At 40.9% G+C, this 243793-nt stretch overlaps 3 protein-coding genes and 1 long non-coding RNA gene across 18 annotated transcripts; 2 read left to right on the top strand and 2 right to left on the bottom strand.

The window, feature by feature from the left end:
* Window positions 1–3187: 3187 nt before the first annotated feature.
* UGP2 (UDP-glucose pyrophosphorylase 2) lies at window positions 3188–38280 on the top strand. 7 transcript variants are annotated; one of them, XM_078377480.1, is made up of 10 exons: window positions 3188–3343; window positions 19825–19952; window positions 21089–21196; window positions 24817–25002; window positions 28056–28189; window positions 29033–29330; window positions 30395–30592; window positions 31752–31994; window positions 34234–34338; window positions 37412–38280. In XM_078377480.1, exons 2-10 carry the CDS (start codon window positions 19839–19841, stop codon window positions 37517–37519), a joined length of 1494 nt encoding a protein of 497 aa, XP_078233606.1. In that variant the 5' UTR covers window positions 3188–3343; window positions 19825–19838; the 3' UTR covers window positions 37520–38280. The 7 variants fall into 7 exon arrangements, with proteins under 7 accessions (XP_078233606.1, XP_072859929.1, XP_020659032.2 ...); XM_073003828.2 differs by lacking the exon at window positions 3188–3343 and adding an exon at window positions 3791–4061; XM_020803373.3 differs by lacking the exon at window positions 3188–3343 and adding an exon at window positions 4542–4661.
* Window positions 38281–38368: 88 nt separating this feature from the next.
* On the bottom strand, window positions 38369–109569 carry VPS54 (VPS54 subunit of GARP complex). 6 transcript variants are annotated; one of them, XM_078377469.1, is made up of 25 exons: window positions 99897–100010; window positions 98699–98809; window positions 96080–96241; window positions 94770–95011; window positions 92709–92787; window positions 89513–89547; window positions 88421–88552; window positions 86690–87075; window positions 82924–83050; window positions 81360–81467; window positions 80672–80727; window positions 77677–77773; window positions 77170–77510; window positions 75027–75156; window positions 74186–74367; window positions 65861–65973; window positions 62711–62774; window positions 61740–61845; window positions 59942–60029; window positions 59390–59511; window positions 57650–57730; window positions 49828–49935; window positions 48607–48701; window positions 40238–40323; window positions 38369–39505 (listed from the first exon to the last, which is right to left on the bottom strand). In XM_078377469.1, exons 2-25 carry the CDS (start codon window positions 98718–98720, stop codon window positions 39486–39488), a joined length of 2982 nt encoding a protein of 993 aa, XP_078233595.1. In that variant the 5' UTR covers window positions 98721–98809; window positions 99897–100010; the 3' UTR covers window positions 38369–39485. The 6 variants fall into 6 exon arrangements, with proteins under 6 accessions (XP_078233595.1, XP_078233598.1, XP_020659024.3 ...); XM_078377472.1 differs by lacking the exons at window positions 40238–40323; window positions 98699–98809 and adding an exon at window positions 109435–109569; XM_020803365.3 differs by lacking the exons at window positions 40238–40323; window positions 98699–98809 and adding an exon at window positions 109426–109563.
* On the top strand, window positions 43578–49869 carry LOC144583551 (uncharacterized). Its single transcript, XR_013537379.1, has 3 exons — window positions 43578–44016; window positions 47505–47655; window positions 49603–49869. It is a non-coding gene; the product is annotated as an uncharacterized LOC144583551 (long non-coding RNA).
* Window positions 109570–129024: 19455 nt separating the features above from the next.
* Window positions 129025–181859, bottom strand: PELI1 (pellino E3 ubiquitin protein ligase 1). Of its 4 annotated transcripts, none has more exons than XM_020803376.3 (7): window positions 181421–181859; window positions 143695–143839; window positions 142512–142641; window positions 137841–137942; window positions 133875–134072; window positions 133564–133752; window positions 129025–130546 (listed from the first exon to the last, which is right to left on the bottom strand). In XM_020803376.3, the coding sequence occupies exons 2-7, from the start codon at window positions 143763–143765 to the stop codon at window positions 129980–129982; spliced, it is 1257 nt and encodes a 418-aa protein (XP_020659035.1). In that variant the 5' UTR covers window positions 143766–143839; window positions 181421–181859; the 3' UTR covers window positions 129025–129979. The 4 variants fall into 4 exon arrangements, with proteins under 4 accessions (XP_020659035.1, XP_072859878.1, XP_078233620.1 ...); XM_073003777.2 differs by lacking the exon at window positions 181421–181859 and adding an exon at window positions 180862–181085; XM_078377494.1 differs by lacking the exon at window positions 181421–181859 and adding an exon at window positions 165730–165823.
* Between the last annotated feature and the right edge of the window lie 61934 nt (window positions 181860–243793).

The raw sequence follows: 243793 nt of genomic DNA, 5'->3' as shown, positions 1-243793 counted from the left end.
CTGGGAAAGTGAGTTTTCTTGCTGGCCTTGTTCCTGGGCTCAATACAAAGTGCTAATCTTGCCTAATAAAACATTTCAGAGCCAGGATGTCTGAAGGACTTTTTCAAACTTTATTACTCTCTACTAAAGGTATCACCTTCCTTTGCTTTTGAATTGAAAAAACGAGCTCTGTTTTTTTCTGCCTATTTCTACTTTCAGATTCCCCATCACAGCTTAAAGCTATTGTCTTGGTTTTTTCCTTGTCAGACCTTGGTTCTCCACTACTCTCTACAGAGAATCTTGCTTGCCTGCTGCCCATGCTGACCTCCTTCAAGTGCTGGGGAAGGCCTTTTTATTTCTCCTAGGCTTTTAAATATTTTAACTCTTCCTGACTTGATTTCCTGGCAGCTACTTTAATACATTTTCTGTTCTACTACAGAAGGGGGGGGGGAAGGAGGCGAGAAGAGCTATGCAATCCATACATCCCCTTCTTGGATGCACACCTTAATGTGACAAAGGCACTTGAGTGTCTCAGTGAAGCTGAGAGCAAAGCCTTCACCAGGCCAGATTCCATTATGAGCCTGGACTTCTAGCAGGGTCACCAAAGTAGAATGGTCACAGCTGAGAGATCAGACTAAGATGCATCCATCTACTTCAGGAATAATGGGTCACATCAGCAGAAGAGAACAGGCAATTCTTAGGTTAATGGAGGCAGCAGCTACAGAGCAGCAGTGATAGCTGAGGATGACACTAGTGGAGGAGGCAACTCAAGCTAATTTTGGTTAGTACTGTGCATAAGGTAGCAATGGTAAACTACTCTTGAACTTTCTTTACTATGAAACCCTATGATGAGAAAATCCAAAATGAAACGAGATAGTGCTGGAAGATGAGATTCCCAGGTCATGAAGCACTCAGTCAGCTACTGGAGAAGAGCAAAGGACAAGTGTGAATAGTGATGTTGCTAATGACATAATTTGATTAAAAACAAAAGGACATCTAGTGGCTGACATGCACAGAAGTGAAAGGTAAATCTGGTGCTACACATTACATATACAATTGGAACATGAAATGTTAGAAGTATGAATCAAGGTAAGCTGGGAAGAGTAAAGCAAGATATGGAGCATGTAAATATAGCAGTGCTAGGTGTCACTGAACTAAAATGGGCTGGAAGGGAATATTTTCAGTCAGCAAACTACAAGTGTTCTACTCTGGAAATGACAAACTCAAAAGAAATGGAGTGGCTCTACTACTAAGACAAGATGTAGCACAGACAGTTAGAGGCTATAGTGCAAGATTCCACGAAAAACCTATCAACATAACTATCATCCAACTATGCTCCAACTACTAATGCTGAATAAATGAAACTGAATGCCTTTATGCAAACATCCCAGAGAAAACTGATCATACATCAAAACAAGGCATCCAGAGGGCAGCACACTACCTGACCAGGAGAAAATTAAGAGAAGGTGGGAACAGGATACAGAAGGCCTATTGTGACTCTGGGCCTGGTCACCCACCTCTTCTTTCAGACCTCCAGTTACAGATGACGCCGCTACTTCTTTAACCCAAATTACTTCTACTTCTTTTTTGTCAAAAAATCCAGTACTTCCAATTTAACATTCATCTCTACTCTTTGTCAGAAGTTTTCTTTTAAAACGTGTCTCCTCTAAAGCTAACAGGTCCTCCATCAACGGTTGAGGTGTAGAACTATAACTGCTTCCCATCTCGATGGGTTAAATCTACTTTCTTCATCCTTACCCCTCAAGATTCGTATGGGTAGTATACCCATCCTGAAAAGGGCTTCTATACCTTCTTGCCTGGAGGTCATCTGATACTGGGCCAGAAGGGACTCTTCCCAGGAGAGCTCCCACAGGGCTCAAGACATGGCCAATTTTCTCTATTCTGGGGCTCCCTCTCAAACCTCTCCCTCTCTTTCTTTTCTCTCTCTCTCTCTCTCTCTCAATCCTATGTCTGTCCCCAATAGGGAGGAATCCTATACATTTCTCTCCTCCATTCTCTCTCTGCTTCCTTTCTTGGGACCTTGAGAGTTAACCCCTTGCCTGTGTATGGGTCTTCTTTTAATATCTCGAGCCAGCCTTCTTCGTTCCTATTCTATACTTCTACACCACAGCAACTTTCTTCGTCTACCTCAGGTTTTAACTGCCTTCTTTGCCTTAACATTTCCCCCTTTATACTTTCTTCCTTTCTCGCCAAAACAACCTCCTCTACTGGTAGATCTTTCCCCTGGCTTTTCAGTTCTTTTTCAATCAGTGCAGGAGGAGGGCTTTGCAAATATTCTGGACTGCCAGGAAGATCACAAACTACCTCTGGAGGCAAAAATTATAAAACTGAGGCTGTCGTACGAGAAGGCAAGGTTCTCTGGAAAAGATAATAATGGTAGGAAAGGCAGAAGGCCAAATATGAGACGGACTGACTTCCTAAAAGAAGACACAATCTTGAGTTTACAAGAACTGAGCAGAGCTGTTGAGGACAGGACCCTTTAGAGACCAGCCATTCATAGGGTCACCACAAATTGGAGGCGACTTTTCAGTCCATAACAAGTCCATGCATAACATCTAAAGGCAAAGATTTTTTTGCACTTCCCGTAGCTCTGTTGTGTCCAGCCTGATGAAAAGCTATACAGTGGTGCCTCGCTGTATGATTGCCCTGTTTAACGGCAAATTCTCATTATGATGAAGTTTTTGCGATCGCAAAACAATGTTTCCTATGGGGCAATTTCGCTTTGTGATGATCGGTTCCCTGCTTCGGGAACCGATTCTTCGCAAAACAATGATTTTCCAACAGCTGATCGGCAGTTTCAAAATGGACGCTGGGTAAACAAAATGCCCCCACTGTTTTCTGGGACAGATTCCTCGCATTGCAGGCACCGAAAATGGCCACCCTATGGAGGATCTTTGCTGGACAGTGAGTTTCAAGCCCTTTGGAACGCATTAAACGGGTTTTAATGCATTTCAATGGTTTTTTTCTTTTCGCATTACGATGTTTTCGTTCTACAGCAATTTCGCTGGAACGGATTAACGTCGTAATGCGAGGCACCATTGTATAGGGTGGGAAGCTACCTTGTTTTCTTCCCCAGTGGTTCAATAACTATATTTCTTTCTGTTTATCTACATTTTGCATCTCCTGGTTCTTGAGTGTTGGCACACACACAAATCAAATTAAAACTGAACAGGAAGTCGACTGGTTTGGTCATTCAGGTTATGGCATGTGTGTGTGTGTGCGTGCGCGCGCCAGCGTTTTGATTTGTGTGTCTACATATATACACTGGAGAACCAGATGCAAAATACTGCCTGAAATAATGAAACGCCTTTAGAATTCCAAATTACCATTCAGTTACTCCTCGGTAAGTAACGTCAATGGAACATTTCTTTTCTCCTTGCTGCATTACCTACTCGGATGGGCTGCCTTTTGCCGCCCAGGGCACAATATGTGCTCCGGCTGCTGAGGCCCCGTGTTTCAGTCTCTCCTTTGAGAGCCACCGCATCCACCCAAGCCCGCCTTCGGGGATCAGAGACTCTCTCTCTCTCTCTCTCTCTTTCGCCGTGTCGCTTTTTCCCCGCGGCGAGGCAAAGGTCACCCAGCTTTCGCTCCAGCGCAGGCCCCGCCCCAGCTAAGGAACCGGGCTGCCTGCCCGCCTGCGGCGCCCGCCCGCCTGCCCGCCTCTCACAGGGCGCGCGCGCTTCCCCGGGTTCTTTCTCTCTGGGCGCGAGGCGGCTGCGCGGCGCTCTAAGGAGCGGCGCTGGCTGGCCTGTCTGTCTAGGCTTCGAGGCAGCACTTCCGCTTTTAGCTGGCCTCCGCCTCACGGCCAGGAGTCGAGAAAAGAGGGTTTCCTTGCCTCTTGCCACTGCTGGAGCCCTGGCCCCGGGGGACGGGCGGCGGGAGTAAGAGACAGGACCGGAGAGAACGAGCCTCTTGTGATACACACCGTACCAAAAGCAGAACAAACAAGCAAACAAAAAAACCAGCCCACCACCGTCGCCAGCAGCACGACGATCCCGCTTTCCTTCCTCTCCCCGCCCGCCCCCACCCCGGCCCAGCCCCACCACTGCCAGAGGAAATAGGTGGGTAAAAGCTCTGCTGGCTTGGCAAGGAGGAGGGCGCGGGTGGCCCCTTTCAGGGGGGTCGTTTTCCCTCCCCTCCCCGTGCATTAAATGTTTTTGGGGGCGGGTGGGTTGGTTCGCCTTATCCTTGGGGGGGGGGGAAGCAAGCCCGTGTTGAGGTAGTGCCCCGCACGGGGAGGGGGAGAAAGTGTCGTGGCAGGGGAAGGAGCAGCCTGACGGAGGAAACAACGTAGGGCAGGATACCCTTCCCCCTCGCCTTTCCACCTTCATCGCTGCAGTTGCTCATGTTTATTTGGTTCGGGGAGAAAGTGCTTCCTAGTGGGTGGAGTGGGGGGGCTGACTGCTGCCGGCATGCATGTCTATTTAGGGTCCCGGCTGCTGCTGCTGCTGCTGCTGTGCGCCTTGTCCTGGGCGACCTCTTGCCGCCGCCGACCTTCTCCTCCGTCCTTCCTCTCTGCTCCCCTCCTTCCCTCCCTCCCTCCGGCCGAGCCCTGGCTGAGGCAATGTCTGCCTGGAAGAGGTGGAGTCCTGGGAGAAAGGCGAGGAGGAGCTCCGGGTCCGGGGAGTAAGGCTGGCGGAGGCCCGAGAGAACCTGCAGAGGTGCCAAAGAGTAAACATTTCTCTCTTTCCCCCACCCCTCACTTCCCACACGCTTTCTGCTAAGTAATTCCAGCTGGAGGGAGAGTCCCCTCCTGACTTGCTTATCGAGCAGCAGCAGGAGGAGGAGGGCAGGAAGGATGCTGCCCTCTCCTTTTGTATGTCTCACCCCCCAAGTGGCGCATGCTTGTAGGTGTGGAGAAAGAGGAGGGGAGTGAGAGGAATCGGCCACGTTAGGAAGGGATGGTGCTATTTAGTGGGAAACCTAAACTTTGTGTCCTCTGGCACAGCTTCGAGACGTGGTCGAAAGAAGTGGGTCTCCTACATCCGTTCCCTTTCGGGCCCTCGTGTCTCCTTCCCCCCCTCCCTCTGCCTGCTCCCTTTGTCCCTTGGTAGAAGATTTACGGCGTGCTTTGGGCTTCTGTGAGGATGATGTGGTATGAAAACTGGAAAGGACAGGACTGCTATGTTGTAGAAGCTGGATCTCAGTCAGATCCATCCATATGGTCGACCTTTGTTGTAAAAGTTTCTCTCTCTCTCTCTCTCTCTCTCTCTCACACACACACACACACACACAGAGAGAGAGAGAGAGAGAGCCTTAATGGTTTATCCTTGGAAAGAATGTATAGCTTCACACATTCCGTCACGCAGTCCCGTGTTGTCTTCCCCACTCTTTCTTGCGAATATAGGATTTGGACCTCGGGGACGAGGTGTGTGTGTGTGGTGGTTGTGAGGCGTATGTTGCCTACAGTCAGACATTAATGACTGTACACTCTGAAATGAGCCCCTTTGATTCCGAGTGGAGAAAGCCTAGAATTGCAAGACCAAAAGCTACAGCTGAAAAACCTCTGGAAACTCGAAGGGTTTCTCTGTCTCTGTCTCTCTCTCTCTCTCTCTCTCTCTCTCTCTCTCTGTGTGTGTGTGTGTGTGTGTGTGTGTGTGTGTGTGTGTGTGTGTGTGTGTGTGTGTGTGTGTGTGTGTGTGTGTGTGTGTGTGTGTGTGTGTGTGTGTGTGTGTGAGAGAGAGAGAGAGAGAGAGAGAGAGAGAGAGAGAGAGAGAGAGAGAGAGAGAAGGTCTCGGTTGTATGCATTCTATTGCAACCCTTCCATACTTGGGTCCAAGCCCCCTTTAATCCAGTGAAGTCTACCCCTAGGTAAACATGTCTGAGAGTGAATTGTAAGACGTAATGGGACCAAAGCGGGTTTTATGGAGAGGGGTGAAGGGAATCGCTCCCCCCTCTGGGGCTTTGCTGTTCCCGTATTTATTATTATTATTTTTAATGAAACTAGGGGAAGGGAAGGAGTCGCCGGGATCGGCGCCTGTAAAAGCCCTTCCTGCTGGTGGTGCATGGGAAGAGAGAGGGGAGCTCGTGAAATCCGGGGAGCCTTCTTCGGTGGGGAGGAAGCGAAGCGACGTCCTTGCTTTGGGAGGCGGGGGAGGCAGAGAGAGAGCCCCCCTTTCAGACTCGAGCCGCGGCGCTAGAGAACAGGAAGGAGGGCTTTTCCTGCGGAACCTGCCGCTAAAGGAGGGAGACTGTAGTGAATTTTCCCTGAAGGCGAGGGATGGGGAGGGCGGGATGAGGTGCTTCGCGATCCGTGCTGCAACCCAGCACTTTAGTGGCGGAGAAAGGGGAGGGGAAAAGCGGCAGCGGCGGCGGCGGCGAGGCCAAAATTTAGTTCCGCCTCTTTCATTGATGAAATTTAAATTCTTGTGGTTTCTGCCTCTTAACCAGTTTGTCCCAGACCTTTATTTCCGAGGACAGATGCACGAAGGATCAGGGAGGAATCGGGCAGGCGCCGGAGCCTCGTAGAATTCCTTTGGAGGCTGGGGCGGGAGGGGGAAGCCGCGGGCGATTTTTTACCTTTGGGTTTGGTTGGTTTTTTTTACTAAAATAGCATTTTCACTTAACTGATTCTTTATAAATTGTTTAAGTAACAGCTGAGAGATAGCTGTTGTTAATAGCAACAAAGCGACAAGAACAACTCCCTCCCCACCCCATTTTCCTGAGCTATTTCTTTTTTTGTTCCTGATCGCGAGGGAAGGGGATCTTACATTTTTTATATTTTATAATAGAACTGTATTTTCATAAAGATTCAAAATGTCGTCGTTTGTAAAAGGTAAGTGCCAAGTATTGTTTTATTTCTGATGTGCTTAAAGCTCTCTCTCTCTCTCTCTCTCTCTCTCTGTGTGTGTGTGTGTGTGTGTGGTTGTGTGTGATTTGAATAGAGCTCTCTAGGCTTCCCAGGCAGTGGCTGCAGGAGTGCCCTGATGATAGTCGGTGGTAGAAGGAGGGAGCTTGAAAGAGAGTAGCAAGCACTTGGGCTAATTAAAGGTATTGGATCCCACTCCTGAGGGGGTTGGTTGCTCAGGTGACAGCAGCCACCGGTCTTTCTAGCTGCTGCCTCTTAAGCTTATATGTGTGAGTATGTTGGGCTCCTTTTTCTTATCTCTGAAGGCATAGGATCTGCAAAATCAGGCAGAGGCAGTTGCAGTTCCTAGCTGCGAGAATGTGGTATATTGTAGAAGTGGGTCTGTATTGAGTGGGCTGTCAGTCCAGATTTGTCACTAGGCCTTTCTGTTAACGTCTTGGTTCAGTAATGCTCCCTTAATAATTTAAGCACCAAGACCAATGGTTTCAGGTGACTTTTAGTGCAAAACATCTCTGGAAGACTATGACTCTGTGTATGTGGTTTGAGTCTTAAAATTCCCTGTTGCAAAATTGGTAATAGTCCCTAAGAGGACAGGAAGGCGGATGATTCCCATATAGCATTTTTCCTACTTTCAAGGAAATTATTCTTGTTACAATGTGTTCATTATTTTAAATGAATGGATCTTTGTGCCCTCTGGTGTGCCCCAATGGCTTGTTAGTAGAACTACTTCATTAATTGGTCAAATAGATGAATTATTCATTACCTGTATATAAAACAGTGCAGGATAATTTGATGTGAAATTATATATAAAAAGACAAATTTTGATTTTCTGTGTGGTACTGCTTGTATGCCACATATGCTGTTTGTAGACCTGCTGTGTAGCCTCTAAGCAGACTTGAGTAAACAGCTGAAAGCAGAGATGATTGAACCTTGAAATCAGCAAACTGAAAGTGACCCACCCCTAACCAATAAATTCTGCTCTGCAAAGAGACTAACTTTAGAAAAAAAATGTATGTTGGATTTTTTTACTGTAATATTAGAAGAGGCCATTTTGTGTAAGAATGGTTTTGTTTATGTTTCCCAGATTTGCCATTTGTATAGGATTACTAGCAAAGTGATTAGACATTAACATATAGTGGTTGTAAATTTCCATAATTGTGGACACACACACATTATTTCCCTGTTGTGAAGGCAACTCAGCATAGTATTTCCTGCCTGCTGACAAATCTTAGCTCTAGTCAATAGAAGTGAGGTGTTTTCAGTTCTACTTTTTTTTGCCACTGGTGAAATTACTTGAAACTATTAGCTTGGACCAGATTGCTTTAGGCCTTGTCATGTCAGATTTTACTCTTGTAAACACATTTTAACAGAGCTTGTAGAAATACATTGTAGAATATACAGCATACTTTGAACATTGTAAGAAAGTTAAAATATAGAATATGTCAATTATATGGCTTTATTTACTGAACAGTATTGACATGAAAACAGGCATCATCTTTACGGATGCTCTGTGCTTTTCTCCCAGTATATTTGCAGTTTTAAAAATTGCAGTTTGAAGTACAATAGCTGCAGTAAATTCTTCCCAGTTGATTTGCAAATGGTTTTCAAGCATGTAGTCTGCTTGCCTGGAAGTACGCTTCATTGAACTCAGTGGGACTTATTTGAGAACGTATGTATAGATTTGCGCTGGAAGAAGTCACTGTTGGCCTACTAACTAGTAACAGCTCATGTCCAACACATATGTATGTTTTGGGCCTTGGTTCTTGAGTCATAAAGCAGGGTTGCAATCTGTACATTTTTGGGACCACTTTGTGTGCTAAGAGGAAAAAAAGAACACTCTGGGCAACTTAGTTTTGTGCTAATATGGGTAAGCTTTATAATTTGGTGGGTTTTTTAAAATAAATCCTTGATAGCGTTACAAGGTACCAGTGTAGTGTAGTGGGTAGAGTAATGAACTGGGACTCGGAGACTTGGGTTTGATTCCCCAGCACTGCCATGGAAACTCACTGGCATGTGTGGAACTGGTAAAACCATTCTTAAATACCTCATCTACCTTGAAAAGCCTATTAGGGTTGCTGTAAGTTAGTTTTGACTTGATGGCACTTAACAACAACAATGGTATTGCTCTTTCTTGTGATGACAAGTTATATGTAATATTTTTATGAATTGTGCTCTCTTTAAAGCAAATCAGGCTTATACCTAACATCAGGTGAAATATATTTAGAACATTGCCTCTCTGTTTATGAGGATATAGTGTTTTGATTCTTGTTGGTTGATCTCCCCACCAGGAATGTAATTATATCTAGTGTCATACTTAATAACTTATTCCAGATATTCTAGCCAAAAACAATTGATGGACAGTTAATAGTCAGACTTCCTGCATCTAAGGAGATTGCATCAATTTGGTAATAATTCAATCAGAAAATTTGTACTAATGTAAAAAGGGAAAAATAATTGAATTTGGCCTTTATATTAAACCTTGTGATGCTGGTAACATTAAGGGAGAACTACGTGGCTGAAAAGGCACTGATAATGTCTTTAATCCTATTGCAGTTAGTGGGTTTTGCTTGGGAATAGACATGAACAGGAATTGAAATATCTTGTAGTGAATTGGCAGAATGCTTAACTCTTTCCTTAAAATCAGTTGGTCTTAAAAGTACCTGAATTTGGGTAAGCAATACCTAATGTTTTCTTTATACCCATTTCAGACTGTTGTTGTTTAATGTAGTTGACCTTTTGCACACTGTATTTTTGAGAGCTGGGAGTCAAGTTTTGTTGAGTTTCAAACTTTCCTCTTTTTTGTTGAAGTTCTGCTGGTGCTTGTGGATTTCAGTGGCTTCTCTGTGCAGTCTAACGTAATGATTGCTGGTGTTGTCCAGTATTTCAGTATTTTGAAATAGAATTTCATGTCCAGCTTGTTTTAGGGCATGTTCAGCTACTGCCGATTTTTCTGGTTTTTTTAGTCCGCAGTGTCTCTCATGTTCTTTGATTCTGGTGTGATGCTTCATTTTGTGGTTCCAATATATACCTGACCACAACTGCAAGGTATCCGGTATACTCCTGCAGTGGTGAAGTGGTTCCTTCTGTCCTTTGCTGACCGTAACATTTCTTGTATTTTTGTGGTGGGCCTGAATACTGTTTGTAGATTGTGTTTTTTCAAAAGTTTCCCCATGCGGTCCATGACCCCTTTAATGTCTGGCAGAAATACTTTATTTGTGGGTGGCTGTTTTTCTTCTTCAGTTTGGTGTTTTTTTTTCTTGGTTTGATGGCTCTTGTGATTCCATTTTTTGGAGTAGCTATTTGCCTGTAGGGCCCAATTCAGATGGTTGAGTTCAGTGCTGAGAAACTGAGCTTCACAGTTCCGTTGTTGTTTAGTCGTTAAGTGATGTCTGACTCTTCATGACCCCATGGACCAGAGCACGCCAGGCCCTCCTGTCTCCCACTGCCTCCCGGAGTTTGGTCAAATTCATGTTGGTAGCTTCGATGACACTGTCCATCCTCCTCTTGCCCTCACACTTTCCCAACATCAGGGTCTTTTCCAGGGAGTCGAGTCTTCTCATGAGATGGCCAAAGTATTGGAACCGCAGCTTCAGGATCTGTCCTTCCAGTGAGCACTCAGGGTTGATTTCCTTCATTACCAGACTACATTGCTTATATATACAAGGAGTGCTTCCTAACACAGATAAAAATACTGTAATCGTGCGCTGTCAAATCAATTCTTACTTATGGTGACCTTTTGCAGGCTTTTCCAGGAAGAGTATACTCAGTAGTAGTTTACCATTGCTAGCTTCTGGGTGCACTCAGGAACTGTGCAGTTTGGCTAAGACTTACACAGGCTGACTCTTCTCCCGGGAGACACAGTGGGATATTGAACTACCAGCCTCTGGGTTCACAGCCATGTACCTAAACCACTGAGCTATCTAGCCAGCTTACACAAATAGGCTTAGTATATAGTGGTTCATATCATTATGATTTGAACCTCCTCTTTTAGATATGTTGCTAGCCTTGTGGCAGGAATTAAGTCTGTAAAAGGAATCTGCTGCACTGGATTTTTGAGGTGGATTTTACCAGTTGGCATTACCTGGAAAAATGGATGCCAGACTATGTGTTTGGAAACCTGCATATTCCATGGCTTTGATTGATAAATGTGGATATTTGACAAGTATGCTTAAAAAAAGGTCTATTTTAAAAAGTGTGCCTATATGCTTTAGCAATTGTATAGGTAAAGGTAAAGTACATTAAAGTGCAAACATGTTAAAAAACACAGAAGATGAATTTGCTCTACCCCAGTTGTACACATACATGGTACAAACCAGGCAGAGGTGGAAAAATATGGAAGGTGGCAGAAATGGACTGGTGAGGTAAACACATGCCTAGAGTTAATAAGCAGGTAACCTGAAATATTATGTTCAGTTGTTACATGCATAATGGGTGATGCTTTTGAGAAATCGCACAGTCAAAAGAGTCTCTGCATGCAATATCATTTTCTAGGAAATATCTTGGTTGAAATCCAGATAGCTACACAATCTAAATAGAGTAAAAAGAAAGGGGAGATATAGCACAGGTTCTGTATGTACAGGGGAACTCTGGAGTTCTGTTTCTTGAACAGCAGCCCCACATGCTGCATAGCAGGCTTCTATTGAAACTCAGGGGGGATGTGAAAAGTGTATGTTAAGTAGTACATAGGAGCTACTATTTAAAGTAAAAGAAGAGGAGGTATAATGCTGGGCCTTTTGTCACGTCTAAAATCACTGTTGGAGGCTTCATTCTGATACCTGCATTATCTTTTATTCTGGGGAAGGATTTGATTATATCTCTTCTACTAATGACATTTGATTATAGAAAAGCTTTTGTTTGGGCACATTTTGATATGTTACCACCAGCCAGTTTATTAGGACACTATACACAAATTCTGTACCACGAGAGAGTTTGCTCTTGTGACCAAAAATCAGTGGAGAATTTGGCACATGTAGTACCCTATTGTGCACTATTAGAGTCCTATCGCGAACGTTTTCTCAACCCTATTTTAGGAAAATATTCTAGTAATTCTGAACACGAACAGCTTAAGATCCTATTTTCTGACAGAGGCAAGTTTGTCACTTTCCGAATGGCACAGTTTATCTCTACATTGTTAAAAATTAAATCTGTATCCCCCGCCTCTATCAATTAAGTCAATATTTAAGCAATTGTATCTTTGGGGTTATTCCCCTCGCGATAAGTGCATGCTGCTGGAATTGGTTAATGTCTTCCATCTGCCTTTGCCCTCTCCTTAGATGTTAAAACTTTGTGCCGGAATAGAAATCAACTTGATTCGATTCTGAATGCCTTTTAATATTGTATTGCATTTTATTGTATTGGACTATATTATATTGTTTATATTGTTTCATCTGATGTATGTTGCAATGGCCTGTGTGCCACACAATAAACTTATTTTGCTTGCTTGCTTGCTTCAACTACTTTAGGGAGACATTGCATTCAAAGACTGCTAACATTTACCCAAAACTGTTTAAAATATCGATTTGATGTACACTTTTATTCTTGTTTTGCTTTGTGTCCTTGCAAATTGTGTAGTTTTTACTTTCCCTTCTCTGGTTATCTTTCAATTGCAGATGAATTCCATGCATTTCAGAGCACTTTGAAATTATTTCTTCAGGCTCATTATTTTATTTTAGAACTGTTTTAGTTACAGTATTTCTGAACTATTTTTGAGTCAAGATGGTAACTCAAGATTTGAGCCTACAAAACAGGCCTGCAATGAGATTAGGTTCATCATACTATCTTCTGATATTCCCCTGCACCACTCCACCTGGTCTTCCTTTCTGCTTGCTGTAAATTTTGGTTCTGCCATTGCATCTGAATCAGTAGACTCTGCTGTGTTTTTGCCTGGTCAGTTAAGATTGTAAATGTGGCTCACACACCTAGCAAGTATTTGGCTGAACCAGGGCTTTGTTTAGATTTAGAAATGTGAAGTTGGATGAAGGTTATCCTATGCATCATCCTTTGGTATTATGTGTCAAGTGCTATGCTGGTCTCATTTGCTCTTCAGTTAAAAAGGGTTCAGGAGAACATACCAAAGTAGGCAGAAGGCTGTGATACACCAGTTACTAAGGCGTAATTTGCCTTTAGCTAGAAAGCTAGTTGTGTGCTGTCAAGTTGGAACTGACTTATAGCAACTCTAATAGGGCTTTCAAGATAAGTGAGATTCTTCAATGGTTTTATCATTTCCACTCCCCCAGTGAGTTTCCATGGCCAAGTGGGAATTTGAACCCTGGTCTCAAGTCCTAGTCCGTCACTCTGTCCACTACTACACCACAGTGGACATCAGTTAGCTGGATAGGGAAATTAAAATGACTGAAAGCAGCTCCAAAGAAGAAAAGAGCTTTGTTGTTCTGTAGTTGTAAAACATAATCTAAAGCTGACACATGGGAAATATTTTTATTTCATTAGTATTTATTAAGTGAACTATAGATTCACAAAATATACATGCTTTCAAATTCTCTAGAACACTGGTTGCCAATCTGTGGGTCACAACCCCCAAGGGGATCACAAAGTGTTTTCATGTCACTGAGGTTATTTTTAGTTGTGATTATTTTAAACTATGTGTCCACTTAGAATAATAGCCCATTGAGTTCAATGCCATTTATGTAAGGATGGCATCTGTGTATCAGCTGCTGCCATAAACTTCCCCTCTACTGCTTTTTGTTTTTGTGAATGGTGGAAACTTTTCCCACGCTTCGTGGGCCGCTGGCCGGTTTTGGCCTTGGTGACTGGAGTGCTGTGGTGCTAGCCAGCATCTGCCAGGGGAATATTGCCTTGATTCTGTTGAGGTGCTGTTTTTGGAGTAAGCTCCCCACCCCACAACCCCTGATCCTGCTCAATTCTGGTATTCTAACAACCTCCTTAGCCCTGGATTGCTTAAAATCTGGAGTGTAAAGAAAAGTAATTTGCACAACTGAGAATGTGCGTGTCTTTCTTTCCCACTCCTTATTAGTGAAGGAGGAGGGGAAGCCACACATCTTGAATTATGCAACAATGGGTAGTCAAAGTTGGCGCTCAGACAAGGCACACACACACACACACACAACACCCCTTTTCTACTGTGGGGCAGAATTACAAACCCTACTCCAACTCATTTCCTCCAAAACAAGTCCCATAAGAGCTGAAGGGGGAATTAATGACACCCAAGTAAGTGTGGCCTCCTAGCTTTGCCAATTAGTACCTGATTCTGTTCAGATTTTCTCAGATGTCAGTCCTACTGAGTTCAATAAAACCTAAACTATGAAAAGACTGGGGCGAGGAGTTTGCAGAAATGTGGTGGGAGTTGCGGGTCACTTGGCTATTATAAAAGGGGGTTGCAAATTGAAAAAAAAAGATAAATGCTGCTCTAGAAGTATTGCTCAGGAGATATAGGTTTTTTAAAAAAAGCAGGAGAGTGGATGTAATATTGTGGAAGCCCACCAAATTTTGGCTAGGTGTTTTAAACCACTGAGATCTGCAAGGAAAGAGACTGCAGTCTTAATGGGACAAGTACCAATTGTGTAGGTATCATATGATCTCTAGCAAAGTCCCTTAGGAAGAAGATAGTATGGTGGTTCCTCTTACATAGAGATAAAATAGCAGCAACTCAGATACCTAAATGGAACCTTAGGCAAAACACACAGGTTTCTTCACTGGCATTTAGCATTCTGACTCATCAGGTTCATACATGCCATCTTGGGAGATAATGCTAGCACATTCTTTATTAGTGGCATAAGGATAAAGTTTCTAAATTTCTGTGTTCCTCCACAACCTGAGTAGTAGTACCCCATAACCATTGGGCTGCTCTTCAGGTTTTTTTGGTTTTTTTTTTGAAGCTGGTGTAAGGATCGAGGGAGTGTAAAAAAACAGTTCTGAAAGAGAAGTTGTTTCTGTCTTCCTTTTATTTTGTGGTCAGGAATTGGCAGCCAGGTGTTGACACACAACTACATTCGCTGGTTCCATGGCTGCTAGCCACAGGCATGAGAAGTGTTACTGTTCTTCATTCCCCAACATCCCCTGTTTTTAACTTTTAAGGGAATGAGATGGAGAGCATAAGCAGGGGAAAGGAAGGTTCCCTCTGCAGATAAACAGATTCTCTTCCTTGCTTGACTCTCTCTCTCTCTTTTGAATTGTTTCAGACCACATACTGTTGGTAAGTTAATTTAAATTACAAAGACGTGCCTGTATTACGTTTCATCCAGTATCTCTCACCTTTTTCACTTTGATAAATACTAATCAAGTGATATTAAAAATAAATGCTTGAAATCCTGTTGTAGACCTCTGCATGCATAAAGGAGATCTCAGCAACAGGATTAAATGGCTGCTAATTAAAGGCTTCCTTTAACAATTTCAGGATGCATGCTACTTTGTAGCATTCTGTATAAGTCATCTGCACCCCAAAATTGCCATTAATTAGCAACTATTTCCCTTTAAAGGCACAATTTGCTGCTGCTGGTGTTGTCACATCTGCTATGCATATGGAACTGCACAATAGGATTTCAGCCAATGTAGAGTTTTGTGTGAAAGACCTCAGTATTTCTGGATCTTATTTTTCAGCACCCTTATTAAGTTAGGAGAAGGTATAGATTGTTAAAGCAGATTTAAAATGTGTCCTGTAGGTACATTGTGTACATTGAATAAATGCTGAATAGAACATCTAGTTCTTCTAGTGTGGTATTCCACCATATGGTATATGGCTACGAAACAACAGAATTGCTCATCTGTACTAATGAAAATTCATAGTTCTTACCCAGTGAACTCTGTCTCTTGAGTGTAGAGCCTTTTACATTTCTTTTAAAATAGCAGCTCTTTCACATACTCTTTCAGGAACTTCTTCAGATGCTCCTTTTTCCTCTTCTTGGCGTAGAAAGTAGCTTAGAAAACAACCTTTATCTTAGCTGTTCATGCAGGCTATACTATAGTGGTAGACAGATGTTGCCTATCCTGATATTTTGGGATATAGCTTCTACAGCCCATTGCCATGCCAGATGATACTGGTTGAAATTATAGGCGCCTTGAAGGCTGAAAGTTCTCCACTGGTGCTTTGAAATTTATGAAGTTCTGGGCTTGAGGTATAAGTAGGTAATTGTTAGATTAAGAGCAGCTTTTGATCTGTTCAGATAGCTTGAGAAATATTTGGTGGAAAGAGCAACCTCTTTAGTTAGAATGGCACTTTTAAAAAGACTTATCTGCACATGATCTCATACCCAGAAAGAGATAACGTAAAGAAGTTTTCTGATGATATGTTGCTTCCTTCAAATGCATAACTATCCCAGTATCTCTCCCATTCCTTGCCCTTCTATAGTCAATCCAGTGTGTTGCTTTGCCTTGCAGCCCTTTGCAATTCAGAAATGGTTCCTGCAGACTAGAGTAGGAAAATGGCAGCTGCAAGCTGAATTAAAATTAGAGAGTACCTCGTGCTCCCTGATACAGTGAAAGTTGTTAAGCAAGTTAAAACTACATGCACATAAAATGAAACTGCTCTTGGCAATTATTGCAAAACACAGAAATGTCCTTTTATGGAGTATTGCAAAATGAAAAACAAATGTTGCCTGTTGAAACAATCAGCTTCCTCTATGCATAATTGTGTGCTTAACTCAGCTTGCTTTCTATTACAAAATAACCCCAAAGGTTTCAAAATCTCACTTACATCTGGCATTTTAGTTTTTCTGAAGTTGTCATCCAAACTGCATTTTCCAGGACTTCCAACATAACTCAAGACGTGCATGTGTTTAATTTTGCATTGATATTAAAATCGACTGCATCAATCTGGTAGGTGTATGTGCGTCTTAATAGATCCCCACAAAGCCTTTCATACAAAGTACCACATGGAAAGTATTACATATGGGATGATTCACAAGGGAGTTGTTAAACCCGAGACAGCTATATAATGTTGCATACTAACTGTCAGTTTTAACATTATAAAGTACATAAGCCTACAAGAATGAGATGTGGAATGTAGTGGATCTTAATAGTTTTAAGAAAAAGTGAACATTGTCTACTAGTCTGTAACATACCGTATTTTTCACTCCATAAGACGCACCTTTCCATAAGACGCACCAATTTTTTAGGAGAAGAAACCAGGAAAATATAATCTGTTTCCTTTGCTCCATAAGACGCACAGACTTTCCACCCCCCTGTTTTGTGGGGGGAAAAGTGCGTCTTATGGTGCGAAAAATACGGTAATTTTAAGATTTCATGAACAGTGTACTTACTGTGAATGTCCTGTAAGAACTGCAATTAAAAAAAAACCCTCATGAACCTTGCAGTGCATTACTTGATCATTCCTTGTACAATAACTACATTTAACAACTACTTGAGTTGATAAGTATTTCGATGAGACACATTTCCTCAGAAACCATCAAGATAAAATTCTGGGTTGACTAAAGTGTTTATCAGATCAACAGGGTTACAACCAAGGCAAAGTTTTGAGTTCTCCAAAACTCTTTTCCAGGCTTAGATAGTATAAAGCTTGGGGATGGAGTGGTGGGAAGCAACAAAGAATATCCAAGTCCTATCTGTAGATTAAAAACCTGTCCCTTGTTGTGGGTGAAATACACTGGACTCCGTGTGTTGTGACCCTTTCCTGGCATCAGTCACAGTAGGTCTGATAGATCTGTGGCTGCGTCTCTCCGTGTCCCTGGCAAGTTGGCTGTTTCCTTAGATTCTGCTCATTTTATTACAAAATATATGTGGTCTTTCTATCATGGGTTGTTCAGCTGTATACATTATGACAACTACTTCTTAAAAAGCCACTGTTGGCTACCATTTGATTATGTTTGGAAATATATGCCACATTTTCTTCAATCTCCTTTATAAGTATAAAAAAGAATGGTTTGAAGTTTGAAATTGTGATCTAAGGCTGCTGCATTATTGTATATTGGCACAAAGGTTAGTCCATCAAAAATGTTTCCAGACACGTAACTTTGAGGCAATTTCTTGTTTGTTTGTTTTTCCAATTAGCTTAGATTTACATGGATGAAAAAGTTTTATGTTGTCATATTTCACCCAGAAATTTGTAGGTTTCTTGTTTTGTATATATTATAGTCTGGACTAGATTGAAGATGATTGGGGGTAACGCTTACAAACTTTTTTTTTTGAAAATGCTATTTTTCAGAAAGAACAGTGGTAATCTGAAAGTACTTGACTGAGAGTTGCTGTTGAGTCAATGTAATTGGGGTTGCTTTGACCATAACAGTCAGCTACCACCCTGAACATAAGCCAGGCTCATTTTGGAAGCTGTGTTGGGCTGGACCTGGTTATTGTTTGGATGGGAGATTTCCAAGTGGTATTTGAATAGGTATCCCTGTTAGTCTATGCTAGCATCTCAGGCAATTTTTTTCTTTTCTTTTTGCCTGAGATACAGGTGGAAGTGGCCTCCTCCAGGTAAGGCAGGTCAGAATCCTGCCAGAAATTCTGGGGAGCTGCTGCCATTCAGAGTTGAAATAATAGGCTAGCTGGACTATGGGTCTGAGTCAATAGAGAAGCAGCATGTTGTGTCCTTATACACCAGTAAGTATCCTGTTTTGCCGAAAATAAGACAGGGTCTTATATTAATTTTTGCTCCAAAAATGACTGGAGAAAAATTATTTGGGCATGTAAATAAATTTTGTAAACTTGTTGGATACAACAAAGAGCATTTGTAGTGATGCTAGTGAAAATGCATGAAAATGTGGAATTCACAATCATAAGGTGTAGGAACGGCTGCTGACTTGGAACATCCTTCGATTAATGTATGGAATGTTTTGGCTGTGAGTATCTAGTTGCCGGTCAGGATGCTTGTCTATTATGTCTTGTGCTGGACACAATTTGTCTCTGTATAGCAGTTGACGGAGAACCCAAGTGGAAAGGTGTTGGTGTCCTGCTTTTGGGCTGTTTGAGGGTATCTAGCTGGCGACTCTGCAGGTACAATGATGGAATGGATAGGCTTTTTGTCTGATTCAGGAGGATGTTCATTTTCTTTTGTTTGTTATGAAAATAAGCAAAACACTGTATATTCAGACTCCACCTGCCACTCTCACAAGAAATGGAAAGAAGAATGTTTGTGCTAAGCATTGAGATGTAAACTGAAGATTTAAACAGTATATTGAGAGGTCAGTTTAACCTGGCCAAGTTGCACATGGGGCTTGTCAGATTTCTCAGTCACTACAGCAAGGAGTAGAATTTACGTCCAAAGCTATACACATCAAAACACTATTTCCCCTTTAGGTTTGCACCAGTAGGGGGAGAGGTTGAAATACACATTGCGATTCACATCTCATTATGACAGAGGACTGTGTGGAACACAAGAGTTGTGGAAACTTGGCACCAAGTTTTTAATAGTGCCCCCACCCCCTCCCCCCAGTGTCAGCTTGCATTTTACCCCATTTGTTGGCAGATCTTTATTAACTACCAGTTTACTAAGATTTTAAGATAGTGTACTAAGCAAAGCAGTATCCTCTCTTATTATAAGGTCCCAAAGACCTATAATATAAGTATCATGCTATCTTTGTCTGTAATAAGTGATTTAAAAAAACTAGAGTAAATAGAGATGAGATGAATAGAGCAATGGACTTTTTATATTGCCCGGTAATAGCTGAAAAAAACACTAAGGGAAGGAGATGATGGTACATACAGATTACGGGAGGAGAGTGTGACAGTTCATGGGCAGGTTTCTATCTTTTATTAAACAGTCTGTTCAGAGGAAAATTGTATGGCCAGGCAAATCAGTAACGCGTGGCTGTTGAACTGTACATGAGCCATTTGTGATGTTTGTCCTTCAACACTGTGTCTTAGATTTCTGCCTCTGAAATCTTGTTTGGCTAGTATTTCAGCAACAGAAATGAAGTCCACCCTTTTCATCTGGTCCTTTGGTTGAATGGCATACAGAAGTCTGGTATATTTTAGCTGCTAAAAATGCATGGAAGAAATAAAACCGTACCTCTGTTTTCACAGTGGAAGTATTTGGTTCCCATATCTTTCATATTTGTTTATTAAAGTTATCTTTGTGTTTAAAATAGACTATAGCAAAGCGATGTCTCAGGCCGGTACTTCCCCGTTCCAGGAAGCAATTAGACAAGAACTGGAATATTCCATGAAAGTGGAACTGGACAAAATACTAGCAACAGCACCACAGAATGAGCTAGAGGTATGTATTAAAATTAGAAATACATTTATGAGCAGAGTGCTTTTTGTGTTACTAAGATTTTAAAAAACAAATTGGAAGTATGAGATTATGAATATTTTTGTGTTAAAAATCTAGAAAAGCATCTTTCGATTTGAAAAACTTTCTACTTTCTTGGAGCATAATAGAAGTTAACCAATCCCAGTCAAACCTACTGACTGAGACAACTTAATGGGTTTAGCTTCCAAATAAAAACTTTAATAAAACAATAAAATATAAAGCTTTTGACAGGAAAACATGGCCTGTCATCTTCAGGATACAAACGGCATACTACCTACAATGCATATGGTAATATACACTCAGTGTATCACATTGACTGTATATTACTGCACACAGTACTGTTTTATTAAAAGTTGTGCTTGGAAGCTAAATCTATTAAGTTGTTTCGGTCAGTTCAGTCAGTTTGACTGGGATTGGTAAACTTTTATCTTTGGATTTGTTAATCAAATGAATGAGTGGCAATAGAATTTAAAAGTTGGATTGTCTTTGGACCTGTGTTGTCCTTAAGCATGAGGTTAAGGACATAGAACTGTATGCAGTAGTAAAATGGCTTAGAAGATGTTTTCCACTTTGATCAGTGTAATTACAGGTTTTAGACATAGATAGGAAATATTATTATACTATAACCATGTAATGGTGGAGCAAAAACATGTAGGTCAGTCAGTCAGTCAGTCAGTCAATCAATTATAAAAAATATTTTCTCCCAGCCACTCTGTACTTATGTCCTGGCTCCAACAACACAAATGTTCATGCTTTGATATAATACTTCAGCAGGCATATTATAATGTCCCTGCATTTCCTCTGGAGATCTGGATTGAGTAACAGAGGGCAGGAAAGACCATTGTAAGTGCAATGCTATGGGTTTTTGAATGAGTGAGTTCATATGTATGCTGAAAATGTTTGATTGGCTGTGATAGCTTTCCCCTAATGGTTCGGGGAAGCTTATCAGTAGGTTTTCCAGTAAAAGATATATTAAAATTAATGACAATTGTAAAAAGACTGCCTTTCAGAGCAGTCTGCACAGATAATGGCAGTTTGAGTGGTTGGGCTCTGCTGTTTTTAAGAAAAGATGTCTACCTTCATTCTCTTTTCCTTTTCAGCACACTAAGAAAGACCTGGAAGGGTTTAAAAAGCTCTTTCATAGATTCTTACAAGAAAAAGGACCTTCTGTGGATTGGGGGAAGATCCAGAGACCTCCAGAAGATTCTGTAAGTTATAACAACATGATACGGCTAATCTTCTTGGTAGAGGATCTTATTATCCTTGTGATTTTAACAGTTTCATTCAGCCAACTTTATGACATTCAGAATGAACAACATCCCTAAACAGCTGGAAAGAACTATGCCCTCAACAACCAGCAGCGTAGGAGAGGCAAGAAAGAACACTATGCATGGTGTTACGTGAACTCAGTATCCAAAAGGATACAACATTGTCTTTGTAATTTAGGAAGATCACACAGTCTATACAGCTTGCCTCTGGGTGTTGGGTGTTGTTTAGTTGTTAAGTCGTGTCCGACTCTTTGTGGCCTCATGGACCAGAGCACACCAGGCCCTCCTGTCTTCCACTGCCTCCCGGAGTTGGGTCAAATTCATGTTGGTAGCTTCGGTGATACTGTCCAATCATCTCGTCCTCTGACATCCCCATCCCCTCTTGCCTTCACACTTTCCCAACATCAGGGTCTTTTCCAGAGAGCCTTCTCTTCTCAACAGATGGCCAAAGTATTGGAGCCTCAGCTTCAGGATCTGTCCTTCCAGTGAGCACTCAGGGTTGATTTCCTTCAAAATGGTTAGGTTTTTTTCTCTTTGAAGTCCAGGGGACTCTCAAGAGTCTCCTCCAGCACCACAGTTCAAAAGCATCAGTATTCTGGGGAGAGGGACCATGAGATGAGAGAGAGAGAGAGAGAGACTACTGAGAAGAAGACCACACACCAATAAGTTTAGGTTAAGCACTATTCATGTAACATTTATTGATGAGACATAAGACTTACGACAGAATACCTTCTGAATACCAAGAGGCCTCTCTTTCATACTTCCCATTCACACAAGAAACTCACTCGTCCAGAAGGCCCTCCTCTGATGGGGGATCAGTCCTCAGAGAGGGGGATTGGAACAATAGTTGCAGCGCTGTCGAAGCCCAGCTGTCTTTTCCTGGGTTATCCTTCTTATAGGTCTTTTCCTTTTGGGCTGTGCTAATGGGCTAAACCTGGCCTGCTGTCATGAGTGCAGCCGAAGATCTGGAACCTGAAGGGTTAACTGTAGGTGAGGAGAATGCTGAGCAATTAGAAATACAAACACCTGAATCGCTCCCAGATTCTCCTCCCCCACTAGATAGGCTGAGGGCCAGGCTTCGGGGAAGACTTATGACAAAAAGGTCAGAGGATCGTTTGAAGGCTGCCCGCAGAAACATCCGATCAACTAGCCCTGAGTTCTGACAGGATGAAGAGGCTTCCTGCAGTTCAAAGGCTGTTTTTACTATATAAGCAGCTCTCAGACGGCTGAAAGTCTGTGGAAGCAACAAGTCAAACCTCTGGCTTGCATCCACACTCCTGACAACCTTGAACCTTGTTCTCTGGACCCTCGGCTTTGGACTCTGACCCTTACGTTGTGTGAGTTGGCTTTGGTATTTGGTTATTGGCTCTGCGTTCCCTGAATTCCTGACATAGGACTGGCTTATTGGACTCTGCTGTTGTAACCCCTGGGAATGTGACACCTGCACAAGCAGGCGAGGGGCAGACCCTGGCTTCCTGGGCAGATACAGTCTGTTGTCATGCAGGAATGCTTCCTTTATGTGTACAGTTTGTTCCATCTGCCACAGACTTGGCTTCAGCTAGCCTGCTTCCTTTTTTTAAAGCTTGCTTTCTCCGGTTTTAGTTATATTTGGACTTCTTGCTCCAGTTCGCTTCTCTCTTGTCTGGGCACAACAACTGCAAAACATCCAAACCTTTGCCCACACAGCAGTCTCTTATTAATAACAAAACTATCTCTGTCTGCAACTTGCATCTTCTTTTGAAGCTCTGTATTAGGCACACTATCCCATCTTCCCTTGCGATTTCTCCATATTCTTGTCAGGTCTGGGGTGCTGGTCTTTCTGGAACCCACACACACTGTCACACTCTGTCACTCATAACACAGGCCACACGTGCAAATACACCTCTCAATCTGGACTTTCTTTGATACTGACATGCATCTGCTTGGCCAGAGAGGAGGGGATGACACAGAAAACCCACATCTTCCATCTGAGAATGTGGGTGATAATTTAGTAAACTCACTAGGTTTAGCCCATTGGGGTCAGATTAAAGCCAAAATGATATTACCTAGGAGTTGCAGTCCTGCTCTGCTGATGTTGAGAGTCCATGTGCCTTATGTTTGTACTGGGGGTGGTGGTTCTATTTTTTTGGTATCCTTTTAATTCCATTGAAGTGAAGGATAGCTGTCAGATCTATTGCTATATACAAACTTCGAGATCTACTCAGTTTTCTCTGATACCTCAAAATAATAGGTGTGTGTAAACAACACGAGACTCATGGTAGTTTTAACCTCAAATGATTGGATGCTGACAGTAGCTCTTTCAATGTGGTTGGATAAAAATTTCCTTTGCAATTTGACAGAAAAATGGTGAAGGAGAGGTTAAACAAAAGATTGGGAAAGGTGAAACTTCCTTGTTTCTCTGTTTCATTAACATAAAGCATTTATTTTTATAAGTCTCTCTATTAGGAATCAGTAAAATAATACAAAGATTTAAAAAGCCTCCTTTTATCTACCCCATTTCTTAAAACCCTTAAGTCCCAGGTGTTTTCTAACCCCTCTTCCTCCTTTTTTCTTTTGCTAAGCCTTACTGTTCACTCTAGTATCTCAAACCTGAGTATCCTTTAAGTTTACATAGCTACGGTTTCTGTAAAACACTGTACTCCTAAGAAATTACTATTAGAAGGAAATTACTCACCTGGAAGGCAGTGTGCCAGTCCTCCTTGGGCAAACTCACTTTGCTTTACTTTACTGAAGTGATGGCGTAGTTGCAGATTACGTAGGTTAATAAGATAAGCTTGGTTTGAGGAAAAAGTAGTTTCCTTCTTTCTTGGGTGCAGCAGGACGTATAGTAGATTTTACATGTTTACTTTTGGATTCATAGAAGAGTTGATGTCAGCTTTTAAAAACTGTCACTTTGTGGTGCAGTGGGATGGAATTTGTGTGGGTAATTGGCTAAGCCCTCTTTCTCCCATCTTTATATCCTCCTTCCTTATAAAATATTATAATAAATGCAACATTGTTACTTTTTTCAGTGATATTGTGATTCCATTTAAAATTCAAATATCGTATTTATCATACAGCAAACTTTTAACAAATGAAACAAAACAGCACAGCTGGAAAAAATACCTTATTTATCATACAGCAAGCTTTTAACAAATGAAACAAAACAGCACGCCTGAAAAAGTTTGTTTTGCCTGGGGGTGGGGAAACTTTATGTGGCTGTACAGCAGCAGATCCTTTCACCAGGGTAGCAGAGAGAGGTATCTCTGTCTGTCTGGCTGTCAGTTTGTTGGTTGACTAAACATAGGTTGGATTGTGCTGTTATCAGTGTGGGCTTGTTTGATGCTAACAAACCTAACATGCAGTTAGCAGTATCCAGTTTAGAACTCCTTCCGAAATCAATCTATTTCAAGAAGTATCAGTGTAAACATGTACCTTTTATGTGATTAAATCATAGATCTTAACTTAAATTTTTATTATTTCTTTTCTTGTGTGTGGGATTAGCGGTAAGCTTAAGAAGTGAGAAGTAGAGAAAGAATTCAACAATCAATGAATTGTGTGTTGTTGTTTTTTAAATTCAGATACAACCCTATGAGAAGATAAAAGCTAGAGGATTACCTGATAACATAGCTTCTGTTTTAAACAAGCTAGTTGTGGTGAAACTCAATGGTGGCTTGGGTACCAGTATGGGATGTAAAGGCCCCAAAAGCCTTATTGGTGTGCGGAATGAGAATACCTTCCTGGATCTGACTGTTCAGCAAATTGAGGTAAGTAATCAGTCTCTCTCTCTGTGTGTGCATGTGTGTGTAAGGGGGGACAGTTTGCAGGTTTCCAGAGACAAAAACCATATATTAAAATGCTAGTGAAAATGAAATATGATTTTGCTCTTTGCTCAGAGCAGAGCCACCTGAATTGCAGTACTGAAAGTTTTACTTAGTTCTGCTGACTGTTTCAAGGAGTGTGGCAATCACCCAGTGTTGTTGGTTTTGTGTGTGTGTGTGTGTGTGTGTGTGTTTTTGCAAACAACAGGTACTGCTGAAGTATAATCTGAAGCAAATTCGGATGCTCCTCCTTCAGTGAAATTGCACAAGTTCTGTATATAAAATAACTTTTTTTTCTTTCTTGGTTTCTCTGCTCTGCAAACTATGTAAAAATCTTATTTAAAACATTTTCACTTGGCTCTACAGCCAGAATGTCTGTTGGAGGGACTTGTATACATTTTATGAAACACTATAGTCCCTCCCCCACAGTCTCCAAACTAAAGCAAAAGAAAATAAGGGAGGATGAGTGAAGAGTTAAAAAAATAATGGAGATCCAATTCAAGCACCAGTTCTTAAATGAAAATATTTCAGAGAAAGGAGAGCAGTCAGTTGGATCCGGGTTTTTTTTGGGCACAGCTGATGGAATTACTGTGCTACCCATCTTCCTTTGCTACAGTTTAGTGGTACTGTGTGTTCTGTTTATACGATATTTCCATATATGTCAAAGATGACATGGATCCATTTCCCTTTTTAAAATCCATTTATGGTGCCAACTATACTAATTCCATTATTTTCTTTCTAATATTGGTCCCTGTACGGTATAATCAGCATATCTGTTTCAAGATGTTTCTCTGAAAGAAACTTCATGCCTTTAGAAGGGTCCCTCCAATAACACATCAAAAGTTGAAAAAACTGCATTAAAGCTAAACAATCTTTATCTTTAGAAGTAGTTGCCAACAGCAAATAATTTTTTAATTAGTTTTAAAAAGCCCAAGAGATGGCTAAGTCAGTGAACACCCCCAAAAGGATAGTATTTCTTCTAGATTCAAGTTCAGATTGCTGGAAGATTAACAAGGATAAACCCCAGGGCTTAGGTCTGATAATCCCTTTGGCATTGTTATTGAAAGAACAGCTATGAAAAATTATATTTTGCAATGGTCTTCTGGAAACATCTATTTTGAGGACATAATGGCTGAAATCGAGTAGTTAGTCATACTAGAGTAGGATTTGGTGAAACAACTCCTTTGTAAGTCATATTGATTCAATGGGTCTACTCTAGTTGTGACTTACTATGGATTTCAGCCACTGATTATTGTATGAATAGTGTGGTCTAAAAGAACATTTGGAGCAAATAAATGCTCCTGCTGTTCTTCCTTTAAACAAAAAGTACTTCCAAGGGCGGTTTGAGATTTTTTTTTGTGCTAAGGCTGCTCCACCTTCTCTGTTAATTTTGGAATTCAAGCTAGCAATTCAAAAACAAATAGAACAATTGGTGTTAGAAAAGAGAGATGAATTGAACCCTGTTTTGAAAAGGTAACATATTATGATAAAACTACTAGACCCAATGGCCTCCATTAGTGAACTGCGAATATACTATTTATATCAAAAAAGCAAGTTCAGTAAAGCTTAGATCGAAAAAGGGGTTTTAAGTACGGAAATAGTAGCCCTTTTTTCTGCCTCTCCAAAATCAGTGAAGTCCTACTTGTTAAGGAAGTAGCACAAATGCTGCCCTTTTTTGCTTTGCTGGTTTGTGGTCAGCTCCTACATGAAGTTGTCTTCAGCCAATAAGCAGACTTGCAGAATCACATCCTTATGTCTACAAATCATTGGAAAATAGATTGCGGACTAAGCTGTCATTTGATTATGTTGTAGAATAACAACTGGTAAGATTTTTTAAAAGTAGTGGCTAGATTCCCTGTCTAGTTTGTTTGGAAATTTAATATTTCAGAGAAGTTTGTAATGAAGGCATTAAGCAAACAGTTTGGAACTGGTGAACAATGCAAAATAATTACTAATGCAAAGGAACAGAATAATTTTAAGTACATAATAGCTTTTGAGAAGGATATTTTGAAGAATTTTTGTTTAGAAAAAAAAATATCAGGATGAACTTTAAACAAACAGTAGAGCTGCCTTCATTTGTTATTTGCATGAAGGGGATCCATAGAGTGAACAGACAGTGGGGCTGAGTTCCTGACTCTACTCTCCAGCTGTATGGATTGAGCAGTCTTGAACGGAGAGCAACAGGGTTTAATATATTTGGAGAAGCTTTACATCCAGCCTGGGGTCCTCTTTGATTCAGGCTTCTTGACTGTCTGGAAGAACTTCCACAAAAACAGCTCCCCTTTCAGAACTTTGATCATTGCATGGAGGTCCTGGTACAGAGTCGTCAGCTGGAGGAACACGGGAGTGTCAGATTGTCTGACGAGTATAAGCAAGCAAGCAATCAAATCCAAATGAAACCACAGGGTTGCCAAAGTATAACAGAGGCACCAGGTTGTTACCTGTTGTCATGGGGGAAAGCGGTGCTTGTTGTGTGGGACTGCTTTATTTAGGAAAAATAGGTAGTTCAAAACATTGCACCGAGATTGTTGACTGGTTCTAATGCAAACCTGCCCTAATTTCCAAGATTTTCATTGGAGGCCCTGGTCTCAGTGCTGTACCTTAGCAAATCAGGTAGCTGGCATTAGTCAGTGCCTTCCATGATGATCTTTTAAGTGTCAGATTAAAATATTTAATCAGAGAATCTAAATGATTAGGCCAAGATCCTCATTGTTATCTGGGGAGGTGTCATCATGCCAGGTGTGGAGAGGGAAAATTGAGGCAGCCAGTCAGTACACATCTGGTGGTGGCTGGTGAAGAGTTTTGACTTGTGCTTAGGCCCCTAATAAATATGACCAGCAAGCCTAGAAGCTTTTTTTGGCTGTTGTGGCACTGGAGGGAACTGCTCACACAAAGAGACATTGAGTAAAGGATACAGACAGTTAGATGTAAGGTGAAAAAAGGGAAATGGGGAAAAATTTGGAAAATTAGTAGTGTTTACTTCAATGCATTTCTTACAGCATCTCAACAAAACCTACAATACAGATGTTCCTTTGGTGCTAATGAACTCCTTCAACACTGATGAAGACACCAAAAAAATCTTGCAAAAATACAGCCACAGTCGTGTGAAAATCTACACTTTTAATCAAAGCAGGTATTGGCATTACTCTGACTTTAGTCGTAAAACCTGTGTTGTTCAGTGTGTTTATGGAATCACTCTAGTCTTAGACCATGAGTGGTAAAATAGTATGGGTCTGAATGGAAGCTATACAGACACATTTGTTTGCTTGCATATTTATGAAGTTTTAAAAGATCTCATCAAAATAGAGAGAAGTTGGAACTGTATAGAAACAATCAGGATAAATAAATCAACAAATATGGAGTATATGTGTGTCAGTGGGGCTAGAGGTTTCAAAGCAGTGATCATCTTGATCAGATGGCGCAGGCAGAAGGGCAATGTATCCTGAATACTGTACTATGGTCTCCTATATTTGGAAGGGATGCAGATGAGTTGAAAGCAAAGTTGGAATTACCTGTTCTGCTAAATTAAACTATTTAAGATGTGAAATGCTTGAGCAAGGGTGAAAGAATAAGAAAGGCAATTCTATATACTTACTGGGCTTCATTACCTCCCATTTGGGGGATCTGAAGCAAGTATTAAGGTTATTCTCTTTCATTCCTTTGTTTGGATTTCTGAGATATTTGGAGTGCCTGGGACTGGTTCTCACGGTATAACTGGAGGTTTTGAAGGATCGAGCTTCCACAGAAATAAACAAACTTTAGAGAAGCCTGACATTATTTCTGTTCATTTTAAATTTGCCATTTGAAATTAAATGAATCAGGTCTAAATTACATCAAATCTCTGAGAGTGCAGTTTCCAAAAACATGTTATGAATGATGTTTGAAGTCCTATTCTAGCTCTTAAGATATTTCACTGTAAGCACTCTGTTTCTATATCTTCACTTCCTGGTAACTTCAAAAATGTATTATTTTGCAGGTATCCACGAATTAATAAGGAGTCTTTACTACCAATAGCAAAAGATGTGTCTTACTCGGGAGAGAATACAGAGGCTTGGTATCCCCCAGGCCATGGGGATATCTATGCAAGTTTTTATAATTCTGGATTGCTGGATAATTTTATTACTGAGGGGAAGGAGTACATTTTTGTGTCTAACATAGATAATCTTGGTGCCACTGTTGATCTCTACATTCTTAACCACCTCATGAATCCACCAAATGGAAAACGCTGTGAATTTGTTATGGAGGTCACCAATAAAACAAGGGCAGATGTTAAGGTAACAATTTTTTTTCTCCCTATCTCCTTTTCAGTCTACAAAACTCCGAATCACTCTCATGGTCTGCAATGCACAGTTGCAGAGAAAGAAAAACATCATTTCAAAGTGGGAGAGTCTTTCCTTCTTTCTTTTCCTTTCCTTCTCTCCCTCCCTCTATCCCTCCTTTTCTGTCAGAAGGACGACAGTATAATTAATAAATATATCAGATAATTTTTGCCCAGTAACAGGCAAAATCGAGAGCACTTGGGGCAGCTGTCACCAAGTCTTCCATAGTGCATGTTGCGGGGCATATAGTCCACTGACAAGAGGTGTGAAGATGCATGTTCTTGTCTACACTCACAAATAGTGGAGCCAGTGCAAAATCCCCGTTTTCTTAGGTTCACCTGTGTTCTGCCAACTTCTCTCTCTGTTAAGGTGACTTTCAAGTAACCCCATTCTCCATGTGACCGGGGGCTGGACTTTTTGAGGGTTAAGAAGTGGGTAGTTCTCTGCTTCCACTTTCAGAGTATTGGGAGTCTTTGCTGTTCTTTCAGGATTCACAGTTCGGAAAAAGATTTCCTTGATTTTAATCTGGGAGAGGCGAGATAGTAGTTGAAGAGTGAATACACATTTGATGTAGATGCATTGAGCCTTTTACTGTTAACTGCTACCTCAGTCCATATGTCGCTGCTCGGTAGCTGGTAGTATCAACAGGGGATTAAATTCAAACATCCTGATGGCTGTGCAATTCTGATGTAAGGTGGCTTACTCTTTTTTTTTCTGAGTAGAGAAAGAGAGAAGGTTGCACTGGTACTCTGCTTTGTTTTAGAACTTTCTACGTTTAGTATTTTATGTTGTTGGGATATCAGCTGCATCTTCAGAACCCTTCTGGGGCATACATCTGTTGGAATTCTAAATATTTACTACTGAAGTCATAATTTGGGTAGGGATTCTCTTGACTCCACCTTACAACTTTTCATTAAATTGTTTACTTTGTATGTTTAGCTGGACAGAATCTATAGGCTTTCAGTTTGCTTTTGCAATTACGTAATTTGATTTCACTTAGATTTGCTCTGTTTTTCCAGGGTGGTACGCTCACACAATATGAAAACAAACTGAGACTGGTAGAAATAGCTCAGGTGCCAAAACCACATGTTGATGAATTCAAGTCTGTTTCAAAATTCAAAATATTCAACACAAACAATCTATGGATTTCATTATCTGCAATTAAGCGGCTACAGGAGCAAAATGCTATTGATATGGAAATTATTGTCAATCCAAAGGTAAGACACTGAAGCTTGAAGAATCAAATACAAAAACAAAACAAAAAGGTGCACTACCCCTGAAAAGCTAGCAGAAAATTTAGAAATTGGGAGTATGCTGTTAAACATGCCTCCTTCAGATGAACAGTGGAAGAATATTTCAAGAAATAGTTCTATTTCTGTCTTATCTTCATAAGTGTTAAAATATTTAACAAGTGTAAAAATATTTCTAGAAGTATATCAAGATTAAACTTGAACATTCAGTTTTCTGTTGACTGTTTTAAAATATATTGGTAACCAATATATTTTGGTTTCTAGGAAGAGAGCTTTTCTCTATAACTTCATGTTACACGTAAAAGGATGTTTGCTGTTTTTTAAGATTTTTAATTACATTTATACTGAAACAGTATTAAGTAAGAAGTGCTCAGTTTTGGTCACGTGGATCAGTTAGTTCTCGTCACTGGTTCCCCAATAAGCCGCATCTTTTCATAGTGTGCTGTTTGGAGAAGCAAATAAATGTACAGTATCTTTAAAATTATTTATAGAATGCAGTTTTAGATTTTCCACTTCCATTTGCACCCACATTTTTTGTGTAGTCTACCTCTTTGGAAGCTGTAGTTTCCATGAAAGAGATTAATAATCTGTTGTACTGCTTTATTTTCCAGTATAATTGTGGGTTCATTTGGTAATACTGATGAAATTGCTGAAAATTACTTCTTCCAGGTTGGTGGGTGGTAGAGATGGTTTTAAATAAAGTGGGTAGAACATGGTTAGCAAATATGAAGTTGAACAGCTCTGTGGATGGAGTGCTTTGCATTTGCTTTGGAAGTCTCAGACTTGCAGTTGCTCAAACTGAAAATGCTTTATTGAAAGTAACAAGCCTTTCTCTCTCTGCACCTTTCTCTCTCTGTAGAGGGGGGAGAGTGGACTGGATCATGCCTATAATCAATCCATAGGTGCTCATTAGCATGTATTTGAAAGTAATTGTTATGTTTGTCAGATTATGGTACAGTAAGTTCCATGTTTCATAAGAATAAACATTTTCCTTTAATGCTTGGCAAATGCAAGGGACCTGAAATCACTCTGAATTTTTAACTTGTAAAGCCTGTTTGGCTTGCTGTACCAGTCTGGCCTCTGAGAATCAACAGCATAACTTTATTGATGAAATTTTCTCTTCCAGACTTTAGATGGTGGTTTAAATGTTATTCAGCTGGAGACTGCTGTTGGTGCTGCTATTAAAAGTTTTGAGAATTCTTTGGGAATAAATGTGCCCCGTAGTCGTTTCCTGCCTGTGAAGACCACATCTGATCTTCTACTTGTGATGTCTAACCTATATAGCCTCAATGCTGGATCTTTAACAATGAGTGAGAAAAGGGAATTTCCTACAGTGCCACTGGTCAAACTGGGAAGCTCTTTCACCAAGGTAAGCATAGTAGGGTAGCCTTCTGTAAAAAGACTAGAGAATTTTTTTTGCTCTCCCGCCTATAAGCCATGTAACTTGGTTCTACAGATAATTGTTAATGACTGATCAGTAGCCAGCCTGGTAGTGTCCTGGAATGCTCTTCTGAAAGTAAATGAGACCATTCAGAAATGTTAGGACTATGATGTTACGATTGTGCTTATGGTGCCCATTCCTTCTCCTTTTCACCTGGGCCAGGCGAGACACGGGTGCACTTCGTATTCGGTTTATCTGACTGGGGAGATTTTGTGTAGGACTGCAGTAACAACACACACACAAAATTGCGCTCAGTGTGTTAAATCCAGTATGGAAATTGTGGGCCCTTCACACCTTCTGGGAACCTGCTCAGGTTTTCTCAACTGTTCTCACCTGGTTTTGTGGGGTGCAGGGTGAGCTTGAATCGGAAGGGATTGTTTTTCTAGTTTCTGCTGGGATTTTGCTGTTTCTCAAGCAGAGGTCCTCTGCTAGCAAAAACAAAACAATAACCCCGTATCTTGAATCTGAGCTTTATTGTACTGCTTTATCCTTCTAGTTGCACACCAGCATGAAAACCTATGTTCAAAGGCCCGTTGATAAATGGTGATTGCTTTATGGCTAGTTTCCATTAAGAAACTGGGATATTTTTCTATTAATTTGTATTTTTTTCACATGTATTAATTTGTATTTTTTTCCCTTCTCTCCATTCTCTGGAGGAAAGAAGGAAATAAGATGGATATTTTGTGTGTGTGTGTGTGTGTGTGTGTGTGTGTGTGTATGTATATATATATATATATATATATATAAAAGATTTGCAAAAATATACCCATGTGATCAGTGAAGTTTATGATTCTGCAGCAAAATCATTGCCAGGGCTGCCCTTTGTAGATCCTGTGCCACATAATGGTAATGTTGTCTCATCAATTGATTTTCTCTCTTGCTTGAAGAATGACTCTTATATTGGAACTAGATATGTATAAATTGAATAAATTGGTTTGTAGATTTGGTCCCCCAAATCCCATGGGTAGAGGCAATATTCTTGACCTTTTCCTTCACATCAGATGTTTGTGTAGACAACATGCTGTGGCTGCTATTGTAGGAGAAATGAACGTACACTATTTTTGTTCTATCAATCCTTGCTATGGCATTTGACAGTGGATGCTAACACTGTATTATTTCTTCAATTTTTTTTTTATCTTGAAACACTTCACATGATCTTGATCTACTTGGCATATTTGTTCATACATCTCTGTGTTAGCTTACATCAGTCAGCATGCTTCCATGTGCTCTGGCTTGCTGGTAGCATTCTGATTTCAGCTCCCTAAAGGCACAGGAAAACACGTCTTTGAGGTTTCATTGGCTTGTACCTTTTAGTAATGCCTTCTGCAATAGGGATCTTTCTAAGTAACCTTTAAAGGATATCTTGCTATTTTATTAGTTCATTGCAGTTTCCCAAGCGTTTAGTACTTAATCTTTTATATCATACTGGGGTAAATAAAAATGTAGTTGAACATAATTGTTTGTGGTTGGATAACATCAGGAAAAGATGGAACATCTACACACACACTTGTAGGCTGTATTTTATTTTAAAATTAAGTACAGTGGTGCCTCGCTTAACGAGCGCACTGTATAACAATGAATTCGCATAGCGATCCCTTTTTTGGGATCGCTAATGCGAAGGCATCCCAACCGCCGCAATGGGCAAAACTCGTATTGCGACGCCCGTGGATCAGCTGTTTGGCAGTTTCAAAATGGCCGCCGGGCGCCCAAAATGGCCACACGCAGCGTTTTCGCGCCCTGCCCTCGCTTACCAAGGGCGCGAAAATGGCTGTGGATGGGGAAAACTTCGCTTAACGGTGAGTACAGAAGCCATTAGAATGCATTAAACTAAGTTTAATGCGTTCCAATGGCATTTTCCATCCCGTTTAACGATGTTTTCTTATAGCGATGGTTAATCCGGAACGGATTAACCTCGCTATGCGGGGCACCACTGTATAGTGGTGAACAGTAGTATACTATACGCCATGGGTGGGCTTGATATCCAGCATCTTTCAAGAGTGAAGAACATGTGTTTGCCATTAGTCTTACATTCATTTCCAAAATTAATAACCTGTCCTCAGTTTGGGGTCTGCAGTGTAGCCTTTGTATTGTGACAAATTTCTAAACAGATACTTGAGGATAACACAATGTACCTAGCGTCTCACACTTCTGTTTGCTTTTTCAAAAGGTTCAAGATTACTTGAGGAGGTTTGAAAGTATCCCGGATATGCTTGAACTGGATCATCTTACTGTTTCAGGAGATGTCACATTTGGCAAAAATGTTGCATTAAAGGTTGGTGATTGGATTCTATATACACATTTGGGGTTTGTGTGTCTTAATAATATACTGAACATGTTACACTTATTAAATGTTCTTATACAAAATGTATCTCTTTGTCTTCTGGTTATCAATTGGAATTTTTTTTTGAGCTAGCATCAGTTTCTGATTGGGATTCAAGAAACCATTTACATTTAGAAATAATTTTTAATGTCAAAATGGCTCCAGTTTTATAAGTAGATTTTATTAGTTGCACTCAAAAAAACAAAAAACAAATGTGTTCTCTGATATTCTTCACTAGGCTGTCAAGAAACTGATGAAAACAAGAACAAAATAATAATAATAAAAATGCTAAGTAGGACTTCCCTGCCCAAACATTACAAAGAATAAATCACATTTGCAAGTTTATAGTATCTGGATGGATGAAGATAAAAACTAACTTGGAGCAGAATCAACCTCCTAGGGCAAAATTTACTCCATGAGTCAAATGGGCTGCTGCAGTGGTTTATACTGTTTGTGTTGACGAACAAGAATCAACTGATTGCTGTTGGAAACTGTATAGTTACAGAAATGAAACTGATGAAACAGAAAGTGCCAAGTTCTTTTCTCTGCCCTCTTCTTAAAAGCGGCTGGAGACAAAATGGTTAGCGGTTACCATCCAGTTAATTCAGAAATGATGGATGAGAACCTGAGGAGGTTAGGTTTTCTTAATGTTTACTTTACTGCTGGAAACTACCCAGAGCAGTGACAAGGCCACTAGATGGCGCAATATAAACTTACAATAAATATATAAATAAGTTAAACAGCCTAGGAAAACTGACTTCCACAATTTCTAAGGAATTTATGGAGTATTAAGTAGTTCACATTTGCTTAAAAGTCGTTAAAATATTTCAACAAGTTTAAATATTACTGTTACCCAAGATAAAGATAAATACTATATCATAAAAGGCATTTTGTGTAATAACTGAAAGGAAGATTCTGCCATGGAAACATTAATGAAAGCCATTACAAGTGTATGTTTCCTGGCATGTCTACCTGAGGTAAGACTCATCGTATCCCTCAGATTTAGTATTTTTGATGATACAAAAAGGATTTTCACTGGTGGAAAAAAATGACAGAGTGGTACTTATTCTACTTGATCAGACTCTAATGCAGTATTAACAGTAGAATTGGACAATCATCATTTACATTAGCCATTTTGTATGATTGGAATATTTCATAAACTTTTGTATGAAATTCACACCCTCAAATGCTTGTACTATTTTGAAAGGATGTTCTCCATTTTTAATCATCCTTTAGATGCTGTACATCTGTAAGATAAATTTAAGTGATATGACCATACTTTCCCTAAGTTGAGACCATGTTACTTTTTTGAAAGATAATTTATCTTCAGCTTCTGAGGCTGATTGTACCCTCTTTTCCTACACAGGAGCGCTCCTTAAGATTCTAACTTCCAGCCTTCTTATATGGAGGTTTACGGATGGATTCCACCTCCCCGATAATTATGCATTCTCTGTATTTAAAAAGGTCCGGGTGATTTGGGGGTGTTAGCAAACCATTACTTTCAAAATATTATTTCTTAATTCTTAATGGATCCCTACTACTTTGCGTGTTTTTAAACACTAATTAGTATCTGGCTGTGCTACTAGTTAGAAATAGTACTGACACTATTCTCTCAAATGATATGTTATTTAGCTATATCACTGGAGACGTAAGGGGGGCAGTGGTTCCATTTCCCTCAGAAGATGAAATGCCACACCGAGATTTTTCCCTCTAGGACAAACTCAGTAGTAATAATGGCAAAAATTGATTTTCTTTCTTTCTTTGGCTCCTTTGTAATTCCCTTAGGCACTCGCCTAGAGTGGACCGTTGGTCCAGATAGGCGGGATAAAAATCAAATAAATAAATAAATAAATAAAAAACTAACACAGGAAGTGAATTTAACCACCTGCTAGCAGTCAGTGGCTGAAATCCTGTTTCATAAGTTATGCTGCAGAAGGATGATAGCCACAGTGGAAATGAAACATTTCCTTTTTCCCCCTTGAAGGTCCCAAGTCTCCTGGTTCATTGTCAAGAAGCCACTGGGACTCCATGATGGGAAGAGGCAGTTTTTAATTACAAAAGATTGCTGCCATTGCAGAGCAATCAGGTTCCCCATAAGACTAGTTTATTCACAAAATAAAACAGATAGTATTGTTCATAAGAATAGTATTTTCTATAAGAAATTGCGTCAGGACACTACCATTATAAGGCCAAATCAGGACACCAAAAATGTGAAAACATTTCATCAGGGAATATGTAACAAAGGTTTCGGGAAATTGAAGAGGCTGACTTGATGTTGAAATGGCACAGACTGCATGATTAGACACAAGTGTTAAGACAAAACAAGAAAATAAGGGCCTTTAGCATTTATTCCAGCCATTATAGGCACTTTAGGCTTTCTGGTAAGAAACTGCTCTGCTGCTGTACTCTGTTTTTGAATCTCCCTTGCATTTATCACCAGCAAACATGACTTGCACTCAAGATTGTAACATATCATTCTAACGCTTCACAGTAAAATGAGTTTTATATTAGGTTAGTTTTTAGGTGTGGCATAACCAGCAGTCTCCCAGGCACAGTCTTGCTTCTTTCAATTTGGGTGCAATAAAGATTTTATCTGCATCCACAGGGTAATTAAAAAAAATCTTAGCAATGCTAACCCCCCCCCCCCCCTTTACGTCCTGAGTAAGACAGATCATAAATTCCTTCTTTGCTGTTCTCTTTTTGGGTGGGGTAGATATGCTGCTACCCAATCCCATTCAATTCAAGTGACAAACATTGGATTTCCCTTTTTTAAAGACAAAAAGATGGTCAGAAAATACATTAGGAAGAGGGAAAAAAACACCCTGGGAAGAAGCTGAATTGCCTGTTCTGTACCAATTCTGTATGAAATGTTTTGGAATATTTAAAATGTATCAAACCAGAGTTTGTTTTTAAATAGAAGTAAACTCCGATGCCAGGATTCATTCAGATCAGTAAAATACTACGTTTATCTTTAAAACTATCGCTTTTTTCTTCAATTTTTTTCTTTTTTTTTCTTTTTTTTAAGGGAACAGTCATCATTATAGCAAACCATGGTGACAGGATCGATATCCCACCAGGAGCAGTTCTGGAAAACAAAATTGTCTCTGGTAATCTTCGGATCCTGGACCACTAAGATGATGTGAACGGATACAGTTGCTGCTGGTAATCTACTGGAATGGTTTCAGAAATGGAAGAATTCCATAGGCATTAGATTTGTACACAAAAGCTCTATATAGTTAGCTATCTACTCACTGTACCTACAGTATTATTTCTAAATAATTTTTCTGTCCTTTCTTCTAATTGAAAGAATATTTAAGGAGGTAGAAATCCTTAAATGACTATATAATTCAGTTAATAAAATCTGAAGTGCAATATTGTTTGTCTTAAAAAAAGACAGGCAGCTTTTGTGTAAGATGTTCAACAGGCTAATCTAATGTTCAGTCAATTTTGAATTGCTTATAATTAAAAAAAGCTGTGAAGCAATACGCTGTTAACTATTAAATGCAAAAATGTGATGAATGTAACACCCACCCATGCTAGACACCCAGATGTTTTGCTACTAAGACATGTTCAAAATGGAACATTCTTTGCCTTCCTCCCTCCCTCTTCACAGACGGTTCAATATCTCACATCTGTTTTGCTTCTTAAAAGCTGCAGTTGTTGTGCTCTTGTGTTTGACAGAAACACCAGGAACAAAACATCTGAATGGTTACTTTTGTCACCATCATGTAGCATCACTCTTAAGCTGCTGAGAATTGCATTCTACTTTTAAATGCAGAACAGGTTACCTCTTCAGTGTACTCATGTTTGTACAGTTAAAATTGTGCATTAATACTGATGTGGCAACAAATTTCACATGTGTACAGGTACTGAAATAAAAGAATATGAAGCCCCCGTTCTTGATATTTGAGCTTGTTACTGGTTTTAAAGCCCAGTTTTGTTGTGTTATCTTATAATTAAAGAAGTTGGTCTCTTAAACAGCTCATTTTTACAGTTTTATTTTGACAATGACTTCTGCTTGTGATAACAAGATAGGCATGCCTGTTTGAAGAAACCATAGGCACACAAAACATGGTAGACTGTATCATTGTACATCATCATCATCACGAGAGTAGGCACTCACTGGGTTTAGGTAAAAATGCTGTGAGGTGAAATACACAGGCACTTCATTACTTATTACAGGCAGGTACCAGCCTGAAAGATAGCATTAATTTTTTTAAAGTTAGTCATACCTCCTCTACTGCTGCTCTTATGAATGTAGTTCAACTTAAATAACTATTGGGATAGGGAAGATGGTAAGGGATACATAGAAACTGTCAGATTTATTGTCCTTAGAGGGGGGTTCTTATATGATCAAAGGTTAAAATTGCTCAGCTGAGTCTAAATAAGCAGAACTGTTTTTTCAGCTTGCTCTTTAAAAAAATAGAGGGGGCAAGCTCTGTAGTTTCATTTTCAAAATCTGGAAAGTATGTAAAAATACTGTATTCCGGTGGCAGTATGAAGAACAACTGGAAGAAATACTTTGGGACCATGTATGCACCCTAATGAATCTTCTATGTAGGTAATCAAGACTTTATAGAAACATCTGTAAAAAAATAATTTAACAGTATAGTTTTATAGTGAAAACATCTTCTAGAACTCAACAGCAAGTATTTTCAAACGGTACCATCATTAAATAAAGGTGAGACACCATGTGAATTTCATTGTACTAGAGGAAATGCAAAGCATCTTTTTAATATAAAGATTTACAGAGCACTCTCTAGACAACAACAGCTGTGTTACAGCTATGTATTCTTTTGGATTTGGTCCAAAGAAACCTGAGCCTGGTTCCAGAGAGAATGAAGAAATTGCACAAAATGGATCTTTCCTTGGTTAAAAGGACTCTCCCCAAAGTCATTACTATAGCTAATTTTCACCCCCATTTCAGAAGCATTTCTTCTTCTGGGTTGTAAGTGTTCATCCTCTGCAAGGAAGAAACCATCTCCAGTCGAGGGGCAACTCTCCCTTGGAGGATCACCTCTTCTGTTCCCAGATTTCAGCCATGTTTAAGTCTAGGGTTTGAAGCCCTTTCAAAGCTTGGAGGTTTCCAGTGTAAAATGCTACATCTGCTGTAACCAGCCTATTACAAATAGAAATAAAAACATAACTGAAATATAGTATACCATTAAGTTGCATCACTAACAGCTATTGATGAAATAACAATTCAGCTCTTAATGAACTTCCTATGTTCATTAATTCATTGATTTGAACTTGTGTTTTTCCTTCTGTGCTAGCTTCTATGGACTCCCAATGAAAATAAAATAAAAGAGGTAGTTAACACATTTAAAAAGATTAAAAAATCTATGGGAACATATTGCTTTAGTCAGAACTGCTTATGAACAGCAGAACTTTTCCAAAATATAATAAAATGTTTCATAATTATATGTCCCTATAGAAAGAGTGCACCACATTTGCACTCATTAAAGTTTTCAGGAGGAAACCCACCCTTACTCTTTCACTGACTCTTTCCTACCTCCGCAGCACCCATTTTCCTTGATTTACAACCTCCGAGATTTCTTTCTGAGACAAATTCCAGCCAGACACAGGTATGTGGCAGGATCGCAAAACCAAATTTTGCACAGTGCTTTATAGAGGTGAATATTTTTAACTTGGGGGACCTCCTCCCTGAATAATCAATAAAACTATTTTAACAAGGGGCAAAATGTATACAAAAACATGCAGCATGCAAACTTGAAGAAGTGATTACTGGCCTGTATCTCAGCTTTCTAAAAACCATAATCACATATTAGTTTTTAAATTTTAATTCACAGGAGTTATGATGAGCTCTCCAAAAGAAGAAGAAGTTACCTACCTGTAACCATAGTTCTTCTAGTGGACCTCTGTGAGTTCACACGATAGGGGTTAAATCTGCGCTGGACTCCTTGGAAATTTCTAGAGCTTTAGAAAAAAAAAATAGATTAATTAAGAGTTGCCCCTACAGCACATGCTCCGCCCGCCCTTAGCCTCAGTTCCGTTTTATCCGCCACAGGTAAGCTCTGAAACACATAGAGCCAGTTAAGCAGTGACGGAAAGCGGGGAGGTAGGGCGGGGCATGTGAATTCACAGAGGTCCACTAGAAGAACTATGATTACAGGTAGGTAACCTTTTCTTCTTCTACATGACCTCTGTGAATGCACACGATAGGGTGACTAGCAAGCAGCCTTACCGGAAGGAGGGCCATCACTGGAGTAACGTTGTAAGAACAGCTCACCCAAAACTGGCCTCGCGTTTTGCTCGGAGATCCAGCCTGTAATGCTTTATAAAAGTGGACACTCTGGACCAAGTTGCCGCTTTGCAAATGTCCGCAAGGTCCACACCGCGAAGTAGAGCCGTTGATGTTGCCATGGCTCGAGTAGAATGGCCTTTTATGCCAACAGGTGGGTTTTTGCCAGCTGCTTCATATGCAATAGAGATGGTAGATACCAGCCATCTGGACAGAATCTGGGAAGAAGCCAGTGCACCATTATGATTGCCGTGAAAACAGAGAAATAGCTTAGAGGACTGACGGAAGTCCTTTGTCCTTGAGGTATAGTATGCAAGAGCTCGTCGTACATCGAGGCTGTGTAGTAAGTGCTCAAATGGAGAAGATGGATTGGGAAAAAGGGTCGGTAAGATGAGTGGTTGGTTGGTATGAAATGAGGATACCACCTTGGGAAGAAAGGAATCAGGGTAAAGAACCACCTTGTCGAGGAAGAACTGAAGGTAAGGAGAATCTGCTCTGAGAGCAGCCAGTTCGCTAGCTCACCTAGCCGATGTGATAGTCACTAAAAAGAGAGTTTTGAAGGACAAGAGACGAAGGTCTGCTGAGGCAAGTGGCTCGAAGGGAGGATGGGTGAGGGCATGAAGGACCAGGTGCAGGGACCACTGGGGCAGTGGGGACCTGGTAGTCGGACGAAGATTGGAAAGGGCCTTGAGGAACAGTTGCAACGTGGGGTGAGAAAATAAGCGAGCTGAGTCGGAGGAGTGTGGTTGGTGAGCCACAATTGCTGAGATGTATACCTTCATGGTGGAGACAGCGAGGCCGACATCAAAAAGGTGTCTCAAATAGGTGAGGAGAGTAGCAAGGGTAACTGGTTTAGGTTGGAAACCTTTGGACATAGCATATTTGCAGAAATCAGACCACTTGTAAGAGTACAACAGGGTTGTGGAAGGTTTCCTTGCCTTTCGTAAGACATCTTGAATTAGGGGAGAATCTTCCAGGCTGTGAGGTGGAGGGATTGACTATCCAGGTGGTGAATACGGCCGGCATCCAGTGACAGGAGGTGAGGTACCAGGGGGAGCCTGAGATGTTCGGTGGCCAGAGTCCTGAGTGTGGTGAACCATGGCTGGCGCGGCCACCAGGGAGCGATGAGAAGAGCGTTCACCCTCATCGGATGTATTTGAACTATTGTCTGTTGAACGAGAGGGAGAGGAGGAAACAGGTATAGGAATGCACTTGTCCATGGAACCATCAGAGCATCTCTGTTGGAACCGATGCCTCTGCCCGCTCTCAAGCAGTAGTTGGGGCATTTTCTGTTTGCTTGGGACGTGAACATATCCATTTGAGGTATCCCCCATTTCTGACAAAACTGGAGGAAGATTGACTCGTCCAACTCCCACTCGTGCGTTTGAGTGGACGTGCGACTGAGGGCGTCCGCCAGATGATTGTCGGCCATCGACACATAAACTGTGATCAGGAATATGTGGTGAATGTAGCAATAGTCCTATAGAAGAACCGCAAGGTAAAGGAGCGCCATGGAGTGCGTACCTCCCTGCTTGTTTATGTAATGCATCGTGGTTGTGTTGTCTGTTACAATTTGGACAGCATGTCCTTGCAGTAGTGGCAGGAAGGCACGGAAGGCTTTTATGACAGCCCACATTTCCAAGTGGTTGATGTGGAGATGTTTTTCTCTGGTGGACCACAAAGCATGGATCTTGTGGTCTTTGCAGTGGGCACCCCAGCCTGTTGTACTGGCATCGGTTGTCACCTGAACTGTAAGTTGAAGTGGGCGGAAAGGGCGGCCCACTAAAAGGCGTGGAGTGAAGGTCCACCAACTGAGTTGCTGAGCAAGTTCTGGGGTCACTCTCAGGCGTTTTTCTTGGCTGTCCAGCAAGGGGTTGAACAGTGTCAGGAACCAGGCCTGTAATGACCGCATCTTTAGCCAGGCGTGTTGAAGGGCAGCAGTGGTGGAAGCCATGAGGTCTAACAGGTGTTGCGCCTGACGAGCTGATACCGTTCTGTGAGGCCGAAAATGTTGCACAGCTCTCTGAATTTTTCTGATGCGAGAGTTGGGGAGGTAGATGCGAGCAGTGATGGAATTGATCGTTGTGCCAATATAATCTGCCACTTGAGATGGGCGCAGCTGAGACTTCGACTTGTTGATTTGTAACCTAAGGCTCTTGGGGATTTTCAGGACAAATCGAGTTTTCTGGACCACTTGCTCGGGGGAATCTGCTACGATGAGCCAGTTGTCTATATAAGGACAGACGGCTATATCGTTGAGTCGGAGGTATGCTGCGATGGGAGCCATGCACTTTGTGAAAGTGCGGGGTGCGGTCGATAGCCCGAAGGGGAGGGCTCAGAATTGAAAGACGGTGTCTTGAAAACAAAATCGTAGATATTTTCGATGTTGAGGGTGAATGGAAATATGAAAATAAGCGTCTTGAAGGTCTATGATTATGAACCAATCCCCTTGTCGTAGCAGGTGGAGAATGGTTTCCATCGTTACCATGCAGAATTTTCTGGTGCGTAAGTAGGTGTTTAGAGTGCGAAGATCCAGAATGGGACGGATGCCTCCGTCCTTTTTGGTAACTGCAAAGTAACGGGAGTAGAATCCGTAGCTTGCTTGACTCTTGGAGACAAATTGAATTGCCTGCTTTTGAAGAAGACTGTGGATTTCTTCTTGTAGGGCCAGATTGAACTGTGTGTGTTTGATGTAACCCAAAGGAGGAAGTTCTGTGAACTCGAGTCGATAACCTGACTGAATGATGTCCAAAACCCATTTGTCGTCTGTGATAAGTAGTGACCAGTTGGGGAAGAACTTTGCTAGCCGAATTTGAGATGGGGAGGAGTATGGTGTACTGTCGGAGAGTCAAAGATAATGTTTTGCTTTCTTGGCAGGAGGATGATAGGACTGTCTGCGATGGGAATGGGCCTGCGAGCAGAAGGAGGTAGAAGGAGCAGAAGCTTGAGGAGGCTTGGTATTTGCTGCTTAAAGGGGTGGTAAGTCTGTGAAGAAGAAGGTAAGTATTGGTGAGTAGTGTAAGGTTTTCGCCACTGGTAAGGTTGACATCTAGGTTGCTGATGGATTGTATAGGATTTAGCAGTTTTCTTCATTTTGTGAAAACTTTCCATAGATTCATCTGTCTTGTCATTAAACACACCTGTAACATCAAAGGGGAGTGCTTCTATGCGAGATTTGGCGTCTTCATTGATACCAGATGATCTGAGCCAGGCGTAGTGGCACAGAATGATGGAGGAGGTCATGGTCTTAGAAGCAATATCAGCAGAATGGCGGGAAGCAAGGAGCTGATGTTTTGCTACATTGGAGGCTTCCTCGAAGGTGTTAAGGAGGAATGACCGAGCGTCATCTGGGGCTTCTTGTAATGCAAGTAAAACTCTTTCCCATAACTGTAGCTGGTAAGCCGCCATTGCTGCCTGATAGTTGGCAACTCTGATAAGGAAAGTGGTGAATGAATACATCTTTCTGCCTAACACATCCAGCTTCCTACCTTCTCTATTGGTAGGAGTAATTTGAGCCAGTGGTTCTTAACCTTGGGTTACTCAAGTATTTTTGAACTGCAACTCCCAGAAACCCCAGCCAGCACAGCTGGTGGTGAAGGCTTCTGGGAGTTGCAGTCCAAAACTCATGAGTAACCCAAGGTTAAGAACCACTGCCTTAGATGAAGCCTTGGACTGATTGGACTGCACAATAATAGAATTAGGAACAAGGTGCTTAGACAGAAAAGCAGCGTCCTCGCCATGGGTTTTGTAGTAGTTCTCAACCCTCCGTGTGACTTGTGAAGACACTGCTGGGGTAGACCAGGACTCCTTGACTGTGTTCAAGAGAGAAGGGATCAGCACAGTACTGAGAGGAGGCGCCTTTTCTTTATCAATTCTGCCAAATACAAGATCTTCAGTAGGTGGAGAAGATTTCTCAATGTCCAATTTAAGGGCTTTCGCCATGCGGGAGACCATTTGTACGTACGAAGAAAAGTCCTCGGTGGATGAGGATGTATGGATATCAGAAGTGCCTTGATCAGACAGAGCCTCCACAATGAACTCATCATCAGACCCCCCCCTGATGGTGCTGATAGAGGGGTAGGAGACCCTGGGGAGGTAGAGTTCCCCTGGTAAGGGTGATGCTGGGGAAGGAGGCCGAGGGGCTGTTTTGTGTGTCTTTCGAGAAGTTGTCTTGAGACAGGGTGCACTTGCTTGAAGAGGGAGCTGCTCCTTGTATTGTCGAGGTTGCTCCCAGTAAAGTGGATTTATGGATCTCATCAGTAGTCTTATGGTGCTTGTGATCTGTTTTCTGCTTCAAAGAATGGCCCACTGTAGGTACTTTGTGATGACGGTGCCTAGGGGGCGAAGGCGAGGGGGATGATGACGAAGAAGAGGGATAAACGTAACACACTCTCTTCTTGGAGCGGTGTGCATCATCATCCAACCAGGAGTCTAAATAATCAGGTGTGCCTCGGCACCGGCGGTGGCAGTCTAGGTCGATCACATAAGGCCCCTTACGCCCCTCCCTGTCCCGGCGTCGAGAGCGTCGCGGGAGAATAATGATCTCTCTATGAGAGCGACGGTGCCGGGGAGGGGAGCAGTGCTTTGTCTTTGCCGTCCGTTTTCGCAGTGTGAGATCGGGCTGGGCGAACGCGAATGAAAACGTGAGTGAATAGAAGATGCCCGCCCAGCTGACGCAGGGCTGAGAGGGGCAGAACCGACACTAGATATGGGCGCCTCATCTAGTGGGTGTGGGCTAGGTGAACGGCTGCGCTGCCTGATCGGCGCCGACACCTGCCGCAGCGGTAGGGATTCCATGTCCTCAGGGCGATCCCCTAGAACAGCCTCATCATCTTCGAGAATCGGGGATGGTGGAGAACTCGGAACGGGCAGAATGGAACAGTGCCATTCCTCCCCTTTAGAAGACGAGTCTTTTTAAGACTTGGCGGGAGCCCTTTCCTTCTTTCATTTCAGGGACTCCGTGGTAGAGGATCTTGCCGCCCGGGAGGTTGTTTTAGGGGCAGGAGCCAGGGAGGAAACACTCTGTGTGTCGTTACCGGAGACCTCAGGCGGTGGTAAGGCTTCACGAGGTGCCAAGAGTGGAGGCTTTTTAGTTGGTTTCTTTGATTTAGGAGGGGGCTGAGGTGGTGACGACTTGGCCCCGCGATCGGATTTAGACGCCCCAGGGGGAGTCGGGGAAGTCACCATAACAACAGGCTTGGTAGAGGACAGGAGAGCGTCCCAGAGAAAAAATTTTAGCCGCTGTTGGCGCGCTCTAAGGGCGGCGCAGGTAAACTTTTTGCACTCCCTGCAGGACTGAGGCAAATGTCCCTCCCCCAGGCAAAACAAACAACACTCGTGGCCGTCTGAGAACGGTAGTTTTCGGTCACACGAGGCGCATTTCCTAAAGGGCCCAAGGGGGACATAAAAGTAGGGAGGAGAGACTCACGGATCCCGCCAAAAGGCGGAGTACGCCAGTAGAGTGGTCAAACAGTCCAAGGTCAAAGCCAGCAAGAAAAACGACGATCCAAATCACAAATCCGTAAACACAGTCCAAGATCAGCCCAGGTGGTAGGGGCAACAGATAGGCAGAGACAAAGTCCTTAGCAGAAAGAAGTAAAAGCCGGAAAAAAACATGAAGAAGTAATGTAGAGCTCTAGCGAAGAGTTCCTAACGTGAAGGCGGTAAAACAGAACTGAGGCTAAGGGCGGGCGGAGCATGCACTGTAGGGGCAACTCTTAATGAATCTATTTTTTTTCTAAAATTCTAGAAATTTCCGAGGACTCCGGCACAGGTGCGGATTTAACCCTTATCGTGTACATTCACAGAGGTCATGTTGAAGAAGTTACAGATTCTTCTGTGTGCACATTCCTTCAGCACACATTGTAGCTGATGCTACAATGCCTATGATGAAATACACTGTGGGATTTATCTTTTACCATTCTTGAACAATAAGGAAATAATCAGTTGCTCTACCCAAACTGGCCACAATGTCAGTTTTGGCAAAGCAAAATTATGTGATAGTTAGGTTGTACACAGAGATCTGACCAAGAACAATTCAGTCATGGATACTGGATGTGGAAGAGGAGGGTTGGGTAGCACTTGGGTATGTAGGGTGCCATCTGGAGGACAAACTGCAGGCAGACACTTGCTTCCTTGCATGAGCCCTTTCCAGATTAGGATAATATGCTCTGTAATCATCAACTCTCTGTGCTGAACACCACTGCACATATGTTATCAGTCTAAAGATGTAACAATAAAAGTCATTGTTTCAATCATAGCTTCTAATAATGCATGTTAACAAGGGAAAACACGAAACACAACTGACAAGCATCCCCTCAATATCTTCCATGCATTTAGGAATTTTGAGAGCAGATACTGGAGCCTTTAAAGCTGGAGCTCATAGCAGAGCTTGGCAACCTTCCTGGGCCTGAAGGTGCTTTGTGGTGACAGACACGCCAAGGACTGAACATATGCATGCCTGCAAACACTGTTCCTCTCCCTCCCAGCCAACAACCTTGCCATTTCTGCAGCAGGGAAACTGGTCCTAGTTACCCAGGGCTCATGGATCTGGGAGGACGTCTGGTCCTGGTGCCTCTAACAGTGCTGAAAGAGCTTTTCCTCACTGATCAGATTTATAATATTCTGGAGAGGTCAGAAGAGGACATGGCAATGTCAAACTATTTACTTTGAAGAGAAAGTATCTCCCTCATTCCTGAAACAACCCTTTAACCGATCACCACACAGGTTCAAGGCTTGACGTCAGCTCTAAACGTGAGCCATTCAGCATGCCACACCATGCCACAGGGGAAGATGAGAAAGGATAAATGTATTTTCTTCCTCTTCCCCCCCCCCCCCCGCCCCTCTTGCTCTACAGCTCTGAACAGTGCTGCAGGTCCCTGTTCCTGTCTGTCTGCCCTGAACAACAACATTCCTGAGAATGGGAGTCCTCCCAACATTTTGCTCCAATTGCCCACTTGCTTGTGCTTTGAAGATCATTGATGGACAGAGTCCTGTGCAGGCTGAAAGTATGTGATTTTAGTATAGTACTTAAAATAATGAGCTTTGTACTTTTATTTCTTCCGTGGGACCTAAAACATCTCCTAACAGTACATCCAGATTAGAACCCTTAAGCATGATTGAGGCACTGCTGCCTTACTGAAGGTGGAGTAAAAATTAAGTTCCACACAATATTTAACTGTGCTATATTATCTCAAACATCACCAGGTACAAGACTCTTTTAATAGCCCTTTAAAGCTAACTAAAGGCCTCTTGTTTGCAGTTAAGCCTATTTTATTTCCTCCAATTGGTCCAAGTTGGGGGATTACTGAAGGATATCACCCAGTCATCCCCTTGAACAGTTACCCAGACTCTCTTACAAGTAATGGGCACATTCATAACTGACTTCCTCTCATTAGTCTTTGAGTACTGTTCTCCATTTATAGTGTTACTACTGAGAATGATAAATTACCAAAGAAAAATAGGTACTGGGATAATTTTTATGGGAAAATCCAAGATTACTAATCATTGTAGTTGCAAAGACTCCTGCTGTTCAGGATGATACCAGAGAGGCTTATGAAGGAGCCAGTAGGGATACAAGAGGAGAAAATTCCCCAATGAAGCAGCAGTAGCCACTGCCAGGATACTTCCTAATCTTAAAATAATTTAGATTTTTTTAAATACACAGTGTTTCTGCGGTCCATCTTTCTTACTTCTGACCCCACGGCTACTCCACGGTTATAATTCAACTGTCAACCAGCAATCCTAATGCAACCAACCCAGTCTGTAATTAGACAGGGCTTAAAAGCCACATAATAATTCTAGTACAGGATTGGGTTTGTGTTTTGGGGGCCCAATTTTCACGCCAACACATATGGCATTGTTGCATTTCTATTGTGGCATAGGGGTTTACAAAAGCCCAAGAGCAATAAAACCCTCAACAATTAGCAAGTCTATTTCAAGAAAACCTTGAAGCATACCCATTTTGAGGTCCTCCATCGTTGACTACATTTAAGTGGGCCAACTGCCTCTTCAAATGAAGTTTATAGCTTGCATTAATTCTTAAAAACAACATCTAGAGAACAATACAGTAAAAAGGTGTTAACACAGCTTCATTAACTTAGAAAAAGTAAGTCCCAAAAGAAACGCCATTTAATGCAGGCAATCACCATTCCATTCATGAGCCACAGTCCCTTTTCACCAACTCAGATCCTAGGGGGCATTCCACACAATAATGTTTCTTCTAGGCCCCAAACACCTTTTGTACATGTGCTGCAACAGGTTAAGTGAAATCATCTCATATACTTCCTGGCCTCCATTTCCTCTTGTTTCATATGTATCTGGTTTTAGATTACAAGACCCTTAGGATAGAGACTTGCCAAAACTGTTCTTTATGAAGTGGCATCTACATGACAACACTCTATTAATAAATAGCAGCAGGAACACGTATTTTATATAAAACTGTTCCTCATAGTGGCAGCTCCTGTGAGGTGCAACAATCTTTTTGCCAATCTGCAACTATATGGTGCACTGAGAACTGGTTTGCCAGAGGGCAGTGAGAACATGGTACTGCTGTAAAGGTTACTTTAAAATGGCTTGAAACATCTGTTTCAAAATGTTTCCGGCTACTTTGCTGCCATGCAGAATTGGATTTCAAAAACTTTCACTTATGGGCAGTACACTTGAACTATCCCCAAGCAAAGATGGAAGGATTTGTCTATTACCTGATTCACACAAACCACCTTGTCAAAACACACACAAACTAACATTGAAGGTAGATTTAAGGAGACCAAGATTCTACAGTAACAACTGAAAAACTACTGTTCTCATCAGAGAGTGAGAAAGAGAGGACATGAAGATTTACATAGGAAAGCCTTATTTTTCCCCCATTACAAGAAACTGTGTAATTAAGGATTTTTCTGCAGCTATTATTTCAGATTCTGAACTAAGCTTTTTCCTTTGATTTTTGTTTCTAGAATCTTGGTTATTATTTGTTACACAGTATTCAATAATCAACAATAGTAAGACAAGATTCTGCTGAGGCGTAAGCTCCCAGACCAATTCTGAAGATCTTTGATCAAAAGCGGGTTGCTGCAACCCTGCCAGTGACCAAGCACTGGCATGATTAGCCAAATTCAGATGCTTCTTCAACAGCTAAGAGCTCAACAGAGGTAACAGACAGACTACTCCAATGGGCTCACCTGTGTTTGCTCCTCAGGAAGAAGATCATATATTGCCTCATGCATTTTTGCCATCTGTTTACATATGTTCCTGAAGCAGGTGGATGGAACAGGTGCTTTTACTTCATACTGAAAATCCAGAGAGGAAACATATCATAAATCTGTCTTTTGGATCTTGGCCACTTGTTTTATTTATGCAATACGTAGTATTTTAATTAAAACATGAAATGTACTTGTGGGTTTGTGTTGTTGTCTTTTTACTGTTCAAAACTCTGTCTTTGAATTTTTAACTAGTGATTATGCTGGCCTTGTTTAATGTAACTATTAGTATTTTTATTTATTAATTTAAAGCATTTATATTCCACCCTATGGTGGAGGGCAACAATAAAACTAATATAAAACAATTGAATACTTTAAAACCATTTACAAGCATTAAAACTACACAAATACATTAAAAACAACAAAAGAAGAAGCCTATGAAAACCATGATCTTTAATCCCCAAAGGCAATCAGTTCAGTCTCTAAGGAGGAGAGCATTCCATAACCGAGGTGCTGAAAGTCAAGAAAGTCCCTCTCCCATGTCTCTAGATGATGGAGTGTAGCTAAGACCTAAATCAGAGAAAGCCCTCACATTTTCCATCCCCACCAATATGATACAATAATTTCTCTCAAAACAACTTCTGCAAATAGAACTACAGAATACACACTCACTTCATAAATAAGTACAATATTCTTACATACAAACTACCTCAGCATGAAAGAAGAGAAAGCTGGTAAAAGAAACCACTTGTACACAGCTCTATACTTCTGAAGACTGAACACTGAAGATTTTGTAACTTCTATGTGACGCAAACACAACCTTACAACAAGAGCACTGGAAATGGGCTTTGCACCTGACCTCCCCTTTTTGCACCAGATACAAGACTGAATTCCCTGTTCTTAGGCTCCCAGAAAAATGCAAGTTTGATCACTTATTCACATACACACACACATTCACCATTTCCTACTGATTGTGCATTATCATTAGTCAAAAAGTGCTAACATTAATCAATATAAAATCAATGCTTACAAAGGAAAAAAGTTGGTACCCGCAAACCTCACCAACTATTTACATTTCAGCTACAACTCAACAATTGGAATGGCATGATTTATATTATTTAGGGTCAGTTTAACTTTTTTTAAAAAGAGTTATGCCTTTGTGATACTCTTTGATGCATCTGACATAGTCCACAAGTCTCTTGCCAAATAAAACATTTCAGTCTTTAAGGTGCAGAAGACTCTTTGTTGGTTTTGCTGCAAACAGCTACAGATGAACAAAGCTACCTCCTTGGAAATTTCCTTTGACACCAAGTTATCTATACATTCAAAACTCACTCCAGTATACCATTCCATTCCAGAAAATATGTACTGGGAGGAACTGTCTGATATCAATTGTTCTATGCAACCACAACACATATCCCTCCAGATGGTTGCCCATCATGGTGATAGTTGAGGAAACTTGATTTTACTGATAGAGCACTAAATTCTTACCTGTCCTGTCTACCTTTATTAACTAGTACAAATGCTTTTGACCAAACATTTACACTGGCTGGGTTGGCTGGATAACTGTCTGCACTGGAGCACTTTGGGTCAGGGGTCTTATTCCCCACTGTGCCTCCCAGAAGAAGAGACAGCCTGTGCATGGGGTCCAGAGTGGCAGCAGAAAGAGGGACTGCTAAATCGCATCCCAACCCCCCCCCCCCATTTACAAATGCCTGGGAAGGGTCACCATTAAGTTGGAAATAACTTGAAATAACACTATTATCATCTCAAAACTGCTAGTAGCTTCAAATCCATTGCTAAGACACCCAAAGGAAGTTCCACCTCCCAAAAAGTACCACTGAAAAACAAAAGCTCTTCTATGAGTTGGGTGTGCTCAGAAATTAGCTGTCCAGGGAAAATGCTATCTACTATGCTTCCACTTTAGCTGTGACAGGACAAGGCAGGAACAGAGTCTGTGCAGCAATTTCTGCATTTCCCCCTCCATCAATTGTTTTCAACCCTTCTGTTTAAAAAGCAGGCTCTCTTATTATTGATGTTGTTGCAAAGGGAGCACCAAGACATCTTTGCTAAAATCAGAGTTGGTAGGGTTGAATCGCTGACCTGCTCAATTCCATTATTGAAAGCTGTCAAACAAGGATGTATTTTGGTCCATTTTCCTTTTAATTATTTACCCAAACTGCTTGAGAATCTGGATGCATCCTAAACTGTTACAGCAAGCACGAACATTAGTTTTTTTCCCTATATGTTGATGACGTGGTTATTCTCTGATTGAAAATGTGATTACATTGACAAATATTTCAGGATTTCTTCCACAATCAGCTTAGGTAAATCCTAAGTATTTTTCAATGATCACATGTGAATCAGCCTGGCCCTTTTTGCTTCTGATTTGGAATTTTTTCCTTTGCCAGTGGGAGCTTCTACTTTTTTCCAAGTTGAAATGATCCAAATAGTAGTTTCCTTATACAGTATGATTGTTTCTTTCGTTCTACAAAAAAATGGTCAACATGACTCTGGATGATGTCATGGTGATATATTAACTGGGGTGCATGATATTTAGAGACCATGGAAACACCTTTCCAATATTTCTCCCTAGTCAGCCCAAAGTATTATTTTTTAAACAAACTACTGCTTTTAGTGCTAGATCACCCTATCACTACATTGATAATTTAGTGCTACACAGCTCTACACAGGCCAAAAGAAAAAAAGAACAGGAAAGAGATAGAAAGAGAGAGAGAACCAGGAATTGCATGTCTGCACTGAAGTGGGATGGCCAGAACACAAGTACAGCTTTCTAACTTCCATGAAAACTTTTAGTTGTGTGAACTTTGTGGCTGGTCTTTGCAGCTTATTGCTATTCCTTAAATTCTAAATTGTGAGTTTCTGCTTTGCATTTATTGGCAGGAGAGCCAACTTGTGAGCTGACAGTGTTCCAATTAGTGTCCAAATTACAACCAAGGCAGTTAGTGTTTCAGAAAGCCTTTTTGACTAACACGTTAGCTATCCATTCCACAAGATATTTTAAGTTATACTCTTGTATTAAATAGATTCTCAGAGAGCTAATTATGTTGAGACCATTATCCTAAACCCACATAGAATAGCTTTTACTGAGATAAGGTTTAATGTCATGCCCTCTGCTTTTTTAGACTCCTACTGTGAAAACCTCCAAATTAAACATTGCTCCTCTGCATTTTCTAATGGATATTGTTTACTGTCTAACCCACTGTCCTTTATATGATGAGCCTTGTGAGAAATACCTTCTGAGTTTCTTGCAAGGAGGAACTTTGTTACTCCAGCTGAGTCTGCTTACTTTGTGTTGTCAAAATATCTTTCTCTATTTGCATTAGCAGCTAGGAGGAGAAGACCTAGATTTGTATCTTTGTTTGTATTATGTTGTAAAGGGCTTTATACAATAAAAAAATTAAACAATGAAGAATTAAACTTTCTCTGAATCAGGGATATATCTCTTTTCTGCAGATCTTCTGCCAAGGAAATTATGTGGTATACAGCCTCTTTTTCCTTCTCTAAATGATATGTTCAACTATAGTGCTCTTAGTTAAGTGGGATTTTTTGAGTTCTTAGACTACAAATCCCACAATTCCCCATTCTGGGAAATTAAGGGGGTCAAAAGAATGGTGTCTGCATTCTCCTGCTGGAGCTTGGTAATTACTCTGTGAATCAGAGGTAGAGAAGGTGATGATCCCAGCGGAACATGAAAGTGCCCCCTAGGGTTCGGGGATCACTTCCTGCACATGAGCAATAGTCCCTGCATTTGCTGTTCGAGGCAAACAAATCCACCTGGGGTGTTCCCCATTCATTGCAAAGGGAGAAGAAGACATGGTAGTTTAATTCCTATTTGTGTGTCTGACTACATCCTCTGCTGAGGGTATCCACAATGTTGCTGTCTTGGCCCGCCATATAAATGGCGGTTGGAAAGATGTAATGCTCCGCACACCACTCTCAGAAGTCCATGGATAGAAGCAAGTGCACAGAGTGAGTCCCTCCTTGTTTGTTCATATACTATACTGTACTCATATTGTCAGTGACTACTTGCACGATTTTGCCCAACAGATGAGGCTAGAAAGCTCTGAAGGCCTTGTACACTGCGAGTTCTAACTTTATGTGTAGGAGAGACTCTCTGGGTGTCCAGGTGTCATGGATTTGATGGAAGAAGCACATCGTGTCCCAGCCAAGGAGATTTGCACTGGTCACAACCTGAATGCTTGGGAATACAGAGTGGAAAGATCTGCCCATGAACAGGTTCAATGTTGAGTACTGAGCTCCGAGGTCACCTGGAAGAGCTGAGTAGGATGATCTTGCATGTGACTGAAGAATGAAAGATACAGTACCATATTAGAAAAGGCCACATCTTTAGCCTCACGTGTAGAATTACTGAGGCAGTGGAAGCCATAAGGCCCAACAGTTGCTGAGTGTTGCAAGCCAACACTACTGCACCAGGGGTAAAGATTTGTATTACAAAGTGAATCTTGGTAGAAGCTGGGGGGGGGGGGTATGCCCTGGCCATGTCAGAGTTCAAGCTCTGGTCAAGGATGGACTTGTAGAAAGTGACCTAGAGACCAAGGTCCTTGAGGAGGGTGAGTGGGAACATGACATTCTTTCATGTCTTGTTCTCACAGGCAGCCATTACAAGTCAGTCATCAACATAAGGATAGATCATAATGCCCCAAGAGTGCACAATATACATTTGGTGAAGATCCATGGCACAGTGGAGAGTCCAAATGGAACGGCTTTGAACTGAGAGATGGATTAGCTAACAGCAAACCAAAGGAAATAACTATGGTGGTGCCTGATAGAGACACAGAGATATGAATTCTTGCGGTCAATGACTGCAAAGCAATCTCCACGGTAGAGCACAGGAATTATAGTTTTCAGTGTTGTCATGCAGAATTCCTTGGTAGAAATGAATCTGCTGACTCCCTGCAGGTCAAGAATTGGTCTGAGGCCACCATTCCTCTTCAGAAATGTAAAGTACAGTGGTGCCTCGCATTACGACTGCTTTGTTTAACGACGAAATCGCATTACAATGAACTTTTTGCGATCGCAAAACGATGTTTCCTATGGAGGAGTTTCACTTTGCGATGATCGGTTCCCTGCTTCGATTTTCCAACAGTCGATCGGCGGTTTCGAAATGGCCGCCAGGTAAATAAAATGGCTCCCTGCTGTGTTTAGGGACGGATTCCTCGCAATACAGGCAGCGAAAATGGCCACCCTATGGAGGATCTTCGCTGGATGGTGAGTTTTAAGCCCATCGGAACACATGAAACAGGTTTTAATGCGTTTCTATGGGCTTTTTAATTTCGCTTTACGATGTTTTCGTTCTACAGCGATTTCGCTGGAACGAATTAACATCGTAATGTGAGGCACCACTGTAATATAAGTAGTGGCACTGCAGGATGAGGTGATGTGGAACTGATTGGATAGCATCCTTCTGTAAGAGGGAAATAACCTCGTTGTTCCGTGGGGGGAAGGAAAAGAATTCTACAGTTTATCCAGATTGGATAATGGAGAGCACCCATTTGTTCAAAGTTATGCAGAGCCATGCAGGTAAGAACAGTGCCAGAAAGGGGGGGGGATCTGGATGCAGAGAAGGTTGGAGCAGGTAGATGACTGGATGGAGGAAGTAAAAGGCCCTGCTTTGGTTTGCCCTCTGAGTCTGTATTTCTGATGCCTGTTCCTCTGAGGGTAGTAAGACGAGGATGAAGTGACCTCTGCTTGTCATAAGGCGGTCTGGGAGAAGGTGTAGCAGAGGGTCTTCTCCAAGACTGGCAAGAAGGAACACTTGGTATCACAGATAGACACTGAACTTCTTTGCTGCTGAATGTTTCTTTTAGAGGTCATCCATAATATCGTCCATATTTGTCTGAAACAGACCCTCCACATCAAAAGGGGAGATCCTCAATTTGGTAGCAGACATAATCTCTGACACCTGCTGAACACAGAGCCATGCATGGCGCCTGATTGTGACTGCAGTCACAATAGCCTTGGCTGCGCAGCCTGTGGCATGGCGGCTGACCGCATTTGTTGAGTTACCACAGCCATCGCTTCTTGGTAAGCACCACTGCATCAGTCTGGGCAGCATCAGGTAGGGCATCCAGATGGGACTGGAGTTCATTAAGGAGGGATTGTTGGTATGCTCCCATCACCTCTGATAGTTGGCCATCTACATTGCTATGGAGACTGTAGAGTATAGGCAACAGCCGACACCATCCAGCTTATGGCCTGCCTTCCTTTCAGGAGCAGGAATCTGATATCTCCTTGATTGAGTTTGGGAGGCTGCCACAATTAATGAGTTGGGCTGAGGGTGTTTCAGCAGAAAAGAAGCTCCTTCACTGTAGACTCTGTAAAAGTTCTCCACCCTCCTAGAGGTGGGCAACAACCAGGCATGTTTCTTCCAGGCATCCCTAGCTAGAGCCAGCAGGGATGGGACCATGACCAGATGAACAGGTGAAGAGTCCAAGGTGATCTGATCATAGAGATGGTTGGAGTGCTCAGGAGAGGGCCTCTGAGTTGCTATGCAGAGAGACACATGCTGAGAGATTTCAGACAAAATCTGGACTTTAATATTCTCCAAGGGAGATGGGGGTTTGGCATCCACCACCTCCAATTCAGTGGTGGTGACAACAGTGGACTGAAATTCTGAGTCTGAGATGGAGAAAGAGTCTGAGAAGGAATGAGATTGAGAGAGTGGACACCAATGAAGACTAGTTATCTCAAATGGTGGAGGACCCTGCTGCTGGTCAGGTTTGAGGGGCATCGGATCCAAAGGGGGAGTTTGGTGTGAATATTCAGCTTTGACAATGGCAGGAGCAGAACTGTGGACCTGCTCAGCTGGAACTGGAGAGGCAGACTGGCCATGTCTGGTATTTCCTAATCTGGCCACACCTGAGTAGGCAACCTGTCTGTTGGCAGCAAGGATGATGCAAGGTCTTGCTGCTGAGGCTGGTCTCAGAGGACTGCAGGCTTGCTGGTAATTGGAGCAGGCAATGACACTGGAGCAGAAGGCAGAGGTGCCTGGCAAGGGACTACCAGCATCGGCTGGATGTAGGAAGCAGTCAGAAATGAGAGGAACCATTGAGACTGCAAGAACTCCCTGGATAGTTGGGGCCAGCACTCCTTGGATCAATGTATTCTCGAAGGCTTTCACGGCCGGGATCCAATGGTACCCACCCACCCCTGTGAATCAAAACCAAACATTTCCAGAATACTTTAACTCTTATGGGTTTAGGAGCACAGAAGTATTTTTTTTCCTATTTTCCAGATTTTTTTGAATAGGGAAATATGCACAGGATGCAAAAATATTCCTTGGGAGTTTATACGTAGTCTAGGGCAGCTGTACTTTGCCCACCCCAGATATACATGTTTGCACTGGTACAGTAACAAGTTAATATCACACTGAAACTAGGGTAAGGAGAGTGACTTCAAAAAGGCTAGTAACTGACAACATAGTTGGCTGGATAATTCACTGAGACTAAGCACCTGCCTGCATAACCGAGGGTTGGTATTTCAATTCCCCACTATGCCATGGAGGAGAAGGATGATCCTGTGTGGCCTTGGGCAAGCTATATAATCCCAGGATGCCCTCGGAAGAAAGGAATCGTAAACCACTTCTGAGGTCTTTATACATTAAAAAAAACTTTGGAAAAGGTTGCCATTTGAGTCAGAATCAACTTGACAACACAATAATTATTATAAATAGCAACATGCACAAGGAAAATATAGCCCATATACCTGCACAAAATGAAGAAGACTAATTGAGAATCACAGTTCTACTCAAAATTGTTACCTTAGAGAGGAGCTTGTCAAATAAACTATCCATTATGGCTACAAGTTTTGCTGAAATCTCTGCAATGTGGTCATGATAATCCTGAAATTAAAAACATATTTATTATTTATTTTATACCATTATCCTCATTAGAATTCTTTCCTAATGAGCATAACCAGAAGGCATGAATAAAAATAAACAGCAGTATAGTGTCCCCCTCTACCTTCCAATATTACTTAATTGTTAAGGTTCATGGCAGTGGGCTTGGAAGCATAGCATCTGGCTTGGCTTATCACCAAAGTCTTTATTTGTCTTTGTAATCAGCTATCCCTCAGATCCGTTGGCTTTTTAGAGTATTTCTTCACTCTGGAAATTACAAGAAATGGGAAACTCCACCTTTCCCCCAAATTCTCTATTGTAGTGCATCTTATTCTATAGGCTCACCTCTTTCCTAAGCCCTCTTCATTTTACTGGAGGGCTCAAGATAGAGGCAAAGCATTCTCTTACTGGAACACAGATTTAGAGAACCAAAGGGTTTATCCCATTGTCTCTTATCTTATCCAAATCTCCATGCACATGAAGCAATACTGTGTACTTTGTTTGATAATTTAACAAAGACAAATGACTTGAACGGAACAGAGAATACTTCCTCTCTTGCAACAATGATTCTCAAATTTCAGCCTTTCCTATTGTATCAATCAATCAAAGAACCTGGGTCCCATTATGCCAGAAACTAAAATCCCACCTTTTCTGATACGGCTATTCATATATTCACAGGTATTCTGCTATTGTATGCTGTCATATTTATCATTTGTAATAAATTTTAAGGATAATAAAAATGGCAGTCATAATTATAGGGAATAAACAACAACAAATAGGAACAGTAACTCCCAAATTTCATGTTGTGAAAATGCTGAGTCTGACCTAAACAACGCCTCTTCCCATCTATGGGTATTGCAATCCACAGGTTGAGGATGACTAACTTGCACCACAGTTTGGAGAAAGGGAAAAACAGAAGGAGAAATTTTTAAAATATAAAAATAATCTGTGAGGAGGCAGCTGTAAGGACTGTAGCCATTCCTTCCAGACAAGTAGAATTCTGGATGCCTGCTTATTTTGGAGAAAAGAAAAAAGTTCAAAATCCCCACAGGATGCTCTGAGAATCAATTATTCCCAGCTCTGTCTATTAACACATTTACTAGGGATGGGCAAAATGACTGCGCACATCACACAAAGGGAAATGAGGGTTGTTACTAGGTAAAGGTAAAGGTTCCCCTTGACATTTAGTCAGTCGTGTCAGACTCTAGGGGGCAGTCCTCATTCCCGTTTCCAAGCCATAGAGCCAGCGTTTGTCCGAAGACAGTTTCCGTTGTCACGTGGCCAGCGCGGCTATACACGGAACACTGTTTACCTTCCCACCGAGGTGGTCCCTATTTATCTACTCGCATTTGCATGCTTTCGAACTGCTAGGTTGGCGAGGAGCTGGGACAAAGCGACGGGAGCTCACTCCATCGCGTGGATTCGATCTTACAACTGCTGGTCTTCTGACCCTGCAGCACACAAAGGCTTCTGCAGTTTAGCCCGCAGTGCCACCACGTCCCTTGTTATTACTAGACACCCATTCAAAAGCATAACTGTATAGGCTGGAGAAGCACCTGTTTCAGCACTACTGGAACCTTACATTTATTTGGGGGAGGTATTTTCTTATACCACAATGAAAGGAACAAACGTTTCAAATAAGAAAATGGTTGAAAAAAATACCTTGGTAATGTGGTCAAAATGCCTAAGCATGCTGTACTGTTTGGGCTGCAAGCGAGCCTCAAAGTGAGCTCTGATAACAGGAATGTAGTGTACTATCAGCTGAAGGCAGCGTGATGAGAGGGCTGTAAACATCAAGGAAAAAGCAGGAAAAACAACACAGAAGAGCTATTACTATAATGAGAGACCTTTCCCTAGATCAGCATTAAAAAAAAATACCACACATGGACCAATCTGCATAAAAGATTTTTTAAATCCCATTTTAGAAATTTCCTCATTGGATAATCCTAAGGAATGTTGAATTAGCACACCAGTGATCCACCAAAAGAACTTTCTTTTAAGAAAGAACTTCTTTTATACCTGGCATTTTACATTTATTTCCAAGAGTGATTAAAAAAAACAGGTGCAGGCTCCTTAATCTGGTTTCCACAATAAATTAATTTAATATAAAAAATAATGACTAATTTAAATTAAAAACATACTTCTAAAGGACTGAAAGCTCAGAGAAATTTCTCTTGAAAATTTGGAGAGAAAACCTGAAAGTTAGATCCATACCTAAATTTTTTGTAGTTATTGTTTTCAAGCCAACCACTTGCAAGGCCCCTGCTCCAAGCACCAGCTGGCAACTTCTTGAGTTGAAATACTGCACAAGAAAGGGAAAAATCATAGAAGACCTTCATGCAAAGTATGAAGGAGCAAGTTATTTGAAATATGTATGCTTTCTGATAAACCATTGTGTCATAGCAATAATGGAAGAGGGCGTCATAGAGACACAAAACCTAAATACTGGTACCTATTAATCTCAAAAAATTGACTACTTTTATGTAGTCAAGTCAAGTCACCTTTAATATGGTCAAAGACCAATATCCAAATGCACAAATAAAACAATCCAGAAAACACTACATTCTCCTATACACGTAAAAAGCATATGTGTAAGAGTTAAAAATATTCTAACAGAAGTGATAAGTACTGCTGGCTCAAATCCCCTCTAAGGGTTCCCAATTGCTATGTAAAACCTAAGACGGTCTTCCACTGCATATTTTTACCTCATCAGCTCTGTGCATGGATTTCGATCCAATGTACAACTGGGAGACAGTGATCTCAACAAATAAGCTGCCCTGTCTAGAGGTTGATGCAGAACTGGCTCTACCTTTAGGAAGGAGTGAATGCCTTAAGTGGAAGAGCACAAGAAACAGCAAACTGCCATACCCAACTGCACCAAACTCAGCCTCCTCCCTCTCACCTCATTTCTATGTCTTTTCCCTTAGCTGACTTTGCCAGTAGTCACTGTTGCCTTGCCTCACCACCAGGATACTTTGACTGATTGTATATCTCCTGACTCTGCATACCCTCCTTGGAAAGAACAGATGGCCACAAAAAGCATCTGACACATCTTCATGCAGAGCTGTTGCTTTGCCTTTTTAAAAAAAGGCTGCAGGCATCCCCTTTTATAGGGAAGGCACTCAGAGTACAGAGGTGTAACTGCTGATGGTAACGATTAATGTTTCTTTTTTTAAAATAGAAATAACCCTGTGCCATAGCATTTACTTTGCACTGTTTATTTGTAAAACAACACCATGTAATTAATTTGTGTTAAAAATCAGGAAATTATTTATTTAAAAACCAAGTGAAAAAAAAGCTTATTGCTTGACTGGATGAAATGACCTTCAAAGCACAAAGCAAGGAGTTTTCCATTTGTTTGGCTGTAGATTTCATTGCTCTTTGTTTTTACTAATTTGAGATTTAAACTCTGCAAATGAAGCAAGATAGGATGGCCCAGATAAACTGATGATATATAGACAACAAGACTGAAGTTAACAGCTCACCAATGCAAATTCCAATGACTAAGCTAGCACCAAAAATACTAAGAAGCAAAATCAGACAAGTGATACACATTTGATCTTTTTAGAATAGATTTGAAAGTCAATATTAGAATTACTTTGGAGCTTACAATGAAAGGTCTGTACCCAAGAAAGTGAACAAATGAACAGAAACCTTCAAGGAAGATTTTTTTTTCATCATGTATATTGGAAACAGAGGTTAAAGTCCTGTACAAGTTTTCTCATGTTAATGTTTAAGCTGTTTCTTTAAATATTCCTGACTTGCCTATTTAGATTAATTAAACATTTACATGAACACTATACTTAGATATGCAAGGAACATTCTGAAACTCATGAAGTGACCCTGACGACAGTCAGTCTCTCTAAACCTGACCTACCTGACGGGGCTTTTTGAGAGTAAAGTAGGGTAGAAGACACACACACACCCCTTGAGGTCACTGGAGTCAAATGCAAGGTAAAATTTAATTAACACACGAAAGTCAGTAATTTCTTGCAGGTTGAGCAATCTTTACCTTCAGTAAATCGGACAGGCGAGTAAGCATGTCCGTTGCTATGGAGGGGATGCTGTCCACACATTGGCAGTATTCAAGAATGATTCTAATTAATAATAACACTGTCCTGAAAGCAAGCAAGCAAACAAACAGATTGGCAATTTCACATCACATGACAGACTGGCAAAGCATCAAACCTACTTCTCTAAAATGCCGCCTTTAAATATTTTATTTTCATATGTACTATTTCACTAATGATATTGGCTTACTTTTCCTTCAATTTTTATTTATTTATTTTGGAAAACTTACATTCCATTCTCAGATTCTAAAAACAATATTTGGAGTAACATACAATAATATTATAAAGTAAACATAATATAGAACTATACAAGAAAAAAAACGGTTAATAGATGCTCTTGATTTTAGGGCTTTCTTGATAGTTTTTAGGGCTAAATCCAACATTAATCCTACACAGAGTGAACCCATGAAAGGGACTTGTTAGAACTAAACTCAACAGATTTCAAAAGGTCTGAGTAGATCTAAAACTGGATTGGTTAATATTTACTGCTAACTGTCCAGACTTGCTATTACTAATTGAGCAGTATATTCATTATGCAGGTAAACAAAAAATTTTGAAAATACTTTATAATTTAGAACTTTAAGCCAGAAAATAAATACGAATGAATGAGCTTTATTATGATCACTGACCAGCAGACAGAAAACAAATAAAACTAATGAGCCATTTTAATCTTCTCATCAATTACACTTCATGTAAAACATATGCCAAGTATGGTACTTCTAATTAATTAATTTTAACCAACATTTTCTGAAATTTGTGTTTCTTTTACAAGTTGACTGTATGCACAAGATTAACTCTGGGTTTATTGTCATTTGCATAAAAAGAAAGCCATTTAATAGACCATTTCACATTCAAATTAATTATTCAAAGCATGCAGCAAATAATCTGATATAAAAGAGGAAGCATATCTTACCCAACTACAGCATACTTCTGTCCATCAACAATAAGGTAATCAGTTGGCTTCCTTTCCTCAGGTGCTACATAATTGAACAAAATGTTTTTTAAAATCCTAGAACTAAAAACAATCCAAAAGTACTATAAACATTATTAAAACAATGTTGCAAGTCCTCCATACAGAGAACAATACCATAGTCTCTCAAGACTGAAGGATGCCTAATCTGTAGATTCTCAAAGGCTTTTACAGCCGGGATCTGATGGTTGTTGTGGGTTTTTCAAAACAGTTTATTAAAACAGTTTCACAATTATGCACTAGCCTGAAAGGTAGAAGTGATAATGAACTACATGCAGGTAGGTACAGTGGGAACCCCATACCCATTCGTGATTGGTTCAAAGCCCCCACCCCCTGAAAAATGCATTTTATAGAAAATGCTATTTTAATACTGAACGCTATACATAGCATGGTCTCTGAATCCCTCTACTAGTCAGTTCTGGCAATGTCACCTTTAAAAATATATATTTCTAGGATTTTCTTTTAATATTTTTAATATTTTCAGACCGTGGAGAAGTGAATCAGTGGATACTAATCCTGTGGATAGGGGGGTCCTACTCTACATCAAACTCCATGCTGCAAACAACCATGTTTGGTGGGAGAAGGATTAAGTGCTCTGTTCCTCCTCTGTGCCCTGCGTAGAAATCAAGCAGGGAGTCAGAGGGAACAGCACAGAAGAAAAGACAGCTTTTGCAACAGAGACCAAGATCTACAGTCTTTCCTTCTTCTATCACCTCCAGTAAGCTAATCAGCACTGTGTAGCCTTAGCAATAACATATGTGTGTGTTTGATAAAAGCATTTAAATTATTCTGCTTTTGATTGTTTAATTTTCTGCTTTAATTTTCCATCCTTAAACTTTCATTTGCTTTTGAATAGCTACACCATTCCACTTACATGCTCTAGAGCAGCCATTCTCAACTGGGGCCACAGGGGGCCCCTGGCACATTTGAAGGGACCACAGAGTGAAACATGTGACTTATCATTCTGAAAGATATCTGTTTGGTTGTATCCTTGTTTGACAGGGGAACTTGGAACCTGAGAAGAGCCCCTAAAAGGGCCGAGGACAAAATGGCTGCTCTAGATTAACTGGTAGATCATACATACTATAGTTCATTCTCAACACTCTCTTCAAGACTGGAGGCTGTCTTTTTTCAACTTATCCTAGTAACAGGCTATATATGGAGTAAAGAATCAGCTACCTACTCAATTGTGGAAAATCAAACCTGGAAAATGGCATACTGTTTATAAGCTTAGGCCCAGGCTAGTACAAGTTCTCCCTTTGCCTGAGGTGGGAAGAGAATTTTCCCTTTGCCTTCCCCCACCCATTGCCACCACTGCCCTTCCGCCTGCTTCCTCTCTCCTCACATGTACTTTCCCTGATGCTAATACCATGTCATCTCCTCTCTTCCTTGTCACCTCTGTTTCACCCTTTCACCACCACCTCATTGCTTCTTCTTGCCTTGTAATCTTTCTCCATCTCATCCAGTCCCATCACCTATTCCTGACTCCTCCAGTCTGTATGTTCTCCAGCCCACCATTGTCCATTACTGAGCCTAAATTCCCCTTCGCCCATCACCCTTCCTATCTCTTCCAGCCTGCCCTGTCCACAGTTCCAGTTGTATCTAGCCTACATCTCCTCTTGTTCACCTTGTCCTCTCCCCAACCACCTGTAACTCCATTTCCATCATCTCTGGTCCAATGTGGCCTCTTCCTCCTACTCCTCTCCCACCTATGTGGCTGTTTTCTAACTTCTCATCTCAGAGAACTGTTAAGAGACAAGCAATGTTTGTGAGCTGACAAAAAAAATCCTTGCACAGGGAATTTCCTACATGAAACAACCATCATACAGATGATTTCTCCAGAAAAGTTCTGTCAAAAATGCCTGTGTTTGAAAGGCCTTAGAGCTTGTCAGGAAGCAAACAGCTAGCTCCACAGAGGATGATACTCTTCATGCTCTGCTGCCTGAGGCAGTCACCTCACTTTGGCTAACAGGAAGGCTAGTCTTGCTTAGGGCACATGGGCAGTATGCTAACAGAATAATTTGGAAAACCAAAGAACCACTGGAAGAGGTAAGGAACTGACTGAAAATCTACAAAAAACCTAACTTCCTTATATCCAAACAGATCACATCACAGTGATCATGAGACAAGAAATGGTTGACTGAATCCTTTCTTCTATATATAAACAAATAAGATGAGGCTTTGAAGACTGGATCATGTTTGATCTTCAGTGCACTATAATCTGCTGTATCAGCTTCTCACTTGCATTGCAGGTTCTTTCCCATACCTTTATGCACTCACTGAGTTTGTTACTTTTTTAGGTGAAATGTGCTGTTTAAGGGGATATTTTTATATGATTTCCATAGGCATAATGGAAGCCTCTAGGAATCTTGAAATACATAGGGGATGCCCTTTATACATCATGGTTAAGAGACATTTTATTATTAACTTTAGGTTATCCTTGGGAATCTTCAGTCCACTCAGGAGCAGCTAACCTTCCTCTTCCTCCTCCTCTGCATTTCCTAGCCTTGCTAGTGCTTGAGGATGGACCAAACTGTCAGACCCAAGAAGCAGGACTCATGTCCTAACAATCTGTGGGTAAGATTACGTTTTTGCAAAATCACTGAATTTTGGATTTCAGGAAGCAAATTAGTAGCTACTGGAAATTCTTTTAAATAGGTAGCCAAGGATTTTTTAGCAACTCTGATTGCTAAAATTAGTATGAGGAGAAGGAGAACCTGATCTTGCTTACGTGTTTCTTTAATTTCTTGCCTCAATGTTTGGAACTTTGCAATTTTTGAACTTTCTACACAGACTTTCTTTTGAGGGGGCTTGCTGATCAAACTTGTATTTCTGTAAGTTATGTTTTTCGTTATTAAGGCCTAGGAGTTTGAGATCTTTAAAACACATAAGATTCACCTACACCTAGAAGGTGAAAGAATTGAAATGACTTCAGATGACAACAAGCAGGACTCAGTTCTATTACCATTAACTTGTTTCAAATTAATGCTTAACCATTTCATCTATAATCAGGTGTTTGCTTTAAAAACAGAAAAGTTTGGGAAGAAACTATTATCATACATTGTCTGTTGGGGAAACAGGTGCAAAACTCACCTCCCACTTTTTTTTCTGGTAAAGCTATTTTGCCATCTGATATCGAATCAACAAGATCCTGGAACTCTGCAGGAACATCAGCTTGCTTCCATCGCTCATTATCAAGCAGGAGGCTATTTATAAACATAGACAAAAGGGGGTTGGCAAAAAATAAGCACACTCTGCCTTGAAGTCTCTCACATCTGTGTTGATATGAATGTTATTACCAGGCTCTTGGTGTCAAACTATTCAACTTATGCAAATTCAATCAGTGAGAGGCAGATTCTGAAGCTGCACTGGCAAAACAGCTTTATTGAAAATAAATGATATAAACTTATGAAGCAGGCTGACAACTAAAGTATTGGACTCAGCTCACATATCCAGTGACCTATATATGCAGGGCTTGAAAAATGCACTCTTCCACTCGTCTGTGACGAGTGAAAAATGCTGCTTGACAAGCCTGTCTCTTTCTCTCTCTCTAATCCTGCAGTCCTCCCCTCCCTCCTCCCATTGCAAAAGGAAAACTGCCTTTGCGAGAAGAGAGTTTGAGCAGCACATAGAGATATAGCTCTGCAGGAGAATGTAGAATAGTCCCATGCTGGAGAATATAAAGATTCCCTGCGCCCAATTTCAACTGAACGAGGACACATCCTGGGGTGTGAGGGAACCGTGGTTCCTTAAGAGGCTGGGCACTTTTGCTTTCAGTTTTATTTTTCCTGGAGACCTTCAAAAGAAAGGCATTCAAAATACAAGCTTCGTGACCCCACAGGCACGCAGGTAATAAAGCAACTGAAGTCTGAGGGTATAAATCAGTGTTTCCTGTGTATGTAACACAATTTATTGTATTTTGGGTTTGTATGCATTGTTACGTAGAAATAAAAGTGAACAAGTGCCTAGTTTAAATTTGTTAACATAAATTGCAAGACTATAGTCCGGTCATGCTGACTGGTGAACTTTTTGACTGACCGGTGAGACATTCTAAAATTTTTCAACCCCTGTATATATGTGACCATCTGTAGCACAATCACAAGTGAAATCATTTGAGTGAAGTAACCTGCCGAACAGTTTAGTCACTCCAATAATATTGCTACAATTTCTTCTGTTTAGGACTAAGCACCTATAGTATCAAAAGGGGAAAACACTGCGAGAAGCAGCTTCCCATACTCTACAAAGCCCAGGTAGCTGCAAACCAACTATGCAGAAACTGAATCTCAGCTGCTGAGAACTTTACACACTTTACCACAAAATGTAGCAAACTACTTAAAACAGAGTACAATAAAACAGACAGGTTACTTACCTGTAACCATGGTTCTTCGAGTGGTACTCTGTGAATCCACACAAATGGGTTAAACTGCGCCTGAGCAGGACTCTTCGGAATATTCTAGAGCTTAAATAACTGACCAATAGAATGTTTCCCCATGGCGCACCTGCCCCGTCTGCCCATGGTACCTCAGTTCCAAACGTCCACTGCTGTCATAGCTCAGATAATTAAAAAGCTGTAAACAACCCATGACGGACAGCAGGGAGGTTGGGCAGGACGTGTGGATTCACAGAGTACCACTCGAAGAACCATGGTTACAGGTAAGTAACCTTTCTTCTTCGTGGTCTCTGTGAATGCACACAAATGGGTGACTAGCAAGCTCACTTACTAGAAGGAGGGCCGTCATGGTAAAACTGAAGTCAGTACAGCCCTTTCAAAACTTGCTTCCTTTTTGGCTCTGGCATCCAGCCTATGATGTGTCACAAAGGTTGATGGTGTAAACCAGGTAGCTGATCGACAAATGTCAGAGACTTCAATGCCACATAGCCAGGCGGTAGAGGTAGCCACGGCTCTAGTGGAATGTGCCTTCAATACACCTGGTGGGGTCTTGCCAACCAGCTCATAGGCTTAAGCGATGGCAGAAACTATCCATCTGGAAATTCTCTGAGAAGAAACTGGATTACCTATCCAAGGGGCGTGGAAGCAAACAGTCTGGGAGATTTGCAGAAGTCCTTAGTTCTAGAAATATAAAAGGCCAGAGCCCTACAAACATCAAGGGAATGGAGCATGCACTCAACATTGGAAGAAGGATTATGAAACAACACTGGGAGGATCAAAGGTTGATTAACATGAAAATTCGAAATCACTTTAGGAAGAAATGAGATATCAGGATAGAAGACGACCTTATTGGAGTGAAATTGTATATAACAGGGGTCAGGGAACTTTTTTACCTTTTATCCCCCCCCCCAAAAAAAAATTATATACGCCAACATTACCCCCTTGATTCGAAAGGAAGGAAATCATACATTATTTGATTTAAAAATATTATTGAATCTACACAGGTTGTGTACCGAACTAGCAGGATGCACCAAATTTGATAAAGATGTACACTATTTTTACTGGAACACATTGCACTCCAGCCATGGTGTGGTATAGGGAGTAGTAAGGTGTCCAACGTGCCTAGCAAGTTGCATTAAATTTTTGCTAGCTAGCAGAGGATTTAATCATCATCAGTGGCTACCACAGTGATGTTAGCAATGACATGCTTGCTAGAGACAGCCAACGCAGAATTGGGGAGGGGGCTTTCCCTACCGCTTTAATCATTCTATCTGTGGTGTGCAAAAAGGAACAAACCAGGATAAAGGTCATGTCACCCACCCTGGTGCCACAGCCTAATATCAAAGGACCAGTGTGCTTTTTTTATCATCATCAATGGAAAACTCAGCAGTGGCCAGAGGACTGGAAAAGATCAGTCTACATCCCAATCCCAAAGAAGGGCAGTGCCAAAGAATGCTCCAACTACCATACAATTGCACTCATTTCACACGCTAGAAGATTATGCTCAAAATCCTACAAGGTAGGCTTCAGCAGTATGTGGACCAAGAACTCCCACAAGTACAAGCTGGATTTTGAAGGGGCAGAGGAACTAGAGACCAAATTGTTAACATGCGCTAGATTATGGAGAATGCCAGAGAGTTCCAGAAAAACATCTACTTCTGCTTCATTGACTATGCAAAAGCATGGCAGAAAGTGAGGAGGAATTAAAGAACCTCTTAATGAGGGTGAAAGAAGAGAGAGCAAAAAACGGTCTGAAGCTCAACATCAAAATAACTAAGATCATGACCACTGGTCCCATCACCTCCTGTCATATAGAAGGGGAAGATATGGAGGCAGTGACAGATTTTACTTTCTTCTGCTCCATGGTCACTGCAGAGGGTGACAGCAGCCATGAAATTCAAAGATGCCTGCTTCTTGGAAGGAAAGCAATGATAAACCTAGACAGCACCTTAAAAAGCTACCTTCCCCCTCTGCCTTAATTCAAGTTTTCTTTTTCTTGCCTGTTCTTTTTCATAGTTTTGAGTCAGTCTCTCTCCGTCACACTCTCTCTCCCTCACACACACATCCACCCACCCACCCACCTTTTCCTCCCTCCCTCCATTATCTCCCTCCCTCCATTTTCTCCCTCCATTTTCTACATACATTTAAATAAGCTTGATGAAGTCCTCTGTCTCTCGCACCTTTCTTTCCTCCTTCCCTTGCTTGCTCCTTGATCCTTTCCCTCCTCCTGCTTCTTTGCAGTCATTTCCGGAGGAAGCAGTCATTCAGAAGCCCCGGATTGATTGACTGATTGCCTGGGGCTAATCCACAGCTGTAACCAATCAAGCAGGCTTATCTCCGATCTCTGAAAGAACTGAGGATTTAGAAGTGCCCTGTTGCAACCAAGGAAGTAACAGGGAGAGGTGGCTTACAATTTGAGGTTTGGCTGCAGAGGGTGGGGGTGGGAGGGAGGGAGGGGGATAGTACTCTGCTCATTACCCCCAGGATTTTCACTTTTACCCCATTTGGGGTAATTACCCCTGTTCCCCGACCTATGGTCTAGTGCTTCTTGAGAAGAAACGCGTTGAACAGCATGCTTCTGGAGAAGAACAGACTTCTTTTTCTAGAGCAGGTGAGTAAGCCATGATCTTGAGGTGACCGACAGGAAGAAGATCTGAGAGCTCTAAAAGGTAACCTAAACGTATGATGGCGAGCAGCCAGGAATATTTGGTGATAATAGACCACTTGCTGAAGAAGGGGGCTAGCTGTTTTTTAACAGCTGATCGGCGGCTTCAAAATGGCCACCGGCTTTCAAAATCCCCCCCCCCGCTGTTTTCTATGGATGGATTCCTCAATATACAGGCAGCGAAAATGGCTGCCGTATGGAGGATCTTCACTGGACTGTGAGTTTCTACCCCATTGGAACGCACTGAATGAGTTTCAATGCGTTTCAATGGGGTTTTTATTTTCGCTTTACAATGTTTTCGCTTAACAGCGACTTTCCTGGAATGGATTATCGTCGTTAAGCGAGGCACCACTCTAGCTGGAATAAAAGCCAAACTTAAATGGGGGGGATTTATTCTGGTTTATATTATCAAAAAGAAGGTCCTGCTTGGGGGGAGGAGGTTGGTCTATGTCAAGTTCCAATGATTTGGCCATGCATAGAATCAACTGAGAATATGACGTAAAGTCTTCAGAGGGAGATGGGGGATGGATATCAGTGACATCCAAATCAGGTGTAGGTAAATTTGAGGGGGATTCCCTAGAAGCCTCTGAAGGTGGGTCCTGCTCAGAGACCGATGAGATGGAAGAAGCTCTGGATCCTCTATTAAGAGATAAAGGTGGTGAAAGTGAATGAGGATGAGACCTCGATATGGAGGCTGGGGCTTGGGAAATCGTTGTGAAGGTTTCCATGCCAGGTGGATAAGCAGTTCTAGCCGGTGAGATGACAAAACGTGAGACCCTTTCAGATGGGATACTGAGAGTGACGGTATTGATGGAGCCAGAGAACGCTTCGCAGGACATGATGGTTGTGGTAGATGGTGTTTATTAAGTTTTCGAGTCCATAGGGTAGGGTTGGAGATAATCTCGATGCCGACGTCGAGGTGGTGAAGGCAATGGAGATGAATCAGGTGGGGAAGCATAAACATATCGTACCCTTTTGGGCCTGACAATCGTCGGTGTTGTAAAAGGGATCAAGATCGTCCCCACGGTACCGATGTTGACCGCCATGCCAATCAATTTCCACATAAAGTGGCTCTTCATAGTCAGTGAAAGCATGTCACTGATATGGATGTGGAAGAACTATAACCTCCCGATGGTGAGGGATTTGTCGGCCTGGAGAAACATGTCGACGTTTTGCGAGACACTTACTCAGAGGGGATTGTTGTGATGACACCTTCAGGTTTGACAGTTGAATCACTGTTGTCTGCCCGACTGACATAGGGCTCGAATGGGCTGAGGCCAGGCTGGAGATTACATCAGCCTCAGAATGGCCATGACTTGGAGACAGGTTCGGAATCGATACCGAAGCCTGTGTCTGTGGTACAAAACCATCCCCTTCAGAAAGCGATTTGGGATCATGCAGCTCCCTGGAAGATTCCTCAAGTATTGGAGAGGGCAGAGTAACTTGAACTGGAGGAAGTTCCTTCAGTTGAACAGACTCAGAAAGCTGTTTGACCTTTTTATGTTTAACTACCTCCTTCTTTCTCTTGGGATCTTTAACAGATGGCGACTGTGATGTCGATGCCGACCCTGATGTCAAAGACTTCTTTGACTTGGACACCTTTGAAGAAGCTCTCGAAGAAGGGTAACAGGAGCCGGTGAAGCAGTGGGATCGGGACGAGGAGTGGAAGGAGCAGGAGGCACGATAGGTTCCATGGATGTCAAGCTTGATGGTGTTAATGACTTCTCCCAAAGATACAAGTGGAGTCACTGTAAGCGGAGCTTCAGGGCGAGCTTGGTTAATTTTTTACATTCTTGGCAAGAGTTGGGCTGGTGCCTTTCCCCCAAAAAGAATAAATTTTGTTAGCACATGACGTATAATGTTTGAACGGGTCTGAAGAAGCCATAAAATTTGGCGGGAGCGGGGAAAGATGGGTGGCAAGGGAAAGGGAAAGGACTCACAGGAAACATTAACAATAGCAGTCCAGGATCAAAAACTGAGGAGTCAAGCCAAGAAGATAAAGATCCAAGTATAAAGTCCGATTCCATAATCCAAATCACAAACGGTAACCAGTACAAAGGCCAAAAACCAGACACAATAATGGCATCCAATCAAAAATGCAAGAATCGAAAATCAGGTCAGTCCAAGTCGAAATACACCAGATAAGAAAAACCATAGTCAACAAAACAGTCTGAGATCAAAACCAGAAATTTTAAACGAATTGAAAAGCTCTAAGCATTGTGAAGGAGTCTGACTGCAGCAGCGGCAAAAAGGAACTAAGGTACCACAGATGGGCGGGGCAAGCGCACCATGGGGAAACGCTCTATTGGTCAGTTATTTAAACTCTAGAATATTCTGAAGAGTTCTGCATAGGCACAGTTTAACCCATTTGTGTGCATTCACAGAGACCACGAAGAAGAACAAGATAACGTTCGGGTAAAAAGTATATTTTCTGTCAAAGACACTGGGAAAACAATACTGTCTTAGAACTCAGTCAAGCATAGATAGCTAGAAATGAAAAAATGTCCCGAGAGAAAGGGAGAGAAAAGCACAAGAGAATAAGCCAAAGATCACAGTCTCAGGATTCCAAATGAACGAGATCCCCAAGGCTGTATTTATAGCCTACAATTCCTGAGAGTAGTAAACTCAGGATTCCTGGCAGGAAGCAATTTCTCATTGCACCTCATAATTAAAACAAATAAATGTTTTTATAGCACCGAAAATGAACTATACATACTCTCTGTAAGCTGCCTGGAATCACTAGGTAGGAACTAGTACTATGGTTGAAAAGAGAGGCAATGACTGTTTGAAGAGAAGCAAATTTTACCTCTTTCTTAGCTTCCTCAGTTTTCACAGCTGGTTTTCATTTTCAGGCCAGAATCTGGCTAAACATTCAGCTGAACCCAGAGTCCACATGAAGCCATGGTGAGCTTGCAAAGAAGGGGAGACACTAACTGTAATTCCTTACTCTGCCCTTGTCAAGCTCCTGCTGCCTTCCTCAGGTCCAGTCAATCCAGTCCACAAGACAACAGTGGATGTCTAGGTGGTGCAGTGGTTGAACTGCTGCAGAGTAACCAAAACTGTGCTCACAACTCGGGGTTCAATCCCGGGTAGCCAGCTCAAGGCTGACTCAGCCTTCTATCCTTCCAAGGTTCGTAAAATGAGTACCCAACCTTGCGGGGGGAGGGGCAATGTGTAGCCTGCATAATTAACTTGTAAACCGCCCAGAGTGCTTTAGGTGCTATGTGGCAGTTTATAAACAGCACACTTTGCTTCCCCACCCCCCTGCTTTCTCATGTCTGCCAATTCTATAGAGCCACTAGTCATCTGTCACCATGCCACTGTAGCGACTCAAAACCTGAAGTACAGTGGCAACCTGGGATCTCCAGGCTGCTGTCTCTAGGTCTTGGGTGAATAGGAGTCTATGCCAGAACCTCCCACCCCAAAAGGGGGGGGGGAGAACAGGGAGGGAAGGGAGAAAAAGTAGAGTTGGCAGAGAAAGGAAGTGGTATGGAGACTGGTGCCAAGGGCAAAGGCAGGGGCAAGAAACTCAGCAGCATCTTTTAAAACAGCACCTTGCTTCTCTGGCTACATCACAAAGACAATTGGGGGCAGGATGAAAGCAAATAGGAGGAGGTGAAATAACCCTAAAATAGTGAGAATAGAGAAATGGGGAATGAACAGTGAAAAGACATAGCTGTTCCGCTCCCCCACCCACTCTTTTTCCTTCTAAGAAATTCATGGTTCCTTTCCATTTAGAGGAAGTGACAGAGAGATCTAAAGTTAAAAGTAACTGGTACATAATTTATGTAAGACAGCCTCATCATTGCCCTTACACTTTAAAAATACACACTCCAGAGAAATGTTATAGATTTCACTGGACCTTATTTATTCACACTAGGTATTGTTGTTGCCCTCTCTAGAATTCTGATCATTGTGTGTTAATTATACAGTACATAAGATCTAATTTTCTCTAGAACCGTGAGATAGTCTGTGTGTTCTGAGGACACGGGCTTCAAAACAAACACCATTCTGATATAGCACCCTTGGACTTCCTTAGCCACCACTCGACACACTGATGCCTTTTTGTATGTCCAAAGACACTGTGGCCACCAACAGATTTGGGTCTTTAGACGTAATTATTTTGGCTTAGATAGGTCTAGGTGATATTTCCTTGCTACTCCACTCTGATACAACCTTCAGCACATTGTTCTTTGTTAAATTAAGCCACATCTCCTTCTTACATTGGATGATGATAGCTTCCTTGGGTCTTTTTTAAGGAGAAAGGTGTGGTAAAAATATCTTAAATAAATAAATTCTATTGGAAGCTAAATTTTCTTCCAAAATGCAGAATGTCACATTATAGCAATACCCAGAAAGATACCTGAGCTTAGTCTTTCTTTCCTCATGGAATCTGTTTACAAATCTATTTGCTTGACTCTGAAGTGCACCACGCAATGACATACTCTTCCTACCACAGATCTGTTCTGTATCCAAGATGAAAGTTTCCATCAGTCGTGAAAGAGCAACAAACTCTGTAGAATTCAGTTTCTCCAGGAAACCGTCCTAAAAACAAAAGGAAAGTTGATGCAAAAGTGTTGAGATTATTTCTTTTCCAAAAGCCTTGGAACCTTATACTAAGGAAAGTCCCATTACCATGCTGAAGAAGGGAAAACCTTGAAATACGTATGAAGGACAGAAATAAATGCTTTTCAGCAAACAGTACAAGCCCCACCAACTAAAATAGTCAAAGGAGAGCTGAGTGGATGAAAGCTGAAGAGGTGGTAAATCCTGGCCTAAGAATGCTGGAAACTTTGTAGGACTGCTCTTGCCCTGGCTTAACTTTGTACTAGCTATATGGTTGCAATCCTGGCCTGCGGGAAGTTGCAATCTGGAGACACTTGTGTCTCCCTCTCTTATGCTACCCCTGCCTTGTTACCAGCAGATTTTAGCCAATATAGCAGTTCTACCAACAAATCACTCTGTTGGCAAATCTAGGAGAAGTGTATTTCTGCTGGCAGAAGTGTTATTTTGCCTTGCCCTAACCTGCAAGAGTCTTTGAATTAGGATTGTGGTTCATTGTTTAGCTGAGTTTGGCCCCAACATGTTCCCACATAGCAATTCCCCAGGCTGATCTTATTATCCTTAAAAGGAAAATAAATGTTCTTCTCTACTTAGCTGGAAAGAGATGTTTCTTTTGGAATGCAAGTACACAAAGGACTTACTTTTGCCCTAGCCAGCAAGAACTTGACAGAACGATCATGGCAAATGTCAGAGGCACTGTAAAGTAGTTCCTGGATATTGTTTGCCAGTCTACCCAGTTCCAGCTCTGACAGTTTTATATCTTCACCAATCCTGAAAGTAAAACAAAGATATGTTTGTCTATATACTGGCTGAAATACTGCTGATGTAAACTGATGCTGCACAAGCTGAATTCTGCCACTGGTTTAATCAAATTAAAAACTTCCTATCCCCTCTTCAGCTGGCTGGCCAGCTCAGTAGTTTAGGTATCTGGCTGCGAAGCCAGAGGTTGGGAGTTTGATCCCCCCCCAATCGTGCCTCATGGGGGCAGAGTCAGCCTGTGTGGCCTTGGCCAAGCTGTACAGTTACAGGATGGCCCCCAGAAGAAAGGAATGGCAAACCACGTCTGAGTACTCGCTACTTGGAAAAGCCTGAAAGGAGTCAGAATCAACTTGACGGCACATGATTACTCCTGTTCAGGTTCTGAGGCTCCTTTGGAATTCCTTTTGCCCTTGGAAAGCCTCTGGTAGCCCTGGGACAGGAGGGGGAAGTCTTTACCATATTTTTTTGCTCCATAAGACCCACCTCTCCATAAGACGCACCAAATTTTTAGGAGAAGAAAACAGGAAAAAATAATCTATTTTCTTCTCCTAAAAATTGGTGCGTCTTATGGAGAGGTCCATCTTATGGAACACACCCTAGGACCCTTTGGAGGCTCACCCTGCAACCCCAGGGTCAGAAGGGGCGAAATCGCCACCTTCTGGGACTCTTCTGAAGCTTCCCAAGCCTCAAGACTCCCAGAAACTGGCGATTTCGCCGGAGCTGGATCCGTGCAGGGGTGGGGGGAGCGTGGCAAGGGTCCTGGAAGGCTCCCTCGGACCCTTGCAAGGCTCCCCCACCCCCCACCCCCACGGGGCCAGCGGGGGTGAAATTGCCAGCTTCTAGGACCTTTTCTGAGGGTTAAAAGGCTCAGAAAACGTCCTAGAAGCTGGCGATTTCACCCCTGCTGGCCCCGTGGGGGGTGGGGGGAGCCTCGCAAGGGTCCTGGAAGGCTTCCTCGGACCCTTGCAAGGTTCCCACCACCACTCCACGGGGCCAGCGGGGGCAAAATCGCCAGCTTCTAGGACCTTTTCTGAGCCTTTTAAGCCTCAGAAAAGGTCCTAGAAGCTGGCAATTTCACCCATGCTGGACCCATGGGGGGGGTGGAGGGAGCCACGCAAGGGTCCTGGAAGGCTCCCTCAGACCCTTGCAAGGCTCCCCCCACCCCTCCACGGGGCCAGCGGGGGCAAAATTGCCAGTTTCTGGGAGTCTTTTGAGGCTTCCCAAGCCTCAAGACTACCAGAAACTGGTGATTTTGCCAGCGCTGGATCCGTGCGGGGGTGGGAAGAGCGTCGCAAGGGTCCGAGTGAGCCTTCCAAGACCCTTGCCACGCTCCCCCCACCTGGAAGCTGGCGATTTCACCCGTGCTGGCCCTGTGGGGGGTGGGGGGAGCGTCGCAAGGGTCCTGGAAGGCTCACCTGGACCCTTGCAACACTCCCCCCCACGGGGCCAGCAGGGACGAAATTGCTGCCTTTGCTCCATAAGATGCACGGACTTTCCCACCCACATTTTTTTGGGGGGGAAGTGCGTCTTATGGAGCAAAAAAACATGGTAATTTCAGAAAATCACTGTTGGATCACTGGCAGCAGGAGAAGTGGTGGCAATTTTCCAATATTAAAGGCTCCCCCACTTTGACTTCCATGCAGGCTGCACAAAGACCAATGCATAGAGAACATTGCAAGACATTTTTTTCCACAAGACGACGATTTTCAAGGAACGAATTAAAATCGTCTTGCAAGGTGCCACTGTACTGTTTGACATTAAAATTCAGGATTGGGAACATGAGGCTTATTTCTCTCCCCCAAAATGCACAGAAGATTCATCATGTGTGAAATCTGAGTTTTGGAAATGATTTCTTGAAGTTCAAATGTTAGTTCTTCGGTGTATATTTACTTTTACATCTTCAGATTTCCAAAAGATCAAATCTACACTGACTTTGCTAAATTAGTTAACTCAATTTTGTACAAGGAAGAAACACTAATCCTGATGTTTGGACCATGATCTGGATTAAGGAAGTTTACTACATACATGATGTCGATTCCACCAGCTGCAGCACCTGAAAAAGCCTGCTCCTTGCTAGAGGAGGAATCAGTGGTACATTCGGGCTCAGATACAGAATCACTGCTGCTAGGCTCGCTGTCCGGGGAAATGTTTCTCTGAGAGACAGAATCTGCTGCTGTGGATGGAAAGTCTCCTTCGTTGAAGGCATCACTTATGAACATGCCTTCATGAGTTAAATAGGCCACATCTGTATCTAAGATAGTCTCCTTAGCAGAATTCTTCTGCATGGTAACATCTCCCAACAGCTTGCTCCTTTGGTTCTTGTCTAGAACTGAGAGAACCACGTTCCTTATGACAGTTAGTGTTGCCTAGAATAAAATGAAGCACTTGTTAAATAAATGCAAATTATGTTCTATTCCTTGGAAATGCACCTTCTAGCAAGAATATTTCTATTGCCAACCGCTTTTCACACATTTGTACAGTTTTTGGCTGCTATACAGGAAACAGTATCAGTTCTTATTCGAAATTTCTCACCTTAATTCTCTTGAGAAAGATGATAAAATAAGAAAAAATTTCTTTCAGCAGATCGAACCACTGTTGAAAATTCATCATCCTCATTTGATCTGCAAGTCTGCAAAGAATACCATAAAAACAATCACTATAATTTCATTTAAATTTCTGCTTAGCTTTCTGTTCACATGGTGGCCTTGGATACATCTTTGTCAGCTTCTCAACCCAAGTTTGTCTTTAAGATGAAAATATTAAGGTCTAACTTGTACTGTTACTTTTGTGATGAGGAAAGAAACCTATTTTTAAATATATGTTTGTATGTGTGCTCACTGGAAGGATAGATCCTCAAGCTGAGGCTCCAATACTGTGGCCATCTCATGAGAAGAGAAGACTCCCTGGAAAAGACCCTGATGTTGGGAAAGTGTGAAGGCAAGAGGAGAAGGGGACGACAGAGGACAAGATGGCTGGACAGTGTCATCGAAGCTACGAACATGAATCTGACCAAACTCTGAGAGACAGTGAAAGACAGGAGGGCCTGGCGTGCTCTGCTCCATGGGGTCACGAAGAGTTGGACATGACTTAATGACTAAACAACAACATGTGTGCATGTGGATGCATTCATGAATAGAATTATGGTTAAAATTATTATTAAGTCAATGGCTTGAGGGTTCAGTATCCAGGAGCCTTTGCACAGGATTTCAAAAATCCCACTAATGGGTCAGTGGGATCCTCATGATACTGTATGCTTTGCTGTGATGCAAGTGAAATGCAGAAAGCCTCAACCTGGTGTATGCTCTTCCTTATGTGACATGGCTGAAAGGAAGTGACAGGGCCACTTCAATTCTGTTTTCCATTAACTTCAGTTTAGTGTTATTATCTAAATGCTAATTATAACCAAAATGTTCATCTGAATTAGGACCATAATTAAGCCAGCTTCATAACTGTACCTAAGGTTATTAGATTTTTTTCAAGAAAACTAGCTTACTTCATAAAAATACAAAGTGAATTTTTTTGATTTCTTTCTTAGGGGGCACGCTAAATGAGAAGAAGGGAAGGAAGGCTATGTATTCTTGACATGACAAACCATGACTTATTGTACCATGACATCTTAACCAGATGTGATGCCAGAACCATGAAGGGGCTGGCTAGTATGTGTTTACTATTTAAAATGTATTCCTTTCAAAATGAAATATACCAATTTGTTTTTAATGCTTTAAAAATGTTAAATGGAGAGAGAAAATAATGAAGCCTTCTTATTCTTATATCTTCCTGACAAGAAAAAGCATGTTAAGATTAAACCAGTTGCTCAACAAACAATTTATTTTCTTATAGATGGTTATTAAATCCACCTCAGTCCAACCACTGTCCCCCAGGAATCCTGAGAAACAAGTGACCTAAAAGATCACTTAACTTTTCAATAGTGTAACAACCAAAATAACAATTTTAATAACAATGATCTTCACATTTTCAAAAAGGAATTACATCCTGGCCACAAACTGGAACCATTGCAGATTTTACTTTTTCTAATAATCACCTGGAATACAACAAAACTTGCCTTTGTTGATGTCATTCAATATCCTCTATATAAGGGTAAAACCAACCCATTCTTTGTCATGCTAGAGGTCGGGATACAGATGTGTAACTCAATATTCTGGTTTCTTCAAATTAATTCCTATGCATTCAGTGCATTGGTTCAGACATGACACTAATTTAGCTCTACAAAACTATGTCTAATCCTGTCACACCATCTTAATTAAGTTTAATAATTAATTATAGGGACTATGATTACTTCAAGCAATACGTTATGAAGCTTGTTGGTTCCACTAGCCATAATTAACAGCAAGATTAATCAGCGTTTCTGATTTATACGTTTCTGAGTTCATTAAACCGCAATTAATTCAATTCTTCCACAAAACTCCTGTTTATAAATGTGGGACATTGTGCTTCTGTATCTACAATTCAAAACACCAGGAAACAGCCTGACATTGCTGCACGGTACTGTGTTGCCAGCAGGAAAAAGGATACCAAGCTTTAAGTAGCAAAAGGCAGCCTGAATGTTGACAACACCAATGGCAGCAGTCAAGATGGTCGACTGGATACCCTCTTCCGCTCACCATCATTCACACTTGTCCAAAAACAGCCTTGGCTATTGCATTGTGTTTGGGTGAGAAGTGATAACTGATGAAAACAGGAGTCATTTTCTGGGATTTTCCTTTGCTTGGTGTCTCTTTGTGAATGGTAGTGAGCACCATTTTAAATCTGGGAATGTTCAGGGTTGCTTGATTCTGCACAGGGTGGGCAAACAGTTTTACTTTTAAAAAATCATAACTCAAAAACCCTTGATCTGGCAGAAAGCAAAAGCAGTCCAGTTTTTTGTTTGGTATGTCCCCAGTTTTAGAATTGTCTTGTAGAATATTGCTTTGCTCTGCTTCACAATAACACAGCTACACTACTAGCTGCAGTTATAATTTGAAACAGATGTAAAAGTTCCTGATTTCTTTACCTTGCAAGAAGGGAGGGGAAGCATGTGAATCCAGAGATTATTAATGCTCATTTTCTGTCTAAGCTATAGCCTGGTATTACGTTTGAACCATGACAATGGAAAACAACTGTATGGAACTGGAATCTATTGCACAACTTACAATGAAATTGTGGGCATCCCTTCTGACCCTCTCCATTAATAAAGGAACAGCTAAATATATAATACCATAGACAAAATCCTGTGGATATAACTGTGCTGGCATAACCCAGATCAGTTGATGGAAATATTTAATTCAAGCTCATGGGAAATTTCCTATTTCCCCCCTTTCAGGTTCTGTGGCTCTCGAGGGCTTCCCTTTGCCCTCGGGAAACCTTTGGGAGTATGAGGACGGGGGAACCTTTAATATTAAAAAAAACTGCTGATGGTGATCCTAATCCTAAAAAACAGGCAATTAGTAGATGTTTCTTCAGTATTCACAAAGAAGGGAAAAATAATGCATTTCATCAGAACAAGTTGAAACTCCAGGTTTATACTTACTTCACAACTACTTCAGTGTCTATTTCTTCTATCTGTGATACTGTTTTGACTACACACTGCAAAATATGAGAAAAATATATATTAACTTTGTCTATCAAAAAATTTTCAATCCCAAATTATTATTAAATAATAAATAAATATTATTTAACATTGTCTTTTAACAATCTAAGTTGCATCGGGTGCCTTTAAGGAGAAAGGCAGGGTAAAAATATTTTAAATCAATCAATCAATTTCCAAATTTCTTGATTAGCCTTGTGCTCAAGGCTGTTCAAGTACTGAAGCAGAAAAAACACACGGAGTCTGTACTCTTCCTCCCTTCTCTCTTTTTCTTTCACTTGGCACCTTGTTTTATTCTTGGGTCCCAACAAACCAGAATTTCTTGGATTGTGCTATGCCAGAGATCAAACTATCCTCATTTCCAGGTACTGCAGCTAAGAAATCAGGATAATAAATGGAGTATGAATGCAGAGTGGAAGCTCTGAACCATCACCATCTTCATATATACGTATTGGCTTAAAGAGACTGGAAAAACCATCTGAGTTGGGCCAGTAAGTAACTGTCTTTTCAATGTACATAAAATTATATCATTTTTTTTAACTCTTGCATTGTTCATTTCATTCATAGATGCTGATTCCCCTCTCTGAGAAAAAAATAATATGGTAGGCAAAATGTCTAGAAAAATAATTACCTGCTTTATTATGCTCTTTGCTGTAATAATAATTTCATCTCCATAGATTTCAAAAAAATTCAGCTTCCTTTGTTTTAGAAGTCCAAACACTAGTGATACAAGCCTTTCCTATTTTAGGAGGAAATAAAAATCAAAAGAACATGTGAAAGAATGGTAATTAAATCTGAAAAACAAAGGAAAACACTGAACAATGAAAAATATGTTACTAAAGTAAAAAGAAAATTTAATGTTACGTTGAAAAATAGTCTCCATGTTATTATGTTCATCAAAGCACCCAATCATGAATCTAACAAAGAATAGTTGCCAAACTTTTAATGCACAAACCCAGTGAACGCTCTAACACATCTTTAATAGAAAATAATCTGTTATAAAAGTTCCATAAAGAACTAAGCTGTGTGCTACACTTGAAAATAGACCTGGCATCATTAGATAGCATAGTAAAGCAGCTGCTGGAGGCCACTTCCAACACTGATGGCTGCTGGCGTCCCCTACATCTGGTGACACACTAATGGCAAAACCTTTACTTGCAAGGTCTCTGGCAGCCATTGTTATGGCCATTATTTCCATTTCTCACAAAATACATTAACTCAGAATTTCACTGCACTTTTAATAAAGAAAACAGCAGCAACAACAACAAAAAATTGCTGTTGCTTTTTGTTTCACCCACAATATCACTGTATCAAAAGATTTGGGGAACATGGCATTTTGGGGAAGCAAAGATGATTGACAACAGCCATGTCAATTGGAATTCCCTCAAGAGCCTTACTAATTCTGAAGCCAGCCTTAGTTATATATGAGTCTGCATCTGCCCAGGAAGAAAAGGCAAGAAAGAAATTATTTTACAATATTATGCAGAGATCACAACAGCAAATCTAGTGTGTATTAGCTTCCTCTTGCAACAAAAATACAGGATTGAAAGTGCTAGCAATACATTGGATTACCTCCCACCTGTTCCTTAAAACTTAGCACAATGTATCACAAGTTATGCATGTTTATAATGGATGTCTTTCTTGCTAATGATATGGACTGGGGAAGAGCCATGAAATTGATATTTCAGTAATAAAAATAATACCTCTCATCATTCATCTATTTAAAAAATGTGGCATATGAACAAAAGTTGTTCCTTTTTTCTTATCTTGACTATAATATTGTTAATCCTTTCAAGACTTCAAAGGTTTGCATGTTTTTTTTCCTTTAAAGGAAAAACAGTTAAACACAGATTTCCAAAGGCAACACCTGATTTTTAACCCACACTGTCATCCTAATTCAGTGTACAGAATGCAAACTCAGTGTATTTTTGATGACAGTACTGTGCACAGGAAGAGTTTAGATAAAGGGCTGGACAAACTGTGTGCATCCTGTAATGGATGACTAATAATTAAGAATACAATAAAAAATACCAAAATGTGAAAGAACAAGGGTGAAACTAATTTTTATAAAACCCCATCAAGTTACATTGCTGTAAATTAGGAAAAAAAGTGAATGGCTCTCCCATACAGTGTTCCCATTTTTGCCCTGAAGATTCAAGTATTTAAATGAAACAACTGAAAGGTAAGCACTTTACCTCTTCTAGAATTTGGGATTCTTCCTCCAGAGGTCTATTTAAATCACTGCGAGCATAAGTAGAAAACTCTGCAATCATCATTTTATCTATGAGCTTTTCTAGTTCACAAAGCTGTGATCCAAGATGCCTGTACCAGGAAAAAAATGAGCAAGAAATGAAAGCTGGAAAAGTAATCAAGGAAAGGAGATGTGAGAATGGTAAGTTAGCCCTCTATTTGGTTTCTAGCACACAGGATGTATTAATTATAATTTCCTTTGAAACAAAAAAAGAATTCCACTGTGGCAAGTCAGGAATTTCTACCAAAGGGTAACAATTCATTAGAACTGTGTTTTTTGTGCTCATTAGCTTCCTTCAATGTATTTAAATTCCAAAGAATGACTCTCTTAAGTAGAGCAAATAGAATTTATAGAGCTCCTAACTGGGTTAAGATACTGTAAAAAAGAAAAGCAAGAATATATAACCCAATGTGAGAACTGCAGTCTGTCATTTTTTATAAAAACATTATTCTATTGGTGAACATCACACTGGGTTGACAATATTTAAGTTCTTCACCGGTTCTCCTCAAAGACCAGAAGTTGTTTTTTTTAAAAATGGGAAACAAAGGCCAGGAGGAAATGGACAGTTCTTGTGATGGATGGAAGCAAGCACTGTAGTCTCCACCCACAAGGATACCTATTAGTGCATATGTTCTTAACCTTTCATAGAAACAGTGCACAGTTGCTACTGGGTTCTGATAGTAGCACCACTGGTGCAGTATCTGATGGCTTCCGCTCATGCAGAGTTGCTACTAAAATTTTATTTTTCTATTTCTCTGACTTTCCCTGACCAACTTCTGTTGATTTTCCTGACTACTATTTGAATACAATTCCACATTTAAAAATTGCTACCTTAGATTCCATTAATTAAAGGCTTCATGAAGTGTTCTACTGATCAAGTCCACAAGCCTCAAATGCAAAAATATCTGTCAAGGTAGGAGATTTAATATTAGCTTATTTAAATACTATTATCTGCAGAAACATCTGTTCTGAAGTTGCACTAAAATTATACCAAAATGGAAACTTCAGCCTGAAGTAATCTTTGAATGATAATGGCGTTTCATTTCTGTTCTTGTTTGAAAGGTAGACTAAAAATTATACAAAAGCAAATTTCAATGAATGTTCTATCCAAAATGAAAAACAAAGTCACACTAGGAAACTCATAATTTGGAAACTGCTATTAAAAAAAAAAAGTTAGAAATACAATTATGTGAAATGTTGCAACTTAGGAAGGAGGTCTTCAGCAGTAGTAGTCTGATTTTTAAAAAAAAAAACTGGTGGTTTGTGTGTGTAACTTTATGACAGTATTCACCTCAGAAACAAACCACTAAATTCATCATGTACCTTTTGAAAAATCTTGTTCAAAGTTTCATCAAAACAGATAACAAATGTTTCCTGCTGTTTCAGTAAAAGATTGGAGAAGTCTGGTGTCATACATTGCTTTTGTTTTTCCAAGAAGAAACTTTTGGGTTATTTGGCTGGGAACATTTGCTTGAATGCTGTTACAAGAGTTAAATGACATCATCTTCAGACCATATGTTGTCCTAACCCAGTCCTGGATGCACAGGCAACCTTATTAGCTTGCATGACAGGTAATTCTTTGCCACTTCCATCACTCTAAACATATTCCAGACTTTTGTATGGGTTGCCTCTTGATCATCTCTGCTTTTATTACCTGAACTCGTACTTGGCTTTGAACCTTAAATATTTCAATAGACTGCTGACTTAATTTAATTTTGATGTAATGGTCCTTTTGCATCAGACTCCACAGCTCTAATTCCCATATTATTTTGTTCAAAGCACATTTTACAAAAAGCAATGAATTTGTTCCCAGCAACTGGTGTAACCCATGGAACAAGGTCAGCATGAAATTTGATATCCAACCATTACATATTAAAAACTGTTCCTATAAATGCCATTTTCAAAATGTAGTTTCACATACAGCCCTGCACAGAAGCACCAACCTGACGCCAAGATATTGCATATTTGGTTGTCTCGCAAGTAGGAAATTTTCCAAGCTGGGATTAACTTTCTAGATTCCAGGAAAAGTAATGAATAGATCAGCAGCAGAGAAGGAAGTGTAGTTTAAATCAGTGGTTCTTAACCTTTGTTACTCAGATGCTTTTGAACTGCAACTCCCAGAAACCCCAGTCAGGACAGCTGGTGGTGAAGGCTTCTGGGAGTTGCAGTCCAAAACTCCTGAGTAACCCAAGGTTAAGAACCAGTGGTTTAAATGCTTGCCGATCATTTCTGCAAACTAGGAGAAACAGATAACCACCATCTGAAAGCTTTATGCACGGAATAGGTCACAGAAGAGGGTGAGAAAACTGCTTCTTTGTAAACTTCAGGAGAAACAAACAACCCCACCTGCAAACATCACTTTGCAGCTGGAGAGAAAGTGCTAGTTGTCTGTGAAACCCAAGAGCAGTGAATCTCATTTACCACTCAGTTCTGGGATTAGCAAGAAATGCTCATTACATACCCAACCGTAACTTCAACATGTTTATCTTTCTATGTAAAATGGAAACAAATAAAGGTAAGTGAAACATAATACTCGCAGGTAGAGCTTAAAGTTTTGAAGTTTCCACATTGCTTTAAGTGTTTAAACTAGCCTCACTTTGCAAAATCTACACGGTGATGTTGCAAAGCATGCAGGGACACTGCTCAACAAAGGCAGTAGGCAGGTTGCTGGAGCTACATAGGTGGAGCTGGGAAAGACCAGAGAAAGGAAAGGTCATTACATTCTACTTCTGCTGTGCTATTTTTCTATGCCAACTGGCATAAGACAAGCTCATCATCTTGAAGCAGTATATCAAAAACCCACCATGACTTAATCACAATTTCCCTCACTTTTGATCAATTTCCATTTCCCTGACCTTCCAGTATGTGGCAACCCTTGGATGACAACATCACTGAGATTAGTATTCACTGTAACCATTGTAATTAAATCCAACACTACAGTGTAACTACATTTTTTTCTCTAAACAGCAATTGACAGATGATGAACATAGGGGAAGGGCTGTTTCCTTAACACCAAGTGTGCAAAAACATCTGGATGAACTGCATTGATTTCTGGAATCATCTACATCACCACGGTTATAGCATCTGAATTGTCATGAATCTGGAAAGGTTCCACTTACATTTACAAAATCCTCTTTCCTCCAAATGTCCTTATGTGCTCTCCAGATGTTCACTAACATTTCAGTAAATATGGGGAACCTGTCATGTGATTCACATATAAGATAATATAACAGGTAAAGGTAAAGGCTCCCCCTGACATTTAGTCGAGTCGTGTCCGCCTCTAGGGTGCAGTGCTCATCCCTGTTTCTAAGCCATAGAGCCAGTGTTTGTCAGTAGGCAGTTTCCGTGGTCACGTGGCCAGTGCGACTATACATGGAATGTTGTTACAAAGTACTGTAGCTAATAATAAAAATTCATCTATACCTGAATTACAACCTATGTATGCTGAACAACAGTGTATATAAGAATTCCTCCTGTATCAGGGATAGAGGTTAAAGACTTTTTAAAATTAAAATAAACGCTTTTCCTTATGCTTTTAGCATTCACTGATATATCTGCCACTGAACAGTGGATTTAATTGATACAACTTAGAAATGAGCAGATAATTAATCCATATTTAAAAAGTAGGATAATGTATAAAAATAGATTATATTAACGTAACTTGAGGCATGACTATGAACCTCTGATGGAATATCTTAAAAGTCACCTACCGGAAACTGTGAATGCCCTGCAGTTCCTGTTGTAGCACCTCTTGTGTGGTTGCAATTAAGTCCAATGCTCCAACAAATTCAGAAGTGGACAACAATAGCTGCACAGTAGGCTGCGTCTGATGCACGGTTGCCATCAGCTTCAACTTATTATACGCTTTTATACAGTTACTTCTAGCCAACGACAGTCTTAAAACCTTAAGAGAGCCTTCACACATTACTTTATCAATTTGGCCTATTTTATCTCGAAGCATTTTTACAGCCTGGGAAGTTTTCTTGAGGTAGTCTTGCAGTTCATGCTGCGAGGTCATTGCATGAAAAAATGCTTCTGAGCGGAGAGAGATTTGATGAGCAATATTTACTTCCACAATATCGAGATAGTGGCTTAGCTTAAGAGAAAAAAAAAGAAATTATCACTGTTAACGTAAGAGTTTAATCTACCAGAATCACTGTTACAGTGCTTGACATTTCAAAAAAAGAAAACTGTTCATATTTTTTTATAAATCATAACCTATAAATAATATCTCATGTCTAAGTAACATGAAATTACAAATAATTCTTGATTTAAATAAATCTGCACACCCTGAGAAAAACAAAACAGAATAATCCCATGTGAGTCTCTGTCTCCCTGGACTACAAAGCTATTGCTTTCCAAGAAAGAAAAAAAAACATTTCAAACCAAGAATGCGGCAGCATGAGCCTTGCTGGAAACTGGAATTCAGCTGCAGAATAGTTTTTGTTTTGATAAATTATGTACTCCACTATTGGAATTGTTCCTCGTGAAGGACTACTATGCACTATCAATCCTGCTTTTGCTAATTAGTTACCTCTCTGATAGTAAAGACCTGTCATTTGAAAACCACACCTCTGATGCGGCTTGTGCTTTTTTTAAACTTACTCCTAAGAAACAGGCCTGGCACAAGAATCTGTTATGAACTTTTGGGACTCCAATTTCTCTGCACTATTGACAAGACATCACTGCATGCTGAGGGAAGTGGAGTTTAATTCATGATTGTATGATTTTTAGCAGTCTAATAAAGGTACCTTTTACTCCTGCACTGTATTGTGTAGGCACCACCCAATCTCTTCTATTTCTTAAAGACACTATTTTATTCTTTTCAGGAAATACGAAGTAGAAATTCAATAAAGTAAATAAATAAATATCTTTGCATCTGTCCTAACTGGGATGACTCCAATCCACAGTTGGCTGTATGTCAACACAAACATGCCTCTGGAATACCGGGACATTTATTCTCCAAGAGCTCAGTCAGTGTGGCAGCGTACAAAAGTTGCATGCTTCACATAATTGCTTTGAAGCAAAACATATGCTTTTTACACATTTGAAACAGAATGTAGCGAACCATATTTAATTAACAAATCACCTCCTAAAACTACATTATTATGTAGAGAACAATGTTTTCATTCAAGCTTAGCTCTTCCAAGGCTACCCACCCCATCCTCTGGAGCAGATATTTGGAAGCATGAAGAACTGGAAAAATGAATTAGAAAACATTGCTTTCCACCCTCTTAAACAGAAATCTCTGCTGGATCATAGTGCCTTCTGTGAACTAAGGACAGCACTGAATCTGATCTAATGCTACAGCTGCCCAAACTAAAGATGGCGGAGATGACTAAATGCAACATCTAGATTTTTATTTCCTCCTCAGCATGGCACTTTAACAAGGCAACTTCCACTGCACTTTCTTAACAATATCTGCAATGAAACCCACTTACCTTTTCCTGAAGCAACTTTGAGGAAGCTGCATCATGATTTCCTTTTCCTCCAGCAGTATTAAAATGAGACCAAGGTAACACTGCATTAAATATTAATGGATCCTCCAAGGCAAAATCTGGTTTCATAAAAATCTAAGGGAAAAAATCTCATATCATTCTCACATACCATTAATATCGTTACATTTAATTATGGGGTGCAGGCTCGTCTAACGCATATACAAGCAGTACTGACAGAACGTACCATTTCAATTTTAAACGAAATAACATCCTTCTTTTACATGTCAATTTGTGCATCCAATTAAAAGTAATATTAGATTTATATACAGATGCAGATAGTACAGAACACTGCTTTAGCTATCCATGTAAATGATGGCATTTAATGCTTTAAACTTAAGATTGGGCATTTAGCTAATAAAAAACACCTATTCAAACAACTGATTAAGTATTTATTAACAGCATTACGAAAAGTACTAAAAAGAAAAACTTATACAGTGGTGCCTTGCAAGATGATTTTAATTTGTTCCGCGAAAATGGTTGTCTTGTGAAAAATTTGTCTTGCGAGGTTCCCTATGCATTGGTCTAGAAAAAACCCCAACGTATTGCAAAGGTCGGTAAAATGAGTACCCAGCTTGCTGGGGGGGCAATGTGTAGCCTTTATAATTAAAATTGTAAACCGCCCGGAGAGTGCTTGTAGCGCTATGGGGCGGTATATAAATCCAATAAATAAATAAATAAATAAATAAAGCATCGGTCTTAAAAAAATGTCTTGCAAAGCATTGGTCTAAAAAAAAAAGTCTTGTGAAGCATGGTCATAGAAAAAAAGTCTTGCAAGGCACCATAGTGATCACAAAAACCAATCGCCTTGCGGGGTTTTTGTCCCGCGAGGCAATCGTCTAGTGAGGGAGCACTATAGCAAGTTATACTAATTACAAAACAAACATATTAACCGTCTATGTTACCTCTCTAAACAAGAATTGTCTACACACTGCAGCCAAAGAACTAGCCAAAAACAGTATTTACAAAAAAGAACCCTGTGAATTTTAAAAGATAATTTTTATCCACTCTGCTGCCTATGAAATTATTCAATCTTACCTTAGGTACTTGCTCCAAATCTGTCCTGGATTTATCTGAAAATGAAATCAAAATGAAATGCCGTTGGAAGATAACTTTTCAATGGACACCTGAGGTAAATCCCAATGGCTGGCATTCTGTTGGCAGAGCTCCACAGTTCTAAGGCTGACAAGGAAACTTTAATGTTAAAGATCAATGTCCACAGCTAATGACTCCATCAGCTTTTATGATTACAGAGTTACTCAACTAGATTTCACCCTTAATTTATAAATGTTCAAATATTGTGACATTATAGAGATATTTAACATAGTAAGAAGTGTTGTGAACTGAACACGCCATAGTGAGAAATACAGTAGGACCCCTATATCTGCTGCGGATTGGTTCCAAGCCCCCTCTGTAAATACTGAAGAAAAAAAAGCAGAAAAATTGTTTTCAAATGCATTACCAGAACTGGCCACTAGAGGGTGCCAGAGACCATGCTGTGCATTATCCACTAACAAATACAGTGGTGCCCCACATAGCGATGATAATCCGTTCCAAAAAATTCATCGCTATACGGATTCGTCGCTATGCGGGGCAAAAAAACCCATAGAAACGCATTAAACTCTGTTTAATGCGTTCCTATGAGGACAAAACTCACCGCTCTTCTGGAGGAAAATGCCTGCGGTGGCCTCAGAAGGACCCTTCCGAAGGGTCCTTCCAAGGCCACCCCCGGGATTCCCCTTTGGAGGGGGCATTTTCCCCGAGCTGAGCAGGAGCCCCGCCGCTCAGCTGGGGGGAAATCCCGGCGGTAGCGTCGGAAGGACCTTTCTGAAGGGTCCTTCCGAGACCACCGCCGGGATTCCCCTTCCCCACGGCCGGTTTCCCCAGCCATGGTCAGACTCTCAGGAGTCCGACCATGCCTGGGGTAGCCGGCCGCGGGTCGGATCCAAGCCACGGGGGGAGGGTGGGGGGATCCGGATGCCTTTCAGGCATCCTGGGCTTGGATCCCACCCGCAGCCAGTTACCCAAGCCATGGGTAACCGGCCGCGGGTGGGATCCAAGCCCGGGATGCCTGAAAGGCATCCTGATCCCTCCACCCTCCCACCCTCCCCCTGCGGCTTAGATCCGACCCGCAGCGGCTGACGAAGCCATGGACGGAGCTTCGACAGCCGCCGCGGGTCGGATCCAAGCCGTGGGGGGAGGGTGGTGGGATCCGGATGCCTTTCAGGCATCCCGGGCTTTGATCGCACCCACCGCCGGTTACCCAAGCCATGGGTAACCGGCCGCGGGTGGGATCGAGGCCGGGATGCCTGAAAGGGATCTGGATCCCCCCACTCTCCCCACCCTCCCCTCGTGGCTTGGATCCGAGCCGCAGCAGCTTCTCCAGCCATGGCCGGACTCCAGGGAGTCCAGCCATGGCTGGGGTTGCCGCCGCGGGTCAGATCCAAGCTGCGGGGGGAGGGTGGGGGGTCCGGATGCCTTTCAGCCATCCTGGGCTTGGATCCCACCCGCCGCCGGTTACCCAAGCCATGGGAAACCGGCGGCGGGTGGGATCGAGGCCGGGATGCCTGAAAGGGATCCGGATCCCCCCACTCTCCCCACCCTCCCCTCGCGGCTTGGATCCGAGCCGCGGCGGCTACCCCAGCCATGGCCGGACTCTAGGGAGTCCGGCCATGGCTGAGGTAGCCGCCACGGGTCAGATCCAAGCCGCGGGGCTAGGGTGGGAGGGTGGGGGGATCCGCATGCTCGGAAGGACCCTTCGGAAGAGTCCTTCCGAGGCTACCGCCGGCATTTTCCCCCAGCTGAGCGGTGGGGCTCAGCTCGGGGAAAATGCCCCCTCCAAAGGGGAATCCCTTTGGTAGCCTCAGAAGGACCCTTTGGAAGGGTCCTTCTGAGGCTACCGCAGGCATTTACCCCCAGCTGAGCGGCGGGAGCGCTCCTTCGGAGGCTCCCGCCGCTCAGCTGGGGGAAATGGTGCCTATGGGGAAAACATCGCAAAGCGATTTTTCCCCATAGGCACTTCGTAATGCAATCGCAAAAGCGATGGCAAAAATGCCATCGCTATGCGAATTCGTCGTTAAACGGGGCACTCGTTATACGAGGCACCACTGTATTGTATTCATAGCACTGCCTCTGGCTACTTCTAATGCTGATTCTGGTAATAAATATGAAAATAGTTTTTTCTAGGTATTTTTCTTTTAATATTTTTAATATATTCTGATGGTGGATAAATGAATCAGTGGATACTGATCCCATTGAATAAGGGGGTCTAATGTGCTAAATTCCCCAGTTTTAAGGAGACAAAAACATTCTAATTATAGCAAACACCATTTGCAAAGTGAAGGAATTAGTCAGAACACAAGTGGAGCAGTTATTCACCTCCCTCACTCTAACAACTACTGAAGCAACTTGGAAATAGAAAGTAACACCATGTCTTCAATTCTGTTTCAACGGAAGGAAATTTTTACTAGGTTTAGGTGACAAAAATGAATCCATAGGTGTTCACTGGGTCTCTGTGTTATTTTAATCTTTTAATACAGCTCCTTTGTACACTGCTTGGATAACAGCAGAAGGTCCAGATGACATGGTAGGATTCCACAGCATACCTCTTACCTATATTATATTTTACCACCCTGCAAAATATAGCAAGACTAGCATAGGTAGGTACATTGATATGTTTTGATTGTATTCCTGCATTGACCAGGGGGTTGGACTTGATGGCCTTGTAGGTCCCTTCCAACTTCGCTTTCTTATGATTTTCTATGATTGTATGGATACTTCCAAACAGCTATTGTCTCTGATGTTACCCGACCACTCAAAAAAGATGCACTGCAATACTTCACAAGCTATGAATACATTACTGCTGTTATGCTCTCAAGCCACCTCCAATTTATGATAACTTTAAAAACGAGTGACCTCCAAAGTGTCCTGTCCTCAACAACTCTGCTCAGCTCTTGTAAACTTAAGGATGTGGCTTCCTTTATGCATAACTGAAGATTTGGAGGACAGGCAACAAGTATGTGAAGGTATAGGAATGGTTCTGAGTTTAGAACAATGCATACTTTGTGAAAATTTGGTCTGAAAACTATGGAATATGTATGGATTTTCCAGTGACCATAGTTGCTTACAATACCAGTAGCACTTTAGATAAAATACATACGGTAAATGTATATGCCCCTTTAAAGAGGAATATGAAGGAGTACAAAAAAAAACCACAACACCCCACCCAACCTACCATGAGTATGTAAAATTGTCCTGTCAAAAGTGTCTTTAGGAGGACAAATGGTCTTGCATTTCTCATGAATCTTCTCTCTCTACAAAAAAAGAAGACAATAAAATGGTTTCAAAGGACAAACAATACGTTTGCAATATGAACGAGTTAGAGAGTCCCATACTAATATGCAATTTTATTGGTTCAAAGCAACTCATATACAGCATTATTCAAGAAATGCAACTCACAATTTGCATTGCATTCCCTAAGCATTTATTATCATCCACCATCAATATTCTTCCTGTCTCTGGTCATGAGATACACATATACATATAAAAACATATATGCCTGCTCTGTCCTTCACAAGTTTTTAATGAACGGATGAATAATAGTATGACTCATTTTGTACTGTAGTTTACAGTTCAAAATGAAATCCCATTTTCCATAATGGTTTGAAATTCTGTCGCTTTGTTACACAAAAGGCACAACTTTTAATTGTTTCTGGTTGGCAGCTAGAGTCCCTGCTGGGATTCTCAAGTGCAAGCCAGGCCAGTGGGTACATATGCTCCTAAGAGACCCAGCAGTGACCTGTTGAATGCCTATTAGGAATGCACTGAATGTTACATTTTTTGTGTAACAAAGCAGTAGAATTTCAGCTAAGGGAACATTTAGATTGTGCTGAAGTCACCACACCAATCCATGAGTGCATGAGCATGATGATTATTTCACGCTTTATTTATTTATTATTTTATTTATTTATTTATTTATTTATTTTATTTCTATCCCGCCTATCTGGACATATTAGCCCACTCTAGGCGGCTTACAATAAAAGAAACAATATAATTTTAAAACATTGCACCTAGACTAAGATAGAAATCAAAGAAAGATATAAGAAAAGAAAAATCGTCAGGAGTTTTCTGTTGGGAAAGCCTGCCTATACATCAATGTTTTTAGTTGTTTCTTAAAAATGTCCAGCGAGGGAGCCACGCGAATCTCAGGAGGTAAGTTGTTCCAGAGACGAGGAGCCACCGCCGAGAAGGCCCGATTTCTGGTCTTCTCCTTCCGGGCCTCTCTCGGCGTTAGGCTCCTCAGCCTCACCTCCTGGCTCGCACGAGTGACACGGGTAGATCTTGGTGGGAGAATCTCATGCTGGGATTATTATTTCAGAACTAGCCCGCAACATACCTGAGAAGCATAATCCAAAGTCTGTGACCATGTAATAGACCTGCCTTCTCTTGTGTTTAAAAACAAGGCAATACTGAGCAAGACCACTTCCTGGAGCACTAAGGCTACAATCTAAATGTTCTTATTTGGAAAAAAGTTAGCAATATAACATAAGATCTATTTTGCATATTTTGCATAAACATGCATACAGTGGGCTCCTATACATTTCCAAAAGTAGGAATAATAATTGCATAGCAAAATTTTCCATCTCTATGGGACAGAAAGTGAACTGTATATGGCACTTATTTAGGAGTCATAGCTATTAATAATGCACTAAAATGCACTATTATTATATTCTTATATCAGTGAGATGCTGAAACATATCACCTAGATCCTAGCACTAATGACAGATTTTTAGATGCTGTGTCTAGCAAGAACTTCACAGTAAATTTCTAATGCCATTTCTAATGCTTCACTTCAAGAGCATTCATCTGAAAAACAGACCTGAATTTTGTGTCTGTATACAGTCAAGATACAAGTTTTAAAAATTTAAATATATGCTTTAACAAATTCACATTATTCATGAATACAGGTATTTGGAACTTACTATACCTGATATTAAAGAAATAAATCAGCTTTGAAAATCTGTTTAAGTTGTCAGCTATTCTGCACAATATGAAAGGCATTAAAAGATCTCCATAATATCATAGGCTTAATGTACATTCTGCAATATATAATTTCACCTTAACAAGGCAACTCTGCTCTGAATTAGATCAATAATTTTTCAATGTTACATTCTATTGACCAGAATAACCTGCAGACAACAGTCACAATGGGTTTCATTTGCATTAAGAAACGAATTTGTGATAACAAATGCAGATGGACCTAGTACATGGATATACAGTGTTTCTTCCCTTGTACCTGAGCAATTTCCTGTTGGTATGCTGCAAAATGTTCCTTGCTGATCTGTGGGAGGTAGAGTGAAGGCACAATTTCAATTTCCACAAAATCCTGTCCCCATGTTTTTGTAAAGAAATCAGATTCCCTTTTTGTTAACCGAGGATCATTTAGTGCTGCTGGGAGATTCACTTTGGAATGATAAATAGTCCATCTGTGCTGATCAGCAACTAAAGATGGGCTGTCACACAAACTAGTAGGATCACCTGCAAGACCAAAACAAATAAAAAACACAAAAACTCACACAATGAAATATACAACATGACGAGGACATGCATTTTTCTAATACTGGGAAGATAACAGCCAAATATGACTACAGATTTTTTAAACCATATACATAAATATATGAAGAATATATTCCACAGCAGTAAGCCTCACTGACTTGATATCGAAACTGGGAACAAGTAACTTTCTGTAATAATGAACTGGAACACTATTACTTTTTTGCTTGTAATTTACTACTCTTTCAATGAAACTAGAACAGGTGCCTGATTAATGTTTGGAGAAAAGAAAGCATGCTGGTTAAAGTAGCAAATGCATGCAGACTTGGGTACTTTTATCATTTTCTTCTATTTTTTCTCATCTTCTCAAGTAGCTGTTTACTTACAAACAGAGCCAAGTAGAAAACGGTTATGGAAATGAAAAGCTGAAACATGGCAACAGGTTTTATAGAGACTTTGCTCTTCTTCCTCTTTGATTTAAAAGGACAATGGCTGGGGCCTGCTTTTCCTCTTCTTTCTACTCTCTTCTTTCCCTCAATTTTCTGCTTCCTATTCTTCCCTATCACTGGAGAACAGGACATATGAAAACACAAGAGGAAAAAGCAGGGGCAGCAGCAAACAAGCTGTCCAACAGAAACATGGGGTTGCAGGTCACAGCCAGAATGGACAGAGATGTTGTCTGAAAAAGTGCAACTCAGGCTGAAGTAGTTGTCGTGGTGTTTCTGATGTGTTCTGGAGTTGAAACACAAAGTCCTGGATCAGCAGTGGAGTAGGGGGGCATATGTCTTCCTCTTTCAACACTACCCTCTCAAAACTCAAACACCTCCCTCCACCTCCTGAGATATGAGAGGGGGGGGACACCTTCTTGATCCCAGGTTTTGCAAGAAAAACATTCTTCCTTGATATTGAAAGAAGAATAGAAAAGAACTTGAAAGATGAGTATTGAATACTCAGTCTGTCACCTACCTATCTCTTTACCAGTCACATGAAGGAAATAAAGTGTGACTGATATCCTGTACATTGGATTCATGCTAGTTTTGTTACAGAGTTTACCTGTGGGTTCCTTGGGACATACATCCGGCAATGATTGTACTGTTCGAAAGCGTCTAGCAGAATCCATTTCCTTTTTAAAGAAACCATCACTGCTTTTTGATTGAGGCACTGGTGAAGAATGGTGGCTTGAGGCCATTGCATAAAGTCGCCACTGGATAAGTACTGAATTAAGATAAATAAAAAATAGTCATGCAGGTATGTTCAGATGTCTTGAGAGAATTATGAAATGTATATACTCTGTTATATAAAAGAAAGCATTTACAGCAACTGAAAGTACTGTAACTGAAAATAAATACTTGTAATTGAATGCAACTGTAGCAACAACTATTAATATATACAGTGTTTCAAATGTATTATCTTAATCCTACAACAACCTTATCTTTTAGGATAACAGTATTGGTACCCAAGAGCTAAAGGAGAAGAAGCTGAGAGATCACATATCAGTTAAGGACAAGATCCAGTTTTGCAGCCAGCGTTCATTCTTAATTCAAATTCAGCCATTATCCTACATCAGCTGTAGCTAAGACATATGATAAGGAACTAAAGCTGCTATTACATTTTGGAAGTCATCTGCTACAATAATTAAATAGAAGCTGAAATTGTAAGGCTCATTAAAAAAGAGACAATAGCTGAAATCCTGTTGCACAACTCCGCTGCATCTGTCTGATGATATTCATATTTCTCTTAATTAAAAGTTTCCTTTCCACATCTTTGCAGGTCCCTTGGCTCCCCATGGATCCCTTTTGTCCCGCAGAAGCCTTTGGGAACTTTGGAACCAGAGGGCTGAGAGAGGCTTTAATATTGGAAAATTGTTGCTGGATCACTGCTGGTGGAAATGCAATTTTCTGATACTAAAGACCTCCCTTCCATCCTGAGGCTCCCAAATAGGCTCTCAGTCATGATAGAACAAGGCATTTTTACAAAATATTAATTTAAATTGCAATGGTGTACTCACTTGGAAGTAATTTCTATTAAGCTCAACTGAGCTTACGCCTGAGTAAATTCATATACAAATTATTATTTGGATACATAATACAGGTTTTGTATTCTTCTAAGAACTGGAAACATGTACGTAAAGAAGTTTGGATTGGGTCAAGCTGGAAGAGATTACACACTGGGCCAAAGAACAACTCTGCTGATGATACCGTCTCTTCACATTTAATATTTAATGATCTAAACAACTTATTTTAATGATTTATAATTATTTTAATACCCAATTAATACCTTAGCATTTCTAACAATTTTTAATAACAGAACCTTTAATGTTGGCCTACACTCAATTTTATCCTTTTTAAAAAACAAAAAGTCAACACTGGACTTATATACCATGCTAGCTAATAGGCTGTCAACAGTTTCAGATAGATTTCTTTTTAGGTTGTTATGAAAGTTTTAAGTCACAAGAATCAAGGCGAATGTAACACGTCATATTCGTTCATTCTGTAACTCTGACACAAAGTTAGAAGAGTTCCTACTGGATATTGCTTTCCTCTGTGCCTGGCTTCAAAACTAGGCAATTTTCTTCTCTCATTTTCTTCCTGCCCCTCCATGGCTTATCCCCCAAACTATTTTCTACTCCTAAATCCTGCATCAGCTACCACACCATACTCAATAAAATGCTGTGTCCCTGTTATGGATTGTTAAAAGAGGTGTTATCTCCCTTTCCAAGGACAAGCTTGGTAAAACCTTAACAGGGAACTAAGGATTAGAGACTTGCAAAGTCCTGGGTAAAATTTTCACTACAAATTATAAAAATTCAAGCAGCTCTTAGAAGAGCCAATGGTTCATTCTAGGATAAAAATGACCATGTGAATAACTAAAAGGTTAACTCTGATAGGTAAACTGACAACATCAGAAGGGAACAGGTAGAATGGATTTTTAAAATAATAATGAAATTTGAAACTCTGAATAAACAAGTCTCATATTCTGCTTTGCTATCTGGACTAAACAGAATTATTAGAGCTTAAATTTCAATCACATTCACCTGGTAGTAAGCTCTATTGAACTCAATGGGACTTATTTCCAAATAAACATGTATAAAATTGTGCTGTGCAGAGAAATGCTAGATTGCAGATTAAAATGTAGGTAATGGGCCTATAATGAACAGTACTCTGCTTATGAGGGGAGGTTGACCATTACATCCAGACGAACATCTCAAAAGCAAGCTGCTAATACCAGCTTTTTGTCACTAATCTTTCACAGGTACAGGATATAGCATGTGCATCCAGTTACTTTACAGGTCAGTATGACATACAGAATAGGATCCATCCAGCTTCAAATGGCAAGCTCTCATTCCATCTACTAATATACAGGCTAGGAGAAAGAGATGCAGAGCCTTGCATGCATTCGACTCAGAGATGTCCTATATCAAATGCTGAGCCAGAGGGACACCCAGAGGAGGGGCATCTGAAGAGCTCATAACTCTTTAGGGCTACAACACTACAAAATGTGTTTAAACAATGTCTAAGAGAAGAGCAGCAGTAGAACCACCACAAAACACACAACAGTCGCTTTTAGCTTTTATAATTATGCAGTTTAATAAGTATAACCAGAAAAACTGAACGTAAGGACAGAAAAGGGCATATTTGGCTGAGTTTTCATAAGGTAAAATCAAACGCTTACACAGCTGGAAAAGAAGGTTCATATGCTGAAAATATATTAGAGGAATTAAACAACCATTCAGTTGTCAGCATTTTCATTATGTTTTGTTCTCCTTTTTGCAACCCTCAAGATCTGAAAGGCACCCATAAGTACAAGTCGTCTGAAAAACTGAAAGAACTTCACACATGTTTACAAAGTGAACAAAGGGTAAAGAAAAGGTGGGAGGGAAGTATCATTATGTTATAGCAGTTACATCTCATCTCTGCCTGCTGTAGTGAGGAACTGTTTACATGATTGTGCTTATGCTCCAGTTAGAAAACTGAACTGAACATTTAATTGAGTCTCCAGATAATGATAAAAATTATACTCTTTCTACGAACAAATTCACTAACTAGCTTAGTGCTAACTAGGCAAGGGAAATTTGTATCCTTATCTGGGTGCACTGATTTAGATCAAATATTCCAGATCTGAATTCAAGTATTCCACAAACACTTATGTACACTAGTCTTCATCACTTTTATGCTGCAGAATTATGTTTATGAAGACAACAAAGAGACTTCCAGGATTAGATCCTAGATCAGCTCATTTACTAAGGGTTATGGCTGAAATGTTATGCACACATATTGAGGGATTGCCTTTGATTAATTATGTATTAGAATTACTGCTTATGCATAGAACCGTCCATCAGCTATGGCTACTAGTAACCAGGGATGCCAAATCCATGCTTTTTGATTAGTAGTCATAAATATTATTACGATTAGACATGAATACATTGCAGAGAGAGCTCACAAACAGATAGAGGATATATGTCATTACTGTCCAGAATAGGTGATGTTCATTTATGTTCATAGACACATATACATTCTTTCCCTTTATGTCAAGAAATCCTGTAGCTTAGCATAGTAAGCCCCAACTTGAGTAGGTCAACTGATCAAGAGAACTTATGGAAGAGCTACAGTGCTTCAACTTACAACCATTTCGAGTTACGTCCATCTTCTGGAACAGATTATGGTCGTAAGTGGAGGCACCACTGTAGTTCACAAAATCCCCATTGATTCAACGGGCCTACTCTACTTGCGATTTACTATGCTTAGCAGCAGAATTTCAGCCATTTTGTGTCTAATTATTCCTATCTATGAATGATGAAATTAAATATGCTGCACTCTGCAGCTACTACATGATAAATGCCTAACAATGTTAAGACACTAAGTTTCCATACCTTAGTGACACAACTCCAAGAATGTCCCAGTAAGGCAGGCCTCGTATCTCTTCCAGTTCCATAGGTTGAAAAAAAAACTCTTGAAATGGTAGGATACATGTGTGTTTTCAAGTTCTAAATGAAAAATAGCAACATTAAAATCAGAATGTTTTTATGTAAGATACTTGTGCACAGAATGATTTTATCATGTTTCAGTTTCATAACTCTAAAAGGCTTATATTGTGAGCCCATGAATTCTATCATGATAACTTATTTCTACATGTTCAATGTGTATCATAAGGAAAGCATTTAATGCACTGGAAACATAAACAACAGTAAAGTGCACTTCTCCCTTTGACAATACTGGGGTTGGGGTGCTGGAATCTCATGTAGTTCAAAATCCGAGCATAACTTATGCCACAAAAAAGTAACTGTTACATACAGCACTGATGTTACCTGTCTGTCATGGGTTTGGAGGGAAAGTTCCATCCTATGGGGAGTGGAAGGCGGGACATCAGGAGGAGGGGCTGTACTGTATATATATGTGAAGCGTGTGTGGAGAGTTGATGGGAGACACTAAGAGACACTGGGATGTGACGAAGCAGCAGCTGGGAAGAAGAAGCTGTTGTGGGAGTCTGTGTGTCAGACAGGGTACTACTGTGTGTCAGAGTACCAACCTGATAGGTTCAGGTGTCTGTTGGGTAGCCAGAACTGATAGGTTCAGGGTCTGTGCTTCAAGTTAAGGGTTCTGTGTGAACCAAACTGTGTGTATGTATGAGTGAAACTAAGCCACGTTACTTTATCTTATTCACCTGATTGTTTTATTTTTCCTGTGTGTGTATTTAAATAAACCTTATTCTTTTTGTTGTTTAAAAATCCATCCCTGGTCTGTGTGACTTCTTATAGGGAATGGTTGGTGGCAGCTTAGTGTAACTGTGTGACATATCCCAGTAGGTCTGGGTTTGTCACATTGATTGGTGTCCAGCGTGTGGGATACGACTGGTCCAGTTGTCCAGTGGTCCAGCAAAGCCTTGGCAAGTGTGCCCAGAGCAAGGGGGGTCTAGTCAGGGACAGTCTGAGGCGCGTAGGTAATCTTCTAGGTGTACCTCACGGGGAGGTGCGCTAGTAGAAGAACGTGCCAACTGGGGAGACTTAGATTAAGGTGCTCTGAGGCAGCCTAGTTTTGGCGGGAAAAAAGCTGAGGCAAAACTGCGTAGTAACAGTGATCTAGCTTGCCAGCTGAGAGGCCCAGCAGAGGGGGGTAGGCCCTGACTCGCTACTGTTGCAAGTTAGTGCTGAAGAACAGCAGCAATCTCTAGGGAGAGCTGGTTCTGAGGCAAAAAGGAAAAAAAGTGGTCGTTTTATTTTGAGGCTTGACTTTTTAAAGCAGCCTGTTCTGAGGGGGGATTATGCCCTTGACTCGAAGCCAGATGGCAGAAATGAGTGATGTGAAAGACCCCCAGATTGACCAAGGTTCTGAGGATGAATTTGGCTCAGTGCAGGGTGACAGCACAGGAGAGCAGAACCCAGAACTCAGAAAATTGCTCCTAGCCCAACAGCATGAACTGAGGGTGAGGGAAATGGAGGAAAGGTTAGAGAGAGAAAGGATGGAGGAAAGAGAGAAACAGCGGCAATTTGAATTAGAGAGAGAGAGAGAGAGAATGGAGAGGGAAGAAAGAATGGAGAGAGAGAAAATTGCTCTGGAAAAAGAAAGAATGGCGTTTGAATTAAGAAAATTGGAAATGATGAACCAGAACAATAATAACAATAGGGATTCTGAGGGAGGCCAATTGTCTAAAGCTGACCTGAAGAAATTCCCTGTGTACCACAAGGGAGATTGTCCTGAGGTGTTCTTTTCCTTAGTGGAAAGAGCGTTTGTGGACTTCTCAGTGAGGGAGACTGAGAAGATGACCATCATGCGATCTTTAATCAGTGGTAGCCTGGCTGAGGTCTATGCCGAGATGCCTGAGGAACTGATGAAAGATTTTGCAGAGTTTAAAAAACTGGTGTTTGCCAGACATGGGATAAATGCAGAGCAGCTGAGACAAAGATTCAGGTCCCTCACAAAAAAACCAGAACAGACTTTTACCCAAGTGGGGGCCCAATTGGTGAGGCTGCTTGAGAAATGGCTATCGCAGGAAGGGACAGAGACCTATGAGCAGCTTAAAGATTTGATAGCGCTGGAACAGTTCTATTCAGTCCTGCATGGGGAATTGAAATTCCAGGTGAGGGAAAGGAAACCGAGGTCTGTGGCAGCAGCCGCAGAGATCGCAGATTTTATTTCCCAAATAAGAAAGCCCTTGGGTGAGGGGAAATCTGTAGGTAAACCCAAAGAAACCTACAGCAAGTACTCTCAGGGACCAGGGAAAAGCCAGCAAGGGGGAGGGGCCCATGGTGAAGGGAAGCCCTCAGACATGAAACTAAGACCTCAGATTTTGGAGGGAAAACCAAAACAAGATGAGAGAGAATCAAAATACACCAGAAAATGTTATTTCTGTCAGGGAAAGGGTCATCTAATCTCAGAGTGTGAGAAATTAAAGCAGCTAAAAGGAATGGTGCCTCAGGAGTCTAGTGGAACCAAGCCAAAAGCTGTGTTCTGTGTCCAGAAAGAGCAAAGCTCATTGTCACAGAGGGAGCCTGTTGCCATGGCTACTCAGTCTGGAACAGCTACCTCTGCTGATCAGGCTGAGGAAAATGGTCCTCTTGTGGAGGTAAAGCGCTGCTTGCTGGTGAAAACAGATTCTCAGTTGTTTGAGACAGCAGGGGTGGACGTAGGAATACTTGACCGTCAGTATAGGGGGCTGCGGGACACTTGTTCCCAGGTAACCCTGTGCCATCCAGATATTATTCCTAGGGAGTTTATAATCCCAAATGAGAGCATGAAGGTGGCAGGGATTGAGGGGCAGGTAATCTCTCTGCCAGTAGCAGAGGTACCTGTCAACTTTCAAGGCTGGAGGGGAGCTTGGCGGCTAGCGATTTCATCGACTCTGCCAGCAGCCGTGCTCGTGGGAAATGACCTGGCTGAACATGTGAAACGGGTGCTAGTGATTACACGCTCACAAGCCACCACGGGGACAGTTCAGGGGGGTAATGATGAGCCAGAGACGGAAGCAGAGGGGAGTTCAGAAGCTGTGGTGGAAACCTTAACCACAGACAGCAGATTTGGACAGGAGCAAAAGGCAGACGCCACTCTCCAAAAGTGTTTTGAACAGGTGACTGACGCCCAGCTAACACCTGAAACCCCAGTGAGATTTCTGGAGAAAAAGGGGATTTTATATAGAGAGACCCTGAGGAATATCTCAAAAGGGGGAGATGGGATCAGAAGTCAGCTGGTGGTACCTGAAAAGTATCGCCCCATGATCTTACAAAGGGGTCACTCTGACATGTCTGCTGCACACTTAGGGGTGAAAGGGCCCCTTGATTTGATCAAACAAAATTGGGAGCAGATCGCCCAGGATGACCCACAAGACGTTGTGACATACATAGACACCTTGATGAATGACCTAAAAAGAAATCTAGAGCTGGCAGCAGAAAACCTGCAAGCTCAGAAGGTCAGACAGAAAACATGGTATGACCACAAAGCTAGAGAGAGGCACTTTGACCCAGGGGAGGAAGTGCTTTGGCTTAGGCCCTGCAGGGAGAATAAACTGCAGCTCAAATGGGCAGGACCATATAGGGTCATTTCCAAGATGTCAGACCTGAACTACCTTATAGAGCAGGAGGAGAACCAAGCAAGGAGGGTGGTTCATGTGAATGCCCTAAAACCCTACTACAGAGGGGAACAGAGGGTTTTATTCGCGATAAAAGCAGCTGAGAGTGAGGAAGCTGAATTACCCTTCTGGGAGGGTAGAGGGGAAGTAAAATACAACCCAGAGGAAGTAAAGATCAGTCCTGCACTCACACAAGACCAGCAGCAAGAACTAAAAATGCTGCTTAGTAAATATCAACAGGTGTTTTCCAACAAGCCGGGGATAGTGAAGGGAGTGATGCATCGGATCCACACAGGGGATGCACCCCCGCAGGCAGTATCCCCATACCGAGTAACGGGACCCTATAGGGACAAGGTGCGGAAGGAGCTGGACGAGATGCTGAGGGAGAACATAATCGTCCCCTCTTCTAGTCCTTGGTCCTCTCCGATAGTCCTTGTGGACAAGCCCGATGGGAGCATTAGGTTTTGTGTCGATTACAGGAAATTAAACCGTGTAACCACTCCTGATGCCTACCCAATGCCCAGGCTAGACAACCTGATTGAAACCATAGGGGGTTGTCGGTTCATCTCATCATTGGACCTGGTAAAGGGATATTGGCAATTAAGAATTGATCCCAGGGATCAAGAAAAGACTGCCTTTTGCAGCCCTTTTGGTCTCTATGAGTTTCGAGTCCTGAGCTTTGGTCTCAGAAATGCACCAGCCACATTCCAAAGGTTGATGGACCAGACCTTGGCGGGGCTCAGTGACTTTACAGTGGCCTACATTGACGACATAGGGATCTTCAGTAATACCTGGGAAGATCACCTGATACACCTGGAGTTAGTGCTGCAGAGGTTAAGTGCAGCAGGGCTAACAGTAAAGGCCAGCAAGTGTCAGCTGGGTAGCCCAGAAATAAAATACTTGGGTCACATGGTAGGGGGAGGAGTGATAAAACCCCTGGAGGCCAAAATAGAAGCAGTTCGTGATTGGCCTAGACCCAACACCAAGAAAAAAGTCAAATCATTTCTTGGGTTGGTGGGCTACTACAGAAAGTTCATCCCGAGGTTTAGCGAGATTGCGGCTCCGCTGACCGATCTGACGAGGAAGACGGCTGATGACCGCATCCCGTGGACCAGCGACTGTGAGGCGGCGTTCCAGAGGTTGAAGGAGGCGCTCATCAACTATCCTGTGCTGCGGGCTCCAGACTTCGACCGGGAGTTCATCATCTACACCGATGCGTCTAACAGCGGGGTAGGAGCAGTTCTGTGCCAGGAGGATGAGAATGGTGACCAGCATCCAGTGTCCTACCTGAGTAGGAAACTTCAAAAAGGTGAGAGACATTTGGCAACCGTGGAGAAGGAGTGTTTGGCCATAGTCTACGCGATCCAGAAGGCCAAGCCTTACATCTGGGGAAGACATTTTATTCTGTGTACTGACCATTCACCATTGCAATGGTTAAAGACAATGAAAACCCACAATAGCAAACTTATGAGGTGGGCTTTAAACCTACAGGACTATGACTTTGAAGTGAAGGTGGTCAGAGGGTCAGTGAACTGTGTTGCTGACGCCTTATCAAGAAGACCTGAAGAATGAAGACGGCGAAAGGACATGGACTATGTGTATATAATGATGACAAAAAGTAAAATGTACCTGTTTTTGAATTGGTTTGTATGAATAAAGGTAAATTGATGTAATGTAGATGGTAAATGTTTAAATGCCTATTTGCTATGGTTTAACTTAGAATGTAAGTATAAGTAAGTATGGTATTGAATGTATAACTGTTTTGTGTGTTTTATCAAGGTTGTTTTTTGGTGAAAAGCACGTTAGCTTTCCCCCTACAAAACAACTTATAAAGAGGGGAGGTGTTACATACAGCACTGATGTTACCTGTCTGTCATGGGTTTGGAGGGAAAGTTCCATCCTATGGGGAGTGGAAGGCGGGACATCAGGAGGAGGGGCTGTACTGTATATATATGTGAAGCGTGTGTGGAGAGTTGATGGGAGACACTAAGAGACACTGGGATGTGACGAAGCAGCAGCTGGGAAGAAGAAGCTGTTGTGGGAGTCTGTGTGTCAGACAGGGTACTACTGTGTGTCAGAGTACCAACCTGATAGGTTCAGGTGTCTGTTGGGTAGCCAGAACTGATAGGTTCAGGGTCTGTGCTTCAAGTTAAGGGTTCTGTGTGAACCAAACTGTGTGTATGTATGAGTGAAACTAAGCCACGTTACTTTATCTTATTCACCTGATTGTTTTATTTTTCCTGTGTGTGTATTTAAATAAACCTTATTCTTTTTGTTGTTTAAAAATCCATCCCTGGTCTGTGTGACTTCTTATAGGGAATGGTTGGTGGCAGCTTAGTGTAACTGTGTGACATATCCCAGTAGGTCTGGGTTTGTCACAGTAACTACAAAGCATAAACAGTTGATTCTCTCTCTCTTTCTCTTTCTCTCTCACATACACAGAGAGAGAGAGAGAAAGAGAAAGAGAGAACATATGAGTTTACTTATTAACTGTATATACTGGATGCTGATTACAATACAGTACTATACTGTATTTACAATTCACATTTATAAAGGTCTTCATCTTCATTCTCTTCACATTGAGTAGGAGAGGAGAAAGTATAACTGTATGAAAATACATCATACTGTAATTTCATTCTGACTGCTTTGCCTTTTCATTTCTCTAACAATGTTTCTATACAGTAACAATCCTCCTTCTACTCTTGGCTTCAGTTTCAGTGCCCATATCATAAAAGGATCCAAGTCTTAAAAGAAGTTAAAGCATCTTGAATAGGTTATTTGTTTGTTTTTTAAAAACCTGTATTTAACCAAAACCACACTGCTCAAAACTGTATAATTCAGGTGAGAAGTGTACTAATAACTCTCAGTTCCTACAGACAATAAAAATAGGGTCAATTCAGAAGTACCCTAACTAGCTGTCATATGCTTTTATTACACCAAGTTTATATAATCATGAGGTATCCATGGTGGTGTAGTGGACAGAGTGATGGACTAGGATACTGCAGACCAGGGTCTGAACCCCCACTCAGTCATGGAAACTCACTGGGCAAGTGGAACTGGTAATACCAAACTTTAAATATCTCATTTACCTTGAAATCCTTATTAAAGTCACTGTAAGTCAGTTCCGACTTAACAGTGTACAATTAAATGTAATCATGGAAAGGCATATGTCAACAACTGTAACATCAAACTATAAAGAGCCAATATAAACTGTAAAGTGAAAATATTCTGTAATATTTTCTATTTGCTTATTTTTCAGATATCATAAACAATAGACCAAAAACATTAAATACTGAAAATACATTGCAGGTAAAATCTTTCACTTCAGAACAGTTTTCTCACTATTGCATCCTTTAGCTTCTCAGAATTTCTCACTTGATATCCGACACAATGGACAGCCTGTCACATTGTCTGCACCTGAAGACAAAAGCAGTCATGGTGGACAACTTTAACACACCTCTGTCTTGATACAGTATTATAGATTCTCAACTTATGAACACTCATTTTATGAGCAAGGATGGGGTCTATAAGGTGAGCATTGATAAATCAGGGGCCTCCTGTATCAAGACAGAAATTTGTTTTATAACTCCATTGTTATCCCCTAACAATCAAATTTGGTTTTATGACCTCTATAGTTGGCCATTGGTGTAAGATATGTGACAACAGAAGCAGCTAAGGAGGATGGAGGTAAATGAATAGAAGCAAGCTAGACATCAGAGAACAGACTGGGGAAGGAACAGGACAGCTGAGGGGGATAAATGGAGCAAGCAAGACATGGAAAGATGAATGGAAGAAGAGAGGATGTGTCAGGGCAGAGTAAGAAAGCAAGACAGCATGTGGCAGACAGGAGAAGACAGAGGGGTAGTAGGGGGAATCAGAAAGAGCCAGCAAGAAGGGGACAGAAGGGAAAAGGCAAGGGGGATGTAACTGAAGCTTGAGAATTGTTTGGGAACATTATTATTTTAATGTTCAGTCTGATGGCTTGCTCATGACTGATTGCTTTGTTACTACCTCCAGTTCAGCAGTAAGCGTGAGGGTCTGCTGTAGAGAGGGGGGAAACCCAGGAATGTACATTTCCAAGACACCACAGATCTTACAGTCAGTTCCACTGCCAACATTATATTTATAGCACTGTATCTTTTCTGTTCCAGTTATACACACATGCACACATGATACACACAAAAAAGATGCCTATATCAAAATCTAAGTACTCGCAAAATAATTTTGTGTGTGAAACTATCTGCCTACCATCAGGGTGGATAAAAATAAAAAAATGTTTTATTTAAATCCCCCACTTTTTAAAAATTTAAACAATGATTTAAATCAAATCAAATCCACCCTGCCTATTATGGAGACTCTTCAAATAGTACCACTATACAGATTAGGTATTCCATTCAAGTTAATTTTGCCACCAAGATAATAAATGAATCATGAATAGAATGAAAGCTATGCTGAAAGAATTTTTTAAAATTTTCTTGCCTGAGCCAGAATGTTTGTGTTGTGACCAATTTTGTTGTGAAATAATTCTATATACATTCAAGCTAACATCAGTCACTATTTTCTTCATTTCCTTTGACCTCACTGCTTATAATCCCTCACCTAAGGCCGCAATATCACCAACCTTCCAATTTAGGATGCTTGCACCTGATGAAGTGCTTAGGTCATAAAACATTCATTAGGGTTCCACAGGATTCTTTGGGGGGCAATGTGCTAATACTTTTATGTCTCTGGAAATATCTCAAATAACATCTAGCCTAACCCTCATTACCTTTTAGCATTCTGCCATGTTCATATAAGATAATTTTCCACCACTGCTAAAGCATACTGATTTGGGCGACAGAGAAATCTTGGGTGGGATGAGCTGAGCTAGTTAAAAAGTGGAGGTCCAGCATTACCTTGTTCCCACAGATTTTTAGAACTTTATTTTAAATACTCCTCTCTAAACAGTTACAGCATAATTTAAAAAACCTATTTAAAATTTAAAAAAAAATCTTAGGCAAATTAGTGTCTGAGGTGAGCCAGGACACCCACCAACCCAACTCTGTCAAGGACCTCACCTCATATGAGATAAGCCTGGCTCTTTCAGAAACACAGGACCTTTCTGTTAACAGGGAGTTTTATGCTAGCAGCTTTTACCAAGTGTGAGGAGCGCAGAATAAAAGTGGAGCTTGCCCACATTTGCTGGGCAGCATCCCCTAGCAGTGGCAATGCGCTTCTGGGAAAGGACTGGAGACAAGTGTTTAGGGAACAGGAGTCTGTCACCAATCCTGTGCCCTTTATGGCTGGAAATAAGTGAGAAATGCAAGAATTTGTATTGCCTGCTCCTTGTGAAGGAATCAGTGCTAGAGCACTGTCTCTAAAGAAAAGGAAAAGGTGAAGAGAGAGATGCACAGCGGGGCGGTGGGCAGAGTGGGGGGGGGGAGACAAGAGGAGGTCAGGGTGAAATTCAGGCAGCGAAAGGGGGCCGAACGGAAGGAAACAAGAGGCTCGCCTGCAAAGTGCAGAGAAGGAAGGGAGGGAGGGGGGGGAGCGAAGGGGCGACTCGCACGGACTTACAAGAGCCACAGGGGGAAAAAAAACGAGAGAAAAAGAGACCTACAGCGAAGCCGGCCTACCTTAAGCCGGCCCGCCTGTTCCTTACGGCCTGCGGCGGGCTGTGGGGCGCGGAGGGCTCTCGGTCGCTCCCCGCCTGGTCCTCATGAGGGGGATCGAATCCGGCCTCGGGCAGGAAGGGCAGCGCCGGCGGGAGGGCTCCTGCCTCCCGACTCCCCTTCCCGGCCTGCCGCTCCTGGAGGGGCGGGCGGGCGAGCGACCCTTGCGGGGCCCCGGCCTCGGAATACCTGAAGCACCTGAAGCAGAAGGGAAGGCCGGAGGGCCACGGGCTGCGGTAAGCTGGCTCCCAGGAGGCGACGCGGCCTAGCGCTTTCCCAGGCGCCTCCCAAGCGACACGTCGCTACCATGGACGACTCCGTTTCCCCGTTTCGGCCCAGCGAAAGCGACACAACCGGTAGCAGCAGCAGCAGCAGCGAAGAAACCAGCCGCTGACAAGCTCCGCCTCTCGCCGCAGCCCTGCCTGCCTGGGGAGAGGAGGAGGAAGAGGAGGAGGAGGAGCTGCTGCTTCTGCTTCTGCTTCTTCTGGGGGGGGGTCTCTCCTCCTGCAGCGACTACCGCAGCCCATGCCGCCAGAGCTCCTCCTCTAGAGTCAGTGGTGCGGAGCGACCCTCCTGCCCTCGTCCCCAGCAGAAAGGGATCCAGCAGCTGCCGGGGGGGAGGTGAATGTGTCACTTGGCAGAACCCACAATTAGATTTAAAACAAAACAAAACGAAACACCGCCGTCAAGGGTCGGCGTCAAGCCCAAGGAATTTCGGGACGGACCAGCAATGGGGAGCCTTTCTAAATTCTTTCAAAGTACATTGCAATCACGCTGATGTTAAATTGTTTTTACACCTGGGGCAAAAAAAATCAGTTACTAAGGTCTACAGCTCTCCCTGAGAGTAAAATATCCTACGTATGCAGTATCTTGTCTGAGAGGAAATAAAGGATACTTAATGCACTCATTGCACTCATTTCACACGCTAGCAAGGTTATGCTCAGAATCCTCCAAGGTAGGCTTCAGCAGTATGTGGACCGAGAACTCCCAGAAGTACAAGCTGGATTTCGAAGGGGCAGAGGAACTCGAGACCAAATTGCTAACATCTGCTGGATTATGGAGAACCAGAGAGTTCCAGAAAAACATTTACTTCTGCTTCATTGACTACGCAAAAGCCTTTGACTGTGTGGACCACAGCAAATTATGGCAAGTTCTTAACGAAATGGGAGTGTCTGACCACCTTATCTATCTCCTGAGAAATCTATATGTGGGACAGGAAGCAACACTTAGAACTGGATATCGAACAACTGATTGGTTCAAAATTGGGAAAGCAGTACAGCAGTACGGCTGTATATTGTCTCCCTGCTTATTTAACATATGCAGAATACATCGGGCAAAAGGCTGGACTGGAGGACTCCCAAGCTGGGATCAAGATTGCCGGAAGAAATATCAACAACCTCCAGTATGCAGATGATACCACTTTGATGTCAGAAAGTGAGGAGGAATTAAAGAACCTCTTAATGAGGGTGAAAGAGGAGAGTGCCAAAAATGGTCTGAAGCTTAACATAAAAAAAAAACCTAGGATCATGGCCACTGGTCCCATCACCTCTTGGCAAACAGAAGGGGGAAATATGGAGTCATATTTTACCTTCTTGGGCTCCATGATCACTGCAGATGGTGACAGCAGCAATGAAATTAAAAGACTCCTGCTTCTTGGGAGGAAAGTGGTGACAAACCTAGGCAGCATCTTAAAAAGCAGAGACATCACCTTGCCAACAAAGTTCCGCATAGTCAAAACTATGTTTGTAAGATATACAACTTGAAGTTTTTAGGCGAGGAGCTGTAAAGGTCAAAATCTGTAAACTGAATTGGGCCATACCCAGAAGCAAATTAATAACCAGTAAATCTCAAATGAGCTCTAATCTCAGCCAGCAGTAACAGAATGCAGACAGCTATTCTAAATCAGTTGATGATTGTTGCTAGACACTTGACAGAAGCAGTCCAATACAGAACACATTATAGTGTTGCTTTCCTAATTGCATAGCACAGTCCCATGCATGTTTATGCAAAAGGAAGTCAATTTGAGTTTCATTGGGTTTACTATTTTAAAAAGTGTCTATGAAATCGAAGATAATCTGTAATTTTGTGTGCATTTGCTTCGGAGCAAGTTCTATTGAGATCAGAGGGTCTTATTTCTAAATAAAAATGTTTTGGATGAGCTTCAGTCCCTTTCAGCTCTTATACAAATAATATGACGACTATGACTTTTTTTACCCTCTCTTAATTAGACTCATTCTGCTTCCTTGTCAGTTCTTCTCATAAACAATGATGATTTTCTATTTTTGCTTTTGTGAATAGCAGCAAATCTGCTACATGTACCGAACTGCCATTTGGCACTTTTTACTGCATAAAACATTTCATTGGCCACATGTTTATACCATACATACACTAGCAACATATATATTTGATATGCAAATTCAAAAGAGTTATCATTATTGGTTTTTGTATCAGACCTTTTTTCCAGTGAGTTCAAGGCAATATATATGACTCCCTATTTTATCTTCACAATAGCCCTGTAAGGTTGAGAATTAGTAACTCAAAGTCACTCAGTAGCCAGAATCCTCTCTATGTAATGGCAGAGTGTAGTTATTTTCTAGGTGAATAATTCTACCACTCCTAAGCAATCTCCAGCTTGTGGTTACATAAGCTGAAGATAAGTCTATTGGAAAAAACAACAACACTAGGTCTTATGCTTGTGCTGGTGGGGAATAAATATTCCTTTGCATATCTAGTGTATTTTGGCAACCTTTGCACACTTAGACAAGAGAAGCAGGATTCTGGCCAGTGTGCTTCATGGAATATTGGGAACTAGGATATGGTTCTTGAAAGTTTCACCATACTGTAATCATCATTATCATCATCATAGAATTGCATAATAATACTCTTAGAATGGTGTCAACCAGCCCCTGTCAAGAAGGCACAGCAGGGAATCAAACTCCCAATCTCTGACTCTGTAGCCAGACACCTAAACCACTGAGTCACCCAGCAGTTTTAACTTCCCAGACACTCTTATACAGTGACTCACATAATATTTCATTGTAGTTTGTGCGCCTGTGTTCTGTGCTGTCAATTATATGGAACCAACGTATAATGACCCTAATAGGGCTTTCAAGGTAAGTGAGATATTTAAGGAGTGTTTTTACTCGCCTGTGAGTTTCCATGGCTGAGCAGGGATTTGAACCCTGGTCTCCAGAATCCTAGTCCTTCACTGTATCCACTACACCACACTTGGAATCACCAACGTGGTTTGACAACAGTGATTTCAAATATATTTTAAAAGTTGCAAGCTACACCATGATTTTAACAATGTTTTCTGAATGAGGATTCTTCAAGACAAATGGTAGGGCAGATTTTAATACATATGTATATGACTGGAAATTTAAAAAGTAAATTGAGATCTCCATATGCACACTCCTCTACTAGCTTCAGATCCAAGCCATTGCATATGCCAGTTTGTCTTGCAAGCTCATATCCACCTTTCACTAATTATAAAATATTGGCTAATGTTATGAATTGCTACTGAATGTGCTTAGGCTGCCCACGTTGCTTTTGTGTTCTCACTTACCATCTGGCATGCCACAAACAAACTTCTTGATTAAGCAGATGGCAGCTGTGACGTACACCCCGTGTCCCTATTTGTTTCCCTCAACCCAAGGGTCCACGCTGGCGTTGTTCCTTCTCTCTCTCTCTCTCTCGCTGCCACCAGTGGAGTTCTTATCCACACTGTAAAGAACTTTAGTCTTACACTTGCTGCCAACAACAGAATTAGTTTCATTAAAGGATATGAAAGGGTAACTCAGAATCATATATGGTCTTTATTCATTTTTATTAGAACACACTCATTGCAATATTATATTTCATGTTCCACACTACTCACTGTAGATCACTTCTTGTTTACTTCTTTTCAGTTTAACCAGTTTATATTTATTAGTAACAATTCTCTCTCTATCTCTGACTCTATCTCTATGTATTTCCTCCTCTGAATTAGAATGCCTCTGTTATTGATGCTTTGCATCTGTCCACTGTATAGTTACATAGTGTTATAAACAGGTGCAGAATTATCAGTTAACTAAGGTTGGAGTGCAACTTACACTAGATAGGGTGAACTGGAACATTTTAGCTTTGCATCCAACTTGTTTGCTTACACATTGTATTGTAAGTAGGCACGTAAATAACTGATACTTCAGATAATCGATAGCCCAGCTTCTCTTTGGCTAGCTGGCTAAACCCTTCTCATGGGAGAAGAAAAATTAATCAGTGTGACTGGAAGGATCACTTGGGTGAGAGATAAAAAAATATTGCATTAAAGATAAAAACTTAAGCGTGAACCAGACGATTCCTGTGTATCGTAATGCACTTATTCTTGCTGTTTTGCTTTTCCTTGAATTTTAAGTAGACATCATCTCAAAATTTGAAACTTCAATTAGCGAAGAGGCTGCTTGTCCATACCTTGTTCGCCCCAGCAGTTAGAGAGTGTGGAGAGAGACCTGGTACTGCCTGGTACTGTAATTTTAAAATGTAAAATTTGATTTAAAAAGTGCTTGGTTTGGTTTAAAAGTTGCTTGGTTTGATTTAAAACCTGCTTGGTTTAAAAGGTGCTTGGTTTGATTTAAAAGCTGCCTGGTTTAAAAGGGGTTTGGTTTAAATTAAGGTTTAAACTTGTTCGTTCCCTCCCTCCCTCCTTTCCTGCCCTTTTTAAAACCTAAATCATCTTAGGTAAAAATAAATACTGTACAGTTAAATGCTTAATAAATAAAGTGCTATGATTTTTAAGAAAAAGTATTGAAAGCAAACTATTGATTTTTGTGCTGAATATATATTATATTCAGATCATATTTGAAAGTGATCTGAATACTGCTGGCTGTAGCGTTTACCCTTATTATGTTAAGTACAGTGGTGCCTCGCACAACGAGCGCCCCGTAAAGTGATGAATTTGCTCTACGGGGATGTTTTTTCGATCGCTAATGCGATCGCAGAGCGACGCCCCCAATGGGCGAAAATCGCAGAGCGCTTCGCTTTGCGACCTGCCGATCAGCTGTTCCACGGCTTCAAAATGGCCGCCGGAAGCCCCAAAATGGCCATGCGCAGCATTTTCGCGCCCTCGTTAAACGAGGGGAGGGCGCGAAAATGGCTGCCGGCCATAGAGGAACATCACTGTACGGTGAGTAAATCAGCCGATTGGAACGCATTAAACTAAGTCTAATGCATTCCAATGGCTTTTTTCTTTCCGTACAGCGATGTTTCACACAGCGAGGGTTAATCCGGAACGGATTAACCTCGCTGTGCGAGGCACCACTGTAGTTATGGATATTCATGTTGTGGGCTGATGTTGCCGAGAGGCGGAGCCGAGAGATATGTAATAAAGAGGCGGAGTCAGAGAGGACAGAGTCAGTCAGAGTCAGAGAGAGAGAGAGAGAGAAGGAGTTAGAATGTGGTATTTGGGAGATCTGAGGTGATTAGAGTGAAAAGTGAATAAGAACTGTAATAACAAATAGAAGGTTGTGATTGATGATAATAGAAGTTACCTATGATTAATAATAACATCTGTAATCAATAAACAAGTTTCATTTAAAAGACAGTGAAGTTTGGACCTGCATCTTCATCCTTCCATAATTAATGGTGATTTAGTGATCAACTGGTGGCAGTGGGTGAAAGAGAGTATTGGTTTGCCTATGTGTGCTCTGTGTTTGGAGGGTCAGGCAGGGGCATGAGGGGGGAACACCACACTGACCTACTGTGATCTGCATTTAGCTGTCTTCCCAACAGTTTCACTGTTCCCACTGTCTTGGAAAAGATAAGGAGGCACTCTTCCCTGGAACAGGGGCACATGGGAGTGGTCATGCCACTTGCCCAAACAGCAGCTAACACCATGATGGAAACCTTGACAGGAGTACTTGCTCTGCTTATAGTTGACTGTAAACTCTATGAGGATTCCTGATAATAAAATCTGAGTTGCCTTGGGAGCAGCTTATCCTTATTCATGCAACACCAGAAGATAGTCTTGATTGCTGCCAACGACCCCCCCCCCCCAGATATTTAATGTAATGAAAAGGAAAAGAAGAAAGAGCTGAGTATTTGGCTTACCAAGCAATGGGGTGAATCTGATTTAAATAAAAACATGAACATTTTGGAGATTTAAATTAAAAAATCAGGTTATTTTTTAAATTTAAAATGTGATTTCAATCAATTTGATTTTTAAAAATCATTTATTTTTATCCACCTTGCCAAGCAACTTTATTTATTTATTTATTTATTTATTTATTTATTTATTTATTTATTTATTTGATTCATATACCATCTATCGAACCAACGGTTACTCTGGGCAGTTTACAAGAATCACCAGACATAAAAACAACATAATCAAACACATTAAGTTAATTAATTAAATAAATAAATATTAAACGAATTAAAAATTGGCAGTAGTTGAATAAAGTCAGCAAATTCTTAAATTGACAGATGTTGAAAAGCCTGTTGAAACAGATGTGTTTTTAACAGTTCCTTGAAAGATGCCAAGGAGCACCCCAGGCAAATTACAATTGGCAGCTCATTCCACAACTGCTGAGAAGGCCCAGTTTTTTGTTTTCTCCTTCTGGGCTTCCCTCAGAGTTAACGACCTCGGCCATCCAGCCTAGGAGGAATGAGAGGGATGGGCAGGCCCAGTAGGAGAAGGTGTTCTGCCATGTAACAAGGTCCCAAGCCATGTAGGGCTTTATATGATAGAATTATCACCTTGAAAACAATGTGGAACATACAGGAAGCCAGTGTAGGTTGGTTAGGGGAAATGTGGTGGTAGTTATTTTTTCCCCTTACTAACCTGGCAACCATATTCTGGACCTGTTGAAGCTTCAGTATCAGTCCCAGGGGCAGCCCCACATAGAGTGCATTGCAGTAATCTATTCTAGAGATTATTGGAGCATGGACCAGCGTGATGAGGGACTTGGTGTCAGGGTAGGGATGCAGTTGAGCAATTCGCCTAGGATGGAAATACTGTAGCTGGGCCAGAGCCCAGACAGTATCTGCAATTCCATAGATAGCACTGGGTCCAAAAGGAGGCCCAGACTGTGAGTCATTCCTCCCAAAGTAAGAGAGGCAGCAGGAAACCCCACTCAGAGGACCTCTGTCTTACCCAGGTTCAGTTTCAGCCTTTTAGTTCCCATCTGTTCTAAGAATGCCTCCAGGCAGTGCTCAAGGGACAGGACAGCCTCCACTGCAGAAGGGTGGTAGGAAACATAGAGTTGCGTGTCATTCACATATTGGTGACATAAAACTCCAAATCTCCAGATGACATCTCCCAGTGGTCTTGCCTAGATGTTAAATACCAAGGGGGGCATTGATCCCAGTTTAGAGTCCAAGAGGGAGAGAGAAACTCACCCAACTGCACTCTTTGGGGTTTGTCCTCAAGAAGGGATCAGTGTCAGGACAGAGTCAGGCCTCCAAGTCCTAACCCCGAGAGCTTCCCCAGGATGACTCTGTGGGAAACAAGACCAAAAGCCTCTGAGAGATTGAGGAAGGCCAGTAGGGACACTTTGCTCTTATCAGCCTCTCTCAAAAGGTCATCTTGAAGGACAACCAATGCTATCTCTGTGCTATGATGCAGTCTGAACCCAGACTGGAATGGATTAAGGGCATTGGTTTCCTCCAAGAGAGCCTGAAGCTGATCAGCCAGCATCCTCTCCAGTAGCTTGCCTAACAATGGGACATTAGTTTTTACAATTGTCAGCTGCCAAATTCTTCCGTATTAACCAAATTATGATCTCTTTAAGTGTTTGGGAGACCTGGCCGTATAAATAGGGACACATTAATGATGGATGCAGCCCATTCCATCATTATCGACCTAACAGCTTTTAAAGTCAGGCCAGGCAAGGGCCTAGGGAGGTTGTGGTGGCCCTACAATGATCAAGCACCTTGCCAACCTCTAATGGAGTTACAAGGTGGCACTGTGGACATCTCTGTTTGATCTACTGCTAGGATCTGTGAGTCTAGGTCCCAGTGGATGGCCTCCACTTTTTTTAAAAAAATGCCACAAACTAGTCACAGAAATCACTAGAGGGAGATCTATTTCCTTTACCAGTCCCAGATTAGTCACGAACTACAGTATACGGAATAGTTCCACCTGATGGTTTTGGGCCTCATTTATCCAGCAGGCACAGAATGTTCTTCTATCAGCTGCTAATTAGGCCCTGGACACTGTGAACACAGCTGTTAATTTGAGCTCCTTCGGGGGCTGTTTCCAAATACACTCTGGCTTTCTCGTGTATTACTTCATTGCCAGTAGATCTTGTGTAAATCATGGGGTGTAGCAGGCTTGGCATTGGAGAGGGAATTTGGGAGCTATTGTATCAGCTGCCCAAGTCACCTCAGTATACCATACCATGACGTGAGCTTCAACAGGAGTGCCAAGCAGATCAATATGTATATGGCAATTTCCCCTAGGCCAGGTCCAAGGAGTACCTGGGAGAGTCACCCACCCCACTCCAGAGATGGGATGTATAGTTTTTCTTTTAAACCAAAGCTCTCAGATCCTACAGCAAGGATGGCAGTAACTTGACTGTAGAATTTTAGAAGCTATTAAAAATAAGTTTCCCCATTTTGCTCCAACTCCAACCATACAAACCTTCACATCAACTCATCCATTTACAGCTAATGAACCAATATGGGCACTCTGAAAACTTGTTTTTCCCTGAAGTGGGCAGGTCTGCCTCCTTTGGGTCAGGGGAGCTGTGGATGTGAGTGGAGGTTTTTAAGGTCACTTTGTATTTATGAAAAAAGATATTTGGGACCTGAAATAAGCTCCAGACTGTTGTGTGAGTGTGCATGCTTGCAAGCAAGTGAGCAAGTGAATGAATGAAGTCTTTAAATAGCAAATTATCCTCTGAGTTTGCTGAAAGTCCAATTTGTTATTCAAAGGCCTGGAAATATCTACAGTGGTGCCTCGCATAGCGAGGTTAATCCGTTCCGGATTAACCTTCGCTATAGTGAAACATCGCTAAACGAAAATAAAAAAGCCATAGAAACGCATTGAACTTTGTTCAATGCGTTCCTATGGCTTTAAAACTCACCGTTAAGCGATCTTCCTCCATAGCGCCACCATTTTTGCGCCCTCGGTAAGCGAGGGCAGGGTGCGAAAATGCGGTGTGGACCTTCCGGTGGCCATTTTGGAACCGCCGATCAGCTGTTCTCCCCCACTTCATTATGCGATATTCGCTAAGCGAATCGCTTAGCGAATATCGCAAAGCGAAAAAACGCCATAGGGGCCATCGCTGAGCGAATGCTCCAGCGATGGCCCAGAGCCCCTCATTAAGTGATTTAATCGCTCATCGGGGCGCTCGTTAAGCGAGGCACCACTGTATTTCAAAATGTGTGCACATGCATGCATGTGTATGTACTATCTACCAAAGTCCAAGGAAGGGTGAAAATTGATTTGTTTGTTTGACTGGTATACTGTCCCATTAGTGCCAGAGTGCTATTCTGAGTGGTTTATGGACAGTTACAACAAACTACACAAAACTAAATACAGCATAAATAGCAAAAACATAGTCTAAAAATTTAAACAATGGTGCAACCAATATTTTGAGTGAGGCAAGATTGGAGGCATGGAGACGTGGTGGCGCTACGGGTTAAACCGCAGGAGCCTCTGTGCTGTAAGGTCTGTAGATCTTCAGCTGTAAGATCGAATCCACATGACGGAGTGAGCGCCCGTCGCTTGTCCAGCTCCTGCCAACCTAGCGGTTCGAAAGCATGCAAATAAATAGGGACCACCTCGGTGGGAATGTAACAGCGTTCCGTGTCTAAGTCGCACTGGCCATGTGACCATGGAAGATTGTTTTCGGACAAGCGCTGGCTCTATGGCTTGGAAACGGAGATGAGCACCGCCCCCTAGAGTCGAACACGACTGGACAAAAATTGTCAAGGGGAACCTTTACCCTTTACCTTTTAAGACTGGAGGCAAGGCATTCAGCTCGGGTGAACATGAAAGACCTCCCTGAATAGTAGTGTTTTTAACTGCCTCCTAAATGAGTACAGGGAGGGAGCCAGGTGTAGCTCCTCTGGGAGTTGATTCCATAATACAGGTGACATTGCTGAGAAGGCCCTGCCTCTAGTAGAGGACTTTGGGGCCTCTCTTGGGGTGACTACATGGAGGAGCTTTGGCAGGATCAGGGAGATGACATTGGGGAAAGATGCTCTGACAGGTAATGTGGCCCCAAACCATGAAGGGTGAGTGTCAGAATCTTGAACCTGATCCAGGACACAACAGGTGATCAATGGAGACTGACCAGCACTAGGGTGATGTGATCAAATTTGCTCACACCAGCTACTGGTCTGGCCACTGCATTCTGGATCTGCTGTAGTCTCCAGATCAGTCTTGAGGGAAGCCCCACACAGAGAGCATTGCAGTAGTCAATCCAGGAGATGACCAATGCCTGCACCAACATCCTGAGATTTCCAGACCTTCAAATTTTGCTCACCCTGTTTTCTGTGGTCAAGCAAAGTAGTCTGGCAGACTGCAGCAGAGATTCAAAAGGAAAAGATGGGGAGAAGAATTAGAGCTGTCCCAAAGTGGTGCAGTTCATATGAAGTTCTGATACACCAGGAGGATAGAAACTACAAGACAACATTTGAGATTAGGTTTTAAGAGATGATCCCTAAGATTAGACTAAGAGAGGTCCCTAGATTATCATAAAATATGTACACACACACACACACACACACACACACACACACACACACACACACACACACGAGAAAAAAAATAAGAACTAAAAAAAACACATAGCAATCCCTTCTGTTTTTCTTTGTCTTCTAATAAAAGATATTTGATTTAAACCCTCTATGTACAGTATCTTATGGGGTAATGGTGACATGTCAAGGAGGACAAAATGAATTATTCTGTAACTTTCATGTGTAACAGTAGGTGGCAGTCCAACACCATATTTCAGTGATGTGCCAGGCATTTCAATATTAACACCAATTTGGAAGGAAGTCACTGAGCAAATACTTGGTGGATGTATAAAAGGCGCACAGACTGATGATATGAATGGCAGGAAGGACTATACTAAATGTACAGTACTTAATGAAAGATAGTGACACATTCAGAAACACTGTCAAAAGTTGCTGGACAAAATGAGTCTCTTCAAGCTGCAACTCGGAACAAAAGAGAATCGGAACTTTCTGAGAACAACTGTGAGAAGCGTGTTCGCCGTTTGGCCACCCTCTAAACTAAACAGACTGGGCCTTTCACCTTTACTACAGTCTTCTATCATGAATGCTGTTCTTATATGCTTTAACAGGGAATATTTTGTCTTGGAGCACTCTGAGCAACATCCAGTAAAATGTCCATGGAATAGTAATAAACGTTCTAACACACAAAGAAATTGCAGATAAAATGGGGCAAGCTCCAGGTATTTTTCACTATTTGCAAGTAAAAAAAAAAACCTGCTAAGAATTTGTTACAAAATTATCAATTTGTATGTAAATTAATTGAAACAGGAAAATCTACTGCTTATTTCGAAAATAAAGGATAAGCCGGCGGAAATGATCCGGTCTATTTCAAAATGTGGAACGATTTATTTTAAAGGAAAATCTCCTGGAGCAAGAATGAGAAAACCCAAAGTGGAAGAACCACCAGATCCCAAGTCTCACTGTGCAGTGTTTTTCTATGCTTTACTTTTCCTTAAACTTTTCCTTAAATTTCCCCCTCTCTTTGGTTTACCTGCTCAAGCCTTGAGTATATTAATTCCGGAATTAACATACTCTCCTTCCCCATTCTGGGGGCACCTCTGGAGAATAAGAAGGATTTCAACCTAGAACACCCTAAAGCCTCCTCAATACCCACCACAGAATGTCATTGAGTGGCCACCACTACTACCAAAGAACCTGCCATGGAAGGGTTGGAATTGCTAAGTAAATGTACATACCAAAACCTATCCACCTTAGCCAGATGTGATTTAAGACTCTCAAAGAACTCTAAGAAGTTAGGGAAAGGTTATCCTTGCAGAAATCCCCACTGATTAATTTTCAGCAAGATTTCCTTGCTCTCTTATATGCTAAACAATGTCATATTTAAAAATGCATACAGCCTATCTACTCAGATCATTATTACATCCATCAGGTTAATGATTTCTTGGACAATCCCCCAGGCCTTTGGTGTATTTTGTCTGCTTTGCTCTGGTACAGAAGCTGAGCAAGAGAACTTTTCTTGAAAAACTGCTGATCTTCCAAGATTTTTCAGATGGGATAAAAATCCAAATCTCAAAATTTATTAATGTTTTAAATTTGTTGATGAAACATAGAATTTCATTTCTTCTCACTATTTCTTCATATTCCTCTCAGAAAAATCAGTCCATGATCAGATATTTAGCCCTACATCTTCTGCAGAAGACACAAGTTGTCCTCGTCTCATCTTCTTACCCTGCTTTATCAAATCTTCAGAACTCTCCTGGTCTTTTATTTCAACTCACAGGTTATCTACTTCCAATTGATTTTATTGCTGGCCTTATCTGTTTTTCACTGATACAGCCAAATTTACCTTTTGCATCCCTATTTGTGTGCTTGCATTTTATTGCACATACAGATTTGCTTCTGTTTTCATTTGGGCGAGATCTTCATTTTCTGAATGATCCGTTCTTTCTTCACTCCATTCATTAATTACATTGATCAGCATTAAACATTTTATTGTAGTTTGGACTAATCATAATTCAAGAGACATTTGACCCACTTGACTTTCCCAATTTTTTTTAGTTTCCTCTTTTGAAATAACAGACTTCCCTGGCAATAATCCAGTTATATGTATCTGTTCGGATTGTTTCCAGCAATTTTGCAGCACATTCCTGCAGCATCACATGCCTTTTAGGGTGGAAAAATCAATTGGAGATCCTCATTTCAGTTCTAATTACATTCATCAATTATCCAGTACTCTTATACTACCCAGAACACTCCTGTTTTATTTTGCAAAGAGCCCTTCAATGTATCCTTTTTGTACTGATCAAGACCCAATAAGCTAACTCAATCACCTCTCTCTTTGGAGGCTCTTATTGTTCTTCATCTATCTATTCTTTACACAGTGGTGCAGCAAAAAGGGGTGACTACACCAATTTATATTTAACAAAATAGATGGAAACTGTTTGCATATGTATGCTCAATCAAGAGGAGCAAGTAGTGAAGACACCCTATTCAGCTACAGCGGTGGATTTCTATGCTTCATTGGATGAAATTGTATCAGCTTAACTATGGAAAGGTGATGATGTCACCATCTGGGGCCAATTTTTGGTAATTAAAAACTTTCTTTTTCTATCATGTGGCTGTTCTGACTCCCATGTAATCTTCCATTGTGTGCAAGCCATGCAAGTTGTGGGATGGAAGAAGGAATATTTAGTTACCCCAAATCACTCCCTGCTTGTAACTTCATTCAGCAGTGGTGACTTTAAGCACTTAATGACTTTCTCTCTCTGTCCAACAGCTCCCACGTGATGAAAGGGATGACACAGGAGTTGGAAAACCTGTGATACACAGCTATGAAGTTTTTAATTACTGCAGTCACCCCCCGATGGTGACATCACCCTTCTGCAGGCATAGTTACACCAATTCAGCCCTCACTGCCCAGTTTTGATTTGTTTTTACCTTTGTAATCACAGAACAGCTGGCTTTAACCCATTTTTAATCATCTTTAATGCTTTTGTTTTTAATGGCCATGCTGACAGGCCCTTATGGTTGTTGTTCTTGGGAAAGCTTGTGTCCTCCCTGAGTCTAATGGTAATGGCATGATGTCTAGCCGTCCATGTGTTGAACCCCTCTCAGACTCTTGACTTTTCAATATTTTAAGTGGGACTGAAATGAACAAAGAGAAAAAGAGAAAAGCAGTTGGAGCCGATCTGTCTGTTGCCATTGGATGGCTGTGTGGTTCACAGAGAAATGAATGGTGTAGAGTTCAGTGTGTGAAGCTACTGCTTGATGGGACCCTTTGGTGACAGATTGGGACTCAGGACATGTGTGTTTGGATCTATGCTGGACCACAGAAACCTCCTAGGTTGTGGCAATGATAAAACCACTCCTTAAACATCTCACATACCTTGACAACTCTGTTAGGGTTGGTATATGTTTGATATGACTTGATGGCATTTAACATAATAGTGTGGTCCGATAACATACAATGGTGCCTCGCTTAACGACGATAATCCGTTCCAGGTAAATTGCCGTTAAGCAAAAACATTGCAAAACGAAATAAAAAACCCAACTCTCTGGATGTAACATGTGAATAACAGAGTCCAAGAAAGCCATACGGAATTTACATAGGGTAATAAAAGAATTCAGGCCTTCAAAATCAAGGATGGGCCAGAGGCCTTCATCCTTTTTTGGGGGGTGGGGTGGATGAGGTGGTGGCGGCCATAACGTGGCCTATGACAGTGAGGTATATTGAATTCAATAGCATAGTTGGTAGCTATGATAGAGGGCACCCAAGTATTAAACATGAAGGAACACCAATTGAAAAGACGAGGGGCCCGACAGCCCGACTGGTCAATGACAGAGAAGTCAGCTGCTGTAAAGAGACCGCTCGGTTTTGCGGTCCTGCCTGCAGATCTGCTGGTCAGGGCGCTTCCTGCCCACATGTCTAGGGGGTAGCGGCTGGTTACTTTGGGGTTGAGGCCTTTGACATTCCTGGGATGCCCTAAACTGGTAAGAGCATCACCAGGTATTTCCGGTTGTTACACCACGAATGACCGTGCTGCCTTCGGGAGCTTGGGCAGGTTATCAAGAATAACATCAGTTTTCTGACTAAAAGCCACATACCAACAAACTGCAAGTCCTCAACCCATCAGTTGTTTGGATGCTGGTTTAAGGCATGTCGAGCAGCAATGTGCTCGTGACGCGTCCACCCCATTGCCTCCTAGTGATATGGGAGGCTTTAACTGTAAAGGTGCACAGGAGTTACCCGCAGAATTGGCAAGGTCAAATTCAGTAAGTGGTGATGATAAGCACCCATAGCAGAGGAGTAGTTGGCTACATGGTGGCCAGAAAATAAAAACACCGACCAAAGAACTCCTTACCTGTTAATGATAAAGGAGGGTGACTAACTGTGGCAACTGATATGGGAGTAGGAAGATTGGTTGGAAGTCTTTTCCCCCTTCTGACTCTTGTGAGTCTCAGCTAAATAAGGTAAGTCCATCTGATGATCAGGGAAACAATCTTTCTTAGTATAAACCTGACCAAACTCAGTCTCAATACAGGTTGAATCCGCAGACACTTTGCTGCTGGAGCCGCGTTTGAAGGAGCACTACATTTTTGAGGCATAGATGGAGGTGCAAAGCACTCCTTAGCCTGTGGCTCAGAACAGTGCCAGGTGGAGTAGGGCGGTGGTGGTGGTAGAAAAGGTGGCAGAAAAGGCTCATAGCTCCTGTACCAGATAAAAGGGACTGGTCCTGCATTAACTTCTCAGCATAATAGGACCCTTCTGAGGAAAATTACTCGGGTCTACCTGACAGTACCAGGGTTTTACGGTTGACTCCTATGAGTCCTTTCCTTATGAGCCTCCGCAGGCACCGGCAGCTGAAATGGGGTTGCAGGCTACTATGTGAACGAGCCCATTGATAAATAGGGCTGTTTTGTGCCAAATTATGAGCCACCAAACAAGTGCTACCCCAAACAGGAATATCACTGACTAGCAGGGCTAGCAGTGGGAACTGCAGCCCCCCCCCCTTTTAAAGGCAAAGCTAGGGCTTCCAAATGTTGCCCGAAAGCTCTTGCTTTGGCATGTAGCTGATTTTGGAAATAGCAGCTGTGAGAACGAGCCCATTGATAAATGAGGGCTGTTTTATGCCAAAACCATCCAAAGGTGTCACCCCAGTCAGGCATATCACTGACAGGGAGAGCTGGCAACGGGAGCTGAAGGGGGCCCGTTCCATCCCTAAAGGCAAAACCAAGGCTTACCACATGTTGCAGGAACATCTACAGCCTCGGCGCACAGTTTTCTCCAGAATTAGTAACCGTATGAACGAGCCCATGAAGGAGGGCTGTTCTGCGCCAACCTCACACAGAGGCTTTACCCCAGTCAGGAGAATCACTGACAGGCGGGGAAGATGGCCAGCACTGCAGGAGGCCCTTTCTTCTCCAAGGACAGGGCTGCAGACGCCCAACTCACTGCAGGTTAAACAGCTGTATGAACAAGCCCCTTGATGCAAGAGGGCTGTTCCACACCAACCTCCGCAGAGGCTTTACCCCAGTCAAGAGAATCACTGACAGGCGGGGACGGTGGCCAGTGCTGCAGGGACCCCTTTCTTCTTCCAAGGATAACCCTGGGGCTACTACAGGTGCCCAACTTACTGCAGACTTGACAGTTGTATGAACAAGCCCCTTGCTGCAAGAGAGCTGTTCCATGCCAATCTCACACACAGAAGCTTTTATCCCATGTCAGGAGAATCACTGACAAGCAAGGATGGTAGCCACAGCTGTAGGCAGCCCTTTCTTCCTCTAAGGGCAAAACTCAGATGCTGTCCTCTTCTTTTTGATAGAAAGAGGAAGATTGGAAACAGGTAGAAAGCTGTTGCTCTTGAGCCTGGGGGTAACCTTGCTAAGAAGGTAAAAGAGACCTTATGTCTTTAAGAGAAAAAGCCCTGAGGTTCTAAAGCCGGTTTTGTAAAGCCTTCACAAAGAACAACTAATGGCAGCTTCTTCCCCCAGGCAGAAGAAACAACTTGTTATTTAGAAGAAAGAACAAGGGAGGTCAAAGAAAGGAAAGATAAGAAATAGAATTTGTTTTTACTTGTGAAGTTCCGAACAGAGCTGCTACTACAGCGGCCTTCGAGAAAAGAACTGAGGGCTAGGTGCCATGGGTGGAGTTATATAGCCAGCTGTAGGGGAGGTCCCGGAACCAAGTGCTTAAAGCTGTGCAAGTTTCCGAGTCTACTCTGCTCCAGCGCAGATTAATCCATTAGTGTGTATTCACAGAGACCACGAAGGAGAACCTAGGAATATGTAATTTGAGGAGTTGCAAAGTGGATTTCTGTAGCCTACAGCACTATTTGCAGTCGCTATATGGCAGACCTCACAAACTACCACACAGCTACTGTACAATGGCTCTTACAGAAAGAAGGCATTCTGCTAAAAGCCAGCTTGCCAAAAACGGACTTGCAAAAGTTGCAGTGAAAGAAACTGAGACCACAGAATAGCAACAGAAAGAGTAGAGAGGGCTGCATTCTAGAGGGCTTAAACTCTAGAGCAACAACTGGCAAGGCAGGAGGCAAAGAAAGCAGAAATTGAGCAGTCCATCATAGGCTTTTTGTTAGAAAGTATCAAGAAAAAAACTATAGCATGTTTATTTAAAAGCAGATCAGGGTGACCACAGCAGAACCTACTACCCAGTTTAGGTCTGTAATTTTTCATTAAATCAAATTTACAGTGAAATGCTTTGATTTGTTTTGATACCCCCAAAGCATGATTAAATTTTTGCTTGTTGACAATGGTCTTAACAGCATGGTTCTTCCCAAGTTTGGAAATAACACGTTAAGAGTTACCTGAACTATTGAAATGGCCAGAAAGAGCTAGATTTAAAATACAGCAGCTTTGCTGTGTGTTTGCCACATCAATAGTAGGCCTGCACAGCTTCTCCACCAAGAAAACCATCCTACTTGCAATGCTAGAGAGTTTTTTAAAATGTCTGTTAATTTCATTATGTATTTGTTTTATTCATATGGAGATTTGGGGGCTACCTGTGGCAAGGTCAGTTCATCTAGAACTTTAGCAATAGGCTGATTGTTCTTCTCTGGTCTAGAAAGGCCTTTAGGGCAAGGGCCATCCAAATCATGACAGCTTCATATTGGATAAGAGCTGCTAGATTCTGGTTTCCTGCAAATACCACTTTCCCCCCCTCCAAACACTATCCATGGAAGACTGAAGCTGTTACTTCTTGAGTTGTGGTCAGTGCTTTTCAATTGATCTTGGTGCAGTAAACGTTGGCCGCAATGATCTGGATAGCTGCCTGGGATGACACCTAAGATCTGTGAGGCTGATTTTACTTCAACAGATTCTTTCAGTCTAGTATGGCTGATTTGTCCTCTACACAGCAGTGATTCCCAAATTTCGACTTGTGGCTCCCTTGACTTACTGGCTACTGGCTATGGCTGCTCAGTACACAAAGACTGCCATATCCACAGGATCAGTTCCTGCACTTTCACTTACCCACTGCATCATCATCATCATAATTAGTAACCCAAGGTGTATTACTAGGACTGGCCACGAGATGGAACCAGAAACTAAGCTACGGTATATACAGATCGCTTAAGGGAAATGCCCTCACGGCCTGACTTCTCCTAGGGAAGCAGCTTCGGAAAAGAAGCTGCATTTTTTTTGCAGGTGTGTGTGTGTGTGTGTGCGTGCGTGTTGAAGGAAGGCTTCCTTGCGAACAGGAGGGCAGAAAACCCATTTCTATGGAAAGACCTGGCCAAGGTTCCCTCTCTACACCATGCAGGGATACCAGAGAAACTGCAAGGCAAGTAAATGCTGCAGTATACTATGGTGGAGGGAGGAAGCGGGGAAGAAGGAGAGGATTCTGTGGCACCCCTGGGTTGGTTTCCTGCATCCCATGGAGCCACAGCACACAGCCTGGGGACCACTGCTATACAGGTTAACTTAAGTCCTTGATGATCTTAGATTATAATTCTCAGAAATTCTAAGAAGCGACTTGAGCTCTAGGCAATTTTAACTAAGGCTTCTGAGTATTATATTCTAGATACATTTACAGAATCAAGGTTGGGCTGCCCAGCATAGGATTAATTTTGAATGGGAGATATAGGCCCTTTTTTGGTGGGGAGGGAGAACGCAGCATTACATGTCTATTGCAAACATACATTAATTTTTAAATTAGTGTTCAAATTCCGACCATTCTATAATCAGTATTACTCCAGATAGATTTGAAATTACTAAGATGTCAACCCTATGCACATTTATTTGGGAGATGACCCCACTGAACACAGTGAGAGAATACTTCTGAATAAACAAGCATACAATCAATAACAATGAATGAATATATTCAGACCAATTCTTGTGGTATTTGCGAAGGCTTTCACGGCCAGGATCTAATGGTTGTTGTGGGTTTTTCGGGCTCTTTGGCTGTGTTCTGAAGGTTGTTCTTCCTAACCTTTCGCCAGTCTCTGTGGCCGGCATCTTCAGAGTGCTGTCCTTTGAAGATGCCGGCCACAGAGACTGGCGAAAGGTTAGGAAGAACAACCTTCAGAACATGGCCAAAGAGCCCAAAAACCCCACATCAACCAATTCTTGTGGTAATGCTATGACCTGCACAGATTTTTCCCTCAGGTGGATAAAACAACGTTGATTCTGGAAGTCCAACCAACTGAGAAATGTGCTTGATTCCTGTGACACAGGAAGGCAAGTTTTTTTTTTTGTTTTTTGTTTTGGTCTCCATGAATATAGTGGAAGGCTAATACTTCTAGCAGCTTCCATTACATGTATGGGGTAAAAACTGCATTGGCTTTTGCAATGGTACAAGGAAAATGTCCTCTTACACGTGTTCATACCTCTTCAGTCTATGCCAGTGTTTCCTAAGCCTGGGTTCGCACACGTTCTTGTGCTGCAACTCCCAGAACCCCTTGCCAGTACGGCAAGTGGGGAAGGCTTCTGGGAGTGCTAGTCTAAGAATCTCTGGGAACCTAAGCTTGGGAACCAATGATCTATGTTATTGTGCGCTTATACTGATCAGTTCCTAACCAGATTTACTGAACATGACATTTTCTTCCTGGACAACACTTCAAGTTTCTGTCAGCAGGGAGGAAAAGACATACATTGTATGCTTTGTTTCTTTTTTATTTAAATAAACATAAACCCTTCAGTGTTGCAAATGCAAAAACAAACAAAAACAAACCAAAACACAGAATATTTAACACATAGGAAGAAAAGAACTTCATTGAGGGTAAATTGCATATTCCAAGTATCAGGTAAATGTTATGCGACCAGTTCATCTGTTACAGTTCTACCAGACAAAGAGAGAAAGCAAGAAAAATAACTAAATGTTTATCTGGATTATCTGACATATGTTTAAGCACTTTTTAGAAAAAGCACATCCATGTAATTTGCTTTCATTGTATTTAAAAACTTTCTACTCTTCTATTAATTCAATATTGTTTTAAAGTTTTACAAAATAAAGAAAACTCCTCTACCATTTCCCCCTTCCTCCCTTTTTTCCTCCTGGTCAAGAACTAATCTACGCATCCAATTAATGGATGCAACACACCACTACCATGCTACTCTATCCAAGTCATCTAGGATAATTTCATAATAAAGATAAATAGAAAAAGGAGTTACTATACATGTTGTTCTATCTTACATAATGTTTGCATCCAAGCTGTAAACTAATGTCCTTTTGAACTGATCACTTTTACCCTCAGTTAGATACTTAAGAAAAAAACAATGTTTAGATATTAAAGGCATGTTATTCAAAACATTACATAGAAGGCAAAGAATTTTCTTTTGTCCATCTCCAAAAACGATGGGTTACAAACTAGCTTCAGTCTGTGCCACCCATCCACCCTCGGACTTTTTTTTTTCTGTGTAGCCAAACGTCTTCCATTATCTACAGAGGAATTTAACCGCTGAAATAATAACAAAAAGTATTCTTCATCTCAAAGAAAACTGTCAAAGCCCAGAGAATGAAACATGGTTGATTTAAGACAACAGTTTGTTTGAAATCAGAATCCTTTAGCTTATGAGTTTAAATGCAGTCCTTGGGTACACATTTGTGTTAGTCAAGAGGTCCTTGGAAAATAAGTCTTATGTAGCCCTGCTCACCAGAAAGCTGATGTGCGCAGAATGGACAGGCTGCATGGAAAGTGTGGGTACCGTGAGGAAGAGGGATCTGGGACCAATAGGCCGTTGTCTTTTCAGAGCACACGTGTCCACATGGGCTGAAGGCATGAGTTGGAGGCCCAGCATCCACATAAAATCCAGCTTCACATCCAAGCCAGAGAGGCACATAGGGGCCGACAGATCGGCACATGGGGCATTCTCGATCCTTCCCATCTCGCTCTTCTTTGTTCCCCCAGTTATGGTAGCCATGGACGTGGCCACAGTTTAGGTACACCCAGGGTTGCTTTTCATCTACAACATCTTTCCTCTTCATACTTGGAAAGGCTAATGTGTTAAAACCCACAGGACACTGAGGCCTGGCTGCATTTATTTCCTGCCTCAGAGCTTCCAGGTGCTTCACTGTTGGTGTGCGTGAAAGTCCTTCTGCAGTACGCCACAGCAATGTCGCTCCACAAAGGTCAATCAGTGAACCATCCTGAAGTTGGTTCGTCTCATTTTCAACCTGGAAGGGAAGATGAACACAGGTTACATGCCATGTAAGAGCTGTATATACTCTGAGTCACAATACTGCATTCTTCAGATTAAATTAAAGATCAGAGTCTACAAAATACTGCATCTTCTAGAACAGTGGTTCCCAACCTTGGGTCCCCAGATATTCTTGGACTAAAACTCCCAAATGGCTTCAATACTAGCTGTGCTGACTAGGATTTCAGGGAGTTGTGGTCCATACGACATCTGGGGAAACTAAGGTTGGGAACCATTAATCTAGAACAAACAAAAGACATCACAGACTTTGATTAGTAACTTACTGTGTAACAGCTCATGGTCATTTTAAAATAGCTTTGCCTGTCTTCTTGATTCCTAAACCATCTGACTTGTGCCGTTTTAACAACTTGTCACAGAGGACCAACTTATTACAAATTATCTTTACACACCTAATGAGGCTTCAGAATTGAAGCAGGCCCACCATTGAGGCCTACTCTGGGACACCTTTAAAAAAAAATGTCCTGGCCAGCAGCTGTAATGCTGTCTACAGAATCAAACATCTGATGAAGTAAATGGAGCCCACAAAAGCCCATGCCATAATACCTTGACTTTGCTACAACAGACCAACGTGGCTACCAGTCTGGAAGCTTTATGGAATGAGTTACTCTGGCCACAATCCAATGGAGGTGCTCCATTGATTTAACTGCTTCTTTTAGCAGAACCACCTGCATGTGTTGGGGAAATCCTCCCGTCTTTTGCAAGACCTCATGCATCCCCATATGCTCCAGGGTGCAGTGAAAAACAGCACAAAGTCTGCAAGGGGAAGACGGTCTTGTCACTAGTTTCCATGAGATTTAAGCCTCCAAAGAGCTCCCTCAGTGCTCCTCCCACCAAGAGAAGACTCACTGCAAACTAACCAGCCCACCAGAAAAGGCACATTCTGTAATGCAGCCACTAAATCTCAAGTCATAATCAACTCATGTTCAAAATAGCTAAAGGAGTTAAGTGGATTGATTTCTGTCTACTTCAATAATTAATGGGAAGACTCCAGCTTACTTGAAAGGATTAGAGAGCATTTGATCAACTGTTCTGTAACAGTTTAAAATATATAGTTTTATGCATCAGCATACCCTCCCATATTTTCCCCACTGCTTCACCATAGGTATGTGCCTTGATAGCCATGCTTTATCAACTATCCACAGACATAACAATCAATGGATGAAATTGTTCTATAAAGTCTCGATAACTGATTTGAAATGGTGCCCAACAATATTGTAACTTCTGTTACAGAAACAGTTGTGTGATTTTCTTGATGGCAATTACAATCATAATCCAATCCTGTTTGAGAGAACGAAATCTGGTATTTTGCCTTCAAATATGGAGAAATAGGCCACTTCACTTCATCAGTGCCAACAGAGCTTAAGGGCACTCAAAGGTATTCTAAACATTTTGATAGGGATATACTACCACCCGTACATAATCAAATAGAATTTCTCTTGAGAATTAACACCTTATAACACTCTACTGGGTACCCAGTATGGTGCAGTGGATAGTGTAATGGGCTAGGACTCAGGAGACTTTGAGTCCCTGGCTTTGCCATGGAAACTCACTGTGGAGTGGAACTGCAAAAATAATTGCATGCAATCAAGTCAATTTTGATTTATGACAACCCTTTCCAGGATTTTCTGGGTAGAGAAAGCACAGAAAAATTCCCTTCTTCTGGGAGCATTTTGGGGCTCTGCAGCCCATGACTACACAGGCTGGCTCTACTTGCAGGAGGCACAGTGGGGAATGGAACTCCCAGATTCTGGCTCTGCAGCCAGATACTTAAACCACTGAGCTGTCCTGCCAATTAGGCTGGTAACAGGAACTGGCAAAACCACTTCTTAAATTCGTCACTACCCTTGAAAACCTTATCAGGGTTGCTAAAGGTAAGTTTTTTTACTTACTTGAGGCCACATAACAACAACAAACAACACTCAACTGTCTCCATACAAATACATTTCATATCAACTTCAGATATCGCTAATATTCTCTTTCATAATTTTGTTCAGTTACTAGCAACTGAAGGTTATTTACATGTCTAAAACCATACATTTTCAAAGAAGCCACTTTTGTGCACTTCGAATTAACAGTTTTTCAAATGAGGTATAATGTCTGCTCATGTCCCCATCTGAAGTCTCTCAAATTTGCTATAATACCTTCAGAGATGGACGACCAACTCTATTCCTAGCCGGTATCTCTTTTGTGTACCATGTGTTAAACAAAGCCTGTTTCGTCTCATTCTGCATTTATCCACCATATTTTCACTTGTACAAGAACATGAATTTAGCAACATGCTGAATATGCATTCTGGAATGCATTCATCTCAAATTGTACAATCTGAAATACGCTTTGATACATTTTTGGGAGCAGAGCTGTTTTTTTGCAACTTTTGGACACATGCAAAATCTGACATATTCTTAGTTTTAATCCAGGAGCTGCAAATCAAGTTACTTCATATGGAATTTTGGTTCAAAGACCAAAATTCCTGAAGCAACCCTGTCTGTTCGGATTCTGCAAATGTCTAGATATGTATGTCCTGGAAAGGACAGAAATACTAATTTGCTACCCATGTGTCTAATTGCAACTCCTTAAACATAAAACATACTTTGAAAATCCTATTAAGAGTTGCTGTAAATCAAATACAACTTGATAGTACAGAGCAGCAAACAAATTTGGCTTTATTTATTTCACAATGTAAAAGCTATGAGGAAGGATACAAAAGGGGAGAAGGAGCACTTAAGAGGTGAAGACGTCTTGTCAATATACAAGAAAAAAGCGTTTCTACTTCACACTCTCAGTTCATATAGAAAGCATTAGTATATTAACGGATATAATTTAATCCAACAAGGTTGGGGCAAAATGCAGACATTGCTAGTAATATAGATCCTCACGCTGAAAATATTTTTAAAATCCAGGGTGCTCAGAGTCTCACAGAAATAGAACAGTTTACTCCAACATGACATCTAAACTTGCCGATCTCAAACTTACCATCTTTCCTCTCTGCTGAGCAGATCTTGTTTCGCGGAGGCTGAACACATTCCCACATACCGATATCTCTCGCCACACCCCAGGCTTGGAGTCTTCAGTGAATCCATTGCGCGGATGCATGACTAGAACACCATTGGTAGTGAGGCCATCCATTTGCCCATCAGATGTCTTCCACTTGGCTGCCTTCTCCTACAATGAAACATCAAGAAGGTGGCTTTTATTTCTTTGTTAGTCATTCATCTGCACATCTATAGGAATCTAACCCAGTCTGCTAAACTTGCACTGAACAGCAAAGGGAAACAGCTCCTTACCCCTAAAAATATGTTTTTGGATGAGTCAAAGCCAGCAGCGTATATTCTTGCTGTGAAAGGAGGATTTCGTTCACATATTATCCGGCAGGCAAATCTTGAGATGGTGCTCTGAACAGACTGAGTCTCTGAATTGCTCTGACTTCCAGGAACAGTATCTGTCACTACGAAGTCTATAGGGCTCTCTGTTGATCGCCCAATCTGGAGAACAAATTAAACATAGATTCAGAGGTGGTGCAAAATAAAGCATTCTAGAACATACCGACATTTAATTTTCCATCTCCCACCCCACCCTGCAAGCTTAGTCTTGCAAGCATCCAATCTTGTCTGAACAACGGCTCTTTCATTGGGACTGCCTGTTCAGAACACTGCCTCGTTATACCTTTGTGTGTATTTCAAATTCAATTTGCTGAGGAAATTTTCAACCTTTTCTCCATTACTTTTCTGCCTCAGGTCATAAACCAAAGTTGCTAGACATTTTGCTTTTCTTTCTTTCACTCTGCTGAGTGGGTGGGGATTAATCTCATTAAATAGCTCAACAAAATATCTATAAAGATCCCTGCTGGGTTTCAGTGGCTAGTCAGAAACCTTAGCCCATGAAATGGGAGGTGCAGACCTTAAAGGAATCCATGACTTTACACCAAATGGTAATTCACAGTTGCAGGACTCAGTACTTCAGAATACTGTATGATATGTGATTTTTAGCTAAATAATGTATTCTTATCTTTCTTGTCACTGACCGTAATAAATTATTTTTTATTGTTTACATCAGAATATAAAGTAACAAGAATGCCTTTAAAAGTCCAAGCATATATAGAGTTCCTTTCCTTAAATCCTGCATAACTGCAATTCAATCCCACACAAGTAATATCATGAGCATTGCTACTGAACCAATCAAGTTTTCCATGGTGACACCTAAGTACACGGTCACAGATGGTGCTCTGCTCCTCTTCCTCTCTTTTTCTGTGTCATCTTTCTGCAAGACTTCTTAAAATGAACTAAGTGCTGAATCTCTTAATGTCAGCATACTTCCGATAATACTACTATAGACCTATTGGTATAAATTGTTCATATTTAATTTCACGAAACGTTTGACATGAATTTGCCTATTACAAATAATGTTACAATAAACTATGAACTCTAATCACTGATACTGTATTTATTTGTTTTTGTGATCCACTTTGAGCACAATACACAGTAGAAAAAGCAGATTAGCCGACTATGACTTACATTTCTGTGTTTTAGGTTTTATTTTAAAGATTTATCACCAGAATTGCCAAATTGGTGCTGTTTTACTCTCATGCCACAATTGTAACACACGGAATGGGAGGAGGGGGAAAAATGTTCACTGTATCTTTCACAAATGAGTTGATAATTAAAATGACCTTCAGCGACAAGACCAGCAGTTCTAGAGTTACCAGGCTGCAAAACCACTCTTTGGACTCATATACAGCTGGAGTAAAGGTGAACTACTTAATTCAGAGTAAACACCAACTGTTTTATCCCTTTGTTTGGCTGGACGAAAACAATGGGCCGCCTTACTGGGCTTGGCTGCAAACCAGCTAGGCTCTTCCAGATGAAGCCAGATGCTCTTTTCAAAGCCAAATCAACCCCCCCCCTTTAAGGGTTTAAAGACATCTATTTCTGCTTTAAAATTAAGGGGTGTAAGAAATACGCATCTTGTATTGAAACCCCAAGCCCTCCTAAGTTGTTTCATAACAGAGCCCCTCCCTCCCTCTCCACACTGGGTTCTTTCAAACAGCATGGCTGTTTATGTTCTCGGCTGCCACACTCCAGACTGCAGCCACTGCCATGGGGGAGGGGGCTTGTCCTCCCTGTCCTGTGGAACCTGTGCAGACCAGAGCGGTCGGAACCAGCACACTTTCCACCTCTCCTCCTCTCACTTCCGAACTATTCAAGATGCCCTACATTGGCCTCTTACGCTTGTTTGACGACTTTGAAGCCTTTGCAGGATGACACATTCTGCCCAAACGACCCCATATCTCAAGAACAAAAGATAAACGTTTCAACACCGTCTCCAATACAGTGTGTGGATAGGGAGAGACTGGCTTTGGCAGAGTTGTCTTCTAGGAACCTTCAGGTACTAGTCAGACAACTCCTGTGGCTGTTCCTAGTGAGGGAGTTCGAGCACCTCTTGCCTAGGACTACACTATACTACAAAGATGGCTCATGTGGTAATACTTTTACCAGAATATGCTATTTCAAACAGGGATGTTTAGAATGTATCAACCCAACCCACCCCCTGAGGCAACTTCTCTATGTACTTTTTCTGAGGTAAAGGGGCTTGTGACTGAGGCAGAGAGGATACTTCCCCCAGAAATTTCAGAGCGAGGGAAACACATCTTGCCTCAGTCCATGAGCCACCCCTGGGTTAGACTGGACCTCTCCTTCCTGACAGAGCCATCCTATGGACAGAGATTTTTGGCAGGGGAAAGTAAGCATTTTGCAGGCAGCAATAATCAGGAAAACCATTTTGCCACTTGTATATGACTTATTTTCTTTAAGCTGTTCACCTGGCAAAACCGGTGGGCTGTCAATAGTATGTTTTTTCAGACTATTTCAAAACCAAAACACTGTCTCCAAGGGAGCAAATTTACAAAAACTATTCACAACACAGTTAATTCTGCAGATTCCTCAACTTCCTGTTTTTTAATGGTATCTCTCAGAAGATCCAGGTTACATCAAGACAGGCAGTCTAAACCAACAGAGTACCTTTTGCCTTTTTGCTGCTATACATTGAAAAAATGGCTATTTTTCTGGATGTTGAATTTAAGACAATGTATGTAATCAACATACAAATTAGTGAGATCTGGGAAGGCTGAAGGCAAGATTTCAAAGGCACAGAAGAGGAAGGCGCAGGAGTCAGAATATCCGTGATTAAGACAGCATCCTATATGTATGCTGTGTATGCAACAATGCACAAGTAAAAGGAAACACAAATGAGGAGTCCCGAGTAGCATACTAACAGTTTGGTTCGAAGCCAGAAGGTTTAATCCGTATTGGAAGCCAGAAACAAACTGGGAGAGCTTGAAGATCCAAGTTGTTATGCCTACTCTAGTACATTTTAAATTGGAGACAGACTTTGAGCCCTCAGCAACAAGTTTACTGCCTCTCACTGACTTGCAGAGATTGCAATAGTACTGAATTGAGCAGAACTTCAAAATTTGCTTGTTAAATTAAATATTATTCTACTCAAGATCCATTTGTTTTACTATCAAGTTAGTAAATTCAAATCAAGACAGGCTTTCATAAATGGAGGAAGCTTAGCTTTTCTCTCAATAATTTTTTTCAATAAAATTCAAGATTTTGAAACAAACAAACAAAAACCAGCTGGGATGTGAAGTCATGATTCAGATTAGGACTGTGTATACTTACTAGAAAGCAAGGATTTTTAAAAAGCACTCCATGTATTTACTGAAGCATGTAATAACCTTTGAACTGCAGAGCTGGAAGGAATCCTATAGATCATTGAGTCCAACTCCTGTCAAGGAGGCACAGTGGGGAACTGAACCACCCTCTGGCTCCACAGCCAGAGAGATAAACCACTGAGCTATCATTTAGTCCAAATCTCCTTTATAGAAGAGTGAAGTCAGGGTGTGCCTGTGTGTAGCGGGGGGGGGGGGATATGATATATAAGGAAGGAACAGAAGGGTCAAATTACATGGCTGTCAATAAATGTTTACTCTTGACATCTATGTCAACGATATGAACAAACCCCTAATCCTTTGGGCTTTCTTCAGGGCCGTCTTCCCCGTTCCATAAGCCCATAAACCCAAAAGGTCACAAGGTCCTTTCTGGTTTAACTTTTCTCAGAGCTACTGACAATGTCATCAGGCATGTGCAACTTAGGATATTATAACCATTCTTCTAACATGAGAAAACACAAATGATGGCACTTCATGCAGTTAGCTTGCACAATTTCCCAATGCACACATGTTTTATATATACCTGAAACATGTCTGTGTTACTGTCATGCGTGTATTCAACCACCACCGTCTGAACTCGAGATAAAGTGTAGGATATACTGTGCTGGTCCTTGTTGCTTATTGCCTGAGGGAGGAAAAAAAGTCATTTTATTATTAAAGGAACCTTTAAAATTGCTTAGCAAGAACTAAACATCACGACAGAACACCATCCTATCAATCCCAATTTTCCAAGTATTCCAAAAATACTTTCCAGTCTCTTTCCTATAATGATTTTGGTACAATACAACCACTGTTTCTGTGGGATCAGTATCCACAGTTTCAGTTATCCATGGTGTACCACAGCTCTCTTTATATAACGTATAAGGGTGTGGGCCTTGAAGCTTTTCTCCCGCCTCCTTGTATGTATCTATAGGGTTTGCTATTATCTGCAGTTTCAGGCATTCATTGTAGATTGTGGAAGGGATCCACTGTGGATCTGAGGGACCTACTATACAGGCAAAAGGCTCACTGAACCTCCATTATTAGGGCTAAATCTTGTGACTTAATGATGTTACGAAACCTGGTCCCAAACATTGACTTTTCTTTTAAAAATACGCAGTTGGGGGCTTCAAGAAAGCTGCAAAATTGATGGCCATGGCAAACAGGGGGTGGTCCCTGTATTACCCATCCTTGTTTTAAACAGATGAAAGGTACAGGTGGGGTGAAGAGTTTGTGTGTACATTTCTGCATTTTGTATTTGAAGGAGACCATCCAGTCAAAGGATATACATTTCAAACAGACATGTTTGTTTACTGATCTAAAGGTACTACTGGATGTAGCCTTTCAAGGTCACCTCAGGCACACCACCTCCTGCATGTTAAGCAGACCTTAGTTCATTTTTGCACTGTCTGGTGTGAAATGAAATTAAGACTGCAAAGGGTGTTCACACCTCCTTGCTGCCAAGTCAAATGGAATCAGTGCAGTGTTTCACCAAGCCGCTTGAGAAAAAAAGCATACTTGGCAAGCCTCCAAGATGGGACACCTTTGGGTGGCAGGAATAGCTGCTGCATGCCTATGGTTAAAAAGTAAGGCTAAGGATGCAGAAGGTCTGGTCTTGGATGTTTCCACCAGAAGCCTCCTCCCATTTTCAACTGATAGCAGTCTTAGATTCCATCACTTATGAACTGAGTAGAGGCTTGATTCTGGAAAGCTCATTACAGCTTAGATCTCTTTGGTATTATTATTATTATTATTATTATTATTATTATTATTATTATTATTATTATTATTATTATTATTATTATTATTATTATTATTATTATTATTATTATTATTATTATTATTATTATTATTGTGCTTTCTGGTATATTGTCATACATTTTTAAGCTAAAGGGGAAAACACGAGAGCACTGTACATCTTTGTAAAAACTAACTTAAGGAAAGAAGCAAGTGGAAGTGGGGACATGAAGTGCCCTAAAGTGCTCCTGCTCTAAGCAAATGCTGCCACCACCTCCACTCCCACCCTCAGCCATGGGCAACTCTGAAACACGAACAGGGAAACAGACTCCTAAGAGCCCTCCAACTGATTGCTTTCATTTTCTTGCTAGGCGTTTCAGCCTTTACAGGAGCTGCTGCAAAGATACTTCAATCCTGCCTGCACAGTACAAAGCGCACTCTTAGAAGCTCGTGTTACCAGCCTCCTGTGGAGCTCACTGAAAGCTTGAACTTACAGATGCTAATTAGGTGCAGGTGTGTCACTTCACAACCATGAAGTGACTAGGTGCCCCCTCCCTCCCTCCCCCTCTTTAAACAGCACAGCTAATCCAGCCAACCAAACAGATCCAACTGGTCCCACTTAGCCCTTCGCAACAGAACACATGTTGCTATGAGACAATCACATTAGTCATGCCTACTGTTAGCCATATGTTAGCCGAGACACACTGAATGATTAAGATGCTCAAGATGATTAAGTGCCACAAAGGATGAGCCACAAAATGACGGCTGACACAGCCTCCTCCCAGCTATTAGCACAGGAACATCAGGAATAAAGTGGGGGCTGTATTTAACCACCCTCTTTAAACTCACACTGGTGTCCTGTGGTGATTAATAAGTCACTTGGACAAAATGGGGTACAACCAGAAAACAAAGGAAATGGAAATTTACTCAGTGCAGGATGGGAAGAGCTAGCAAAGCAGATTAACTTCATTATTTGACAGCCAAGGCTGTGCAGTCTGGGCAAGAAGTTAGTCCTTTGTCTTGAAAGACAATTGCCCTGTTGTCTCTAACTCATCAGACATACTTCTGGGAGCTCAAACTTGTGGCTTGGACGATTCAATATGATGAGCTGAGAGCAACAACATGGATTTATTTTCATCCTATGCTTTACCAGCTCAAAATTAATTAGGCAACTGCATATACTGTAAGATGAACTTCCTATAAGCAACAATCATTTCTGAGTATGAGTTGCACAACTACCATATATGATAGCAGTCACACAAGACAAAACAGATTGATCTGAAGCCAACTGGTAGTCAAACTAGGGAAGACTCAATGACTCACTGGAATTTACATACAATTGGTGTAATCATTCAGCAATTGATTCACTGGGATCTGCTCTAGTTGGGGGCTACCATTTTAGGTATGGGTTATTGACACAAGAGCTATAAATCCACCTGGACTATACCTTTCTGCCACTGAATTTGCCACAGTACATTGAATTTGTGTGATGCATTGGCAATGGAACTCTTTACCATCCAGCAGCATTTATTGTCACCACCAATCAGACAGATAGTACAAGTGAAGACTGGCACGAGCCACACCTCCAGTTGTGGTAAACCAGCTGTCTAGGTACCTTTTCACCCCCCCCACCACCACCATGCAGTAACTCAAAACTAGTCCAAGCAACTGCAGTGAGACAGAACAAATGCTGGATGTTCATCTCACATTATAATCAATTAGCAAACACAGACTACTGTATTGATATGAGTTACTTAATTTTTTTAATTAAAAATGTATTATACAATTATACAAATGATGAACACAAATAACAATCATTTGTAAAATCTCCCCTAAGTGGTCTCTTCATTTGATGACTTGACCAGACATTATCATCAAAACAGATCTCTTTGCTCAGGTATCAGCTACTGTCATGACAAGGGATTCATCCATAAATTAGGCAGCAACCTATGTCAAAATCTTAATTATTCCTCATTATCCTCTCCCAATTGATACATTCAGACTTTTTCTTCTCTTCCATTTTCACTTTCAATGCTTGTCTGCTTCAGGTCTGTACTGGTCTTCTCTCACTTTCCAAGCTAGATGGTTGGCAGCCTGCTTCTCCTCTTAATCTCCAATCTTCAGTCTATATGTTAGCTTTATTTGTTTCCTTCCTTTGCCTCAGCACTGTGCTTTTCACTATACAATGTTCCAAGTTCTGCTACAACCCTCCTCATATTTTATGTCATAATAATGCAACTTATCTAGAGCAAAAGCCAACTTACGGTTACCTGCAAGTACTGCTTTATCCCAGCCTCACTACCAGTTTAATCAAGACCTGATTCCCCAGCAATGGTGAGCTCTCCAAATATGGGGAAATGTCACACGATTTAATCGATACTGCACCCATTACATAACCAGCTATACTGAATGTTAAAAGAGTATTAGTAAATAGAAATGCACCTGAAGCAAATACGCGTTCTTCAGAATTCTACAGCAAATGTTCTGTAGCATTTAGAGCACTGGTTCTTAACCTTGGGTTACTCAGGAGTTTTGGACTGCAACTCCCAGAAGCCTTCACCACCAACTGTGCTGGCTGGGGTTTCTGGGAGTTGCAGTTCAAAAACATCCGAGTAACAAAGGTTAAGAACCACTGATTTAGAGTACTCAATTTGGGATGGAGTTCAAATCCATTTTCAGCCAGTCATGTAGGTCTAAAGGCTGGCCACTCTTTCAAACACCTGATAGAACTGTTACAAAGATAATGTGAAGTACGAATGTGTATTCAGATTATTTAGACTTCAAGTCCTATAATTCTCCAAGAATTTCCCAAGGCAAAATTCTGGGAGTTATAGGCTCTGGACCACAGCCACATTTCACTCAACTGGATCAGAACCTTTTCCTACATGGCCTAGGTCTGGGTACTTCCTGTTGTAAATAGACATTAAAAAGGAAGCTTCTATGTTGCTTCCTTTCCTTTTGGCCTTAGATAGGGCTCCCCAGAAAGAACTAAGACTCCCAGAAAGCACTACAATAGTTTCTTTTGTTGCAAATTTACAACAGAAATTATGATGGATTCCAGCCATGCAACTTTTGAGAAAAGGCCTTGATCCAGTTAGAGCAAAATGTAGGTGTCTAGACTCCCAGAATTCAGCCTGTGAAATTCTTGGAGAATTCTGGGAATTGGGAGTCCAAAAACTCCAAATAGCACATTCCTAAAGTTAAGTAAACTGCGCACATATAAACCACACTTAGCTCAGCAAATAATAGGCAGGACACAAGTAGATTTGTAAATAGTCCTGGGGTGGCTATACTCTTAAGGGCAGCTAAGAATAATTTCAAATAAATAAATAAAACTGTATCTCCACAAGGCAAGGCTAAGCTTTCAGAATAGCCTGCCTTCTTGTGGAATAATTCACCATATTCATTATTAAAATTTGCTTTTAACAGGTATTTAATGAAATGAGGTCAGGCCTTTGGCTCATGAAATCAAACTTACCTTGGCTGCCTGAGGTGTACAGGCTATATGCACAGTGCTAGGTTTCACCCCATTTGCTTTGGGCCTTTTAAATAAAGCAAACCGGCTTTTTCTTCTTCCTCTATCTCCATTTGGCAGAGAGCCATTGTACCTGTGGCAAAATAGTATGAGAAGAATTATATAAGTTATTTTGGGAGGGAGAGCTCTGGAGTTATTTGGATGTATTATCATAAAGCCGGGGAACTAAAGATCTTACAGTGACGTATTGAGAGCACCATGGCTATATGAAGAGGATACCTCTTTAAACCACATACAACTTGAAAGACCTGAAGAACTACGAAGGCAACAAGAAAAGAGATGTAGCAGGAGAAGGGAAAGTTAAAAACATCACTCATTCCTATTTCTATGGAACAACAAAATCCAACACGGGGAAATATAAGAAGTACCAGATTACAAAGTGCCCTCTGAAGACTGTACATGGTTCTGAAGCTACACATACACTGCCATCGTTTTCAAAATCATTGCCTAATTATAGACCATATGTGAAACAATCAAATAAGAACTGGACCACTAGAACTCATGGTCAGACTCCACAAACTAAAGATTGCAGCAAAATTTTTCCATTTGCTTCCATTGGTAGAATTGGGGGGGAAATCCATTGATTATAAATTGTTATTATCAGAACAGATCCTCAACTATATGAAACCTTACTTGAAACCTTTCTGCAGTATTTACTGAACAAATGAATTTTAAGTTATATACAGAAACAACTGCTCCTACTCACATGTTCCTAAACTTTGTCTCACACAGGCCTTGTCGCACACACACACACATATACAGAAACCAACAGAAATTACTGAGAACAGAATTATTTTAAGCATTCAAAAGAGCCAAAAGTTGAGCTTCATCGATTGCAGTGATAAACTTCTGCTGATACAAATGGAACTTTACAGAAGTTCATTCTGGCTGGATTATGTCCAAGGTCATTAACAGCATGACACAATGGCATGCCTTAACTAACATCCTCTTGCTGCTGAAAGCTGGATGGAAAAAAACAAGCCTTGAAATGGAAATCATCTTTATGGTTCAAGAGTGCACTCCAAATAGCCACATAGTAGAGCAAAGGGCAGGGCCACTAAAACAACTTTCGCCTGCAGAATGAACTGTAGTCTTACAGGTTCTCATTTTGACACAAGTCACTTACCCCAATACAATCAATTCCCCATATTTCACTAGTACTTTTGATGGATGATTTTCTTGATCAGGCGAAAACATGGGCCTTGTTAGTTCCTTTATCTCAAATTCCACTTTTCTGATCAAGAATCTTGGCACTCTTTTGTCATTATTTTCTATAAAAAGAGAAAGAAGATACAGAAACGTTAGTGATGCCTACCAGTTTGGCCAAGTGCAGGGGAAAGCAAGCAGCAGATTCATCAGCAGTGCACAAGTAGCAAGCTTGTAAATACCTTGTTACAAATGACAAGACTTGTAACTCTTCCCCTCCAGAAGTGGAGGCATAACTACCTTATATTTGCACTGTAATATAACAAGAGATGATCCACGTCTTTTTTGGACTATGATTCTTCCTTTTCAGTTACAGGAATGTGGTTTCTCTAAATGGTGGGCAAATATTACATGATTCAAGTACTGGCTTGTTCTGTACCTCATGTTATACTTTAAGTGTTGAAGCAACAACTATGATTTCTACCACAAGCTAGTGGTTTGTGACATCAAGATTAAAAAATAATAATAACTAAAAAAGCAACCGTTTTAATGAGTTCTGGAACATAAGAAAGCATAGCGTGAACTTTTAAAATCATAATACCTAACTTCCCCCCTTGGAACTCTAATTGGAATGAATTTCTTTTAAAAATAACCTTTATTGTTACTATGCCCTCACTTCATTCCCTTTAGCATCTATGTGGTGTGCGTAGCCTGGATTGTCTCTTTGACAATTAATGAGAATCAAACTGCAAAGAAAATTATATTATTTTATATTTTATGCAAGTTTGCATCTCCTCTCCTCAGCTGTGTGTGTGTAGCAGAAACATGCTGGAAAGACCAGTGAGTGGTCCATGTATACTCTTCTGTAGCAAAATCACTAGCAGTCAGACAATATTATGTTTGCACTGGATACAGTGAGAGTGGTGGAGCAATACCTTAAAAAAAATACTCAAACTGCAAGCCCACCAACTTCAGTGGGGGTGAGGAAGAAAAGGAAAAATTAATATGGTTAAGGCACTTATGCTCCCCCATTTTCAGTAGGTAGGATTCCTTTCCATATAACTTAATATGGGAGAAATTAAGCATAAATATAGGTGTCCATTAAAATAAGAGCAGCAGCTTGTACAGAAGCATGTTTCCCAGCATTAATTTTAATTACCATTTGACGTATTACATTGACCTTTGTCCTTAGAATTCAAAGTGCCTCTCTACATTCACAAATGTTGCTGGCAAACAGACTGGGCAACTCACTCCTTATTATCCCAAAACCAGCCTGGAGCAGCTTCATACCGTATTTTTCGCTCCATAAGACGCACCTTTCCATAAGACGCACCAATTTTTAGGAGAAGAAAATAGGAAAATATAATCTGTTTTCTTTGCTCCATAAGACGCACAGACTTTCCATCCCCCTGTTTTGTGGGGGAAAAGTGTGTCTTATGGTGCGAAAAATACGGTATTTGAAAGCTTGGTTCTAATATTGAAACCCCAAAGGCTAGAGCTGTAGCATCCTCTTCCCAAACTACATCCATATTGTTCTCGCCTCTCCCCCTCCCCGCCCCAAAGAGAGAGAGAGATGATCCAGGAGCGTAATCTTTTAGAGGTAACTTTTATATTATTATAACCAATCCACTTTATGAACACAATGGAGACAGGGTTAAACCTTTAACTTCACAGAACAGTTGGGATGGCAAGTTGCTGTATTTCAATATCTCAGGACACCAGCCAGAGGGCAGCTGAATAGCTGCATGGACTTAGCAAAGTTCGACAAAATAATCTTGTGTTCGCACCAAATGACAGAATAGGAGCGTCTTTGTGGAAAAACTGCCATCATTTCTAAGACACAGGGCTTACATTGTGTCGTATTGGAAACTATAGCTAGAAAGCGATCTCCTCCTAATGTGATTCAACCCACGAGAGGGAGGTTTCACAGTATATTCATTGAGAGAGGTTTTGAAAAAAGCCACACAAAATGTGCCAATTCAGAAGCAAAACCAAAAGGTTGTAGCGTCTGCTCAAATATTGCAACATATTTTCCCTTTCAAGTCCTTTGCCTTCCACACAGAGACTCGTATATTTCCTAACAGACAAGCATTACTTCTGTATATATTCACCACAGAACCTTAAAATATTTCTCTTCCTTTATAAATGTAGAACTTATTCACTAACTGGAAAACCCACGTCATCAAATCTGAGTAATAGCGTCTCTCTTTTATCAAAAGGCTAATTTCAGAACATAGTCGAAATGTGCATCAAAATGCCACTGTACTGAAATAGATAACTTTAGAAACACCCCTTTCTCAATCTTTGTCCCCTGCATCTCTGTATTCAGCTTTCTGGAAAATAATTGCTGGGAAAAAAAGAAGGCCTCTTGTTCCTTTGGGGGAGCGGTGAGCAATTCTGCCATGTTTTGAGAGTCCACCACCTCCAGAAAAGGGAGGTTAGAAGGTCACTACCGGGCACAAAGGGGCTTTTAAAAGTTTTTTTTTAAAATAAAGTAGCTAAAACATTTTCAGGTGGTTGTAGGAAGGGTGTGGACCTCCAAGGTTCAGTGATGGATGTGTGAGTATCCAGACATAAAGAGATTGCCCACTTGTTCCAGATAACAGGAATGTTGTTGGTTGTATACCTACATCAGTCGCATTAGTGTGAAAACAAACTATGTCACTGATATCTCCAAAGACCTCAATTTTCTAACTCCAGAATGGCAAGAGATGAAGCCATGGAGCAGTAAAGCCACACCTCTCTTGCCCACAATGGAAGAATTGCCCTTAGACTGTAAGCATCCATCTTATTTGTACATTCATGTCCCCAAGCACAACCAAACATGACAATTATTATATACAGTGGTGCCTCGCTTGACGAAGATAATCCGTTCCAGCGAAATCGCAGCAGAGCGAAATCCTCGTCAAGTGAAATAAAAAAGCCCATTGAAATGCATTGAAAACCGGTTGAATGTGTTCCAATGGGCGAAATACCTCAGCGTCCAGCGAAGATCCTCCATAGGGTGCCCATTTTTCGATGCCTGTGCAGCGAAAAATCCGTCCTGAACACAGCAGGGAGCCATTTTGCACAGCGGGAGGCCATTTTGAAACCCAACGATCAGCTGTTTTTAGATCGTCGTAATGCAAAGAATCAGTTCCCAAAGCAAGGAACCGATCATCATCAAACGAAAATCGCCCTTTGAAGCATTGTGGTGAAGCAGATTTGTCGTCAAGCGGGGTAATCGTTAAGCGGGGCACCACTGTACATTTCTGTATCAAACAAGACACAATGGATCTGGCTTCTCCCACCTCTAGTCAATGCACTCAATGCAGCACACACACACACACCCCACACCAGTCAGGAGCCAGATGAGTCCACAGATCATACTCTCTACCAGATGTGGCAGGAAGTCCCTTTCATAGGGACACATCTGCACCACAATCTGTGTTCAGCTGCCTGAAAAACAACAGCCTTCCCCACTTGCTCTGTGTTGTATTAAAAACCTAGTGGGTGAATTATATTCACTGAACGCAAGACCGGGTAGTGTAGAAAGATGCAAAGAAAGCATGTGGTGGAAATGCAGAAATCAATTTTCAGAAAGTAGAATGTTTTTTTAAAATGATTGCTGCATGTAAAGAGATGCAAACTTGTCAAATATTTATAAAATGTTGGTTATGTGAAGGCATATCTCAATCCTTTCTCCCAATAGCATATTCAAATGCTATGAGTTTGTATGTGATGCAGGATAACCTGAACACATTTAAGAAAACAGTTATCTTGCCAACTGATACTTTGCAACCTTAAAAGCTATTGACCGACGTAAAGGGCATGTTCCCCTGCTGGGTTTAGTTCCATTAAAATTAATTCTGTTTGATTACACCAGACCAGAGTTGACGAGCTAACGTTTCATTTTACGAGGCCTTTGTGATTGCAGGAGTGTGGCTTATGGAAGTAAACCATACACCACTGGATACTGTATAATTAAGAGTTTTATCTTGAATAGCCAACAAAAGCAGTAACTTTTAAAACACATTAAACCAGGTTTTCCTTCCCACTGCATTAATTATCCGGTTCACACAATAATACTCTCAAATGTCTACCTCTGGCTTCTCTCCAATGCCCCCTCCCCAAAACACCCCAGTGACTGCAAAAGGCTTTGCACTGTGTGGTTTTGTAACAACATCCAGCTTTTACAGTTCAGGCTGAAATGTCCTCAGTTCACCCAGTGTAGGCAAGTTTTAAAGACAGCAGTGGCAGGTGGGAGTGAAAGTATTATTTTGACCCAAGCAGTGCAAAATTATCCTTCCCTTTAGAGGGATTTACAAGTTTGATGTCTGTAAAATGTATAGAAACGAAAGATCCTCCCACTTTGCCAAACAACAATATAAAAACAGGAAAATAAAATTCACCCTAAACAAGACCTTTTAAGCAGCATACTAATTTCTGACAAATATCCCTGAACATTTACATCTTTGAATATCTATTAATTACTCTTCAGTGAATTATTTATGTTGCTTAATTCACAATCTGGGAGAAAAAGACCACAAATACATGATGGGGCACAGAAACAGTGCAAAACCACAGCATGAGAAAATGTTCTCATATGCTTAGGTGTTGCCTTCCATGGGCCTGTCACACTAATTCTGGATAAAGCAAGACACGCTCTGCATGCACGATTTCCTGCTACAATGGGAACAGAGGGTTCTTTAAGTATTGAAAAAATAATTTAAATGTATATAACTTATCTTCCTAGGGCAAGTCCCTTCCAGGAGGTTATTCCCCCCCACACACACACACAATATTATGCTTGAGAGCTTAGTTCCTGCTAGAACAGATTGAACTTCCTGGAAATTCATGGTTCTGGTTAAAGCAATCTCTCTATCAATGGCACATTTGATTGGTTCACTAGCCCAATTACCACCACTGCAGAGCACAAAGCGGAATAAGACAACTTCATCAAGAAATCAGCAGAACTATTATTGCTTTTTACAAAATGAATCCAAGATCAGTACAATAACAATGACTCTGGTGTAAAAGCTCTGTTTACCTCTGCCAATGTATCTCAAAGAACTGTTCCAAATATAGTAAGTGGCATGGCAAATCCAGGGCATCAGTGGCTGGCTGGGGCTTCTGGGAGTTGCAGTTCAAAAACACCTGAGTAACCCAAGGTTAAGAACCACTGGGCTAGACTATGAGAAACTAGCTGGCCGGTGGCAACCCAGTGAGTTTCATGTGGAATGGAGAACTAGGTAATGCATTTCCCAAGTTCTGCTGTAAGATTGTAACTAGTGATGCAGAGTGTGAAATATTCATTCCTAAATAATTTTTTTAAAATTACTGCTTCACAAAATTCTTTAGTAAGCACAGTTATTGAAGAATCTGAAGTATGAAACGCTCAACAAAAGAGGATTATTTAGCAAAGGGAATGTGGCTTAAGTAGTTCTGTATCAGATTTGTCTCAATCTGAAATGGAATGAATCACATACAGAAAGCAAACCTGGATGTTGTCTAATGACTTCAGGGAAAGTTAAACTTGGTTGGAACTAGAGGTATGGACAACCACAGCATACCATGCACAGTTCATTGGGTGTGTTTAAATTTAAACACGTGGTGTAAAGGAAGTACTGTGTTTCCCTGAAAATAAGACAGGATCTTATATTAATTTTTGCTCCAAAAAACCCATTAGGGCTTATTTTCAGGGGATGTTTAAATTTTTTTCATGTACAGCAACCTATATTTATTCAAACACAGTCATGTCTTCTGGTTGCTGCACAATGCCGCACAATGGTGGAGGGCAGGGTTTCACTTAATCGGGGCTTGTTTTTGGGGGTAGGGCTTATATTATGAGCATCCTGAAAAATCATACTAGGGCTCATTTTCAGGTTAGGTCTTATTTTCAGGGAAACAGGGTTTATGTGAAAATCTGAAGACAAATATTTTAAGAAAAACAATTTCCACACAAACCTTTGAATTTATATACTGTAAATATAATAGTTAAACTCCATTTAGTGTGCTTTGCTGAAATATGTCTAGGTTATTGGAAAGTATATAGTTTTATTCAGTAAACTAAAATTAAAAAAACAATCTGGCTGAAATCCAGTAAAAAAACAATCTGGCTGAAATCCAAGTAAACATAAATTTACTTGATTATGGCCAGTGTATCAAATCAGTGTCTATCAGAAAAATTTTGGGGGAGGGAGGGGCAAAATCTGTTTCATGTTTTCCTGGAAAACCCATACCACTGTTCTTCATACCATACTGGTTCTCCAAAGAGTTTCTTAGATACTTCATGAAACATTACTTCTAGACAATTAATTTATCGACAGGGCTAGAAATGGGTGTCAGTGCCAACATAGCATTCTATCCTAGTGTTACTTTTAGAAGCCAATTGCCATAAATTAAAAGACCTTTATCAGCATTATCTGTTGCACAACAAGTTACAAGACTCAGTACGGAACAGACAAAGTCTATGGAGATTTCTTAACTTATGGCAATTGGCTTCTAAAAATAAAGCTGTTTACATAACTGCACAACAGGATTTGAGCCAAAAAGTGCTTATGGTGGATTAAGGGGTTGAGAAGCAAGTTGGAATTTTCTCCATGCTAAGTGGGTAAGGACAGATGAGGAAGGTGTTTTTAATGTCTGTAATGGGTTTGGTCTCTGCATACCTCAGGAGCATTTGTTTTTCTAGGGGAGGTCAAAGAACACAAATACGCACATGCTGAACACTAGAATACAGAGAAGATCCTAGCAGTTGCTCCAGTTTACACATATTGCTTCCTTGGACATTCACTTGAGCTCACTTATTTCAGACACAATAGCTACATTTGGAGTCTATTCTATATACCAGTGGTTCTTAACGTGGGCGATAATGCCCCCCAGGGGGTGATTTAATTTTTCAGGGGGGCGGTAGAACAAAAAGGGGCGGCGTGGGGGTGCTGGAGCAGAAGGGGGGTGGTAGGGGGGCGCTGGAGCAAGCCAAACCTGTTAAGATGGCTGCAGCCTTTTTACAGTGTGCATGAATATATATGTTCCTCCAATCTTAATTTAGTTTCAGAGTTTTCATCTTGAAATTTTTAGTTCCTGCATTGTGGTTTGTTTTTATGCCCTTTTTATATTTCTTTTTGCGTCTTAAAATTCGCTTGCAACTAAATCATTAAATGTTACTTTTTGGGGGCATTTCATTTTCTTGGAATAGAATTTTGTTTTCAGGGGTCATTGGATTTAAGTGTAATAAATAAATAAATAAATAAATAAATAAATAAATAAATAAATAAGAAAGAAAGAAAGAAAGATATCATCACCGTGGGGAGGGGGGCGATGATAACTTCCTCAATGGCTCAAGGGGGCGTTTCTTTCAAAAAGGTTAAGAACCACTGCTATATACCTCACTATTTCATTTTAGATTTTCTTTTCTTTCAATTCTCATCTGAATTTTTCTGGAGCAATTTTCCTGTACTCCTCTGAGTCTTCAGGAACCTGTTCTTTAGAATAAGCAGCAATATGTCTTCCTTTCTCAATCCTTAGACCAGACTGCTATAACTAGAGAGCTTTAAGTAGACTGCTGGTGGAAGACTAGGAGCAGATACTGTACAGTGTTTTATAAGGGGCAGATGACAGGATAACTCAGTGGTTTAGGTATCTGCACAGGTTGCAAGTTCAATTCCCCACTTTGTCTCCTGGGAGAAGAATCAGCCTGTATGGCTGCACAATCCCAGGATGCCCCCAGAAGAAGGGAATGGTAGTATTCTCTACTTGGAAAACCCTGAAAAGGATTGACATAAATCAGAACTGACTTGACAGCACATTATTATTACTGGCAGCTAATCTTTCATAACTGTAAATTCATATAATACATTAATCTAGATGTTTTGCATTACACTTTGTATTATACTGTTAGAAATTCTTTGATTTTCTTCTCATTTCTTTTATACTGTGCCTTCGTTTAATGGATTTTATTCCCTGATTTTTTTTTTTGCTATGATTTAAATAAATCTTCTAATTAAATGGACTGTGAATAACCTTAGATAATCTCTAGTCACACCCTCTTGCCCACTGGGGTGAAGAAAGGACCTATTTTCATTTGTATGAATGAACTGGAACAAGCCTAAGTGCCTGTGTTTCCCCCACTTCACAACAGTCATTACAAGACTCAAGGCTTTTGCTGTGACTACTATTGCTGAGGCTGCTTAAAGAAACGAGGCTTGTTATTACATCCAAACCATAAATCTACACTGGTAACCTGGAGACCTCCAAATGTTTTTTGATACTGACTTCTACCAGCTCTACCCAGCATCACAAACGTTCAAGGATAGTTGAAAGTAACCCAACTAGAGATGGAATATTCGTATTCACCTCCTAGGGGAGATGAATATCAATAGAGATGGGCTTATTTGTATACGGATACCCTCACACAGGTGGACATAGCGAGGGTCCAGCTGGGGCTGGACCGTCCATCACTTTCCACTGTTGCTGTGGGCACTGCGCTCCCTTCCTATCACTCCGGAGCTTGCGGTCTGTGAGCCACTCCTGGCAGGAGGCAGGAGGATGAGCCTCACTGCCAGGTCAAAGAGTGGCTCACAGACCGCAAGCTCCGGAGTGATAGGGAGTGCAAATCCTGCAGCAAAAGCGGAAGGTGAGTGAACAGTCCGGCCCCAGGGGGCAGGACCCTCCTCATGTCCATCTCTAAATATGAATATCATAACCACCACTAGCTGGGTCCTCCAGAACTAGCTGGTCCACTTACCGCTTGCGATGTGGTGCGTGTGGCTGTTGTAATTTGTGCTGTGCCAATTATGGAAGTAGCACAGCCAGTGCTTCCCCACCTCCCTGCGCTGCTGACCACTCAGCAGCTGAGCAAGGAGACTCGTTATTCGAGACAGGGAAATTTCTATATGAATATCCCCATCCCATCTGGACCTAATGAGGGTCCAGCCCCGGGACTGGGCTGTCCACTCATGTGTAATAGCACTGTGAGGGTCCTGCTCTTTCTGCCAAAGGAACCAGGAATGCCAATGTTTTCCTGCTTGGCTGGCCACTCCAGGCAGGGGATGAGAGGATGAGTCTCCCTACATGGCTGCTGAGTGGCCAGCTGAGCAGGAAGACAGCAGAGCTTCTTGAGCCATTGGTGGGAAGAGTGGGACCTTTGTGGCGCCAGGACAAGTTAGCGGACGGTCTGGTTCCAGAGGCTGGACCCTCATTAGGTGCAGCTGGGACGGGGATAGTAGTATTATTTTATGAATACAAATATCCCCATCTCTACTGGTCATCCTGCCTCCTTGCTGGAGTGGTCAGCAGTGCTGGGAGGCGGGGAATGTGCCAGCTGGGCTGCTTCTGTGATTAGTGTGGCATGAACAACAATGGCCACATGCACTGCAAGTGGTAAGTGGACTAGCCGGTTATGGGGGTGGGTCCAAAGGGCCCAGCCAGCCAGGACATTCATTTTTTGTTTCTCGCAGGGAGGCGAATACAAATATCCCATCTCTAACCCCAGCACATCTGGAAGGCTAATTTTAACTATGTTATTGAAAGAGGTCAGCTTTGTACCCCAAGGTCTGAATTTGCCGTACTCCTCTAAAACAATGGTTCCCATCCTTGGGTAACTCAGGTGTTTTTAGACTGCAACTTCTAGAAATCCTGGGCAGCACAGCTTGTGTTGAAGGCTTCTGAGAGTTGGGAGTCCAAAAACACCTGAGTTTTTGGACTCCAAACTTTGGGAACCACCGTTCTAAAACAGTGACTCTGAACATTTGACCCCTCAGATGGTGAACTTCAATATCTAGAAGCCTCAGTGAGCATGGCAAATGGTAAGTGATCTAGTGACATCTGAACAGCTGAAGGCACAGAACCACTACAATAAATAATAGTTAAGCTTAACTGCCGTTAATTAGCAGCTGTGGCTAGTCAAGAAACAGAAGTGAAAACTTTTAATCTCCTACTTGGAGAAGGAAGAGGGAAGAATGTGCAAACATTTGCCCTTCGCAAATTATTCCTGTAAAAGAAAGCCATTCTTTGTATTTGTAATTCCCAAAGAATCATCACAGAAGCTGGACCCAACCAAGCTCTGGGGATCATTGCTATAGAACTATTATAATCAATGAATTTTCAAAAAAAACAGTTTATGTTGTCACTTTGGACTGTGCCACTTTAGATTATAACCTTCAGAGTGTGCTGAAAAATACAAGCCCTGAACAAAAATACATTTTAAGAAAAAACTCGGAACATTTTGGTGTTCTGAAAAAGCAACAGCTGATCCTCCTCTGAGGAAACCACAACACCATCCCACATGTTATCTGTGATGTTCTCTGCTTCCCACACACAATGTCTCAGCATAACATGTATCCATTCCTTTTTCCTTGCAAGGGTGGCCATTTTTAAAAGCTGGCAGTATGACATTATCAAATACTTTTAAGCACAACTTTTCTTCTGTGTCAAACTAGTACTGCTCACCACAAGCTTTGCACTTCATTTATACCCCCCCCCCCATTTACTAATACAAATCTATCTTCCCATCCGATCCATTTAGTCTTGGATTTATCTTCCAGCTTAGCCAACTGGAAAGAAATTCTAGGTTTTCTGTAGTTTCACAGAGGCCTATTGTCTTTTCCTCTCCCCACAACTTCTATTTTCAGTTATAACCTTTCACTTTTACTATTGATGCGACTCAACATACAGTGTTGAAATTGGTAATTGTTCAATTGCTTTTAAACAATTCTTATTTTTATCTTATGGGGTGAAACGTGTACATGTTGCACTGTATAATGTTACATTTATTCCAAAGAGGGTCAGCAACAACTATATCCCGGAACCACGTGCTGCACAGCACTAAGTATTAAATGAAATTCAGTCCCCATTTTTGTTGGCTCTATAGCTGAGTTCTCTAAAGTTCAATTACTTATTTTACAGGGCATGTCTCTTCATTGTGACCTGAATGTACATTTACCCTGACAATGTGTTGTTCTTGTTTTTTAAATCACTGTCACAAAATTTCCTCTTCTAGACACCACCTTGATTTTTCTTCATCTCTTTACTCTCTTCCTTTCCCCAAAATAGCTGGGTGGTGTGGCTGAAGTCACAGTGATGTCTCAAGTAATATAATACCCTGTTTCCCTGAAAATAAGACCTAACCTGAAAATGAGCCCTAGTATGATTTTTCAGGATGCTCATAATATAAGCCCTACCCCAAAAATAAGCCCTAGTTAAGTGAAAGCCCACTCTCCACCACTGTGTAAGCAACCAGAAGATGATATGACTGCATTTGAATAAACCTAGATGGTTGTATATGAAAAAAATAAAACATCCCCTGAAAATAAGCCTTTTTTCGGAGCAAAAATTAATATAAGACCCTGTCTTATTTTCGGGGAAACATGGTACTTTCTACCATTAAGTCTGTGACTCAATTTGCTCTTCTCAGTCAATCTGGTGGACCAGCATACTTTGAAACACATGGAGTGGCAGCTAGGTCAGGCTCTTGCCCTTCTCCTCTGTAACATGTAAGAGAGAACAACTACATACTTATAAGAAATTGGCTCCTGTTCACTGTTGCAAATGATAAACACAGAGCAAGGGAGAATGACACACATAATGATATCAGGATTTGCGTACAGTAAACCACACATTCTGGGGAAAAACATGCCCATCATAAGATGTTGCCCTCTTTGCTTTGCTTTGCTATTTCCTTTTCACTGCAAAGCTACTATGATTTTCTCTTCACTTTATCAGTAGATCAAAAATATCCTGTTAAAGACAAACACAGAGACAACAAAAAAAGGCAGAAACCACCACATAATCATTTAAAACTTCCACACAACACTTATGCCAGTTGAATGACCCAGCTTATGTTACTTCTAAGTATAAATACACAATTATGAACTACACTCATGTTTGAAAATCCATAACTTTGAATTTCTGTAACATAACAGTACTAATTAATGTAACCAATCACTTTTCTAATAATAATGACGGATGTCAACACGTTACTTTGAGAGGACATAACAATGAGGCATAAATTGGTTTTTTAAAATAATAATCTCGGCATTTGTATCTGTGTTTAAGAATGTAAATGCCATCACATGGTGATGGCATTTGTAACTGCTAGCAGTAGTGGTGGAATCAAAGAAGCATGTTTACTGCCTTCTCAATTTGCAATCATCATCACAGAGAAAGAAAAAAACTGAATGGGATTTCTATGGCCCAATTTTTTTAGTTATCCTACAGGAACAACTCATTCCCATCCCCACAATCCAACAGCAGCACTAAAGTATTTTACGACTGCATAGTGCTAACCCCACTGCTTTAATAATTCATGTCCAGCAACTGTGAAAAGGGCTGGTTACCCAATTTAGCAAACTTTGGGTAATCTCTGCTTTTCAACACAAGTTCAGGTCAACTTCATTTGTCAACACTGTAGACTTTCTGTAATGTGTAGTGTGTAGCCCCAGCTCACACTTTTGCTACATTCCAATATATCTGTTCTCATCAGATTAGTTCTGCCACACTTAACACATATGTCCTTAGTCCAGTCCATCAGTCGTAGCCAACAGACGGATTATGGGATTTCTAATCCAGAAATACTAGAAGAGCTACAGTTTGGTCACCACTATTCTAGACCATAGATGCCTATTCAATTTAGTGATTTAACAGAAACAATCCAGCTGGCTTAAGGCTAAGCACTTCACTAAGACTGCTTCTGCAAATTAAATTACATTAATAAAAGCAAAACCATAGTAACTATTGGGTCTTTATAGCCTTTTTCGTGCCAATTTCTGTCTGTACACACAAAAATGATTACACCATTATCACCAGCATCTGTGATAGATTTATTTATAAAGTCTTAATTGTTATTGCTGTTTTCCTTAAATAAACAGCAAAAGGCTCCACAAATATTAACAGAAAAGAAAGAAAAATCTTTAGCACGTGTTAACTGAAGACAATGCTTTCCAAGGTTTTTCAGACCAAGTATATAGGATGGGATTTAGCAGATATTAGTTTATTATACCTTTCTGTGGTCAACATTTTTAAAAAAACAGTCTTAAAAACAAAACTGCACTGCATACTTCTCAATGCATGATTAACTGTTTCAAGAGGTTCCCTTAAACTGGTAATGCACATTCAGATTTAAAGCAAGCATTTCAAACTGTCCAGCACAAACTTAATAACTCAAATAATTTCATTAGGGAATACTTTATAAAATTCTTTCCCTCCCTACTTTTCTAGGAAGAAGCTAAAAATCCAGTTCTATAAACAAGTCTAATGTTGCAACCTTAGAGTTGCTCAGCATTCATCACCAGTAGGCATTTTGACAATTCTAGTCTGTTGTAAGCACATGCTAGAATCGCACGGCTTGCCACTTTAAAAACTCTTTTAGCTCTATTTTTTTTAAAGGCTTCTATTTTCAAATGAGCAAATCTTAAAATGTATATTTGATCTCTTCCTTTATATTCACTCAGAAGCACTTTTCCAAGGACAGAAATATATTAATAAAATATCTGGTGGAATTACTTACTCTTCTTGCTCTCAGTATTATTTCCTCATTTCCCCTCCACACACACGCTCACAGCGTGCCAGAAGAAATGGGGTGGGAGGTGGGAAGTCCACTGCTTAAAATTAGCGTGAGAGAAAGATTAAATCCACAAAATCCACAGGCATCCTTCCGACAGCCAACTCCCAAGCTCGAGCATGCCTTGCTCTGTATTTTTTTTTTCCAATTCAGCCACTGGGGTTATACCTGCTGATTTCAAACGGAGGTTGGCCCGAATTGCGCAAGCTAGGTAAACACTTGACAGAAGCCTGATCCCATTGGCTGGTGCCGCAACTTGCATCTTCCTTATCTTTCCTAAATTAGACACCCAAATCCGAAAAGGAAGAAAAGGAAGTGGAGGGAGGGTGCTGGACAGATTCTTTTTTCAAAGGTGGATTGAATCCCTACCAGTTTGTCAGGATTGGAGTCTTCGAGAGAAAGAGGCACTGTTCTATTTCCTTGTCAGCCTGTCTTACATAACTGTACCGATACATGTGACACTATGGGGCTTTTAATTTTTTTAAAAAATTAGCATTTACTAGACTAGCTAGCATTCTTCACCACCCACAGCATCAGCAACGCTCTCATGCCGTGGATATTAAAAGAGCAGCAGCAAATATGCCTCGGGCACATCCCATTTTGAATCACTGATCCATCCCAACAGTCATTCATTCTAATATACAAGCACACATCTTGCAATTGCTGCTGCTGTGTTTGCCTGCCCACTTTAAAGAGAGAGACACTTGATTTCAAGGTTCTCTTCTCATGGCTCTTGAGTTTCATGGGGTGAAAGTCTTGTCATGAGACTTCAGGTTCCTTGTGGCACAAATGGGAACGGAGAGATTTGGGGCCAGCTTGGGCTCCCCCAGCACCCAATATGAGGGTAATGGGAATGGAGACAGAAAAGATCAATGGATCAGAAATGGCAAATTAAGTGTGCAGGTGAACGATGGAAGCCATGCGAAAAGGAACCTGCTTTTTCCCAGGGATTTTCTACATCCTCTGGTCACATACCATGGCACCAAACCAGGACGACACTCTACCAAGCATTTACAGAACGGGGAAGCAGTTCCTGAGAATGCCCAAAGATGATTTTTGTTAAAGACATTACTAAGAAAACAATGCTCTTAGCATTTATTTATTTATTTATTTATTTATTTATTTATTTATTTATTTATTTATTTATTTATTTATTTATTTATTTATTTATTTATTTATTTAACTAGCTAACTAACTAACTAACTAACTAACTAACTAACTAACTAACTAACTAACTAACTAACTTATATGCCGCCCACACTACCCGAAGGTCTCTGGGCGGCTTACAGCATTTAAAATACAATAAAAAGGCAAAATAAAAGGGCAAAATAATTAAAATGCAATTAAAATATATATTCTAAAAATTGCCATCAGACCTACAGCTGATATTATTTCAGTTAAAAGCCATTTGGAACATTAAGAGATCACCTGCATCATCATCTGCTCTCAAGTCAATTTTGACTTCTGGCAACCTTTCAGGGTTTTCCAGGTAGAGAGTACCTAGAAGTTCATTACCATTCCCTTCTTTTGGGGGTGTTTGGCCAAGAACATATAGGCTGGCTTTTCTCCCTGGAGGCAGAGTGGAGAATCCAACTCCCTACTTTTGGCTCTGCAACCAGCTACCGAAAACACTGAACTACAGTATTCAGCCAGCATAGCAGTAGAATATTTGGATTTACATTCTGTCCTGTATCCAGAACAGAGCATAGAGTTATTTTTAAAACACACAGGGCTCAACAATATATTTTAGGGCTTTTTAAGTCAAAATCGCTACTTTGAACTGAGTTAGTGCTGATTTTGGAGCAAGAACATTGTTTTGACATAGGAAGCTTCTGTTCTATATTAGACTGAAACATGGGCATATTACTTTTGGGTGGACTATAATTCCCAGAATTCCTCAGCCAGCATATTAACTTCTTCAAATCTTGAACCAGAAATATATTTTACATAAATCCAATTAAAATCCGCCCCTTTCCAACTTACTGGCAGCATACATATACATTACTTCATTTTCGCCCAGACTAAATTGTCTCCTTTCAGTACAGCTTTCAATGCATCTTAAGAAGTGCACAGACTTGCTCCAAATAAACAAAAAGAAACCAATTATTGTTAAGAGCACTGTGCAACAGAGTAGACCACCTTGTATGAATGCATTAATCATTTAACCCAGAGTACAGTATAACCTTTAACGAAGTCAGTGGGCATAAGCTTGCTGTTTCTTCCTCCTGCCACCAATAGTCAATATCTTCTTAAGCAAGATAAGTAAAACTGCTATCAACCCAAATCAAAGTGGAAATAGATATAGGCCACGCCTACCTGACCTGGGTGTGGGCAATTGCACTAGGTGAAAGACAGTAGATAAACAGGACCAGTGAGTTAGGTTAAACACATGGTAACCATAGTAACAACAAAATATGGGCTTTGTTTATCTGATTTGTCAATTCATAAAACAAGAATAGCAGTAATCACGATGGCCTTTACAGATCAGTTTTTAACTCCCTCCCCCAACTCTTTTTTAAAGAAAGAGTCCTGAATTTCAAATACAGGTAGGCCACAGAGTTGCATGCTATAGTTATTTACATCATAAAAAGTTTAATAAGAATCATGGGTTAACAAACTCCATCATCCAGAGACCACACCACATAAAATCCCACCCTGCCGCATCTCTTCATAATTTCCCTTTCTTGTGTTTCACAAAGTTCCCAGTTTGTACCTAAACCTGACATCTTTCAGTTTTCCAATGAAAAAACCAGGCCTTCTCTTTGGTGTCTGCATAGACATTAGCTCTGCAACCAGTGTTAACATAGCAAGTTTTTGCTCCCTAATAAAATTACTTTAATAGCCCCTGACATCAAATTTTTTGGCTTGTTTGATAAGTTTCTAAGCCAATACAACCTCAAGATGCTGAGGGTCACAAAAAATAAGCCTCAAAAGCTGAAGACGCGGGACTAGCTGTAGTCTACCTTGCCTTTCATGCATAAAGCCCTATTTATTTTCTAGAATTGTACTCCTTTGAATAGCACAAAAGCCCCATTCTGCATGGGTATCACTAGTTTAAATCAAATTGCTATTTGGTGATGATGAATAAATAAAATTTGCCAGATTCAACCTCAAATTGAATGCCTCGTTTAAAGCAAAAGAGCATCTTTGTTGCTAGGGTAGTACCGCTCAGAGTAGACACATTCTAGATGGGCGGTATATAAATCTAATAAATTTATTTATTTATTTATTTATTTATTTATTTATTTATTTATTTATTTATTTATTTATTTATTTATTTATTTATTTATTTATTTATTTATACCCCGCCTATCTAGTCAATTGTGACCACTCTAGGCAGCTAAATAAATTTGTTGGGGAATTTTTATACCTCTGGGGAACCAAATATTTTATTTCTAGTTCTGGAAATGCAAATTATTTAGATAAATAAAACTGACATAGCTTGCCCATCTGCTGGGGCATCGTGGAGCTACAAGGCCACAGCTAAAAGCTCTGTATTTTAAACTAGAATCTACATTCAGATAAGCTACAGAGGATAAAAGGTACTAATCTAAAGCAGGCAAGCACACAATCATTACCAGCTCAGAATGTGATATCCACATCTTAGAGTTGTTAACTTAGAGATAATCCACAAAAATATGAGTTTGGGGGGGGAATCTGTTCAGAAGTATGATACTTTTTTTGAAGAGGGGGAAATGTCAGAATCCTATTGCCATTTGTGTAAAGTATGCTTAAGTTGCTACAACTAGCTTTATCTCATTGACAAAGTGCCATGTGCATCTTGGTTGAGCAAACAGGCGTATGGCTAGGCGTGTGACTGGTATGCCCCCTAGCACCTAATCAATTAGCAACAATTAGCTGTGGCAAGTTATGCAAAACATACACAAACACCAACAGGATTCTGGCCAAGCTCTCTTAGGAAAACCAGGGTATTTAGTAGTGGAACAAGACTGCCAAAGACAGATTACACAGCTTGCATGCGTACTACCCAATATCTTCTTGCCCACTGTTCTAGGTAATCCCATGCACAGATGTTTGCTTCATTTGCTGTGAGGTTGTTGCAGGAATTGCTTGGAGAACTCACCTTCTCAGCAAAGCATCTTAAAAACTCTTTCAGGCAAAGATTTATCATCTAGGATTTGCCTCACTACAAAAACAGGTCTCCAGTTTATTTCCCTTTTTTTGGCCTTCTGTGCCAGCATACTCTGCAGACTGACCCACTCCTGAACTAGCCTAACCAGCATGACATGAAACCGAATTATATGATCTGCAGTATTTACCAACTTCCAGTTCCACAGGTTTTGCTGTTGCATCAGTATACGCAATAAATGTACCACTCTGTGATGATGCGTCATGAGAGGGGAGTGGGAAACAAATGTGCATAGGTGTTAATAGCAGTGAAGTCCACTGGGTGACCCCCGAGCAGGTCACTCACTCTCTGCCCAATACTGTATAGGATAATTTTCTCATGTGTCTGTGAGTGCTTTCTCATTATTAGACACTAGGCATCACCTCTACCCCTGTTTGTTTCCCTGCCCTACACTACTGGTGTTTATACTTCTTCAGGAACAAGGGGGGGAAAATCCGTAAAAATTTTAATTGATTGAACCCAATACATTGCAAGCGAAGCCTCCAGTAATTTTTCTTTCCGTTCAGGCATCAAACTGCTACTTTGTTCAGTCATGCAAACAATGGTACGCCGCTTTATCTTTATCTTTTTATATCTGCATATACATTGACTTAAAACATTTGCCAAAGTGACAATGTATTTAGTAGATTCTGCTGATATAACATTTAATTATCACCATCTTCATTTCATGGCAAGCTGCAATTTACTAGTACCTTATCCTCAAGTACAGATTTTTGGGTATGTGCCAGCCTTGCTGCCAAGTCTGATTATCCCCCCCCCCCCGGGTCATTTCTGCTATTCTTATCTGGTGCCAACTGTGCTTCATGAGAGGCCACAGAATACCAAATATCTGGCTTGTGGCTTTATATCAGTGGCACGGGCTTCTGGTTTTGTGGGAAGCTACTTGTTTCCCCTGGATTCCCATTTGTTGGCAATTTCATCTAGTGCAATTATGTTTTTAATCAGAATCACACTAGACAAATTAGACCAGAGAAAACAGAATATTAATATACAAGCCAATATAGGAAAGGCCGCTTCCCTACCCCACCAATCCCCAAAAGCCATTGCTGTTACATATTGTCAAGTTGCCTCCGACTCATGGCGATCCTTTGAATGAGTGCTCTCCAAAATGTCCCACCCTCCTCAGCTCTTGTAGACTCAAGCCTGGGGCTTCTTTTAGGAGCCAATCCATCTCGTATGTGGTTTTCCTCTTTGCTGCCTTCCTGCTGCCTTCCACCTTTCCCAGCATTTTTGTCTTTTCTAGAGAATCCTGCCTTCTCATGATGTGCCCTAAGTAGGACAGTCTTAGTTTCAATGTTTTTGCCTCCGGAGATAAACCTTGATTTTATCTAGGATCCACTCAAACAAATCAGTTTTTTTTCCCCTCTTAGCTTTCTTAACTGTCCAGCTTTCACACCCATACATGGTGATCAAAAATAGAAAAGTGTGGATGATCTTGGTTGTGGTCCTCAATGACACATCTTTACACTTGATGATTTTACCCAAACAAATATGAGAAGAAAATACTGTTAGGTTGTAATACACTGATATATACCCATCAGGTGGCAAAACCACTAGCTTTTGATTTCAAGGAGATTGGAATTGTTCATCTACTAGCAATGAATGAGAAAAACAGAATCTAGACCACTTACTCTTTATTTTGGAATCACAGAGGGAGAGGGAGAAGGAGGCTTTCTTCAAAGAAATAAGTGCCTGGTTTTATTATGCAAGAGAATGGTTATACTAGCCTAGCTTGGTAACCATTCTTCTTAGTGACTGCACAAACATGATTGCAAAATAACAATCACTTCCCATTCCACCCACAAAACTATAGATGATATTATGCCCAGAGGGTTAACGAGACTCACTTTTTATTCTTCAGGAGATGTTGGAGAAGTTCATTAGCATATTCCGATACAGGTTGTCACCATCGGAGTTAGCCTGCAACAACACTTTCCCATGCAACATTTCCAGATTTAAGAGTTATTTCCAGGAATATTCCCACATAATATGGGAATGACTATTCCTGTTTATGACTCCAAAACAACTCTCCAGCACTGTACTATCTATAAAGGTATATATGGTTGGTTGACTGGCCAAGAGTACCATTCTAATAGTAGCTTAAGCCCACTCTCCATCAAAAGAGTGCCTCTTTAGCCAACTTTCATATGATCATATGTTTAAGGAATTCACTCTGCCAGTATCTAGAACAAGGGTGGCAAACATTTGACACTCCAGCTATTTTCGACTACAACTCCCACAGTCCTTTATCATTAGCAATACAGACTGGGGATTCTGGAAGTTGAAGTCCAGAAGACTTGAAGCATGAAAGGATCACCACTGCCTACAAAAAAAAGCTTCATAGACTAAGGGAACAAGCAATGAAAGACTAACCATCTCACACAAGCAGTTGAGAATCTCATGTATCAAAACATACAGATGTACAGTACTCCATTACAGTCCAAGATCAGTACTAATGTATCACAGCAAAACTTCCTGCAGGAAACTATGTTTTGCCATTACTCACCACCATAATTTGATCACATAGTCAGTATGCAAGTAATATCCAGTCAGAAATAACCACTGTACCATCCATATCCAAAATCAGAATGGCAAGTGAAAGCACAGAATGCTGTAGGAGTCAATTCCAAGTCTGGAGATGTCAACTAGAATCTGTCTTGCCCTCCAACCTCAGCCAGAATGAACAGCATTTCCACATTTGACCTTAACAGAAATTTCAATAGCCACCTACAACCAGTCTCAAACTGTGGGTGGGCTCTTCCAACCTCCACAATTCTAACTCAACCATGCCTTCATCTTGGAGAAAAGTCTCCCCGGCAACTGTGCAGGAGGAAAGGCCCACACACCAACTGTTCCAAGGCTGTGCATCAGTATCACGTACCCACTCATTCCTGATGCCTAGTGAAAGGGGTTGTTTGCACCACTGGTCCTACCTATGTGAGCCTACGTCACATCTAGCAGAGGAGGGAGCAAGACAGGACAAGCTGTAATTTGACATACCACTTGAATTCTTGTGTCAATGTCCTACTGTGTATGTAAGTTATGTAAAAGGTAGCCTATGAGAGCCAGTGCGGAGGAGTGCATAAGAGTGATGGACTAGGACTCTGGAGACCTGAATTCAAATCTTAATTTGGCTAAGGAAATTCACTGGAGGATGGCAATGCTAAAACTCCTTAAATATTTCATACTTGGTTCCCCAGACCTTTTTGGACTGCAACTCTCAGAAGCCTTCTGTAATGGAACCCAAAGTATGACGTCATTCCTGCATGTCAATCAGGGGATGGAGCAGGAGGGGCACAGTCAGAATGACAGTTGGAACAGCTGGGTGAGACAGTTAGGGGTTGGACTCAGACAGAGAGAGAGAGGTTCAGGCAGAGTTAGGGACCAGAAGTTATTAAGAGAGTGCTAGGATTTAGGAATAGCAAAAAAGGTCAAGGAAGGGAATTGAAAGAGTTAAAATATAGTGAACAAGCAGGAATGAATGCCTAAGGATAACAAGAGAAATACTGACATGATCTGATATACGTTAACACCTGATTTATTATACATGAACATATGAAACAGTTATATTTGATTCTCCTTATGATTTGTTCAATAATAAAAGAATATTTATTCAAAACCCTTGATTCCTGAAATTGTATGACCCTTTGGGGTGACAGCTCTTGAGTGTGTGGGATTTGATTTGGTATTAGTATAATACCTGGTGGCAGCGAAAAGGGCGTATTTACCTTTGTGGAGCCCAGAGGTATAAAGGGCACAAAGGGGGATCGCCATACCTTCACCACTAGCTGTGCTGATAAGGGCTTCTGGGAGTTGCAGTCCAAGAACATCTAAGAACCCAAAGCTGGGAACCACTTCTATAGGTAATAGTGGCCAGAATCCTGCCGGTGATTTACATGTTAAGTAGAGCCATAATCAGCCATTTTGGCAGCTCTGACAATCAGGTTAATCTTTCACACACTGTGTCCTCACAGTGTGTGTTATTTAGGTTCCCAAAACTGATTGAAATACAGTCAAAGGGAGTCAGGCAAAATGGTGGACATCCCACACGTGAGGAGGAATCTCACAGATCCCTCCATGGAACAGAATCTATCAGGAGGGCTAATTCCCTCTTCTTACAGCTTCTGTTCTCCCTAAATATGCTATGGTGGGTTGGGGACTCTGGAGCAGATTATGAGGCTCTCTCTCTCTCTTTCTCTCTTTCTCTCTTCCCCCCCCCCCTCTCTCTCTCTCTCTCTGTGTGTGTGTAATCAAGTTGGAACAAACTTATAGTGACCCTAATAGGGCATTCAAGGTGAATAGGATATTTCAAGAAGTGATCTTACCATTTCCACTCCCTCAGTCAGTCTCCATGGCTGACCGGGGATTTGCACCCTGTTCCCCAGAGTCCTATTCCACCACTCTATTCACTATACCACACTGGAAAGAAAAGACAGAAAAGACCTGTTTACATGAGGATGATGTCCACTTGCACAGTACTCAACGTACTCTATGGCCTTTTAAGCAGTTTAAGAAGGGTGTCGTTTTTAAGAATTGCTGAAGGAGAGCAGGAAGCTATCTTATTTGTCTACATAATCCAGGGATCCTAGGAGAAGCTACAGACCTGGCAGTCAGCACACACTGTTCTTGATTAAATGTAGGTATATTTCAAACAACTGCTGTGAAACATTTTGAAAGCACTAAACTCTTAGAGGAAAGGTATTAGGAAAGAAAAATAAAAGGACTCAGTGGCTTCATTCACTCACAGCAAACAACTGTGACATAGTCACTAGAATCCGGTGTTATGTGAATGAGTATGTGCTCTCTCCTCCTGTCCCCCTGCTTTCCTCTCTTCTTTTTTTTTACATGGACAAAAGGAGAAGACTGGATGCTTTTAATAATTATTATGTGTTCTTTCTTTTTACCCCAACAAGACAATACTTTAAGCTAGTGCAGATACTGTATGTTAACCAATAAGGAAAGATGATGAGACCTTGAATCTAACATCTGGAGGGCCGTAGAGAAATGAAGCCACAAAATCTGAACTTCTGTTGAATGAGAAGATCATGTCCAATCCTTTACCTGCCCTTCTTAAAGTATATGATTGTGGTCTCAAGCAGGTATGTATTTGTTTTGAACTTCTGACTACATGTGTGAAATGATTTGTGAAACTAAATGACCAAGGAGTTTCCCACTGCCTTCTCAGAGGACTAAAAGACAGTGTATGTTTGTCAGGGGGAATCATCCACTGTTCTACATTGGAACATGACTGCAGTTGAATGAGAAGAAAAAAGCATAACCATCTACAGAAAATCTTCAGAACTCATGCTTATTAATGGGATGCAGCAGCATATTTTGGAATTTGCCGCCTTGGCTCTTAATTCTGATAAATGAAAAAAAAACTTCTACAGAAGATTTTGCTATCTTTCTGAAGTCTGTTTCAACTGGTTTTGTAGTGCCGAATTAAGTACTGTAAACATTGAATTTGCCTTCCTCCACTACTACCAAGTAAAATGAAGTTAGAAGAGTGCATTCAAAAGGCAGAGGTTGGTGAAGAGTTTGTTAACCATTTATTTTGATTTCTGCTCTACACGCCATGAATGTTTGTATGAAGAGTAACAAAACATTCTTTTTAAAAGGCATTACTTGGAACTAACACTGAATGCATCATTCTCTTCACTTGTTGTCCCAGCTTGGAATTGTTGTTGTTCTTTGCATGAAATTGTAAAACTTAATAGTTTGGGTTTTCCCCTCTGCAAACCTAAGCTTCCTAACTGTGGATTATTTGAGTAACACTTCAGTTACTACACTTCAGTATGGGCATTTTGCACGTTAGGAAAAAGGTGGACCCACAACACTGGTTAACAGGCACTGCTGGCAGATTGCCAACAGATGGACCACACCAGCTTTTCTATGGTCAAACCAAAGCAGCGCTAGAAACCGTTGTTCACTGCTTTATGACTGTTTACTGTTCACAAACAGGAAAGTATGGAGGCCACCCTAAGCAGAAGAACGCGAGAATACTCATTTCCCTGTAAATGCCTATAAAGGAAGCCATAGAAATCCAGACATGCATCGAGAAATAAATTAGAAGGGAACCCCAGAGTCTTCCAGTCCAATCCTTTGCCAATACAGGAAATAAACAGCTCAAGGGGCCTTGAAAGCTAGGATCCAGTGGCTCATTTCTTCTTATCAGCACATTTATTGACTGACTGATTTATCGCTTGCTTGATTTATTGAGTTATTTAACTTATACACCACCTGATTAGTCCTAGGCACTATTCTGGGCAGTTAACAGTAAAAACCAAAGCAAATACTACAATATGATAATAACAATAAGGAGCATAACATGATAAGATCAGATCAAATCAGTAAATTAATATAAAGGCAAACAAATCAAGCAGTGCCAAGCAATAGTTGGACAAGTAGCATGAATTTGGCAATGTTCATGGAAGGATGCCCTTGGAGGCGTCTGAAAAAAAAATCTTGTCTTAAGCAAACTCTTAAAGGCTGAGAGGGAAGGGGTCTGGTGCAGCTCAACCAGGAACCCATTCCAAAAAGATGGTACCACAGCTGAGAAGTGATTTCTGATGGATGTCCTTTTTGTCTCCCTCAGTATGGTGACCCACAGGAGCATGGCCTGTAAGGATCAGGTGGTGAGATGGCCATCTAATCTCTGATTTAAAACTTCCAGTGAAGGAGAGCCACTTAACCACAGCTTATCCTGACATAGCCACTGTATGCAGTCAGGAAGAAATGAGACACTGTATCCTAGCTGTCGTCTTGCTTCTTTCATGGACTATGCCTAAGCATAGCCAGACAGCTGAATGTAGAGTATCCATGTTATGGCATGCTCTGTTTATGATTATGATTATGATTATGATGATTATTATGATTATTATTATTATTATTAAAGAGGATGGGAAGACAAACAAACTACGTTCTTTTTTTTAAAAGAATGATCAGTGCTGTTACCGAATACTGGCTGGCCAGAGCAGATATACAAAATATCACAGCTATCTTGCTATGCACAATAGGACCCCCATATCCACTGGGGAATGGTTCAAAGTTCCCTGTGGATACTGAAAACCGTGGATAATAGGAGGCCATGCTATTTACTCTTCAAATGGCTTTTCTGATAAGACATGTAAAAATACCACATTTTTCCGTGTATAAGACATTCCATGTGTAAGACCCCCCCCCACTTTTCTAACCCAAAATTAAGAAATCTAAGTGGGGTTTAGCAAGTGTAGGGGGAAAGGGATCAAAGCACTGCAGGATCGCTTTCATCCCTGCTTTCTCCCTTCGTGCTAAGCCCTGCAGGGGCTTAGCAAAAGGAGGGGGAAAAGGATCAAAGCAATCCCACAACTGCATGATAGTTTTGATCCCTTTCCCCCTTATACAGCCATGGGATTGCTTTGATCCTTTCCCCCTACACTTGCTAAGCCCCATGGGACTTAGTAAGCAGAGGGGAAAGCAAGGATCAAAGCCAGCTTGCAGCGCTTTGATCCCTGCTTTCCTTTTGCTAAGGCTTAGCAAGTGGAGGGCAAAGCAGGGGTCAAAGCCCTGCAGGATCACTTTGATCCCTGCTTTCCCCTCCACTTGTTTTTTCTCTCCTCAGCTCACTTCCATGTATAAGACGACCGTCGATTTTTAGTCTAAAGATTTTAGACAAAAGTATAGTCTTATACATGGAAAAATATGGTAGTTTTTTCTGGAGTATTTTTCTTTTAATATTTTTAGTATTTTCAGACTGTGGATAAGCGAATCAGTGAATATTGATCCCATGGATATGTGTACTCAGCATCCACATATCTAATAAAGCTCTAGTTGCTGCCCACCAGTCAACCCAACAACCATCCTCCAGCTGCTGTGGCTTGGTGAAGGTAATGACAACTGGCATAACTATCAGTCACTGCAGACAGCAGTCAGGGTGAGATTCACACAAGTGTGGTTGAGTGGAACTGTTGTTGAACATATGAGTATGATAATGCGAAGATAGGTTGTGGCTCTATAAATGCATAGCTGCCAACTTGGAGGATGCATATTAACTCACTGTTGAAATAATCAGGGTTTGTATTCAAGCAGTTTTGCTCCAGGTTCCTTGTGATAATCAAAGTAGGTCTTATTCTTCAGAAAGAAAGCCAACCTCATCTCTCTCTCTCTCCGTATGGATAGATGTATTTATGTATGCGTACACACACATGCATGCGCGCGCACACACGCACACAGTTTGGGCTCATATATTCATAAGCTCTTTTTACCAATTTGCTCAAGCCCAAGTGTTGTTACAGTTTGGAGAGTGATGTGGCCTACAATGGTTTAGGTGTGCAGAAAGTTTGCCTTTGAGGCACCAGAACTTGACCAAATACAGCATGTTGTACACAGTAAGCATGGGTGTGTGTGCGAATGTTCTTAACATACAGAGCTTCTTGTGTGTGTCAGTGAAATATACTGTACACACACACACACACACACACAGAGAGAGAGAGAGAGAGAGAGAGAGAGAGAGAGAGAGAGAGAGAGAGAGAGAGAGAGAGAGAGAGAGAGAGAGAGAGAGAGAGAGAGAGAGAATACGCTTTAGTAGGAGGTTCTTAGAAATGGTCACAGAGGGTTTTTTTGTAAATTTAAATGTTTTAGCATGAAATTAGAACAAGTTAGACAATACAAAAGTTTAGTGTTACTTAACTGGGCCTTTGTAGGAACTACTGTTCTTCAAAAGTTGCAAATAAAAAAAATTAAATAAAAAAACCCAATAGTAAGCAAACTTAATTAGTAGCTTTAGCTAATTAGCCTCCACGTCTTCGTATCAGTTTCAGTGTTTCTCAGCTGGTATCCACCAGTGTTCATCAAGTGGCTATTACTCTGGTCTGCGTTCTGGTCTTTTCACAGCTACGCCAGTCTTTACTTTCATGAAAAAGAGGAACAAGTACTGTATTCTGTGAACCTCCATATACTGGAGGATCTTCCACGGAAATGAGTACTGCAACACCCACTCGTTTCTGACCACAAAGCATGCTGACTGGGGCTGATGGGGAGTTGCAGTGCAACATTGCTCACCATCTAATTTCAAGCATTCTGACTTTACTCTTCAGCCAAAAAGCTCTCCAAACCAAACCAAAATGGCCAATATAAACAACATGGTGCTGCCCTGCAGACTTACAAGCTAAAGAAACATGACACAAGAAGAAAGTGGGATGAGAGGGAAGAAGCTAGCAGACACCAATCCCTACAGTTAAATCACAACTGCTACAGCGATCAGCTGGAATGGAAACATTTCAGGGAGAGCAGGAGACAAAGGGAGGCCATCTTTCAACAGAGTTGGTAAGATGTTCCCTTGCCCTCTATCCCTCTGCTATAGAGCCTACTTAGTGATTGATAGTAATCCTCCTCATCTGTGCAATTCATTCTTCGTATTCTACAGGAGTTTGTCCTGTGAGTGGCTTCTGCCCCACATACCTGATGTCATCTGATGAGTGGCTTAGGTAAGTGAATTGGGGGGGGGGGGTGTTCAAATGAAATACAGTCACATGAGCTTGAAGTTGTCCACACCTAAGTTCAGTAAATATGTTTTTTACACATTCAGTTACCTTTGCTCCACTTTTGCAATCTAGCTATTTTCCTGCTTGTTCAGCTGTTTTCCTGTTTTTGATGTAATTTGAAAAATGTGTATTTGTTGTTTTGTGTTATCTTTAGCTATATTCTTCTTAGCTTCCTTCTTGGGATACTTTCTTGCCAATCCACATTTTATCTGCCAGAAGATATAATTTTTTCCACTTCATTTAGGGGAAAAAAAAAAACTTCCAACACTTCAAGGAATTTTTTTTGCCTTTTGTGACCTCAACACAGATTTTTATAAACATTTCAGCAGCATTTTAAACTGCTATAACACCAATCAGAAAAGGGTGTGCTCCTTTTATTACAGTAACCTCCCAGCTTCCTGGACATATATTTCCTTTCTTTTTTTTAACCACTGAAAATTGTTGTGGCGTTTCAGAACTTTCCATTTCCCTACAGGAATAAAGGTGGACTAGAATTTATTTATTTATTTATTTATTTATTTATTTATTTATTTATTTATTTATTTATTTATTTATTTATTTATTTATTTATGAATTAATTAATTAATTAATTAATTAAAGGTATCCTAACCTCACTGAGTATCCAGTGTGGTGTAGCAGATAGAATGGTGGTCTATGTCTCTAGAGACCGGGGTTCAACCCCCCCCCCCAGTCGTAGAAACCCACCAGGGGCAGAGAACTGGTAAAGCCACTCTTTAAATATTGCATTTACCCTGGCAGTTCTATTAAGGGTTACTCTATGTTAGTTTTGTGCCGTCATGTTGACACCATCTTAACACCAGTCGCACCTTCAAATTATCTGCCCTCTTCCATATTTTCTGTCAGACCCTGGCTGCCATTTAGGATTACATCAAAGAACTGCCTCTCCTTTTCTTCATTCCAAGGAAGAATCAATATCTGAAAAGTGTACATCTATCATTATTTCACTTCCTATTGCTTCTTCAGTCATATTGAGATGTAAATTAATGAAAAGAAACTCTTCTCAAAGTTTTAGTATGCTATTGGCCTGTTAATTTTGGTGCACAGACTGATGATGCTCAGGCACACCATTCACCACTATTTCCGATTCTGAAATCTGATTGCACTTCCTTTCTAACACTCTTCCAATGTTTCTATTTTATTTTAAAGAGCAGTATTTTCCCAGTCTCCACAAATCATCTTAATCTGTGGGTCTTGACCCAAGAAATCATTGATCAAAAATAAGCTGATTTCTGTCTGTATTGATGCTGGATATACTGCACGGTCATATGATGCCTTTAAGAGGTTTTGTCTGGGATGGAGCTACAATGGATGTCAATCAACTCAGTAGCAGCCAATTGTTCCCTCTCTACCTCAAATTATTTTTCTTGCCTTTTTTTCCCTTCTAGTCAGGGTTTTGTCAGTTAGAGTGTGTGAGAGTTATGGAGTCAGAAGTGAACAGTAAGAGTGAAATGTTCTGTCAGCAATCTAACTTGTCAGTTAGCCAATAATGAATTAAACGTAAGCTCAGTAATGTAATCAGTTAACATTTCCACAAAATATTATTTCTGTTTTTATATAAGAATAACTGTGAAGAAACTGAAATATTATATTATTTCTAATTTACCAGAGTCTCTGACTGAATGTATTGAAACAAGTAAGTGCTAGTTGAGGTAAACTAACAAATAAAGGGTGGTCTACTGGTCCAGTCATTGTCATTGACTTCCCAGGATCTCAGAGGAGTCCTTCCTGTTATCCAAGTTCCTAGAACATCAGGGGCTGAAGTTGTGCATGCAGAGCCACTGAGTTAGCCTTGGGCAATGAATGAGACAGGTGCTCATGTCAAACCCTCAGGCACCTTGCTTTCCTCCCTCCACTGTGAGAGCAAATTTTCTTTGGCCTATTTTGTGCTTGTAGATGATTATTCATATAGCATAATGTCTTTCCCACCATGTGAGGCACCTTGTCAGGTGAGTGTTGGCTGCGCATGTGCTCATCTGGATCAACCCAGACTCTGACATTCTCACAACCACCTAACTCCGTTAAGTCATTATCCTTGAGAGATCTCCTGCAGCTCATCTCAATATGAAGAGAACATCCACTTCATCTGCTCTGTCTTTGGTTGATTAGTTGCATTCATGGACCCATGTGGTCTGGGTAACCCAGGCATGGCTTGCTTGCTTGCTTTCTAAATGTCAAACAACTTTTACAAAAATAGGTGTTGTTTTTTTTAATTGACACAAATTTGCTCTATCAATACACTAAGCTCTTTCCAGGGCCTCTGCAGGCCTTCAGCAACTGCCAGTAGTCTTGTCTAGAGTCCTTTCTAAGAGAAGAGAGCAAACTGCCTATATCCTTTTCTGGCTAAGGCATGGGGCCAGGCTCATTTTTCTGCTGCCAGGATGTCTGTCCTACACGGAAGGACTCACTCATTGGTTCTCTCTCTCTCTCCCCCCCCCCCCCCACTCCCAGACGGGTGCAGAGGCCAGAATGCACTTCCTTACTAAACAGGAACTTGTACAGTATTCTGATTCCAAAAGAGGTATTTGTGTTACAGAAACTATTTGAATGTACAAAAAATGACATAAATCATATAAAAATAAACTTGGTAAGTTAAAACAAAATCAATAGTATGAATTATATAAATAAGTAACTTGGTCCAAAACGCATCCGTTTGTATAAAGAATTATTTCTGCATACTGGGAGTAATCATCAGGGCTAAAATCCTTCATGGAAAACAAGTCCCTAAAGAAATGCAATAAAACTGCATGCAGCATTTAAAACAGAATAAAATCTGGTTTGAATGCCTTCAGTACATGCAATACACTAATTCTGGCACAGGTCCTGCAGAACATGAAGTACTTGTAGACTAAGCCTGCCAAGAGCCAGAAATATAGCAGCTATGGCTTTGAAGAACAAAGGAGAACTACTAATCATTTCCACTTGGAAAGTTTTTTCCCCCTTAAAATTACCCATCAGTGCAAGGTAACCTCTGAAAGCACAGCAACATTACAGCTAATCAGTAGGCTTCATCAAATGCCCACACATGGGTTGATAAAACCAACATATCCCATTTTATAAACAGAACACAAGCTGTTGAAATCAGGGACATATCAGCATACAAGTTCTCTCATTATAGAGGCAATGGAGAAACAATATACATTGCAAGATTTCCTTGCTTTGCCAGGGCTGAATTACAAAATGTACACTATAAAGCAGTATGCATGAGTACAGGAAAAGATAACACATTGACAACAATGCTGCAAGTACAATAAATCAAACTGACTCATAAGTGATGGAACTATTATGCACATGACTCTCCTATGTGACATCTGTTTCTAAAAGGTACCTTAAGACACATGACTAACCCCACTCAACTGGGCCGATACAGCCACCTCACCCCTAATCTACCCCTGAGCTACCCTAAACTCAGAGGCACTATTTGCCTTGAGTCATGCAACCTAACACGTGGACAGACTCATTTATCTTTTCCCACATGAGTTTCTGGGAGATGTAGATGAAACTTTGGATAAACTACTACTTTAACAGAGTAGGAGAGTAAAATACTAAGGTCTGTACTGCAAAGCAAAGCAACAAGAAGGAGCCAAGAACAGCCCACTTAAGATGCTAAGCATAATGCCCAAGCTGCAAGCTTCCCAAGATTACTTGTTTAGTTTAATTCATTTTCCTCCATCATTTGAAACACAATAGAGATCTGCTCATAACAACTTTAATTACTAGTTTTGATCATTTTTATTCCATATTTCAACATTCTTTACAGGAAAACACACATACATACAGAGGAAAAAAAGAAGGAAGGAGCCAGGTTTACAGCAGATGGTGAGAAACGGAGGAATAGGCATATTTTTAGAATTAGAAACATATCCCAAGTGGTGCATTACAGAAATGGAATGAGCCACGACTTGCTCTGAAAGGAAGTGAATTACTTTATAGTAAGCTTACAGATGTAAAGCATTTCAGGTTTCTTCTTCTACGCATGCATCAAATATTAAGCTAGCTAAGTAGCACACACAATTTATCTTCTCAGTTACAAAATGTGCCTTTGTGACAAAAGTTTCAAAAGCCAGTGTCTAAATGCATTAATTTTGTATTTAAAATAAGTTTAGTTTTTGGAACCAAGTCTGTAACATTCTTCAGACCGCTGAACTACTCTGCTGCCAAGTGTTGGGTTTGAAGCGATGTCGGTTGTTAAACAAAAGGACAACCCTAACAAACCACTCATTCACACATGCCACTTGACACTGGAAGTCAAATAAGGAACAGCCACATCTGAATCACACTTAGCTCTGAGAGCGGAGGCCTAGCATATTCTTGCAGCATGAGGAATGTGAGGAATGGCAGGGGGTCTTGCCTTAGGGTGGCCAACATGCGTATAGGTGATGGGAAGGGAGGCCTCCCAATGTGGTCTTCTCACAGCAGCAGCAATTAATGAGCCTCTGCTGCATCCACCCCCAACCTTGCACTTTACAAACTGCTTTTCATTTCCCCTATTTACAAAATGAGCACGGTTGCTAGAAATGAAGCCTATCGCTATTCCACAAGACCGACAATAAAATAGAAGAAAGAAAGTTGAGCTGAGAAAATGCAAGCTGGGTAGTTCGAAATTTTCTCAACACAGAAGAGAAGACCTACAGCTCACTATGGAACTTTCTAAACTGCCTCATTCGACCTGCTCCATCACAGACACACACAGAGACATTACACAAAAGCATTACAATCTTTTCTGTCAAGTCTCTGACAGTATATGGCAGTGGTGCTCTGTGAAAACTAAGCTGAAAAGACTCAGACTCTTGATCAGATGAAAGCATCCTCATTTTTTTTCTCTCACAGCAACTGCTCCAGTAGCATTTAGCATTACTTGACCTAGTTACAGCACCACCACTTTTGTAATCATTTCCTTGGACACTTTTGTTAGGGCACTTGCGAATTTAGGGGTTGAAAAATGGGCATTTTAGAAATGAAAAAAAAGAGGCAGCCTTGTACTATACAGTGCTGCCTCGCATTACGATGTTAATTCGTTCCAGCGAATCACTGTAGAACGAAAACATCGTAAAGCAAAATTAAAAAGCCCAGAAGCACATTAAAACCTGTTTAATGCATTCCAATGGGCTTAAAACTCACCGTCCAGCAAATATCCTCCATAGGGTGGCCATTTTCGCTGCCTGTCTTGCGAGGTATCCGTCCCTAAACACAGCAGGGAGCCATTTTATTTACCCAGTGGCCATTTTGAAACCGCCGATCAGCTGTTGGAAAATCGTCGTTTTGCGAAGAATCAGTTCCCGAAGCAGGGAACCGATCATCGCAAAGCGAAATTCCCCCATAGAAAACATCGTTTTGTGATCGCAAAAGCGATCGGAAAAAGTTCATCGTAATGCAATTTCGTCGTTAAACAAAGCAATCATAATGCGAGGCACCACTGTACTCCTTTAAACTGGGAAAGACTTCCTCCCCTCTCAAGCACCACATGGCCTGCATGTAGAAAAGTAGTATTTGCTCTTTTCTGCATCCAAACAGTCTGCAAGAGAGTAACAATCCATTTATGTTTGTATTTCTTGTAAGACATTACCGAAACTCACACATTTTTTCATATTCAAGCTGTAAAAAAAACTTGAGGGTTTAAAAAACTGAATGTCGGAGGAAGACTGATCCATTCTAGAGCTAAAATTCTGGATGTTTAACCACACTAGGTTGAACCACTCTGTAGTCCATATTTTCCTTCTAAAGTATTAATTATACTGGTACAGAACATTTCCTCCAATGAGTTCCGGGCAGTGTCCCTGTTAGGCAGGCCAGGCTGAGTGAGAGTGATTGTCAAAGTTATCCAGTGCATTTTTGTGGCTGGCTGAAGACCAGAACCAAGTCCCACACGGCTACATTGCACTGACTATAATGGTTTCCATATTTCCCTCCTAAATCCCTGTTCCACATCTTTAAGAACTACAGGTAGGCACAACACAGCTTTCCCAGCTCCACCATTTGAATGTAGAGAATGCTAATACTGTATTCTCAAATATTCTCAAACAATACATTTAGAAAAAATGATGGCAGTTTTCAACCCTATTCATGTACGGATATGCCCATTACACACAGAGGATTGATCTTCTAAGTAAATTATGTGCAGGATTTACCTAAATGCTCCCTAGTATATTTGTGCCCCATAATCCCACCTGGCTCTGAAGTTTTGCATGAGGCAGGTGCAGCTGGGAGATATTACAAAAGCCCAACACAAGAGACAGAAACCACTCTTAAAAAAGGAGGTGTGGGAACCATACATGTTAGATAACTAGTGGAGTCATAAGCTGTAGATCAGGACTAGCATACATCATGTGCATTGGGAATCAGCTCCTGAGTTTGGATGATGTCATCGTGCATCTCACCAGAACTATGCATGGAGCCTACGCGGCAAGTTATACATTATTATTTTATGCCCTTTAATCACCCAAGCCAAGCAAGTCTAAGGTTATGAATATTTATGACTCAGCTTGCCAAAGTAAAAGAGCGAAACAAAAGGGAACATACAGGCCAGGTTTGAAAGGCTTTTAGTTGTACTCAAGGCTCAGTTATGCCTTTTGAGAGGGCTAAAAAAAATTACCCTGCCCCTGGTACTCCATGCCACTCCAAATCACATTTAAAGTTCTATTAGTGCCCATATATAACCTCTGACTCCCCTTCGGCAACACGGAAATACTTTTGTGGCTTTTTGCATCATAATCCTACCAACTGTTTCACTCCAAAATATAGAATAGCTTAGTAACTACCGTTCCTCTTTTCCACTAAGGCTGCTGTCCTTCATATGACCATCTTCACACAAATGCTGCTGCTTACTGTTTTTAAAATGCACAGCATATGAAGAAATATTGCAATTACGCCCTCCCAACGTTTCTCAGCACAGCACAAAAGGCATGTGATCTGCACATTTCTGATTTATCCTTTACCATAAAGGCTGCGTTTACTAACTCAAACAATATTAACAGTGAAAGAAGCTAGCAGCACACTCCTTTGTTTAGGAAATATATTAATTAGAAACAGGAATACTTGATCTAAAAGTAGGCTTTTCATGACTGGTGGTCTGAGAAGGGTTTTAAATGGATAGTTGTGCTCTCTTGTTTAAATGTGTCTCAATATTTATCTTAATTACCATTTTAATATAATATTCATTTAATTCTTTCTTAATATTTGCATGCTTACTGTTCTTAGCTTTTAAATAGTGTTTTAATGTGTAAGCTGACTTGGGTCCTTTCAGGCAGGAAATAAATAAATAAATAAATAAATAAATAAATAAATAAATAAATAAATAAATAAATTTAAACTGAAACATATTGATATAAGATTATCAAAAGAATCTCAATAATACATGAAATAGTGTCATTTAAACTTAGTGGAACAACAGCATTAACACAAGTGGAATACAGAAGCGCTGTAACTCTTACTTAAATTTGGCATACCAAACTGGATTTGGGTTGGGAGAAGCAGAGCTTACAATGGCTGAAATCCTGCAGCACAGTTCCATGTGCGCAATGGGGATGATGTCATCACTGGTGGCAAATTGCTCCTGATTAAAGGCAGGCCACCACTGATTATAGACAATCTTGAGATGCACACGATTTGTCCATTCTGAAATTGCTAAAGGGAGCCTTTAATCATCATTGTGCATACAGAGCTGCACATCAGGGTTTTCAGCCACTGTAAACTGTATATATACGAGAACTAACACAAACCCTTTCTCATTTCAGTGTTGTCAAAGTGAAGCTTTTATGGTCTTCTCCAGAATGAATGTCTGTAACGCCAAACAAAACAAAACATGAGAACTGTTAGTTAAACACTACTTTGCTTTCACCTCCAAAGGCTGACATAAAACCTCTTTGTTTTTCCCAGGACTGGAAGAGTAAACTCACACTCCCCCAGCTCTGTACAACTGACAATCCACATCAAAAGGACAAGAGGGAACTCAACATCATTTGATCTGGAACTCTGTAAGTGTCAGGCTGACAGTATAACTGGCAGTACCCACTAACTAAAACTTAGATAATGACTATTTCTGTAGAACCCTTGTATGCAGATCAGAACTATCCTAAACATACCTTTCCATGGGCTCACTTGACATCTCTGTTGCACACTCTGTTATAATGATCTGTCATAAGTCCAGTTCACAGAACTATAGTTCTTAAAAACGAAGGTTAGTGGGGCATGGAGAAAAGTGATGACTACATAAATGCGAATTGTTTGTATTAGGTATACGGTGGTCGCAATTTAAGTTTGTAAGAGGCACACATTTGAAGTATTTAGGAGGATCTGCCACAAAGCAATATTAATACATTCTTCCTGGGAGATGGGGAGAACAATCCAGTATTTTATTACCAAAGCAACGACTGAAAAAAAATTAGTACATATCTTTTCCACTTCTATGTATACATTCAGTTTAGAAACTACACTGCTGGGAAGAGACACCCCCCACACTTTATTCAGTTCTCTAGATCCTTCAAACAAATTTCCAACATTCTCTCATCTAAGGCATTAAGTAACAGATGCTTTGTACACACATTATAGGAATGAGTGACTGAAAATAAAACTTGCTAACAACAATGACTTCAAAAGTGGTACGTTTGAACTGGTGCCTCAAATACAGCTCATACTACAAAACAAGTCCTCTGGATTTAGTAAAAACCCATGCATGTAACAGCTAGCCTTGAAATAGTTTATAGTTTTCCATATTCACTAGTGAATCATTTTGAAGATCAATAGCAATTATTAAAATAGAGACTGCATTACCTTGGCCATTAAAAAGGGTTCTTGAGGTCAAAGAATATTGCTTTAATAAATGCCTTCTATAAATATACTTTTCCTCTTTGAACATCAAAGATATCCATACTGAAGTCCTCTGTGCACTAGATACGCATTGTATGTTACTACCTGAAATTGTGAAGTCCTATTACTACAAGTATAAGCTATTGTCCTCAACAAAAGGGAATATAAGCTCAACACAAAGTGTAGCACACAAAGGTGCAGAATCAAAAAAAAACTAAAAACAGAATAGAAGGCATGTAACTGGAGCATTCAATAATCACAATGAGCAATTTGTTTTATCAGGTTTAGAAATCCTATCCCCTCCAATTCTCTTCCCCTTGCTTTACAAATTTAACATAGAAACAAAGCTAATTCTATTGCTGCATAGCTCAAATTTACAATAGTCTGGAGTCTAAACAGAACCCAGGAAGAAGTATAGAGCTCAGTTGATTGATTGGAAACTTAGAACTCTCACAAAGATTGTACTGAAGAGGTCATCTGACTCACAGCCAAACAAACACACAACCTTTCAAAAATAATGGGGTACTGGAAAGTACAGTGTTATGCACATATACCCATGGAACTATGTTCTGCAACAATGAACAACTGCAGATTTTTAATGCAAAAGCTGTATAAAGCAATTGTGATTTGGTAGGTGCAATTTTAATGCTTTTTAACTCAATATTAGCTATTACATTGAATTGGGGGGAAGCGTAATTTAAAGAGAACTCCCCCCTCAACATTTCAGCTCATCCGTTTTCAATTATAAAAGCACAGAATGGTTTTTAAAAAAAGATATATGTTCTCTGTTTATTTTTTAAAGGCCTTTTAAGGACTTTTGGAAAAATAGGTTGGGGATTCAACTTTAGTATAAACATGTCGATGACAATGATGATGTCAGAACAGTTCAGACAAAGAATATTAAGAACCGAGGACACAGGAACAGAAATTCTAAAAGTGGCCACGGCTGGTGACAAAATTCTACTGGACGGAATATTAAAAAAAGGGGGACAGGTTTCCTTTTCTATCCTGAAAACCCTTTTAGAAGGCAGCTGGACAGGACAAGAAAATAAAGCTCTTAAACCGCAGCACAAAGGAATAATAAGCTTGCTTTGTTTTGCCGGGTTTTTTTACCCTGTCGTTAATGTCTGCTTCGTTAACCTGACCAACGAAGGAACGTATCCAGAGTCTTAGAAAAAGTCGTCTTGCTCCATTCCTCCTGACTTCTCCCCACACTTAAAAAAAATAAAAATAAAGCAGCAGGAGGGAGAACGAGAGAGAGAGGGGAGGGGGGGGGAAGGAGAAACGAGATTTCCTCGCAGCAGAGAGCTCGATGACAAAGAGCTCCCACAACAACAGTGCCAGATTTTTGCCAAAGGAAGATGAAGAGAAGAGGAGGAGATGTGGGACGGCTGAACTCGGGCAGTTTCCCCTCCGAGGAGGAGGAGGAGGACAAAGAAACATGCACACAACCCTAAACAGAAACACGCCAGGACGCGGAGGATAAAATCAGGAGGTGAAGGGAGGGAGGGAGAAAAGAAAACGAGTGAGAAATCTGGAGGTGGGGAGAGGAGAACACAGAGGCTTCCTCCGCCTTTCCTTTTTCATCATCCGATTTCTCCTCGCCGATCCCCCTTCTCTTCCCCCCCCCCGCCTTACCCTTACACCGGATTGAAATCCGGAGTACACTTACCCAGCACGAATGAAGTGGCGTTTTCTCTCTCTATTGCGATTTCCTCTGGCTGGAAGCCCCCACCGCCAGGCAGAAAAAAACCTCCGACGCTGCCCGCCGAACGGTAATCAAATCAATCAATCCTCACCGGAGGGGGGGAAACGACCCTCACAGAAATGCAAACCGAGAGCGGCGGCAAAAGGGGGGGGGGGAAGGCGGTATAAATAATCCCGAAATTGGCTCCGGCACAAGACGCCGGCGGCAGGAGGCGACGCGAGAGGGAACGAGGCTCCCCCGGGGGCCGGGAAACCGAAGCCGCTCGCCCTCTTTTGTGCCTGGGATCAAGGCGGATGGAGGACAATAATCCGAGCCACCAGCCTCTCTTGAAGCAAGCCTCCAGCCCTCTGGGTCAGCAGCAGCAGCCGCTCCACCACCACACAGACACCGAAAGAGAGAGAGACAACAGTGGGAGGGGAAGAGGGTGACCTCATAAAAATGCACCACCCTCTGAGGCTCACGGGAAATGTAGTTCGCCAGGAAGGCAAGCCGCCGCCGCCGCCGCCGCCCGATTCCACGAGGCCCCAGCCAACCGGAATCCCCGCTGCCTGTTGGCGTGGCCGGCGGTTTAGCGAACTGCGGCGTTTGCTGCTGAAAAAGATAATTTAAAGAACTGGCTTGATTAAAAAATATGCGAGCTGGAGGAGGAAAAGCTTTTTCTTAAAGGGGGGGGGGGGGGAAAGAGAAGAAAAAATATATTCAGTCACAAGCACCTTAACTCCAGTTAAACAGTGAGTGGCATGCCAAGCCAACCGCCCCCCAAACCATCTTGGATAGATGAAGAAATTAAAAGATCATGAGGAAAAACACCATTGCGTACGGGCTTGTTGTGGTTACATTTTCATGGCGTCCAAACAGGTTTTGTCGGTTCTTCCAACAATACCGTAGGATGATACAACTTTCAAACTACCTGACATCTTGTGGGGAAACTTTCCAATTTGTTTTGTAGAGGAACTCTCCAAGGTAGGGCCGCCAACGATCAAAAAAAAAAGGCAAGCTCAAATTTACCGCTGGGGCGTCTGGCCTGCCTGCTGCCCTGCAGCAAAAAAAAAAAAAAAAAAAAAAAAAAAAAAAAAAAAAGATACTGACAACACTGCTATTGATGAGGCACAAATTATTCTTAGCCAGGGGCTTTTGATTGGTCTGTGATCTGAAAAAAAGATAATTCCAAATTGCTGTCTGTGTCCAAAGATAACAAAACAGAGGGCTTAATACTAGACTTTACACTTTTTGCCCTGAACTCTAACACCTATTTCAAATTCTTACTTACATTTCAGTCAGAGGATTCCTTCCTGGTGCATGCAGGAAATTATTCTAATTATTAATTTTGTAGAGGGCATCCCTTCCCACTTCTGCTCTCAGGGTGTCTGTCTTTCAAAAGAATAAAAAATAAAAAAAAAATCTAGACATTCTATGGCTTGAAGGTGGAATGACAGACAGGCACACTGGAATGAGACACTTCAAGGAAGCCCAAACATTATCCTTGATACTTCTTAATTAGCATTACTGCTCTTGACTCTTTTTAAAAACTACATTTTGGACAGCACAGATGAATGCATCAGGCTTAATCACGTCTAATAGCAATCTCCATTTGTTTGGTCTTATTTATTTATTTATTTATTTATTTATTTATTTAACTTATATGCTGCCCACACTACCCAAAGGTCTCTGGGCAGCTTACAGCAACTGTAAATTTTTAAAACACTGAAAGAAGGCTTTTGAATATTTTGCTTCTTCATTTCCTCTGTGTAGCATGTTCTGTCCATAGCTGGCTGCATGATGAAGTTCCTACTCATAACTGCTGCATGCCGCATACCTCTTTGTCACTCTAGTCATGCTAGGACAATGTGAATGTAATGGGCACAAAATAGTTATGAGTTATTGAATAAACATGGCTTTGCAATGTGATGCCCAGGAGAGTAATCCAAAATAATAGTCTTGCTGTTACTTGTTATTGCTGTTACTTGTTACTGACTTCCGCTAACTTAGCCCGCATTGATAGAGTATTTTGCAGTTACTTAAAGAGTTACAAGAGAAGGCCTTCCCTTCAAGTAGCTTTCAAACTAAATTTTAATTGAGTAAAAGAAAACAAGAGAGAGGATGAAAAGAACAGAAAAAACTATAAAGTTTGCACAGAGCAATAGAGGACTCAGGGGTAATTGCCTAGCCAAAAGCAGACATCTGTGCACTTCTGTTCATCTGGTTGAGTGTTTTATGCACAAAAATGTGCTGAGCAAGATAGTAACATGGGTCTTCATGTGTTCTTTAAACAACGACTCTGAGATCAGTTTCTAAAGCTCATATTACCTTAGGAGGTGAAATAGAATAGACTTAAACTAGGCCTGGCTAGACCTGCCTCCTGTGTACAGCATAGATGAATGCTCAGCCTAGCAATAAAGCTACTGAGCAAAATAAACTAGAGTACTCTGCTCATCTTCGTCTTCTGGACAGACTTCTGTTTGCCAATCTGAATATTCCTTCAAGCCACACAAAGATCTTATTTAGACAAAGTTAAAGATAGAGCAAGTTCTGTAATTCAGACTTGGAAAAGGAAGCTCATTACCTTTAAATCTAACATTTCAGTTATATTCGCAAGAGATGCACGGTCCTGTTTGTATAGAAAGGATGATTCAAGGGGCAGACATTTCAAATGTATTGTGCATTACCATCTGTCACATGCTTTTGTTATAAGACCAATAATAATTCCTAGTATGTTTACATAATGTAGAAGTTTAAACCATTGTGTATTGTTAGCTAATGCGTGTTGCCTTCAAGACATCTGTGATGTACAATCAAATTCTATGAAGACATTGTTAATGATATTCAGAGACAGGCAAAGGCACAACCTTGCTTTAAACTAAGGGCTTCTTGGATTCCCTTCTTTTCCTTAATTAGCCAAATGATATAAAAACTAGTACAGAATGTTTCAGAAGTCTGTTGATAATGCCTTGGCAAAGAACTACTGCCTTCACTGTGGCAGACCACCTTCTTCTCCGTGTAGCTTTTCCAGATGGTTCCTGTATGCTCAGATTCCCACTGAATCACATCCATTCTGACAGAATAAGATATGAATTTAAATGGACAGTAAGTTGCTCTTCAGAGCAGCAGTAATTAATCCCACTCTCTGTTTGTGTTTATCTCCCAGCATCCCTTGATTATGAACTCTCTGTAAAAAGTTGTGGTGGTTTTTTTTTTTTTGGTTTTTTTTTGTTTTGGTAGTTCTCAGGAAAAGATGACTATAAAGTTTACTGCTTCTTTAATTTGCTGTTTCATTTCATTTGATGACCAAGAATATTAGGATAAAATTGTCTTTTAAAAAGTGAGCAAAATGAATTCTCTCAGTAATACAGAAAAGATTCAGAATGTGTGAAAGCAATAAATCAGGGGAAAAATGGTGAGACTTGGCAAACGCAAAAGAAGGCAGCATAGGAAGAAATCTTTTAAAAAACTCACCGCCAGCAGAGTGAAGCAGAAACATTTTGTGTATATAGATATGTATATGTAGTTGCATATGCAGACACACATATTCAGAGACATTTTACATGAGAGAGAACGGGACCTGAAATGCCATTTCACTTAAAGAATTATGTTACCCCCTCATCAAAGAGAACTTAAAGAATTGACAGATTGCCCCGAAATCATCTTTGGTATTTAAACAAGAGTTATTGTCTGTTTTGTGACAGGCACATTCTATTCTGGCATTTGTGTCTAACAAAGCTTTCTGAGTCATATATGCAAAATAAAATGACACATGGTGATCTGTGTTGCTTTCTACAGAAAACACATATTTCTTTCCTAGCAAATTGTGGATGTTACTGTTAGTGCACTGTCATACATTCCATTGCTGAGAATGTAATGCTTTTGTTGTCACTCATTAGCCGGCTTGAGCAAGGGTACAGCACCTGCATGCAGTTCCATTTAGGGATGCTGCCTTCCAACCCTAGTTGTTCATATTAAACAACTGTAGTTGGAGAGGAGTCACAGATGTTTCTTTTTTAAAAACTTTATTTATTTTAAAACAAAAACAATTACAACAACAAAAATACAAAAATAAAAATAATAGTGCTGTCTGAGACTACATTCTAACATGCACCCCATACCCATGGGACCCCATTGAACAATTTTTATTGCTGATTTCCTTTCCAAAATTGTATAGATTGTTGTTTAGAGGCTTTCCCCTTTCCTTTCACTAATACAAATTCAAATCTACCCCAAATAGAATAAAAATATTAGAACTTATTTCCTCTCTTTTCATCTTAAATTCAGTAGTCAATTTATCATTTAATGCGATGTCCCATACTTCACTATACCAATCTTCTAATTTAATATCATTTTTGTCTTTCCAAAACCTAGCTATTAATATTCTAGCACTTGTCATAAAATTGTTGATCAATTCCTTTGAATAATTTTCAAAAACTGACAATAAAGCAATTTTAGCATTAAATTCGATACCTTTTCCAAATATATCACATATTTCCTTTAAAATTAGTTTCCAGAATTTCTTAACCTTTTTGCAATCCCACCACATGTACATACCAATTTCCTCATCACATTTCCAACAAGCTTTAGAGTATGCAGAATTTATTATATTCAATTTTACAGGAGTCAAATACCATCTTAAACAGATTTTTTTTAAAAAAAATTCCTTTATTATTATTGACATTAATCTTAAAACTCTCATCCTCCACATTTTTATCCAATCCTCTGTTTTAATTTCTGTCTTTAAGTCATTTTCCCAAATTAATTTCAAACCTTCTGTTCCCCATTATTTTTCCTCTTGTTCCAAAATTATATTATATATTCTACTTATTACTCCCTTCAACATTAGATCTTTCTGCATATCTTTATGTGATGACAGAAATTGTTCGTACTTAGTACATTCTCTACATTTACCATTAGTTTTCAACCAATCTTTTGTCCAAGTATCTAACTGAATAGAATGGCACTATGATAGTTTATTAGTTTGAAGTTTAATCATAATTAACTCCTTCGATCTCATTTTACTCATCCAGTCCTTCAGTCTTGCAACACTTTTGTCCTTAAACAATTCTACTAAACCCTTTAAGTCTGCAGGAAAACTTTCTATTTCAGTCACTAATTGTAATGGTGAAGTTGAGGGGCACAGCTTCTCTTTATATTTATTCCATATATTTAACATATTTCTTAAAAAGGGGGGTTTCATCTGATTTATTGTAATTCTCTTTACTTTAAACAAGTACCTTTCAGCATTCCCATTTATTTCAGAAGATTCCATTTCTTACCAAATTAATTTTTCTTTATTATATATAATGTCTGCTATAAATCTTAATTGATTTGCTATATAGTAAATTTTTTAATTAGGGATACCTAAACCTCCTTTTTGAGCCTTATACCAATATCTTTTATTTATTCTAGATTTTTTACCTTGATTACAATATCCATTAATTAACCCCTGCCAATACTTAAAATCTTCTTCTTCTAATTGTATTAGGAGCATCCTAAATAAGAAGGTAATCTTTTGTAATAGTTTCATTTTTGTTATAGCAATTCTCCCAAACCATGATAATTTCAATTTAGAAAACGCTTGCAGTTTACCTTTAATATCATTTTTAATTTATTAGAATTTTTCTCCTTTAAGTTGTGAGTCATTCTGACTATATTTATACCTAAATATTTAATATGATTACACATTTTAGAACTATATTTATTAACAAACATTTCCTGTTCCTGTATATTATGATTAAACATCTTTATTTGTGATTTTTGCCAGTTAATAATTAATCCTGTTATTTTCCTAAATTTTTCTAAATTTTTTTAATATTATCCATACTATCTAATGGATTTTTAATAGTCAATAATGAATTGTCAGCAAACTAATTAATCTTCATTGTAACATTTTTCCTAGTCCTTTAATTGATTCATCATTTCTTATTGCATTAGCTAACAATTCTATAACCATACAAAACAATATTGGTGAAAGTGGACAGCCTTGTCTTGTACCTTGGCCTGGAAAAAGCAGTTCCGTTAAACCATCATTAACTATTACTTCTGAAGTATTATCTGAATAGAATTGCTCTATAACCCCCCTAAATTTTTTGCCAAATCCCCAACCCCTTATGAGAAGTTTTAATGTTGGCCATTCAACACAGTCAAAAGCTTTAAATATGTCTAATGATAAAACTATTGCTTTTATTTTTCCTTTTCTATTTCATATATAATGTTTAAAACTCATCTAGTTAAATTATCCATTTGACTACCCTTAATAAAACCACACTGGTCTTCTTTAATATAATCTGCTATATATCAATTTAATCTACAGTGGTGCCTCACTTAGCGAGGTTAATCCGTTCCGGATTAACCCTTGCTCAGCCAATCCATCGTTAAGTGAAACAAAAAAGTCCATAGGAACGTATTAAAACTGATTTAATACGTTCCTATGGACTTAAAACTCACCGTTCTGCGAGTTTTCTCCATTGCGGCGGCCATTTTGGATGCCTCGTTAGCGAGGCAAAACAGCGGTCGCCATTTTGTTTTAGCGGCGGCCATTTTGGAACCGCCGATCAGCTGTTCGCTATGCTTTGATCGCGTCTGCACAATCATCGCATAGCGAATAAAGCCCATAGGGGCCATCGCTGAGCGAACGCTCCAGCGATGGCCCGGGACCCATCGTTGTGAGGTTTCATCTCATAGCGAAGCGTTAGCTATGCGAGGCACCACTGTATTTGCTAATATAGCTGTAAAAATCTTAGAATCTTGGTTTATTAGAGATATGGGTCTATAAGATCCCGGATCTGTTTGATCCTTATTGGCTTTTAAAATAAGAATTATTAATGAATGCTTCCAAGAAGCAGGTATTGTCTCTCCTTCCATTATTTTATTACAAAACATTTTTAGCTTAGGTATCAAAATGGAACTAAAATGCTTGTAATATTCTGGACCCAATCCACCAGACCCTTTTCTTGTTCATTAATTTCTTCTTCTAGTATTCTTTTATCATCTTCCAATAATTTAATTTTTAAATTCTCATTTATATAATTTTCTATATTTTCTTTCTTTACATTATTTCCTTTATATATCTGAAAAAATTCATGAAAAATCTTCAATTTATCTTTCATTATATTACAATTCTTACTTGTTCTGTCTTTAACTATCCCTATTGAATTTTTTACTCTTTTATGTTTACACATTCTAGCTAATAATTTTGAATTTTTATTTGTAAATTCAAAAAAAGTCTCTTTAAATACATCAAATCTCTCTGGACTTTCTCTATTTCTAAGTTATCTAGTTCCTTTCTCTCAGCCTGAATTTCTTCCAAAATTCTTCTACCTCTTTCTAAAAAAAATCTGTTTTCTAAATTTTTCAGATCTTCTTCCAATTTTTTCACATTTCTCTCCTTAATTTTTTTTAATTTACAGGATTCCCTTATTGTTATTCCTCTTGAAATTACTTTCATTATATCCCACAACAGGCCTATTTTAGCACCTCCTTGAATAGGGGTTATTCAACTGATTTATTATATTTCTTTTAACTACATTAAACAAGTATTTTTCAATATTCCCATTTATTTCTGATGATTCCGTATCTCACCATAATAATTTTTCTTTATTGTATATAATATCTCCAATAAATCTTAACTGATTCACTATATAATAATTTTTTACATTAGCAATACCTAAACTCCTTTTTTCGAGCTTTATACCATTATCTTTTATTTATTCTAGATTTTTTATCTTAATTACATAATCCATATACTAATCCCTGCCAATACTTGAAATCTTCTAATTGAATTGGAAGCATTCTAAATAAAAAGGTAATTTTAGGTAATATTTTCACTTGCACCTAATCCTTTTAAAACTGATCCCTGAGTACTGGGGGACAAAGAAACAGAAAATTAGTTGCCAGATCCTTTGATTTGCAGCTATCCTTTTATAACAGACTGTAATGACTGGAGACTTATCTGCCTAATGATATGTATGACTTGCACACATATTGTTAGATAGTGACCAGTCACATTATAAGATGAATCCATAAAGTACAGGCACTCTTTCATGGAAGTGTCATTGTTGTCATACCTGTCAATATGTAATGTGAGAGCCTGATGTGAGTTGTACATAGCTTCAATTTGCAGAGATAAAAAACCCTATAATTACAGTTACTGTCAGCTATACTGACAATTCCTGTTTCTGTCAGTGTATTGCAAACTCTATAGCATGCCGCCTGGTTCTGTTAATAATTCAGATGAAACCCGAACATACAGTGTGCCAAAATTGGGGTCATAATATCTGCTGTTACTCGTAGTCTCTCCAAGTACAGTAATTGTGCATTCATATATCTAACCTAAGTGTAAATTATTGCAGTCAATCAGTCTAATGCTGAATGTAGATTAAATTATTTTCTGTGGAGCCTGTTAGAGATGCAATTTAATGCTAATTAACAAACATCAAAGATCTGTGATGATCTAACCTCCTGAAGCATATTTGTAGATGCCTGATGTTAAGGATAATATTGTAAGGGGGAAGAAGAAGGGAGTGATACTTAGAAAACAGGGCAGAATATTGGTCTGTTTCACAATTAACAGTATTTTCTGATTTGCCTTAGAATGCATGAGTAATGGTGTTTTACTAGAAAATTGTATTGAATGTTCTCTCTGTGTGTCTCATACATTTTCATATAAACACTCTGGACTCAGGAAAGGAAACTCAGGCATGGAAACAGATAACACATACTCCACAGGAGGAAGCCTGTACAAGAAACGAGAGGCATAGTGATTGCAACACTGCCACTGCTTCACTTTGTGAGAAGAAGTAGCAGGTGTGGGCAGCATCCTTGAAGTTGTCAAATCAGTTACCTGCGTTCTTCACTCTTTCTCTTCCTAAGCTTCTTCAAGTATCCAACAGTAGTATAGGCCAGAAACTCTGAAGAAAGCTGTGTTTAGATTTCTATTGATTAGGCCTCTTTAGGGCCCATTTCTTCATCCAGAAACATGGAAGAAAGTGATGGTTAGGTTTCTGTTGATCAGGCCCCTTTAGATCCTGTTTTGGATACATACAGATAAGTTTGAAGCATATGGGGGGGGGGGCAAAGGACACATAATTGCCAAGTTGTCTAAACCATACTAAGGTTACGTGTATGCCTTGGGCTGCAATTAGCATTTCCAGGCAAGATTTGCGTTAGGCAAGTCATAGGAATTTGAGAGCCTTGGGCACCTCACTGGAATAGGAAGACTAGGGCAGTAGCACTGTGCCAAAAGAACCGATTGCCAATTTCTTTGGTCTCTTATTTATCTCCTTTCTAACTCCACCTCTGCTCAAGGCAGTTAGTACTTCTAGAACAAAATGATATAATAAAAATGTAGATGTTAAAAGTATCTCACACCTGTTTAATGCCCTAGTGGTTAAAGGCCAGCCCAAACAAGAAAAGATTTTTACAGTGCTTTGCAAAGGTTTGCGGTCTACCATTTGGGTCCTTTTTTTTTTTTTTTAACTGAGGACATCAACCAGTATCTGGGCTATATTGCTTTTTAAAGCACAGTAGCAGGGTTTATTTGATTGAGTGCTTTTCATTCAAGTACATTTAAAATGCCAGATGGGGGGGAGGGATTGGGGAAGGGTTTTGGCCAAGGTTCCCTCCTCCCAATTACATGAAAAGTAAACTAATAGAAATGCTATTCACATAGTTAACAATTATATGAATTGCTTTTCAAAAACATATACATCATAGGAATTAACCCTTCCCCTTCAATGCAGTCCTCATTTTAATCGCCCCCCCCGCCCACCGTTCTTTGTGTTGGAAGAAAAAGGCCTTTTCTGTTAGCACAGATATGTCAGAACTAGACCTTTGACAGACCTGTACAGCAGGACTGAGTAATTGGCTTCTCCCTCAAGAAGCTATTCTGGGCGAAGAGCCAACTTGTGTAGCCTTGAGCAAGCGCCACATTCCCAGGGCACCCCCCAGAAGAAGGGAAGGGTAAACCACTTCTGAGTGTTCTCTACCTGGCAAACCCTGGAAAAGGTTGCCATAAGCCAGAATTGACTTAATGGCATCATGATGATGATGATGATGACGATGACGGCGGCAAGGGTTCAAAGGAATTGCAGTCTAATTTCATAAGACAAGCTACAAATTGCCCGTGCCTATTCTAAGGGAAGAAGTTTCTACAAATGATAGACAGCTACCAAGAATGCTTGTGTGTCAATTATGATCACACTCAGTGCAATGACAACTACTGTCAAGGAGGCTATGTTGGATTGATCTAAATAGGACGTGCATGCTCACTGGGTTTTAGCTATCAGCTAATGTTTCCACAGTTCTTTCAGTATCTATAGTTGCAGTGCAGTGAGTCCAAGCCTGAACACTGTAAGTCACTTGAAGCCAGTGCACAGCAACTACTGTACAGGTACTGAAAGAACTGTACAAACATTAACTGATACACAATGTATCTGTTACAGTCACTTGGATGTATGCAACATCCTGCCAACGTCATGTGTAAACAGTATGCATGGAATTAGTGGACAGGTGGAAATGTTCCATAAAATGGTGAAGGGAAATCTGTAGGAACAGCATTTTCCCCCCTAGGATCATCTAGCAGCAAAGATCCTCCAGGTTGAGGAGCTTGGTCCTGGTGGATGCATGTTGCCTTCAAGAAATCAGATCCAACATCTACCTCTGAAAAGAATCTGATGGAGAGGATAAATGAGAGACTGCTGTTGCTTTCTGGACTTTGTGGGAGGGTCACTGGGTTGGTCACAGTAAGAAGAACCATGCATGACCAGGTAAGTGTTTGGTTGGATCCAGCATGCTCTTAGAAGCTAAGTAAACAAGCCAGGAATTATTCTAGCAGAATCTTCTAAAGATCAAAAAGAAGTCTCTCTCTCTCTCTCTCTCTCTCTCTCTTCCTCTCTGTATTTCTATGTGTCTGCAGGGGGAACAGAGTCATCATTAATGTTATTGCCAAACTGAGATCTCCATTTCAGAGCCTGGAAAAGTTAATTTTCCAGAATCCTCCGGCCAGCATGGTAACTTTCCCAAGCTCTGATATCAATTAATTGAAACAAACAGAACAGATAATACACAGCTTGCCCAGCAATTAAAGATCCCCCTTGATATAATTGTTTCATATTCTGAACTCTGCTGACTGATCCACCTATTAAAAAGGTAAAGGTTCCCCTTGACAATTTTTTTGTCCAGTCGTGTCCGACTCTAGGGGGCGGCGCTCATCCCGCTCTTCAAGCCATAGAGCCAGCGTTTTGTCCGAAGACAATCTTTCCATGGTCACATGGCCAGTGTGATTTAGACACGGAACGCTGTTTACCTTCCCACTGAGATGGTACCTATTTATCTACTCGCATTTGCATGCTTTCGAACCGCTAGGTTGGCGGGAGCTGGGACAAGCAACAGGCGCTCACTCCGTCGCGTGGATTCGATCTTACAACTGCTTGGTCTTCTGACCCTGCAGCACAGGCTTCTGCAGTTTAGCCACAGCACCACCACGTCCCTTTATGATCCACCTATTACTCAGTTGCAATTTCTATGTTCTATCTTCGATACACTCTAGTTTTCCCAGCAATATGTTGATGCTTCCATGTTCTTTAGGACTTAGGTCAACATCAGGTTGGCATCACACTAGAAACATATTTTTAAAATTTATTTATTTATTTATTTATTTATTTATTTATTTATTTATTTATTTATTTATTTATTTATTTATTTATTTATTTATTTATTTATTTATTTATTTATTTATTTATTTATTTATTTATTTATTTATTTATTTATTTATTGATATAAATATTTACCCAAAGATCTCTGGGCAGCTTACAACTGCAGCCACAGAAAGATAGATGGACACAAGGAGAAAACAGGAAAGGTTCTCAAAGCAGATGTGAACTTTCCTCTTTTGGAATGTTTTCTTTGGGTGCCTATCAGATGAGATAATAAATTTCTAATTTTTGCCTTTAAAAAACCACATCAGGTGCTCCAATGTTTGCCTTATACATTTAAGCAGTATTCCACGTGTGACTCCAGACTGAAGTAAAAACCCAACATCATAATATGTAAATAGGGATCCAGGGCACACAACTCCATCATAGTTATAATCTTTACATTACTGCAGAGGGTTGTGCCTGGGGCTGCCTTTCAAAATGGAACCAACCAGTCCTTGAACTTAAATAAGGCAAAGAAGGGACTCACTAAATGTAACACTGATTCCACATTGAAAGCAGTGCCCATTTAAGAGGCAAAGACTGTTTATTCTAACATAACTTGCTACTTCCAGCATTTGGCAATTTAGCTTGCTTTTGTTTTGTAAGAGATCTGTGCACTGCAGGGATAATAGTGTCAGAGGAAGAAATCACAATTGACTTCTCATGTGAGCTGGCTCTAGACTACTAAGGGTGCAACTACACAGTGAGAGAAATGCACATTCATTCTCTGTGAAGTCACACAGGTGATTGTGAGTTTCCCTGGGTCTGTTCGAATTAACAGGCCACACAGAAAAAGGAAGAAATTGGCTAAATAGCCCTGTTTGCAGCTTGTTAGTGTAGCCCTTTTGTAGCCCTGCAGGAAGTGAACTTGTAGAATTACTTGGAAGTTGAGTCATGGCAACAGGACTTCTTTCTTATTACGTTGAAATGTTTTGCTACTCATCCAAGTAGCTTCTTCAGTCAGAGTTGGTAGGAGACCCCTAATATGTCCTCTATATTGGAAGAAGCTAATTGGATGAGTAGCAAAACATTTCAGCTTAATAAGAAAGAAGTCCAGTTGCCATGACTCAAATTCCAGATAACTTCACCTGGATGGCTGAGAAGCTCCACAGATATACAGAACTACTTAATAAGCTGTAAACAAGCAATTTCCTCTTCTTGATGCCTGTCTATCTCTTGCTTTCTTTCATGCTTGTCTAAGTGCGCTAGCTAATAGCACTTGTACCAAGTTATTAATTTTTTTAAAATTCTTCACAAAGACCCAACCCTCTCAAGTTGCGTTACTTGCCCCTCCCACCAGCTCACTTCCTTTCCCCAATCAATCCATTCCAAACACAGAAGACAGGAGGAGAATGTAAGGCCAGGCTATCTGGGTCATTGATGTGTATTTTTCTCTTTTCCATCCCTCCTCTCCTTCCACCCACCCCCAAAACAGCATAATGGCCATTGATTTGAAATGCACAGGTGGCATGGATTGGGGGGGGAGAGGGGGGGATTGGAGGATGCAGAGAACCCAGGAAGAGCAGCTTACAAAGGGTTGCTTCTAGCTCGGTCTGGGATTGAGGCCAGGAAGGAAAAGGGCTTTTGATCCCCCCCCCTTCACATCCTTTCCCCCTTTCTCCGGCAGAAATGAATAGGATTTAAATTCAGGATGATATTATTTGTAAAGATTCAGCCCTCCCAGGCACATACACCCCCACTGCTACACTTTTTTGCATTGGTTCAATCAAAGATACCATGTGAACTGATGCAAATAGATATGTTAAAACAACAGAAGCTCCAATGGCAGAGGGAAGAACTACAACTGTGGAGATGGACTTCAGGCTGATTTACATTTCCTTTTGCATTATGCAGTCAATAGAAGAAAAAAATGTGAATCTGCCAGCAGGGATACAGGGTAAGTAGCAGACCTCCCTCACTATCCTAACTTCCTCAGTTCATTTAGGATTCCTTTGTCACTTCTGAGTAAACTTTAATAGGACTAGGAAATGAATCCTAAGGTTTCTTGTAAGTTGAATCATGAGTAGGTATGGTATAGAAGTTGCATTGCAGTGTAGAATCTGGAGTGGAACAGTATAAGCATTGATGGAGAAAGATTATGGAGATAGAATTGGTCCTGGTGAATTTAAACATCCATCCCCAGCAATGTCATTTATTGTGTAAACAACTACCTGGGTTTTTTTCTCTCTCTATAATGATCATACCAGATAAGCTAACTATTCTAACAGGTTACTTCCTTGGCATTTCTGAAGCAGTTTGAGGAAGATGGGCTGTATGTAATGCTGTATGTATTCTTCAAATTTTCAGCACTATGAGTTGTCCCTGATCTTTTCTGGCCCTGCACACAAAAGCCAGGTTTTGACATAAAAACCAAAGGATCATACAGTAGTGCCTCAACTTACAACATAATCCGTTCCAGAAGATGGATGTAACTCACAATAGACATAAGTTGAAGCACCATTTCCCATAGGAATGCATGGGAACACGATTAATCTGTTCAAGCATTTAAAATAATAATAATAAGAAGAAGAAGGAGAAGGAGAAGGAGAAGAAGAAGAAGAACAACAACAACAACAACAACAACAAATAAAACTGCAACCCCATAGGATCGCGCTGGGGCTGCAAAACAAACAACAACAACAAAAACACAAAAACTCAACAACCTAAAAATAAACATTTGAGCAAGTCCCACTGGGACTAGAAAAAAAATCACAGAAACATAACCTCCCCCAGCCCAAACCCACCCAGAACAGTTTTTAAAAAGGAAAAAACAGCACGTTACCTTACCTGGCAGTCCGAAGCCTCCTCTGATGGGGCTCATTCCCGGCTGCAGCTGAGGCTGAGGTGGCGGCGGCGGGGCCAGCCATGGTGGAGGACGAGACCAGAGTAAGGGACCGGAGGTCCCAGCCAGGAGGAGCCTTTCCTTCCAGTGAGGCGTGGGAGCGGCCACCATGGCAGCCTGGCTCTGGTGGCTGCTCGTCATGGCTCCTTGCTGCCCTCCATGGGGCCGTTGCTGCTGCTGGGTCCCGGTCCTCAGCATGGGGGTGGAGGGGGCCCTGATCCCAGAGGAAGGGTCCTCCTGCACCACCACCACCTCTTTCCTGGTGAGTCATGCTCAGTCCTTGGCCCCACGGCGGGCGGCTCCTGGGCTGCTTGTTGGGGCAGTCGCCATTGAAGCGCTGCAACAGCTGTTTGCTTTGATTTGATTTATTTGATTTATACCCCACCCATCTGTTCTGTGGAGGATGAGGCCAGGGTGAGCGGCTGGAGGAGAAGGGGAGGCGGAATCAGGGTCCCCTCCGCCCTGTGCTGAGGACCAGATCCGGCAGCAGTGGTGCCATCGGCTCCACGGAGAGCGGCAAGGAACCCCAATGAGCAGCCCGGGAGTCATCACCAGCAGAGAAGGGGAGCCATCCCCATAGGGCCAAGGACTGAGCGTGGCCCGCCAGGAAGGAGGTGGTGGTGTGGGAGTACCCTTCCTCTGGGAGCCGGGATCAGGGCCCCCTCTGCCCCCACACCGAGGCAGCAGCCCCTCCACCGCTGCCACCCCCCTGCCGCTGCATCCCTTTCCCAGTACTGTACTGTACTATAAAAGTTAAATGTTTCCTGACCCCTGCTCTAACTGTTGGGGTGAAAGAGCTACAAATAAGCAGCCTCTTCACCACCAACGGTTAGCTATTTGATTTCCACCTTTTCCCCCTGCCTTTTCCTGGTCGTAAGTGGAATCTCCGGCCGCAAGTAGGAGCAAACGTTTGCGGGTGGAGCTGGTCATAACTCAAAATGGTCAGAAGTAGGGACCTTCGTAAGTTGAGATACCACTGTACAAGACACAGTTCTCTGTGCAATTCATCTCTGCAACTAACACCACTCTGTTCAACTCTATATTGTGTTATGATCTATGGAATTTGGGTGAATGTTTTTTGCTGACAAAGTCTAGGCTAACACATTTCTACTGTCCATTTCTACTTGGATTACAGCAATTAATGTAATGGAAATGGTAGATTAGGACCAACCATCAATTGATTTTAAACTCTAAGGAGATCGCGAGGGCATGTTTATCAAATTCACCCATCTACACCATTGCAGCTAATAGCTGTACATTGCCATCAGTCGTAAAGAAATACTACCAAGGCAGGCCATAAAAGCAGGTGAGCATCTATCAAGTAATTAGAACAGCAGTACAGGCATTCCTAGCTTGCGGTGTGCTATCTCTAAGTCACAAAGTATACAGTTATTTAATTAAATGAAACAGAAATGTTTGAGGAGCTTTAAAAAAAGGTTTTTCATTGCTGAAGAAGTCTTTAATATAAAGTGAGTTCCCCAAGGAGGCAGGAAAGAATGCAGATAGCCAAGAATGCAATGTTGCCATGGTGGGGATGAGAAGCATTCCTTCTAGAACATTTTACTGCGTGTATTATTCATCCACAAATCTCAATCAGTTTTTGTAGCACTTTTGCAGTTTAATTTTACAGATTATCAGAGAGGGAAAAATAACTATAAATAAATTATTTCTTACTCAGATTTCTAGCTTATGCTTTCTTTCCAGCTCAGAGAGAGACGCTGAATATATCCACAATAACTAGCTTGTATATGCTAATGCCAGCTTAAATTAAATGGATCGTATCATTATCTGTAGAGTAAAAGACCTCTGGGAAAGAGTTCCAAAAAGGGTTTGGATTTGTCATGGTGTCAACCAGACTGGTGGAATTACTTATGGATCCACCGGAGTGGAGACATCTGCTCTTTCTCTCCAGACACAAACCGTGCTGGATTTGACATGTTTAACTAGCATTCTGTGCACACAGTGGCCAGACACTTCCTATGGAAAAAGCTATTAACCGGAGAGGAGGGCACTTGCCACTTTCACCATATGTTCTTATTCAACTGATGAACAAAAATAGCAGTGGAGATACTAGAGACGATATGTAGCCATCCTGACCAGCATTAATTGGTGGTCCTAACCTGCATAGGATTTGCACAATGTGACCTGACAGTCATGCCAGCTGCCTTGTCATGTGCTCAGGTTATTTAATAGATGGCTGGGAAAATGGAAGAATGACTTGTGTGGTTCTGTTTAAATGGTGCACTGTTTTGCAATCAGATTTTGGCCCATTAATTTGTCTGATCCCCCTTTACAGCTGTTCCCATTGATAGCCACCACTACAGTGGGGTCTTGACTTAAGAACGGCTCGAGTTAAGAACATTTTGACTTAAAAACCGCTCTCATAGGAAAATATTGACTTGACTTAAGTACTTAGATTTGAGTTAAGAACGGAAAAAAAAACACGTGGGGGGCAGGGAAAGTGCAAAATGTGAACTCTCAGTTAACTGTTGGCCAGTGAAAAGGGTGCCTGTCTGCTTCCTCACTCCTCCCAGCGTTTAGAGGGTGGATTGGGAGACAGTCTTCAGACTGCGTGGTACTGTACTGCCTGGACTGTATTTTCCCTGCCTTCCCTGAACCTTTCTTGACCTAAGAAAAAAAGAAACAAAATATCCCCCTCTAGTGGTCGAAGGCAGAATAGCAGCTTCCCATTAGTTTCTATGGACGGAAAAGAGCAGATACGGATCAAATGGTTTTCAATGCATTCCTATGGGAAATGCAGATTTGACCTGAGAACTTTTTGACTTGAGAACCGCCTTCCAATACGGATTAAGTTCTCAAGTCAAGACCCCACTGTACATCTTGTGGCAGTGAATTCTGCAGTAGAACTACGCACTGTTTGAGGAAGTACCGTACTTCATTTCATCTGTTCTGAATATTTCTGAGAGGAGATCACTATCCATATTCTCCATACTATGCATTATTTTATACTCTCTGTCATGTTACATGCATTTTTCCACCAGGGTTAAATAGCCTCAAGCACTATACTTTTCCTTGTAAATTGCTCCAGATTTTGATTATTCATTTATTATTTCATTTACTATGTTAGTTTCTCCTTCATGGATTGCTGCCATGTCGTGGCGAAGGGGCTTGAGTAACTCAGAGAAGCTATGGGCTATGCCGTGCAGGGACACCCAAGACGGACAGGACATAGTGGAGAGTTCCGACTAAACGCAATCCACCTGGAGTAGGAAATGGCAAGCCACTCCAGTATCTTTGCCAAGAACGCCCCATGATCAGAAACAAAAGGCTAAAAGATATGACGCTGGAAGATGGGCCCCTCAGGTCGGAAGGCGTCCAACATGCTACTGAGGAAGAGTGGAGGACAAGTACAAGTAGCTCCAGAGCTAATGAAGTGGTTGGGCCAAAGCCGAAAGGACGCTCAGCTGTGGACGTGCCTGGAAGTGAAAGGAAAATCCAATGCTGCAAAGAAAAATACTGCATAGGAACCTGGAATGTAAGATCTATGAACGTTGGGAAGCTGGAGGTGGTCAAACAGGAGATGGCAAGAATAAACATCGACATCCTGGGCATCAGTGAACTAAAATGGACAGGAATGGGCGAATTCAGCTCAGATGATTATCATATCTACTATTGTGGGCAAGAATCCCGTAGAAGGAATGGAGTAGCCCTCATAGTCAACAAAAGAGTGGGAAAAGCTGTAATGGGATACAATCTCAAAAATGATAGAATGATGTCAATACGAATCCAAGGCAGACCATTCAACATCACAATAATCCAAGTTTATGCACCAACCAGCATTGCTGAGGAGACTGAAATTGAACAATTCTATGAAGATTTACAACACCTTCTAGAACTGACACCAAAGAAAGATGTTCTTCTCATTCTAGGGGACTGGAATGCTAAAGTATGGAGCCAAGAGATAAAAGGAACAACAGGGAAGTTTGGCCTTGGAGTTCAGAACGAAGCAGGACAAAGGCTAATAGAGTTTTGTCAAGAGAATAAGCTGGTCATCACAAACACTCTTTTCCAACAACACAAGAGGCGACTCTATACATGGAAATCACCAGATGGGCAATATCGAAATCAGATTGATTATATTCTCTGCAGCCAAAGATGGAGAAGATCTATACAGTCAGCAAAAACAAGACCTGGAGCTGACTGCGGTTCTGATCATCAGCTTCTCATAGCAAAATTCAAGCTTAGACTGAAGAGATTAGGAAAAACCACTGGGCCACTCAGGTATAATCTAAACCAAATCCCTTATGAATACACAGTGGAAGTAAAGAACAGATTTAAGGAACTAGATTTGGTGGACAGAGTGCCTGAAGAACTTTGGATAGAGGCTCGTAACATTGTCCAGGAGGCAGCAACGAAAACCATCCCAAAGAAAAGGAAATGCAAGAAAGCAAAGTGGCTGTCCAACGAGGCCTTAGAAATAGCAGAGAGGAGAAGGGAAGCAAAATGCAAGGGAGATAGGGAAAGTTACAGAAACTTGAATGCAGACTTCCAAAGAATAGCAAGGAGAGACAAGAGGGCCTTCTTAAATGAACAATGCAAAGAAATAGAGGAAGATAACAGAAAAGGAAAGACCAGAGATCTGTTCAGGAAAATTGGACATATTAGAGGAACATTTTGCGCAAAGATGAACATGATAAAAGACAAAAATGGGAGGGACCTAACAGAAGCAGAAGACGTCAAGAAGAGGTGGCAAGAATACACAGAGGAATTATATCAGAAAGATTTGGATATCCCGGACAACCCAGACAATGTAGTTGCTGACCTTGAGCCAGACATCCTGGAGAGTGAAGTCAAGTGGGCCTTAGAAAGCCTGGCTAACAACAAGGCCAGTGGAGGTGATGGCATTCCAGTTGAACTATTTAAAATCTTGAAAGATGATGCTGTTAAGGTGCTACATTCAATATGCCAGCAAGTTTGGAAAACTCAACAGTGGCCAGAGGATTGGAAAAGATCAGTCTACATCCCAATCCCAAAGAAAGGCAGTGCCAAAGAATGCTCCAACTACCGTACAATTGCACTCATTTCACACGCTAGCAAGGTTATGCTCAAAATCCTACAAGGTAGGCTTCAGCAGTATGTGGACCGAGAACTCCCAGAAGTACAAGCTGGATTCCGAAGAGGCAGAGGAACTCGAGACCAAATTGCTAACTTGCGCTGGATTATGGAGAAAGTCAGAGAGTTCCAGAAAAATATCTACTTCTGCTTCATTGACTATGCGAAAGCCTTTGACTGTGTGGACCACAGCAAACTATGGCAAGTTCTTAAAGAAATGGGAGTGCCTGACCACTTTATCTGTCTCCTGAGAAACCTATATGCGGGACAGGAAGCAACAGTTAGAACTGGTCATGGAACAACTGAGTGGTTCAAAATTGGGAAAGGAGTACGGCAAGGCTGTATATTGTCCCCCAGCTTATTTAACTTATATGCAGAATACATCATGCGGAAGGCTGGACTGGAAGAAACCCAAGCCGGAATTAAGATTGCCGGAAGAAATATCAACAACCTCCGATATGCAGATGATACCACTCTGATGGCAGAAAGTGAGGAGGAATTAAAGAACCTTGTAATGAGAGTGAAAGAGGAGAGTGCAAAAAAACGGTCTGAAACTCAACATCAAAAAAACTAAGATCATGGCCACTGGTCCCATCACCTCCTGGGAAATAGAAGGGGAAGATATGGAGGCAGTGTCAAATTTTATCTTCCTGGGCTCCATGATCACTGCAGATGGAGACAGCAGCCCTGAAATTAAAAGGCGCCTTCTTCTTGGGAGGAAAGCGATGACAAATCTTGACAGCATCTTGAAAAGCAGAGACATCACCTTGCCAACAAAAGTCCGAATAGTCAAAGCTATGGTTTTTCCTGTCATGATGTATGGAAGTGAGAGCTGGACCATAAAGAAAGCAGACCGCCGAAGAATTGATGCCTTTGAATTGTGGTGCTGGAGGAGGCTCTTGCAAGGAGAACAAACCTATCAGTTCTAAAGGAAATCAACCCTGAATGCTCACTTGAAGGACAGATCCTGAAGCTGAGGCTCCAGTACTTTGGCCATCTCATGAGAAGAAAAGAGTCCTTGGAAAAAACCTTGATGTTAGGAAGGTGTGATGGCAAGAGGAGAAGGGGACGACCGAGGATGAGATGGCTGGACGGTGTCTGCGAAGCAACCAACATGAACCTGACACAACTCCGGGAGGCAGTAGAAGACAGGAGGGCCTGGCGTGCTCTGGTCCATGGGGTCACGAAGAGTCGGACACTAAACGACTAAACACACATGTTAGTTTCCCTTTTCCACACCTTTTTAATATAATTTTTAAAATTAGTATAATCAACCTTTGCTTATTAAACATCATGATACATGAGTTCATTTTATATTGATTTGTTAATACAGATTAGGGCCTAATCTCCACACCACATTTCTAACAGATTCCACATTTGAAAATATTCTGAATCTTCTTTCTCTTTGATTTTCAATGTAAGTCTGTCCATTTCTGCACAGTCCAAAATCTTCTTAATTATTTCTTCATCAGTAGGTATTCTTTCATTTTTCCAGTGTTGTGCCAGTACAATCCTAGCTGCTGTCAAAATATACAATGTTAGATGTACATTTTGTTTATCAAAATTTTCTGGCATTATACCTAATAGAAACACTTCTGGTTTAAAGTCTATATTTTTTTTAACATTTTAGCAACCCATGTATGTATTTTAATCCAAAAGTTTTTAACTTTATCACAAGTCCACCATACATGATAATAAGTACCTGCTTTTTTATTGCACTTCCAATATTTATTAGACATATTAGAAAACATTTCAGTTCCTTCTCTGCACCTTTTTGAATGCTACCATATGCTTTCTTGGGTGCAAAACAGAATTGTACACATTATTTCACATGTAGTTATGCTATGAATTTGTTTAAGGGAAATATGGTGTTGGCAGTTTTATCTTCAGTTTCATTTCTAATTATGCCAACACGGAATTTCTGTTTTGTTGACGGCAGTCACATATTAGATTAATATTTTTCTCAGCCATCTATCATAATCCCAAGATCTTTCCCTCTGGCTCTATTGCTGTTAACTGAGATCCCATCAGTCTTACCTGAAATTAGGATTCCATACCCCTCCAGTTTATATTACTTTCTGCTAGCTTACTCTGAATCTCATTTGCTATTTCAATTGTTTCCCATCAGTTTGGAGAGATCCTTTTGGAGCCAATCACCATGTGTTTTATTCTTGTCATCCTTTATAAGTTTATGTCATTGGTTTCTGGAATAATTCGTAAGCACATTCTTCAAGATCCATCAATCGTCAATATTAACCTTCTATATTAATTATCACAGGTTACACTCTACTAATTACTCCTCAGACCCCCAAACTATCCTTCTCTCTCTGATTCCAGACTCCGACTGACTTGCTCCTCTCTCAGGCTCCACCTTTTTAGCTTCTCTTTTGGCCCCGCCTCTTAACCACATTAACATATAACATGAATAATGCATAACTTACAATGCATAACTTAGGGTGAACGCCACATATCTGTTTTGGCACAGTTATTTGTTATATATTTTCAGCAATAAAGGCAGAAGAAAATAATTTATTCAGTTTTCCTGCTGTATTCTTTTCTCCTTCAGAACTCCTTGAAATCTATATACATCCAACCATTTGGCTACCATTTTCCCCCCTGGCTTTTTACTCCCAATAAACTGTAAACAATTATTTACTATAAGAACTCTTCATATTTGATCTTCACACTATTAGTGATCACGTTCTTCAGAATGCTTCTTAGCACCCCTAATTGTTTCCTTTTTGCAAGTTTTTGTACCTTTCTGTTTGCCTTATTTGGGCAAGAACTCCATTTTCTGAAGGAAACAAGTTATAAGCCATTTAAAACAAGAATTTCGTTCCTTTCAATTGAGTTTTTCATGTTTATTACCAAAATTTGCTGCCAAAATGCTGCAGTTCAACTGGCTTTTCTTGACAAGCAACTTTTTTGGACTCCTCCAAGAGACCTTTTGCTATTGGTTGTCTTTAAAAACAGTATATACAAATATCATTGGCTAATTAAATACAGTAAACGAAGGTTACATTTCAGTTTTGAGACTTGTAGATTAATTGATGCAGGCTGTGCAGTGCATTAACTGATGCTGGAGATGTTTTTAAAAGTACACTTTTTCCATCTGGAAATTGTGTGAGAAACTTTGAGTTTGGTCATGCAACTCTGATGGCATTTTGAAATAAAGATGCATCCCCTATAGGATTTTCATGCCATTTTTGAAATCCCATTTCCCTTCATTCTAGCGACATTTTAGTCCTAGTTGTGCATTTGTTCTCATTAGTGTTAGACCATCTATTTGTCCCACATAATTTTAAAGAAAAGAAAGAAAAGGAGACACAGATGATCCAGCTGTAGCATTGCTATGTTGCTGACACCTCTCATAAAAATATCTAGCCCCCAGCCATTTTGTGGGGTTAGAATACTAAGCTCCTTGTTCTGTCACACCTTGATAGTAGGTGCTTGACTCTCAAGAATCCCACAGAAATTCCATAGACTTCCAGGGGAAAAATCAGAAGCCTGTGTTCATCACAGCTGGCATTTATCCCAACAAGGGGCTAATTGTAGAGTGAAACCAAACAATCTCAGATAATAGTATTAAAATCAATCTGAGTATCAAAAAGTCTGAGTCCTTTCATTGTTACAATAATTCCAGGCAACATCAGTTTGTTTATTTCTACAAGCTTTATTTATGTACATTGTTTCTATGTTCTATAAGAAGAACATTACTTTAAAGTTGATGTAACATCCAAAAGTCTTGCAGTTATGAAGAAAACTGTAGGCACTCAACTTAAAAATATACGAAAACTGAATTAAACTGTAGGCAAATGCTTGAGGCAAAAGTAGGAACAAAATATCTTTTAAGAACAAAAAGAACAATGAAAATGTTTTCGGTTACATTATAAAAATACAAAAATTTAGAAAAGGAAAAGCATTGTAACGCTTACTCTTTAACAGTACTTTAAAAGCACATTAAAATACAAAAGATCTTAAAAATAAAAATATATTAAAGTAAAAGACATTATTTAGCATCTAAGCATGTTAAGAACACACAAACAAAAATAGTTGTCAAAAGTTCTTTCAGCTTGGCTATTAAAGTCTATGGAGCAAAATTCCATGATGATTGTTATTCTTTGATGTTTGGTGTTGAAAGTCTTGTGGATCTGTGATGATGTGCCAAATTATTACAGTAAACAACAGGATTTCAACCAACTTGTCTATTTTTGGAGAAGATGCTTCACTGATAAATATTCATCTGTTATTACAGTATATGCATGCAGAAGGCTTGGGCACAAGACCATATAGCCCAGTCAGACAACATTGTTTTCGCAGATTCTCCAGTTCCATCAAATTGTTACACCACATTTCAGCTTGTATTCTTGGAAAATGTGGACTGGATCTTTGGAGAGCATGAATGCACCACATGTGTGCTGGAACCTTGCCCTTCTAACTAGAAGGGAACTGGTCAAGCGGGTAAGGTGAATGCCTCCTTGCAGCAAGGCAGAGTATCAGCATGCCTACAGAAGTCAGTAGAAAGATCTTTGCATTTTAAAAACTCCTCCTTGAATCCTATTGTAGTGAATTGTTCTCTGTCAGTCTCCCCAGTATTTCATTTCTGGGCAAGCTTTTGGAGCAAGGGGTTCCCATACAAAGTAAATTGTCTAGATCCATTTCAATCTGGCTTCTGATCTGGTTATGGAACAAAAATGGGTTTGGGTTCCTGAAGCTGGGATAGTGTGTCCATGTTGGTTCTGTTAGACCTATTAAGGGCTTTTGATACTATCAACCATGATACCCTTTTGGGCCATTTCTCTGGATGGGTTCAACAGCTAAACTTAGAAGGTCATGTAAGGGGGATCTTGATTGACATCCTGCCCATTTACTTGTTGTGTCCACCAGAGTTCAGTTTTGTCCTCCCCCCCTCCCCCCTTTATTCAACATGTACACAAAACTGTTGGGACAGAGTCTCTGGACTTTTAGAGTTTGGTGCCCTCAGTATATTGAGGACACCCAACTCTAGCTCTCATTTTCATTTTATTTGAAATAAGCTGTTCTGGGACTAGACCAGTGCCTGTTATTATCAGTGATGGATTGGATGAGGGCAAGCAAACTGAAACTTAATCCAGACAAGACAGAATTGCTTTTGGTTAATTCAAAGGCAAATGGGGGGAGTAGGGATTCAGCTTGTACTGGTTGGGGTAATACTTCCACTGAAAAGTCAGATTTGAAGTTTGAGTGTGCTCCTGGATTCAACCCTGAGCATGGATACGTAGGTTCTGTGGTGGCCAGCAGTTAAAGCTGTTAAAGCTGGTGTACCAGCTGTACTCATCCTTGAGATGTCTCATCTGGCCACGGTGTCACATTAGTTACACCTCTTTTGGATTACTGCAATATGGTTTATGTGGGGGTGCCTCTGAAGACCGTTCAGAAACCACAGGTGGTTCAAAATATTGTTAACTGGTGCTGGTTACAGGGACGATCCATTATTACAACAGCTTCATGGGCTGCCGGTTTCCAGGCCCCATTCAAAGTGCTGGTTTTAATCTATAAAGGCTACCTGAAGGACTATCACCTCATCTGAATCTCTTCCACTTTTAGATCTTCTGGGGAGGCCTTTCTTTCAGTCTCACCACCTTCAGACTTTGTTGGCACCCCTCCCACTTGTCCTTCCATCATTAGGCATATAAACACACCCACACACATACACACACACCAGTGATTATCTGACCTATAGAGGTGTCAAAGGAATGAAATAGAGACTGTATAGAACTCAAGGGGGAAAATGAATGTGTGCTGTTTGGCTCACATCACATTTATTATGAACAGCTGCCTAGGCAGCAATAAAACTGAGAGCTTAAGTTGACAAGGGCTATGGTTTATTTGGATATCAAGCAGCAGCAGCAGCAGCAACAAAACAAACCCTGTCCTTTTTAAGATCAGTGTTAAGATTATCTCATGCTGGCTCAGGTTCCAGAAAGCCATGAAACTAGATACTATGGGTGATGTTTTCACCAGAGTGAATTAAAATTGAGCTGTGTTGGTTAAATTTTGCAATGTTGTAGCAGTGCATTTTGAAATGCGGGTGTTAATCACGAGGGATCCCATAGTCACAGCCCCAAGCAGAACCCCCAGATGCTTGCAACTGTATTGATTCATGTCAACAAGGAAAGCAGTTTTTACCTACCCATGAGGAGTCCCCCCCCCAAACTGCACCCTAATTGCTCATTCAAGGCGTAATAATCTTCCAGTACTTCATACTATAACAGGATAGAGCTCATAATGCATCTGCTTTCTCTCCAGCCAGTGTGCACACCACCGCTAAGACCAGAGGGGAAAGGAAGACTGGATGTCTGGATGTGCTTGAAGATGGCACTGTTGTCTATATGACCAAAAAATGCTGACACTCTGGCCCCGGCTTCACTATACCACTGATACTTGATTGGATAGCAGATCAGTCCACTTCAGGTGAGGCCACAATAATGAAAGACTTTGCCCCACACTTCAATGGATTTATATACATGTCGGTTCAGGATATGGTGATGGGGCAGAATGAAATAGGATATAGAAAACAGCCATTTTATTAAATTTTCTGGTTAGCAAACATATCCAATGTTAAAGCAATGCTTTTGGTTTACCAGAGTGCAACTGTTTCCATTGAAAGCAAAATGGCTTCCTTTGTCTCATAGTTGTGCTGGGAAAATCCTTATGCTGTACACAGGAGAGTAGTAAGACATACAGTACAAAGCTACTGGACTTATAAAGACTTTGCCCCACCTTAGGCTTGTTAATCGGCTTACCTATCCTTCAATGTACTTTTCACTCTCCAGTGACCTTAGAACGACTCTTCACAACTTCCATTAATAACTGTCATCCTGAAGGACCGTTAATGACCCTTAGCAGCCACCGGCTGACCATCACTATGCTGGACCTCTTCCATTTGCATAACATTTCATAGTCTTTCCTTCCTCATTGCTCTATAAATGTTTGTATACTGAAGCTGCACTTCATGCATCCGAAGAACTGGGCTGCAGTCCATGAAAGCTGATGCCCAATCAACCTCATTAGTCTAAAGGTGCCATAGGACACCCTGATGTTTTTGCTGCAACACACCAACACAGCTATTTCCCTGAACAAACAAGCAACAGCAACTTTGCATGGAAGTGAAAAGGATAACGTATTGATTTTCTTGACCTGGGAAAGTGTAGGCAGAACATCCCAGACTGGAGTCGATGTTGGGGTCTCTCAGTGGGAGCCTGTGATGTCAGGAGCCACAGTCACATATGTACTGTCAGGAGTGTGGCCACCCACCCTGAAATCACCCAGCCTTTGTAGGGCTGGAGGAACTGAGGACCTTCCTATAGTCCGAAACTACTGGACTCTACAAAGTGCATATATAGATATTTATTTGTTAAGAATGTAGTAAGTTGCATTGCCATATATGCTGACAGAAAGGAGTGTGTGAATTACTAAATTCAGTGCACAAGGACAAAAAAAAAAGCAAGGAGCCAAATTGCACCTCTCTCCAATCTGTTTCACGTCTCTAGCTACCCTGAGGTAGGCAGACAAACTCCTCTTTTTTGTGTACTGTTATCCAAATAAACACACACATATGTATATCTATATACAAACATATTTTGACACTGTCAAGCTATTTTTAGTATCCATTTGGATATGTTTAGAATGAGCCCTTAACTGTTACCATGCTGCTATGGAGACTGTATCCATGTACATGGACATGTTTACAATTGTTTTAAACACTTTTCAAGGGCAGAGGCAAGTAGCTTCATTGCTTTTAACATTTCTATTTTATATATATATATATATATATAACATCACATATTAATTTTAAAATGCTTCTGGGATTCAGATAAACTATAATTCGTAGTGATTTGGAGAATTGGAGCAGGTATTTGTTCTTAGGTAATCGGGGGAATGTTTGGGTGACCCAAGTCACTCTGTTTTTTCAAGCTGAAAGGCATCTAAGAAAATATGAAATAAATAATGTCCAGCTCTCTAAATATAAGTTAATTTGTTGCTAGAATATGGTGGCCATAGCAGTTATGAAAGCCAAGAGAAACCCATATGCTGTTCCTCAGACATAAGGGAGCAGTTATGGGAACATGGTGCAGCTCCTTCAGCAACAGATTCTTACGTCATTCTAGAACTGTTTGTGATGCTTAACAGTATTGAGCCCGATTTGATTTTCAGGCCGCCACCCCTAAATTTAGAATCTTCTTCCATATTTAGACACCTCCCGAACTACACGAGTTGGGTCAGTTTCCCAGTACTGCCCCTAGCAACCAAACTACTTCCTCTTGCTATGCATGGAAGCAAAGGAGAACACAGTGTGTCGGTAAAATTGTTGCTGTTCTAGTAAGAACCTTGGTTGACCCCCTGCATGTTCCCAGTCCTCAGAGATTTATTGTGTGCACGGCATCAAACGCTCTATTACTCTCCCCCCACCAGGATTTGCAAAAGTGAAACAGTCCTTTCCAAAAAGGAGCAGAACCGTCTATAACTATAATTCATTTGAAAGCAAAATTAAACACGACATTTATCAAAACTGCTCTCTGGGCAATAAAGATTAGAAGATTTAGAGATTAAGGCTGCAATCCAGTGCACAATTACCTGACATTTTTTAAAAAAATACTTCTTAATAAACATGTATAGCATTGCACTGTTAGGCTGCAATCCTAAAATCAGGGAAGTAGCCCTATTAAAAGCAGTGGCATTTACATCTGAGTAAACACAAATGGTGTTATGTGCATACATACAGTAATTCTATGTACTGCAGCAGTATTTACTAGAAAACAAAATGCAGTACTGTATTTTAAATTATGCAGAGAAAGCTGATTAAAAAAAAACGCCCTAGAAAATGTTACCACGAGGTAATGTTTCCTCACAATTCTCATATATGTAATATATAGTGAGATTAAAGACAGCAGTTCCTCCCTCTCCACTCTGCAAGTGATTTTGTTCTCCCTTAATCTTCCTCAGACTAGACTTTTGTTGTTGTTGTGTGATCCTTAACAGCTTTGCAATAGAGACAGGGGGAACGGAGACAAAGATAAGTGAATGATTCCTATAACAGCTATATGTAGTCTCTGGTTCCTGCTCTATGTGGCGTTCAGATATTAGCAGCTAAGCTTAAGGCTGAGGCATTTGGTTCCCATGTGTTGTGATCTATAGGAACGGATATGTGGGATTAGGGTGTAAAGTTAATGTTATCAAATGAGTGGGCTGGTTGGTTGGTTGGTTGGTTGGTTGGTTGGTTGTGTGTGTGTGTGTGTGTGTGTGTGTGTGTGTGTAGTTTGCATAATTTTTTAAAAAATTAAAACATTGGAAGAAAAGATTAAATCGATATGAATCAGATTAAGACTAAATAACAAGAAAGCTATCTCCAGGATGGAACAAAATTAAAACTATCCCCCCAGGGAGCTTCTCACTAGTTTTAATCAAACAATTAAAAGCACTTTTTGAATGGCTTAAAACCTCTTATAATAAGAGATGCAGGTTTTCATGCCTATTCAATGAATTTGCTCCTCAAATTTCTATCTTTTATGTGATTTCTTAATTCTCTCTGCTTTGGTGTTTCATTTTTAGAGATAAGGATGTGCTTTAAGTTTGGAAATTATTTGGAATCCAAAGTCGGAAGCAGGGACATTTGTTTGTTTCCAGGCTAATTCAGAGCAAATCAAGGAAGCCGGCAGTGGGGCTCAGATTGAATCAGGGCTCAATGAAGCACTTAATAACTCTTCAGTGCTTTGATTAAAACAGGTAAAAATTGATTAAAAACATTTGGACTAGTAAGATGCAGTCATAAAATGAGAGTAATACTTCAATAGAACCAAAAAGCCTGAGGCAAAAAGATATTGACAGCTCAAGCACCAATGAAGAATCCAGGCTCTCCTGAAGCTCCAGTCATAAGGTCACTGGGAAGGTTCAGGTCATCTAGATAAATCCCCTTGCATTGGCCATCATTTAATATCTTGGCACAGTGAGAAACTTGTGCTCTGTTATTTGCATGGTGGTCATTCTCCATATGGTGGGTGTGAATTGGAAAATGTATCTTCTTTTCTTCTAGAAAGCTGCAGATCATATTTTGTATTACACTTCAGACTCCTATAAATTGAGTGCCTATGTGTGAATGTGCCATGGGTGTCTTGATGCAAGATTTCAGTGGGGTAAGCCACATTACTGTTAGAAATAGGATCTATGCTATCTCATCACCCACAACCTCAATTTTGTTCTTCACTTTTTAAATATCTGCAGCTGGCTTATATTTTTGCAGAACTTTGCCTTTTTCTTTTCTCATGTTGCCTGCCTCAATTCCAGATGGGGTGGGTGGCAAATGTGACACACAAGGCAGTGATTAGCTACTCTACTGGTGCAATGACGCTACTAACCAGAGGTATTCCTGTTGCAGAGTTTAGAGTTTCTGGTAAAATTCCTTTTTGCTATGCAATAGAAGTACAGAGACTCACAGAGGAGAACTATCTACAAGTTCCCTAGAGTCCACTTTCTCCTTAACTAGCACTTATAGTCTCAAGAACTCACCCTGAGACGTAGGAAAAATAATAAAAACATTACTTATAGTTGCTTAAAATTACAGACTTGTGTATGCTGCTTTCTTTACTGCACACATATGTAGCAACCAACTGAACAGATCCACAGCAAACAAACAATTCCCACCAAGGAAAGAGAAGGAAAAAAAATATTCAGCAGAGAGGCAGGGCTCTCTTTGAATTCATATATTTTCAGGTTCAGTCCCCCCACATCAGAGTGTATATACTTCAATAGGCTAATCCTTAATGGAGTGATCTAGATAGAACAAGTGTTCAGAACCTTTAGACTTCTAGCAGTTTAAGGCATCAACTCCCAAAAGCCTCAGCCAGCAGGGCCAGTGATAAGCAACTTTAAGAGCTCTAGTCCAAAACATCTGGAGGACCAAAGATTCCTCAATCCCCACAGTAGAAAGTATTGGACAACTCATCTTTGGAGATGGGGTACATTATCATATAATGCTTTTGCACACCACACATAATTGTCTCATGGCATTACTTGCCATGGGATACACAGAAGGCCTTGAGGTTGGAAGGCTTTGGGGAGATTAAGAGGAATTCATACAGATTAGGGCCTTTCTCACAACCAAGCCTGCTGTCCATGACAGCTAAATAGAGTCTTCATGTTAGGAGATAATATATATCTTCTGAATAGTAAAGGTGATGAAAATGAACAATGCAGAGAAGTGGTTTCTCTCGTGTTCTGTGACAGTCCTCTCAAACAATTGGAGGCCCAATAGAAGACCAGAGGAGTTCTTACATTCTAACAAAGAGGAAAGGAAATAGTTTTGGAACGAAAAAACACAGAGACAATACCCCAGCCAGCATAGTTGGAGACCAGGTTGCCAGAGGAGTTTTGAGAGCTATACTTCAAAATAGACACTTTGCTCTCCTCTGCTACCTCGTGTCAATACGAACACATGTAAACGTGACCATTCAAAAAAATAAAAATAAAACAGGACCATTTTTAAAAAAATAATAGAAGTGAACAAAATATTCATAATCAAGGTATAAGCCAGTCAATTGCCACTCCAGTGGAAATGATGCCACATACTGCTGACACAGTAGTTCTGAAATATTAATTTTGTATCACATATCTCTTATATAGCCCATTCAACAGAATACCATACTGGCATATTACATGCCACAACACTTCCTTCTCTGTGGTCACACTTTTGGTTCCTTCTGCCCTGCAAAGACATCCCTGGACCTTTCTAGAGCTTAGAAATCATGAAGCTAATTATCTCCCAGTGTGCTTGCTCCCCCCCCCCAACAGTTGATCCTCAATTCATTTGACCATTGCTTAGGCGGCCTATTTTCAAACAAAAACACTATAAATTGTTTTCACTTTGTTCATTTTTTTTTTGCGTTTTCCTCCTCTCATTCTTATTATCTTCATTCTTTAAAATTCGCCCCTACATTATAAAAAAAGTTAATGATTATATTGAAAGTTTCATCACATAGCCATCTTGGTCGATTTGAGATTCTCAGAATTCTTTGTCAGATACAGTTTCCAAAGAAGACAGCTCTCTGGTTATTTGCTATATATACTATATACTGTATACATTATAGCTTAATGTTACATTTGGCTCCAAATTAATGACAGTAACCTGTATACCCAGCCAAGTAAGATTTGATCTGGATCTGCAGTGTACTTCTGGATAAGTTACAGCAGATCACCAAACATTCCTGACTTCCATTTGTTTAACAACTGGTGACAAAATTATTATAACCCCACAACATCATATTACCAAAACAAAGAAAGCTTGATGTAATGAGGAGTACTTTTTGTGTAGGAAAACTGTGTAGTTCTCACACTTAAAAATTCCTATGCTGCAATTTCTTTAATTCTGTATGTTTTCAGAATTCCATGAAACGACATTATACAATGACAGATATTTTTAAATGTGTTCTTCAAATGTTTTTAAAATTGTTTTAAAATTATTTTAAATCTCTACTTATGTTTGTTATTTTATATAGATTTGTATAGTATTTTGAAATTGTTATTATTGTGCAGTTTTAATTGTTTTGAGCCACCTTGGGTTCCTTATGGGGAGAAAAGTATCACAAATGAACACAAACAAACTTGAAGCTTTTTCTGCTCTCTGTACATATCATGCCCCCAATTCCTCTTTTGTTTGCTACCCCCCCCAAAAAAAGTTTAATATGTACATCCTGAAATTTGGCATCAGTAGCATCCCATCCTAGCTGTGTCTACTTAGAAGTAAGATCCATTGAGTTGAATGGGGTTTGCTTCTAGGTAAGTGAGTACAGGAATGCAGCCTCAGAGCAATTGATAGGGTGTATGAAAACAAACTCTAATACAGTATTGTATAACGGCACACAATATCTTCTCCCATTACTTCATGTTAAACACTCCAATAAATCTCATAAACATATTTCCAAGGATTATCTTGTTGTCCTTCATTATTCAACTGTTTTGTTCCTAGTGGCTTATACAGGTTATTGAGAATTTACAGTACAAGAAAAAACCACTTGCCCACAATAATGAATTGTTTTAGAAATTCAAAGCAGGCTGGGTTCATGCCTCATTTTAATTCCAAACCAATGTTTGTACCCTGCTTTCTTGATCAAGAAGTCACTAACAAGTTTAGCATTTAGCCTGACTTCAAAGCATTGATTACATGCCTATGTTTTATTCAGTTCTATTGATTTTTTTTAAAAGCCCTACTTAGATAAGAGGCAATCATAAACACGGATTAGCCATGAACACCATTAATCCTTAAAATCCCTTACCTACAATCTTAATAATTATGGCCTAAAACCAATTTTTAATCCCAGCTAGAGTAGACACATTAGCTAGGACTTGGGTAACAGTTGAATTGAATTGGGTCAAACTGGAGAAATTTGGATTGGGTCTCAATCGGATCAGTCTGTACCGGATTGAAGGAAGCTCCAGATTGTGTTGGAACAATTGAGTAATCCAGGAGACTGAAACTTCAGTGAAAGAAAATCAGACAACGCGGCTCCAAAGTATTGTGAAACAGCAGAATAAATGGAAAATGCCACCGTTGGGGGAAGAGAATGGTAGATGGTCTTTGATCTTTGACTCCTTTAGCTTCCAGTGTGTGTGGAGGGGTGGGTGGGTGGGGGAAACGCTTAGCATGGTCCTTACAGCAAAGGAATGGAGAAAATCATGTTTTTCCCATTTGTGGTCTTTAGCAAGAGGAATGTTTCTGAAATAACATTGCTGGGACTTGGTGATAATTTTGTGTTTACTGCACCAGCGCTTCTCTTTCCTTCATCTGTCCAACAACCACCCTTCAATCCTCCTTCCTGGGACTTTCTAAAACCAAACCCCATCCTACCTTGTTCTGTATTTATTGGTTATCTGAAGTTATGTTGTAACATTTTAGACTTCATTTGTTCATCTGAAGCCTTCAAGGCAGTGGAGCATCAAATCCCACCATTAGGCCTTATGGTATTCTCAAAGTTAGGTTTGGGTTTGATTTCATTTACAGTGTAGTGTTATTCAATTAGCCTCCAGAGCAAATCCAACTGTGAGACCCACTGAGTTAATAGGGCTTGCAGTTGACTTAACAGGCCCCATTAGAGGCCAACAGGTGAGTTTAACCCTTGATCGTAGTATAAGCAGCATGAACACAAGACAAGCAATGCAACAGTGTAGAAAAGCGATACACATTAGCAAAGCGTATTTTAAATATATTGGACTAAATCCCATTGTGAGTCCCCACTAGAGTAGACCAATTGAATTAATTGCTATATGATGAGTCAAGACTTAGGTAAATTCCACCAGTTCAATAGATCTACTCTAGAGAGGGGCAGAAACTGAACTGTGAGCCAGAAAAACCGACGAGCTGGGCCAGTGTGCAGTTTGGTTCATGACCCGGCTTGGGGATCCTGTTTTGCTGAAGCAAAATGTAGAGCTGAACTTTCCCCCATTATTCATTCATTCATTCATTCATTCATTCATTCATTCATTCATTCATTCATTCATTCATTCATTCATTCATTCATTCATTCATTCATTCATTCATTCATTCCACCTTTCTCTCCCTAGGGTTTTTAAGATTAAAACCAAAATTAAAAACAGTTTTAAAACATTGAAAATCAGTCATTGAAAAAACAGCCTTCCTGAGACAATTGACTGCCTGATGATGGGAGGACAAGAGGGAGGGGGCCAATCTGGCTTCACAGATTAGTGTATTCCAAAGCAGCCATTGAGAAGGGCCTTCTCTTGTGCCCTTACCAGACAAGCTTGGGAAAGTGGTAGAACTGAGAGAAAGGCCTCCCCAGAAAATATTAAAAGTCAAATAGGCTAATGGTGATACTGTTATTTGATGAAATAAGAATGAAACACCTACATAATTTAGGTGGGGGGAAATGAACCCCAACAATTTCCACCCAACTCTCTTTTTGTTTTCCTTCTCCCTCTTCCTTATAATCTGATCTTTCTATCCACCCCCTTGCAGATTTGCAAGTGGATCTGAGGAACAGTCTCACATAGTCGAAATTCAGTTTTCTGCGCCAGATGAGGATACTCTACATAGTATCCAGTGTAAAACAGTTCTATATTCTGCACAAGCACAAGGCACTGTGCTCAATGTTTAATAAGACTTACTCCCAGGAAAGAGTGTTCATAGGATTGCAGTCACCATATTTATTTATTTATTTATTTATTTATTTATTTATTTATTTATTTATTTATTTATTTATTTATTTATTTATTTATTTTATTTTATTTTATTTTATTTTATTTTATTTTATTTTATTTTATTTATTCTATTTAGCCTGAATTCTATATGTCACTGCATATCGTAAAGTCATGCCAGAGTAACATTGCCAGGTATTGTACCCAGGCAACAAGCAGCGAGTGAGTGATTTGTTTGCACAATTAGACATGTGGTTCCTGTTGCGACCAATTGTGCAATATGCCTGTATTGAGAACAGCACAGTCAAGTTGTGTCCATGTAGCTACTCAACAGGATTTCAGCCTTTGCCTCTCTTTTCTGCAAAACCTGCAGCTAAAAAACAGTAGCCCCTGTCTGGGAGTCAGAAAAAGTAGCAATACTCTGGGGTTGAGCTGGTTCATGTTACATCAGCTGGTCTCCAGGAAAAATAAAAAATCAGCCTGTCCTCACAGAGGACCAAAAAGGCCTATATTCTTGTTCTCATATAGGAAGAAGAGAGAGATTTCTGGGGAAAAGAGACAAAAATCCTCCATATCCCATGCCTTCAGTTATTGAATTATGGCTTCAAGATCACACAGACTAATTGATGAAATAGATTTGCTGTAAAGGTAGAGGGCACAAGCCATTCCCAAGGAAGGGATCTCCCAGTCTAGTGTTGCCTCATTTGGGTCAGGATCCAGACATAGGAGAAGGGATGATGGGTTTTCTGAGCCAGAAAGGATTTCAGTTATGAGGGGGGTGTAGGGTGAGAAAATATAACCTGTTAGACCTCACTGTTAGTGCCTAAAAGTTCCTTCTTGGTTTTGGAGTGGGATCCTGTATTATATTATGCCTTGTAAACAAGTCATAATCTCTTTTTCTGCATGTGAATTAAGTCCACCGTTATCTTGGCTTTGGGGTTTTTTTCCTTTAAAATTTAGCATCTTAGAAAAGGGAGCCTTGTTTTACTCCTATGCTTCTCATGGTACTGTGAGAGATTGTGTTTCAAATGGCTGCTCAGGTAGGTACTGCATTATTTATTGGAGCAGGTAAATGATCTGAATGCAGGAGGCAAAGAGAGATGCATAGTAAAAAGAAACTTACTCTATGGCTGGAATAAATGGACACAAGAGAACTGGGAGGGAATTCTTCTTGTTAAATTATGCCTTCTTGAATATTGAGTAAACTTGCTCTAAGTACCTGTGTTTTTTCAAATGTCTCTGTATGATAGCAGAAACGTAGATTACATACATTTGGAACATACATTTCTAACACGGTCTTTCCAAAGCCGTGTAGAGCAAGCAGTTGTGTCTATGTATTAGTTCACAACATAACTTCCAGAGAGGAGCCTTGACTGATGTTTAGAAGCCATAAAAGAGAAGAGATAAATTTGCCAGGCTTTCTTTCTTTCTTTCTTTCTTTCTTTCTTTCTTTCTTTCTTTCTTTCTTTCTTTCTTTCTTTCTTTCTTTCTTTCTTTCTTTCTGCAATCAAAAATGTTCAGCAATCTTGTTAATCAAAGAAGGCCTAGACACTTCTTTTACCCCAGTATGTAATACGAGATCAGGAGAAAGCTACATTTCTACAGACTTCCTTGTTACACTCCCAAGGTTCTCTCGATGTAGGCAGAAACTCTGCATTGCCCACGTTTGTGATGCATATATGTAAATAATAAAGAAAAAATAAATAAGGGATCTTCTTGTCCGTGCATATAGACGGTGATACTAAAGAATTCTATGAGATGAGATATCTCTAGATCACCTGTTACCATGGTCCTATTATTTCTTTCCCAGCATTACCTAGCTCTCTTAGAAATGCTGTGAGATAGGAGACCCTTGCAGACATCCTTCTTGGATGCAAGGTGGGATACAAATGTGATGAAAAAAATAACATAAAATAAATCATAACAAAGAATTGCAAGAGAGGAATGGCAAGGGATGCACAGGTTCCAATCCAGGTTCTCTGCAGGCCCATAGCAGTAAAACACAAGGTATATTCACCCAAAGCTAAGTCCCACTGGAACCAATGGGACTTATCTGAAAAGCAAACAAGCAAGCAAAAGGGGAAAAAAAAGCTTTAAATATATTTTAACATGTAAGCAATACTTTCCCATTCTAAGTGCATTTTCAAAAGAACATTCATTTAAGTTCAATGTTACTTTCCGTTAAGTGTTCATAATTAGGACCACAACTCTAGCATTTAATAGAAATAAAGTTTATATGAGTGGAAAACCTGCACAGCCATCTGATGTGATGATATCACTAGCAAAATCTGCATCACAGAAGGGAACAATCTGTAAGGTGTCAACTGCCTCATTGTTCTATCTTTAAAAATAAATATAGTAATATATTGTACTGTTTGTTCCGAGACAGAAATAATGCAGGCAAAGTACTACGAAGAAGAGAGTCTTTGGAAACTCAAGAAAATTGTGATGGAGCCAAGCTGCCTGAGCAATGAAGGGATCTAGAGTCCAAAATAGTAACTTTTCCAAGCTATGAGTACTGCTATACCTTTCTTTCTTTCTTTCTTTCTTTCTTTCTTTCTTTCTTTCTTTCTTTCTTTCTTTCTTTCTTTCTTTCTTTCTTTCTTTCTTTCTTTCTTTCTTTCTTTCTGTTAAGTATATAGCAGGTGAATGCAGTTGGGAACATTAGTATGCTTACAAAGAAATTAAAAGGATAGGGAAAAGGAAAGAATAAGGATTTCATACGTATCCACTGTTTTCTGGATGCCCTTAATGCATCTTTGCTAGTTACATCATCATCCACAGGGTTCCGAATTCTCAAAAAAAAAAAAAATCCAGTAAAAATACAGGCAAGCATAGATGTTAATTTGCACATTGTCTTTGTCATGATCATCAACATGTAAACTTTAGGCCCTTGGCCCTTCATTCTCAGTATGTTGAGTGAAGCAGATTTGACTAATTTGTCAAACAGAGATCAATAGAAGCTCACTTTATGATAAACAGACAACTTTATTTATTTATTTATTTATTTATTTATTTGTTTGTTTGTTTGTTTGTTTGTTTATTTATTTATTTATTTATTTATTTATTTATTTATTTATTTATTTATTTATTTATTTATTTATTTATTTATTTATTTATTTATTTATTTATTTATACCCTGCCTATCTGGTCGAAACGACCACTCTTTGTGCTCTTAATAATATTTGTGTCCAGTCCCAACTTATGGTGACCCTTGCTAGGGTTTTCTAGGCATATAGTATTCAGAAGTGGTTAACCAGTCCTTTCTCCTAAAGATGCTTGTGGCGCTCACACATCTTCTCTACCCATGTGTGCTTTCCCAGCATTATTGTCTTTGCCAGATAACTCTGTCTTCTCATGATGTGCCCAAAAGTAGGACAGCCTCAAGGGATGTCTTCTCCTGGATTACCCCCTCACCAAACTAGCCAAACAGTCAGTGTTCACTTTTACGCTACAGTTCAAGTACTTCAGTAGCTAAGGGCTGAATTTACACTGCTACTGAAAACAGATAGGAACACTTTTGATGAAACATGCAGCCTTAGTTACTTTGGTGACATTACATAAACTATGTGTTCCAGCACTAATAACTAGTATGCAGGGGTAAAATGCCTTGTGACTGATATCTTCAACAATAATAAGCAGGGTTTATAAACCAAAATGAAGTTTGTTTTAAAAAACACAAAATAACAGAAGAGTTCTAGTATCTGGTAAAAGTAAACTAAAAGAAAATGCTCAAACTGTCAGGTCCTTTATCATACAGACATAAATCCCTTTACTTTCTTTCTTTAGAATTTTAAACATATTCAGTTCTTCATGCCTACAGTGTATCTTTATCATCTTTAGCTATATTTCAATGGGTACTTGTTTCGACACAAGTTCCAGTTAGAACATATAATTTTTCATTGGTTTTTCACAAAAACAGGCCACCCTCAGCTCTAACTGCTAACTAAAAAAACTAACTTTTTCTCTTTCACACCATTATTTTTCTTCCTGCCATTTCTCTCTCTGTGTGTCACTAATACATCCACCTTCATGTAGAAAACATCATCTCTCCAGCCAGTATTAACACCAGCTGATCAGCTCACAGTTCCTTTCACAAATATTCTCCCATACCTCCCAACTATGTTTTAACAGTTGGCACACACTCCACCTACAGCCATCAGTCAAACCTGAGTAACTTACCATGCGTGCAAATACAAATCTATATACAAAATATATTTACAGTGAAAATCACTACAGCACTTTAGGACTGTGCAGCTTGCCCAAGCCTCTATAGGTTGGCTCTTCTCCCAGGAGGCATAGCGAGGAATCAGATTCCCAGCCTGATGCTTCAATTCAGGGAGAAACTTTGCCCCTATGACCTCTAAACTGTATAGTCCAGTTTGACCCTGAGACACTTCCTATTGTGGCGCTGTGTATCCATTCTCAGAATGACAGCCCCACAGCGTCCAGATGGTCACACTTCAGGTGAAGGTAATCAGATGGAAAGAAAAACAAGGTTCCTGTGATGTCGTTTGCATAATGCACAAATTTTTGGCAGGCATTAAGATACAAAAAGCTGTGCCCACTGAAACTGTTGAGGCTTCTGGAGTGGTTTCAAATCAGAGGTCTTTCCAGGATTCTCTGGGAGGTGACTTTTGCCATCCCCAGGGATATCTAATTCTTCTATTGTTCTTTGGCTGATGAGGCCAGGGAAGACGGGCCTAGTTAATTGAAAGTATGAATTAAAGTTACATAGGAAGATGCCTAACTGAATCAGCAGATTGTTAGTTTATGTAACCAAGTATTATAAGCTCTGACTGACGGGGCTGTCCAGGAATTCTGACAGGATTTTTTTTCTCTGGAGACCCCTAGTGTTCTCTGGTGATCTTTCACCCAAGTACAGCCAGGCCTGACCTTCCTTAATTTCCAAAATCAGCTGAGGCCACTGCGTTCACAGTGGTAGTACTGGTTATGTTTAATAGCTGCAGAACAAGAAAGTTGCAGTTTTGAGATGTTAGCCACAACTATAGTCATTGTCACACCATGCCAAAATGTGTGTTCCAGATCAATATATTAGCCGCACTCACTGGAACTTGTGCCAAGCCTGCTGAATTCAGGAGCCTTTTTGCTCATTCTGATGAATGTGACCTGGATGTCTGTCTCCAAAGTTTTACCCTGAGGATACTGTTGTTGATAGTGGGAGAGTAGGGTTTTCCTGGATCAATGTTGCATCAGGGCTGGTTATTCCTCTGATGTTTTTCTTATTTTGTCACTGGCCTCACCAATCTGGCCCCAATAATGGCCAGGAGACTTTGGGACATTAATAAAAGCATCTAATCTTTTGGAATTACGGAGAAGAACTTGGTGCACAGCCTGAAGAAGATGAATGATCATTGAAAGCTAGCTGCTTGTTGTTTGTTTGGTTTTTTTAAGTGGTTTAATAAAAGTATCATGTGTTCCTGCATTTGTATTGTCACTTACAGTTACTTTTGAAACTCTGGCCAGGAGAACATGCATTGCATTAGCTTTCTAATTTTTCTTCAGTGCGGCAGCTACTGTGACAATGTTGCCTGTGTTGCCATGGGAGTTTTCAAAGTGTACAAGAATGTAATTGGCTCGGTAAGCCTTTTTGTGTGCCATCCCCAGGCTGCTACCTTTAGAACAACGTTACTAGGGTGAGTCATAAGAGAATTCCAGCTTGATTGGAAGGAACTCAGCAACAGGATACTGGGTGAATAGTGTTTAAGCAAGGGGGAGGGAGCCAAAAAGAAAAGAAAAGAAAAGAAAAGAAAAAGGGAAATTTCAAGCATCTCATAACTAACACTTTAATCCTACAAAATAATGGCTACTAAAGTGTGCTTTCAAAACTGCATAGCAGGCAAATTTATTTACAGTGATCACACAGTTTATTATAAAATGTACTAATAAATTATGTAAGTTGATTATGCTGTTGATTAACCTGTCTCCGTGTGTTGCCTGTCTTGAACCTACAGCAAAAGCAGCTATTGCCTGTCAAGGAGTCACAGTGGGGATTTTAACTCCCAACCTCTGACTCTGCCTAAAGCACTGAGCTATCCAGCAGTGTGTCAATGAATCCTCACCTCCTAATGAATTTTAGAGTTCTTACCAACCATCTTGGTCCTCCCCCAGGATTCTTCATTTCTTTCCCCTGCTCCAGTTTTTTTCATCTGTATTTTCCAAATGATTGCCTTCTCTGGATACTAGGCTACTTATCACAAAACTGTATTTAGGGGATTTACCTTTTAATGTAAAAGTAAAGTACTTTTGCAAACATTTAGGGGAGGGGGCTTCTCTTGGCTGCAGACATTTAGTGCCCTCTTCTGGCTAGAGAGGTGAGAAATATGGAAGGAAGATTATCTGGGCACTGCTTTAGTTGCTGGCTGACAGCTTTTCCTGGGAACATGTGGGTGTAGCTTGCAGGCAAGGGGGCAGAATCCTTTGTTTTTACCATGTATGCAACAGTTGTTTGTTCATGGGGTTGTTTTTTCCACTAGTGTTTTCACAACAGGTTATTAATTACTCTATTATTCATATTTTTGAGGTAAAAACATTGAAACAAAAGCTGTTCTACTTCAGATCACAAGAAGGCAGGATTCTCCAGAAAAGACAATAATGCTTGGAAAAGTGGAATGCAGCAGGAAAAGCGGAAGACCAAATATGAGATGGCCTGACTTCCTAAAAGAGACTACAGGCTTCCTAAAAGAGGCTTCCTAAAAAAGGCATTCATAGGATCGCTATGAGTTGGAGGCAACTTCATGGCACATAACAACAAGATTATGCATACAGAAGCCCCATTGCTTTGATGAATGCAACCTCTGGCTTGCACAGAAGCAAACCAGAAGTCACAAGCTTCTCTGTGCTTGTAGGACATGTTCCATATTTCAAGATTTGCACTGTGGTGTGTTCATGCAGCATGGCATAAAAGAATCTTGATATTGTTGACCCTCCTTGGACAAATGCCTGGTGGAACAGAAATAAATTATCAAATTAAATGATCTTGAATAGGTTCAGCAGCAAACCTTATTATGATAGTGATATTTATGCCCATGTCTAATGGTTATCTGGATGGTCAGCGGCTTGGGCACCAAGACTGTAGGAATTGCAACCTGCTGGAGATTGAAGACTTTCTACATGGTCAATGCAATTCCTAATGCACCTTCTTTCTTCACAGTTTGTCTAAGTTCAACGGGGCAGCTGAAAGGGAGAAGGTACACTAGGAACTGGGCCTTGAGGAGGAAAGGAAGCATGCAGTACCTAGTAGTCAGTGGAGGGAACTGTTGCATGGAAACATAATAGCGGACTCTTCTCCTGCGAACAAAGCCATTGTCTGGGGCTCCAAGATCCCTTGGAGTGAGCTCTGAGAAGTCTTCCAGCCATGATGTCATGTGAATTGGTGCCAGCCACCTATATCCATAAGGACCCCTCTTCTATGGAATAGGCATCATGTGCTACTCATGTGTGAATAAGATATCTAGGGTGAACGATTATGAGTTACCTAGTCAGGGCTGGTGATGTTTTGCTGTTAGAGGCAAGGAAACAAGAATACCTTCCAAGATGTGTAGACATGAATTGAACTGGCCACTGGATTTTTCAACAGCACTGAGAATGGGATAATGCCCTTCCCTAGTGGCCTAGATTACAGAGGGCAAAACTGGTTGGGCAACACACATAGCTCTATCCTACAACAGAGTGGGATGGCTGGGGTAGGGGGTCAGAAGGAATAGCCAAGGAACTCCTGTTACTGCCTGCCCTCCACAAGCATATTGCACTTGCCTCATTCTATCCAATTATGGGGCTGATCCTGGAACTAGTGCTGATGAGATATTTCTGCCCGAGGATGTTTTTGCATTTCGTAAGCTTAAATAACCTAAACTCATCATCTTTTTGGTAAAAAAAATGTGATGGCTCCATACCTGTTCCTACTGCGAGCACTCCAAGGATCATGCACCTTAAAATTTCCCCAGAATCGCATCTAATACCTGGTAGGTCACCAGCTCTAACAAGCCCAGGTAGCAACAGTTCTGACCCAAGTTGATTTTCCTGTTCTGTACTTCCTGAGTTGTATAAAGGGTCAGTTTATAAATATCTTGCTAGACAAAACAGAGCGCCACATGATTTTGCAGGTGGGCAGCATTCTCTCAAGGTGTATGTGGAGGAGGTATCATTCATATCTGCACGGGAAACTGGTGGGAATATTTCATAATTGCTACTTAAAAATAAGAGTCAATCCACTCAACATTCTCTGCCACCTTGCCTTCTGCTGCATTTGCGTCGTGCCACACTCAGCTCTGAATTTCGGATGCAAGTCCTCCCACGCATATTCCAAACAGCTCCCTCTTATTATGCTGAATTATAAAGTTCTCTCTGCATCTATTAAGGATAAGACAGGTCTGTCACCTACATGCTTGATAAAAAAAGTTATAATTAATCAAACCATAAAAGCTAGGGTGAATTCCTAATATAATCCATAATTTCATATGGCAAGCTGGACTGCTCCCCCACCTCCAATATTCCAGGAGATATCATTTTTCAATGTATAGCTTTTGGTACAGAACTATGAGCTATAGAGTGAAGTTCCAGAAATGGGGTGGGGGTCCTGAGCCACTTGCCTTTAATGGATATTGCCATGGTGACTTTCCATAGGTACTTCCATTTGCTCCTTTCATTGGAAACTACTGAACATGACCTCCAAGAGGAAAAATATATGATAAGCAGACACTGCTGCTCCTTCTTGTTGCTCCTGTCATTCCTAGTGTATTCAGTGAGGGCAAGTGAATAGACAGTGACACTAAGCAGGTTCCAGGAGTCAGCACAGTGAGCCCCCAGCCAGGGTAGGGGGCCCAGAAGACGTCAAACAATGTTGGTCCCTGACCCTAGCCATTGCCCTCACTGTGGTATTGACATCAGAGCTCACCCTTCCCTAGCCACAGGATAGTAACAATGTGTTTTCCTTGTTCTTATTCCAGCCATTGTCTGAGGGTCTGAAACCAGCAATACCATCTCTGGTAATTAGGTGGCAGATTTCCCTAACTAGAGCACAGGTTTTGCAGAAAATGAAATTTGAAGCCAGGATGAAGTTGTCAGTTTTACGAGGGGATTTCTCCTTTCCTGCTTCTGTACAGGCTTGTCTCTCAGGGGGATGTAAGGGATGCCCCATTGCCAGAATGTCACATATTGGCTGACATATTCGTCTCCAAGTCCTTCCAATTATTGAGTAAATGCAAGCCTTCAGAAGACCAGGGATTACCTGTGAGTAAGTCTCCCACAAACAAACTTTTATTTCTAGAAGGATCAGTTATTATGAGACTCAGAACAATTCACAGCATCTTAAATGATGTGTCCTCTGGATATGCTAGTAAATATCTGCCTTCTGGGGAAGAGATTTGAGCTTATGCAACATTCAAGTTGCTTAACATTATAGTTTCTTTTATTATGCAAATATAATTAAGAGTAGCATGTAAAAATACCATAAAAATGATATACAAAAATATCATGAGAGTGAATATCATTATTTTTACCAAAAACAAAGCCGAACTCACCAGACAAAGGGCTCCGGGCTTCACCTAGTGGGTAGATTAAATGTTATTCCCAATTTCTGATAGGAGGTTTGGCGTGTTTCTGTGTAGCCTCATTCCTCAGACAAATAGGAATCTTGAGCTTCAAAAGAAGCTGATGGGGCAAGAGTAAATGCTGAATAGCTGGGTTACCAGCTTACATTTTGGAACTCCCTTAATAAAAAAATAAAATATGTTATCCCCACCGCACTATCAATAATATACTGGTGCACAGACTGATGAAGACTAGTGTAGTTCTAAAGCTAGCAATTAAAAAAATATAATTTCTTTATTTTTTTAAGAGGTTTAATAAAGAGACCATTACACTTACTTTGGTATTTTTGCCCAAGACATTCACTAAACAAATTCTTGGTTGCATTACTAAAAAGGCATTTATTAATGTGAAAATTATTGTTTTATCTGAGATATATATAAAAGAAAATCTCTGTCTCATTTGTGCAGAAGTTTCTTTGCCACACCTAAATGATATTGTGATTCACATACCGTAATTAATTATCTCTTAACATCAATCTGCCTTGCCAGCACCAGTCATTAGTTACAGCTGTCCAGTCTCATGTCCTCTAATTTCTTCTTGTTTTTCCAGCTGATTCCCACCCCCTTTTTATGCTTTTTTTTCAAAATCAAAAAGGGTCCATAACATTCTAAGATTATCTCTTAACAACATCTAAGCAGAGAAGTTATTTTTATCTGCATCAAAGCCATCTGACAATATTTATGAACTCCTGGTAAAAGTAGGGAGTTACCAATTAATTTTTATTAATGTGGCTTTCTAGGCTATTTGTTACTTGCTAAAAGCACTTTCCCAGTGGCTAGAAAGCAGCATATCTTTAATAAACCACATACAAACTTGTGACAATGCTAACTGATCCTTTCATCTCAAGCCAGAAGTACTGTATTGTAGTGGCTTATGTAAAGAACAAACTGATCAGTTTGGGGCTCATGTTCTTCCAGAGCTGTTTGAAGTAGCTTTTGCTAAACTCTAAAAGACATCTTTCTGAGCATCTGCAGAGTTAGTTCTTATCAGTACATGAAAGAGATAACTTGTATTCAGGTACATGCTGAATCAAGCCTATATTGTTACTGATTAATAAACAAACACTAGGCAAAACACTATTGCTAGGCAATTGGCGTTGGCAATTTCCAGACATTTAAGACTTCTCGCCCCCTTCCCAAGCTCCCCATAGGCTTCCCCAGGGCCAAAGGGATCATAAAGGAGCCCAGGAACCTTTGGAGAGAAGATAGGAAATGTTTAATTTCCTATGACCACAGCTAATGACATCATCAGCCTTACACAGCATACATTTATGTTACTGGATTTCAGCCAGTACAGCTGCCCAAGTTTTCATGCTAGAGCTAATGTAACAGTTGCTAGCTTGGCAGATGATTTGTTTGTGCTTCCTTTGAGCCACTGACACCCATTTATTCAGACCACAACATAGTCTTTGTCTAGAAGAGCAAGCAGCCATGGCTTCATTGTGGTGTGGGGCATACAGTGTCTCCAGCTCTGACCATTGGATATGTTTGCTTAAAGCCTTTGATGTGCCAAACTCAAGCCTATGCCAATGTTGGCAAAGCCAAGTATTTTCATTGGTCCTTTACTATTCATTACTGGAAAACCCTGCACAGTGTAATGACCAAGCAGACTTTGTCCTATCTATTGGGAAAGAATCAGACAATAGACAATGTTGTGCTGAGAGCTGCTTGGCTCCTGAAGGCTTAGTCAAATGACCAGCTCCTTGAAGGAAAGCCTCCGGGAGAAACAACCTTGCCCTCCTCCCATTAATGAGGTCAGCAGTTTGGCCGGATAGTAGTCCTGTTTATCCTGAGGAAAAGGCAACAGGGACAGTGCTTCAGCATTACAAAATATGAGGTACAAATCCTAGACATTTAATCTTAAAGGTTTGTTAGTAAAAAATAAATAAATTAAATACCAGATATTTGAAATCTGTGATAATCTCAAGACAGTCCTATCCTTTCTGTTTGACAGCTTAGGCTACTACTAAGGTTAAAAAACAACAAAAAAAGGCATGACATTTCGATGAAGTAGTCACCACATCTGACTTACTGTTTCCTCTCATATACCAAATCCTCCATAGAATAAAGAAAGGTCTTGTCTTTCCCATGCCATGGGGCTAAACAGTGTTCTGAGGATCCATGGGCATATAAACACACAGTTGTATCCACTCAGTGCCTGAAATCCTGTTGAACACCTCCACAGCCATAAAGGTGGACATCATCAACCACAGACATTAACCTTTAATTTAAAGTTTCCTATCCTACAGTTTCACTCCAGCTTCCAAGGCTCCCTAGACTCAGCACCTTTGTCTGTCTGTCTGTCTGTCTGTCTGTCTGTCTGTCTGTCTGTCTGTCTGTCTGTCTGTCTGTCTGTCTGTCTGTCTCTCTCCCTCTCTCTCTCTCTCTCTCTCTGTGTGTGTGATAGGAAACTTTTAATTAATAATTAATGTCTGTGACTGATGGTTGGAAGTGACTGGGTACAATCCAGTTTGCACTCAAGAAGATGCTTGTTTTTGCATGGGGAACAGTAGAGAGGAAGGACCTCCTCAGATTTCCTAGACCACCTTTCATCTTCTCTGACCTGGGCTGCCCTTCTTTGGATCTTAGATTGCTATTCTTAGTGGTGCTGATGTCACTTCCTTTCTTCTTACACCTCTTTCTTTTTACTCCAAGAGGAGAGAGACATCTTGCCTTTGTTCTCTTGAGATGAAAGGGACAGTGCTGGCTTCTGGTGTCTCCAACTTAGTTAGCTAGAACTAGGGTTTCTATCACCTTTCCTATTATAAGTATATTTCTCTAACAAACACAACTTTTCCTCTTTTCTTAGAAAAAAATGTGGAGATGATTAATTTACAGTGTGCTCTGGTAATCATTCTGAACCCACAAGTTAACATTGTTCCAGTATCACTATACTCTCCAACACTGATGATGTCATCAGCCTTATGACCACGGAACTCCACCAACAGGATTCCAGCCTATATGGTTCTAACTTACTTTCTTCTCAAAGGATCTTGGGAAGTGTACTTTGACGGGGACACAGATAATTTTTTAATAAATCCTCAACTACCTCTACATACATTTGAGTTTTCAGGATTCTGTTGACAGACTGGGAATGACCCTTAAAACATTTGGGTGATCATATCTCAGCATAACAAGCTGAAAGGTGCATGAGTTATTTGCTCATCTGCTTTCCTCTCCACCCGGTGGCATGTACCAATCAAACCCAGCACTCAGCAACTGACCATACTTTCCCATTTTAAATTAAATGGGAAAGGATGATCATCAGTTTCAGAACAACTCAGGCTCTTAAAATGTGATTTTCCACTTCAGCCTAAATGCAAAACTGTGGTCCATTGGGGACTTCCTGGTCTGATTGTTGCATAGAGAGAAAAGGGATGGGTCTGCATGTGGGGGCCAAAGGGCACATGTGCATCTTGATCTATTAAATTTGCATCTGATTACCCAGACTGTGGAGAAGAGCAAACCCCTCTCACCACCAGATGGGAAGCCAAACACCACCCCCGTCATGGGGTGTGTGCGTGTCACTGTGCTGCTTCCCCCTCACCCCTGTGCACAGAAACATTCAGCACTATCAATAACAACAGTGGTGGAAACCTGAGTGCCAACACGTCCTATCCTATCAGAAGAAGCAAAAGCCATCAATAGCAGTGAAGACAAGGTGCTTCTATCCCAGGAGTGTCCTTGCTTTGTCTTGCCTCGCTGGGCCTCTCTGCACTGCCTGGGCGCTTCTGTGAGACCTTTTGACTATGACTGACTCTGAGGTCCTCTGAACCCTGGGGCTTCAGAGGGCTTCAGAACTGGTGGCCTTGGGGCACCTTGTTGATTGAGGCACCTTGTAGAAGGAGCCAGTCAGTGGGGTAGAGTAGCAAGGGGCCTGCTGGGGCGACGGCTGCTCTTCCTTCCCTTTCTTGTCATGGGATCCATTTTCTTTCTGGTGGCACTGAGGAGGGTGTTTGCTTCTGCTGCCACCATTGTTGTCATCACAACTGCATCCAGTCAGAGAACAGGAGAGCAGCACATACAGCTTTGGAGCAATGGCGGCAGCTCTGCTACCCCCAGCACTCCACCACTTGAGGGGACTACAGGGCTAACAGTAGGGCCAACCCTTTCCAGACCATGCCTCCGTAGCCTAGGTGATACACATTGCTAGACTTCTTTGGTCTCCTCTGAGGTTTTCTCAGGAGTCATTGCTTTGCAACTGCTATTACCACCACAATGTTGGGGACAGTATTTTTAGTTCTGCTCTTGCACACAAACATTTTACCTTGTTTATGATTCCATTTTAACTTGCTCAGCCTTGGCTCTCTCAAGTTATCCTTGCAGTAGCAGTCTGACTTACTAGAGGACATTTGCTGTCTCCCAGCTCTGATTCTACAAATGTTTTTCTTTTCTACTTAAATAAAAAGGCAGGATTGCTATGAAAGGAAACATGGGAGGACAAATCTATGGCTGTTTATTATTTTTAGGCACTGAGGTGTTTCCCCCGCCCTCTTTCCGCAACCCACATGAAAAGGAGGCAGATGATGTTGAGGTGCGAGGACAATCTTCGATTAACCATCTCAGAAACTGCAGCGCTAATTTTCCAGATTGCTTAGACATTTATAACTGCTTATTCTTAATCTGGGATCTGTGCTTTGAGTGAGTCATCCATGGGTGCTGTTGAAATGATAGGGGAAAAAACCCCAGCAGGGTTTCTCATGAAGCATGGGGGTGTCCCCTCTCCTGGCCAAATTAATCTGGCACCTGGTAGGAGCTGGCAGTACTTAATAATTACATTATCTTTTAAAAGATGAGAATGAGCAATGAAAATTAATAACTGTTACATTCTAAAAGGTCAGCAAATGCTTGCTCTGGCTCTTTTCCGGCCTGATTAATGGACTTGTTGTTTGTGTCTCACATTCTGAAACTCAATCAGGAGGTGAGACCTGTAACATTTTTATTTTCAGGTACATGGAAAGAGTCATATGGAATCATATTTGTGCTTTTACTAAATATACATCTCCTAAGTTCTGGGCTTGTTTGTGAGAAATTTCAAGGAAACAATGGCCAGAATCATACTGGTTATTTACAGAGGCATTAGTGCAATGGTATAAACTGCAGCTGTGAACGGCCACTAGTTGAGGAGTCACTGTGTATTTTCTTTGTTATGCCCCTGTTATGACTGGGTGTGTGACAAGGATTAACTAGCAGCAATTTGGTGTTGCAACTTAATTCCATTCCCCTATAGTCAATAACCAAAAAGATTCTGGCATTTGAGGGACTGGCCCTGCTATGAAGCTCTCATCCAAAGGATGAGAGGTTTGGGGAGTGGTGGCAGTTCTTCAGCCTTCCCTCCTGAGACCCCAGCTACATCCTTCTCCTGGAGGACAGAGATATAAGTGCCTCGGAGTCTGTCTTGCACATCTGAAACAAACCTGTTTGCTCAGTTATGGTGACTCTGTCTCACTTACGATGTTGAATTTATCTCCAATTGCTAATCCAGGTGGAATGGAGAGGAGACACTACCTTATCCTTTATCTCAGGCACTAGAATGTCTCAAGTCGCCCTTGGATCTTTTATTCTGCACTTCCTCAAAAGAGCTCAAGACTGTATATGGGATACTTCTTTCCATCTTAATTTCATCTCACAACAACCTTGTAAAATAAGTTAAGCCAAGAGTTAGTTGATTGGAACCTGGAGCTCCCAGATCTTAGTCTCTAACTCTTACATAATACTGCTTCCTCATAATTAGATGTTATGAAAGGCATAACGCTGATGCTGTGAGCTTGCCTCTTCTTGTGACATCATCACATCATGCACCGTGTTTCCTATTCCATGTGCCTCACCGTTGACTACTCCAGGCAGGCATGGGGGATGAGTAACTTCATGACATCAAAGCATAAGTTGCTCCTTACCACGTATGAGCTAATTTTTGAAACACATTCTTGAGATGCAGATGCTGTTTTTTGTGTGACAGCTCTTTGGAAACCCTCTCTGTGTGTGTCTGAACAGCACCACACACTGGCATTTCACGTCAAAGGAATGTAGAAACATAAGAAATAGAACCAGGTGTTGCTAGAGGCATTGTTTTCTTCTTCTTTTGAGAGGTCCTTAGTGTTCTGACATGTTGCTCAGATGATACAGCCTAGAGGGAACAGGAAGATAATCCTTCTAACATCTGCATTAGAAGAGCTTTCCTTATATTATGAAAACAACCAGCTGAAACCAAATCCTTTAAATATATTTTTCAGGAGCTGCTTTCCTGAAAAGCTGTTGGTGTGTAAGGTGTAGTCCTCCCTAACATCAAATCTGACAAAGGGCAGGAGGTGTGGTCTTGCAGCAACATGCATTTCAATTTTCTTTCACAGGACCACTGAAGCGTTTGCCCATGTTAGGCCTCAAAGTGAAATATATATAAATATTAGTGGAACTAGAGAAAGCCATAGATAGAGGTAGGAATGGCAAAGTGATGGGATTTGATGATATCTGAATTGAGCAAATTTAGTATTTTTGGGAAAACACAAAGGAATGGCTCTTTAATAACTGCTGGATGAGCAGACAAATCCCCAAAATATGGCAGAAGACAAAAGTAATCCATATACTGGAACCAGGCAAAGAACCACCAGAACTCAAAATCTACAAGCCAGTCTCCCTAGGCAAAGTATTTGAATGAAAGGTAGTAAACTGTCTAGACCCTAAAATAGAACCTCTTCTAATTCCAGAACAGGCAGACTTTAGGGCTCAATTCTTAAATGTAACCCAGCATATAGAAAATGGCTTTGAAACACACAAAATAACTGGAGGAGCATTTATCAACCTTCTAGTGGCATACAGTTCTGTCCACCGACAATTGCTGCTCAAAAAGCTCTACCTCCTTGCTAAAGATCATGGACTAACAGAAAGGTTGCATTGTTTCAAAACCAAATATTCTTCATTGACTTTCAAGGGAATCACAATTGCTGGAGGAATCACAGGAACGGTTTTCCACAGGGTAGCACTTAATAGACTTCGAATAGAAGTAGGAAGATCAAAGATAGTCAAGTAAAATGGGGCTTCTTGGATACAGGACAAATTTTCTGTAGCCTGCTTCTGGTAAAAAAAAATAGTTTAATTATCTTAACATTTTAATTTGTTTTTCATTCTACCTAGATTTCATATGTGTCCATAATTTTAAATTGGGCAATGGTGTGATATGAATAAAGAAAGACCTTGAAGTGTTCATATGGCGCACAGCAACTGGACTAAGGTCTATGACTGCTATATCATTGTAGATGCTTGCTTAATTTTATGTCAACGAATAGTTATACAAAGTGGGCTGGCATCCACAGTAGCTTATGCTACAGTAAAACGTATTCATTTGAAACTGCCACAAATCTTTTTGTTGTTTTTCTTGTAACAGAGTAACATGGCTATTTCCCTGGAAACCTATTTATGGGCTCCTTTGAACCATGTGCTAAAGTCGGTGTCCAGTTAATCCAGGCCTGTGATCTTTTGAGTGGGAAGGGCTAATACCTGTGGTTTCATGAGGAACTGTGTTGTTTGGAGAGCAGTCCATGGTGGGATCACTCTCCAAAGCCCCGCCACTTGGCACAGCAAGGCAGCTGCCTTGGCTAGCAGATTTGATAAAAGGCCAGAAAATTGTTAGTTGTCAATTAATTACCATTGTATTAGTAAGGGCAAGGAGACAGAGATACTTGTGGTGAACATTTTCTGCCTTGGGTATCAAATTTTCTGAGCCAATGGATGCAAAACTATGTGTTCACAGATATTAAAAAGAAAAAAAACTGACACGCACAATTAGCCCCACTCTAATGACTCATTCCATGGAGAAGCAACTCCTATAGACAAGAACTTGAAAGGTAAAGAGTTGGTTAGTTTAGCTCCTGACAAAGATCACACAGAACTGAAATCCATACTGCCATGTTTTTCCCCCCCTCTGGGGAAGTTCAAATGAGAGTTGCTATAAAGGGTTCCACACATGATGAGCCACTGCAGCTGTGTTAAAAGAAATTGACTGAAGTCATATTGCTTAGCTTTGTAAGTCATACTAGAGTAGACCCATTCCATCAGTGAGGATTTGGTGAGTCAACTCCTCTGCATGAGTCAAATGCACCTTCTCTAGCTGCAATTTGATACACTACAAAGGAGTTGACTCAACAAATCCCCATGATTCAATGGGCCTACTCTAGTGTGACTTAATATGCTAAGCACTAGGATTTCGGCCACTGTCTTGCACAGTGAATTGTGTGTACAATTAGAAAATCATGTTTCCTGAAGGTTTTAATGATGAGGTATATTGGCCATTCTTGCTGGGGATTATGGAAGCTGACCAACTCAGCTGGAGGACACCAAATTTAAGAAGGCTTCTCTAGATTTTACCATGACAATTTGTATGGAATTTATTGTTTAAGCATGGGCTGTTCTGTCCCTAATTAAAGCAAAACCCTTTTATGGTGGACTCTGTCCATATTGAATCATTTCTTGCAGTAAATAAAATCCAAGTGGAGAATTTCAGATGAAAGATGAATTGCTAGTGTTCAATGTACTCCTCTGAAAGGCAGCAATCCTATCACCCCCTTAGCAAATGGTCAGACTGCTGAACACAAAATAAGTAAATTTGTACTCCATGAAAGCCAGTGAATTATAGTGGGCTAAGTGTAGGAGAAGGGGATGACAGAGGATGAGTTGGATAGGCAGTGTCATTGAAGCAACCAACATGAATTTGACCCAACTCCGGGAGGCAGTGGAAGACAGGAGGGCCTGGTGTGCTCTGGTCCATGGAGTCACAAAGAGTCGCACACGACTTAACGACTAAACAACAACAACAAGTGTTGCATTAGGGCTCAAGGTTCAAATCCCTGCTCAGCCATGGAAACTCACTGGAGGGTGGCAATAGAAAACCATTCACTGAATATCTCAAATGCCTTGAAAACTCTTATGGCATTGCTGCCGCCATCATCATAGAACTGCAGAGCTGGAAGGGATCCGATGGATCATTGAGTCCAGTCTCTGAGAAGGAAGCACAGTGAAGAACTGAATTGTCAACTTGATGCCGGATACCTAAACCACTGATCTATCTAGCAGTTCATAAGATGGAAGCAGTTTGATGGCTCAGAATAACAAACTTTTATAGAGTGGTCTTGTTAATCAGTATAAAGCTCTTCATTAATAACGTGGGCGATAATGCCCCCCACGGGGTGATTTAATTTTTCAGGGGGGCGGTAGAACGAAAAGGGGTGGCGTGGGGGCGCTGGAGCAGAAGGGGGGCGGTAGGGGGGCGCTGGAGCAAGCCAAAGCTGTTCCTCCAATCTTAATTTAGTTTCAGAGTTTTCGTCTTGAAATTTTTAGTTCCTGCATTGTGGTTTGTTTTTATGCCCTTTTTATATTTCTTTTTGCGTCTTAAAATTCGCTTGCAACTAAATCATTAAATGTTACTTTTTTGGGGCATTTCATTTTCTTGGAATTGAATTTTGTTTTCAGGGGTCATTTGATTTAAGTGTCATAAACAAACAAACAAACAAACAAACAAACAAAAAAGATATCATCACCGTGGGGAGGGGGGCGATGATAACTTCCTCAATGGCTCAAGGGGGCGTTTCTTTCAAAAGGTTAAGAACCACTGATTAATAGGAGTGGAATAATCAATATTTCCAGCTGCCGTGTGCTCCTTCAGCATAGTCTGGTCAGATAACAGGGTTTCAGTATTGAAATCCAGTGAGTCATAACCTCCGAGTGAAACATCGAGGAATCACATGTGTGTGTACCTATGTGTGTACTTCGGTTGCTTTGAGTAATTGTGCCCCATGGTAAGAGACCATTTTAGTAGCATTTTAGGGAAGGAAATGAAACGGCTTGGCAGGGAACCAAAGATAAGGTCACGGAGACCGTGAGAAGAGTGTCAGCCTGCCACCACACCAGATAGAAATCAGATGTTGCATTATGAGTAAACTGTGAGGGGATAATAAATGGAGAAACCGAGAATGCACACAGAGGCAGATGAAAATACTTTAGACCTTGATTATTGGTCTAGCGTTATAAATGGGATGCCAGGAATCCACAGGGAGATTGCCTTAATGGGTTTCATGGTAAGGATTTGTGAGTTCTATTAAGCTTTGGTTTATTGTTTTTAATCAGAAACTTATGAAACAAAATGCTGATGTGTACAAAATGCACTACTGCTGGGTTAAAAGGAGGACACTAAGGGGCAGAGTGTTCATTTTTGGCAATGCTATGTGTACTCTCTGAAAGCAAATAAGATTGTTCCTGGCTTCACCCACTTTTGATCTTGCACTAGATCCCTCAAATCTTTTTCCAAAAACGGGTATAGAAACATAGGAAACTGCCTCACGTCAGTGAGTGATCAAGAATATCCTAGATTTTTTTTTTCAAGTGAAGGGACAAGGGGCACAATGGTAGGCAAGTGTAATTTATGCAAATACTGTGCTTCAATGTAACACTCCATACAAATGGCTCTGATAAACTCTAGAGGAGTTCTCTCAAGCGTGGTATCCTCTAGTTGAGTTGGTCAGTTTCCATAATCCCTAGCAAGAACACCTCATCACCAACGCTGGGTGCCATGACTGCCCAAGTATGGTGCTCTTATGGGAACACAAGGCAGAATGGTTCTCTGCCTGGCTACCACAAGATTGCTGTTGTTGTGGTTGTGTGCCATCAAGTCGCCTCTGACATATGGCAACCCTATGAATGAGTGATCTCCAAAATACCCTGTCCTCAACAGTGCCGCTCAGCTCTTGCAAATGTAACCCAGTGGCTTCCTTTAGAAATTTCATCTCATAATCGGTCTTCCTCTTTTCCTGCTTTTCCAACATTGTTACTTACTGGTAAAAACTCAAAGCATGCCACTGCATTAGTTTTGCTCCATAAAGTTGGTGATGGAATATTACAGGAATGATCAAGTTTCAAGTTTATTTAGGTTTAGTATCCCGTAGGCCATACACTGTGTTAAATTTTAGAGTTTAAAAATATGTTAAATTTGCCACATCTACAACACAGTTTTTGCAAAGATTGCTCAAGAGTAATTTTAGTCTTGGGGTATTTGAGAAGGCTAAATATTTCAATAGTCAGTTTTTGAGGAATCACTGTCTTGCTATTGCATATTTCAGAGAATAAAAGAAAGTATGGGATGGTCTTCTGCTTTCAATAAGTCCAGTTTGCTTGATTTTATATCTACAGCATTGTTAATAGGAGAAATAATATTCTTCGTACAAGCACTTTTAAATATAAGGTCTCTACCCAGTGATGGAAATATGTCAGGAACAGAGAGCAGTAACCAAGGTCAGGCAGCAACTTCACATGCCCCATTTTCAGATCCTATGATTTTTTAAAATTTATGTTGTTAATTACATTTGCAGAAATGCACCAGATAATAAGACTGGGACTGAAGCAGGACCCTTTAAAAAAAATCCTCTATGCCAGGAGTCCTCAACCCCCGAGCCGCAGACTGTTACCGATCCATGGCCTTTGAACAACCAAGCTGTGGTGACAGATCTTCAAGGGCTGAAGGAACGTGTGTGTACTCTGGCCCACCCACATGCATGCGTGCACACAGGCATGCCCGCATGCCCGCCCACTGCTCCCCCCTACATGCCTGCACAGATGCCCACACACCCACACCTCTGCATGCAGAGACGCATGCATGCCCCGGCACGCACACACAGATGCACGCATGCACACCCCACATGCCCCTCCCATGCCCCGACAGTCGGATGCCCGCCATCCCTCCAGTCCTTGGGAGAAAGGTCTTCAACGAAACCGGTCCCTGGTGTTAAAAAGGTTGGGGACCACTGCTCTAGGCCTCTCAAATCAGCTGGTGTGAGGAAGGCTTTGTTTTAGGGTAGGGTTGCCAGATACATGGGTACCAAAAGGAGGACATAGAAAGACAAAAAGAGGACAGAGGAGGACGTATTGGATGTTTCATTTAACAAACAGGAAGGGGGCCTACCAAGAAACAGCGGCTTCTGATTGGGAACAAAGTAAATAAACCCGAACCCATCCTGGCCCAGCCATGGGATCCCCTGGCCACTAGCACTCTGCACAGGCTCAGAGGCAACCTTGCTAATCTGGATGCCTAAACAAGGCTCTGGCGCATGCAGGGGAAAAGCGGCGCCGGGCAAAGCTGAACGAGGCAGCTCCCCTCCCGAGGATTAAAAGTTCAAGGCCGGGGAGTGTGGGAGTTGGAGTCCCCAAAACGGACTTTGAACACACACAGTCCAGGCTCTCGCCTTCCCATCAATGCAGTCGGGCACTACTTGCTCCTGCTGGCTCAGCGGGCAGCGCTCCACTTGCGCTACCTTTCTGGGCTGCATGTGGGCTGGGCCTGGGCGGGCATGGGGGATTGCCGAGCAGCCACGGTGGTGGCAGGAGGGGTGAGGGCTATGCTCCGGCAGCAGGCAATTGGGGGCGGGCAGGGGGGTGGGCAAAGACATGGGAGGGGGGGGCCTTCCACCTCTCCCCCTCCCATCCAAAATTATAACATAAAATACACAAACGACAGACATTTTAAAGGTTTTTATCTTTGCCTGCCGAACGGAGGACATTAGGCTAAAACGGAGGACATGTCCTCCTTTTGCCGGACCTCTGGCAACCCTACTCTAGGAGCACCCTGGAAATGGCTTCAAGCAAAAAAATATATATATATTTCACAGCACAAACCCACAAACATATGCCCTGTGACAATAATCACAACTGCATGGCGTTTGAAACAGGCCTAGCTAGAGCTGTAGCTTTCAAGGCCATCTTCTGAGGCCAGGCAAGAGTTTCAGGCCTGTACTTTGGACAGTAAGCAGCAAACTGAAGTGTCTGTCAAGAATCAGTACAAAGGAACACTTCACAAATTAGCCTCGTCAATAGTCACTCCAGCGCTTAAGTGGCCAAACCCTAGAAGGGAGTGCCTTACCTCAACATCTTTGACACAAAGCTCAGACCATGAGCTGCCCTAATAAACTGTAAATTTAGACTGCCATTTTCCATCCAGGAGGTCCATCCAATAGGCACCACAAATTTTTCCAAGGCATAAAGATACTGATGTCAGAGCTCTTCCTATCTACATTTCACCCCTACCCTCATAACCTATGTGGAGCCAGAAATGTGGAGCCAGAAGTTGGAAGTTCAATTCCCCACTGCGCCTCCTACGAGAAGAGCCAGCCTGTGTGGCCTTGGGTGAGCTGTACAGCCCCAGGGGGGGCCCAGAAGAAAGGAATGGTAAACCACTTCTGATTATTCTCTTCCTAAAAAACCCTGGAAAGGGTCACCATAAGTCTGAATTGACTTGATGATATGCAGTTATGATGATGATGATGATGATGATGATGATGATGATGATGATAAGCTACAGCTAGCACATTATTAGAAGTGGAGCTGTCTTAAGAAGTAAAAAAAATAGCAGTTTACTCCAGCAGGGTCTTTCTTTATTTGAACAGTGAAAATTAGCTGGCTTTTGTTTTGTGATTAGCCATCTGGGGGTGGACATGGGTTTCATTCACAAATTTGATTGTTCAGGCATGGGACATTGAAGAAACTATGTCCCAGGGGGAGCATGCTCTCAGCTTCTAATGACATGCTAACTGTATCATATAGTTTGGGCCTCTATAAGTGTGAAGTAATTGGTGAATGTAGCCAAATAGCAAGCTCAAGAAGACTTGCTATCTCAGGACAGAATCAGGGAAGTTGGGGTCAAAGGGACGCTGGACAGCCTTCTAGCTTTGGATGGCATGTGACTGTGTTTTTTATGACAAGAAAGGAGAGAAGAAGGTGGTGGGAGGGTGGTGACGGTCCAACAACAACAACAACAAAAATCAAAAGAGAAGAAAGATTCCAACCAAAAGCTGTACAGGATGCATGCAGGATGGGTTACAACAAGTGGGTAATGTTTAGCTGTCCAGATATCTTGAACTTCAGTTCCCAGAAATCACAGCCAACAGGGACAAAGGAAAACGTCTGTGGAAGTTGTAGTCCAAAATGCTCGGGCAACGGGGGGGGGGGGGAGTGAACCACCTTTGGATTACCCATATGGAAATGGTAAACAGAGGGGACACTTTGGACACATTCATGGACAGGACACAGGGAAAAGAAAACCCTCTCTGTTTCTGAACTTTCCACCCTCCCATTAGTCTTGGTTAGGCTGGGGAGGGCCATTGTGATTGTATTCGCAAAGGCTTTCACAGCCGGGATCTAATGGTTGTTGTGGGTTTTTCGGGCTCTCTGGCCGTGTTCTGAAGGTTGTTCTTCCTAACGTTTCGCCAGTCTCTGTGGCCGGCATCTTCAGAGGACAGCACTCTGTGTGAGCTACTAGAGTGCTGTCCTCTGAAGATGCCGGCCACAGAGACTGGTGAAATGTTAAGAAGAACAACCTTCAGAACACGGCCAGAGAGCCCGAAAAACCCACAACAACCATCCAGTGTGATTCTTTGCCCAACAAACAGGAGACCTTAGAAAGAGGTGTGTGTGTGTGTGTGTGTGTGTGTGTGTGTGTGTGTGTTTGTGTGTGTGTGTATTCTCTGCCCCCCACCCTGCAGTACATCATTTAGCATATATTTTTTTCTTTCACTAAAAAGACTTGCATAGGCAGGACTGGAGTTCTCATCTGCTCAGACAGCTGATTGGTGGGAGCTGAACGCTCCAGCACATGGCAGACATATGGGAGTTATGGCGGGAAGCCTTCAAAGTTGCTTGTAGGAAATAGGGTCTTGGGTTGGGAGTCAGCAAAAGGAAGCAGCAGCAGCAGCTGTACTGGTCTGATTCTGTCTGCTCTTGAGCAATGACATGCTTATAGAAAATAATCTTCAAAGGGGAGCAGAGCGACAGCTTTGCATTTATTCTTCTCTGCATGGTGTGTTGTACGGTGTCTCTGCAACAGAGATGTTGAATTCCGATGACAGTACGGAAAAGAAAACTCAAAGATGAGTCTATGCTTCATGGAACTAATTAGGGAACCAAATGGCACTTGTGAAAACACACACCCAACAACAACAACAGCTTTCTGTCTCTCATGCTGCGACCTGTATGAAGTATAGGTGACGGAGTCCATACAGCAATGTTACCTGGCTTCAGTATTTTCCATCCTTAAATAAATTAAGAGGCAGAGGAGCAATGGATTCAAAAACATCAGAAAAACCAAAAGCCCCTCTCCTCTAGTGTTCTACCCATTTACTTGCCATCCCATTTGCAACAGAAGATCTGTAAGCAGGATGTGAATTCAACAGCACCAAACTGTTTTGTGTTCCCTTCAAAGTGTTTTATAGCATCATACTACGTCTGAGCCTACAGGTGCCAAGTGGCCCTAAGGAACAGTAGTAACTGATAACCTTATTGTCCATGATTTGGGGAAGTGAAGGGGCCTGTCCTAGCATAAAATGATGCTGGCTGGGTGCAACTAAGTGGCCTAATTGTCCCAGGCTGGATCAGGTGGGATCCTCCTAAACAGGGTTGCTTCGAGCTGCGGTACCTCATTTGAGGTGGCCCTTGCATCCACATGCAAGGATTGGGTGGGTTTTGATCAGGGAATCACACCACACTTCAGCAGGCCCTATTTAGCCCATTCCTCTCTCTAAAGAGGGGGGTGGGGAATAAAACATTACAAAAAAGATCCCCCTGCTTGTCACCTCTTGTCTCCCTCTCCATGGGGAAGTGGGAGGAATCTATCTATCTATCTATCTATCTATCTATCTATCTATCTATCTATCTATCTATCTATCTATCTATCTATCTATCTATCTATCTATCTATCTATCTATCTATCTATCTATCTATCTATCTATCTATCTATCTATCTATCTATCTATCTATCTGTCTGTCTGTCTGTCTGTCTGTCTGTCTGTCTGTCTGTCTGTCTGTCTATTTATCTAATCATCGTCTCTCTGTCTGTCTGTCTGGCTGGCTAGCTAGCTATCACCACCATCACCACCACCATCATCATCATTTCCAAGTGGAATAGCACTGAATTGGCTTGCTGACCGATCAATTCAGTGCTGGATGACAAGGGCTTAATTTGGAAGAATGCCGCATTGTATCCTGTTCTGTCTCCCTTTCATTTCTTAATAATTCTTTAGATCCTGAAGCAAAGCACAGCCAGTCATCCGTTTTAATTCAGTCCTGGGAATCACATATGCCCGAACCAAACCAAGCTAGAGCAATCCTAACCCACCCCCCAAAAAACACAAGTAGCTATTGACGGGACCCCATAATCATAAAGTGATAAGCAGAAAAAGGAACAAACTAGTCCAAACCCCACAGTGAACCAAACTTCAGGAAAAAGCCCTGATCACACCCTTGGCTTCCAGTTTCTGCCTCTTCACCTTCATTAAAATTTGTTGTGTAAAACCTTCCAAGCTTCTTCTCCTTTTATAGCTTCTTGTTCAATGCACTTGGGTGATTATGACAAACTTACTCTTCAAAATTCAGTTTCTATTCCTGATTTAGATATATTGTTTATCTTTTATCTTTTTTTTTTCTTGTCTTGTCTTTTTTGGTTCCTTTTCCCTTTTTTAAAAAATGTCCCTACACCGGGAGAGGAATAAAGACTGATTACTTAAAGGATCATTATGGGATAGCTGCATACTTGATTGCCCTAAAGCCATTTTGAGCAAAGAAGCATTAAAAAGTCTGGAAGTTGCAAAAATAAAATTTTAAAAATAATTTTGCAAGAGATCTTTATTGAACATGTTTCCTTAAGAAAACTCTGTAGGAAGATATTCACCACAGAGATGAGTATTGCTGGCTGAAACAATGCCATGTGAACTGCTGAATGAGCCGCCATTTCACTTTTTCCTCCAGCTGACTGAGGGAAAACAATGCTTAAATTCCGTAAGCCCCTCATCTCGTCCAGATTTGTCCATTTTGTTGTATCAGTTTTGTTAGTGAAATTGTGAAAAGTTATTGCCATAGAAATCAGAATCAGACCAATATTCCTTGTGGAGCCTCCATGGCATCTTTTACAGATAACAGTTTTTCAAAGGTTTTGTGGCTTTACTGCGAGAGCTAAGGTGGGACAGTGGACAGAGTGTTGGAATAGGACTCAGATGATCTGGGTTCAAATTCCTACTCAGCGATGAAAACACACAAGGAAGCGGGATGGAAATGTTAAACCGCTCCTTGGACATCCCACTTCCCTGAGGACTCTGTGATGAGTCCCTGTAAGACGTCGACAACGTGACTGCAGGAGTAACTCATTCATTTTGAAGATTGTGACAGCATTGAGAGAAGGATATATCACATAGGCATATAGGGCCCAAATGTTTTAATTCTTTATCTCACAGTATGTGTCTTGCTGAAAAATGTGGAGGTAATTGTGGAGAAGAGTAATTGAATGCAGTTAATTTTCTGAGGAAAGGTCACCATAAATTTTATCTTGTGACTCTCTTTTGTCATTTATCCCTTTAAAAAAATCTATTGGTAAATATACTGAGAGCAGCAGCTGACAAATTTAAGTTTGCTTCATCTACAACTGTGGCACAAAGGCGTTTTTCTTCATTGTTTTTTATCATTTTAGGAAGCTCTTCAGACCTTAATAATCTAAATTCTTCGCCACCTAGTGGTGCCTCCCAGAAATGTCAGGCAAAGATCTTTAAAAAGAAAAACAATGTAGAATGCAAATCTTTTAACCTTTTCTTAGGCCAGTGATGGTGAACCTTTTTGAGTCCGAGTGTCCAAACTGCAACACAAAATCAACTTATTTATTTCAAAGTGCAAATACTGTAATTAAAACCCGAATGCTGAGGTTTTAGTTTAGAAAAAACAACTGCTCCTGCACTGCAAGGGTTAAAGGCTTGGTTTCCCCCCCTCTATGGGCAGTATCAACAAACAAATACTTACTGGTCCTCCAATTCCCTATTGGGCTAGACCAGTTATGGTCGCCATTGCACCCCTTCATACAGTCAGAACCCCATATCTGCGGGGGATTGGTTACAAGACCCCACGGATGCTGAAAACTGTGGATAGTAGTGAACAC

The sequence above is a fragment of the Pogona vitticeps genome, chromosome 1 (genome assembly GCF_051106095.1).
Source record: "Pogona vitticeps strain Pit_001003342236 chromosome 1, PviZW2.1, whole genome shotgun sequence".
NCBI lineage: Eukaryota > Metazoa > Chordata > Lepidosauria > Squamata > Agamidae > Pogona > Pogona vitticeps.
The sequence above is the reverse complement of the archived record's forward strand: the minus strand, read 5'-3'. Positions and strand labels throughout refer to the sequence as shown.

Coding starts and splice junctions, on each gene's coding strand:
- UGP2 (XM_020803371.3), top strand. Junction 25,003..28,055: donor TGACTGTTCAGCAAATTGAG/GTAAGTAATCAG, acceptor CATTTCTTACAG/CATCTCAACAAAACCTACAA. Junction 34,339..37,411: donor GCAAAAATGTTGCATTAAAG/GTTGGTGATTGG, acceptor CTTTTTTTTAAG/GGAACAGTCATCATTATAGC.
- VPS54 (XM_078377469.1), bottom strand. CDS start 98,720: ATGAACCTTCTTTTCCAGCTGT. Junction 92,788..94,769: donor ACCAACAGGAAATTGCTCAG/GTACAAGGGAAG, acceptor CTTTTTTTGTAG/AGAGAGAAGATTCATGAGAA. Junction 81,468..82,923: donor AATCCCAAATTCTAGAAGAG/GTAAAGTGCTTA, acceptor CTCCTAAAATAG/GAAAGGCTTGTATCACTAGT.
- PELI1 (XM_020803376.3), bottom strand. CDS start 143,765: ATGTTTTCGCCTGATCAAGAAAATCATCCATCAAAAGTACTAGTGAAA. Junction 142,642..143,694: donor GGGGAATTGATTGTATTGGG/GTAAGTGACTTG, acceptor ATTTTGCCACAG/GTACAATGGCTCTCTGCCAA. Junction 137,943..142,511: donor GTACACCTCAGGCAGCCAAG/GTAAGTTTGATT, acceptor TTCCTCCCTCAG/GCAATAAGCAACAAGGACCA.